Genomic DNA, 226,496 nt, shown 5'->3' with positions numbered 1-226,496 from the left:
CTACATGGTGGCAGTATAGTCCATATATTAACTTATTTGATAGGCTTCTTAGAATGTTATAAGATAGGCTACATTTTGTAAATGTATTAGACACAAGTTGTCCTCAATATCAGTTACACAAATACAATACACTGTAATATAAATGCAATTATGAAAGAAAGAAAAAACAGGCTACTTGATAGTTTGAGGCTAGCATTCACAGCTGCATCCAACTCTATCTCTGCCGAGTCGCTGGGAGGTTCCAGGCTCCTGTGTAGCCTGCGGGCTCGGGCGGGGAGGGGATGTGGCGGCCAACAGTGATGGGACTGGGAGGGGTCTGAGTATCTGTGGATGAGGGGCCTGCAGGAATGCGGGAGTAAATCAGAAGTAGCAGAAGAAACTAAATGTAACAACTGTAACTAGTTTATATGAAGGCAGAGAGTCTGAATGGACTTCATCACCCCATACAACGTGGAATACTTCACAAACATCATATCGTTTGAGTAGCCAACACAGTCATTTGGAAAAGCTATTTATATACCAAAAGCATCTGCCCCCCCCCCCCTCCTCAACACACACGGCTCGAGGTCGTTACTAACACCGTGAGTCAACTGCTTTTCGTGATGTTGATCAACAGGGTTCTAGAACGTTAAGAAAGAACTGAAAATTTGGCGTGTAAATTCTACACTATCACCGAGCGCATACACTTCCTTTTCTCTACACAAATTTTCTCTGAAGCAGCCGGAGAAAAATCGAGGGTACCACGCCGTCCTCCACCTCGATAAAACTTTTTTTCTCTCACCCCCCTCCCTTTCCTTCTCTTCCCTCCCTGTTCTCTTTAGCCAGTCAGAGAGGTTCCTTTGGAGATGCTTACTGGCCGAAGTCTACTCACAGCAGCCTCCCCACGTCCCCTAGGCGACTGACTGGAGCAACACGTGATGCGCTTTTACTTATCAGGTTTAGGAGAGAGGAGAGAACAGCGCTTTGAGGACGACCGGAGAGGATAGCGAAATAAAGTGCTTTTCCTCTCGCCTCTCAACTCTTTTTTCTGTTTTCCTCTTCAGGAATTCAGAGAAAAGAGTGAGGGCAACAAAGTTGTCGAACTTTGCACATCCTCAGAAACGCCATTTTGATTCCTCTCCGGAACAACTTTGCTGCTTCTTTTTTCTCAACCCATCACCAGTCACCATCATCAGTATGTCTCGGCGCAAGCAGCCCAACCCCAACAAAGTCAAACGTAAGTAGCCTACCAAGCTTCTCGGATTACCTTCTCAAACTATTTACGTATGCTACATCTCATATTGTCGATATCTCGTGTCAAATATGTGTTTGGTCAAGTTTTTACTTGCAATGGGTCAAAGTATCAAAGTTGGAAGAGTTGTGCGGTTGGAGATGTTTTTTCTCTCGCAACTCCCGTCTGCTTCCTAGTTTCGAAAAGGAGCGATGCTCATCCATGATTAACCCGTCTGAGCGGAGGAATTTGACTTTGTCTCTTCCTCACACTCGATTATTTCTAACCGCTCAATAGTTACTCATTCCCACTTTAATTCAACTTTGGTTGTTTGCTTGTTCACTTCCACGTCCGTAAAGTTTTTTTCTCTCCCAGAATGATGGGAGCTCATGGAGGGTCAAAGTCTATTAGCTTGGTAACTAGCCACCGAGCATCCATATCTCTGGTGCACTTTGATCGAAGCCTAGCGGTAGCTCAGTTGCCATGTGTTGGTATAGCCGCTAGCAAGCTACATTTTGACCTTGTCGAGATGTTTTCAAAACTTTATTTTCTTCTTCTTGTTCACAACTAAAATGTTGACAGTGTATTTCAAGTCATATATCGACAATTTTGTAATTTCGTCGATTCACCCGAACGGGAAGTAAAGCGAGACTTTTTCCATCATCTTGACCATCATTTTGTGACGCCTGTTGCATCCCCAGGACGCATTTGTCTCAGCTAAACCTGTAAAAGGGACTTCCTTGACATTTGTAATTCAAACCAAAATATTGCCAAGCGAACTTTTGTTGTTCACATTATCAGTTTCTTTTACGTCATATTTTATATGGAAAAGGATGCTCAACTGCACTTTGGTGACGCTGTGCAAAGTTCATATCATTTTTGTGTAGTATACTGAGCAGAATCTTTTTTTTTCTACGGTTGTTCAGACGGTTGAAAGTTACACTATTGTGATGAATTGATGCGTTTCTGTCTCTCAGGGAACTGCAACGTAGCTCGAGCTGGTTAGATAATGGTTGCTAGGCATTTTCCTTTTTTCTCCCTTCGTCCCCCCTCGCTCTCGTCGACTGCTTGTGCGCACTCACAGGGGTGGCGTGTTTGTAGTTGTCTAAAAACAACATTTCTGGTAGCAACAAGTTGTTTGCGGATGATGCGGGTAACTGTTAAGTGTAGGTCCGTCGATTATAAGACACGGTGGTTGAAAATTGAAGATTCAAAGCGTTTTTTGTGTCGAAGATAAACGGGGCGATGATCCTACTCTCCTCTCGGCTCTCTCCGGGCGTTCGGAAGGAGGCAGGGAGGAGAGTACAGATCCGGATGAGCAGTTCGCATTCCATTACGAAATTCTACACTGTAGCCGCGCAGGCCCACGGCGACAGCCTTGATCAAACACATTCATTTTGCGACAGGCCCAACTTCTCCACCCAAACACTATATTACAATAAAAGTGCTTGATACAATTTATTCAAGTTGATGGCATTTTAGAATGTGTGTGTTATATATTGTGTGAAGGAATCAGGCAACTTCAGACGATAGTCGCCTGGTAGCAACACGAGGGGCATGGGGGGGGGGGGGGGGGGGGGGGGGGGGGCGGGGCAGGGAGGGGAGGGGAGGGGGGGTGCGGAGGGGGATGGAGACGCGCAACAGTTGTTCTTATCAACCTAGTCGGGAGTTCCTGCCTCTAATAGTCCAGGCCCAGCCTATCTGCAAATCCATGTTCCGTGAAGTGAACCAGTTTATCTGGTCTAAAAAACCCGATGGGGACTTGTTTTGAGAAGAGGTTGTTCCGTGGATGGTGCTGAGGATGTTGAGCAGGCTGCGTCCTCGTGCAGGCCCCGCAGTTACAGTCAAGTGAAGGCATGTAGAATCAAGAGGAGGGGCGAAGGGGATAGTTATAGTTTGTGAAGTTATTTTTCTTTGTTAGAGTAAAGATGAACTGAGCAACGAACAAAACAAAACTACATTTGTTTTTCCGATGGGGTTTCACATAGTTTCATCTTAATGAGACTTTTTGCTTTTGACATTTGTTGATATGAAATTGAAAGCAAGTTAAAACATGTTCAGACCTAGAGGCTGGCCTTTAGCCTATAAGGGAAATACAATGCTATGATAATTTATTGAACTTGGTGAGAAAGAACCACATTGAAAATGTTTTGGTGGTTTGAATTGCAACTTCATCTGACCTGGACAAAACAAAATGGATAATTGTTAACTTGATAATGAGGAAGAAAACGCTGTCAGCTGTAAATTATCCTTTGTTTTATACAAGGCATCCTGTCTCCTTCAGTAATGGTGTATTTAGCATCTGATACTCTTGACTCAACTGGTAGATGTTAGTCTCTGTTGTCAAAATAGTGGTGGCTTTCTGATGACCTTAGAGCAGGAGTCACAAAGCTTAGTTCTAGCTTCTCTAGTCCCCTATTGTGACAATGCGATAACAAATATGTTTTGTTGAGAAAAGACGGTGACATGGATTGATGTGGATCTCAGTGATTCCTGTGTTGGCCTTGTGTAAGATGTACTGGAATTTTATTTCTCTCATCTAAGTTGTGGCATCTTTCAAGTATTGTGTGTGTGTGTGTATTAGATTGTGTGTGTCTCCTAGGAGAGGTGAATGGCGGTTCGATGCATGGAGATTCATCCTCAAGGGAGAGAGGAAAAGAGGCGTCTAATTAAAAGCCCTCAACCCCCCAGGGTCTGTGCTCCACACATTAGGCAGAGATTTAGCCCTAATTAGCCCCTTTCCTCCCCCATCCTCTCCTCCCCCATCCTCTCCTCCCCCTTTCTTCCTCCTCCATCCCCATGGACAGATAAGTTGTTTTCTTTCCTGAATGACAGTAAAGTCACTAAAAACTAAAACATTTATATCTCCACCTCATTCACGACCTTTCTTTCCTTTTTTTCTTTCTCTTACCTTTTCTTCTTTTTTATTTAGTTGTATCTTTTTAATTAATCAGTAACCTGTTGATGATCTGTGAGCCAGAAGAAAGGGATCAGGAGGAAGGGATGAGGAGGGGTGTGTTTTGGGGGGGGACTCGAACCGTTTTGAGGGAAAGAGTGACTTGTTTAGCTGTCAGAGCAAAACACAAAACACAAGTGGTGTTGTCGGCTTCGATGCTAATGAGGCTTCATGTGGGACTCCACTGTTGCACTAGCTTCCTTAGCCTAGCCTGGCTAGGCCACATTGATGTAGATAAATAGGAAGCTGTAGCCTAGCATGCTCCTGATGTTAGCCTCCTGTACTTTACATTTGTCTTGCCTAGCCTATCTTAGCATTGACTGCTTCTGTGAGTATTAGCACAAGCTTCATCTCAAACAGCTCAAGAAGTGCCAACTAGCCTCCTTAAGGTGGGTGAGGGGGGTCTTGTGTCTCTGCCCCCCCCCCTCCTCAGAGGTGCAGGCAAGCTGCTGCTGGCTGCTGGTCCTCTCTGGTCCTCGGGCTATTTATAACCTGCCTTTTTTAGATAAGATTATGTTCCATCCCCCTGCCCAGTCTAGCTCAGGGACTAGTGGGGGTAGACAGGGACCCCACTGGAGGTAGTCCTACAGGATTGCGGTAGGTTAGGAAAGGAGAGTGATGAGAAAAGTTAAATGAAGAGGGGAATCGGAGAAAGGGACAAGGAGAAGGGATGGGTAGAAGAAGTAGAAGAGGGAACTGTGTTAAGATGGAGATTGGGGTTATGAGGTGCAGGATGTAGAAGGGGGGGTAGATGGGTGAGGCATTGGGTTATGAAAGTGGGGAGAGAGATTGTGTGTGTGTGTGTGTGGAGGAGACACACTGGGAAGACAAAAAATGTTTTCTGTTAACATCATCTTGGCCCTATTGATTTTGCCTGCTCCTAGGGGTCACTTCACATTGGGAGGATGTGAGCGTACATGCATGAACTATGCCCGGTCTCTCCCATGATGCATCAATAGATCTGACAATACTAATACATAGTCTAGCATGGTTGTTAGCTGCCTACTGTATTGTGATAGGGTGGTAAGGTAGCCCATTTGGCAAGCAAATTATTAGCTGACTAGTCTGTTGTTTTGATGTTTTTGTTACTAAGCTTGGTGGTTAGCTGTCTAGTCCATAGTGTTTGGATGGTTGGTTAGATAGTTACTGTAGCTTGGTGGTTTGATTGTGGAGGCGTAGCTAGGTTAGTTAGCTTGCCGGTTTGTTAGTCTAGTTAGACTGTATTCAGGTGTGGGCGAGCCAGAGTGTTTTCTAATGGGGGCTGCGCGGCCCACAGTCAGTGATGAGTGAAATCTGAGAAGTGGGTCCAACTGAGCTAAAGTAGGACAGTGCTGGTGCTTCCATTGTTACTGTGTCTCTCTCTCTCTGTGTGTGTGTGTGTATGCGCTAACTTATAGATCCCACTTCAAAGAGGTTTTTTTCTTCTGCTGAACTTCCGTTACAGGTGTGGGCATCCAAGCTGCCGTGCATACACTCACATGCGCAGACAAGCGATATTCCCTCCACTCTGCAGAGTCCTCAGTTAGATCCCCATTGCGTGGGTGTGTAGTCTGTGGGCTAGTGAGGTAAATATAGGGGCAGAGGAGACGGATGAGGCCCACTCATCCATTTGTGGTACAGGACAGGCAATCCAAATGAGTCCTCATCCCCCTGTCTTTATATAGCAAAGCAGAGGCTATCTTCTACCCATCCTGAGGTAGAGGGATGTGGAGGAGGAGAGATCTCCATTGGCATCACCAGTAAGTTTTCTATTGGTCGACCAATGCAGATAGCCAATGCACTTCCCCAAAGTGGAAGTTTTATAGGCAAAAGATGGCTGGATTGATTAAGCATGAAAGCATTTTAAAACGCGATTATAATTCTTATTATGTCTCAAAAAGCCAACCATGGGTGAATCAATAGCCTAGATCTAATGGTATTGGGTGAACGTGTGTTTAGATGGGCAGCTAATACAGATTGGATGACTAAATAGAGAGACTAAGCTTGATATCTGTCCCCTGGTCTGCTGTAGCCCACAGGGTGGGGTGTGGAGCAGCGCCCACTGATAAGCAGGCTAGCAGGCGAGGATTAGGGCTGACTAGCTCTTGCTAAAAAGCTAGGGGTGGGTCCAGCTCACTCAGACTAGCAGGCGAGGGTGATGGTTAAGGCTGGTTAGAGTTGAAGATGGTGCTAGCTACTAGCTATGGTCCTTTTCTCTCAATGTTACGTGTGCTTTAGACACCACAGCTGCTCAAACACACGCTCTCTCACACACGTACACACAACTGTGTGTATAGAAATGCTGACACAAAGACGCATGTATGGAAACAGACATGACATGGAACACACACACATACATAAACACACACACACACGGCCACCTTCAGCCTCAAGCAGGCAGCAAATAAAGCAGGTATTTACTGTGGGTCCAAAGTCTAACTCCAGGGCCATGTCACTGATGTGAAAGAATGCCAGGAGGGGAGGAGGGAGGAGATGGGGGCGGGAGAGATAGAAAATGGAGCCTGTACCACCAGCTGGAACTAGGCTGTGTAGAAGATGGAGAGGGTGAGAGGAGAGGAGAGAAGGACAGAGGAGAAGAGTGGATGGGGTAGAAGAAAGGAGGATCATAGGGGGATACAGGAAGTGAAACTGCCGTCTGACTGAAGAAGGAGGAAGAGATGGAGGAAGTGGAGAAACAATGGCTCCACAACCCCCTTCTCTCCTCTCTCTTTCTCCTCTTGTTTTTGAATTATTTGAAGGTATGGTTGTTTTGTAGTTGAACATGTTGAATGTATTCTAGAAGTTTGGCCTCCATCTCTGAATTATGTTAGATGTCAGAGGGGGAGGAAATGGTTAATATGATGGAGAGAAAGAGGGAGACTACACAGGAGCGTGCGCAGTAAGAATGTTTCCCGCGCTAGCTCCTTCACTCCCACCTCTCTCTCTCTCTCTCTCTCTCTCTCTCTCTCTCTCTCTCTCTCTCTCTCTCTCTCTCTCTCTCTCTCTCTCTCTCTCTCTCTCTCTCTCTCTCTCTCTCTCTCTCTCTCTCTCTCTCTCTCTCTCTCTCTCTCTCTCTCTCTCTCTCTCTCTCTCTCTCTCTCTCTCTCTCGTTCTCTCTCTCTCGTGTGTCTTTCTCTGTCTCTCACTGTCTCTCTCTTTATTTCTATCTCTCTAAGCTGTACTATTTTTTTAACTCTCTCTTCCTCTCTTTCCTCACTGTCTGCTTGTGTGTACTCGCTCACCATTTCTGTCTCCTCCCTGTCGTCTTCCCTCTCTCCAGCCTGTTGCTTTCTCTCTCTGTTTTTCCCTTCCCTCTCCCTCCTTCTCTCTCTCTCGTCCTTCTTGCTGACTAAACAGTCCTGTCAGCTGGCAGTTGCTTTGGGCTGAGGATTTGCGATAGCTTCTGGAGGCAGCAGGGGGAGGGGAGGGGAAGAGGAGGAGGTTGAGAAGGGGAGGGAGGGAGGGGGAGAGGGGGAGGGGTGGTACTCACAGACAGCACTTGTTGCTCACTGGAGCCAGGCAAGGAAGGGGGAGACAGAGGGAGGGTGAGAGGGAGGCTGGAGAGAGGAAAAAAAGGTGGTGCTTACACACAAAACTGGTTAGGCGATGCCGTTCTTGAACATGTAACAGAGAGGGAGGGAGAGGATGGGGAAGAGCAAGAGAGAGAGGGGAGTGTGTGTATGCAAATAGATAGACTGAATTAGTTACCATAAAGTAACTATCTCCAGATTGAATTTACTGCGACGTGAGCACAGAGAGGATACGACACACCCTGTATCCTTGTAGACAGCCACGCCACATTCTAAATATTCAACTATTGGTTAAATTACTTAAGGATGTTTAGGTAGAAAACTGTTTGATCGTCATTAAGAGGATCTTGAAGGATGTGTTCTAGAACATAGACAGATCTTTAGCAAACAACAGCCACAACAGAGTCTGTAAAAAGCTGCCACTGCCAGCCAACCACAGGTGACTCAGCTGGCTGTCTGACAAGTGATCGGCCTGACGAACACAAACACACACACACACCCTTGGGCAGTAGAGTGGCTAGCTACCTGTGATGCCAGAGTGTTCTGTGGTTTAAAGGCCTGCCCGTCCGACAGAGAGGCCTTCTGACTTGCAGCCTGACAATCTTGTTTCCTGTGCATCTGAATGGGCTGAGCTGAACAGGGAGCTAATCCCTATTAATCCCTGTGTAATACTGCCTCAATAGGGGATGCTCGGAGAGAACAGCTCTGTTAGTGCAGAGTAGAGCTGCTTCAATAGGGCATCCTCCGAGAGCACGGCCCCTTTCTCCAAATCCTGTCTTTTATTTTATGGCTCAGCCAGAACCATGCGGACACACTCACACCTACACACACTCCCTTCTTGCTCCTCCCCCCTGTCCCTCTGTTGAAAAGGTACCATTGTTTGTTCTGTCAACACGGGACACGCCTCAGTCTCCATGGCAACCAGACAACGCTTGTATGCCCCAAGTCTTAGCTGCTTCTTGGGTGCTAAAAGAGTGCCCCCCCCCCCCCAATCTTTCTCCCGCCCTCCCTCTCTCACACACACACACACCTGAGTGGAGAGAATCCCACTGCACAGCTGTGACGAGGGGGAAGGGAGGGTACTAGTGAAAGGTAAGGTCCATGGTTTTATGCTGAGACTTGAGTGGTGGGGGGGAAGGGTGCGAGTGATGAAGTTTCTTGACACTATAGTCTCTCTCTCTCTCGCTCTCTCTCGCTCTCTCTCGCTCTCTCTCGCTCTCTCTCTCTCTCTCTTACCCACCCCTCCCCCCAACTCCTTTCATCTCGTCACCGTCGTACTTTGTCCAGTCTTCTTACTGTTATCTTTCCCTCCTCTCTCTCTCCTCGGTCCCCTCCGCTGATCTGAGGGCAAAGTGTGCTCTGGTGAGTTCTGTCTTCAGTCTCAGGATGATTCAGCATTTCTATCTTGTGTAGAAAGCAGAAGTGAGGAGCAGCAGAGAGCATGGCAGAGTGACCTCCTTCTGGACTGTCCAGTTAACAACCATGACCTCTTGAGTGGAACCCAGGGCGATGATGATGATGATGTGTTAGGAGGAGGAAGGCCTCTTCCCATGAAGCTGTACATACTCTCTAACGTCTTTCTCAATACTGAGGCCGAGATAGTCTCTGAATGACTGTATAGAGATGACAGATGGGAATCAGGACCTTCAAGACACCAGACACACTCACACACACTCCCCTGATACTGTATCATCACTCAGTACTTCCACAGCCCCACCCTCTCAGGTGAGAGAGACACTAACATGCCTGTGCCTCCTTCACAAACACCCAGAGGTATGTGTGTCTCTCTCTCTGTCTCTCTGTCTGTCTCTCTCTCTCTCTCTCTCTGTCTCTCTCTCTCTCTGTCTCCCCCCCCCCCCCACACACACACACAGAGAGACAGAGATTATCACACCAGAACTTTGTTTAGAGACAACGTGTCTATAAAGATTTGAACAGGAATAAGTTTCCCTCCCGTGTTTCCAAAACATCCTCTAACTGGGATGAACAGAGGTGAAACAGAGGAGGAGTAAGATGAGGAAGCAGGGAGTGGTTAGAGAGAAGGAAGAGAGGAGGATTTAAATGGAGGATTGAGAGGAGAGGAGGGGAAAGAGAAGTGGTTAGAGGAAAGGGGTAGTTGTGTTCATAGCAGGGGGAGGGGAAGGATTCTTAGCTGGAGGGGGCTGTAGGTGTGACTGTGTGATGGGGGATGCAAGGGGGTGAGGCAATGCCTAAGTCTGTGGGGGTGGGGTGGAGGTAAGGAGGGTTCGGGGTAGATAGTTGATGTGTGAGTTTTAGTGGGGGGGAGGGGTATAGGACTAGCCTAGGTGTGTCCTCTCCATTGTCACACATGCACACACACACACGCACGCACACACACACACACACACACACACACACAAAGCTCCCATTGGGAGTACAGGTTGTGATAGGCTGTGTCGACGCCCTCAAGGCAGGCAGGAGACACAAAGACTCACAACCCTTTCTTTGGTTTGAAACCTAGCCTCCACCCCACCCTACACACACACACACACACACACACACAGTAAATTATTAGACAATCCAGTGAAAAATAACTAAAAACAGAGTTGTAGATTTAAAGTTGATTGTTTGTTGTTGTTTGTCTGTTAAAAGTTTAAAAGAGGAATATCATCAATCAAACACTTCTTCCTTTTTTAGATCTAATATTCTTGCACTGTCCAACTAATTCATCTCTTTCTTTCTTGCATTCTTTATCACTCTAGTCTTCTCTCTCCATCTGTTTCTTGTCAGCCTCCACCCCACCCCACAGAAATAAAGTTTAAAGGTGAGCCAGGGTAGATGGTAGATCTACCTAGACAATCATCAACCTGGAGGAGAACACATCTCCCTCTTTTCTTTCTCTCATCAGAGACAGACAGGTGAACCAGAGACAGACAGGTGAACCAGAGACAGACAGGTGAACAAGAGACAGACAGGTGAACCAGAGACAGACAGGTGAACCAGAGACAGACAGGTGAACCAGAGACAGACAGGTGAACCAGAGACAGACAGGTGAACCAGAGACAGACTGGTGAACCAGAGACAGACAGGTGAACCAGAGACAGACAGGTGAACCAGAGACAGACAGGTGAACCAGAGACAGACTGGTGAACCAGAGACAGACTGGTGAACCAGAGACAGACAGGTGAACCAGAGACAGACAGGTGAACCAGAAACAGACAGGTGAACCAGAGACAGACAGGTGAACCAGAGACAGACAGGTGAACCAGAGACAGACTGGTGAACCAGAGACAGACTGGTGAACCAGAGACAGACTGGTGAACCAGAGACAGACAGGTGAACCAGAGACAGACAGGTGAACCAGAGACAGACAGGTGAACCAGAGACAGACAGGTGAACCAGAGACAGACAGGTGAACCAGAGACAGACAGGTGAACCAGAGACAGACAGGTGAACCAGAGACAGACAGGTGAACCAGAGACAGACAGGTGAACCAGAGACAGACAGGTGAACAAGAGACAGACAGGTGAACCAGCCATCATCATCAGGTCACTTACGTAACAGCAGATCAGGCTAGGTTACTCTCCTCTTTTCTCCCTTCTCATCCATTTTTCCTTTTTCCTCTCTTTTTTTGCTCTTATAAACACCTTTTGAGACGATCTGGTATTATGGACTCCCCCAGTTATCCTTGAGTCATCCTTTGTGTTTCAGTAGAAATCCTGTCATTACTTGTATCCTACTGGCAGTTTAGTATCAGTTTGCTCAAGACAAGGTCACTGTAATGCTGACTGTGCTGACACACACAGACGTGCATACACACACTCCTGTGTGTGTGTGTGTGTGTGTATCAGTGTATCATCACACAGCTGTGATTACATAGAATTAAGATGGAGACTACGAGTGAGTGTAAGAAGCAGACTCCTGTAAGAGCAGAGATTAGCGGCGGCCATCTTGTTTGTCTGCCTGTCTCTACTCTGATTACCTCATCTGCAGCAGAGGATGGAGGGAAGATGTCTGCTTTGGTAGATTGTGAGAAAGAGAAGCAAAAGGAGGAGGAGAAAGGTGGAGAGCGGGGGGGGGGGGATTACAGTATATTGAAGACTGTAAGAGCAACAAAAATGACAGAGATGAGAGGGAAAATAACCCCTTTTGTCAGTTCTGTCGTTTTTATCCTTTTTTTTGGAGGAGGAAATGGCCTATCCCTGAAGACTGGTGACGGTCTCTGACTTCCTGCCTCAACAGGAAGTGGTGGATACTGAATGTTGTTTCAGGTTCTTGTAATTATGATAAGCACTGGCCACTATGTTGGGGGGGAGGGGGTGTCTGTTAGGAGTGTGTAGAGGAGAATGGGTGGTTTAAACTGTTTCAGGCGTCAGAAGTTTTGAACTTGGAGGAGGGATAATAAGTCAAAGCAAAAGAAGGGGAGAGATAGGGAGGGGTTGCGTGTGTGTGTGTGTTAGTAAAACAATGATCAGCTTGAGAGAGGAAAAAAAGACTGAAAGGTAGAGGCAGAGAGACTGAAAGATGGAGGCAGAAAACCAGAGATAATTTAGGGCAGAAATGTAGTCAAAGTTTATCGTTCTGTTCTGCTGTTCCTGTAAACATTAACTTCTTTATCGAAAGAGGAGGAGGAGGCCCTTTGCACTGGGGCTTGACATCCTACCAGGGAGTGGTCTACAAGATTCTAACTACCACACCATGCTAACGCTAAATGCTAGCTTCCACATCATGATAATGCTACATGCTAGCTAGAGGCTAAAAACAAACTAAGTATTTGCATGTGAAATGATGCTAGGCTAACAGGCGACCATGCTACAGGATAAAGGTCAAGTATCTGCTAATGGTAGATGCTAAGTGCTAACAGATGATGATGCTCTCTAGCAGCTAGCTGCATGTTGAGGATGGCTTGGGAGCTGGAACCTGGCTCTAGACAGAGCTCTCTCTGTCCCTGCTTGTCAGAGTGGCAGGAGAGAGAAAGAGGAGGGGAGTCGAGATGAATGGACTGAAATTGCAGAGAAGGTGAGAGGGAACGTGAAAGAGAGTAAAAAGTGATGGAGGAAAAAGCGGCAGAGAGAAGTGTCGAGTTGTCCAGCTTTCGCTGGTAGCTGGTGTCCCTGTAGTCTCGTAGTGTAGTATTAGGGTGACCAGGGACCTGCTAGAGGACCATAGTGGTCTGGGGAGGATATGTGAAGTTCCTCTACCTCCAGGCCTCCACCCCCTCCCTCAGGATGAATCAGGCCCTTGTAGGAGCTCACGTCCTGGGGCCGCTGGCCACCGAGCGGGCCCTACTCTGCTGGAGTTCCAGACTGGAGGAACAAAACACAATGTGACTCTTATTTCAGAAGGGAGGAGAGGGGGAGGAGGGTGATGGAAGAGGGGAGTAGTACATGATGTGATGCTAGAGGAGTCACTTCAGTGTAGCAGAGAGAGGAGAGAGAAAAACAAAACAAAAAGAGTTTGTGTGTGTGCCCGTGTGTGTGCCTCAGGGGTGTGATGGATAACCCCTGCTGTGTGAGCAGCCCCCCCCCCCCCCCCAAAGTGTCTCCGCCTCTTTCTTCACTCCTCCGTCACTCACAAGCCTGTCCTCGATCAACAGCTGGCTTCAGAAGCTCCGATTGGCTGCAGCCAAAGGGGAGGGGCTTAGGCCCATGTGGCTGGGCAGAGTTTGTGTATGAGAAGTGGGAGGGGCTTGTGGAGTAGAGGTGGGTGGATCGTAATGAAGGAGGGCAGCCATTGGCTGGTGCTTTGGCCTTGTACTTTGGCCTGCATCTGTCTTTAGAGTGTGCAACTTCAGAGTGAGAGAGAAGGAAAGAGAAGCCAACAGGAGAGGGGGAGGAGGGAGAGGCTGGCTCAGTGATCTATTTAGAAGGACGGACGGTGGGAGAGAGAGAAAATGAGAGGTGCCTCAGCTGAACTGAGCCATCTAGTTGTTGAGTTTGCTAAGTGTCTCGCCTTGTCTGTGTCTCTGTCTGTCTCTCACAAACCACAGTAGCTGTCCTCTTTGGGGGAGGAAAAAAAAAAAAGCTTGACTGCCACAAATCATGTGTGGTCGGTGTGTGTGTGCATGTGTGAGAGAGGGGGAGACAGACAGAGGGATAACCCTAGTCAGTTCAGATGAAGGGTGTATTCTTCCTGGCTACACAAAGAGAGCTATTATGGCGAGAAGAGTTCTGGAGCGAGAGGGATGGAGAGAGGGAAGAGAAAGAGAGAGGCGTTCTTGCCTGGGGCTGGTTGGTTGTGAATCCCCCTCCAGTCGTTTGACTTCTGCTCTCTGACAGAAAACACAGACACACACACACACACTATCCCAAGCTGTAAATGGGCTCCAGGCGCTGTAGAGAGAGAGAGAGGGAAACTCAGAGGTAGAGAGGGAGAGAGAGATGGAGGGAGAGTGACAGACAGAGATGGAGTGATAGAGATGGAAGGAGAGAGGGATAGAGAGATTGCCTGACTGGTTTCAGATCAGAAACGCCTAGTCTCTTTAAGATTAGGCAACTGGACAAGCAGTGCTTTTGTATGGGAGGAGCGCACACACACACACACACACCATACTTTCTGGTAGACTAATCGGTGTGACAAGGGTGTGTGTGTGCTGAGTAAGTCCAGGTCTCTGTCAGCTTTGGCATGTATGAGCTTGTTGCCGGTATATGCCTGGAGGCACACACACACACACACACACACACGTACTCACTCTCCTCCCTTCTGTGTTTCAGGTGCTGAACAAACCTGAGCCTAGCTGCTAGGGCTTGTCAGAGAGGGAGGGTTGGAGTGAGATAGTCACTCAGGTTTAGACCTATTGTTAAGGAATGTTGTTGAACCTTTCTCTTTCTCTCACTCTCTCACTGTCTCCCTGACAACACTGCACATAGCGGCCTGGGATTGGCTGTTTCCAGTACTAGTAACTTAATTTTTAGGCTACGTGCATTAATTGAGTTGACTGAACAGAAAGTGAAGTGGTTTTCCCTCTGAACACTGCTGTTTGTGTTGGACCAGTGTCCATGGGTTCTATCCAGTGTCCATGGGTTCTATCCAGTGTCCATGGGTTCTATCCAGTGTCCATGGGTTCTATCCAGTGTCCATGGGTTCTATCCAGTGTCCATGGGTTCTATCCAGTGTCCATGGGTTCTATCCAGTGTCCATGGGTTGTGAGTGCATGTGCCTGTGTGTGTAATAGTTATTAAGTGCGTGTGTTTGTCAGGGGATGACTGTTTCTAAAGTTGTGTGTGTCAAGGATTTATGAAGTTGAGTTGTTAGAGCAGATGTAACTGAATGGACCATTTGTTGACCAGATAAGACAACTGGGCCAGAATAGCAGAGCTGAACTACATTGGCCTGGGTCAGGCATGGTCTTTTCTGGTCTGGTCAGCCTGGGTCAGGCATGGTCTTGTCCGGCCTGGCCAGAGTGATATTTGCACTAGTAAGTATGGCATAGATGAAGCTACTTTACAGAGATGAAGAAACACAACCGAACTGAGGAGCAAACAAGAGATGCAGAGGAAAGAGGGAGGAAGGAGGGCCTGGAAACAGGGAGGGAGAGATGAGACATTCCCATGTGACCTTTTTTTTGTACAGGATTTGTATCTTTTTCTTTCATTGATGAGAAGAGAAACTTCCTGAAGGGGCAGTTCAGAATGAGGAAGCGAGGACAGTCACGCCTCTCAGGGATGACTCAAGTTAACTAGTAACTACACCACATCACTTCTCTTCAACATGCTCAAAATGTCACCTTTCTTGTTTTAGATGCTTAGACTATGTGTAGCCTACTAGATTCAGTTTGTGAAGACAACTAGGAGAGAAAGAGAGAGGAGAGGGAGAGAGAGGAGAGGGAGAGAGGGAGAGAGGGAGAGAGGGAGAGAGGGAGAGAGGGAGAGTGAGAGGGAGAGGGGGAGGGGGAGGGAGAGGGAGGGAGGGAGAGGGTTGGATAAAGAGAAAGGAAGAGGTGAATCCCATCGGTATGTTCCTGTGAGTCAAACACACATTAGGTGTTTTCAGACTCTCACAGGACACCTCCTGTGTGTGACATGGAGCCAAGGTTAATATGGGGATCAGAGTGACTGGAGCTGTGTGTGTGTCTGTCTGACTGGGAGGAGGAGAGAGGTGTACAGGCTGTGATATTGTTTGTGTGTGTGTGAGTGTGTGTGTGAGTGAGAAATATGTTTTTTTTCAGGCAGCTGTCAGGGCTGGCATCTGTCAACACTCATTCTGCATTGGCACTCAAGCCCCACCTCCACCGTGTGCGTGTCTGTGTGCTCACGCACAGTTTTAGCGTAGTGGCTAAATGTGGCTGTAATGGCCCCCATCCTCCTCTCTCTCTCTGTCGAGGCATCCTGTCAAACTGGATCCTCCATCTCTTCACCCTTCTCTCCATCCATCCCTCCCTCCTCCCCTAGCTCTCCTTTTAAAATGATCTATCCCTTCATTTCTTCCCTTCCTTTCTCCATCTCTCCCTCCCTGTTACACAGCCAAGTGACCTCAGTCTGAAGAAAGAGAAATGGTTCTCAATGCTGGCTAGCAGAGTTACAGCTAGCTTTAGCACAATGTCTTTTTACAGTCTTATTGATGCATGACTCTTTGTTCTGCTTGGAAAAGAAAAGCTCCCCAAAAGTGTGTGTGTGTGTGTGTGTGTCTATCTAGCAGCCAGCAGGTTAGCATCTCTAGCCAAGTTAGCATGTGTTGTGTGTGTGCGTGTGTGCACGTGTGTTTGTGTGTAAGTGAGAGGGAGAAGGAAGAATAAAGGCCAGTGTTTGTGTTGGAGGAGAGGGCTCCAGAAGTTGCTGGCTGTCTCTGACACCTGTGGTGTTTCTCTCTCTCTCTTCTCTCTCTCTCTCTCTCTCTCTCTCTCTCTCTCTCTCTCTCTCTCTGTCTCTCTCTCTCTGTCTCTCTCTCTCACACGCCAGGGGGGTGGAGGACAGCTGCTTCACACACGACTAAGGACCCCACCCCCCTCCCACCCCCAAGCTCTTTCTCTCTGTCAGTGTGTGTGTGTGCGTGTGTGTGTGCATGCGCGCGGCCGTTTTTCTGATTTAACAGCTTAGTCCTACTTACTGTGTGCAGTGGCATAGTAACAGCATCTTGTGCCTCTGGTCTCCCGGACAACTGACCAGTTAAACCTGTCTGGAAGGACATGGACCCACTAAGACCTAGTTAGAAATAATTTTGAAAGTTGGAGAGAAAGACTGGAATGGGTATATGGGAAGAGATGAATAGAGGGACGGGAAAAGAGGGGCTGATGAGAGGGAGCGGAAGATGGAGGGATGAGAGATGGGTGGAGGAGGGAGGGAGTAAAGAAAGAGATTATCAGATTAGTGGCTGGTAAGAGTTGCTAATTACAAGTCTAGTGGGAATGGGGCTGTTAACGGGTGGGGGTGGGGGGTAGGGGGGAAGCAGGGGGTAGAAGCAGAGGCTAGGACTGCTAACTTTGGCTTGTCACACAGCAGAACAAAGCTAGACAATAATGACAAGGTGACAACTGGACTGTCCATGGCTAGGCTAATTAGCATGCTAATACCTGCTAAACCTCCATAGGAACAACTGGGCTTTCTATGGCTAGGATAATTAGCGTGCTGTCACCCTCTTAATCTCTATAGTCCCTTTCACTTGAGACATTAACTTACTAGCACATTTTACAGCATAGAATGAGCTCATGCAAGTGCAGTTGTTAGTTTTTGTTGATGAAGAAGTTGGCCTACGCCTGCTCTAAGATATTGGTTTAAAAAGTGTGTGTGTGTGTGTGTGTGTATGTGTATGTGCCATAGCAGGAATGCAGTGGGGCTGCTGTGTGGCTGGATGACAGGCACAGACAAGTGTGGGGGCAGGAGAGGGAGAGGGAGGGCGGGCGGGGGATAGAACGAGAGATAAAGAGAGATAGGGAAAGAGTGAGTGAGAGAGCAGTTGTCAGCAGGAGAGATCACTATTTGGCTGCTCCTCACACCAGCATCTCCCCTGTATCAATTACTTTAGGGAGAGGTTACCATATCAACGGGGAGGAGGGCGAGGGAGGGGGGTGAGAGAAGGGGTAGTATCTAATATAGATTGAAGGGAAACACTTGGGGTTAGACTGGTTGGGTAAGGAAAGGAAGCAAACTGAAGGGAAACTGGGAGAAGAGAGAGAGAGAGACTGAGAGAGGAGGCAGGGAGAATCTGGTCTAACTCGCTCACCCAGTTCTTTGTTGGGAAAATCTCCATCTCAGCTGCTGTACCATTCAGTGAGTGCTCATTGGCTCCCTGAGTCCTGCTTCAACCAATCAGGGGGTACAGCACGGGGCAGGGAGAAGGGAGAGGCCTGGGGATGGGCCTCTCTTTGAAGTTCCAGCATCCTTATCTGCACAAACTGTTCAATCAAGCAGCCCTGCACATGTACACACGGCGGTGACTGGTGGGTGAATCACTCTTGGTAGTGTGTTTCTATAGGTATGGACATGACCGGGAACATTCTGTGGCGTTCAGCCCTGCCTCCATAACTACAGATAATAAAAGTTCAAATAACAGGAAGTGTTTTTTGTTGTTCTCGTGGTGCGACATGTATTTCAGGACAGCAGTATCCTCTCATTTGAATAGCCTCGCTACTCCCAGCAAACAAGTCAGCGATGCAAAAAAGTAATCTGACTAGTTCGCATATGTGTTCAACAACTTGTGTGTATGTGATGAAAGAGAGACGGGTTGTAGATGTAGGGAGCCTTGTGTAAGTACACGGGGAAGTAGTGTGTTTAAGAATGCCCTTGTCTGCACCACACACACACACACACACACACACACACACACTGACACACCAAATAGCCCTGATTATGTTGCTGTTTTGTGCTGCTGTGAAAAAGCGCCAACAGTTTGTGTGACCCCGGTTCGTCTGTGTGTTAAAGGTGGTCTCTGTGCTCTCTCTGCAGTGTGAGCAGAGCGCGCTGACACGCCCAGTGGGCAGGCAGGCGGGCGAGAGGTGGGACTCCTCCTACTCGCCACCCCAAGCCACACCCCTTCGCCACCACACACCCCCAAGCTCCGCCCTCGACCCCGCCTCTGAGCCCAGCTGCGTTTTCGCCCGGGTCTCTGGACGGGTAAATATACCGCCTCCGCCCGCGCCCTGCTCTCCTCCATCCCTCCGCCCGCGCCCTCCTCTCCTCCATCCCTCCGCCCGCGCCTCAGTCTCTCCTCCATCCCCTCAATACTCTATTCTCCTAGTGCGTCTCTCTCCTCCTCTTTTGTCTTTCTTTCTTTTCCCCTCCCTTCATTCATCCATCCATCTTGCTCCCACATCACCGTGCGTCTCTTCCTCACGAGAGGCACGGTGGCCACCCTTCACTCCACCCCTCCCTCTCTGACCTCCTCCTCCTCCTCCCATCCATCCAGAGCAGAGCTGCTCACACTCTCTCGGCTGTCCCCATGTCCCTCGTCGCCGTGGCGACGCTCACCTCAGCATGACCGCTTCTCTCGCCCTCAGCCTTCGTGCCCGTCCAGCACTGCGTTTGCATCCAGGATATACTTCCTTACTTGAACTTTTCGCATCATTTTTTCCCCGATGGCCATCCCGCTCTTTCATGACCCTTACCATCCAGTTCCCATCCAGTCATTCTGGCTAAACCACTTCATTCTTTCACTTTTTCATTCATTCATTTCTTCATCTTGCCTAATTGTGACGATTTGGTGTCTGATATCTTTATGATGTTCTAACGGAGCGTGCAGATGTCCTGAGCATGCGCGCGTGTGTGTGTGTGCTTGTGTCCATCACCAGGTGTTAGCTGTTGAAAGCACAGAAACACGTCTGTTGTTTGAAACCTTCTTGTCATGTTAGCATTACCTAGCTTGGCAAGCCAGTTTCTCCTGAGTATTTTCCTGGCCTGGTCTAGCTTGTGTGGGAATCACTGCCTTGAAACATGTGGCGGATAGACAGGATGATGCAAGAGACCGGGTGAAGAAATGGAGTTAAGGGGTGGATGAAGGTATGAAAGGGAGGGATGGAGGAAGAGGGGGGGGGAAAAAAACCTTCAGGCAAGGGGGAAATGGAGGAAAGATGAAGCAGAGAAGAGGGTCTTTGTAGCCTCGTCTCCTCCCCCCCTCTCACCCCCCTCTCTCTGTCTTCCCCTCCTCTCCCCCCCTCTCTGTCTTCCCCTCCTCTCCTCCCCCTCCTCTCTCCTCCCCCTCTCTCTTTCCCTCATCTCCCCCTCTCCCCCCCTCTCTGTCTTACCCTCCTCTCCTCCCCCTCACCCCCCCCTCTGTCTTCCCCCTTTCTCCCCCCCTCTCTGTCTTCCCCCCCTCTCCCCCCCTCTCTGTCTTCCCCTCCTCTCCTCTCCTCCCCCTCTCTCGCCCACCTCTCTGTCTTCCCCTCCTCTCCTCCCCTCTCTCCTCCCCCTCTCTCTGTCTTCCCCTCCTCCCCTCTCTCCTCCCCCTCTCTCTGTCTTCCCCTCCTCCCCCTTTCTCCCCCCCTCTCTCTGTCTGGCCCTCCTCTCCTCCTCCCTCTCTGCTTCTGCAAACATCGAACCACACCGACACTCTGACCTTTGGTCCGGGGGAGGAGGGGGGAGATGAGGAGGAGGAGGAGGGGGGGGGGCAGACACTGATACAGAGGGATGAAGTTGAGGTTGGTTGGGGGGTGGGTGGGGGGGGGGGGACAGACAGACTGAAGGACGGAGAGAGATTTAAAAGACCAGGGAGTTGGGTGTGTTTGTGTTGGGAGAGGTGGGGGAGGGTGAGAGAGAGATAGAGAAATGGTGTGTGTGAACCAGGCTACCTGGTACATCTGCTTTGGAATGCTGATGTGTTGGTGTTCACTATGTGCATTCAAGCCTGTTTAGTCTCTCTCTCTCTCTCTCTCTCTCTCTCTCTCTCTCCCGATCTCTCTCTCGCCTCTCCTGTTGTGTGTGTGTGAGCAACAAGTTTGGGCAGCAGAAAACTTTGTGGAGTGGAAGGAGGGGGAGGAAGGGCATTAGTAACTGAGTGTGAGATGAGAGGGGGGAGAGACAGGGAGAAAGGGGGGAGGGGTGGTCCTCTTAAACTCACGGGGAAGCAGGGAAAAGGAAGAGAGAGAGAGGTCTCTTCTCATCAATCAGCCACACACACACACACACGCACACACACACACACACACACACACACACACACACACACACACACACAGAAGAGGGGGGCTCTTGTGACTGGGGAGGGTGCGTTTCCTGTTGTGATTAAGGAGAGCGTCATGCCTCAACACTCTGCCTGCACCGCCTCCCACATAGCACACACACAAACACACACTTCAGTTAGCCTTTCATGTTAGCCTAGCTAACAACCAGACCACTGGATGTTAACACTGCAGTTTTGTGATATGTGTGTGTGTGTGTGTGCATAGCTAGTTCAGAGGTGTGAGGAGAGACATGAGACAGAGAGAGGGGATGTAGTAATAAATACGCAACATATGGTCACGGTATCCCCTGTCCATCTCTCCTCCCCCATCCCTCTCTCCTCCCCCATCCCTCTCCATCACTCAACTACCAGCCCCCTCAAGTCTTTACCTAACCTAGAGTGAGCTGACTAGCTTTTCTTTGATGTGCGCGCGCACACACACACACACACACACACACACAACAAACACACATAACCTGAGCAGAGATGGCAAAAGTACTCACATCCTTCACTCAAGTACAATTTGAATGTTTAGAAAGACTGCTCAAATTTGATGTTCTCAAAACACTTTTTTAGACTCAAGTCCCAGTAAAGAAGGATGGTCTCTGACATAAAAGTAAAAATCTGCCATGACATAAACTTGAAAACTAAAGTAAAGAGCCTGGTTTGAAAATTTGAGTAAAAAAATGAAAATGAAAGTACAGATATTTGTGTAAAACATGTAAGAAATGAAAGTAAAAGTTTTAAATCATAAATAGTGAAGTAAAGTACTGATACCAGAACCTAATTTAGTACAGCAACAAAGTATTCGTACTTTGTTACTTCCCATCTGTGAACCTGGGCCCTGCATTACCACAGTAAACAAACCCTAACACCATTTCCAACCTTGCTCATCTTTATTCCAATTAGTTTTAAAATCCTTCCTTCCTTCCGTCCTTCCTTGTCCACCTCCAGACACCCCCCACCCAGTGTGATGGGCAGAGGGGCAGACGAGGAGGAGGGAGGGACACAGACAGGAGGAGGAGATTCAGGTGCTTACACCAAAGACTTCCTGGTCTGTTGTTTGCGTTTGTGACTGACCAACAGCTCATTTGACTGAGCTTTTGTCTCTCTGTTTCTCTCTTTCTTTCTGTTTCTCTCTCACTCACTCCTGTCTCTCTCTTTTCCTGTGGTGAATGATGACAGTAGTCTGGCACACACACACACACGCGTGTAGCCTCACACAAAACTCCCACATCCTCCTCTGAGTGTTCTGTCACTGGGTTACGTTCCCTCACAGGTGTGTGTGTTTGTGTCCTGTCCCCCCCTCACAGTAGGAGGGTTATGGTAGTCACCCTGACCTCTGTGCATGGTCAGCAGAACGTTACGGTTGCCAGATTGGGGTGTGTTGGAGTGTGTGGGGGATAGGGTTGCCAGATTGAACCCACGTGAGGGCTGCGGGGTGATTTAGGGAAGGCTGCTGTGAGGAGAACAGAGTTCAGCACGGACTCCTCAGAGGAGAGGAGGGAAGGGAGAAGAAGCCAACGAGACAAAATGGAGGAGAGAGATGGGATGGGTCAGCATTCCTGTTTGCTGGTGTTTGGCACAGGGAGACAACTTTTCCGCTGCTGCTCACACACACACACACACACACACACACACACACACACTCACACACGCACGCATCCCACAACCGTGTTGACTAAGTAGCCTCTCTACTACCCTCACTGTGTGATCCCAGGGCTCTTTTTTACAAGGATGTGCAAGAATGCCAGGAGTGTGCGTGTGCGTGTGTGCGTGCATGTTGGGGTGGGAGGGGGGTGGGGGAGGGGTGGGGGGTTGTGGGTAGGTGTCAAAGCTAGAGTGAGAGTGACTGCTGGGAACAGATGTAGTAACAGCAGCCCCTGTGCCCCCCACCCCACCCCACACACACACACACACACACTCTGCCCTCGGTGAGTGTGTGATGGCCTCCCCCTGACAAGTGCAGCCTTCTGCTGTGAAACACCAGCAGTCACCAGCCCCCCCCCCGCCCCCAACCCCCCCCCCCCACCCCCTCACAGAGGTCTGGATCCCGTCTCTCCTCTCTTCATCATCCCCCCCTCTTCTCTCCTCCTCCATCTCTCCTCCTCCCCCCCTCTTCTCTCTTCCTCCATCTCTCCTCCTCCTCCCCTCTTCTCGTCTTCCTGCTCCCACCATCTGTTGTTGTCTGTCAGAGCAGGGTGTAAGAAGTGCTGCCCCAGCAGTGGATCCTCCAATCACAGAACAGCTACGGGGGAGGGGGGAGGGGGAGGGGTTAAGAAAGAGGGATGGAGGGGTGATACTAGGCTAATGAAAGAAAACAAATCCACTAAGCCTGAGATCTGTTGGTAACAGCCTCCTGTATATGTGTGTTTGTGTGTGTGTGTGTGTGTGTGTGTTGACAATCCCTCAGCAAGAAGCAGTTTTTAGAAGCTATAGTCAGAGCAACCAGCCAAATACAGTATGTACAGGGAGCTGTCTTCCTGTAAGTTCACCTCTTTCATCCCTTCATATTTGAACGTCAGACTTTACTTATCTCTACCCTTCCAGCTTCAATCATGCATTCATCCTTACACACACACACACACACATGGATGTCTCTCTCTCCCTCCCACTCTTTCTTCTATGGAGAGGAGGAAGTGGCCTGGTCCGGATGGAGACTTCCTGTGGGGCCATGAAACAGGAAGCAGCAATTAGGAGCCTCTCCTTTCCCTTGCTGTCCTTCCCTTCCCTCCTCTCCTACCCTTCTCTTCCCTTACCTCCTCTCCTCATCTTTCCCAACAGGTGTCTGGTCTATAAAACACTGTGTGTGTGTGGCTTCTACCAAAGAGGGTATATTATTAAACTCTTGTCCACTGGGCTTTGTGCCAAACTGTTGTCTTTCTCTGACACAAGGTCACATCCTCTCCTAGCTTGTGTACTAACCCTCTTTCCTGCCCTGCACACAAACTAGTACACACATGTAAGTGTACTTGGGTGTACTTTGACTCTACTGTGTGACTGGCGAAGCACAGTAGTCATGTGACCATACCATGACTCAGCTGGCTGCTTTACTTCCTGGAAATGTCACATGACATGCCGGCTCACTGTGTGTGTGTGTGTGTGTGTGTATGTTTGTGTGTGTGTGTGAACAGTGATGGAGACCGCTTCAGAGCGCCCAGGGGGAGGAGCCAGCAAGGAGCTGACCTCACAGGAGGCGGAGCTTTCTGTGCAACAAGAGAACTCAGACTCCACACACAATGACCTTACAGGTGTGTGTTTCTGTGAGACTGTGTGTGTGTGCGTGTGTGTGTGTGTGTGTGTGAGACATGCTGGTCCTTATCCTCTCTCTCTCCCCAGGGAGCAACGGAGCCATGGAAGAGGAGGAGGAGGAGGACGAGGAGGAAGGAGGACTGAACCGAGAGAACGGGAGGGAGGAGGTGGAAGGAGGGGACGGAGGTGTGGACCTCTCCTCCATCAATGCCATGATGACCACGGTGATGAATGCCAATCAGCTCAACGGAGTTGAAGACCCCACCTCCGCTAGCTCCACCCCCAGCAAGACCACACCCACCAGAGCCCCGAGCATCAGCCGCAACGCTCGGAAGAACCAGGTGGGGGAGGACACACACACACACACACACATACATACACACACACATACACACACACACACACATACACACACACACACACACACACAGGGGGAGGAAGGGAGAGAGAGGGAGAGATGAACAACTGGCTGCGGGAGAGGAACAGGAACTATTTTGACATAATGCCCTGGCTCACATCCAGCTGTGTGCATGTGTGTTTGTGTGTGTCAGGATAAAGAGATGTCAAGATGTGGAAGAGCAGGTGACCCACCCCTCCTCTCCTCTCCTCTTCCCTCACCCACTCCTGTCTCTTTCATGACCCCTGCTTTAAACGAGGGGCGACAAATGGTCCTCTCCCTCCTCCTCCTCCTCCTCCCGTCCCTCCCTCTCTTCTGTCAATCCTCCTTTTGTCCTCTGGCCACATGGCAAACGGAAAAGGGTGTGTGGGGAGGGGGGGGGGGGCAGTGGACCAAACAGGTGTCACTCAGACAAACTGTCCCAAACACACACTGAATGAGGACCTTCCTACAGTAGCGTTGCCCCTCCTGGTTCACCTGCTTCAATGTTTGAATAGCCGTGGAACAGCCGGCCTTCCTCCAGTGAGAGAGCAGGATTACAGCACGTTATCCTGCAGATTATGTCACACTATCATTTGAGGAGGAGACCTCGCTACACAGATTTAGCATCAGAACGTGTGTGTGTGTGTGTGTGTGAGCGGCGAGATGAGAAAAGAATCTCTGAGGTCTGGAATGTTTACATCTCTGAGGTCTGGAATGTGCCTCGCGCATTACTTCCTGTTACAGGCCTCCCAGACAGGAAAGGGAAGTGTTTCCTAGAAACTGTGTTTGTGTGTGAGAGACAGAGAAAGAGGGAGAGTGAGACAAAGATTGTGTGTTTGAGAGAAATACGTGTGTGGGATAGATGTGTGAGTGTGTTTAGAATGCATTGCTATACCTTGGCCAGCAGTACAGTTAATGATCAGTTGTAGTGTCAACAAGAGATGAGGGTGGGAGGGAGGGAGGGAGGGAGGGAAGAAGGGTGGGAGGCAGGGAGGGAAGAAGGAGGGAGGGAGGAGGAGAGACTGGTGTCAGGTTACACCATGCTCAAGGTGAGCAAGGAAGCCCTTATTCCTCTCTCACTCTCACACACGCACACACCACAAATATATCTATTTACTTAATCTTACATCTTTTGTATGTGTGTGTGTGTTTGCAGGATGCCAAAGATGACAGTTCAGCCTTTATCTGCCCGCTGTGTGAGAAGAACTGTATGACCCAGCACGGCCTCACCATGCACATCAGACAGGTCAGCAGGCATAGCACCCCCTGTGGCCGGCCAGTGGTACTGGCACGGCTGTCTGCTCCACACACCACCACCACCACCATCTCTCTGCCTCAGGACAGGCACTGCTAGACACAAAGTTTTTGTACTTTACTTTGTATTTACCATATCTCTCCCTCCCTCCCTTGTGTCTCTTGTCCCTCCTGCCTTGTTTCCCTCCCTCCCTCCCTCCCTCCCTCCCTCCCTCCCTCCCTCCCTCCCTCCCTCCCTCCCTCCCTCCCTCCCTCCCTCCCTCCCTCCCTCCCTCCCTCCCTCCCTCCCTCCCTCCCTCCCTCCCTCCCTCCCTCCCTCCCTCCCTCCCTCCCTCCCTCCCTCCCTCCCTCCCTCCCTCCCTCCCTCCCTCCGTGTACAGCACAACTCTGAGAACGGAGCGACCGATCACTCCTGCAGTATCTGTGGGAAGGCCCTGAGCTCCGCCTCCTCGCTAGACCGCCACATGCTGGTGCACAGTGGAGAGAGGCCCTACAAGTGCTCTGTCTGCGGACAGACCTTCACCACCAACGGCAACATGCACAGGTACGCACATATAGTCTCTCTCTCGCTCTGTCTCCCCCTCTCTCCTCACCTTTACCTTGTTTCTTGTCCCCTTCCTCCTCCCCTCAGTCCCCACGCGTTTGTTTGCCTTGCCCCTCCCCACCAGCCCGCTTTAGCACATAGAGCTGAGAATTAACAGCAGTGCCGCCCTGCTGTGTTTCTGTCGACACTCCTCCTAGAGCCCTGTCTGCCCAGGTGTGTCTGCTGCCCCGCCCCGCCACATGTACAGTCCTGCCCTGACCCCTGCCCATTCACCACTCCTGCTAGCATAGTTTAGTCATGGACCCTCTTGTGAGTCTGAAATAAAGTTTGAATTGAACAAACAGTGATGTCCCTGGCCCATTTACTACCACGGTCAGCATAGCACCAGCCCTGGCCCATTCACAATCATTGTTAGCATAGTGCTAAAACTGAACGTCCAGTTCTGCTGTATTTGAAAGCAGCATCTGCTATTAGCAACTGTGAGCCGGCGAGCTAACAGGGCCCCTTGGCCTGAATAAGAACACATCCCACTGTAGGATTTAGAGAGCTAATCTGGAAACAAACAAGTCTGTGTAAGGTAGAGAGGAGAGGGAGGGCAGGGGCGAGAGAAAGAGGGAGATATGCTGAGGGAGAGAGAGAAAAGGGGGGCAGGATAAGAAGAAAAAATATTTGTGGACGAAGCAAAATGGGGGTCTTAACTTTGGAGAGGGAGAGAGAGACTGAGAGAACCGATGGAGAGAGAGAGAGAGACTTGAGAGAGATGGAGAGAGTGAGAGATGCTGAAATAAGAGAGAGAAACTGAAAGAAGAGAGAGAGACTAAGAGAAGAGATGGAAAGAGAGAGAGACTGAGAGAAGAGATAGAGAAGCTGAAAGAAGAGATGGAGAGGGAGAGGGAGAGAGAGACTGAGAAGAGGTGGAGAGAGAGAGAAGCTGAAAGAAGAGATGGAGAGGGAGAGAGACTGAGAGAGAGAGACTGCGAGAAGAGATGGAGAGAGAAGTTGTGGATAATGCTGAGGCCTCCTGGCGATGTCTAGTCACAGACCTATTGGTGATGCCTTGTAGGTTAGGGTGGGGAGGGGTGGGGGGTGACTGCAGCATAGAGATAAATGACTGGGCGTTGTCTGATGGTCTCGTGTGTGTGTGTGTGTGTGCTGAGGAGGTCAGTGCCATTGGTTGCTTGTTTGAGGAAAGCAAAGCCACAGGAAGTGGGACGATGACTTGAGAACCTCTTTAACGACACACACAGATTGGGGTATCTGCTCCCAGCATGCTTGACTGATGGCAGGGTTAAACACTAACTTCCTCTTTCGTTGTTGGGGGTTGGGAGATGTGAGTGTGTTTGTGTGTGGGTGCGTGATGGAGCCTGTGTAAAGTGATTTCATTTTAGGCCAGTGTAATAGTTGAGACATAAGTTGTTGAGCCATCTCCTTCATACGTCTCTCTCTCCCCCCCCCCCCCCTCTCTCTCTCTCTCTCTCTGTCTCTCTCTCTCTCCATTCCTCCCCCCACCACTGGAATGAGGAGAGGTGGGTAGGATGGAATGAGAGTAGGCTGACTGTCTGTGTGTTCGCTAGAGGCTGACTGGGTGTGTGTTCTTATCTGGAGTGTGCGGAACACCCTGTAGTGTTAGAAGACACTACACAGTTGGGATAGGAAAACTGTATGCTCTTAGTCTGGTTCCAAGGACACTTCCAACCCTGCATGTTCTACCAGGACTACCTTTGAGCTTGGAAACGATTCAGGCTTCAAACTGACAATGTTCCACAGCCAGAACAGTAGTCCAAGGTAGCTAGCGTAGTGTTGTGAACAGATGAGCTGTGTGTGTGTGTCTGGCAAACAGGAGGCCATTTTGTGCCAAAGCATCACATGGAATGGAGACTGTTGTTGTGATGAGGCCGCTTGGTTGCCAAGGAGAGACATCCCATTATCCTATTATGGGCTGTGAATGGGACTAGGAGTAGAGGCATCGGATTGGCTGTTTTATTTGCATTAACTCTTCAATTGTGCACTCTGAAGTTCTGAGCACTAATAGAGTGAAAAAGAGAGAGAGGTGTAAAGAGTGGGTGAGAGAGAGAGAGAGGAGGAGGAGGAGGAGGAGGAGGAGGGAAAGAGGGAGGAGGAGAGAAAGAGGGAGGAGGAAAGTTGGTTGTGAGTTGGCATGTGTGCCCTTGGTGTGACATTGCTGCCGTGGCTGGGACCGTGTTCTAACTGCACAGCGCCCCCTCTGACCTCCTTGTGGCGGTGCAGGGAAACCGAATCAGGATGAGAGATGGGAGGGGGAAGAGAGGGAGACAAGAGAGACACACCTGTTGAATGTAGGAGCTAACTACAATATGTCTCAGAAATGGGATTCTGTTCAGACAAACCTTATTCAGGTGGTCATTCAGTAGGTAAACACGTTAAATTACAAAACAAGCATAGAAATGCACAAATAATTATGATAATTAATGTTCTGGTTGTGGGGTTGTGATTGTGTGTTTTTTTGTGTTTTGAGTGGTTTTCTGTAAATATGTTTGTCATCCTTTCAGGTGGTCAGATGTAATAATTGAGACTTGTTAGAATGGATGATGAACCTTAGATTATACACAGCCCTAGTCTGGGACTAGTCTGGTATCAGTCTGGTATCAGTCTTATCAGGTCTCAGGTGAACAACAGCAAAAGCTCCCGCTACAAAGGGTGAGAGAGGTAAAGGGGAAAGAGGAGGAGATAGTGAAATGGAGAGGAGGGGGGTAGAGATGGCATGACAGACAAAGAGAGACAGAGAGTGATGGTGAGAGAGAGAGAGAGAGAGAGAGAGAGAGAGAGGAGGGGTGGAGGGAGTGATGGTGAGAGAGAGGGAGAGACAGCGAGAGAGAGACGGCGAGAGAGAGACAGCGAGAGAGAGACAGCGAGAGAGAGACAGCGAGAGAGAGACAGAGAGAGAGAGAGACACAGAGAGAGAGAGAGACACAGAGAGAGTGAGAGACACAGAGAGAGTGAGAGAGTGAGAGAGTGAGAGAGTGAGAGTGAGAGAGTGAGAGAGTGAGAGAGTGAGAGAGTGAGAGAGTGAGAGAGTGAGAGAGTGAGAGAGAGAGAGAGAGAGAGAGAGAGAGAGAGAGAGAGAGAGAGAGACGGCGAGAGAGAGACGGCGAGAGAGAGACGGCGAGAGAGAGACGGCGAGAGAGAGACGGCGAGAGAGAGACGGCGAGAGAGAGACGGCGAGAGAGAGACGGCGAGAGAGAGACGGCGAGAGAGAGACGGCGAGAGAGAGACGGCGAGAGAGAGACGGCGAGAGAGAGAGACACAGAGAGAGAGAGAGACACAGAGAGAGTGAGAGACACAGAGAGAGTGAGAGAGTGAGAGAGTGAGAGAGTGAGAGAGTGAGAGTGAGAGAGTGAGAGTGAGTGAGAGAGTGAGAGAGTGAGAGTGAGAGAGTGAGAGTGAGAGAGTGAGAGAGTGAGAGAGTGAGAGAGTGAGAGTGAGAGAGTGAGAGTGAGAGAGAGAGTGAGAGTGAGAGTGAGAGTGAGAGTGAGAGTGAGAGTGAGAGTGAGAGTTAGAGAGTTAGAGAGTTAGAGAGAGAGAGAGAGAGAGAGAGAGAGAGAGAGACAGAGAGAGAGCGAGAGACAGAGAGAGAGAGAGACACAGAGAGAGTGAGAGACACAGAGAGAGTGAGAGAGTGAGAGAGTGAGAGAGTGAGAGAGTGAGAGAGTGAGAGAGTGAGAGTGAGAGTGAGAGAGTGAGAGAGAGAGTGAGAGAGAGAGTGAGAGTGAGAGTGAGAGTGAGAGTGAGAGTGAGAGAGAGAGAGAGAGAGAGAGAGAGAGAGAGAGAGACAGAGAGAGTGAGAGACACAGAGAGAGTGAGAGAGTGAGAGAGAGAGAGAGAGAGAGAGTTTGGTTTCATCCAACCACATTGCACTGACTCAGCACCTTTGCTCTTCTCTGATTGGTTGGTCGGGGGCTCAGAGTCCACCAGCCGGGACATGGCTGCATTCCATTCCTGAAAGAATTCTGACCTTGGTCCCTTCTTTCCTTCTCTCACTCGAGGGTGACGGGCTGTTAACGGCAAACCTTTTTCACCTATCCAGATGTCTCAGGATTATTGAAGAGAGAAGGAGGGTAGTGAAGGAAAAGGGGAGTAATGAAGGAGACAGGTTAGGGAGCAGGCTGCCTGTGTTGAAGTGTGTCCTTAGGCCCATGTGCTGTCAGGCCCCCTGTATGGGCGTCCAGAGAACTGCCTGCTATTAATATCTATCGGAGTGAAAACTGAGACCTACGATACAAGCACTGTCTGACCTTTACTTCCACGCTCAGAGTTTACACTCTGTCACACATCTGACACACACACACACACATTCAAACACTCCTCACATACACTCATATGCACCCACAGACTCACACAGAAATGTGTATAGTTTAGACATGCCCTAAACAGAGAAGAAGCTCACTCAAAACCCAAACCTCTCCAACCTGGCAACCCGTCATGCACAACTCTCAAACCCTAGCATCAGTGTGTGAACACCAATAGAATAGCACACATATGTGTTAGGTGTACACCATTCTCACACACACAACTATTACTACTGCTGTTTTTTCTCTCTCTCACACACACACACACACACACACACACACAATGCCTCATGTTTGATTGCTGATACAGGACTATGTGAAGGGGAGGATATGCTGATGTTTTTGCCGTAGTCTTTGTCCTTCTTTTCCCCCCGTGTCACGCACACTCTCACACACACACACCTCCTTAAATCAACTGATGGCATTTGACCTTTCACCAGAGAGAAAAGTTGAGCAAAGGAGACGAGGGGGGAGGGGAATGAGACTGACCCTTTCTACACACACACACACACACACACACACACACACGCATATATATGCACACAGGTTAAATTAATCAAAGCACCTACTCCTTCATAGATGGGTGTTTTCTGACTTCATCAGGGCCTATCTCGTTTCCTTCCTTTCGTCCTCCTCCCCTTTCCTCCCCCACTCCCTCTTCTCCCAACCATACGTTTAACACTCCCGCCTCCCCCTTCCCCCCTCTTCTTCCTCCTCTCTCCTCTCATACAACATCCTGTCTCCCCTCAAAGATGTACTGCAGAACTCTCTCTCTCTACCTCATGCCCCCTCCATTCCTTCATAGAGTGTCTTTTCACTTTGGTGTGAGGAGAAAGTAGGCGGAGTGGGAGGAGGGGGGAATGCAGCTAGCAGCAGATGGTTCTCCTCATTCTCCAGTCTAGTTGTCTGATTGTCAGAGTTGTAAACCGACAACATAGACATATACTGAGTAAGAGGAAGTGTTTTTAGAGAGTTTGGTTACATGAACATGGAGTCACCTCCATCTCGAAGGAAATGTTTCTTCTCCTGGAAACTTGTGTTCCTGAGTCCCCTCCCCCCTGTGACTCATCCACCAATAGGCTCCTGCCCCCTGGCTTGTGGAGATGTCATCATGGTGGTGATCGCCACGGTGATGGAGATGACTTCCTCTCTCTCTCGCTCTCTGTCTCTCTCTCGCTCAGCCCAATGTCCTTATATGGTCATGCTGAATCGGCTGGATAATTACAGCAACCTAAACACTATTACAGTGTGGGTGTGTGTGTGTGTGCGCTTGCCTGATGACGGGTTCCCTGAGGGAAGCCCAGGGATTCCCCCAGTCTGTCTCACATGTTCCTGGATAATCATCCACGATAGAACTGAGCCTCTCCCAATCTGGCAACCCTTCATAGAGTAGCTTTATACCCAACTTGGCAACCCCCCAGCCGCTTGCAAGAACCCCCATCACATTTTTGGGGGTGAATCACGATTTGATTCGATTTCTCCAAGAAATGATCCGAGTTCTCTCTTAAAGCTGTGTATCATCAGTGGCCTTGCTCTTATTCATTATAATCAATCTCTCTCTCTCTCTCTCTCTCCATCTTCTTCCTTCCATCTCTCTTTGTCTCCCAGACATATGAAGATCCATGACAAGGACCCAGTCAGCGCGTTACCCATAAGCCCCCCCTCGCCCACTAAACGTAGACGACCGTCCGCAAAGAGGAAGTCAGGGCTGGAGGAGGAACTGGAGAGAGACGAGCCACCTAGCAAAAAGGTAACACACACACACTCACGTGAACACTCACATGAGCACACATCAACACTCACAGACCTCACACGCACAGACACGCAATCTCACGCACATTCTCACACAAAGTTTATTCTCAGCTGGAAGAATTTGATGTCACCGTACACAATTCATAGCTACCCTCCAGATGCTGGGGAGAGTCTGGGCTCCAGACACCCAGGCCAGCGTGTGTTTGTCCTAGCCCCGGGGAGGTGCTCTGTCTATGGGGTGAGGTTGATGTGACGGTGGTGTGTGTCCAGGTGCTGGAGGAGAGCCTGCTGGAGGACCTCGCCAGAGGAGAGGAGGAGCCAGTGCCCTGTCCCATCTGCTTCAAGAACTTCAGCTGCAAATATGACCTGGAGAACCACATGGACACACACCCCGACACCACTCTCAGGTAGGGGAGGTACGCACACACACACACACACACACACATACACCGACCTTAGGTAGGAGAGGTTCTCACACACACACACACACACACAAACACACACAGAGATGCCATGCACGAATACCAACACACACTCACACACCCAAGGGCTGATTGATGGAGCTGTTGGCTGAGTTTATGTCCTGAAGGTCATAGTTCAACCCAGGTTCTCCAGGATTAGATGCTGACTGACCTTTTGCCTCAAACTTCTGACGTGGTCCTACATCTGGTCCTCAGATAGACAAATTAACGCTAGCTCCTGAAATGCTAATTCCAGCTACACCAAATCCTGCAACGCTAACACTAACTACATCATAACCTGCAATGCTAGAACTAGCTACACCTAAACTTGCAATGCTAACATTATCTACACCAGAACCTGCTATGCTACTCCTAGCTACATCAAAGCCGGTCATGAGAAAGCTTGACATGCTAAAGCTAGTCCTCCTACTGCTAGCTATGCTAAAAAGAATTAAACTCTAGGCTGTCAGAGCCTGGTTAGCTCTGGTTCAGGTCAGTAAGGTCAGTCGAGGAGCTGCATTCCTGGGCTGAGAACCCCCCCTGCCTTCTGCTATAGGCTGAGGATGGAGGGAGGGAGGGGAAGATGGAGGGAGGAGAGAGAAGGATAAAGGAATGGGAGAGGGAGGGTGTGAGGGAGGGCAGAAAGAAAAGGATGAAGGGAGGCAGGATAAAGGGGTGTGGGAGGGAGGGAGGGAAGGGACGGGGCTTAATAAGTCACAGAGGGGGAGTCTTCAGGACATGGCCCGCCTTGGGGTGGGGAGGACGTTACCATGGAGACTGCACACACAGCGCAAAGAGGTAGCCATGGTGATGCATCTCCGCCGCCACAAAACTTTGTCCAATGCCTTGCTTGCCGAACCATAAGTCACGCAGCGAACTGGCTATTTGTTTTCAAGATGGATAGATTAAGTATGAGGAAAGAGAAAGAGGAGGAGAGGAGGAGAGAGAGGAGGAGAGAAGGATGCTGTGTATCGCGGGGCAACAGTTTATCTCGTTATTGGGGGAAGTGGTTTGTATTTAGCTGTAATCCTGGTTAATCAGGGAGCCAGAACTCTAAGAGGATCTCGGCTTCTCTGACCACAGGAGACTGGAGACCTACACACACACACACACACACATGCATAGATACCCACACAACACAAAAGCACACATACATACAAACCTGCGCATGCACACGCACACACGTATGCAGTAGTTTCTCTCCAGGAAGGAGGTATTTTCTCTGGGCAAGAGCCAAACTCTGCTATTAGGCAGTGCTCACAGTCCTGTGTGAGAGACACACACACACACACACACAAAGGCTTGCAGGCAGAGCCGAACACGGAGTACCTGGCACACACAGGCACACTCTCAGACTGGTCCACTCATAGAGGTGTGAATCCACGGGGCTGGGACGGGGAGAGGAGAGGGATGATGGGGAGGGGGGGGAGGGGAGGAGAGGGAGGAGGGGGAGGGGGGGGAGGGGAGGAGGGGGAGGAGAGGGAGGAGGGGGGAGGGGGAGAGGAGGGGGAGGGGGAGAGGAGAGAGAGGAGGGGGACAGGGGGAGAGGAAAGGGATGATGGGGAGGGAGGGAGGGAAGCAAGATGTATGTGAAATATTAGGGAGGAGAAACTGGGATGGTGCGATGTAAAGATGGAGGGATGGAGAAGAGATGGAGAGGATAAAGAGGTTATAGAGACAGGGGTGGAGGTGGGTGATTAGTGTGTGTGGTTTTGTTAAAGCTGTGTGTAATCTCCTCAGACGCCTTGTCAGAGCGTTGTGGAGGGTGGGGGGGTTTAGAATTGGTGCAGGGTAATTGTGTATGTGTGTGTGTGTGCCGCACGTATTGGCTTGTGTGTTGTTGGTGTGTGTGTTGATAAGAGGCTGGCTGTGACAGACAGAGAGCAGCTGTCTCTTCTCAGCGCCTAACGAGTCTCAAACCAGCACTGCCATAGGCCACTGTGGGGTTATCACACATACACACACACATGCTCACACACTCTCTCTCACACACACACACACACACACACACACACATGCTCACATACACTCTCACACAAACTCAGTTCATGTAAAAAAAATAAACTGTGTCAGCATGTTCCCAGGGTGTTAAGGTCAATGCTGCCCCCCTGTGTCTAGGTGTGACCTGTGTTGCATCTCGTTCCGTACCCACCGCGGCATGCTGCGCCACAACGCCGCCATCCACAAGCTGCTGCCCTCTGACCCCAGCGGACGCCCCTTCATCCAGAACAACCCCTCCATCCCCACCGGGTTCAACGATCTGGCTTTCATTGACTTCTCCTGCCGCAAGTTTCCCCACATCGCACAGGTATTATACACACACACACACACACACGCACAAGCGTGAACTTGCGCGCACACAAACACGCTGTTACTGAAGATGCATTCAGTTGAATTATTGTTGGTCTCATATTCCTGTACTTGTCCCCTCCTCCTCCTTCCAGGTGTGGTGTGAGACTAACCTGCGACGCTGCACCTCCAAATTCCACCGCTTTGTCTGCGAGTCATGTGACAAGGCCTTCCCCCTCCGCTCCGCTCTCGACCTCCACAAGACCACCACCCACCAGCAGGAACCTACTGCCCCCACCCCCACCCCTCCTCCTGCCATAACTACCCCAGCCACTCATGACGCTAGTGAGACCTCCGACCCGGAAGTGCAGAGCCCCTCAGCAGAGGGCCTGCCCCCTCAGCAGGCCAACTTCATGTCATCCCTGGGGCTGCAGCACGTGTCACAGGTTAAGCCCCTCCCCTCGGAGGAGGCTGAGCGGCAGGCTCAGCTGGACAGCATCAAGGTGATCCACGTGGAGCCCCCCCTCTCCTCCCTGCCCCAGGAGGCTGCGGCAGCATACCTGGGGGGCCTGGCGGGCCTGGGGGGCCTGGCCGGGCTGGGGGGCCTGGCGGGGCTGGGGATGCCTCTCCTGGAGGCTGTGGCCTCCTCCTCCTCCTCCTTCCAGGCCCTGTCCCAGAGGGAGGCCCTCAGCCTGCTCTCCCTGCAGCCCTTCCAGGGGGGCTTCCTCCTGCAGCCGGACGGGAGCGCCGTGGCCAAGCCTGTCCGTGGAGAGGGCGGGATCATGGAGCTGGCCGACATCCAGCAGATCCTCAAGGTGGCTGCCGCCGCGCCCAATCAGATGGGGCTCCTCCCACCGCTGGCAAAGGCGCCCGGATACAGTGGAGGGCCCCCCCCGGGTCATGGTCAGAAGGCCATGCCCCCCCTTAAACCCAAGCCCCTGGTGACCCCTCGCTCCAGCCTGATGGCCTCCACACCGCCCCCTCTCCAGAGCACCCAGCTGGCCTCCCTGGGCTGCATCAGCCCCAGCCTGCCCCCACCCACCCCCAGCCACCTCCACAAGACCCCCCGCCAGACCTCGTCCTCCTCCTCCTCCACCTCCTCCCTCGGAGGACAGATGGAGGCAGAGTGCATGGGCGACGCCCACATGCCGCCCGACTTGACCGAGACGCAGATCAAACTGGAGGAGGCGGGGGGCCCGGGCGGAGCGGGCGGGGCCGGTAAGAAAGCGGGCGGCGGAGGCAAAGGCGCGGGAGGAGGAGGAGCCAAAGCCATGTACCCGTGCCGCTTCTGCGACCAGGTGTTCGCCTACTCCGGGGTCCTGCAGGCCCACATGCGCTACCACCTGGGCATCCTGCCGCACCAGTGCAACATCTGCGACTACGTGGCGCCCGACAAGGCCACGCTGATCCGCCACCTGCGCACGCACAGCGGCGAGCGCCCCTACGTCTGCCGCGTCTGCCACTACCCGTTCACCGTCAAGGCCAACTGCGAGCGCCACCTGAGGAAGAAGCACGCCAAGAACTCCAGGAAGGAGATCGAGAAGAACATCAAGTACGTCACCGCCACGTCCGGGCCCGGCGGCAACGTCGCCACGACCACCACCACCCAGGAGGCCCTGGAGCTGGGCTCGTCGGGGGAGACGCTGTGCAGGTTCTGCGGCGAGGACCTCAAGACGTACCGGGCGCTCCAGATCCACCTGAGGACCCACAACGGCTGCCAGAGGAAGCCGTTCGAGTGTCGCCGCTGCGGAGCGGCGTTCCTGGCCAAGAGGAACTGCATCCACCACCTCCTCAAGCAGCACCCGGAGGTCCAGGAGAGGGAGATAGAGGAGCACATCGCCACCCTCATGCCCGCTGCCACCACTGGCACCACACTGGTCCCCAACGGCCTCCCCCCAGCCCCCACCTCCTCCTCCTCCCTGCACTCCTCCCTGCCGGCGGTGAAGATGGAGGACCTGAGCGTGTACCAGGTGCCGGGGGTGCTGGACCAGCCCCTGGACTTCTCTAACAAGAGAGGAGGCGGAGGCGGGGGGAGTGAGGGCAGCAGTCTGGCTGGCAGCCTGTCAGAGTCTCCTGGGATCAAGATGGAGGCCCTGTCCCCCTGCTTTGACGCTCCGCTGGACCAGCCCATCGACCTGTCCATCCCCAAACACCCCAGAAAGAAGCTGCGCACCGAGGTCCCCTCAGGAGGGGACAGGAGGGACATCAAGATGGAGCAGAGCTCCCACAGTATCCTGGAGCTCCAGCAGCAGATGGGGGATGACAGAACAGGCCCCCAGCCCGGCTGTTACCAGCACCCCCTCAACACCAGCCTGATCGCCTCCGGACGAGGGCCCCGACTCAAACCTCTGCTGCCTAAACCAGCATCATCATCATCATCCTCATCCTCGAAGGAGCCTACTCCCCTGGCCTCCATCGCTCAGATCATCTCCTCTGTGTCCGGACCACCTGCTCTTCTGAAGAGAGAGGCCAGTCTGGACACCAAGCTGCCCAGCGGCCTCACTATCCTGGCCGCCGAGGCGGCTGAGCTCCATGGCGGAGGGCTGGAGAATCCCGACCGGGCAGCAGCCCCAGGCGAGGATACCATCCAGCCACCAGAGGGCCCCGCTGCCAAGAAGAGAGGCAGGAAGAAGGGCAGCCACGTGGGACGGCCCCCTGCGTCCGCACACCCCAAGCCTGAGCCTGGCGTCAACACTGGCAGCGGCATCGACTTGGAGTCCAGCGGCGAGTTTGCCAGTGTGGAGAAGATGCTGGCGACCACCGACGCTAACAAGTTCAGCCCCTACCTGCAGACCGGCATAGGGGAGCATGTGGGCCGGCGGGAGGGAGGAGAGGAGAAGGAGGGGCATGAGGAGAGTAAGCGCTCTCCAGGGGCAACAAAAGGAAAGAAGAACGCCTACTCTAACTCTGTCCAGAAGATGACCTGCCCCTTCTGCCCGCGAGTCTTCCCCTGGGCGAGCTCTCTACAGAGACACATGCTCACACACACAGGTGAGACTCGCGCGCACACACACAGAAAAGTGGGATTGTTGCTACACACACACACCCACACACCCGCATGCTTGACACTAACGTTGTTGTTGTTTTGTTTCCCAGGTCAGAAGCCATATCCGTGTCCCAAGTGCGACGCTTTCTTCTCTACCAAGTCCAACTGTGAGCGCCACCTGCTGAGGAAACACGGCGTCACCAACCGCTCGCTGCGACGCAACGGCACCATGGGCAAGGGCAAAGACGGGGACGACGGCTCGCACGACAGTGGAGGTGAACACACACGTCCACTCACACACACTGACACACACACTAACACACACAGGCACATACACACACACATGTTGTTTCAATTACCAGACACGTAATCACACACACACGTGCACTAACTCACGTTTCTAAACTGGCCTTCGTCGATGGCTCTTCTCCCTCTTCCTGCTTCAGAGAGCCAATCGGATGGTGAGATGGGGGGCATGGAGGCTGTGGATCTGAGCAGTGGGGAGCAGGGCCAGAGACCAGGCTCCAGGAGCAACCTGGACCCGGGCCATGAGGCCCAGCACGGGGCGGCAGAGAGAAAAAGCGGCCCTGGTCACAGCCAGTCGAGCCTCCACACTGACGACGAGGACTCCCAGAGTAACAAGAGTCTGGACCTCAACTTCGCCAGCAAGCTCATCGACTTTAAGTTCTCCTCCGGGGGTGGCGCGGAGGGACAGAACTCCCAGTCCTCCTCTTCCTCCTCGTCGTCGTCATCCTCGGTGGCGGGGGAGGAGCCGGAGAGAGCCAGCCAATCGCAGGAGTCGGAGGTGAAGCTCAGCTGCAAGGTGTGCAAGAAGAGCTTCCGCTACGCCGCCACGCTCGCTCGCCACGAGAGGGCACACCTGTGCGAGGGGTCGGAGGTCGGGTTCTCCCTGAACTCCTCCGCCGCCGTCACGCCACCCGCCGAGGACGAGGAGCTGGAGGAGGACGATGAAGAGATGGAGGGAGACGGAGAGAGAGGGAGCGAGGGAGGAGACAGCGACTCGGAGGGGGAGGAGAAAGAGAAAGGGGAAAGAAGCGACGAGGAGGAGGGTGGAGCGTCAGAACCAAAGAACGGCGAGGGAGATGCCGGGGGCGGAGCCGGCAAGGCGGACAAGAGGAAGAAGATCTGCAACGTCTGCAGCAAACGCTTCTGGTCTCTGCAGGACCTCACCAGGCACATGCGCTCACACACAGGTACACCACACGCGCCACCAGCACTCAAGTACGCGCACACCCGGGGCGTAGCCACGGGTAGGCCTGGGTAGGCACAGATACCCAAAAACTAAAATATCTTCGAAAAATGAAGCACCGGGTGCACATCGCAAAGTAAATAAGTAAAAAAAAAAAAACTGAAAATATTCCTATCCATATTATTCTAGGCCTACCCAAGAATATTTTTCTGTCCACGCCACTGGCGCACACAATAGCACCACACACACAAACAGATGTGTCTGTGCTGTGTTTGACCCTCCTCCCCTCTCTCCCCTCCCACTCCCCAGGTGAGCGTCCGTACCAGTGCCAGGTGTGTGAGCGCACCTTCACCCTGAAACACAGCCTGGTCCGCCACCAGCGGATCCACCTCAAGCCGCGCAGCGCCGAGGGGCTGGAAGCCGGCGATGTTGCTGGCTTGGGTGTGGCCGACGACGAGGGCTACAGCGGGCGCTCGGGCAGCGAAGGGGAGTTCACCCCCACCAGCACCTGCCCCCCCTCGGAGAACGAGAGCGAGGGCCTGAGAGAGGAGGGGGGCGAGGGGGAGCACAGTCCACAGAAAGGGAGGCCCCGGTTTGGACCAGAGACGCCAGCCAGTGAGCCAGTGACAGAGTTTGAGCAGCGCTCGGAACCACCTTCAGAACCAGTCATGGAACCCGAGTTGGAGCCGCCTGAGCATGCGTCTGAGAGTGGGTCTGTGGAAGAAGCCTTGGAACCTGCTGCAGACACAACCACTGACCCAGAACTTACTGCAGACACAAGTGTAGAACTCGCTGCAGACACAAGTGTAGATCTCACTGCAAACACAGCCGCGGAAGGTTCTGCAGACACAGCCGCAGAACGCCCTGCAGACACGAGTGTACAACTCCCTGCAGACACAGCTGCAGAAGGTTCTGCAGACACAGCTGGAGAAGGTTCTGCAGGCACAGCTGCAGAAGGTTCTGCAGGCACAGCTGCAGAAGGTTCTGCAGACACAGCTGCAGAAGCTGCTGTAGACACAGCCGCAGAACTCCCTGCTGACACGGTTGTAGAAGCTGCAGCTGACGCAGGTGCAGACGGTGCTGCAGACAGTGTTGCAGACAGTGTTGTGGACACGGCAGCAGACGGTGTTGCAGCTCCAGACACGTCTGCAGACGGTGTTGCAGCTCCAGACACGTCTGCAGACGGTGTTGCAGCTCCAGACACAGCTGCAGACAGTGCTACAGTTTCTAAACCAGAACCCGCTCAAACACCGGAACCAGCCCCAAAGACTCTTGCTGACCCCGCCCCCCAAGCCCCAGCTGCTGGCGTGACAGCGGAGCGCTCCAAAGAATCCTCATCCTCGTCCCCCATTGCTGCCCCTGAGATGGCCTCCTCTGCCCTCCCCACCCCAGACCTCCCCTCGGAAGGCTTCATCCAGGGCCTTCTTGAGATCCACGCCAGCCCCTCCCTGGAGCACATCCTACCCAGCGGGGAGCCTCCTCTGGTGGGTGTAGAGTGAGGCAGCAGCCCCCATCCTCCTGTCCTGCTTGTCCCTATGCAGCGGGGCTCTCCTGTGGGACACCACAGTGCCATATGATGGAGGATCTCCTCCAGGATGCAAAACCCTCTGATCCATGAACTTTTGCCTCCAAGTGCCTTAACTACTACACCTGTGGGTTGATCAGTTGTTTTGTTGTTGTAATTTTTTGCTATATCTTTATCTACATTTACCCACCCGGAGGATCTAATTTTTTATAGCTTTTTATGATGATGATGATGATTTACATAATTTTTGTCAGGGCCGGGGATCTTGCTATACTGAGATAAATTAATTATTGAATAATAAGCAATATATGGATGAGTTTAATGTTGGCTGGTGCTAAGGCTCCGTAAAATGGATGGAGCAGCCGTCTGTGTGTGTGTCACCCTGTGATGGGGGGGCCTGAGCTATGTAACTGGAAAACACACATACGCACACGGAGAGGTCATCTTAGTTCTACTTCCTGATACTGCGTTGGTGTGTTCTATGGAGCAACCTGTTGTCCTGGTGAGGATGTTTTGTTGGCCAACATTTCAGTTAGTCAGCTTTTGGAAACATTCAAACAAGTATGAACTCATTTGATCATGCGTGTGTCAGAGCTGGGGGGGCCTGGACATCAGATGGGGATTTGAACCCAGACTAGAGAACAGACAGGCCTCAGTTGAACCTTGTTTTCTTTGTTATTTTTATTATCAGACATTCTTCTCTTTCTGATGGCTTGGCTCTTTCCCTGGACACAATATGGGCAATATTTGCCCCTGACTGTGTGTGTGTGACGATGTGTGTGGATCACAATCAGGATCATTCTCAGTCTGTTCTACGACAGTGTGCTATGATGGAATATTCTCACTGTGTGTTGTTGTGAGCAATTATGGTTTAATTTTACTTCACATGAACAAAAGGGCTAGGTGTGTGTGTGTGTGTGTGTGTGCATGCATTGCTCACCTCTCTGTCGCCCCCTACAGTCTAAATGAAAGTATCTGACTTGGGGTCAAGGATAGGGGGAAGGAGGGTTCGAGTCTTCCATACTTGTTGGCCCAGACAAGCAGGAGAAGTGAGGGTATTGGGGGGGGGGGGGGGTGTATCAACAGTGAGGTGGAACACTAGTTAGTTGTTTTGTTTGAATTGTTTATTGTTTATTTCCTAGTCTTGTGTACTGGAACCGTGTCGCCCTGCTGCCCAAAATCTTATATTTCAAAAGGGGGTAAAATGTCCCCCAACGACACAGACAGGATTCTTTTATTTTAATTTTTGATGTATCTACAGCTACATTTGCTGTATATTCTTTTCTTTTTTTTTTTACATATATAAAGGAACCTCAGAAGTAAACAAATCAAACCTCAAGGCTCATAATGAACTGTCACCTGGGCAGAAGCAGGAGGTGGTGATTCGGCAGGGGGGCGGAGGGATACGGAGCTTAAATAGACCCTCCTCCCACCATGCTGGAACATGGACTGCTGCAGCCTGAATGGCACTAACCAACCAACAAACTACTACTATGATGACGACGATGAACGACAATAAACAGCAACGCAATCATTGAGAGGAACAGAACAGAGGCGGCCTGAGAGTTTGTTCTGAACAGAGTATTAAAGGAGGGCAGTCCACATGCAACTTTAAGGACCACTCTGTTGTCCCCACATGGCAACAGGGGAGACTAGTGGTGCATTATGGTATCGCGCCCTGGCGCTTGGACGCTGTTGGCATCGGCATGAGAGACAGGCAGAATGCAGTAGCGATCTTGGAAACTGTTCCGTGTCCATATGGACTCAGCTACTCGCTCCATCCCTCTCACTCTCCATTTCTTTCTTTTTTTTACCTATCATTTCCTCTTTGTGTGGGGGGTGGGGGCGGGGCTAAGAATGGCTGGAGTCTCCATAAGGATGCATGACATGATGGACTGGTTTTAAATGTATTTATTTGGAGCCTGAGTGAACAGTCATAACAGAGAAGTCAGGTGAGTCAGATCCCTCAGAGACAGATATTGATCTGGGGATGTTCGTGAATTAGCAATAATCACTATTATTGATCCTAAAGCTTTATGTAGAATTGGATCTATGTCTGCGAATGGATGACTGGTGGGTCTATCATTATTTTGTTGTTCATTATTTTTAGTTTTGGCAAATAAATGATTTTCTTTCTCTCAGATATATAAAGACGTATACAACTGTGAAATCTATTGTGTTCAGTTAAAAAGGTGAGTTTATAGGTTAGGTTTTTTTCTTTTTTTGCATGTTAACCGTAATTTGTTCACTTATGGATGGTTTTTGTTTCTTTTCTCTATCTCTCTTTACTTAGCTCTCAGGGTCTCCAAACAATTCATATTCAAATTTCTTTTCTTTTTTTTACCTGAGTTGCAAAAAGTTCTTCCAAGTTGTGATTTTTGTATTTTAATGATTAAAAAAAAGTCTATCAATCACTACATTTAGCACTTGACTGTGAACTCCAACCAGCAGAACAGAGTGGGGTGTATGTTAGCTTACATGCTAGCCTTGCCCTCTTTAGCAGCATTTAACAAAGTGTATAAATACTCAGATTAGTAATTTTTTCCAGTTAATTTCTTCCTTTAATCTTTTATTTTCCTTTTCCATTGTTCATCCCCCTCCCCCCTTTACAATAAATTATCATCCGTTTCAAACTCTTTGTTTTGGAGGAGATCAAACTTTAAGACTCCTGTGTCTCCAGAACAAATCACATTCTGGCCCATTTTGAAAGGGAACTTTAGAGAACATATAAAGCCGTCGCCACATCCGGCCTCCTTACCACAGAGATGGACCGGCCCAGAGCTTGAGCTCATGTTAACATATTTAGCATCTGGTACCTTATGTTAATGTACTATTAGCATTAGCATCTGGTACCTAATGTTAATGTACTATTAGCATTAGCATCTGGTACCTAATGTTAATGTACCATGTAATGGTACACTTCTCTTTTCTACCGTCTCTCCCATTGATGGTGTATTGCAGTACATGAGTGCTTCACAAATCAGACATGTACAAAAATCTGTATGGATTAAAATTTAAAAGCAATAAAGATATATTAATGAAAGGTGTGTGAATCAAACAAGACTGGTGTCAGGTGTTTTTCTGTTTCGGGTTAAACTTTACCCTGTTTTGTATTTGTGGACAAAAACTGCCACTATGGTCTGAAAGTTGGTCAACATCTGTAAAGGCTCAAACCAAAATAGGTTTATAACTTAATTTAAATATATCACAGGGTTCCTGCAGGTTTCAGTAAGTCAAACTTAAGAACTTTTTAAGACATTTTAAGACCATAAAGATTTAAATAAAAAATTTATGTAAGCATATATTCAATCGCAATTTTATAAAAAAAATCGAAAAGATCGTGAATCGATTTATCAAATCTTGACCCCAAGAATCGTAAGAATTGAGGTACCAAAAGATTCCCACCCCTAATAGATGGTAAGCTGTACATTTCTGTTTAATATTTCACCCTGTTGCAAAAATAAGTCTGTTCAAGAAAAGTCAACTTATCGTTACTGTATTTTGTAAATTAGTTCTTAGAAATCCTTCAGCAAACTTTCACTTGTTTTGTAAGTATGATTAGAAGGCAGAGTATTCTGTTTTATAACTTGGCATTAGCAGAAAAAAGACGCACGTTGTCCTTTGCGTGTCATAAGGGCAATTATACAAGTCTTGTAGAAAGTAACTTTGCAGGATACCTCTGGCTCAGTGGATAGGCATGTGTACCATTGAGTCTACCAAACATGGTACCCTGGGTTCAAATCTCAAGACCCCTCACACCACAGCAGCCCACATCCTTAACCACTGAGCTATCAGGGATCATAACAATCTCCTCTCAACATTTAAATTTGACATTGAACTATCTAGTTGTAACTCCCTGCTGAGTTGGGGTGTCAGAAAACCATAAGAAAGCAGGACTGCCCTGTTAACTCACTGGGTTAGTGTGCATGCTCTTTCAGACATGCTGGGGCAGTACCGCAACAGCCTGGGTTCAAATTTTAAATGGTTTATTTGAACTTAAGTGACATTGTGGTCATGTGAGATGTGGGACTTCACCTTCACATATTTTCATATCAGATCTGGTTGAGAAAACCACAGTGCAAACACATGAGCACTTAAACTTTCCTTTATTTTCTACAACAATTTGCATCACCAGCTCTTTCATACTCCACAAATACAATGCAGCAGAACGGTTAAAACTCACAATCGAAAATGTTCATTCATGAATTCATTCAAATAAAGACCTTTCAATTTGATTAATAGTCACTTAACGACAACCATCTTGTTTGGTAAAACCAGGTACAAGACCAGCCTCTCTGGCCCAAACGTAGACCAGTTCCACACAAAACCCTTCCACTTCTCTTAATTAATGGGTTGTTAACACTGGGTTTCTATAATCCTAGATTAAGATTCTGTTTTCCCAGGACAGGCCACCTACAATGTCTCTAACGATGGTCTGATAACTAGGCTCCAGAGGTTTGGATTTAATGGCATGTAAAAAGCCCAGAAACCAAGGAATTCACTTGAGTTTCCTAAACTCCCATTAGCCACCCCAGTCTGCACCAGCGCATTAAGCAGTATTTATATACACACACATTCTTACAAAAAAAGATTCTGCATACAGTTTTTTTGTGAAATGAAGCCTGGTGTATGAAGAATTAAACTTAATTTACAGTAAATTACAGTTAACAGAAAGCAAAAAGTAAAAAAAAACAAAAACAGGCACATTGAGGGCAGTGAGAGGAGAAACCATAAAGAGATACGATATATTCCAAAAACATTGCCTCTTATGTCAACTCATTAACTTCCATGCACACAGTAGGACAGGGCCGTGTCCAGTTATGGACACACACCCTGGAGCTTTTGCAAGGAAGTGACTAAGGAGACAAAATAAAACACATTTTGTAATGGAATATGTCCCAGTTTGATAGTATCCCCTTCCCCAACCGTGTGTCCAAAGTCATCCAAGATGTCAAGAGTAATAGAGGAGTGTAGCAGTGCACTTCAGACAGTGGACATGAACCTCAAAGCCTGTGGGCAGAAAAAGCAGCCGGGACTCTCTGGCGCCCTCTCTGCCCCTCAGGTCGCGAGAAGAACTACAGGCAGACACCCAGAATGTGCAGTTTAACCAGTGCAAAAATAAAAACACACAAAAAGTAAAAGATCAAAATTTAAGAAAAAATGTGATCATGGCTTTATAGACCACCACTGCCCCCCACCCACAGAATCTATTATGCCCTGAAGACTTGAATGAAGACAGTCCCAACATCAAACCATCACTCGAGTCACCAAAACCCTTAAGTGTAGCATTTCCTTCTACCCCACCACTTCAGAACCACACCACTCATCTCTGAACCCACTCCTCCATTGGTCTTCAGTCATTCCACAGCCCTGCTCAAGATACAGCTCGGACAGGGGAATCATTCACACTAAAGGAGACCGTTTTGGTGATGGCGTTGTTGTCGTTCAAAACTGTTGTTTGTGTACAAAAGGCCGTCCTTTGCAAAGGTTGGCACTAGAGTCCTCTGAAGGGAGGTCAGCTTAATTGTCGTTATTGTTGTGTTGTTTGTTTTGTCCCCAGCAGATAAGTGGCGAAGGGTACTGGCGCAGTACAGCGTTGCCAAGGCAGCGCCACATACCAGGTGGAGGCGTGGCTTGGCGAGGACGAAGCGTGTCACTCGTCTGAGCCAGCAGAGCGTTTCTGGTTCCTCTTGCGAGGAGATCGTCTGGGGGAAGCTTTGTCTGGGGGAGGAGAGAGGGGTTACTGTCAGGAACGCTGGGATCCTATAGACCACCACCACACTTTGATTCCTACAGAATATACATATAATCTACAACATTACTGACTAAATACTGAATATCTACTAACGGAGCTACCACAGCCAGTGACAGAAGAGAAGATCTCACCTCTACGACTCTGCACTGGAGAGGCAAGGACACAGGAGACAGCAAAAGAAAGAAGGAGAAAGAAAAGAATGAGTGAGTTTCCCCCATGCACGAAGAGAGAGAGCAGCTTTGTAGAAACCCAAGCCAGGTAACAGCAGTCAGAGCCCAGGTAGCCACCACCCCCCCCAGAAAGGACCCCGCCAGTGACCACAATAGGCACAGAACAGGGTTACTAATAAAAGCTTACAGGTTTGACAGGAGAACACTCTGGAACAGAGTATAGATGGAGGTAAGCAGACAGTTGGTCACCCATGCGAGTAGACAGATCAGACCAGACCGGACCGAGGCTAGCCGTTTTGCACGATGCGCACACACACACACACTTACTGATCTGGTTGAGGGTCTCCTGGGGGATCCAGCTCATGTCCACGTCATTGTGACTAGAAGTTCCCATCTCCACCTTGGCAGTAGGACGTCTCCTCTGTGTGAAAACAGACACACACAGGAAGTGACCAAACAGTGCAGGAAGTAATCTGATTCATTTTACGACCTACTGTAAGACGTCCTCAATTTATCCACGGGCACTTCACTTCCTACTTCACCCCCCTCCCTCTCTCAATCTTTACTTCCTGTTTCTGTGATACTGACACAACCAATCTGACTGTCTAAGGAAAGACGAGACATCCAACAGCCTCAACAAAACATCACAATTAGGATGCCAGTTTGATCACAAGACTTTGAATGCTTTTGTGTAAGCAGGCATTATTTTAAAACTGCACGAAAAGCTGTTGTGTGCACCAACTCATCTCCCTGAGGTTCTGACAAGCTGCCTTCTCTGACCCTGTCTATCTTGTAGTTCCTCCAAAAAATGCTGGTACCCTCTCTGATCCTTGTCTTGATGTCACTGTCCTCAGCCTGTAACAACAAAACAGCAGCGCTCACAAAATGCTATCAATGCTCCACTAACTGTTTGCCCGACCTTCCTGGACTGATTTGGGACGAAGCTCCTCCCTCCTGGAACAGACATTCTATCCAAAGAACTGTTCGCTGTCTCTCTCCGCGTGTCTTGGTGAGACTGTATATAGTTATGCAAGTTGAAGTATTTTACCTTTCTGGATTCTAGCAGCTGGTGAAGGCCTACAACTACCAGCAGCCCCAGGCCAGACAGGAACACATACATGAAGATCCTGAGTAGGAGAAGAGAGGTGTGTTAAACAACCTATATTACCACCAGGTGGCGGGGCTGAAGAATAGCTTCGTCTGAGCAGAGCAGTGTAGTGGGGACTCGGTCAGATGACTTACGTCTCTCCGTCCAAACCGTCCTCCTTCTCAGTGATGGTCACAGTCTGGTTAAACACTGCATCCTGGAACACGTTACCCTGTGGTGGGAGGGGGAGAGATGAGTCAGGCCCCGTCCACTCTAGCCCGGGTACATTTAGAAACGCATACATATGTCTGCGTTTGCACCTCCCGTCCACACTAATACGGCGTAATCGAAACTGAAAACAGAGCTTTTCGAATACGCTCCTCGAGCCGGAGACATTTGAAAACGCCGGGTACGCGTAGTAGTGTGGACGGGGTCCCCAGAGCTTTTCAGATACGATGACGCTCAGTTGCCATGGCACTGGGGTAGCTTGCGCTCTAGAGGTTATAATGTCAAGCTGCCTGTCGGGCTAGTGTGGACGGGGGCCTCAAACTACTCTGAATCAGAGGACCATGCAAGAACACAAAACCTTTGCCAGAGCTCTTAAACCTCAGCCAAACAATCCTTGAAATGTGTTGAATGTTTTTACTACGCAACACTATTGTAACACTATCTACCAAGCTCTCACACAATATTTACATCCTGATTTAGCTACTCATTTAAGACTGGGGATTTTGAAATCCTCTCTCACTCACTCACTCTCTCACTGTGAAACTGAGTAGGTAACTCACGTTGCTGTCTTTGTAGTTGAGGTTGATGACCAGTCCGAAAGGTCTTCCTCCCATTTGCTCAGCAGGGATGAAGGAGTACTCAAAGGTGGCCTGGCGGCCTGGAGGAACCACGATGCCCAGCTGAAACACAACATGACACACATTACTACCAACAACTCTATATTACTATATTATATAATACTATATTATAAACAACAGTGTCCTGGAATCCTTGCCACCTACCTGCAGAGCGGTGAAGTTCTGGATGTAGAACTGGAAGTCCTGCGGGTAACGGAAGGAGGCGTCCAGAGACTCTACCACAAAGTTGTCAGTGCTGCCCTTGTTGCTAAATCCCATCAGGAACTTGACAATTTCGTTTGCAGGGAAGTCTGAGCAATGTAAGAAGGGGAGATGAGAGAGAGAGATGGACTGTTTTAGAAAGAGAAATGTCTGTGTTAGGCTATTTTCTCAATAGATGGCAAAATGACGATAGGAAAGGAACCTGGAATAGTGCTTTGAGTTGGGATTTAGACCCATGTAGTAGACACAGGTTTGTAGTGTGTTGAAATGTCTTACCATCTCCCTTGACGAATAGGATGGTGGTGTCAGCATTAGGAGAGGCCTTCACCTCTCCGGTCAGTGCCTCCTCCTCTTCTTCCTCTTTTTCTTCTATCTAGATATAAACACAGACACAATATCAGAACCAAGCATACATCCAGAGGCATGTCGTCTTTGTGATACTGGCCTCACGCAAAACTGATAAAGGCTCCATTCATGGTTATAAATACCCCTCTTTTTACCAGTTCTGTGTTTTCATCATCTTCAACCTCAGCCTCATCATCTTCATCCTCAGCTGTCACGTCATCCACACTGTCTTCCTCAACTTCCGCGGCTTCCTCGTCCTCGGTCGCATCCTGGGCTACCGCCATTGGCCCTGCAGGAAACAGACGAAAACCTTAAACACACTAGCTACTAGGCTAAATAGCACCACTAATGATGCAGTAAATATACTATTAAAAAGATAGCTGGCTGTTTATCTAGGCAGGGCAACGAGCAGAATATCCATACTTAATGGTGTAAGGAATGCAATCTGAATCTAGCTAATCACAACGTCCTGAAACTTAATTAAATTAGGCTAGCTAGCACTAGCTGGATGACATCCCATGCACTGCCAAAAAATAGAGGTTGTATGAGGTCACTCATGCCATGGATTTTAGCAAGCAGTTACTGACGTGCTCAGCAACACACAATCAACTATTAGCCAATAGCTAGCCATGCAAGTGTTATCGGGCTTGCTCACGGGATTAATTTAGTAACTCGATTATCAAATGTAGAGCCATTGGTAATCATATCTGGTTACCCGTGGGTTAAGTTTGACACTAATTTCATACAAGCAAACTGGAATGGCAGCCGACAAAGCTAACGTTAGCGTGCTAACTAGCAACACGTTGTAACACGCTAGCTAATTTTAAGGACACGTCAGTCTAGTATGACGAGCCGATCGAATAGCAAACTGAGAACCCAATCATATAGCTGACAAAATGCAACATTTGAAATGTCTGATTTGGTTTCGATAGCGAGGTTCAAGTACTTTGTCATCGAGTGGGTTCAATGTTGCAGCTGTCAAAAGTACAGAGACAGTTAAGTTGCTGCACATGTCAAAGACGAACAAGCCTGTATGGCCTTCTCATTGAATTTTGCTCGCTACTAGCTTTGTGTATGCGAGCGGCTTTACTGACTGGCATCACTGTCGTGCTAATAGCTAGCTAGCTTGTAGACAAACTTATCGATATTTCAATATAGCTCACCATTAATACAAATTGAATGCACCCACCTTTCATAAAGATCGTGGCCGGGAAAGCTAGTAATACTAGCAGCAGTAGTTTGGGTAGTAGTTTCATCATTTTGAAGCAGATTCCCGTTTGCTCTCCGTCTCTGTATCAACGACTAAGCATTCGTCGTGCTTCCCTAGCCAAGCCTTGAGTTCTGTAGTATCAATGCGCATGCGCATTCTAGCAAACATACAGATTTATATAGATCTTACAATATAACACACAAAAAATACGAAAATAAAAAGTCAAATAAAACAAAATTCAGGCTGCTCAAATTCTAAAGACTGATCTGGATTGTATGGATGTATGACTGGCTGCAACTAAACCTGGATGAGAGGACATGAGGAGAGAGGTCTGCAGTTAGACCAGAGGATGTCTGGTTAGACCCTTCTCGGAGAAGTGAATTGCATTCAAGGGGCAATTGACTGTTTTTTGGGGGTATTTCACACTGTTCCTTTAGGTCTCCAAATAGGGTATGTAACATTGGTTGGGTTGAAAATGGCCCGGGTGCTGTTCTATGCCCACTGACAGATCCTCTGAAATGTTCCCGGGAAAAAAACACTAGCTTTTCTCCTTTTATGGTATGCTCATTAATATTTAGATGAGCTGCGCGCTGATTGGTTGGTTTTCAACGAGTGAAGCTGGGGAGCAAAAACGCAACACGGCCAACAGCAGCACTCTCTGAAACACCGAAGTTGGAGACTTGAAATAAAAACGCGCAAATAAATCTATTGTGTCTACACAACACTGTTTTCAACAGATTGACTATATATCATTTGAAATGATAACATTACTTGTTTCCACTTCCGTTGTTGAAGCAAACTGGATTGACTTGGGTGGGTAGAACGTTAGGCTACAGCTTAGCAACCAAACCATATCCTGATTCTACTCGGCTTCAGTAAGCTAGCTAGCTCTAAATAACTTGCTGAAAAATAACATGACCAAGATCTGGACAAACATGCATCGTGAATTGTATTACACAGGTTATTTATTTGAATGAAACACAGTCAGGAACATGAATCAACGTTAGCCCCATTGCCAATGAACTAGGCTAAATGATCACACATTCTACCTATGCTCTTGCGTTAGCAAGCTAAACTTGTTTACATGCCTACAGTCTAGGTGTTACTAGTAACAGTTACTAGCAATGCTACCGTATCCTGTATCAAGCACCTGCCTTTCTCCAGTTCTTTCAAATAGATTATCTAGACAGGCGTTCGCAATAAGCCAGACTGCTGTTCGTTTTCTGGCTATTTTTCGGAAGCTTCCCTGCCGACTACAGCTAGTCTAGCTAGAGTCATTTGATGTGTGTAGAAACTTATTTAGCATTCTACCTGGTATGCTATATTATACAGGAAACGTTAACATTGCTAATAACTGTTACCACAACATCATACTGTCCTTATAGGCGGTTGCAATGAGCATACGGTCGGAACAGCACCTCTTTCCAGGTTCAGCTTCCTAGCAAATCCTGCTTGCAATTGTCCAGGCAAGGTTGTCAAAACTGTCTTGGGTGAAATGTTCAGAGCAAATGAATGGAGTGTCAAACTTCGCCGGGATCTTCTCATAAGACAACAGCAGCCATGCCTGTTGAATGTTTGGCTCCTTGGGAAGACTGTGAGTGTTAGATTTCCCTGTACAGCCTGGAAAACAGCATTTACGACCGTGGTCCATTTTCAATATCCTTGTTGTAATTCAAAACGTTCTTCTTTGTAATTCCTTATAAGTAGGTTACACAGAGCAGCGCGCAGCTAAACTAGTATGGAGATAGACTACCTCGCGCTGGTCTGGATGTAAATTCGGGGGCGTGACAAAGATACAGACTAGAGCCAATAAGAGGGCGATCACCGGTCCTACGTAGGACCGGTAGCTTTGTTGAAAAGCTAGCGTTTTACAGCCACATTTTTTCTTTTTGAGATTTGAATAGGAAAGAGGTGTCAATGGACTTTGATATTCACGGTATGTTCATTTTACCCACCGAACTGTCGTTATTCAACTATGACAAGGTAAAATCGGTTTTGCAGTCAATTGCCCCTTACAGGATCCAATGTTTTACCTATCCTTGGTATCCCGGATGTTGCAATCGTAATTTTTGGGGGTCGAATTTTTTCGGCTGGAATTTTTAGGTGCTCTGAATTTCACAATTATTACAATTCGAATTTGAGCAATCAGAATGTCCAAACCTTGAATTTGAATCGGATTGTTTCTTAAACATTGAAATAAATTAATAGTTCAATTTTAAAGAGGTGAATTCAAAACCAGCAAATTTGGTAGTGTGTAAATTGCAATCAGTATTCAATGCCTTTTAAAATTCAAAACATGTCACTGATTTGCATCTTTGTGTCTTGCCACAAAATGCACCCCCTGATAACTCTGACTAGGTAGGTGCCACATGCAACTTACTCTGGCAGTGGTCACTCATACTAGTACCCTTAAAATACAGTAAAAAATCTTCTGAGGCTGGGATATACAGAACAGAAATTACATGGCGGGTGCATTTCAGGGCAGGGCTGTATTGTGTCTTGCCACAAAATGCAAATATTTCTAAATTTTTACGTCTTAAAAAGAAAACTAACGACACACAAATGTTGACAAAGAAAGTTTATTTTCCACATGTGAAACACTGCAATCAATGACAATTTGTTTAATGTTGGTTTAAATAAGAAAACATTTAAAACCAAACTAAATGAGAAAAAATATCTGAACATAAAGTGATTTATAAACCATATTCTTGGGCTACTTCCTGGGATACTGTCCCCTCAATCATGATTCTAAATAAAACTATTAAACTAAGTAATGGATTATCAGTCTAACTCTTGTACCCCCAAATGTTTTCTTTAATTGTTGACCACAGAGAGTGAAACTAGACAGTCAAATACGACAATTTGTGATTCAACCATCAATGTAAAGTAATATTCTTTCTGGCAACAAAATGTGAAGGTAAAATACATAGTTTTGATACTCAAATTGAGTATTATGCCCGTCTTATTAATGTTCAATGTTGTTTTGTAAGGTTAAATTGTGTCAAGAGAAACATGTAGAAGTGTATTAATCAAAACAAAGAGCAATATCATATTTTTGTCTGTATCTATGTCTGTGTCAGTCTGCATGTTGTGTGACCCGTCTGTCTGCTAGTCAGAATTGGATTGGACAGTAAGAAATCGTTTTTTGCTTCTCCTCTTTTAACAAGCAGAGAGGTTAGTGTTGATGTCTAGCTGAACAGATAGCTGAATATTAGGAATAAAACAGGAGAAAGAGAAGACAGATGGCAAGAAGAAGAAAGAAGACAGAGGTAGAGGAGAGGAAGCCCCCCCGGACTGAGTCAGGTCCAGTCCCAGGTCCAGACCCGGGTCTAGTCCCAGGTCCAGAACCGGGTCCAGTCCCAGGTCCAGTCCTGGGTCCAGTCCCGGGTCCAGTCCCTGGTCCAGTCCCTGATCTAGTCCCAGGTCTAGTTGAATCCCTCCACGTAGTTGGCCGGCAGCATGCCAGACTTCCCCGTTCTCTGCACCGTCCCGTACATCCAACCCTCGTCGATTGACTGGGCGTTGACGATGATGTCACCGTCACGGAACGACACCTCGTCATGGTCCTGGGCAGCGTAATCATACAGCGCCCGGTACACCCTCTACACAGACACCATGGCAACCACATGGAACACAATGTAAGTCCAAGATTTTAAATGATATTGTCAGTTATGAATCAGTAAGATGAAGTTGAGGAGGAGGGAGTGTTGTTTGAACGTACCATGGTGGTGGAGTGTGGGGGGGACTGGATAGACCTTACTGAGGACATGCTTGTCTGGTGCATGTAACCATATCCCTGCTGCTGCTGCTGTGGAACACTCTGATGGTATGCCCCAGGAAGAACAGGAGCTGGAGGGTGGTGATACACAAACATTTGCACATTGATCAGTGTACATAATGTAGCACATATGAAGGACTGTGATGCCAGGCAGGGTTTGGTGCTCAGTGCTTAGCCAATCAGAAGATTTAGCTTTCTCTTGCTTGTCCAGACTGTCTGTAAGAGGTGAAGTTAAGACGCTACCAGTCACATGAGTGGGGAAACGGTGAGAAATACATCCTGTTTCCTGTGTGTTAGAAAGAGAACTGTGAGAGTTAAGATTTAAAACCACGATGTGCACAGGATCTCTTTAACAACTCCGCCCTCCACAATACACACACACACACACAGACACCCTGGCAGACCTGGGGTGGAGGTGCCGCTGCAGACAGACAGGCTGTGGTCCCAGGGCTCAGAGGCCAGAGAGCTCAGAGAGGCAGGCTGGGACTGGAGGGACTGCTGGGAGACCTGCCTGCTGAGACGGCTGGCCCGCTCTGACACACCACCACCACCAGGGGGCAGCAGACACACACGGACCGAGAGAGGCAGCGGAGGATGGAGGGAGATGAACAGACAGAGGCAAGATTAGAGGAAGAAGTGAAAAGGGGGAGAAGGGAAGGAGGGACACAGTCAGGTTAAGACAGGGATTAGAAAAATGTACATGACTAATGGTTGGCATGAGAGACAGAGAATGAACAAACTATAAATGAAAAGCGGATAAATGGGGAGGGGAATGGGGAGTAGAAATGAGGAAGAGAAGGAAAGGAGAGAGGCGTGGAGTGGAAAGGGGAGAAAAGGAGAGGAGTGGAGAGAGTACGTTGTATGGAGAGAAATACCAGACATTCTCCTCAGGCTTTTAGACTGGATGTTATCTTCCACAGGGTCAAAGTCAAAGATGGAACCAGGGTCAGTCCTCCACACCTTCATGTCTTTGACCCCAGAGATGGAGAGGTTATATGGGTCAAAGGTCATTCACACAGAAAAGACAGGAAGGCAGAACAAATACAAACACCAACACAAACAGAGGCATGATTGGTCTTTGTGGCGCAAAAACCTCTTTGTGACCCGATAAACAGGAAATCCAAGCTGGTACTCAAAAGGCAAAATACATAATGAAAGCCGGGGGTCTACATCTTGTGTTGACCAGCACTAAACCTCATTGGACCTCTGACTGCAACGACCCTATGATGACCTCATGAACTATAACTGTTGCTCCAAGAGTGCGAATTATACAATGACAATCGGGGGGGTCAACTTCTTCTCCAGGGCGTAAAGTAATATTTACAATTACAGGTAAGAACGACATATAAATGTATCGCCCCCCGACATGTTGTTTTGACCTCTTTTGGGGGGGGTCCAAGTCTTAATTACCAAACCCCCCCCCGTAATTCTAACCCTGGTTACTCCTTACCTACAATGATGCCAGGTCGCCTGTCCATTTCCACCACCTGGGGGTGGACCCCCTTATACCCCGCCTCCATCATCATGTGATTGGACCGTTGCAACCGATCCATGCCCACGTCCTCCATCACTGGTGTGTAGCCACGCCCCCTCTCACGCTCAAAGTCCTCATGGTACTTGGCCTGGGGCAGGACAGGACACACACACACACACACAAGTCAATACTGCTCAACACCAGTAACAACTGGAGGGAAAACAGAGCAAGAATTATACAGTTAACAGTGATACTAGAACATGCAACACACACATTGTTGAAGAGTTAGAGTCAAATACTAACACGCATACTGTGTACATCATCATGTAACACACACACACACAACCATTTTTAAGGGTGCATTTGGTCAACGAGCAAATGAAACTCCACTCAGGAACAAGTGAAAAAAGTCCTTTATTAGTTACAGCACACACACACACACACATCATTATGTGTTAATACCAGTGCAGCATCCAACCACCCTCTGTGCTCCTCAGTCGTGTTAGCTCCGCCCACATTCAGAAACGCTGCCATGGTAACTGCATCGCTACCATGGAGATGCTGTTCTGGGACTTCCTGACACGCCTTAATTCAGGTGTGTCCAGCTCCATACAGCTCCTCCCTCGCATCTCCTGCAACCCACGCTGGTACTTCACCTGGAATGACACACCACACACACACACAAACATTTCCATTGAGGCAGGTACTGAATGATAATATGTGTTGATGGCATGTGTCTTTATATATACTGTATGTATGATTATATATAGATTTATATTCATACATACAATATATTAGTCTCTAAATGTACACGTGCATGCGTAGTGGTGTTGACTTGCCGAGCTGATGTTGTCCTGGTTCTGCTTGACTCTCTCCAGCTCTGGAGTCACACCCATACTGGTGGCCTGGCCAACAGGCTTCTTATACTTCACCTGGAGGGAGGGATGGATGGACATGAAGGAAGGGATGGACAAACACAGTAATGAAAGAAAGTAGCGAATCAAGACTTCTAGTCTTTCCTGCTAAAGTTAAACCCCCCTTCTCCACCCAAACACACTACTAGTGTGCTCATTAGTGATTGGCAGCTAAGCTGCAACGGTATTATGGTCTGGTCACCATGGCGCCAGGGATCCTGAGCTGGTTGGTTGGTTCCCCCTGGCCTTCCTGTTTGCCTGGCCTATCAATAGAGGATTGTTCTGTGGCTCACTAATGACCTGGTGTTCACACACACGCACACACACACACACACACACACACTTTTGTGTGTTTGGGAAGGGTAAGAGATGGTTTTGGTGTGATGTCATGGTCATGTTCAGTAGAGTGTGTATTTGTAGTCTGCTCTGCCTTCATGGTAATGTGTAACACAGTTCATTGCCACATTCAACCATTAATTCAATAATCTGTTCAGTCATTCATCCAAACAAATCTTGACAAAGTGTGTGTGGTAGCATGTTGGTGTGGTTGTGTAAGTGTGAATCTGTCTGATTGTGTTTGTCCTTGGTTGCATGTGCATGTGATTGTGTGCGTGTGGTTGTGTGTGCGTGTGATTGTGTGCGTGTGGTTGTGTGTGCGTGTGATTGTGTGCGTGTGGTTGTGTGTGCGTGTGATTGTGTGCGTGTGGTTGTGTGCGTGTGGTTGTGTGTGTCTCACAGAGCTGATGTTCTCCTGGTTCCTGCGGACCCTCTCCATCTCAGGTGTATCCATGACAGCGGTTCCACTGCCCACCCCCTCCCTGTACTGGACCTGGGGGGTCACACACACCACAGCAGGTGAGAGAACTGTCCCGGGACCGGGTGAGCTGGAGGGTGAGAGGAAAGGTGAGGATGGTAGGTGATATCTGATGATACTTGGAGGGTATAATGATAATGATGAGGAGGAGGAGGAGGAGGAAGATGAAGACTGGATGGAGGGAGACGAAGAGGCCCTCACGTTGCTGATCTTCTTGGTGTTCTCCCTGGCTAGAACGATCTCTGGGGTATCGCTCACTGATGACATCAGACCTTTCATCACTTTGGAGTCCCAGGTATAATACATCTGCAGGAGGGAAGGAGAAAGGAGACAGGAGATAAGGAGACAGGACACAGGAGAAAGAAAGAGGGAGAAAGAGAGTCAGGGAGGAAGAGTGAGATAATGTGGTAATTTCCAAATCCCTGATCTGAAAGGAGCATGGTAAATCAGGATGTAAATATTGTGTGATAGCTTGGTAGATAGTGTTACGTAATAAAAACATGCTGGTTTTGATCATGCTGAGTGGTGTGTCATTTCAAGTTTGGAGGCATGAAATCAGAATTCATGCTGTGAAATTAGAATGCCTGATGTATTTGGAATTCTGCCATGTAACTTGAAATGGTATTGAAAGGGCCTGTGCATAGTAAGTGTATGTGTGTGTGTGTGTGTGTGTGAGTGTTACCACTCACTGAGCTGATGTTCCTCTGGTTGGTTCTGGCTCGTTCCATCTCAGGGGTGTCGGACATCTGGGCAAAGGAGCCCTTCATCCTCTCTGCCTCGTCCTTGTACTTCTTCTACAAGACAAACACACACGTATACTGTAAAACTCTCCTTGCATCCCCCTCTATCTCCACCCCTCCATGTCCTCTCTTCCTCTCCCCCTCTTCCCAGTACCTGACTGTATACATCCTTCAGGTGGGCAGCGTGGAGGAGCTCGGGAGTATCTGTCACGGTTCCAAACGAGCTCTCTCTCAGCTTGGCAGACTGCTTATAGGATGCCTGCAAGACACACACACACAGTCTTGTGAGGATTTGTATTTGTGATAGTGTGTGTGTGTGTGTGTGTGTGTGTGTGTGTGTTCCCACCTGGCTGGTGATCTCGGAGGCCCTCTTGGCTCTCTGTATCTCCAGGATGTCAGAGTTGAGCTCCATGCCTTTCCCCAGGATCTCCGTCTCCAGGTCCTTACGGTACTCCTTCTGTTAGAGACACACAGGACACACACTTCTGTCTCACTGTTACAGAAGGATGGAATGAGTGTAGGTGTGTGTGTGTGTGCGTGTGTGTGTGTAAGAGATTAGGAGAGAGAACGAAAGAGAAGAAGAGACTATGATATCAATACCTCGTTGAGTATCTGACTGGCGTTTTTGGCTCGTAGCAAATCAGGATACTCCTCCAGACCCAACCCTGACAAGCCCCGCCCCTTCACTTCCTGTTCCAGGTCCTTCCTGTACTCCTTCTATTGGCCAACGACAGCAGGGATAGTGGAATTAGACATCCAGACCCTAGTCATCATGAAGGGAAACTGTTTTGAGTTTGAATGTGTACATAATGATATGTTTGTGAGTGTGTCAGTCCGTAAGTGTGGGTGTGTGACCTCGCTGATCAGGGCTGTGGCATGGCGCGCTGTCAGGTATCCAGGTGTTAGCTCCACCTCCAGCTGGGCCCTCCCCTTCACCTGCTCCTCATAGTCCTTCCTGTACTCCCTCTGAGAATCAAAGGCATTAAGAACACTGTCTGTCTGTGTGTGTATGTATGTATGTGTATATGTGTGTGTATGAGTGTGTGTGATCTCACCTCGCTCTGCATCTTCTGGGCCTCCTTGGAGACTTTGTAGGTCTGCGTGTCTCCAAACTCCATCTGAGAACGACCCTTGTTCTTCTCATACTCCTCCCGGTACTTAACCTACAACCAACACACAAACAATAAAGCTACAGTAGACTGCTGGAGTGTGTGAACTTATGTGTATTATGTGCTTATATGTGTGTTTATTTGGTGTGTGTGTGCATGAAGGTGTTGCTCTACCTGGCTGTGCAATATGGCGTTCTCCCTGTGGTGGAGCTGTTCAGCAGTATCCAGAGCTGCATGGTAATGTCCCTTAGCCTGCTCATACTTCTTCCTGTACTCCACCTGCAGCAGCAATCAACCAATCACTTAACCAATCAACCAACCAATTAACCAATCAGTCAACCAGCTGCTGGATCACTGGATGATGGTTTGAGCGTACGTTGCTCTGCAACTTGCTGGCATGGAGGGTGTGCTCCAGGTGCAGCAGGTTGGGCAGGTCAGCTGATGGCTCCACCTTATGTCTCTGATTGTTCTTATACTTCACCTGGAGTCAACAACAACAACGTCAACATTATCAACAACAGATTATTGATTCCTTGTGATTCAATTCAGATGACTTTGTTGATCCCGGAGGAAATGCATAAACCTTGATCACGATCTTGGATCTTTTTGGAGCGTTTTCTTAAACAGACAGATCAGACTGGGACTGAATGTTTCGTCTCCTATCCTTTATTTGCTCCAAAACCCTTAATTTGCCTTCCAAAGGTTTCCGTGGAAACGGCTGGCTGTGCGGCACCAGGAATTTGAGAGTGTGTTACAGAACAGTAAAACACACCGCCGGGAACCTGAATGGAATGTGTGTGTGTGTGTGTGGACCTGAGGCTGTTTATCCTGAGTGAGACGACATGTTCAAGGCTGTTTCCCACAAACAGTAGCCTTTGTGCACCGTGCTCCAGTGTGCTTGTGGAGAGTGTGCACGTGAGAGTGTGCACGTGAGAATGTGCACGTGAGCGGAGATAGGGTGGAGGTGTGTGCGCGCCTTAGACAGGACAATGTGTGCCCTCATTCAGATCATGTTGTGAGCAGGATGTTGGAGACAAGTGAAAACCCTCCCACACACCCCACCAAGCAAACCATCACCATGGAGATCTGGAATTGGAGTCTTACATAATTAAATAGGATCCTTCAGAAGATCTGGAAGATCCAACAGGATTCCAGTCGTAGCACAGGACCATGATGCAGAGGAAACTTTAACAAGTGTATTGGTCGGGGTGAAGTGTGTTTGTGTAAGTGTGTGTGTGATACCTGACTGGCCAGGGCAGAAGCTGCCTGTGTGTGTTTGAAGGAAAGGCAGTCCCCAGGGTTATACTGAGGCTTCTGGCCCTTAAAGTCCTTGTCAAACTTCTCCTTGTACTTCACCTGGGAGGAGAAAAAAGGTGGAAGACAAGGGGAGAGGAGAGAGGATAAAAGACCATAGATATTTTAAAATGGAGGGTGTTAAGAGCCCCCTCGACTCGATCCTTTCATCTCTCCATCCAGCAAGTATTACACAGCAGTTCAGGAGATGGGCGACTCAGCACTTCTGTGCTGTCCTTCCTTTAACTCTGGTCAGAGGGCATGTTATCAAATCATTTCCTCCCCTCTTCTCCCCTCTCCTCCTCTCCCTGTGTGTATGTGTGTGAGTGTGTTACCTGGCTGGCCAGTTTGGAAGCCTCCTTGGCGTGTTCGATATCGGAGCGTCCCAGGCCAGACTGCTCGTTATACACCTCATGTTTAGATTTGCTTCTGTAGGCCACCTACGACACACACACACACACACACACAGGGAGAGAGCGAGAGAGAGTAGAAATTAGCAATGGTTACATTTAGTTGGGTCTAAGCCAGTCTCTGCTCCAGTAAATGCTGACTGTTATGTAAATGACCTGTAAATGATGCAGACTCAATGGGAGCTGGGACTGGAGGAAAGGTGCTGAATGATTCATGAGTATTAGCTGACCTCCCCCCCCCCCCCCCCACACACACACACACACGCACACACACACACACATACACACACACATACGTCGCTGGCAAGTTTGGTGGCTTGCGTGGCATTGATGATGTCAGGTCTGTCTGCTAGGGCATTGTAGCTGTGAAGATCCTCCTTCCCCTTTCTGTAGTTAATCTGCAGGAGTCACACACAGGACAGGGGTCAGAGGTCAATCACAAGGCAGGGGTCAGAGGTCACACACAGGGGTTTTAATGAGAGATTATAGTGAAGTCAGCCACTCGCACATGATGCTGCTTTAGCATGTATGGATCATTCAAACCAGGATGTATGTGCTGTAATATATGTCTTTAAATAATAACAACTGAGGTGTGGCTGGTGGATTATGGGATTCCATCAGCTGCATCATGTGACCTACTTCTCCATGTTGACGAGGATGAGAACTGACATCCCTGAAATGAACAGCATGAATATGGGGCACCCACACAGACAGACACACACACATAGATACATATACACTCACAAACACCAACACACACACACACTCAAACACACACACCTACAGAGTAGCACACACATACACGTGTGCACACGCACACACACCCAGGGCTGTGCCCACCTCGCTCTGCTGCTTGTTGACCTCCATGGCATGCTGGACCTCAGGCAAAGTCTTCATGCTGCTGTAGCTGGACCGGCCCTTGCCTGCATTATACTGCTCCTTATACAGCTTCTGATGAGAGGAGACGGGACAGGAGAGGTGAGGAGAGCGGAGGTGGTGTGGGTGGTGTGTATCAGGGACAAAGTGTGTGTGTTGGTGTGCTCGTGTGTGTGTCTGGGTCAATGTCTGTGCCTGCAGGCTGCAGAACACACCCAGCTGTTCTCCGCGATCACGCCTGGATGGACACCATGATAGAGCCCTCCCCCGTGCTGTATATTAGCAATGGCATGTGTGTGTGTGTGTGTGCATGGAAGCAGAAGTTAGCGTGTGTCTGCCTATGGATACAATCTATAAACAAGTTTGTGTGTGTTTTTGTGTTAGTGTGTGTGTATAAAATACACAGCTCCGTGCTGGATCAGAGTTTCAGCAGTCCTGTTTCATAGCACAGAATCACAAGCTTTCCAAAGATCAGACACAAGATTCGAACCTGTGTCACTTCTGGACAGCCTTAGCTCACTCAACTAAAGCCTTGCTGCTCAGGTTTCAGGGTTAAGATTAGGCAACACTGTCCGGTAGCGGTGGAACCATCTGTGCTACACTCACGTCACTCTGGTGCTTGGCCACCTCCTTGGCAAAGACCGTCTCGATGGTCTGAGGCATGATGGAGTACAGACTGGAGACTGCCTCCTTCCTGCCCTCCTCACAATAGCTTTTCTGGAAAAAGGATATGGATGTTCCCTTACTCACACAATCAGTCAGTCAGTCAGTCAATATGTTTAGTTTATGTTTGAAGTATGAAATTGATGCAGCTGACTACTGCATTGTAATATGAAAGACACACACACACAGAGACACACAGAGACACACATAGACACACAGCATACCTGGCTGTAAAGCTGGGAGAGCTCCTTGGCATGTTGTGTTTCGCTGGTCTGGGGCAACTGGCAGTACAGTGAGTTCACCAGATCCTTCTTACTGGCCTCCTTGTACTTAGTCTGTCAACAACAACCACAGCGACAACAATCAATTCAATGGTTGGATTATCTTTGACAGTATGTACTGTATGTTGAAATGTCGTCATTGAAAGAAACATGAATCTGTTGGACATGCAAGTGTACCACACAAGTGCACCACAGACACACACACACACACACACACACACACACACACAGACACACACAGAGACACACACACACAGTCCCACCTCACTGTGTGTCTGAGCCATCTCTTTAGCAAACTGGGTCTCCATGGTTTCAGGCAGGAGAGAGTACAGGTTTGAGGACAGCTCCTCTTTGTCTCTCTTGTACTTGGACTGGAACACACACATACACACACAAACCCAACACACACAATGAAGCTAGAAAAATATATACTGTACCAAGATACTGTATGTACTGTATATATTTTTGTTTTTGAACACAAATGACATACTGTTGATAGGTATTAAAATGTATCAAATGCAGTATATGTCATATATATCATATATAAATATATAGCATATAAACATACACCAATATATTAATATATTAACGTAGATGTATTTCCCAGAGCACACAAGCAGGAATTATCTATATTACATGGAAAAGCATATACTCCCCTCCACACACACACACACACACACACAAACACACACACACACACACACACAACCCCACACACACTCTTACCTCGCTCTGCAGTTCTGTAACCAGCTTAGCAAACTCAATCTCTTTAGTCTCAGGGAGCTGTGAGAAGATACAGCTGGAGGTCTCTTCTTTACCTTTCTGCTTGTATTTGGTCTGAAACACAGATAAGTATTGATGAGTACTGATGAGTACTGATAAGTATTGATGAGTACTGAGGAGTACTGATGAGTATTGATGAGTACTGAGGAGTACTGATGAGTACGGATCCTGTCACCTCACTCTGCAGCCCCATCACAGCTTTGGCACGTTGGGTCTCCTCTGTCTCAGGTAGCAAGGAGTAGAGGTTGCTGCTTCTCTCCTTCTTACCTTCCTGTTTATACAGGACCTGCACACACACACACACACACACACACACACAAACATCATATATGATTATACAGGTTATAATGGTGCCATATCCATCCAGGTGGGATGATAATGTGTGTACCTCGCTCTGTAGCTGGTAGGCCTCTTTAGCGTGCTGGGTCTCCAGGGTCTCTGGTAACAGGTGGTACAGAGAGTCAGACGCCTCCTTCAGACCCCCCTCCTTGTACTTGACCTGGAACACAAACAGCAACCATGCTGTGACCACAGCGATGCTGACGCTGACATCAGCAAAAGGCAGACTCGACAGAACAGGCCTTCATTTGGAAGAGCTACGTTTGTCAATGCGGATGAAATGACAGGATTTAAAGAGCTGCTGCAACACCTGGCTCTGCAGCTCAGACACAGCCTTGACAAACTGGGTCTCCACCGTCTCTGGGAGCTGGGAGTACACACTGGTGGAGACGCTCCTCTTCCCATCCTCCTTATACTTGTTCTGGAGCGAGGACAAGAGTGAGGTTAGGCACGACGAAGAAGGGGACGGAAGGATGAAGAGATGGAGAGATGGAGGAGGTACGGAGGGATGGAGAGTACAGTTCTTTACCGCACTCTGCAGGTCTGAGAGTTTGGCAGCAAATTGTGTCTCTGCTGTGTGGGGCAGCTGGGAGTACAAGCTGGTGCACATGGTCCTCCTACTTTCTTCTTTGTACTTGTTCTACAGACACAAACACATGAGAAAATAAGGCAGTCATAAACTTCCCAAACCAATGTCAACTTAGTGAACTAATAAAGTCTAACCTGGGCCTTACCTCACTCTGTAGCTGGGAGGCCTCTTTAGCATGTTGGGTATCCAGGGTCTCTGGTAACAGGTGGTACAAAGAGACGGAGGCTTCCTTCTTCCCTGCTTCTTTGTACTTAGCCTGGAACACACACAATCACACACGCAAAGATGAGAGAGACAAATTCATCTGAATTCATCTGAGTCACACATACAGCTGCCAGCTGGGAAAACATCCAAGAGATCAACAGTTTCAATGTTGAGTTGAAATGTGCTCAGTGTGAAGAGAGGGAGAGGGCGGTGAAGGAAGGAGGAAGGCAAAGGAGACATATAGAAGAGGAGGGGGGGAGAGAGGCTCAAGATAAGGGGGGGGGTATGTAGAGAGGAAGATAGATGGGGGGGTGAAAAGAGAAGGATAAAGATAGAAAGGAAGAGAGAGGTTTGTCAATAGCCCAGCTGGTCTGAACAGCAGCCTATCAGAGTAGGGAGGTGGAGTGGTGTGTGTTTCTATGTTACCATGTAGGACTGTGAGGGAGGCTGTAGGTGTATTGTCTCTCTCTTTTATACATACACACACACACACACACACACACACACACACACACACATATGCACACACTCTCGAAGCTCACCTCACTGTGTGTCTGAGCCATCTCTTTAGCAAACTGGGTCTCCATGGTTTCAGGCAGGAGAGAGTACAGGTTGGAGGACAGATCCTCTTTGTCTCTCTTGTACATCAGCTTGAGAAGGAGAGAACAAAATCACACTTTCCAACTGGAGACTCTAGTGAGCTGTTAACACAGCAATCCAATTGTTTACAGACTGAGTTTGAAAGGGCCAGCTACGTGAAGGTATTCACTCAGATATGTCAGGAATGAAACCCCTGCACATCGCAGGCCCAGTGCGTGCGGCCCAGTGCGTGCGGCCCAGTGCGTGCGGCCCAGTGCGTGCGGCCCAGTGCGTGCGGCCCAGTGCGTGCGGCCCAGTGTGTTCACCTCACTCTGCACTTCAGAGTGCTGCTTGGCCAGCACAGTCTCTGCTGTCTCTGGCAGGAGCGAGTAGAGAGATCTGGAGGCCAGCTTCCTGCCCTCCTCACCATACTTCACCTGCAGAGAGCAGGAGCAGAAGATAGCATGAACAAATGACATCACGTGTTTTTTGGGGGGATCAAATTGAGTGCACTGCAAGTATGTGACTGCATTGCCAATAAGTAACTGAGTCAGGGATGCAGTAAGTAACTCATGTTGACAAGACGGCACGTGCACAACACCAGGCTCAGGAGCATCTCTCCTTAACACTAAGCTACCGCTGTCTCTGGTGAGATGCTAACTGATCTCATATCCAGAGGGTGTTGGGTGAAGCAGGTGGTCTCACCTGGCTGTAGAGCCCCTGGAGCTCCTTGGCCAGCTGGGTCTCAGTGGTCTCAGGCATGGTGGAGAACACAGACGAGTTGTGGTCCTTCTTACACCCCTCCTTGTACCTCACCTGGGGACCAGAGAGAGAGACGGGAGAGAGACAGAACAGAGCTGTCAGGGTACATTTAGCTTGGTGAGCTTAGATCTGTATGGTAATTATAAAACAGCCACTACCTTGCTCTGAAGCTGGGAAGCCTCTTTAGCATGTTGGGTCTCCAGGGTCTCTGGTAGCTTGTGGTACAGAGAAGTGGAGGCCTGTTTTTTACCTGCTTTCTTGTATTGGGTCTGAAACACAACATTGACAGGGAACCAACAGGTTTTTAGTCAGCCAACCATCCCACCAACCATCCATCCATCTCACCTCACTCTGCAGATCAGACACAGTCTTGGCGAACTGGGTCTCTGCCGTCTCTGGGAGCTGGGAGTAGATGCTGCTGGACATGCTCCTCTTCCCACTCTCCTTGTACTTGTTCTGAGAGGGAGAGGAACATATTGATGGATCCCTAAGCTTTCAAAAGGGTCGTCGGCACACACAATTCGATACACGCCAAAGATCAGAGGATGGAGAAAGGATGAGGGAAGTCGTTTGCGTTGGTTGATGTTGTACCTGACTCTGCAGGTCAGTCTGCTCTCTGGCCAACTGGATCTCTGCTGTGTCAGGGAGCAGGGCGTAGAGAGGCGTGGAGATCTCCTTCTTCACCACCTCCTTGTACTTTATCTGGGACAGAGACACAGGAGGAGTCAGAGGTGTGTGTGTGTCAATGTGTTTGTGTGTGTGTGTGTGTGTGTGTGTGCATGTATCTAACCTCACTCTGTAGCTGGTAGGCCTCTTTAGCATGTTGGGTGTCCAGGGTCTCTGGTAACAGGTGGTACAGAGAGTTGGAGGCCTCCTTCTTCCCTGCTTCTTTGTACTTAGCCTGGAACACACACACAGTCACACACACACACACACTAATCAATACTTACTCTACTTTCCTACAGAGCCATAAGTTTTGCAGTGTTGCAGATGCCTACCCAACAGTAACAGAGCCAGCAGCAGAATAAGGGATTCTGTTAGCAGAAATGATACACTGCTGCTGTTATCAGCTTGTACACCATCACTGGTTGGGGAGCTCTGGACAGCTATTGGTCGGTGATATTAGTTCTGCACCAATCCTTATCTCTCTCTAGGGTCAGGACTGTCCCGTTATCTCCTGACCTGGCTGTCTCCACACACAGACCCACTAATACAAAGCTGACCGTAGCATTCTCTCCTAATATGGAGTTCCTTTGAGAATACCCTCAAGGCGTTTCTGGTGAGAATTAAGCAATTTGTATTCGATACAAGTAAAGACAAACACTCACACACACACACACACACACACTCACACACACTCTCACACACACACTCTCACACACACACACACAGTCCCACCTCACTGTGTGTCTGAGCCATCTCTTTAGCAAACTGGGTCTCCATGGTTTCAGGCAGGAGAGAGTACAGGTTGGAGGACAGGTCCTCTTTGTCTCTCTTGTACTGCAGCTGGGGAGATTCATACAATGAAAGAGAGAAGGCAAATATTTTCAACATGTCAATTTAAATAGATAATTAGATGTTTAGAAATTAATAAGGACTAAAGCTTCTGACATTCTTGGAAGGATCAACATTGAGAATTGGAGAGTTTGCAACCTGACCTCACAATTTGAGGCAGCAATACACACACACACACACCGTCACACACATGAACACACACCTGAACACACACACACACACACAGGAGGAAACCAGAAACCCAGTCTTTCACGTTTGAGTGGTTTAGGCAGCAGCGTACCTCACTCTGTATCTCAGACATCTGCTTGGCAAACTGAGTGTCCGCTGTGTCCGGGAGGAGAGAGAAGAGGCTGGACGACACCTCCTTCCTCCCCTCCCCTCTGTACTGCACCTGCAACACACACACACACATACCACACACACCATTACACACTGGGCCTACGACACAAAGACAGGCCAGCCCCTCACCACTCATTCTCATGACTCTCTCTTTACCTGGCTCTGCATGTGTGTCAGCTCCTTGGCCAGCTGGGTCTCAGTGGTCTCAGGCATGGTGGAGAACACAGACGAGTTGTGGACCTTCTTACACCCCTCCTTGTACCTCACCTGGGGACCAGAAAGAGAGGGAGAAAGATAACATGGAAAGACAAAAGAGAGAAGAGAAAGAGAGTGGGTGTGAGAGAGGAGAGACAGGACAGAGGCAAAAATGACTACATGTATGTGGGAGTCAGAAGATACAGAATAATATCTCCCCTATTACAGCTATGACAACAATCATCCGATTAGGAGACAAACGGCAGCAACCCATGTAACAATAGAAAATCTTTTTCAAAATGTGTGTGTAAATGTGTGTGTGTGTGCATATACAGTATGGGTGTGTTTTGCGTACCTGACTCTGTAAGAGCGAGGTCTGTTTTGCGTGCTGCGTCTCCATGGTTTCTGGCATCACAGAGTAGAGAGAGCTGGACACGTTCTTCCCAGCTTTCTTGTATTTAGTCTGAGAAAGCAACAACAAGATGATCAACCACAACAAACCAACAGCATGAACATGATTTGAATACATGCATTGAATCAGTTAAATACATGAATCAATTTAAAGGATTGATAAAGCGTGCATGGCTACTGCCGATCTATGGGCTTTATATAAGGAAGGAGAAGAATGGACAATCTTTTCATGGAGCCCAGAGGCAACATGGACGGTGCACAAACACACCGACCATGCTATAGGGCGTACCTCACTCTGCATCTCAGACACAGCCTTGGCAAACTGGGTCTCTGATGTCTCTGCAAGCTGGGAGTAGATACTCTGGGATCGACTCTTTCTGCCTTGCTCCTTGTACTTGTTCTAGAAGAAGACAACAGAGCAACCTGTCTAAATTACAAGACATTACTCTGATACTGTCTTTCTTCTCATCCTGTGAGATGGAGAGTCACATGGCTTACTAGATGGGACACGCTCTGAGAAGCAGCAGTGATGGGAATTGAACTTTGGTCGCTCAGCTGAGTGCCTTGTGCCTTGTGGGCTTTTCAACCACACTCTCATTTAAAAAAACACTCTGCCAGTCTCTAAATATTGCAGTTTCCAAACCACCCTGGGTTATTTAATGCTGTCGTGATGGGCACCACATTGAGAACATGCATTATGTCTATGTAAAAGGTCTCACAGGAGGTAGTGATGTAGGGGGGGGACAGGTGGCTATGTAACACTTTTCACTCCATTACTCAGAGACAATCTTTAATAGCTCTCATGTAGAAAAGTAACAGCTTTGACGTTTTCAAAGCCAAATAACATGAGGCCAAAATATGGATTCATACACTAGAAGTCAGATGTTCCTTTTCCACTCAAGTAGTATTCCACCCTCACAGGAAACGCTCTCAGGGACAACTACAGTTCACGTTGCCTCCAGACCTGAAGGTTTCCCCGTACAATAAACCCAACTATTGCAGCCACAGGCTTCAGCTGTGATGTATATCGATCGCACCTCGCTCAACATGTCGGTCATTTCCCTGGCAAACTGGGTCTCCAGCGTCTCTGGCAGCTGGAAGTAGGAGGGGCCAGAGAGATCCCTCTTTCCCGTGCCTTTATACACGAGCTGTGGGCATGGAGAGAACACTGGTCACATGACAGGAAATGTTAGTCACCTGATGGGAAATATTGTTTCCTGTTAGATTTATTAAGGGATTTTAGGCATGACAGAAGTTTACATATAATGTGTGTACCTCACTCTGAAGCTGGGAAGCCTCTTTAGCATGTTGGGTTTCCAGGGTCTCTGGTAACAGGTGGTACAAAGAGCTGGAGGCCTGTTTTTTACCTGCTTCCTTGTATTTGGTCTGAAAAGTAACATGTTAGTTACCAGGTGTGTGTTTCTATGTCATGTATAAGTATGTGCATGTGTGTGTCTGACTGTGTTTGTGTGTCTGTAGTACCTCGCTCTGCATCTCCGTAAGCTGTTTGGCCAGCTGTGTCTCTATTGTCTCAGGGAGCAGGGAGTATAGGTTAGAGGACATCTCCTGCTTCCCCTCCTCCTTATATTTGACCTGGAAACAAACACACACACACACAGACACAGACACACACACACATACACATACACAAAGAAGAAAATGAAGAAGCAGGTGCAGGTAAGAACCTATGAAGTGTGATCAGCTTGTTTAATCAAATGATTCTGCTCTGTTGGAAAAGTATCTTCTGCATCGTTTACAGTGTTCCGGAGGGTTCTCATTAGAACATTCTTTTATGCATCGTTTGCCATATTCCGGAAGGTTCTCGCCAGGTCCTCATTTTCTGCTTTGTTGACAGTGTTCCGGTTCTTGACAGTAAACGTCTTACCTCGCTGATCATCTCAGTCTGCTGCTTGACAAACTGTGTGTGGGAGGTGCCTGGCATCGTGGAGTAGAGAGGAGGCGGGTCGTTCTTCTGACCCTCCCTGTACCTGACCTGGACAGATGGAGAGATGAGCTGAACATAACTCTCCCTCTGAAATGAAGGGACGGCTTGATGGATAGCAGGAGGACCAGCTGAAAGGTAGTTACACAGGTTCAGGTGGCACTAAAAAGACCCACAAACAGCTCTGTTCATGTCCGTGTTAGCTATTTGCCACAGTACCTCACTCTGTAGCTGGGAGGCTTCTTTAGCGTGTTGGGTCTCCATGGTTTCTGGTAGCTTCTGGTACAGAGAGGTGGATGCCTCCTTCTTCCCAGACTCCTTGTACTTCTTCTACAGAAAGACAAACCACAGAAACAAGCATGTCAGCTCTAAACACAAACGAGGACTGAGCTCAGATCTACAGAATGTATGGCGCACCGACTCCTCCATGCAACACCTGGCTCTGCAGCTCAGACACAGCCTTGACAAACTGGGTCTCCACCGTCTCTGGGAGCTGGGAGTACACACTGGTGGAGACGCTCCTCTTCCCATCCTCCTTATACTTGTTCTGGGCGAGGACAAGAGTGAGGTTAGCCTTCACTCCACACACACAGGTCGTCTCTTTGGTCATGCACGTCGAAGTGGATTGGAACTGTGTGTGTGTGTGTGTGTGTGGGGGGGGTTAGTCACCTCACTCTGCATCTCGGTCATCTCTCTGGCAAACTGTGTGTGTGTGGTGTCAGGAAGCAGGGAGTAGAGAGAGCTGGACATCTCTTTCTTACCCTCCTCTTTGTATTTGATCTGAAAACACCAGAAAATACTGCTAAAAGGCTGTGCTGGTGGAATACTTGAGGTGCAATTGATTTGTCTCCTCGGGCACCACGGAGGTAAAGGATGCTGTGATGTACGTTACCTCGCTGAGCAGCTCTGTGGCCTCTTTAGCATGTTGGGTGTCCAGGGTCTCTGGTAACAGGTGGTACAGAGAGGTGGAGGCTTCCTTCTTCCCTGCTTCTTTGTACTTAGCCTGGAACAACAACAACCACAGCCTATTTTGTATTTGAACTATGGTACATGGTGTTTGACTGAGGGTGTATTGTGTTTAAACGGTGGAGTACCTCACTCTGTAGTTCAGTCATCTGCTTGGCCAGCTGTGTCTGAGTGGTTTCTGGGAGCAGAGAGTACAAGCTGGTGGAGATCTTCTGCCCCTCTTTGTACTTGACCTAACAGAGGATAGACCAGAGGACCAAATCATTCCGATGGGATGCCACCCTTGGCTTACAACCACACAATGACCTTGGCTAACAACAGAACACAATTGTTTACTTATTTTATCTAATCCATCACAATCACAACAAATATTGTTCTGATATGACATGATAAGGAACTTGGAACATAAGGAACATGATAATGTAACTCTAGAATATCATAATAGAGTTATAAAACCCTATGAATAGCCATGTGACTCAGTACTAAATGACGACTGTGGATTTCTCTGAATCGCTATGAGTGACGCATGTGTCTGACTCACTCCTGTGCTCAGGGTACGATGACTAAAGGCATCTCTACCCGAGAGACATCACAGTGGCTGGAAGCAGAAGTCTAGCTTGTTCTGTGAGGCTAACTGGAGCCCTCCTTCTCGTACCTCGCTCTGCAGGTCGGAAACCTCCTTGGCGAACTGCGTCTCAGCGGTTTCAGGAAGCAGAGAGTAGAGGTTGAAAGACATCTCTTTCCTCCCCTCTTCTTTGTATTTGATCTGGACATGCGGAGGAAGGACATGAGTCATGGGTATGTTGTCCCCGGAGCAGATTCAAGGGGTTAATGTCTCGCTCGAGAGCACAACAGCTTGTTAGCCCCTGAGACGGACCCTAACCGACCACCCTGTCTTTACTAGGTCACTACCAGAGCACCCTCACGGCTACAAACCCATCCCTGAGCTTCTGGTGTGATCACACACATGCACAGACACACACAGAGACACACACAGACACACACACACACGCACCTCACTGAGCATGTCAGTCATCTCCTTGGCGTGTTGTGTATCCAGGGTTTCAGGGAGAAGGGAGTACAGGCAGCTGCTGATCTCCTTCTTCCCTGCCTTGTACTTGTTCTAGTAAACAATCCAACAACAACAACATCTCCGTTAACTAGGAACAAAAAGATCATAGGGAAGGATTCAATTACACAACTGTCCACTAAATAAATCTGTTGTCTGTCTACCGTACCTCACTCTGCATCTCAGACGCAGCCTTGGCAAACTGGGTCTCTGATGTCTCTGCAAGCTGGGAGTAGATACTCTGGGATTGACTCTTTCTGCCTTGCTCCTTGTACTTGCTCTGGGTAACACAACACTAAAGGTCAGTCAAATGTTGACTGACCATGTGCTTGATAGATTCATATTCCTGACACCATGTCCTGTCAACCATGTCCTGTGGGTCTAATGGACATATCTGAAATGTACTTGTTTTAATCTGGAATCTGGTGGGCAATCCAAGTGAGGTGCTTAACGTTACCTCGCTGATCATCTCTGTCATCTCCCTGGCGAACTGCATGTCTGGAGTATCTGGCAACTGGGAAAACAGAGAACCTGGAGCTGCTCTGCTCACCTCCTTATACTTGATCTGGAAGAAGAAGAAGAGAGGAGAGGGAGAGAGATGAAGAGGAAGTCAGAGAGAGAAAGAAAGAGGAAGATAGAAACACTACTAGTTACAGTAATATTAAGTATAACAGGTTCAAATGCTATATATGTTTCTGTGATATGCTCTCAACTCTAATTTGAAACTTGAGTACTCTGGAGGTGACTTGTGTACCTCACTCTGCAGCTCTGTGGCCTCTTTAGCATGTTGGGTCTCCAGGGTCTCTGGTAACAGGTGGTACAGAGAGGTGGAGGCTGCCTTCTTCCCTGCTTCTTTGTACTTAGTCTGAAACATAGATTATAAAAAAAAACTCTGGTTAATTTCACCTTGTGTCTTTCAGTGTTGGTTATAAATGATGATAGTGATGATGAGGATGATGATGAAGACGATGATCAGTAAGTAGTACCTCACTCTGGAACTCCAGCACGGTCTTGGAGTGTTGCATCTCCGTGGTCTCAGGGAGGAAAGAGTACAAGTTGGTGCTCATCTCCTTCCTGCTCTCCTCCTTGTACTTGTTCTAGAGGAGAGGAACGAGACAGAGACTGTTAAACTGCAACCATGGAGGAGAGAAGAGGAGAGGAGAAGAGGACAGGAGAAGAAGACAAGAGAAGAGGACAGGAGAAGAAGACAGGAGAAGACAACAGGAGAAGAGGAGAGATTAGAGGAGAAATGAAAAAGGAGAAGAGAAGACCTCACCTCACTCTGCAGCTCAGACGCAGCCTTGGCAAACTGGGTCTCTGTGGTCTCTGGGAGCAGGGAGTAGATACTCTGGGATCGACTCTTTCTGCCTTGCTCCTTGTACTTGTTCTGGGTAACACAACAAGAAGGTCAGTCAAATGTACGCCAAGAACATATCTTCTTTAGAATAATGGTAGCATCTGAAATCTATAATTTATGATAATAATCATTTGTTTTCTCTGGGTGGGATTATAATCTGTGTACCTCACTCTGTAGATCAGAGGCCTCTCTAGCGTGCTGGGTCTCCAGGGTCTCTGGTAACAGGTGGTACAGAGAGTCAGATGCCTCCTTCAGACTCTCCTCCTTGTACTTGGCCTGAAACAGAAAGGAGAGGTACATTACAGAGAAAAAGGGGGTATTTAGGACCCAGGGACTCACATCACACCCGACAGTCAGGCAAATCAGCACTCTCGTTAGTCCTCAGTTCAGAGGGGGTGAACTTCTGACAGCATGTGTGTGTTAACAGAGGTGGAATGCACCAAGGCTGTGTGTCTGCGGTCCAATGAGAATCATTGAGTTGAACAGTTCAAAACAATACCTTTCAGTCATGGATTAGACAGGTGTCAAGACAAGGCAACCCTAAAATCCAGTTGTGTTTGTGTGTGTGTGTGTGTGTGTGTGTGTGCATGACAGGAATTATGTGTGACTTTGAAAAAAGGTGTCACCTCTGAGATGTAATTGGAGTGTTGGAGTGCTGCGTCAGGTACAAACATACTCTGGCCCTTCAGTTTCTCAAAGTCCTCCTTATATTTCACCTGGAGGGGTGGGGGGTGGGAGGGAAAGGAATAGAAAGGAAGGGAGACAGAGAAAGGGGATGAAGATGCAGAGGAGAGATAGAGGGAAGAAGAAAAGGAGAAATGTTATAAGCGTAATCTTTGCGAGTGACATCAATGTCTTGGTCTTTAGTGCTGATAAAGGCCTCATGTCCTGGTGATTGACACCTGAGATCAGATAAGATTGGCACCTCTTATTTCAGTAATTGGAGTCATTTAGTGATTGCCATACAGGCACATTTTCTTCTGCAGACTCATTACAAATGTATGGTGTGAGTGAAGACTGAAGAACAGGCAGACTGAAGCACTGTTGTGTGAGGCTACAGTATCCAGGGACTTACGTAGCTAGACTCTTATCAAGGCATTCCACATGAGGACACCACGTCAGTTTTACAGTCCGATGTTAGAATAGACTCATGTTATTATCAACCCTTCATATAAACTGTGCAGTCTATGACCTGGCGGAGAGGAAGAGAGGTGGAGAGAGGAGACAAAAGAATATGGAAGGAGACGAGAAGTGCGACAAGTAAAGAGACGATAAGATGAGATAGAAGACAATATGTTATGAGTCAGAGTGTGAGCTATTGCAAGTGAAAGCCAAAAAACTCCCACTTCAGATAGAAACAGAAAGGCCCTGAACTAACGTAGCAGTGTCGCGAAAAAGGCTTACGCCTTTATGATTTGCAATCAAGTTTCAACAACACCCATTCCTCTCTCCAAAATGTGCGTGAAAACGTAGAGAGAGCTTTGTCTCATGTCCTGTATTGCTCATCTCTGGCAGGAAAAGTCCACTTCACACTTGAATACACAGCTATGTTCATTCATCTTCTCCACTGGCTTATTGTTATGTGGGTGAGAGAGAGGCAGAGATAGAGTGAGAGAAGGTGAGAGAGACAGATATATAAAAGAGGGAGAGAGAGGGGGGGGAAAGGAAGAGAGTGGCAGAGCCAAATCCAAACTGCTTTTTCACCAGCCTGTCTGTCCTACTTTGCTACGCCTCATGATTAGAGGATGTTGGGGATTAATGAGAAGCAGCCAAGATCCAAAATGGCTGCCCAGTTTCCTTCAACAAAAACTTTAAAAGTACAATTAACCTAGATAACAATCATACTTACATCACTGACCAGCAGACTGCACCTCCGGTTGAAGGTGGGATCCGGTAAGACAGGTTTACCAAAGCACTATCAAGGGAAGCAAATCAAATGCACATCAAAAACATTGTATTAATCAAATTAAAACATATCTGATCCTCATTACTTTCCACTGGCCAGATTTAGCCAAATTAAAGCTAATTTCTGTCATTTGTATATTTATAATCCTCTTAGAGGATTCAGACAAGCCCAGAGCCATGTGTGGGCTGCTTGTTACCTTGGTGACAACTGCCAAGGTCAGGAGTTCCAACAGGCCTCAGTGGGCTGAGGTCAACATACTGGAACTGAACAGTGAATCCACACAGAAGGATGTATGCAACAACATACTATGTTAACCAAACACCAAACTATCTAACTAAAAGCCTAAATTAGATTGGAAAATTGGAAAACGTTCTCACCTTCTTTATTTTTCTTGATGTCTTGGTCTTGACTTCCTCCTTTTTCTCAGTCTCTTCTTCCTCCTCCTCCTCCTCCTCCTCCTTCTCCTCTTCTTCTTCAGTCTCTACCTCAGTGTCTTCCTCCTCCTCCTCCTCTTCTTCCTCAGTCACTACCTCAGTCTCTTCCTCCTCCTCAGATGCTTCCATCATGTCCATAACCTTCACGACCTCCGTGACCTCCAAACTGGTGCCTCCAGAGCAGGAAATCTTCACCTCCTCCTTCACTTCCTTCTCCTCCTCCTCTTTTACTCCCTTCTCCTCCTCCTCTTTTACCCCCTTCTCTTCCTCTTCTTTCAGATCCTTCACTTCTTTCTCGTTCTCTTCATTCTCCTCCTTCCCCACTTTTACCTCCACTTCATCCCCTCGTGTCTGTATCTCTATGGTCTCCATGACCTCTCTGCTCCTCGTGGGGGTCCCTCTTCTGCTTTTCTTGGGTAGAAGGAAAAGGGAGGGGGGAGATCCAAGTCTTTCTCCCCAGGACAGGAGCTCTCCTTGCGGGGGATAAAATCACTAATGAACCACCAGGCAGATCAGAGAGCAGGTCGCGTTTAGGTGGGATCGAGGTAACCTCCAGCCCAGAAGCCCAGTCCCAGTGGTGTCTCTGTCCAGGACTGGAATTTTCCTTTCTGGGTATTGTGTGTCTGGGTACTCCTTATCTCCCCTGGCTCCAGATTTAGACCTCCACTTGTGCTCTTATCGACTGCCATGCCTGGAGGGTGAATCAGAGGGCCAGAGAGAGGTATGGGGGGACGAGGGGACAGAATAGTGTGAAGGGGTATGTGGGTGAAGAGGATGACTCAGAAAGGTGTTGGAAGGAATTTCGTATTCCTGATCTGCAGTGGTGACTATAAGTGCCTCACTACCTCAGTCCCAGTAAGGGTCAAAGCAGCAGTTACAGACAGACAGACACAGACAGACAGAGAAATAGTCAAGCAGACAGACAGATTATTATCCATTCAGCTTGTGCAGTGACCTGAACATCTTGCCTCTCAGAGTTATAGTCCCAGCCTGGACACCACCAGCCAATGGAGAGGGCTGATACAGACCGTTCACCATCCATCACCTCAGACGATTGGCTGCTTTCCAGCAAAGAGAGCTACAACAGACAGTTAGGTCAGTTTTAGCGTTAGTGTGGTCTCAGATGCTAGCTGGCAGGCAGGAGTCAGATGGTCTGCAGGTTCAATCAAGCTAACAGCACTATCAACGGGAGGAGCTTCTAAAGCAAGAGATCAAAGGAAACTATGCTGTGAATAACAGATGGTCGGCCAAAACAACAACAACAATTGAGGGTTTCAACTACAAAACCAAATCTGTATCTTTATAAAAGATAACTATCACTGCCTCAGTAAGCATACTGTTTATGTCGTATGTTCTATGGGTTGTAGTTTATGAATAGCGCCACACGTGTTGTTTGCGTGTTGCTTGCGTGTTGTGCGGGACATGATGACAGGGTAAGAGAGGTGGGCGTGGCCACAGCACACTGGAGACACACAGACAGGGAAACCACATCAAGAGTGTGTGAGTGTGTGTGTGTGTGTTTATGAGACAGTATGTACAGAGTATATTTTGGGACAACCACACCCCTATAAACAGATGTCTTCCCTCCATTCACTTGTGACTTGTGTGAGTGTGTGTATGTGTGTGTGTGTTCATTAAAGCAGGAGGGAGAGAGATTACCAGAACATACTGTACAGTCAGCTAATTGGTCTCCAGACAGAATCTGTACAGAATCACAGAAGTAAAGGGGATGAAACAACACATCCTCCTTCTGCCTCTACTGTCTTGTGTCATATGTTTTTTTAAACAAAACTACACACAATCACTACTAAATACCCACCTCATTAAGATTGTGAGTCTAAACTATGCACTCTGTATAAACACAAAATAACTTAAGGTGATATCTCACCTGATAGGCCAGTGGAGGTCCATGATGTCACTTTGTGCTTTCTTGATTGGCTGGATGCTGGGTCAGACAGTGACGCTCTCCTATCAGGTTCCAGCCACGTCGAAATGGACCGATATTGTGTGTGTCTGTGTTTTTGTGTGTGAGAGTGTGTTTTTGTGTGTGTCTAAAATGTTGTCTTGGTTTCAAGAACTCGGAAACATAGTTGGACGATATGTACATTTTTTCTCAGCTTCTGTGTGAAATGACCTTGTATGTGTGTGTGATTCTGCTCAGTGACCAAACTGCACCCAATGATTCACACTCTGCTTTCATGCTCCAATTGACAGCAGCCTCCCCCCCCCCACACACACACACACTTTCCCTTTCTGTCTCAAACACATTCTCTCCGACATCTTGTCAGGAACACACACTCCTGTCTAAAAAACAAACAAACTCGCCATTACATACCAGGACTTACAGACTCCCTGCCATTGACCACCCTGACACACTACACATACACACAGCCAACAGGTCAAGGGTGAGATGAGGTAACACAGGAAACAGGAAGGAGGAAAATACCTCAACCCCAGTGTGGAAGAGTGAGTTAGGTCACAGTGTGGCAGGAAGTGATGTCATGGCTTACATTACTGATCTGTTCCTGTGTGCGTCTGAGTCTCTGGAGCTCGGGTGTGTCAGACACAATACTGAAGCCCCGCCCCTTACTCTCTTCAAAGTCACGCTTGTACTTCACCTAAGAGAGGGAGTGAGTGAGTGAGAGAGAGAGAGAGAGAGAGAGAGAGAGAGAGAGAGAGAGAGACAGAGAGAGAGAGAGAGAGAGAAAGAAAAAAGAAAGAAAGAAGGGGAGAGACAGAGATTATTCCTAGCTGCCGACAGCCCACTGAGTTCACCCTAGCGCTGTCCCTCCACCTACTCGATATCAACATTTACTACAGCAGAGGCAGCAGCAACTAGGCGTTCTAGAACCATCCTGAGAGACACGATGAGTTCCATGTTCTGCCTATAATTCTAGAACCTTGGGGTGCTGTCCTGGTAACAGAGCCTTATCTTTACTAAGCTGATCATTATCTCTATAATAAGACACTAATTTAAGGGTTCAAAGGGACGATTCCTGATTCCCCTCAGGCAGAGAATCATTACAGGTTCAAAATCTCAAATTGAGTCTGCATTGTTGTATTAATAAAGTTCACTTTTCCCTTCAAACCTTTTCTGGCACAACAAAATGTTCCAGAATTTTCTCATCAAAGACATCGCTGAATATTGCCTCCAATGTCGATTCTAACAATGAGGATTGCACCTGCTCTAGACTCCAACCCCAGTCTACACTTCTGGAGGTCAGGAAGGAAAATGGTACCTGTAGCCGTCACAGTGTTCAGTCAGGGGGTGAATATTTTCTGAAATTGGTTGATGTTATGTAAGCTTTAAAGAGAGGGGAGAGAGAGAGGAGAGAGACAGAAGCGAGACAGAGGAGAGCGGAGAGAGAGGTCATCTGTAGATGACTAGTAAATCTACAGTCAGTAAATGACAACTTTGTAATATAACTGACCTTTACCTCTGTGACCGAGGACTGGGAGAACAATAACACACACACACACATACAGGCGGACACATACACACACACTCTGTGTGACCAGACGGCCAGAGAACCCCTCTGTGTGTGTGTGTGTGTGTGTGCGTGTTATTGGCAGCGTGTGGGGTAGTATGTCAGTGTGTGTTGGGGAGCGTGCAGAGCAATCAGGAAGGACAGGTTCAACATGCTGTTCTGAGGCCTGGACGTTGTGATGGTGCTATCTATGACCGTGGTGGGTACCTACTTACACCTTTTTATTGATAGTGGTCTGGCTTTTCTGTATGGTGCTTTGTACAATTAGCTTTTATTTGTGTAAGTGTGTCTATGTGTGTGTGTGCATGTGATAAAAAGTAGTAGGCTGTGTAGAGGATGAGGGGAGCAGATGTCCACTCAGTGGCATCCAGAAGGGGACCATGCTGTCACACACACACGCACACACATACACACACACACACACACACACACACATACACACATACACACAGATAGCAGCAGTGACTAGTCTAGCCTAGAGAGGTTAAGGACTAATCAGAGACCAGAACAGGATATTTATCTTATACATGACACATCATCCAATAGAGACAGAGACATAGTTGACAGGCTCCACTCTAGGGTAATGCAGTTCCCTTTGCCTAATCGCCTGTAGGAGGATTCTGTGCTGGTCAGAAATCTGTGTGTGTACATCCACTCTTGGACTTGACAGAGCATCGCAGTGCGTGTGTTTGTGTGTGTGTCTGTGTGTGTGTGCGTACCCTTACTTTCTGCATGCAGTTCCGGAGGTGTGGGTAGTGCCAATGGTCCAATGGCCACTGTTGGGTGTGTATAACGTATGTGTGCATGCATGCATGTGTGTGCGAGTGTGCGTGTGACTGACCTGGCTCTGGAGTTCACTCTGGTGTTTGAGTCTTAGGTTCTCTGGGGTGTCAGCCACAATGGTGAATGACGTCTTGGGGTAGTGTCTGGAGAGAGAGAGAGAGAGAGAGAGAGAGAGAGAGAGAGAGAGAGAGAGAGAGAGAGAGAGAGAGAGAGAGAGAGAGAGAGAGAGAGAGAGAGAGAGAGAGAGAGAGAGAGAGAGAGAGAGAGAGAGAGAGAGAGAGAGAGAGAGAGAGAGAGAGAGAGAGAGAGAGAGAGAGAGAGAGAGAGAGAGAGAGAGAGAGAGAGAGAGAGAGAGAGAGAGAGAGAGGGGGGGGGATATGAGAGACCCTGTGTGAACATTTGTGTGTGTGTGTATTTGTGTGTCTGCATGCACATCCTCCAAGACAGAGTGACGCCACAAGTCCAAGACCGTATCTAGGACTTTACCAAAACAAAGAGCTATTGAAATGTCTAAAATAAAACCTAGAGGAAGTTCAGTTTTACGTCAGACACACACACACATCAAACTCCATAGAACAATAGAACCAGACTGAAAGAGCAACCACACTGAGAAAAACACTGAGTGGTTACCAGGGAGATGGATGGACCAACCCCAGAACATGAGTGATGTCATCAAAGAACACAAGTTAAGTACAGAGGGAACACAGAACTAGCAAGAGGTCCAGAAAGGTTTCCCTCTTCATCATCATCATCATCATCATCATCATCATCATCGTGTCTCTGGTAGAGATTCCATGCCTCTGACACCATTGTAAACAGCTTACACAACACAGAATAACAGTTAACTAGTGTAGGAGGGTGAATAGGTGTGCATGTCTGTGTGTAGTTGCCCACATATTCCTAACCAAATTGGTCTCTTTAGGCCATAAAACAGTAGAGAGTTCTTTCAGTAGAGTGCTAACCCCCCCACACACACACACACACACACACGCACACACACATACACATAGTGATTCATTGCTGCTGAGTTGGTGTTGAGAGCGTATTCAGCAGCACAGTTTGACCACTCCACTAAAACAGCCTGGAGATCTCCATCCCTCCCACTCTTTCACTCCATCTCTTTATCCCTCCATCTCTATTCCTTCATCTCTATCTTACAGCTCACATCAAGTAATGATGCTGGCTGGCCTTGTGCATGTAATTTTTATTTGCCAAACTATGTCCCCACACACAAGTACACTGAACGATAACTCACTATATACTACTGCCTCCTCAGACCTTGACCAGTTGATCACAGTTGACCTCACAAACAGAGGCATTAAGTCAACTCTGCACACACACACACACACCTCGCCTAAATCCCTGTGCAAAGTTTATGTGTGTAGGTGTGAGAGTGTGTATTTGTGTGTGTGTAGAGTCCTGTCCATAGTTTCACTACCCCCCCCCCCCCCCCCCCGTTCCGCGCCCCCTCCTCTGAGGACTAGTGTTACACTTCAGCCACTGGTCGCCACTGGCAACCCTGCACACTTTGTTTCAGCGTTGCAACCCAATCCCCAGAAACAAAGAACAGCACTGTGGGATGCCACACACACAAACACACACAGACACACACAAACACACACCTGACAGACTCACACAGACGCACACAAACGCTAGCTGGCTGGCTGACTAGATGCTGCTACAGAAAGGTAGAAGAAGCTGTTTATCCTCTGACCAGGACAATGTTCTACAAGTGACTAGCCTCCTGAGAGTCCTGCTTCCTGTTCCTCCACACGCCCCTGTCTCATTCTCAGGGCTTCGCTGGGGTGTTACTCACCACCATCTTGGTTTATGTGTGTGTCGTGTCATCGTCATGAATGTGTTGTGTTTATGAGGTGGCTTTCTGTTCAGCTGAGAGGACAGAGAGGTTTGGCCTTTATAGGACATGAAAGATCTCCTGACCTTCAGTGGCTTTCACTTAGACGTAAGACACTGCCTGTACCAGACCTTTCATCAGCGCACACACGGCCTGTAAGATGACAGTGTACCAGTCTGCTGGAGAGGTTAGGACACAGGATCAGAACACGGTGTCATTTTGGGTCAGGGTTCCCAGGTTATATCTGTGTGTGTATAGTTTCTATGGTATATACAATATGCGTGTACATTTACTGTGTGTGTATGTGTGTGTGGGGGGGAGTGTGTTTTGACCAGTCAGGACAGATTTAGATGCCATTGTCTGTAGTGGGACTGTGGCATTTTAGATGCAGGCTGACACTCCCTGGCTGTGTTGTCTGGGCTAATTCTGGGATGTCACAACTTCCTGTAGGGAGTAAGGAGACTTCCTGTGGCCCCTCAGTCCCTGGTGTAGATATGTGACGTTGTGTGTGTGTATCAATGTGCGGGTGAAAAACATTGACAGTTTCTGACCTGTGTATTGATCTAACACACACACACACACACACAATTGATTTTGCAGAGGGTCAGAGGCGGCTTGAGGCTCCGAGGTGTGTGTTCCTGCCAACGCAGTTATCTCTACTGCAGCACACACACACATATACACACACAAACATACCCATGATCAAATACACATTCGAACACACAAACACGTGCACACAAAAAACTGCTGCACATATCTACCCTGAGGCCAGGTGGTGTGTGTGTGTGTTTCATTTCTGGATATACATATATTTTCTCTCTATATACTGTATGTTTCTCTCTTTCTATCTGTCTGTCTGTTTGTCTGTTCTGGCATCTCATCTCTTCTGAGTTTATTCCCAGAGAAGATCAGACAGACTGAAGAGTTACATAAGTCCCTCACATATCTTCCAACTGCCTGACAAATTACACTCTCTTCTCCTTTCTCCTCCTCATCATTCTCTCTCCCTCCCTCTTCCTCTGCTTCTTTCTCCCCCTCTCCTTCTTTCAGTGAAACAGTCAGATACAGTTTGTCTGCTCTGTGCCTTCTCAGCTTGAAAAGGAGAGTCTGCTGGTCTGCTGGTCTCTCTCTAGTGATGTCACAATAATATGGATGAGATATAAGGAGAGGGGGGCGAGGGAGGGAGGGGGAGAGAGAGAGAGAGAGAGAGAGAGAGAGAGAGAGAGAGAGAGAGAGAGAGAGAGAGAGAGAGAGAGAGAGAGAGAGAGAGAGAGAGAGAGAGATGGAAGGGGGGTTAGAGCCTTAGAGGTATGGATTATCATTTTGTCCTCCATTAATCCTTCCATCATTCTCTTCTCTTTCATCTGGCCTACTAGGGACCCTATCACGAGGAATGGGGGATAAAGAATGGATAAAGGACAGAGAGAGAGAGGGAGGGGAAAGAAAGAGGGAAGGGGACTTATAAGCAATTGTTATCCTCTGAAGTTAGGACTACTTCAAACTCAGAGCTCCAAGATAGGATCTACAATGTGTTTGTGTGTGTGTGCATGTGTGAACTTGTGTATGATGAGGCAAAGTAGAGGTACTGCGTTGTTAACTAGGTGTGTTGCGGATGAACAAAGATTCTCTGTGTTCACCCAGATGCTCCATTGAGACAGGAAACAGCTTTATAGCAGCAATGGGTCAGAGGTCATTCCAACTCCAGCTTCCTTTAAGTCAACGCGAAGGGTTGGAGTGGAGGGGGATGGAGGGATGGAGGGACAAAGTAAGTTCTGTTTCAAGCACCCCAGTCTGGCACACTAAGACTTTGATGAAAGTATTCAACATAGAAAAGAAAAAAATGATAATGACAAGCAGTTTAGCATCCATCTGTTACAATGATGGAGGTCTGAAAATAGACCAGTTTTAACACACACACACCACAGATACATGCACTTCTTGGGTGGAAGAGAAAACTAGCTATGACTAACCCAACCTGCTTGAGAGAGAGAGAGAGAGAGAGAGAGAGAGAGAGAGAGAGAGAGAGTTATATGTGCCAAACTTGGCACATATAACGAAAGAAATCAGTAGACAGACTACATGTGAGCTATGCTCCTTCCCCAGAGGTTTACCTGCCCCCCTTACTCACGCGTTGCAGTAGGGCGTCTTGTCATACCCTTTGTAATTCTTCATGTTGAGGGTCATCTTGCACACCTCGCAGTGGAAACATCCTTTATGCCAGTTCTGGACCAAAAACACACAAAACCTTCACCTTATCTGTGGTCACAGTTGGTTAAAGGCTGGCAGCTTACTGTGACTAAGACTAAACAACAACTTTGGTGGCTAAGTAAAGCATTTTACTGCAGTTCAAGAGGTTGTAGGTGGTAGCCTACATCATTTAAAAGCAATATTAACGCATGCATTGTTATCATGGATTTGGGCTTTAGATATGTATCTCTTTCATAACTTTGGTTTTGAGAGACGCACAGGGGGAGCCTGATCACTTCATTAACAGCTCCTCAAGGTGAGAGGAGGTCATGCTCTGTTTATCGCCCGCGTGTCCGTGCCGAATGCAGTCAACTCTGTATGGACCAGTGGAGTAACCTGTGCAAACCGACTCCTCTCAATTTACGTCCAAAACGCAGCCGGTAAACGAACAACACAGCACTACGCATCAATTATGTATTGGCACTATTATGTAATAGGAATGAGCCTATGACATGGTCTGGATGTAAAAAGACAGGCATCATTCTTAACAGTTTTGATAAGATTCAATTTATGGAAATTGCAATCAGAGAAAATGTTATCATATTTTTTGAGCATGAGATGTGCGATCGTTTTCTGGAACCTGCCTTATGAGAAAATGTTCCACCTGCGAAACACACAGTAGCCAAGCTTATGCGTTTTATGGAGAAGGTGCGCACTTATCTGACTATCGGCTTAGAACTGTTTCCAAGTTTTACAACAAAACGGTGGAAGTACATATTTAGTAACGTAAGGTTATCCTTCAATTCAGAATAACATTAAAATAAGCATATCAATCTCACCTTATCAAGGCAGTTTACTTTCTCCGTCGGGTAAACAATTTTGCCACAGCGCGCGCACTGAGGGTTCATTTTTCCTAAACGTTCCTAAATTGAATCCAGCGAATGAATCAGTTCCTCGAATCTCGAATACTTCTTTATGTATAACCCAGTGTTTGGTAGAAACGATAGTTTACTGCATCCCGTGAACCAACAGATAGCCTGGACTGTTTCCCGTCCTGTGTCGATGCTGTATTAAAATTGCACGGAGGTGAAACGGGATGTTTGTGTGACACACAGCAGAGCTCAGCAGCTAGCTGTTTGATTCGGCGGGCGACAGCGCCAAGCCAATCTCGAATGTCTGATGTGCCTAGATGAGAGAGAAAGAAACCGAGCGAGAGAGAGGGGGGCGTGAACATTCTCTTTAAACTGTAAATTAATTTGATCTACATTTGACATAATGGTCTGACCAAAAATAAAATCTTCATGTCAATGTTTGGAACCTCGCCTCTCTCTCTCTCTCTCTCTCTCTCTCTCTCTCTCTCTCTCTCTCTCTCTCTCTCTCTCTCTCACTCCCTCTCTCTCCCTCTCTCTCTCTCTCTCTCTCTTTCTCTATGTCTCTCTCTGTCTCTCTCTCTCCCTCTCTCTCCCTCTCTCTCTCTCTCTCTCTCTCTCTCTCTTTCTGTCTCTCTCTCTCTCTCACACACACACACACACAGATAAACGTGCTAAGTTACGTAACGAATCTGGAGTGGGAAGGAGATCAAAGGGATCCATCGTGCTCCCCCCATCTCAGAGAGAGAGAGAGACAAAGACAGAGACAGAGAGAGAGAGAGAAAGAGAGAGAGAGAAAGCTTCCTCAGTGCATGAATTTGATAACTTTGGTTTACTTCTATACAGGTCTAAGATCCGCAGTGCTGGATGACGCCTCTAATGAAACCAATAAGTCATATTACTCAATACAAAAGCAGCTTGTTTTATTGCTGTAATATGACCACACCATGAGTCACATCGTAAACTACAGACAAAAATAGAGAAATGGCTCCCTCTATGGGTTTGGTTCTGTACACACGTACAGTGGAATCAGAATCAGAAACCGGTTTATTACCATGTACTTTTGCACATACAATTAAATTGCTTTGATGATGTTGGTGCAGACAATAAACATGGTAATAAAATATATTTAAAAAAAAAGATTGCCTACTATGGTAAAAGGGCAAGTTGGCTACTGTGGTAATAGGTACATTTTACCAACTCGACCATTATGCATAGATTATGAACATGTCTGAATATAGTTTATGCTTGAGCTACTGAAGAGATGTTGGATTCAGATTGGATATTCAAAACACTTTGTCTGAACGTAGTTGTCTCGGAATGTGCAATTATCAGTGGGCACTGTAGTTTGAATATTTCCCAGCATGCCAAGCGGTCTAGTCCTTTTTGTATTTTCAGCTCCTGCGTAGGTCGCTTAAGTTACGTCTAACTAAATAATTCTGTTTGTTGAAATGTTCAGATTTATTGATTTAATTTAGCTCTCCGTACAAATATTAGAAATAACCATAGAACGCTTATCTATTTATTTTGCACGAGTTAAATACGTTGTGCAGAGCAGTGCTTGACTGGATGGTCCGATAGCAGTGGCGATTACAATTGATTGCTACAGTCAGTTACAGAATTCCTTGTTTCTTCTCTCCCCTCTCCCACTGTTGCCTTTGACCATCCTTTTATGTGTGTCTGCGATGATCAGTAACAATCCGTTCCAACCATGCTCCCAAGAACAATACTCTATGGTTTATTCCTCGACAACTGTGGCACACTTGCTTCAGTTCAAAAGCTATTGTATTCAACTGGAACTTATTACGGTCAGACTTAAGTAACATGTTGTACCTTAGATTTTACAAACCTGTATCATTTTAGTTCAGGTGGGACCTTCCAACAACTGATATCCAGTCCATCAGTATACTTGTATATAATAAGGTCAGAGAGCTCCACCTGGCATGGCTGCTGAATGATAGCTATTAAGATGAGTTGTTCTGGAGACAAAAACGTTGTTTGATAAAGATAAACCAGCCCTATCATGACAGAGTTATAACAGTATTTATTAGAAACACAGAAATCCAACCATACAAAATGTATTGTCACTTGGACTTGAAGGGATCCATATCCATCCTAATCTCCATCCGAGCAGACAGCATCACTGACAATAGGGAGGAAGGGGATGAGCGGACACAGACAGAGCCAGGTGGCCTGGGAGGAGGGTGGGGGGCAGGTTTGGGTAAAACCCCCTCACATAAATCCCAGCTTGTACTCCACCATCATGTGAGGCTCCCCCATCATCTCACTCTGGGAGGGATCTGCAGAGATAACAACATGGAGATTCAAAATAAATAAAAATCGTCTGCTAAAGGCATCTGCTAAATGAATAAATGGGGGGGGTTGTGGTGGTGAAGCACCCGACTTGGTTTAAAAAGTTCAGGGTCTCTCTAACCCTGTTGATGAATCCCCTATTTAGCCTCTAACTTAAAACTCTTTCCTGCAAAACTGTCCAACCCAATACAACGGAATAACACACTGCATTACAGAGGAGATGGTGTGGAAAGGTGTACAGGAGTGTGAACCTCACCACAGAGGATGTCTTCAAAGCCGATGCTCTCATCGTTGCCTCTGAGGGTGTCCAACGCCAGGTTAGAACTCTGCAGGAACGGAAGCCTCTGGATCTGGAGAGGCCCCATGACGGAGGAGTGGGGTTAGGTGGAGGAGTGGGGTTAGGTGGAGGAGTGGGGTTAGGTGGAGGTGGAGGAGTGGGGTTAAGTGGAGGAGTGGGGTTAGGTGGAGGAGTGAGGTTAGGTGGAGGAGTGGGGTTAAGTGGAGGAGTGGGGTTAAGTGGAGGAGTGGGGTTAAGTGGAGGAGTGGGGTTAAGTGGAGGTGGAGGAGTGGGGTTAAGTGGAGGAGTGGGGTTAGGTGGAGGAGTGGGGTTAGGTGGAGGAGTGAGGTTAGGTGGAGGAGTGGGGTTAAGTGGAGGAGTGGGGTTAGGTGGAGGAATGGGGATGGGCATGGAAAGAGACACAGGTGGAGAAATGAATAGAAAAATCTTTATGATAGAACATGTCTTCATAATTGTATGTGAGTGTGTGTGCGTGTGTGTACGTGGGTGTATGTGTGTGTGTTTACCTGGCGCGCTGCCCTGTACTCCATCTGCAGTTTGAGGGGAGCGTGGAGACCCTGGATGTTTCTCAGGGTGGAGAAGTTCATCTTGTCCTGGTTCAGCTGGAACTACAGAGGAAATAACAACACAATCATCACCAACAACACTCTCAGTACCAGAAGGCCTAATACCACACCAGAGAGAGGAACACTCACATTCTTCTCTGACAGCTCCAACACATGGCTGGGAAGTAATTCATTCTTCACACTGCTGAATCTGTGTGGCAGAAAAGAGAGGGCAAAATAACAGGGATGGACCAGTTAAAGTAACATATGTTAAGGTTTGACAATAGATGGTGATGTTCTGTCTTTGGCTATTGTAAACCACTTTAATATTTGACTTATACCAGGCAGTAATATAGTAGACGTAGATGTTACAGAAACACAACCCTCACGTTATTAAGCAACTACAATATAAACACACAGGACCATCTTTTTGGTAGAGATGTAGACCGATTCTTTCGATAGCTAGCTAATATAAATAAAAGCTTTTCTCTCTCACCCGCTCCTTAGTGTGTCCTGCACACCGTACGCGCCGGCCTGTGGGCACAAGCCCGTCACTGGCACACTGTCTTTTAGCTGTGAACGGAATCCTCTGGTATTCTGTTGAGAATGAACATAATTAAACAGCCATAGACGACTAGACCATGCTACTACTAGCATTTAAGCATCCCAATGCACGGTAGCTAGCCAAACCCTGCTAGCTACTGTAGCGTTAGCTAGCTTGTTTCTGAGTGACTAATCAGATTCATACAATAAGGTAAATAGCGCTCAAACGTCCAGGTAATCAACTAGCATGCGCTAAAATATATCTATAGACATTTCATTGCGTAAAAAGAAACCAATTTGAATGTAGTTTTTATTACTGAAGATAATATTCTGCTACTTTACCATTTTGTCGTTCAGTTGATTCCACTTTCTTTTCTAGAAACTTCAACGTCCGGTTCGGTCTCGTATTTTAGACGCAACTTCCTGGTTGGAGTAGAGTACGTTCGATTATGAATACCAGCGCCACTCTCCACTCCAGCACGTCATTGATGACTTCTAACTTCACATCGTCTGTCCCAGACAGTTTTAACATTGGATGACATCGGGGCAAACATGGATTACTTCAGCAACCAAAACGTAAAAATTGTGTAGAAAAAGTGTGAAATTGTATTAGCTCGATTTAGCTAGTGCAGGCTTGACAGGCATACAATTGCCTTTGATGAGAAAAGTTTCGATTTATCTCACTTTTGTGCGTCATGATTTCCAAACACGGCCATCGATAGACAGCGAAAAGAGGGGAAAAAGTTTTCGGACAAAAAACTTAGAGATTAGAATTACTTGAGATGAATTTCGGCGTTCCTGCAAACTCTTTGCTTCTATTCCGTGCCTGCGATGAAGGAGACTACGAGACTGCCCGGGGGGTTCTGGAGCCGGGAGCGAAGGAGTCGGGGCGGCAGAGCAGGCTGCGGTCAGAAGTGGGATCCGAGTGCAATGTTGTGGACGTCACCCGCGGTATCTCCCTGGTGCCCGTGGATAGCACCGACGAACAGAGCAACACAGCGCTTCAGTTCGCTTCCGCGAGTGGACACGAGAACCTGGTTCGGTTTCTTCTGAGGAAGGGGGCTTCGGTAGACAGTCGGAACAACTACGGCTGGACCCCGCTTATGCAGGCTGCGAGGTGTGTCTATCCTTTCACCGGTTAATGTCATCAATGTCAATGTTCACATGTTACAAATAGGCGTGTTTCTGCTGCAAATGTATTACACACGCACACACAAACACTGCTAAAGCACAGTGCTAAAGTGAACTAAAGTGGTAAACAGAACCTTCCTCAAGGCCGGTGTTTCCAGGAGAGTTGGCCTGGCTGTGTTTCCTGTCCTCGGACACTTACCTTCCTGTTTCCTTCCCTATTCTCCCAGGTTTGGTCACCTGAGCGTTGCCCACATCCTGTTAGAGAACGGTGCAGAGGTCAACGGCAGAAACCGCCTCGGCGCCAGCGTTCTGTCCATGGCGGCCCGCGGAGGCCACACCCACGTGGCCAAGCTCCTCCTCGAGGGTGGAGCCTATGTTGACGACTATGACCACCTGGCCATGGTCGATGATGTCTCTAATGGCAACAACAACAACAGCTGCAGGTAGATCACGCCTGGGTTCCAGCGTGGAAATACATTTTTTGAGATGCATTTCATTTGAACTCACCCTCCCCTCTTTGTCTTCTTCTTTTCAACAGTGGCGACGGGTTTGTGGCGAGCGAGGGGTGTGGTCTTGAAGGGGGCATCGGTGGGGGAGGGGGGCGAGAGTTCATGGACGTCACAGCGCTCCTGGTGGCCTCGCTGCAGGGACAGGAGCCGATGGTCCGTCTGCTGATGGAGTGGGGGTCGGAGGTCAACTTCTCCCAGAAGACCACGGGCTGGGGAGCACTCATGCTAGCCACGCTCAGCGGGAAGGTGCTTGTTGATTTGTTTCTTTAGTAGTTTGTCTTGGTTGGATGAGGCTATTTATTTGACTGAGAAACACTTGCTGAGACCCATCCTACCTCTTTTGCTTGACTGGACTCTACTTCAGGTGAGCGTGGCCCAGCAGTTGGTTGAGCGAGGGGCAGACCCAGACCAGACCAATGTCCTATCAAAAACGGCATTTGAGCTAGCGCTGCAACTGAAACAGAAAGAGGTGAAGAACTATCTGGACTCCATCACTACCGTACGACCTCAAACTGGTAGGTGGAGAGAGGGATGCCACCACTTAGCTCTGTACCTCTCCTTAACTCTTAACTCTCTTTTGTATATGTGTCAGTGTGTGTATGTGTGTGTGTGTGTGTGTGTTTAAAAAGGGTGAGAGTTGAGATGAAGTTACTGGAACTTTTGTTCCCAACAGAGAGTTTTATGCTGGATCTCCGACTCTCGGTCTGTCTGACTCTGTCTGTCTGACTGTCTGACTCTGTCTGACTGCCTGTCTGACTCTGTCTGTCACTCCAGATGATGAGAAGAGACGTCCTGATGTGTTCAGTGCTCTGAAGCTGGGTGAGTTTCACTCCAACACAGCCTCCAGTCTCTGACTGTCACTGTATTATCGGGGTAATAAGGTCCTTTGCTTTGTAAAACCTTATGTGTGTGTGGCAGGTAACTCCCAGTTGGTGAAAGAAATCCTAGAGGAGGATCCCACCCAGGTGAATATAGCCAATCAGGATGGAGCATCTCCTCTGATGATGGCATCCGTGAGCGGCCAATTAGAGGTGGTCCAGCTGCTACTGGAGAAGAATGCCGACATAGACAAACAAGATGGGGTCCATGGTTGGACGGCCCTGATGCAAGCCACATACCATGGGTAGGCTGCCCTCCACAGGACTGCAGTTGTACTTTCTGGACACTTTATTTGATCAATCATGCATGGATACTGTAAAGAAATACATCCATTGAATTACTGTTTTGCCCCTTATTTGACAATTTATATTGTCCTGTGTCATATCTCTTACGTTTGACCCTGTGACCTTCTGACACTGTGACATGGTGCATGCCGCAGGAACAAGGATGTGGTGAAGTACCTTCTGAGCCAGAAAGCAGACGTCAACCTGAAAGCCAAGAACGGATACACAGCCTTCGACCTGGTCATGCTGCTAAACGACCCAGGTATGTTTTCATCTGTCCAGTCAATCTGATCCCTCTCCTAACTCCGTCCACTCATCCCTACCTCCCTCCCTCCCTCCCTCCCTCCCTCCCTCCCTCCCTCCCTCCCTCCCTCCCTCCCTCCCTCCCTCCCTCCCTCCCTCCCTCCCTCCCTCCCTCCCTCCCTCCCTCCCTCCCTCCCTCCCTCCCTCCCTCCCTCCCTCCCTCCCTCCCTCCCTCCCTCCCTCCCTCCCTCCCCAGACACAGAGCTGGTGCGCCTGCTTGCCTCAGTGTGTATGCTGGTGGACAAGGACAAGGCCAAGGCCAAAGGACGACCACGCCTCACACGTTCCCAGAGCCGCCATTCCCTCAGCACCCTCCCGCTACCCCCAGACGACAAGGGGGGACTCAAGGTAACCCTAACCTAGATGATGAGGTGTCATCCTGATGTCACCACGCTGTGCTAGCACAGTAGGTCCCTGAATAGACAGTGAGGGGTCATAAGGACACTTGTGAGGCTGACTGACTCATCACCTGACTTGTCCACTTATTTTCTACTTCCTGGTTAGTCCTGGTGGAACAGGATGTCCAACAGGTTTCGCCGTTTGAAACTGACCCATACACTGAGGCACGGCCTCTCGTCCAATCGACTTGCTCCATTCCCTGACGCAGACGCTTCGCTGGACGCCACCATGAAGGCAGACAGGAAGTCAGACAGGAAGTGTGTTGTTGCTAACGGAACAGCGATGGCGTCTACTGCTGCCGTGGGGGGGAACGACATCAGCACAGCCTGGACGGCCAAAAGCAAGGATAGTGGTGAGAGGAGCAGACCTGTGTGTTTGTGTGTGTGTATGTGTGTGTGTGTGTACTCCAAACTCAACCCTGGTCTATGATTCTGTATGCTCCAGGTCTGGGCAGAACGGCCTCTGAAAAGAACGACACTCTCATTTTTACCATGGTAGGAGGAGGGGGGTTTTCCTTGGAGAAGTCCTGTAGCTTCTACTAAATATTTACATTATTCATCTGCAAATCGTCTTACCTCTCTCTATTACCTTCTCTATCTCTCATTTTCCCTCCCTCCCTCCCTCCCTCCCTCCCTCCCTCCCTCCCTCCCTCCCTCCCTCCCTCCCTCCCTCCCTCCCTCCCTCCCTCCCTCCCTCCCTCCCTCCCTCCCTCCCTCCCTCCCTCCCTCCCTCCCTCCCTCCCTCCCTCCCTCCCTCCCTCCCCAGTTAAGAAGCGGGGCCCCCCTGACTCGGCTTCCCAATGACAAGTTGAAGGCGGTGATCCCCCCCTTTCTGCCCCCCTCCAACTTTGAGCCATGGAACTCAGACCGCTCGCGGGTCCTGAAGGGGGGCAGGAGCGATGCCTCTCGTCTCAGCATGCCAGCCAGGCCCGGCAAAGCCTCCTTCAACAGTGGTGGCAGCTCCGACATAGTGAGTGCTTTGTGGGGAGGTTTGAATACAGTAGAGCTGTCGTCAAAGAAGCGCTTACGACTCTCCCAAAAGCCATGGTGTTGTAATCCCAGTAACTGTGTCTTTACTGTACTGTGGATCCGTATCTCGATATGAGGCCGTGGTCAGGCAGAGGTAAGAGTACTGTACAGAACAGAGTAGAAGGATCAGCCTGGGTTCTGTTGTGGTTCCTCAGACCTCCATCAGCCGTGTGGTGAACAGGTCCATCAAGTTCCCCAGCATCTCCAAAGGCCAGTCCTCCTCCCCCTCCAATTCAGGCCACTACCACTCCCCTCACTCCTCCGGGGGCTCCAATGGGCTGGCAGGGGTCAACCGCCATGGGTCTGACTCACACAACCGCTCAGGTAGACACACACACACACACTGTTTTATTAAAGGTTTTGAGTCAGCACACCATGAAAACAACCTGTATCTTCACCTCCATCCATAGGGGGGAGTGCAGACAGCGTACTCTCTCAGATTGCTGCCCAGAGGAAGAGAGCAGCTGGATTGCTGGATCCAAAGATTCAGACATCGGAAATGGCTGGCCAGAATCCTGGTCCTGGTCCTGGTCCTTGCTCTACTCCTGGTCCTAGCCAGGCCCAGGCCCAGGCCCAGGCCCACGCTCCTGTTCCAGGCCCCAGCATGGCTGAGCTTAGCCTGCCTGATGTCCACAGCACCCCCAGCCTGGTGGCCAATGACGTCCACTCCAGACGAGTCAGAGAACACTACTACACACGACCTAGTTTTAGAACACATCATTGGCATTCTTTCTTGACAAGTTAAAAGTTAAATCAGAACTCGGCTTATGTAAGATGTCTTAAAGAGATCATGACGTTTCATCTTTCTTTCAGAAGATGGATCTGAAGAAGAGGCCTCAATCTGGGAATTCCTCCACATCTAAGAGCACCTCCCCCACCCTCACTCCCTCTCCATCCCCCACCCCCAAACCCCCGGTGGGCGACTCCCTCTCCTCCGCCTCCTCCCACCCTCGCTCGAAGAGCAGTGGAGGCTCCAGCAGCGGCACCATCACCGATGAAGGTAAGACAGAGGGAGAGATGATGGATGGACGAGTGAGGAAGGAAGGGAGGGATGGATGGACGAGTGGGGAAGGGAGGGATGGATGAGTGAGGAAGGGAGGGATGGAAGGGAGGGATGGATGAGAGACAGAGATGGACATAAGGTCTGTGTCTATATTTTTTTACCTGACTTCTGTCTACATTCTGTCTGTTTCCACAGATGAGCTGTCGAGCATCCTGAAGAAACTCTCACTGGAAAAGTACCAGCCCATATTTGAGGAACAGGAGGTAAGTCACGCAACAAACATGTATTAACTGGTCTTGTCCACCTATGACGTTTGCGCCTTTCTCTCTCTCTGTCTCTCCTCCCCCCCTACCTCCCTCTCCAGGTGGACATGGAGGCCTTCCTGACACTGACCGATGGGGACCTGAAGGAGCTGGGCATCAAGACTGATGGCCCCCGGCAGCAGATACTGGCAGCCATCTCTGAACTCAACGCTGGCAAGGTAAGCTTGCTCGCTCGCACTGTCTCTCTCTCTTTTTCTCTCGCTCTCGCTCTCATTCTCTCTCACACACAAATATCTTATTGGTATAATAAGCAAACATAAACCTTGCAATGTAAAACAATAACAAAACAATATGTGTGTGTGCAGGGCAGAGAGAGGCAGATCCTACAGGAGACTATCCATAACTTCCAGTCCTCATTCGGCAGCAGTGCCAGCAACCCCAGACCTCCTGGACATCCACGCTGTAGGTCCCATCTTTCCTCTCCTATGTGCTCATCTTCTGTCAAGATGTATGATCTACGATTGATTCATTGGGTTTACTTTCTTTCTTCCTTGCCCCCTCCCAGCTCCTACTGGCTGGGTCAGACACCAGGTCAGATCCTCCAACAAAAGGTAGCGGTAACACCCCCAGCTACTGTTGGTCAACCAATCACAGACCCGGACCCTGAAGGTCAGAGGTCTCTTTCGGGACCAGGGGCTGACCCTCACCCCATGCCCCTCCTGGACGCAAGTGCCCCAGAGCACCCCTAGTGGTGTGGGAGGACACTGCAGCAGAGGACAGACAGATATGTGCGGCCATCTTTGTTCAGATGGAGGGATGGAGAGAAGAGGGAAATTAGGTGGTGGGAACAGAGAAGTGGAGATGAGACAGGTGAAGGAAGACTGAGAAGGGCACAAGCAAGAGAGTGAGAGTCAAGAAGAGAAGTAGACCAGGGAGGGAGGGAGGGAGGGAGGGAGGGAGGGAGGGAGGGAGGGAGGGAGGGAGGGAGGGAGGGAGGGAGGGAGGGAGGGAGGGAGGGAGGGAGGGAGGGAGGGAGGGAGGGAGGGAGGGAAGGAGGGAGGGAGGGAGGGAGGGAGGGAGGGAGGGAGGGAGGGAGGGAGGGAGGGATTGCAGCTACACTCGTGAATAAAGTGTGTCTGTTGTGAATTATGTCTTTTAATTTCTTTCATTCTATGTTCCTGAATTGATTTTTTTTCTGCTAGTCTGATCAATTTGACTGGTTGCTGTATCTTCAGTAAATAAATTGATGACATTTGCATTTTTCTCTTAATGTTTTTTTTTTTTTTTACAATGGTTTGTTCAAAGCATGTCAGATAAGGCTATGGGTTAGTGTAGTCACTTCTTTCATCCGGCGAACGAAGTGAACCAAATCAAGCCGACCCGTAAAGTCAAGGCGTATTGGACACATGCGCGTGCATTGCTGCCTGCAAACGTCCTATTCGACTGCACCTTAGAGATCAACACTATCATGTCTGGGACCTTCACGTTCTTCGGAATATGTTTACCCGCACTGAGATCAAGCGGGATAAAACGGGTTCATCAGACACGCATCAGTCTCAGACGACTGCTGTCCAACGCACAGCCAGGTATCGCCTGGGTGGCAGTTTCCCCAAATCCCGACTTTAAATACGCTACACGCTGTCACTTCACTACCCGATGAAACCACTCACTTTATTTTTACAATAAACAGTTACAACGTAGGGTTCTTTGAAACTTTTAGCCGTATAAGTTATTATCTAAACTGTTGGGAGTGTGTGGATTAAGTTGTTAATTACTTATGAGAATGTAATAGATGACCATTACGCTGCATTACAATGCTTGATCCTAAAAGTTCAGTGTAAGTAACAGTGCTTCTTCAGCCCCTTGGCATGACAAACATTGGTAAACAATATACTGGAGCGATAGGTTCACCTCGGCACAGCAAAAAGTTATCCTGTGCGATATTAGCCAACTATGGTCAGTTCCAGTGATATGATCAATTTCAAGTTGGAATGGCATGGCAACCCTTTTAGATCCAAAGGTTATTATAATGCAAGTAAAACATTATATGAGACTAGGTGGAGTCGTGCCCGCGGATGATATGACCCTGTCTCTCGCTGCCACAGGTGATGTCATCCGGCCGCTAGAGGGCACCAGAGTTCTAGACCTAACGAGGTAGGCTAGTTTGAGTACCGTCAATTCTGCTTTAGAAATATAGCCTAAACGTAGCCTATTTATTTAGACATTGCTGATAAATGTGTGTCTGCCTATGTGCGTATGTTTTTCATAGGGTTCTGGCAGGTCCATTTGCCACCATGATACTGGGAGACCTTGGGGCTGAGATCATCAAGGTGGAGAGACCAGGTAGGCCAACCACAACTGGAGGGCGGACCTGTGAAAGAGTGGCTTCTTCTCTGCTGTCACTACATCATCATTAGTCTGACGTGCACGGCTGTGTGTGTGTGTCTCAGGTGCTGGGGATGACACCAGAGCTTGGGGACCCCCCTTTGTGGGAGAGGAGAGCGCCTACTTCCTCAGTGTCAACAGAAACAAGAAGGTATCTGTCCTCTATCTCTCTTCCTTTCTCCTCGTCCTCTTCATCCAGCTCGGGATCTCTCCTCCTGTGAAGACGTGCCAGGCCAATAGTTTCTTGAAGCTGTTGTTTGCTAGGTTGGATGGTGAATCATTAAGCTGAATCTTGGACTTGATTATCCATTAAACTTAACCTTCATTCATCCATGTAACTGTTCTCTGCTCGTAGAGTGTAGCTGTGAACCTGAAAGATCCTAGAGGCGTCCAGATCATCATGGAGGTAGGAGAGTACAGAGGGCCTACCCGTGATAGGACCAGGCCTGTGTGTCACATGACTGGGGCCAACTTGGCCTGCTCCTCGCCTATGCAACTTGAAAACATTGTCCCTTTTATATCCACATACCAAATCTATTGGAATAGACCCTATTTTTGATTGTCCCTTTTAAGCTTGTAGGTGTATGTGACGTGCTGGTGGAGAACTACCTTCCTGGAAAGCTGTGTGAGATGGGCCTAGGGTACGAGGATGTGAGCCAAACCAACCCCCAGCTAGTCTACTGCTCCATCTCAGGTACCCTGACCCCTAACCTCTGACCCGTGAACAGAGACCAACTCTCAAGAGGTCCTTGTTACCGGTTAGCTCAACGGCCACCAGAGGGACCCTGACACCATGGTGAACCCGAGTGTAAAAAGCCCTCTGGTGTGTTTGTGGTACATCCACTCAGCAGAGGTGTGTCTCTGCATTCCCTGTTTGTGGTCGCAGAAAGTTCTGAAATGAAAACAGAAAGTCTTAATTTAACCCAGCCTCTTTGAAAGATGACAGGAACTGCTAGATTCCCATGCATTCTCCTTCCCTCCCCTCTCCTGTACTGTCCCCCCCCCCCCCACCCCCTGTATAAAAGGGGGGTCTCACCCCCGAGGTCTCATTAAACCATAGCAGCAGGACAGTTAAATTATCCAGATTTATGACTCTCATGCCAGGATGGTTCATTTCCCTTCTCTCTGGTCCTGATGGAGACCGTTTCCCTGTCTATGTCTGGAGTCATGGAGTTGCAGCTACAAGGGCTGTGACCTCATATAACAGTGTGAGTTGCAGCGTTTGGCCTTGATGTGGGAGCTGAAATCTGTCAAGTGGTATGGAATCCTAAAAGTGCTGTTTCATTTGGATCTTCTGTTTTGTGACTCTTGGCAGAGTTTCCTCTGCTGCTTTTGAGGACTGAGAGTTTAACAACAACTTCTCTCAGGACGGCACAGTGAAAATCAACTAGGAGACCTTTTGTTGACCTCTAGGTGCACGCCCGCACGCACGCACACACTTAAACACCCCGTAGTAAAACATTGCAATCAAGTGTGCAGGAAGCCAGTCCTCCTAGTTGACCCGAAGCTTATGTGTATGACAGTTTGACGGACACTTCAGTTCAGCTAATGAGCAAGCTTGATTTACTCCAAACAGGCTTCTCGCTGTGATGTCATAGCCTGATTTATGGCCTGCTGATTGGTTGATTGCGACTAACCTGGGGACCAATAGAATGACCTGGAGGCAGGTTGTATAAGTGGACCTGGTTTCTCCCTCTCAGCAGGCAGTAATGTATGTACAGTAATGTGTGTTATATGACTGCTTATGTAAGCAGTGGGAGTCCCAGCGGAGGGTTGAATCTCTAGTCTGGCAGCCGTGCGTGAAAACCCTTTCAGACCTGATTAGCTGTTGGAGCTAAAGGCTACATCCTACTGCTCTGGGGAGTTGAACCTAACAGAGTGCACTGGTGTGTTCTATGGACCTCATATAATAAGCTAATAGGTTAAGTAGACCTAATGTAATACGCTTATAGGTTAAATATATCTCATGGTAATGGATGAAATAGACAATGTAAAATGGTAGAGCCCGCTAGACTGGGTAAAAACTGTTACAGCCACAACTACAGCTGGTTAACTGTATGATACACTGTTGACCTGAGCATACATGGACAGATAGAGAGAGCAAGGGAGGGACAGAAGGAGAGAAAGAGTGAGGGATGGAGAAAGACAAAACAAACAGGAGGATATGAGGGAGGTAAAGATGGAGGGATTAAGGTTGGCAGGGACAGAATCAAGCTGTGAAGGAAGGGTGGTGAGGCTAGGAGGGATTGATGGAGGAAAGGAGGGAGGGGAGGGAAGGGAAAGGAAAGGAGAAAGGGAGAGATGTAAAGGGATGGGGGGAAGAGGGAGGGAGAGAGATGGGGAGGGAGGAAGGGAGAGAGTGAGGGAGGTAGGGCTGGAGAGCAGATGCTGTGAATAGTTGAGGTTGAGTGAGACGAAGTTTCACAAGTCATGAAACATTTTTTCTAATTTTATCAGCGAGGCTTAATTTCTCTACAGCCAATTAAAGAGGATCCAAATGGCGTCTGAGAGAAAGATTCATTGTGAACATGTGCCAGTCGTTAAAATACGTCCTAGAACTCTCCCTTCTTCCTGTGGGTTAGCAAATTCCTGTCTGGTTGTGGATTGTTGCAATAGGAGAATCGGATCTCCTTATGATCAGACACAGAAAGAGAGAGAACGAGAGGATGATGATGATGACGACGATGATGACCCTAACCCCACACACGGACCCATCCAGGGTATGAACCTTCATCCTGAAGCAAAGTGTTTGAGCCCAGTGGGAACCCCCAGCCCTGCTGACAGGAACATGAGATCACTCAGCCTGTTGGTTTGTCAGGAGCTCAGAGTGATGTGTTGTGAGTGGGCGACACAGCCTCCTTGATCCTGAAAAGAGCAGTGCATTTTGTGCTGATGCAGGAGGTGCAGGATAACTCTGGTTTGTGTGTGTTGGATGATCAGGTTAATAGTGTGTTTATGTTGTCAGAGGAGGCTGCATGTGCTGTGTGTGTTGTAATGATTCATGTGAAAGTGTTGACTGTGGGATAAAACATATCCAGTTGTCCCACTAATCTTATAGGATTATACCAGATTTTAAGTATGCACACATACAAGCAGGCACACACATGCAGGCACACACACACACACACACGCACACCCACATACTGTGCACATTAGTAAAGGTAGTTGCGTAACTGGACAGCGCACTCTCCCTCTTAAGCATACAAATTTATGAAAGACAAAACATGGTAGATATTGGATTCAGAGACTCTGTTAGATTGCTAATCTTTCCTGGGTGAGGGGCTGTTGGTTTGGTCTCAGGTTGTAATGTACAGGTGTTGTTCTACTGAATTCCAGTGGGCTCTATTTTATTCCTGGGATTTTTGCGAACATTTCTCAGAAAACGTGGCAGCGTGTAACTTTCTCGAGGAGCTGACTGGGTCAGTTCTGGGCAGGTCCACCAGCTTCCCACACAGGTTCTGATACAACGAACACAAACACTGGCATTTTTCTGTTTTCCCCTCTTAGAAGTACATCCTGGAAATCTCCAGCTTCCTTTAGAGCCTGGTTTAAGTGGATTATCTTCCATATCCATTCTAGAACTGCAGGTCACAGAGCAGATCTAGGACTCCTTAAATGGGTTCATTCAGGAACACTCATGAAAACTCAGATGAACCATGATTGAGGAGGACATCCTGACTGTACTGATCTTTACTATGTACATCTGTGTGTGTTTGTCTGTGCGCGCGTGTGTGTGTGTGTGTGTAGGATATGGACAGACAGGGCCCCAGTCCCAGAAGCCAGGGTATGACTCCATAGCGTCTGCGGTGTCAGGGATGATGCACATAACAGGCCCAGAGGTGAGACATGGACCCAGCACACAGCTCACCTGGACATCAACCAACCAACCAATCAGCCAGTTGGTCAGCCCCACAGTCTGTCAGTCAAACACACAGCAGTGACCCCAGTCCCATGATGCTCTCTGTCCTGCTGTGTTGCCAGGATGGCGCGCCCGTGAGGCCGGGTGTAGCCATGACAGACCTAGCCACGGGCCTCTACTGTCACGGAGCCATCATGGCAGCTTTGCTGCATCGACAGAAGACTGGAATGGGCACCCACATTGACTGTAACCTGGTCTCCACACAGGTCAGTCAGGTCGGAGTATCTCTCAGTGAGCCAGTCTGACACAGACAGAAAGACAGGCTGGCTGGCTGGCAGGCAGGCAGGCAGGCAGGCAGGCAGGCAGGCAGGCAGGCAGGCAGGCAGGCTGGCAGGCTGGCAGGCTGGCAGGCTGGCAGGCTGGCTGGCAGGCTGGCTGGCTGGCAGGCAGGCAAGCAGGCAAGCAGGCAAGCAGGCAAGCAGGCAAGCAGGCAGGCAGGCAGGCAGGCAGGCAGGCAGGCAGGCAGGCAGGCAGGCAAGCAGGCAAGCAGGCAGGCAGGCAGGCAGGCAGGCAGGCAGGCAGGCAGGCAGGCAGGCAGACAGCATTGTACAGGCCTGGAAGTCAGACAACCTCCTCAAGCGTTTATAATCTGGTCCATGCTACCCTGCAGAACTCCTCTAGAACAGAACATAGATAATCTAGCCGTGACTGTATAAACCTAGAAACTAGGGGCTGCTATGTGCGTGTGTCTAAGTGCATGTATGCGTGTGTGTTAGTGTGGGTTCAACATTGTGGTATCAAGGTCTCCCTCAGCATGTTAGCAGATGTTTTCAGAACATCCTTTGCCTTGCTGAGCACACATTTCATGTGATTGTCCTACCACAGTTACAAGATCCAAGTGTATGGTTCTGAAACATGCCTGAGAATTTGTGTTCCGTGAGCTGTTATTGACAAACTGGAATAGGAGAGAAGGAAGGAGGGAAAGACAAAAAGAGAAGAAATGGTAGACAGCAATTTCTGCGCGTGGTTTTAACGATTCGATTCAGTCAGCTTCTACTGTGTATCCCACATGTATCATGTACCTCACTCTGCTTCCTGCTCCTTCTTCTTTTTTTCAACAACCGAAGAAACCCACTGAGCCCAAAACTCCCAACAGAGTTCTATAGCTCCACATAGAACTCTCTCAGTTCCATACAGGGTTGATTGGAACGTTGAACGGTTCTACCTGTCTTGGAAAGGGTTCTTAATGGAACCTTAAGGACCTAAAAAGAGTTCTGTGTATGTTCATCTGTCTGTCCTATCTGTCTTCTATCCATCTATCCATCCATCTTGTGGCTCTGGTGCATGCAACCACAGTCCATCAGGCAGGAATGCACTCTGGGAAGGTCTAGGGGAGGGGTGGATTGTGGGTAATATCTAGCAGCTTTTGGTAGGAACCGCGGCGTCCGCGACCCAAGAAACTCAAAACATCCAGGCAGCTTTGTCACAACTGTCACGACCCTACCCCCAACAACACACTGCATACCACCAGTCAACAAGATAGATGGCTGAATCCTGAAGCTAGTTTTGCAGCATAGGAGGGGTGAACATGGAGTAATAAAGAAAAAAAACTAAGGAACATCCGTGACCACAACAAATGGACGAAAGGACAATTGCGCTATTGGACTCGCCTTCCAAAACCACATCCCTAGAGAGAACAGGAAGCAACCAGCGGACATGCAGCCTGATTGGCTGGTTCCTCACAGATGGAACCCTTGGAATTAGTAGGTTCCATTCTGACGGACTCCGATTGGGCCAAAGTGAAAGTTCACCAGAGAGAGAGAGAGAGAGAGAACAATACAAGACCACAGCACTAAGCCCTCACTAGCCCGCTGAGCCGAAGTCTCAGGCTGGGTTTCTACCACTGAACCATCTGGAACTACTGGTGTGACAAGTATCTGCGGCCAGAAAACAAGGAGAACACTCTGGGTCCTATCTGAGCAGGGAGCAAGATACTGTCATTCATTAGACTTGGAGAGGGAGAGGGAGGGAGAGAGAGAGGGAAGAGAAAACAGTGCACTGTAGTTTGAATGTTTTGTTTCTGTTCATTTCTGTTATCTGAGTTTCCCCTGACCTTCGACCCCACGCGTCCCTATACATGCAAAGATAAAAACAAAGGAAAATGGAAAATGGAGGGAAAGAGAGAGAGAGAGAGAACAATGTCTCATCGAAGCTGAAGGGAGGAAGAGAGTCTTAACTCTTCAGAGATGAAGAGCTGGAGGGGAGGCTGTCTCAGCCCAATATTAGTGAGGACATTAGTAAATCTAGGACACTCAGGGTGTGTGTGTGTGTGTGTGAGAGAGTCAGATGAGTCCACATGTATTTGAGTTCTCAGTTCATGTGGGGCCTTCTGAGGTTAAGATTCACCGTTTGTTCAACAGCCAGCTAGTTATTAACCTCACATGACCTCAGTACTCAAATATGATTTGGACTCATCTGACCTACACACACACACACACACACACACAGTGTAGCTAGCCAGCCAGTGACCAGCCGGCCAGACAGAAAACAGCAAGCCAGCTAGCCAGCCGACCAGAAACAGCAACTGACCTAGATAGGGGGAGCGAGGGCCAGAGAGAAGCGAGGCTGTCAAAATGTTACGATGTGAGAGAGGATGAGAGTGGGACAGAGAAGGACATAAAGCAACCTCCAACAGCAACACTGTCAGTGGTGCTGCCCAGAGCCAGGCCAGAAGACTGGGCTCTGCCCGGCCCCTGCCCCAGACCCCAGGCCCCCAACACACACATCACAGCTACAGCCTGTCACCACAGACGGCAGGATGGGAGAGAGAGGGGGCAGAGAGGAAGAGTGGGACTGAAGGGAGGGAGAGAGGGAGATAGAGACTTGTAAACAGAGGTGTTCCTCACACTCCATCGCTTAGAGAGGAGGCAAAGCTGCTGGCGTCGGCACCGTCTGGCCTGGTCACCTCTGTCTGTCCTCACACACTCACACACACACACACACATACACACTCCTCCCCACCCTAATCCCTATGGAAGTGAACTGTGGTGGAACATAGGTGCTCTTCAGAGACTCCTTTCCTCCCTCCGCTTCATCCCTTCATCGCTTTTTCTCTGATACTCCATCATCCTTCCATCCTTTTATCTCAGCAGACGCGTCAGTGTGCCGACTGAGTCAACAGCCAGTCAGGGCGTGTTATTGTGTCAGCTGTCTGTCCTCAGAAGCAGCTCGGCTGGGGGATCATAAAACAGTCTCTGACGAGCCTTCTCTAGGGGGCAGTAACCTCTCTCCGGGAGGCTGGGTACCTACAGGAGAAGACATCCTCACAGTCCTCACCTAGCAGCCTCTGAAGGAACCCTGAATCATGACGCCTTCAGATAAATCACTGGGTGCTGTCAAGGCTAACACGCGGGAGCCTGGAGAGCCTACTGGGTGTCTGAAGGGGAGCTGTTGGAGTTGGGGTCCACTCTCTGGTCTGGGTTTGGTTCAGTTTCTGTTTGGTCTCAAAGCACAATAGCTGTCATTTGAGATCCTAAATTATGGTTTACAGAGTTGGTGTATTTGGATTCAGAGACAGGACATATACAGTTACAGGACAGAAGATTAATTAGCGAATCGTTTCTGAGAATATGACGAGGAGGAGCGTGGTAGTTTGTTTTGAGAGGATGAGAAGGTAGGGGTGGGGGGAGCGATGTTTTTTAAGTTGAACCCTCCAAGCTGCAGGGTGGTTTGAAACTGCTAACAGTTCACTGATTTAATGCTCTCTCTTCTCTTTCTCACCTTCTTTCACTCCCTCACTCCCGCTTCTATCGTCAATCTCTTTCTTCCTCTCCTTGTCCCCCCCCCCTCTCTCTATCTCTGTCTCTCAGGTGGCCTGTCTCACACACATAGCAGCCAACTACCTTAATGCTGGGAAGGAGGCCCGAAGATGGGGAACAGCCCACGAGAGTATCGTTCCTTATCAGGTACCTGAACCCCCTGCCTTTCCCCCTTTCTCCCTTTCTCCCTTTCTCCCTTTCTCCCTTTCTCCCTTTCTCCCTTTCTCCCTTTCTCCCTTTCTCCCTCTCCCTCTTTCTCCCTTTCTCCCTTTCCCCTTTCTCCCTTTCTCCCTTTCTCCCTCTCCCTCCTTCTCCCTTTCCCCCTTTCTCCCTCTCCCTCTTTTTCCCTCTTTCTCCCTTTTTCTCCCTCTCCCTCTCTCTCTCTCTCTCTCTCTCCCTCTGTCTGTCTTTTTCTCTCCTCTTTCTCTCTCAAGGTCAAAGGTCAAAGCCTCAGAGAGGACGGGTCAGAGCTTCGGTCGAGTGTGTTGTTCATGAGCTGGTCTGTGTCCCAGTTTCTCTCACCGTCTATAGTGTGGGAACCACACAGGTAGACAGCCAGACGTGTGTGTGTTGTGAGAGATGGCGGTTCTGCTCCGATACACTGGGATGCTCTTCTCTGATGAGGTAGCTGGTTAAAACAGTGGGGGAGAAGGGACAAGGGGGGGGGGGAGAAGAGGGGCAGGAAGGGGAGGAAAAGGGGCGAGGGAGGAAAGATTTACAGCAAACCAGAGTCTGACTTCTTTTAATGACTGTTTTTTGGTTTGTGGTTGGGGAGTTTGTGTGCGCTTGTGTATGTATGTGTGTGAGTGTGTGTGTGCGCGTGAGTATGTGTGTGAGCGTGTGCGTATGTGAGTGTGTGCGCATGTGTGTATGTGTGTGAGTGTTTGGCGGGCTTGGTCTCCTGCAGTTCTGGGTGCTATAAAGTTGTTCTCAGAAGGACTGCGGATTTAACCCCTTGTTGGTGTGATGCCGTGTGTGTGTTTGTGTGTGTGTGTGTGTGTGTATGCAGATGAGATGTTCCATCCATCTCATACACTATTTCCACATTATGGCTTGAAGAGAGGTTTGTCTTGTGCCTCTGTCATTCCTCAGTAACGAGTGAGAGGCTGAGGGCTGGAGGCTGGAAGGCCCATACTCTGCTGGTGCTTTCCACCAGAGGATCAATGTTCAGCAGCTCTGACTAACTAGCAATCACCATACTCACTATCATGCCAAATATACTATAGACGACAAAGAATGACCATAATGAGATAATCGTGCATGTCAATCAGACCATTCCCCTCCAGGTCCTCCTCCACGGATCCTAGAATAGCACCATGCCAGTGATCTGAAACAGGTCAGATTCCAATTAAGTTTAATTCATACTATCCAATATTCATGACATGTACCATGGCTTAATAGTCCTTCTGAATATTAATGTTGTCATGCTAAGTAGATGCTGTTCCTGACTATTGGATCTGTAATGCAGACCGTGTGTGTGTGTGTGTGTGTATATGTGTTTGTGCGTGCCAGCGTGCGTGCGAGCGAGCATGCGTGCGAGCATGTGGCCGCCTGGCCAAGCCTCAGGTGTGCCACGTGAGCGAACACGTGTGTTTATATCCGCCGTAAAGAGGAACGCTGGTTATTAGAAGTTTTGACTGTTACCCTGTCCTACGACAGCTCGGCCCCAGCTACTGTGTGCTTATGCTGTTCCTCTTATGGTTACACACTGGAATACACGCTTTATTAGTCTGTCTGCTCTGACGCTGGTGCTCTGCTCTCAACAAGAGAGGCACATGAAGGAAGACTCAGGCTCCATATGTGAGGAGGGATGAATGAAGGAAAGAGAGAAAGGTGGAGAGAGAGAGAGAGAGAGAGAGAGAGAGAGAGAGATAGAGGTGATATGTTAAGTAGAGATCTGTATTTGGTCCAGAGAGATCTTAGTATTGGACTAAGAGAGCTCCCAGACTCTCCTCCTCTTCTCTCCTCTCCTCTTCTCTCCTCTCATCTCCTCCTCTCCTCTCCTCCCTGCAGTAGATCAGAATGACAAACCTCTCCACAGCAGTGTGTGATCTCAGTAATGGAATGAAATTCCACTACACCTCATTAGAGAGATTTATACCTCCGCCCAAGCAGAAAATAGATCCACAAACTCCAGCTCAGACTTGAGTGTTTTCACGTTGCTAATTCAGTTTCCCAAATCTTGTTGTGTGTGTGTGTGTGTGTGTGTGTGTGACATGTAGCTTCACTGTACACTTCACACAGTACACAACACCCAGCACTAGAGGTCAGGTCTACCCTACACACTCAGATACAAGGTGGTTTTACGTCTTGGGAGCACAACTGTTTCCAGTTCCTTCCAGAAACAGCAGAGTTTGATTTAATAGAAACCAAATAGTTTTGTATCCATTAAAAAGATCCTACTGGATCATTGACTTTGAGTAATGTCAGTAGCCATATTCTGGATTAACCCAAGCATCTATATTCACTAAATAAATCACATTGCAGACTGAGATAGAGTTATATTCAAATTTCTGGTTGATCCAGAAGATTAAGTGTGGATGAATCACTTGTTTCTGAGGCTAGAAACTGGTCCTGGATCTGTGCTGTGGTCTAGACCGGGGCTGCAAGTGTTGGAGGGAAGCAGCAAGCTGTAGAGGACACACACTCACACTGTGGAGAAGAACCGCTAGACCTTTCATTACCTCCCGATCTGGCTGACCACCACTCCATCCATCTTGCCTTCTCTGCATGTGTGTGCGTGTGTGTGGGTGTGTGTGTGTAGTCTTTTCTTCCAGTGGATTCACTGAATTTCAAGACAATTCTCAGAGTGACAGTTGGTCTGATATATGCTGGGGGTGACCATAAGGTTAGGATCCACTCCAGAGTTGCTTATTCAGAACAACAGGGTGATGTTCTCTCTATATAGACAGCCTGAACTGAGCTTGGTGAGCATAAAAGTCCGTTCCATTGTTTACATGCACTTTCACTGGAGCAAGGTCCGTTTACACTCACATCTGTTTGTGTGAAGGGGGGGGGGGAGAGGAAGGATGGGAGAGAGGGGATATACATTCTTGTGGTGGAGTCTGACTTTTGATGAAAAAAAACAAGTGTCTGCTAGACACCCACCACTGGAGACCTCTCTCCCCAGTCCCCCAGACATGGATGTCCCAGAGAGAACTACAATACCCAAGCACAAACGTTCAACCATGGTGGTTCCCCTCATAGTGGTGGAGGTTGAAAGAATTTGGAAACCCTACAGGGCTGGGTGGGGTTGGGCTTAATGGACTAGAACCAGGGTGCCTGAAGGGCCAGCCAATCCATTCTTCACCCCCCACTGCCACACAAACACACACGCACACAAACACACACGCACACAAACACACACGCACACAAACACACACGCACACAAACAGAGGGAGCAGAGCAGTTGACACGTAATTGTCTGAGCTCAGTGGGAAACTGATAAGTCTTTTTTGTTGACCCCACATCTCTCCATCCTGCCATCCCCCTCTCCACCATCCTTCCTCTCCTTCTATTGTTCTCCGCCATCACTCCATCCTTTCCCCCCATCTCCCCTTCCATCCCTTCTCTCTCACTCGATTTCTCCTTCCCCCTCCATCCGTCCTCTCCATCCCTCCATCTCTTTGTGCTCTGCCAGATCTCTGGCCTGCTCGTTCCTCTTTCATTTCAGACCATTTGCTCTGATGGCTCCAAATTTGTCACATCAGAGCCTAATCATGGTGTGTGAGTGTGTGTGTGTGTGTGTGTGAGAGTGTGTGTGTGTGTGTGTGTGAGTGTGTGTGTGTGTGTGTGTGAGTGTGTGTGTGTGTGTGAGTGGGTCAAGCTTCCTGAGCCTTTGTGCCTGTAGCTGGCAGGACTGGAACAACAACCCTCCAGTCCAGACACATTCACAATACTGCAAAGCTGTGTGTGTGCGTGTGTGTGTGCGTGTGTGTGTGTGTGTGTGTGCGTGTGTGTGTGTGTGTGTATGAGGCATTGAGAGAGAGGAAGAGAGAGAAAGAGAGAAGGAAGGACAGATATTTGGTGGGGAAGCGAGTGGGAAAGAGAGAAGTGTTTCCTGTTCTCAGTCTATCTTCTAAGAAGAGCCCAGCTCAGTGATACTTGTGGACCCTGACAAGGGCTCGTTCTGGTCTGCTTCCTCTGATCAGGGCTTCAGGACCAAAGATGGATACCTGGTAGTGGCAGCAGGAAACAACAAGCAGTTTGTGAAAGTCTGCAAAGTAAGTCTCTTCCCCCAAGGTAGACACAAACACTGACAGACAGACAAGTGCACTTACGAACAGTCATCATGCGGTGTATGTGTGTGTGTGTGTGTTTTATTCCCAGGTGCTGGGCCTGTCTCATGTCATACAGGATCCCAGGTTCATTACCAACACACTGAGGGTCCAGCACAGAACTGACCTCCTACACACCCTCTCCCTGAGGTTAGCGCTGTGTGTGTCTCTGCCTGTCTTCTTCCCCACAGAAACACCCTCTCAGGTTGTCATGGAAACCAGCCTGATTATCAGTTGGAGGGGAAGGCTCCGCCCCTCTCTGGAGGTCAGAGGGTGTGGCATGATCTCAGGGTCCACGCATCCCAGACGCAGAGAAGGAGAGGGGGAGGAGGAGGGTATACGTAACTCTGTACACCCTGTTTAAGGCTCTCAGGGCCCCAGCCCTCCCCCCAGTGTAATGACCCCGCCCATCTGACCACAGGTTCCTTGAGGAGAAGACCTGTGATTGGCTGAAGAGCTTCGAGGGAACAGGTGTCCCTGTTGGACCAATCAACTCCATCCAACAGGTCTTCTCAGATCCGCAGGTCCGTTATTCTTGTCTCTTCTACTCCCTCCTCTCCCTCTACATCCACAAATCCTTTTCTTTCTTTTCTCCAGCTGTCTACGTCTCTTCTTCATGTCTTTGTCAGTGCTCCTGGTCTTCCTTCCTTGGTTCTGTGGCAATGGGGGTTTCTTGGCATGCCCAGTGGTTTACTGTTATGTCACAGAGATGAAGGAAGGAAGGAAGGGAGGAAGGGAGGAGAGGAAGTCAGATAAGGCTATTAGGACCTGACCCAATGATTCAGTAGAAACGCAGACAGTGTTTAGCCAGGCCCATATGTCCTGTTACAGCATATTGGCTGGAAGAGTTCTGCTCTGCTGTGTTGTCGTGTTTGAAACACACACACGCACACACACACACACGCACACACACACACACACACACACAGGGATTCTGTTTTTGCTGAGCCTTAGTCAGTTTCTGCATCTTACTCATATCTCTCTCCATGCTTCTTGTCATCTTGCAAAATCAAATACGATGATTAGCACAGATGGGCATCTACCAATCAGCTGACACGAGAGGCTGACCTGCTTAATTCTTTAGCCAATCAAGTTGATTGAATCCACTTTGGATGTGTACCCATTACCCCCGCTTCCTTGAGGAACTTGTTGTTTAGCTGAGTGTGTGAAAGTGTGTCAGAGAGACAGGTCCCCAGAAGTGTGTCTGTCGCAGACAGATCATTAGTTGTACTGAAGCAAAGTGCTGCTGTAGTTTTTAAGAAGCACAGATTTGAGACCACCTGGTTATGTTTTGGTACCACTCCATCATGAGTCACTGTATGTGTGTGTCTGAGACAGTGTGAGAGTGACTGAATGTGGATGGATTCATATTCTGGACTTCAGCAAATTGCACATTTGCTGAAGTCCGGAATTGGGTGCATAGTGATACATGTTGGTACACGATAGTATGCATGATCTTGGTAGATGATGGTACATGTTGGTTTACATGTTGGTCTAAGTTAGTTTATGTGAATGGTGGTATATAGTGGACCGGCCGAGTGTTACCCTACATTGGTGGAGGATTTACACACACACACACACACCCACACACACACGCACGCACACACACACTTACCACACACACCAACAGACACACTCACCACACAAACCAACACACCAACACACACACACACTCACCACACACACACACGTTGGAGAGGGGGACAGCGGTGTGGTTTACCCAGGATGCCGTGGGGCAGACTTTGTAGTGGTTCAGAGAGCAGACAGGCCCCCGGGCGTCCTGCTGCCACTACAAAGAGCCTTTGAAACGCTGTTTCCCCGTTGATGCAACTTGCCGAGCACAACATCTCCCCCGGGACAGCGTGGTCAGACCGCTGGTGTGTCACACCACGCCTCTGCACAGCACACGCGTGTCCCTCAAACCATGCCTTGGGAGAACATACAGATAACACGCTACATATGTGACGATGGTGTACGGAGAGTCACAGGGACACACCGCATCCACACACACATGTACACACTCTCTCCCTCTCTCTCTCTCTCTCTCTCTCTCTCTCTCTCTCTCTCTCTCTCTCTCTCTCTCTCTCTCTCTCTCTCTCTCTCTCTCTCTCTCTCTCTCTCTCTCTCTCTCTCTCTCTCTCTCTCTCTCTCTCTCTCTCTCTCTCTCTCTCTCTCTCTCTCTCTCTCTCTCTCTCTCTCTCTCTCTCTCTCTCTCTCTCTCTCTCTCTCTCTCTCTCTCTCTCTCTCTCTCTCTCTCTCTCTCTCTCTCTCTCTCTCTCTCTCTCTCTCTCTCTCTCTCTCTCTCTCTCTCTCTCTCTCTCTCTCTCTCTCTCTCTCTCTCTCTCTCTCTCTCTCTCCTTCCTTGTCTCTCTCTCTCTCTCTAACCTAACGACAGTTGAACCTTACGACACCTGTTGATTGACCATGATGACATCTATTAGCACATCTGGGGACCATCATTCAGAAGAAGGCATTGTACCTCTATAATGACTACCAGAGAAAGAGAAGAAGGGAAAGAGAGAGAGTTAAGGGCACTGCACATCTGGAGTGAAAGAGGAACAGACAGAGAGGGAAAGAGGGAAATAAAGAGGTACTGTACTGTCCCTTATAGGAAGAAAAGCCAACCTACTGATACACAGGAGAAATCAGCGCTGGCTGTCAGCTCACCATGCTTGGAGTTGGTTGGGGGAGGTCGTGAAGAGAGAGAGAGAGAGAGAGAGAGAGAGAGAGAGAGAGAGAGAGAGAGAGAGAGAGAGGGAGAGAGGGAGAGAGGGAGAGAGAGAGAAGGAGAAGGAGAAGGAGGGAGAGAAGGAGGGAGAGAAGGAGATTAGCCCCGTTTCCACACTCAAACCTATAACCAGGCTGTCCCACAGCCAGACAGGGGGATGTGTGGGGTGACTGGCCTGTGCCGGGAGACTGTTGAACAAGGTTCTACTGTTGAAGAAAGGTGCAACTGTAGTTGCAGCCTGTTCTCCCTGTGGAACCAATGTTCTCCTCAGAGGAATGCTTGTTTTGAAGAACGTGACAGCTGGAGGAATTGTGAATTAGAAGAGTTTGTTCTTACACTTGTAAAAACTTAATGTTGTGGCAAGCGCAACGGCTGTGGAATTGGATGTGTCTTCACTTTGTAGACGTGCATTTCTGGATCCTTTGGGTCCTCCAAACGGTAAAAAAAAGTAAAAAAACAACATCTAGTTTGGAGTGTGGGCCATGTCACGTTTTCAACTTGTCAGAAGAGCAGTTTGAGGTGAACCCTGATCAGGGTGACTCAGTACTACAGAGTCTGGATATCCCTGAGTAAGGTGCGCTTGTTTCAACCACAAGTCTTCGCTGACAGACTTTCTCCTAGCAGTTAGTTTTTCCTGCCGGTGCAGCATGTGTGCAGTATCACGTTGCTAGGTCTTCATAAATCATTGGGTTTGACAGCGTGTTTGGGTTTGGCGGGCGTCCAGACCAATGTAAGAAATACAGGGTTTCAGTTTTGGAATTAGACAGGTCTGTTGTGAAAAAGACTCTTGTATAACCTGATCTCAGATCAGATGTACCTGCACTCCCTGTACGGTTTTATGTTATCTTCAAGGGAGAGTGGGCTGACCCTGGTTCAGTTCTTGTTTAGCCATTGTCTTCCCCTTAGACCTCATACCTGGTCTGTCTGTTTGTTTGTTTCAAACAAAAACAGGAATCTCCTCCCTCTCTCTCTCTCTCTCTCTCTCTCTCTCTCTCTCTCTCTCTCTCTCTCTCTCTCTCTCTCTCTCCCTGTCTCTCTCTCTCTCTCTCTCTCTCTCTCTCTCTCTCCCTGTCTCTCTCTGTCTCTCTCTCTCACTCTCTCTCTCTCTCTCTCTCTCTCTCTCTCTCTCTCTCTCTCTCTCTTTGTCCCTCTCTCTTTCTCTTTCTGCTTCTCTCTTTCTCTTTCCCTCCTTTCCTCTGCCAGACAGGGTTGGTGCACCTGGAGCCTGCCTCTCCTGTTCTCTCCTAGCTTTATATTAATAAAAGATATTTCCAGTTCTCAGACCCTCCGGGTATCTGGGGCCAAACAGCTGCTTCACTCACACAATGACTACCAGATGTGAGAGAGAGATGGAGAGATGGATGGTGGACGAATGGAAGAAGGGAGGGATGAAGAATTATACTGATTCAGGGATGGAGAGAAGGATGTGGGGAGAGATAGATGGAGAGGGGGATGGAGCGAGAGATAGAGGGAGACTGGGATGGAGGGAGGGAGAGATGAAGGGAGAGATGGAGATGGTATTCTCACGGATAAGGGATAGGATGACTGAACTGTGTAATGGCCTCTTTCCTTGTAAGGTATTCAGCTTTGCACAAATAAATGTCTATTGTTTCACCGCGACTGACTGTTTTATTATTCTGTCATGGGGCTCAGCTCATCTGTCTGGTCTGACCTCTCCAGTTTGGCCTGGAGACTGTTAGCTACTAACAGACCTAAAAGCACAGACTGCAGTTCTTCTGAAACTTGACAGGTGTATCAGAAGTAACATTGCCTGTACTGTATGTTTAACTCTATGTGGATCAAGGGCGTAGCCATGGAGTAAAAATTGGGGGGGACAAAATACTTTTTTAATGATAATTTCGGACGGCGTGCGTGGTTGCCTGTTGTAGCGTAGCACATTTTATATTTTTATTTTTATATCAATATATTGGGGGGGACATTTTGACCAGATATGAATATTGGGGGGGGGGGGGGTCCATATATACAGTATTATGATTACGGCCTTGATGTGGATGATATTCGGCTGCAGCCAGAGTGACAGTGAGAAGAGGAGGGAGGGGGCGGGAAGTGGAGGAGATTAGATAGGAGAGGAAAGGAGAAGGAAGGGGGGGGGGGCATTTTGATTGCAGCCAGAGTGATGGTGTATTTTCTCGGACAGTGACATAGATGGTTTCATCCACCCAGACTGCCCTCAGAGAGGCCCCCGCCTCGCACTCTACACTCTGACTGCACAGGTCACAGTCATGAAAGCTTAACGGTCAGGACAACCTAGAATGATTACTTTGTACGTGTTACAGTCAATAAATTATCAGAGAAATTACGTCGTGATTGGCTGGGATCCTGAGGGCGTCAACTTCCCTCGCTGTCATTGTTGTTATTGGATGAGTTGAAACACTGTAGGGACAGAGGGAATTGAAGGATACCGTTGCAGGGAGAGTGAGAGACTTGAGAAATAGATAGAATGTGGGGTTGAAAGAGAGATAGAGAAAGAAAGGGAGAGAAAGAGAGAGAGAGAGAGAGAGAGAGACAGAAAAAAATGGAAAATGCTTCTGGTATTAATTAAGGCAGGAATTCCTTAACATTCCCAAACACACCGGCCCTTCTCCTCCAGACAGTGTGTCCAAAACCACCTGACCCGAAAGAAGCCGTGCAGGGTTACTGCTGGAGGGGATGAAGGGATGAAGGGAGGGAGAGAGAGGGAGAGGGAGAGGGAGAGGGAGAGGGAGAGGGAGAGGGAGAGGGAGAGGGAGAGGGAGAGGGAGAGGGAGAGGGAGGGAGAGGGAGGGAGAGGGAGGGAGAGGGAGGGAGGGAGAGGGAGGGAGAGGGAGGGAGAGGGAGAGGGAGGGAGGGAGAGGGAGAGGGAGGGAGGGAGAGGGAGAGGGAGGGAGAGGGAGGGAGAGGGAGGGAGAGGGAGAGGGAGAGGGAGAGGGAGAGGGAGAGGGAGAGGGAGAGGGAGAGGGAGAGAGAGAGAGAGAGAGAGAGAGAGAGAGAGAGAGAGAGAGAGAGAGAGAAAAAAGGAGATAGTCAAAGAGGGATAAAGTGAGACAGAAAGTTCTCTAGGATTATCTCCCTGATGATTAAGATATGAGAAATCTGTTCAAGTCATTTGCAGGGAAACATCCGATCTGATAGTTATATATCACAAGGTTTTATCAGTGGCTTTTCTTTCCAGGCTTTATTTTATGATTGAGTGTGTGCAGACATAATGTGTCGTTTGTAACACCAGAAGTATTGCAATCAAAACAATTCATTCTTTATTATCTTTTAATTTCTTGTGTGAAAGTTTGGTCTTTTGGAGAGAGAGTGTGTGTGTGTGTGTGTGTGTCCATGGCTGTAAGGGGTGATGTGTTTGAGCTTTAGCATGTCTGGCTGGGATTTCTGGAAACTAGAGACAGTAAGATTGGAGCCCTGGGACCCGACTGGCCTTCCACTCTCCTCTCCTCTTCTCCCCCTTCTGTCTGCACCCTCCTCCGTCTCTTTCTTCCCTTCTTATTCTCTCCATCTTTTGCTCTTTGTCTCCCTCCTTCACCCTGTCTCTCTTATTAATCCTCATATATTCTTCCACCTTTCCAATCTGATCACCCTCTCTCCCCTATGTCCTTCTACATGACTCATTCTGTGGAGGATCTCAGAAGGTCATCACTCGTCTCCCAGGAACAGCTTTCTGCCTGAACTTCCTGTAGCGGAGGAGATGGGATGGAGAGAACCATGAAGGGCAGGGAGTTCAAAGGAGAGAAAGATTTGATCTCTAGTGTTCTCCGGGAGTTTATCAAATTGATTATTGATCCACATGATTGAGAACCTTAAGAGGTGACTGATTGGATATGGGTTATGTGTCAGTTTACATTTAGCAGACGCGTTTATCCAGAGTGACTTACAGTAAGTACAGGGGAGTACATTCTCCCCGAGGCAAGTACTGTAGGGTGAAGTGCCTTGCCCAAGAACACAACGTCATGTGCACCGGCTGGGAATCGAACTAGCAACCTTCAGATTACTAGCCCGATGCTCTACCCACTCAGCCATCTGACTCCTGACTCAGTTATTGGCATTGTGTGCTAAGAAGCGTGGAATCTCCCTGCCCTCTCATCAACCCTTTCTACAGGGAAACCCAGCCCTAGCTGAGCTCAAACACACGCACGCACTCACATAGGCCATATACTGCCCCCGAGGCCAGCTAGCTGTTCCATCTGTAAGCACAACTGGTGTCTTTATTCCAGAGCAGGACCTCCATCATCATATATCACACCGTGAACACACCCTGCTGGGGGACTAGGCCCCGTGACACACACAAGCTACTCTGTTTCCTCCATCAGGATTTTTTTATGTATAAACTTTATTGTTCACCTGTCTGAAAGGAAACATTGTGGATCAACGATGACCAGATCCTAAAGTGTCTGAGGCGTGTCGCCCCTCCACACGGTGGCCCCATTGAATGATCACTACTGTCATCCTTTACAAGTGTCTGTCTCTCTGTCAGTAACCTTAACCCTAAAGACAGGAGAGGAGGAGAGGAGGAAGCTGGCCAGATTCAGACAGAAGCAGACCGTCAGATACATGAAGATGATTCTGTTATTTAAAGTGATTTACCAAGGTTTTCTAGTAGGAAGACATTTATATCTCCTGTCAACGTGGACCCTTCCCAGAATCCTGCTGGGCAGTTGTAAGATGAAGAACACCGTGCTCTGGAAGGAGAGGACAGACGAATGGAAGAAAGGGGAGAGGAGAGAACAGGAGAGGGTTTACAGTCTGCTCTTGATGATAATTAGACGTTTCTCTCACTCGAGCATACAAAACTGTCTAGGAAGCTGGAGTTTTGATGAACTTTCCTGGCATGCAGAACAGCTGTACAATGTCGACTCTTTCTCAACTCTGTCCCATTTCCCCAACTGCTCTTCTCCCTCCTTTTCTACCTTATTTTACCTTTATGTGCGTGTGTGTTTGATTAAGTGTCTTAAATTCAATATGATTTATAAACCCATTCAGATAAAATGCCTCCACTCCTGCACGTGCATGAAATATGTGTTTTTTTGTGGATGGCATCTATGTTTGTTTGTGCAAGGTTTATTAATGAGTGTGTGTCAGACATCTTTTCCATATCTGTGTGTGTGTGTGTGTGTGTGTGTGTGTGTGTGTGTGTGTGTAAGTGAAACCTGTCCTTGAACAACCTTCAGCACTTGTCCTCGACATGATATGTTTGTTCAGTGCAGATATTTGACTGCAGTAACAACATCTGTCTCTACTCCACTTTGCTAAAACCTCTGCTCTACTCTGCCTTTCTCTACTCTGCCCTGCTCAACTCGATTCTATGATACTCTAGTCTACTCTACTCTGTCCTGTTCTACTCTATTCTACTCTGTTTTAGTCTACTCTACTCAATTCTGCAACCTACTCACTTTTGCTTCTCTCTATGTCCTTCCCTCTGTCTCTGTTTTAGTCGCTCTGTTTCTCTCTCACACCTGACCCACATCCATGGTATACACTTCTGGTTCTGATTCAGTGATAGCAGTACTTGAGTGGTAAAAGCAGGTGAATCTGGGGGGATTTAGGTGTAGTTTGTAGTTTTGCCTATAGAGGTCCTCTGTGCACTCTCTTCCTCACCCCTCTGGACCTGCCGCTGTCTGGCCGACTGGGCCTTCTCCACTCTGGCCTTCTCTTCCTCATTGTCTTGCTCTCTCTCACTCTTTCTCACACGCATACATTATATCTGTTTGAACCAGCCCCAGTCTCTTCTGAGTCTCACCCCCTCCCCATTCTGTCAGCGCCCTGTATGTGCCCCTCTCTGTATGACCCTGAGGACAACAGATAGACACTGTCTGCCTGTCTTTCTTTCTGTCTGCTTCTCTGACCGTTTGCCTGCCTGCCTGCCTCCCTGTTTGCCTGTCTGTCTGTCTTTCTCCCTGCCTACCTGTTTCTTTCTCCCTCCCTCCCTCCCTCCCTCCCTCCCTCCCTCCCTCCCTCCCTCCCTCCCTCCCTCCCTCCCTCCCTCCCTCCCTCCCTCCCTCCCTCCCTCCCTCCCTCCCTCCCTCCCTCCCTCCCTCCCTCCCTCCCTCTCTGTCTCCCTCCCTCTCTGTCTCTCTGTCTCCCTCCCTCTCTGTCTCTCTGTCTCCCTCCCTCTCTGTCTCCCTCCCTCTCTGTCTCTCTTTCTCCCTCCCTCTCTGTCTCCCTCCCTTTCTGTCTCCTTGTCTTCTTCCCTGTCTGTCTCCCTGTCTCCTTGTCTCCCTCCTTCCCTGTCTCCCCGTCTCCCTGTCTCCCTGTCTCCCTCCCCCCTGGCTGTCAGTGCATCCACTGTGTAGATCTTTGCACACTCAGCCAGACTTTCCCAGGGTCATCTTTTGGCAGAGCTGGAGGGGAGGCCAGCGGGAGGAGGCTGGAGGGGGAGGAGGCTGGAGGGGGAGGAGGCTGGAGGGGGAGGAGGCTGGAGGGGGTGGCTAGAGGGGGCGCGGCAGTGAGGGGAGGACAACCGGACGAGCACAGTGGAATGTGATGATTAGTATGTGACATCGCCATGGCAGTGGTGCCAGACACGGCTGTGCGGGATAAGGCGGAGAGACGCTCTGATGAGCTACTGAGTTACATGACATTGTTGACCTCAGCCTATCACGTTTCAGACGTCCCTGCTAACCTAAACACGCTGCAGGTCATACAGTCTCATGTCGTCTCTTTTCCCTCTCCGGTTATCTTCTCCCTACTTCTCCCCTTCTCCTGAGAAGAGAGGGGAGGGGGGGAGCAGGAGAGAAGTGGAGGAAATAAGAAGAGAGACTGTGCTGGTCATGACTAAGTTATAGTTACTAAAGATTAACAGACCGGAAACATCCATGTCTGGCTTGCAGATCTATATGTCACCCCATCATCTCTGTTCTGCGTCATCTTCAGACCACACACACACACACGTACACACACACATATCCCCAGCCATAGTCTGAGGGATAAATCTTACAGGAGGTCTGGAGCACTTAGAGGTGGGACATGTAGCTGGGGTCTCCCTTGGGTGGGAGAGAGAGAGAGAGATAGAGGGCGGAAGGAGAGAGAGTTGGAGAGTGAGTGAGAGAGAGAGAGAGAGAGAGAGATGGAGAGACAGAGATAGAAACAGATGGATAGAGGAATGGAGGAACAGAGCTGGAGAGAGGAGAATGGAGAGTTATTGAGGAAGAGGACGAGAGATCTGTGCTGTCCCTTGCCTCTACCCCCTTTTCCTCTTCTATCCTGGGCTGAAACCAGACCATCGCATCCCCCACAAACCAAAACAGACTGGACCAGCTAACCCAGACCAGTACAGACCACTTAACCCAGACCAGACCAAATGGACTGAATCCTTGTGAAAGGTCTAGGTCTATTTTCAGAGAAGTGAACAAAGAACAGAGTATCTTCTGTGTGTGGATTGGCAGTGTGTGTGTGGGGGGGTGGGGGGGGTGGGAGGGGAGTAGGACGCAAAGGGGGTTGATACAGACCTCACTGTCATCAACCAATGATATGAGAGAGGAATGCATGTTATTTATCCAATCAGTCAGAAAGAGTGAGCGAATGTGTGAAAAATGCAGCTGAGTAGAGAATGGGAGAAGGACAGTGTATGTTGATTATGGTCAGAGGAGAGGATCTGTCGACCTGAGAGGATTGTGGACAGACCGAAGTTTGTTAACTCATGCTCTAATTACCACACTAGGTTATGTGGCTCCATGCATAACTGACTACACACTATGTGTTGCCCTAGCCCAATCCTCTCTCTCTCTCTACTTCTCTTTTTCATTCCACTTGCTTTCTCTCTCCTTTCAGTCCATCTTTCTCTTCCTCACCAGTCAGCCAGTCAGCTAGCTAGCCAGTCAATCAGTCAGTCAGTCAATCAGTCAGTCAGTCTCTATAGAATTCTTAATCTTCTATCTAACTCTGCTGTGTAGCAGATGTGGAGGTTTGACTGCTAGTCACACATACATACTGTACACACACACACACACACACACATACTGTACACACACACACATACTGTACACACACACACACTCGCCTGATGATAGTGATTTCCTGCTTCTGTGGTTGTTCAATCATAGTTAATCGTTCTTCAATAGCTCTGTCCAGCCCAGCTTGTTACCAGCGGTTCTCCTCCAGAACCAGAACTTCTGCATCTGGACCAGCTTACTGTAATGAGTCAGCAGACCTACCAAACGTGGCGCTCGTTAGCCCCCTCTCTGCCTCCTCTGTCTCTGGGCACAGCTCTCCACTCTTCTGCTCTGTCTCTGGCCACAGCTTTCCACTCTTCTGCTCTGTCTCTGGGCACAGCTCTCCACTCCTCTGCTCTGTCTCTGGGCACAGCTCTCCACTCTTCTGCTCTGTCTCTGGGCACAGCTCTCCACTCGTCTGCTCTGTCTCTGGGCACAGCTCTCCACTCGTCTGCTCTGTCTCTGGGCACAGCTCTCCACTCGTCTGCTCTGTCTCTGGGCACAGCTCTCCACTCTTCTGCTCTGTCTCTGGGCACAGCTCTCCACTCGTCTGCTCTGTCTCTGGGCACAGCTCTCCACTCCTCTGCTCTGTCTCTGGGCACAGCTCTCCACTCTTCTTCTCTGTCTCTTGTTCTTTTCACTCAGTCTCAGCTTTTCACCTCCTGTAACTGACTGAAGCCTTCAGCAGTGATCACTGCCACTGCTGTCAGGCCTCACTGAGCTAACCCTAACCCATCTTTAATGTTTTGTGTGTATATATATATATATATATATATATATATATATATATATATATATACTTCAACCTACCTTGACTGAACTTTGCTACAGTTGGCAGCACTGTTCTAAATAGACTCCTCCCCCCCAGTTGGCTCCTCCCACATTGAAAACTCCTGAAGTGCCAGCTGTGGTCAACATCAGAATGTGCAGGTCTCAGTGTGTGTGTGTGTGTGTGTGTGTGTGTGTGTGTGTGTGTGTGCGTGTGTGGGGGGGTGACCAGGAGGGGGGACTGGTGTTTCCCCAGGGTGGAATGACTCACCAGAAGCTGGTTGTTGAGTGTGAGAGAGGTGACAACCGTGGACAGCGATGACGCACACGCACACACAAACGCACACGCACCCACGCCTGTCCACGTGCACCCACACTAACATGCATCCTCTCTTGTACCTTCTCTCGTACACACACACACGCTTGCACCCACATACCAACACACACACACACACACATTATCTCCACATACACATACTTGAACACACACAACTGTCCACTCACGCACATGCTTGCACCCACTCATATAAACACACACAAAACAGATACATTAGTCACACAGGTGTGTCCTTATAGAACCTCAGTTTACTTTAGCGAATCTCTCCACCCCTTCATCTCGCCATCTCTTCATCTTTCTAGCCCTTTATACCTCTCCATCCCTCCATCTCTCACATCAAAGCCCTGTGTGACTGATCAACTCAACTGTCAGCCACCTGTCAGCATCCAGGATGTGTATGTGTGTGTTTGTGTGTGTGGGGATTGGAGGGGGGGCTTTTAAGCAGGGATGTGAAAAATGAAAGGATGTTCAGAATGTTCAGAATGTATTCTCCCCTGTGGAGGTCAGAGGAGGAGGAGGAGGGAGGGGGTGGAGAGAAAGATAGAGAGAGTAGAGAGAGAGAGATGGTGAGTAGAGAGAACGAGTAAGGTAAAGAGAGAAAGAGGGAGGGATATATTGAAGAAAGCGGAGGTGTAATGCTATAGATTAGATTATAGAGCTGCTCTGAATCTTATTTAGGTCTTGTCCTCGGCTTACCTCCACAAACTTTCTCTCCTTCCCTCACTCTGCCTCTCTCCCTCTCTCTCTGTGGTTCCCTCGCTCTCTCTGTCTCTCTGTCTCTACCCCCCTCTCTGTCTTACCTCTTTCTAACCACGATGCATGATGCCAGGTACAAAGTACAGCAATTATTCCTGTCTTTCCACATTGGTATGTGTGTGTGTGTCTGTGTGCAGTTTAACTGTTTCTGGTTTAGGGAACAGTCAGGTTTAGTTTATGAAATGGAGGATGTCACTTCTTATTAGTCTGTAATGGGAAAAATAGACAGATACTATAGAACAGTCAAGGAGAAGGCTTTCTCTCTCTCTCTCTGTCTCTCTCTCTCTCTCTCTCTGTCTGTCTCTCTCTCTCTCTCTCTCTCTCTCTCTCTCTCTCTCTCTCTCTCTCTCTCTCTCTCTCTCTCTCTCTCTCTCTCTCTCTCTCTCTCTCTCTCTCTCTCTCTCTCTCTCTCTCTCTCTCTCTCTCTCTCTCTCTCTCTCTCTCTCTCTCTCTCTCTCTCTCTCTCTCTCTCTCTGGTCACCACTGTAGTGTGCGACGGTGTGAGTAATGGTGTGGTTGATTCTGTTCCACGTTTTCACAGTCCAACACATGCTTGGGTCATAGTGACAGTCATTCTCTGACCCTTATGCACTGGACCCCCCCCCCCCCCCCCGACACACACACACTCACACGCATGAACAGCAGACACAGCTGACGTGTGACTACAGAGTGGGGTGTTGGATCAGGACCATTGATGTTCTCCACAGAAGAAATGCATGCAGGATGTGTGTGTGTTTGTCTGTTTGTGTGTGCGTGTGTTTGTGCGTGCGTGCTCGTGCGTGCATTCTGACTATAACATACCAAGGGATAGGATTATATTTCCCTCCTCTCTCTTTATCCTACCATTTGTTGCCCTTAGTCAAACATAGGACCATTGAATACTACCACACCTGTACAAACACTGAGTGCTTCCTGTCTGTCTACCCCTCCGTTCCTTTCTCCGTCCGTCTGTCCTCCATCACTACATGCCTCTGTGTGCCACCCGGCCTCTATACGCCCATCCTCCATCCATCTCTCCAGCTCTGCTTTCCAACCATCTCCCCCCCCCCCCTTCTCTCTCTCTCCCTCCGTCCATCCTTCCAGATATAGTCCATATTAAGCAGAGCCTGTTGCCAGTAAATCCTGGTGGATCCCTATCTGCTTTGAACTGGGACGATCGGGGAAACGGTGCTGGTGCTGGTGTGTAAGCGCCTCATCTAACCTCCTCATGTCTTTCCTCCTTTACTCCTCTCCCTGATTCTTTCCCTCAATTCCTCTCTCTCTCTCTCTCTCTCTCTCTCTCTCTCTCTCTCTCTCTCTCTCTCTCTCTCTCTCTCTCTTGCTCCTTCTCTTATTTTCTCCTTCCTCTCTCTCCCTCCCTCCCTCCTCATCCCCCTCTTCCTCTCCCTCACTTCACGAGAAGCTGGGGGGATTTCCTCCTGCTCGGCCACAGGAAATCCTTTTTATATTACTGCCAAGAGAGAGGGAGAGTAAAGGACTGAGAGAAAGAGAGAGAGAAAGAGCGAGAGAGAAAAGGAAAGAAAGGCAGAGGCAAAGAGAGAGAGGAAGGGAACCTCGGCAGAGGATGAGTATGTGGTGAATGTTGGATAGATAAACGATTCTATGACCTGCTGTGCCTGCTGTATTGTGGTTTTCAATACAATATTAAACTAGCTTGCTGGGAAAGCTAGGGAAGTTAAATCAAGCACACCCCAACCATGATGATGGTGAATGGTCACCTCCGCCCCCGATCTCGGGTTTAGAGGCTGACCTCAGTGTAATAAGTAGAGAATGTGTCTGGATTCTCCTTTATCCAAGACACAGGTGTCCTTGTAACGCTGTGTGTGTGTGTGTGGGGGGGGGGGGGATAGTCGGGGGTGTGGGTGTGGGGGGGATGTGTGTGTGTATTTTCCTGTAATATCCCTGTCACTGAAGTGATAAGTCTCTCCCATTACTGAGGATGGTGAGTTCCAGAAGTCTTGGAGATGGTGTTTCCAGCCTGCTGAGTGAAGACTCTGTCAAGTTGTCAGGTGTTACTTATTAGAGGAGCAGAGTAAGTTGCTGTTTTTCCACTGAAAAGAGAACTTCCTCCACACACTCATATGGTCTGACCATCGCTCCTGCACACACATGCACGCATACACACACACCCCCACACACACACCCAGAAGCCAGTTCTGCTACAGAGGTGTCCAAGTCCTTCACAGCACTCAGCTCCTCTCTCACTCACCCCAGCCCCCAGGGGAGCAGAGCTGTGAGATACTTGATACTGCCCCCTAGAGGGCAGGAGGCCAGACCTGACAGGAACAGGTCAGCAGTGCACTCCCTCTGTAGACTGAAGATGTGAGCTGCGTGTGTGTGTGTGTTCATACCTCACTATTATATTATTATATCTGTATAGATAGACTGCCAGGGGACATACAGCACTGTAATGGGGGAGTATAGGTTTCAAGGGAAACCCGTGTGTGTGTGTGTGTGTGTGTGTGTGTGTGGGTGTGTATGTGTGTGGGTGTGTGTGTGCGCGCGCTCAGTAGAAACCAGATACAGCAGCTGACTCAGCCAGCAGGGAAACACAGGGAAAGCACAGGAACAATCCTCATCACTGTCACCTCACCAACACTAGTCTCCTTTATGTCCTATAAATATGTGTTTTAGTTCTGCGGGATTGATAATGACCCTGTCCCATCACCGTCTCACACACACACACACACACACACACCTTTCCCCCTGCTCAGAGTCAGACCCCATGATGTGCTGTGTTGTACCATAATGTGTGTAGGGTGGTGGGGTCAGGAGGAGCGTGTCTCCACCCCAGGGAGAGGCAAGCTCACAGCATATCACTTCAAAGAGGAGGAGAGGTGGATGGGAGAGAGCAGGGAGGAAGGGCGGGCGGGCGGGCGGGATGGAGAGGGAGTGAGAGAGTTCTGACATCATTACGCTGACGGTATGGAGGGAGAGATGGACGGATAGAGGAATCAAAGACCCCTCTCAGGAGGGGCATGCTCGAAACTGCAACCCCCTGGAACACACACACACACTGCACCAGCACCAGCAGCAGCACTCATCTGCTAGTCAGTTTCATGTCCGCCGGGCTGGGAGGACCCTTCCGTTGACCCCCTGACTAGCTGAGGACTTCAACGCTTCTTAGGATCTAGCCGTCCATAGAGATCGCCTGCTTCAAAGACACTAAAGAGCTGGAGGGTTAGCGCAGGAGGGAGGGAGCCATGAAGGGGGAGAGGGGGGCAGAGGGCTGGAGGGAGGGACGGAGGAGAGAGGTATGGAGAGAAGGATGAAGAGAAGGAGGAAGCAAGTAATGAGGAGGTTGAGTGGGTGGGTGGGTGGCTGGGTGGGGGGAGGGTCATAGCACATTCTGACACACTCTGCTATCAGTCTCAATCACCCTAAAATGTGCTTCAGACCACAGGAATTAATTACTTTATATAAACCTTCTTCATATCAAAAGAATGAATACATATCCCAGTGAACCACTGGGAAACATGGAAAAACATGGCTGAACAGTACATGGGTGGGATTTAGGGGGGAGGGGGGACAGAGAGACAAATTTGGAAACAGTGTGTGTGTGAGATGGCAGAAAGGAGGGATGGAGAAGGGAAGGAGGGATGGAGAAGGGAAGGAGGGATGGAGAAGGGAAGGAGGGATGGAGAAGGGAAGGAGGGATTGAGGAGGGAAGGAGGGATGGAGAAGGGAAGGAAGATGGAGAAGGGAAGGAGGGATGGAGAAGGGAAGGAGGGATGGAGAAGGGAAGGAGGGTGAAGGAGGTGAAGGGGTGGGGGCCAGTGGCTCGTGCCAGGGGTAAAACCACAGCAGCATGATGTTCTCATCAGCCAGTTATCTTTTGATCAAGGCTCGTGTTGAGAAGCATCGTGAGGTGAAGTGGTCTCCTAAAAATCAAAGCACATGGGACCCAGTGCTGGGTCACACAGCGCCTCCTTCCCCACCCCCCTGTCACCCCCCCCCCGTCTCTCTCTCCCCACCTTAAGGCTCTACAGAGGTAGAAAGGCTGCAGGAGCTGCCCCTCCACCCCTTTAGCAGCCACACATGGTCACCAAGCAGGTGATAAGTGTGTGTTGGGGGCACAGTATGGGAGGACTGAGACCAGGGTAAAGAGGGAGGGAGCGAAACGGAGAGAAAGAGAGCCCCGTGTCTCCAGTCCCCTGCTGGCAGAGTGTTGACGTGCGGTTCTGGGTGCAGGTCCAGGACAGGCCTGCTGATGGATGCTCTGAAAGGTCTGCTTCTAGTAAGTGTAACAGATCCATCCTGGGGCTGCTCACGTTCTCATTAAGGAGATGAATGTCTCTGGAAGCTTCTGTGAGACTGGTCTTCTCAAACCTTCGGAAAGTAGCTGGAAAGAGGAGGGAGGGTGGAAAAGAAGGGAAAGGAAAGGGGAGGGAAGATGAGAGGGGGAAGGGGGGCCTCGTCCTGCTGTTCTGTCAGTATCCCTTTCTGCCATACATAACAAGAGTAACAGTCTGATTAACATGTGGATGCAATGATGTCAACAAGTAGATTACATTACACTCTGCATGGATTTCATTGTGCACGGAGAGACTGTTTGAGTACTGGGACTTTACCATTTCCATCCGATTTCCTTCACCTCCTTCTTCTCCAGTTTCTTTCTGCTCGCTCCTCATTGTCATTCTGACGAGAGAGAGAGGTGGAGGGAAGGGGTGGTTATGGAGGAGGGAGGTTACAGAGGGACGGAGGGAGATAAAGGATTATTGGGGTGTGAAACAATGAAACATTGAGTAGGGGAGGCAAAGGATGGAGACATGGAGGCATGGATGGAAAAAGAGAGAGAGAGGGAAGAAAAGGTAGAGGACTGTTGGGTTAGAGGGAGCAGTCGGAGCAGTCGCATGGCCCTGGTCCTCGTGTTCCACGACAGCTGTTAGGAATGAGAGAAAGACAAATAAACATGCTCTTTACTGCGTGCCTGCCGACACACACACACACACACACACACACATGGCTGGGTGTTTCCACAAAGATGGATGTGAGACACATGCGTAGCTGGTGTGCCAGCCGCGCCATTCAGCTGCCAGCCAGGACGCCCCCGACTCTTTATAGTGTGTTTGGATGTGTATTTGTGGGTGCGTGTGTGTGCACGTGTGTTTGCACGTGTGTGTGCACGTGTGTGTGCATTTGTGTGTGGGTGTGTGCCTGTTTGTGTGCGCGAATACATCATGTGTCTGTCTTTGTGCATGTCTGCATAAGGTGAACATTCTTCCTCTCCCTGGATGAGCATGGGTCACATCCCTGGCCCAGGTCATCTACAGGTCATGTGTTCACGTCCCTGCCAGGCCGTCTGTCTGTCTGTCAGGACCAGCTCCAGGACAAACTGGAAATCACAACTTGCCTTGTTCTGCTTGCTTGGTAACATACATACGCTTTATGCAAGCTAGGAAGCACACACATACACATATACACACATTCCCACACACATACAGACACACAGACACACACGTGCCCACGCACACGCACACACACACAGACATGCACACATCCCATGATGGGGTGTGAAGCGAGGCCTGGGGTTCACATGACTTGGATAAATGTTTAGTCAGAAACAGGAGACTATATACAGTATGAAACACTCACATGGAACTGTGGAAGGATGTGTGTGTGTGTGTGTGGGTGTGCGTGTGTGTGTATGTGTGTGTGTCATAATGTGTTTCATGCCCTCTTCTTGTTTCCACCTCCTTCACCTCCTCCTCCACCTCCTCAGGTCACCTTGGTTCTCTGAGTGGGTAGCTGTAGTAGCCATTGGACAACTCATCACTCCTGTGTGTGTGTGTGTGTGTGTGTGTGTGTGTGTGTGTGTGTGTGTGTGTGTTTGTGTGTGTGTGTGTGTGTGTGTGTGTGTGTGTGTGTGTGTGTGAAAGAGAGAGAGAGAGAAAGAGAGAGAGAGATAGGGTCAGCATGTGCGTGTGTTTGTCAGTTTCATGGATGAGCCTTCTGACTATAACATAATGGAGGAAATAAGAGCTATCATTAACTTCAACCTGGGTTTCAGTCCTTTTGCTTTCTCATCCCTCCCTTTCCTTGTCCCTACTTTTTATTTATTTGTGTGTGTGTTGGGGGGTGGGGGGGATATTCAGCATTTCTCCTATTTGTCTCCTGGGAGTAAGACAGCAGAACTGAAGTACTGTCATTTCTGTCTGGTGATGGATTCAACACACACAACACACACACACACACTCTAACATGTACATATTTCCTGCCATGTCTTGAGTTGTGTGACGCGGGTGACTGCAATGTTCTGGTTTATAGCTTTTCTCTCTTTAATCATGGTGTGGTGTGGAGAAGAAAGGCCCAGAGAGAAACAGGGAGGGGCATGCAGGAGTGCGGGGGAGGAGAGAAGAGCGCAGAAGAGCAGAACGGAGAAGAAAGGAACAAGGAGGTGTAGAGAAGAGCTGTTGTGAGGTTACTATGGGAAAGTTACTATGGGAAGGTTACTATGGTGACATGGCTGATGGTATCAGTGCTGTCTCATATCCGTTGATGTACGTGGGTGCCTGAGCAAACTCTGTGTGATGTACCACACAGTAGGTAAACAAACTAGTGCAATACTAACAAACAAGTAAACAAACAGTAAAGATAACAAACATAATCAAAATGTGTGGCCTTTTGGGAGAAAAACAGCAGTGTCCAACTGGAAGTGCTGTCACATGCAGGGGAGCCTCTGGTGACCCTCAGTGTGTATGTATGTGTGTGTGTTTGTTAGTATCCGTGTGTGTATGTTGGGGTGGGGGTGTTGTTATCTCTGTGTGTGTGTGTGTGTGTTGGTAAATATAAATGTGTGTGTTGGTCAACAGGGGACTCGAGGTCTTGACTGTTATTCTTCCCTCAAAAGCGTTCCCAGACTCAGATATCCACCAGGAAGAGCTCCATAATAAAAGTTCTCTTTGGAAAATACATCATCATTATCTCCCTCCCTCCTTCTCTCTCTCTCCCTCCCTCTCTCCCTCCCTTCTTCTCTCTCCCTCTCTCCCTCCCTCCTTCTCTCTCTCTCCCTCCCTCTCTCCCTCCTTCTCTCTCCCTGCCTCTCTCCCTCCCTCCTTCTCTCTCCCTGCCTCTCTCCCTCTCTAATTGCATCTGCAGTAGACTGAGACAGTTTGAGAGCATCTGAATTTGAAAAACTAATGGTTTTATCATCCATCCCTTCCATCCATTCATCCTTCTGTCCATCCATTCTCCATCCATTCATCCTTCCATCCATCCGTCCACCCATGGGTTCCCTGTTGAGTTATGTTTACTTCCAGGCACCAGTCAAAGGCCTGTGAAGGTCAGGGTAACTTTGTCAAACTGTGAGGTTTCTTCTTTAAATGTTTTCCAAATCTGCTTGTGTGTTTGTGTGTGTGTCTGTGAGTTGTCTCCCTGGTGGCAGAACTTCCTGGTAAGAAAGGCCACAGACACTACTGGGAAAAGATGGAGGGATGGAGGGACACCTATGACACACTCACCCATAAGTGCACCACTGCATGAAGGCTTTCCCCTTGGAGAGAGAGAGAGAAGAGAGAGAGAGAGAGAGAGAGAGAGAGAGAGAGAGAGAGAGAGAGAGAGATAGAGAGAGAGAGAGAGAGAGAGAGGGAGAGGGAGAGGGAGAGAGGGGGAGCGGGTGGGAGGGTAGACAGGGATTGGAAATGGAGATAGGGATGGAGAGAGAGAGAGAGAGAGATATACTGTGTGTGTGGCCTGTCTGTCTGGTCTTACATAACTGGCAGACAGGGAGTTTGTGATGTATAGCCATGCTGGTGATGGTAACAGGGCCTGGCAGGGAGGGGAGCGAGCTAACAGGGCCACTGTGATGGGCAGGGGAGGTGGGGCGGGCTGTGGACGGGAACCAGTTCCTGTTTTATACTAGTGCTTGTAAGATTTTTTCAGTCAGGCTGTCATCGTGACCCTGACTGAAAGTCATCTCAGAATACTACACATGAGCTAATAAGATGCATGATCTCAACAGAATATCAATAAATATTACAAATCCTGCTTAACTTTATTGTTGTCGAGTTTAATGTTAATTGTTTTGTGTCTCAGGTGGCTCACAATGGCTTGATCCAGAAGATGAATCACCCTACTGCTGGACAAATCTCTGTACCAGGTCAGTGACACTCACACACACACACAAATCATATCCTAATTGTCTCTTCTCCTGTCCTCCTTTGATCCCACATGTTGTCTTTTCTCCAGTACAACGAAGCAACTGCCAGGATGTAAACCAACAATATGTAAACCTACAAACGGCTAGGATATAAATCAACAAGCACATTTCTGTTTCCTCAGCAGTCAACTAAGACAGAAAGAGTGCGTATGTGTGTGCGTGTATGAGTGTGTATGTATGTTCCCCCTGAGTTCCTATGTGTTAGTTGTCTGCCTATTTCCATCCAGACGGTTTGGCCTGTGACAGAACCCTTCATGGACAACTTTATACTTCACACATCTAACACAGACACAGCAGTTGAGTGTGTTGTGTTTGGCTCAGGGAGGCCTGGCTGGGACCCTCTCCTGCTGAACCCTGACAGGGACGGAGGAACCACTTCAAGAAGCATGGCGGTTGGGCTTTCAATGGGATCTTAATTCTGTTACTTTGTGAACTAAGCAGTGTTTGATGTCAGCCATGTTCCCTCGAGTGACACAAACACACACACACACACCGGCATGAATACACGTACACACACACACACACACCCATACAAACACAAACGCAATCAGTGGTAGTGGTGTATGTCTGAGTTTGATTACTTCAACCTGTTGTTTATGAGTGTGTATCCTCTGTGTTATTCCCCCATATGAAACAGATCACTAGATGATGAGGAAGGATACACAAGTACCACAACACAGACACACACCTCTGCCCTGACCTCCACCCCAAAACCAACATCCTCTCCTCATATACATTACATCCCTTAGTGCCTCCCTCTCACCATCTCTCTCCCTCCACCCCTCTCTCTCTCTTTCCTTTCCCTCTTTCTCTTTTTCTCCGCTCACTGTAATCTTCTCCATATCTCCCTTTCTTTGTTTCTTCCCACCCCTTTCTTTCTTTCTTTCTTTCTTTCTTTCTTTCTTTCTTTCTTTCTTTCATCTTACTCTGGTATCCATGGTCCTGAGCACCATCAGAAGTTGAGGCCTTTTCAACATGTGTCTACTGACCTTTCCTCCATCCTCCTCTTAGTCTCTTCCTGTTTCTGCCTGTTCTCTCTTGTTTATCAAACACTGGAGAAGAAAGGACAAAAATGTCATCCCATCCTCACTAATTAGTTTTGTATCTTGCCTCTCCATTCTTTCACTGTGTGCTTTTATTGTTTCCTCTCTCATGTCTTTCTCTGTCTGCTCTGTGGCTGGTCTTGATGGACAGAGTAGTGATTGTGCTATTATGGTCTGGTTGTCGGGTGATGCGCCTTGAAAACGTGTAGCTCAGAAAAGCACGTCCATTGTCTCTTCAATGATTTGTCTTTCTCGACAAAGAGGAGAGAAAATCTGGCCATTAGCGTCTGGACTCCAGATCAGTAAACATGATGTACCGTATTTTCCAGACTAGAAGTCGCTCCGGAGTATAAGTCGCATCAGTCAAAAAATGCATCATGAAGAGGAAAAAAACGTATATATAAATCGCACTGGACTATAAATCGCATTTATTTCGAAATGTATTTCACAAAATCCAAGACCAAGAACAAACATTTAATCTGGAAAGGAAAGTTATTCAACTATACAAGTAGCACACAGAACAACAGGCTGGATAGGTGTCCGGTATGTTAACTTAACACATTAACAGTTATTCAGCTACTCAATAGCATAAAGAACATACCTGGCAGGTTGAATAGGCTAAATTAACATAACAAGCTAGGGAGTCCAACAAGCGAGTTTCCAGTAAGCTAGTTCACCAAGCTCCCAATATCATTCCACATCGCTGAATCCGTTGAACTTGTTGGTTCATGTCAGTCAGTATGAATTAACATTTAAAAACAGGTTAAATGATATGTATTTTGATACATAAATCGCACCTGACTATAAGTTGCAGGACCAGCCAAACTGAAAAAAAGTGTGACTTATAGTTCGGAAAATACGGTAATGTCGGGAGACGGGAAGGAGCGGGAGATCTGACACCTTATGTAATAGCACCACTGACACACAAAGATACACACGCACACAAACATGCACACACACATACACAAACCTGCCTACTCACACAAACAAATGAACACACTCACCCTGACACACATACATACACCAACAAGGCTCATTGTGTAACAGCCTCATTAATGGCATCTGCTTGTCTGGCCTTTCCTAAAATATTCCCGTTCATTTGATCTGTCTGAAGCATGGGGCCAGGGTCCCAGTCAGCCAGTCAGCCAGCAGTGTTTGTGGGTGTGTCTAAGTGTGTTTGTGTGTGTGTGTGTGTGTATGTGTGTGAACTAGGCCTTGAGATCCGACCTGGCCCATTCCTGGTCAAACACCACGAATGGTCAAGTTGTAGCCACAGTAGTTGACATTCATTCACACAGGTTTGCTGGAAGTTGTGTTCAGTTTAGATTTCCAGAAATTCTTCAGTTATGCAGTAATCTGCCCTGCGTTGTATTTCAATCAGACTTTATGAATGTTTTCCAGTATTACAGCCTGAATAAAATTGTTTTCTATTCCACGCTAAACGGAGGCACAATATCACTATGGAGATCAGATTACATATATATATATATATATTTATATATATATATATATATATATATATACTGATGATGAGGCCTTCATGTAGAAGAGAAGTAGCGGGTAAGGGATGTTTACAGGCCATGTACGTAGACCCCGGCCCGACCCCGACGGTCACGCCTCATCGGTGTGTTATAACTCCTCAGGCTCTTCCAGAACTTTCTGCAGAACATCACAACAGGGTATTGTGTTACTGCTCAGTTACTCCCTTTGTTCCTGCACTGTTTGACCCCATTAACACACACAGCCACACACACACACCTTGTGTAACCAAAAGCTGCCACCTGAAAATATGGTCTTCATTGGTGGAATCACTGATCTCAGCCCTCATCCCTCAGAGAGGGACGGATTGGGAGAGGAAAGAGAGAGAGAGAAAGAGAGTGAGAGTGAGTGAGACAGAGAGAGTGAGAGAAAGAAAGATGGAGAGAGAGAGAGAGAGAGACAGAGAGAGAGGGAGGGAGGAAGAAGAAGAAGAAGAAGAAGAGAGGGAGGGGATCTGGCCAGTTCGCCACATGGCATGAAGCTCAGGGGACTTTGTGGTCGATTTATATTTTTTAGTCTTAAATTGGTCAAGAAAAGCTCAGTTGATCCACAGATTGCTGTCATATGTAAACTCACTGTACTCTCCCATGCCTGACATACCAATCTTCCTTCTTTCCTTCCTTTCTTCCTTCCTTCCTTCCTTCCTTCCTTCCTTCCTTCCTTCCTTCCTTCCTTCCTTCCTTCCTTCCTTCCTTCCTTCCTTCCCTCTTTTATAGTCAGTCCTGGACCAGCCAGAACCATATATCTCTGTTAATCCAGTCTGCCAGTGAAGCAGCTTTAGGTGCTAGGTCCCTCCAGTTCCAGTCCCCTGTGATGTATCTCTGCTGGTTCTGTCTTCCGGTGGAAATCCCTGTAAGATCATGCTGAGTGATTTATCTCTCCACTTGTTAGTGTTAGAGACACCTTGAGTCAGAGCGTCATGGAGACGGAGGAGGGGAAGGGGGGGTTGCAGTAGAGACACTCGGAGGGAGGGAGGGAGTTCAGTAAGGCAGCATCAGCCAGTACAACATTACAGATCAAAGCTTGGATGTATCAAACACTGAAGCAGTGCTGCATGAAAGGATCACACACTCCCTTTGTCTGGAAACAGGAACTCACCAGCTGCACACGCTATAAGCACATGCTAAGCACATGCTAAGCACACGTTACCTGTTATCGACAAGTGTTTCTCTGCTACTGATGTCAGGTGCAGGTCTTATCTTCTTGTCCTCCTTTCGATCTCTTTCTGTTTCCCTGGTCTGCTGCCTGATAGGTCTCCTGCTCATGTCTCTCCCTAGAAGACTAGAAGAGGGGAGGCTGGAGAAGACTTTCTCTCTCTCTCCCCCCCCCCTCTCTGAGAGGCATCCCTGTCACTCCCTTTCTCTCTCTCTCTCTCTCTCTCTCTCTCTCTCTCTCTCTCTCTCTCCCTCTCCCCCTCCCTCTCTCTCTTTCTGGGAGGCAGCGAGGCCTGAAAGGCATGGAGATATAAAACATGCATCAGATGGAGGTCCAGACAGCATCCTGCCACACCGACTAGCTGATTAAAGGGAAGCAGGAGAGGGGGAAGCGAGAAAGGCAAGAAAGAGAAAGGAAGGGAGGACACCTTGTGTGGAATGAAATGGACCAAGATGAAGATTCTCTCTTACTGACAGCCCTGATCAAAGGCATGGGAGGTGGGGAGAGAAATAAAGAGACTGAAATGGAGAAAAGGTGTACTGACACATCACCAGTTTTAGAAGATTCAGAAATGCTTAATGAGAAAAGAACCAATTAAAAAAAGCACCAATCATCCCTTGTAACCAAATGCCCTTGTCGCCCTTATGGTTTCCCTGTAATGCCACGCTTTGTGAATCCTTTCTTTTTCTTCCTTTATCGTCCTCCTTCTCTATATAGTTTTTAAAGATACGGTAGGTCTGTACATTTCCCTCCCTCCTTCTCTCTATAGATAGTGTGGATAGATTAGTCTGCATAGTGGTGTGTAGATAGTGGTGACTCATCCTGACCACAGCAGTGGTGGTGACCATACCAGACTATTCTGCTCAGTTTCCAGGAACAGCTAGAGGGCAAACAGTGAGGTTCTTCACGGGTCACGGTTCGCTCCTCGGAACCATACAAGGGAACTCTGTGGAACCAACCGGAAACTAACAAAAAATGCTTGGTTGAATCTCACACACACACACACACACACACACACACACACACACACACAAGCACACACACAAGCACACACACAAGCACACACACATCAGACTGGCCAGTCTGCTTTGTGGCTGTGCATCCCGTACACTGTCGCACCAGTGTAGTGCTTAATGAGTTGGAACTGAACTGTATCTGAATGATGTGCGTGCGTGTGTGTATGCATGTGATGGACACGTTTTATTTGTATCCTCGGAGCACGGGACCGACTGAAGGGATGTGATCAGAGCAGTTTGTCCCCAACTGAACAAAAGACTGGATACCATTAGGCTATTCAGACAGGAGGAAGGGAGAGACTGAGATAGAGAGAGTAAAAGAGAGAGATGCAGAGAGAGAAGAGAGAGAGAGAGAGAAAGAGAGAGAGAGAGAGAGAGAGACAAAGTAGGTTGGAGGTGTGGGCATTGGGCTGGATTTGGGACTGGTGGTGGCAGAGGGCTGGAAGTGGAATGATGGAGGACTGGGAAGGCTGAGGAGTAGCAGATGTCTCGTGGCTGAAGATGAGCCCTGTGGCTGCCCTCATATCTGGAAAGAAGACAGGAGTAAAGGAGGGAGAGAGTAAGTTAGACAAAGAAAAAGATGAAGGAGAGATAGAGAGAGAGATAGAGGGAATGAGAGAGAGAAAGAGAGGTAGAGAGAGAGAGAGAGAGGGGAGAGAAGGAGACAAAGCAACAGAGGGAGTTAGAGGGACCAAAGGGAGGGGTGCATACTGCGTAGAAGGAGGCTGTGGTGGAGTCCTCCCTCCTAACTGCTCAGACATCAAGAGGTTAAGAGAAACCACACGCGCTCCCCACACACGCACACACACACTCGTGATCAGGGTTCCATCCCTCACAAGCATGCACACTTGTTTTTAGGGTTCCGCTCTACCCTCCCTCCGTTCCTCTCGTCTGTCTTAACCTCTGTTCTTTTCCATGCAGCTTCTCTCCTACTTTCTTTCCCCCTTTCCTACCCTCTCTGCCAGCTCTTGGATGTCAGTTTAGCTTGTGTCTTCATTGAAACCAGGCTACCCTTCTTTCCACCTATACATCACCCTCTTTCTCCTCCTCTTTGCTGCTGGTTGAGAGCGTGTCGGAGGGACAGTTGATCCTGACCCCAGAAGAAGGACATGAGCTTGATTCCCGCCCTCTGATGAATGAAGTTCTATATTCGTAAATGAATGACTCAATGTATGGCCAAGTAATGGGACAGTTATAGAAACATGACATTTGCTGTTAGGACATGTATGTTATACTATTATTATAGATTTATAATAACAGTTATTCTACTGTTTCCCTACTTTCTAGGTCCAGCCGTGCGTTTCAGCAGCTTTGAGATAGGGGAGCCGACACACCCTCCTTTGATTGGTCAACACACCATCCAGGTCCTGAGGGACACGCTGTCCTACAGCGATGATGTCATCAGCACGCTTCTGAAGTCCGGCACAGTGGCCCAGAATGTGGTGCAGTGAGAAGAACCACCAAGGCTAATGCATAGGTTAGCGTTGACGCTTATTCAACTTCCTGGAAGCAAAGAGTATGTGCAGGATTATGTACCGAACACTATCATTAATTATAAACTGATTATCGATTCATTTGTTGTATTATGTTTTATGCACAGAAGGTAAATCTCCATGCATTTAAATTGAACATTTAACGTTTAACAAAATTTAACAAAAACTCACATATCACCTAAAAGAGAACTCTTTTTTTTGTGTGTGTGTGTGCTGGAATACATGAGGGAACCTAGAGTTAGTTAAATTAAATCTTATTGCAGATGTCTAAGTGTTTAATGCACAAGTCCCATGACTGACTCTAAGTTATTGTTGGCTAACTCTGGTAACTTGAAGTATTGCATCACTCCACAGAATTTGTGAGTGTGTTTTTATAATCATTCATAAAATCGTCAGAACAAAACCACATTCATGTGTGGCAATAGTGTCACACACGCACACACACACACACATTCCCACAAATACACATACACACATGCACACACACACAGGTCCTGTGCTTGGCAGGGAAACTGATTGCTCTATCAGGCTCTGAGGTGTCACTATGAGAACCTCCTACACTGTGATTGATCAATTAACATGACGCACGACAGCCCTTACCCCTGAGAATTCACTATGAACAGGAACCAAAAAGAAGGAACATCTATTAAAAGGAGAACTCAACTAAGTGGTAATGTTCTGTAATTTCTGAGGTAATTTCTTCTTGGGAGTTGGTCCATGGACTGGTAATGATCCTGGATCCTTCTTGAACACCACTCTTCTATAGACAGGTTTTTAATAAATGTTAATAAAGTTGACTAACTGGAAAAGTTACAAGTTTCACCAAAAGAATTTGGAATAGATAGATACAAATTTGTTAAATGAAATAAACTACATCAAAGCCAAATTTACAGTGAATAAATTATATTTATAAGAATTATAAGGCGTCTGTACTATTTAATACACCCTGACGTAGGAGCTTCCTTTCCTGAAAAATCAGTTGAAAGAGCTGTTATTCTGCTTCAAATATGCTGTTAAAAATGACAAATAATTACTATTGAAACCAAGTTTCAACAGTCTTCCTGTCAGTAAGAGGTCAAGTTAACTTGTGACGTCACCACAAGCAGAGGTTCTATTCCTGTCCGCTGGTTGTTCCCCTTGTCCACAGAACGCAGTTTTATGATTGGGCAGGCAACCGGCTGAGCAGGAAGGAACATGTCAACGCCCCGTCAACTAAGTGAGAAGACAAGGTGTTCTAGAAGCATCCAGAGGGTTGAAGGGTCATTATTACGGTATATTTAGATGTGGAGATGACAAGCTCACCAGAGATCTCATTTAGATAGAACGCTGTGGAAAAAACATCATTTTATAAGAATCTACAGGGTGCTAGTAAAAGGGGATACAGAAAATAATTCAGTCCAACATGCATAGGCCTGAGGACATTACCTCATTATTAGGTGGACACACATTACATGCATAACTTCAGATTTTTTAACCACAAGTAAGGGTATTCATACACTTGGCCAATTATCAATACCAAAAGCCGGCAACGTTATCTTATACGCTGTATGCATAGCTCTCCAGAAACAGGGTTGGAGGGTAAACCTATTGGTAACTCTCTAAGAACAAGATTGGAGGGTAAACCTACAGGAGGGTAGAGAGACTGACAGTCCCAGACCACGGCTTCTGTGTTGGGGGTCAAAGGTCAGAGTTTTTCCCCTAGATGTGGAAGTTGAGTTTTGTCTCTTTTCTGTTCTTTCTGCTCTCCTCTCCTCTCACACGGCACAGATCTGGTCTTCGGGGTGGCCTAGGCCCTAGATTAACTGAGTGTGTGGGGGAATTGAGGAAATGTCTGGTTGTGTGTGTGTGTGTTTGTGTGTGTGTGTGTGTGTGTGTGCTTGTGCCTGTGGATGCCAGGACTTTCATCTCTCCGTTCTCTTCACATCTGCGGGAGAGAGACAGAGGGAGAGAGTGAGAGGTAGAGGGGTAGAGTGAGAGAGGGGGAGAGAGATAATGTGATCATTAGGCCTGGGAAACTACACTGCAGTGAGATGCTCGTAAACAACACCGAACACAGAGCTAAACACAACAGCAGAGGGATCTCTCCTTCTCTTTCTCCCCCCCCCTCTCTCTTCTCTTTCTCTGACTCATCTGTTTATTCTGTTCCAGTTCATCTTACATGAGGTATTTCTTAATAAGTCTCCCTCGTATGAATCCCAGCACTGGTCGTGACCTCTTCCTAGTCAGAACAATCTCCCTCTCAGTCTCCAGAATCAAGCCGCCCAATCTCACCGCTCCTGGATGGACACTCACTGCAGCAGAATCACTGATTTTATGCCAGTTTTCATGGCTCTTTTCATAAGGAAACCCTTAGTTCTCTTTCGGTCTCTCCACGAGACTTCTTTGTCTGACCTCAAATAATAAACCTCCGTTTGGTACCCAGCTACACATACTTTGTGGGAGAGACCGACTGAGGGAATGTAACTGGATGGACAGAAGAGACTCATCACTGGATGTCTTATGCTCCAACATGCCCCATACAGAGATGCGGAGGAGTGGAAATATCAGGAAATCGATCTGACAAACATGCCATTGATTGATAAACAGGCTGATATAGTGGTGAACATCCAGGACTAGGGAGAGAGAGGGAGAGTAACTGGTTTTAGGTTGTAGAAGGGTTGTTTTTATCTGTGTGTGTGGGTGTGTGTGTGTGTGTGTGTTGAAATGCACACGTGAGTGTGTGTGTGTGTGTGTTTTCAGCCCATCCTCTCCTCCATGTGAGGACACCCTCGTAGGAAGTTTCCTGTTTTGGGTCGGCGCTCAGCGGAGGGTTCGCATGGCAGTGTAGCGACGGCTTCTCCAGCTGGAGCAGCTGCGGATGACATTAACCACGACCCACGATGCACCGCTCCGGCCCCAGCCAATGGGAACGCAGCCCCACCGCACGGCCGTCACTTCCAGTCGCGCGCGTGTGTACCCCGTTGCCATGGCAGCGACAGTCGATTCCGCTGCCCTTTTTCTTTTCTTGTCCTTTTTCTTCACCCCCCCCCCTTTTTGGTGAGAAGAATAACATATGATGAGATGTACTAAACAGACTTAGCAGAATTGTCTGGTTTTGGCCGGAAGTGGAAAGGACAGGAGAAGTTGAATGAATAACACATCTGTGTGTGTGTGTACGCATGTGTGTGCGCATGTGTGTGTGTGCACGTGTGTGTGAGTCCCTGCCTGGAATTACCTTGGTATCTCAGCTTTCTGTTTGGCGTGGTGAAATCGTTAGTTCTGTGGAATAACTAGCCAAGCTTCACATTTGGTCAATCACAGTAATATCCTTACCTGCCTAAACCTCAGGTCCACATCGCATGTAACCAGCATCAGACATCAGAGCTAGCTGCTCGGAGAGTTCCCAGACTGAAAACACATCCAAACACCTGCATCTGAGGCTGCACTTCAACCCAACTTGTCTGTGAAGAGGCCAAGCTCTGACAGCATCGTTTACAGCACCAACACCAGCCTGTTGCCCCGGTAACCTCTCGGAGTGTTGACAGTGTTCCTGCACCCCAGACTGGGATCTGCTGAGAGCCGTCGTGTCAGTCTGCCTGGTTCATTTGTCCTCTGTCTACTTGTCCTCTCCTCCATCCCTTCCTGTCTCACCGAACGTCGATCTTGTTTTTATTGCAATAACATGCACTGTGTCCTTGTTGTGGCTCTTCCCCTCACGGGCTCTAATCAGAGCAGCATGTTGTTGGTGGGCTGGAACTGAGACCACGTCTTCTGGTGGTTTGGACTCCTGGCATTACCTCCTCCTCATTCATCCTCCTTTCCCCTTTTCTCCTTTCTTCTCACCCCTGTATCCTCTCCACTCTCTTGTCCATCTCCCACCCCTTGCCTCCGCCCTCCGTCATTCTTCCTCTCTTACCTTCCTCACCCTTCCATCCCCTCCTATCCCTTCACCCTCTTCTTCCCCTGCATACCCCCCTCTCCACTCTCCCCCAAACCTTCCCCTAATGTCCTTTTATACACAAGTCCTCATTGTCCTCCCAGCGTATCTGAGCACTGCCTGTCAGTCCCTTAGAGATGTTCATGGAGGTGTCAGACGATGCCCACAGCGCTGTCCTCAGTTCAGAGTCTCAGTCTGGCCCCCATGTCTGGTCCTGATATACCCTATAACTTTTCTACCCTCTTTTACCATTGTCAACAAATACAGGCAATGCAAAAAGAGGCTAAACGTATATGCTTCTGCGCTTTGTTGGGCTGTGAAGTGGTTGTACTCCCTTAGGAAACTCCTTCACTGTCAGGACTATCTCTCCGATCTTCTTGTTGCTTGTGTGCATGTTGTAACAGAAACAGATGGGAAGACGTATGAATAAGCTTCACTTCCATGTCTGCTGGTGTATAGTCTTGATACTGCCCTCTCTCATCGAGGTCAGGGTAATACCCAGGGTGAAGTTCTGGTGAAGCAGGAAGCAGCATTGGATCAATGACCCACCAACCAGCCCATAGCGGAGTCACCTTCTGGGTCACTACTGTAGTTGTTATAGTAGTGACAACCACATCAGAAAAGACATGTGTGGAGCAGCCCAGCATGGCGAACCAGGGATTGGGCGGTTATTCATGGTGGGTTTATCTTACTCCCTGGTGGTGGTATCACTGTCTGATCTCAGATTAACCGATTAAAGCGTTAAAATAATGCTTTTCTTTCTGTTCTTTCATATTTCATGTTTGTTCAGTGCCATGTGTAATGTGTGTTCAATCAAACGGTTGTTCAGGTTCAGAGCATTTCCTGTTTCCTGTTCCTCGTCCCGGCATATAGTCAGGTCACATGGTCTGGCTCTCCCTTGCTCTGATTGGCTTGAGGTCCAAGGACAACATTTCTGATTGGTTGGTCAGGCCACTAAACGTCCATACGTGCGTCCAAACCCACAATCTCAGATTCCTCAAATATCTCAGCTCACACTGTTTTCCTAACCAAATAATAAAAGCAACCTTGGAGCAAACTGTTCCTTAAGACACCAGAACCCAAAGCAAGATGTTGTTCTGAGAATCCGATGGCAGGCGTATCTGTTCCTCATTCACTGCCCCTTAGAACCGAGACGCCCCAGGGACTCGGAGGGACGGCGTATTGTGGCCATGACCGCTCTGGGATCAAACATCTGAAGGGTATTGGTTCCCACGTACCGCAGCGGTATTGGAATCATCAATAACTGTCCTATCTGCTCAGTCTGAGATCCAAGCTCCTGTCAAGCCAGTGCTGCCCAGGTCACTACTGCTGTGGTGGAAGCTTGTTTCTCTATTCCATTAGCTGACATTGGACTCTTTCACATCAGTTGTGGTTTAGAAGTGGACATACTGTGTCCATGTGCAGAAAGTAGTTTGCATAAACTCTGTATAATTGTGTTTATTTATGTTATTTATGATCACCTTTTACAATTTTTTTCTGTTGTATTGCTCAGTTTAACCCTATTATCAGAAGAACTGACTTGTTTTTTTTTTCAGGTTAAACGAACAGTTGAATGTAATTGAAATTCAGGTCTGGCCTACTTTGTATTTGTTTTACTAGTTGTTAAAGAGAACGTGGATGCATGTGAAACTACACGCTATGTGACCAGCACAGTATGTGGTGGGACGTGTTTTAAACAAGGGTTTTGACCTGCGTCATATCCTGTCATGGAATTTACATGTTTATTCCTTCTGCTTGTTTGGTTGTTTGTGTGTGAACACATGAAGCTAATCTTCATCAACATAAAAACATCGTTACCGCCTTAGTGGTTATAACACCAGCCCATTCCCAGCAAGCAGAAAGAGAAGCTGGTGTCACTGGACTAGAACCAGCATGCTTTTGTATATTATTGTAGACCTGTACCTTTCTAATGACGGAAAAGCGATGATGGATTTACACGGTGGGAACCATTAGAGATAATTAAATGGTGATTGTGTGCGAGGGGAAATGCCTCCAGAAGATTCTTAGGGAAGTCTGAAAACTGAAACAATAGCTTGGCAGGAATGCTTGTACATGTTAAGTCATTTTGTAAACCACTTGCAAGCACCTTGAGTAAAGTATACAGCTGTTAGGTGATTGCTTGGCGTTAGAGCTTTTGCTTGCCAGTAGCTATTCATTCATCAGTTTTTCTGGAGAGGAGTGGAGTTTAGACAGTTGAGCTGCATTTTCACTGCAAGTTAAAGAAAACTCTTCAGAAACCCTTTTCAAGAAAGGTTCCTTCAGCCCACTGTTTGACGCGTTTCCACCACAGGAACTTTGCCCAGACGATTAGATTACTACTTAGTATGGCATTGCTGGGACTAACTGGTTGTGAGTTCCGATGAAAGTTCCTGGTTCAAGGATAAAGTTCCTGCAGAAGGTTCTTTAGATGTAGTAAACCACATTCACCAGACACTGACCTCATTGACACTTCAACTACCCCCATTTTTCACTGGTAACGTCTTACGAATTTCAAGCTAGCCATATACATGCTATTCCCAGGATACCATGGTGGACTGTAACATAACATTTCTAGATATATGCTAACATCCTGGATGCACTCAACATCGCAGTTTAGCCTCTAACCTCTAAAAATACTTCGAAATACTGTAACCGAGCAAAACGAGCTAGCCGCTAACTTAGCATAGATAATTATGTGCTAACCTATCCGGATGTTAGCACATCAGTTCTTTGTGTTAGGAATATCAATAAAATCATATTTGACTTTCTTCATTTTAAAACAAAGTCCCCATTCTTTTTCATCACATATGTCCTCCATCAGCCAATACCACAATATTGTCGTTGCAGATGAATAAACAGGACCTCAGTCTGAACACCCCCCGCTTCATGCAAAGCTGGTTTCGCTTCAGCACAGAATCACTCACAGGTGCTTCACAGGTCCTACAGCCAGTATTGTTTGATAAGCTAACTGGTGCTATCTTGGATCATACTCCGCCACTATTGAAACCAGTGGGCATTGCCCCAGCAAAACAGACTTTGGGGTTAATTCAATTCAACAGACCCCCTGGGGGTTCTTAATTTTTTTCCTTTTATAAAATCAAAATATTTTGGGGCTGTTAGCCACTGCTAGCAGCTCAGGGTTCAGACTGGTCATCCTGTCGGCGTAACTGGAGCCAGCATGGATCACGTCCAAATGAGACATTTCAAAGCATCAACATCTCAAAATCTTGCCTGGGGATCCTGTATTATGTTGTCTGATTGTGTGTGTGTGTATGTCCTAAAAATGTACCGTTGCATAATATAGACAGTAAAACAGAAGGTATTCCCTATATCGGTTGCTTGCTGTGTGAGTGTGCAGGTGTGTGTGTGTGAGCGTGTGTCATTCCGGTGTCTGCAGCTGGAGAGAAGCTGGCCAGTAACTCAGCCCAGCTGTAGAAGTGGAGAGGTCAAGAGGTCATTCAGCGCTTCTCCTCTCCTGCATGTGTATGTTTGTGTGTGTGCATGTGTCTTGGGAAATTGCAGGGCAGGGCAGGTGTTAAACAAACCCTGAAGCCCAGGAAATACTTCTTCCTCTTTTCCACCTCTCCTCATCTTCTCCATTTGTTGTCCATCCCTAATTCCTCTCTGCTTTAAAGATTCTTTAAGTATAATTATTTCACTCTAACACTCCTTTCTTTCTTATTTAAAGAGATATTTTTTTACATTATGTCATGTTTTGTGTGAAAAGAAAGTTTTGGTATATTTTTGTATTTTAAGTTGAATTTATTTTTTATTTTTTCATATATACGTTATGGATGAGACAGATGGAGTTGGCAATGTCAACATGATTGATAATACATACATTCCTGATCACCCATGGCCACAATGAGGGAGATGTTTGAAATCGCTTTAATCTTATTGTGTGTGTGTGTGTGTGTGCATGTCACAGATAGCTCACTATCTGTGTCTGGTGTCTAGATAGAGAGAGAATAGTCTGGGGTAGGGGTGAGGAGGTCTGGGGTAGGGGTGAGGAGGTCTGGGGTAGGGGTGAGGAGGTCCGGGGTAGGGGTGAGGAGGTCTGGGGTAGGGGTGAGGAGGTCTGGGGTAGGGGTGAGGAGGTCCGGGGTAGGGGTGAGGAGGTCCGGGGTAGGGGTGAGGAGGTCCGGGGTAGGGGTGAGGAGGTCTGGGGTAGGGGTGAGGAGGTCTGGGGTAGGGGTGAGGAGGTCTGGGGTAGGGGTGAGGAGGTCTGGGGTAGGGGTGAGGAGGTCTGGGTTAGGGGTGAGGAGGTCTGGGGTAGGGGTGAGGAGGTCTGGGGTAGGGGTGAGGAGGTCTGGGTTAGGGGTGAGGAGGTCTGGGGTAGGGGTGAGGAGGTCTGGGGTAGGGGTGAGGAGGTCTGGGGTAGGGGTGAGGAGGTCTGGGGTAGGGGTGAGGAGGTCTGGGGGTGAGGAAGAAACGAGGATGACAGACTGGACAGACTGGACAGACATTGGAGGATGATATAGAAAACACATTCCTTCTGACGCCCCCCCCCCCCCCCTATTTCTCTGTCCATCCCTCTCCTCTCTCTATCTTTCTCTCTGTCCACCTCTGTCTGGTCTGGTAACATTTATCATAGTGTGTAGGAGTTGGGGTGTGTGGGCTTTGTTGAGTCGGTTTAATTTGGTTTCCTCAGTGCATTGAAACCAAGAGTGCCAACTCAATAATATGATAAATCAAATATCAAACAAATGTACCTTCCCAGCATACACATGGAGGCGGGAGCATATTAGGCACACACACACACACACACACATTGCCGCTCGCTGAAAAGTTCATACTCTGCATAGCGTCAGTCTGCTTCCCACCACAGTCAACATGGCCCGGACCTCACACGGCATTGTGGGTCGGAACAGCTTCCTCTCCCATGAGTCTTGGGCTCGCGGCGTTCCAGCAGGCTGTTGGGATTGTCTGATGAGCTGCCACGGGCGTGTTCTATTTACAGGAAGCTTCGGGAAACGAGGGGTGTGGCCCCCGGTCCACAGTCTGGACAGCCAACCCAGCTGGTCCTGGCCCGTCGTTCAGGGAGCCAATGAGGACAGGCCGGGGTTGCTCCTCTGTGACATCATCATCAGACTCCTCTCAGGAACCTTCTGTCTGGTTCGCTGCTCTCTGACACCTACTGAGCGTGCTCACACCAGCAAGCTGACAGGGGTTGTGACCTCATCAGCAGACACTGTTTTTCTCTCCCATCCTCTTTTTCTACGTTTCTTTCTCTCGCTGTCTCTCAGCAATCCTCCCTGCTTCTCCTTTGCTCTCTTTTTTTCCTTTCTGCCTGCTGTAACATTGTGTCAACACTGAGAAGGAGTTTGTTGGAAAAAATGAGCTAGACCCAACTTTTATATCCCTCAAGTCTTGAATGTGAAAGATGGAAGAGGGGGAGGGGGGGCAGAGATAAACAGCTAGTTACAGAGACAGAAAGAGAGGTGGAGACAAAGAGAGGGAATGGAACTGAGAAAAAACTGTTTTTGAGTTTTCAAAATGTTGAGCAAAGAGGACAGGAAAGAAAGCGTTGGAAAGGCAAAGAGTGAGAGAGAGAGACACAGAGAGAGAGAGTGAGAGAGAAGCAGAAAGAAAGAGAGAGAGAGAGGGAGGAAGAGAGAAAGGGAGAGAAAGGGAGGGGGGCTGTAGTGTGTGTTTTGGATGACAGCGTTGTCCAGGAGGATGTGAGCACCTATAAAATAGCAGCTAACAGAAGACGAGCTTCCTCTCCACAGCCACTCTGCTGCTCAGAGGAAGGGAGTGTTTTTATCATCAAACCATCCACCAGGCCTGACACGCACACATACGCACACACACACATAGGCATGCATACACCTACACACACACGCACACACACACACACACACACACACACCACAAGAGGACTGTTCACACACAGACACATTTAATCTCTCTCTTTCTCTCTCTCAATCTCTCTCTCACTCTCTATCTCTCTCTCTATCTCTCTCTCACTCTCTCTCTCTCTGTCTCTATCACACTCTCACACAGTCTCACTCTCTCTCACACTGTGTGTGTGTGTGTATGTGTGTGTGATACAGGAGAACCTCTCCCTTTCTGACCTTGTGCATGGTCCAGATATAGAGAACCCCAGAGGACAGTCCATACCTAGAACTTGAGGGTATTCTAAGCTATTCCTTTCGGAGAATCTTTAGTTGAATCTTTAGAGGTTCTAGTTGTCACTTTCTCTGAAGGTGTAGAAGTACTGATCAAGAATCAGTGTGGCCTATCACACCATGAGAGAGAGTATGTATTTAGAAGCTGATTCGAGACCAGGCCTTGTGAGCAGGTCCTGGTCTGTCGTGCTGTGAGGCCTCCTGCCCTCCCCCTTCACCTATCAACAAGGTGAGCTTTTTATTACATACCTGGGCAGCAGGGAGCTGTCTTTTTAATGGGGCTCACTCAGTGACACAGGGAGCTGTGACTACACACACACCCTTTGGAGCATCAGTCTGCACACAGGTATGCCAACACACACATTCACACAAACACTGTGGTGTACCCATCTCCGTGGCCTGCTGATTCACCTCTTGGCGTGCAGCTCCTCTAACAGATGACGTGCATGTGGCCAACGCCACGGAACACCGCACGATGACCTGGCCATCTGGCAGGGGCCAGCGTTGATTGACGTGACCAATGATGTGAGGATACACCATCAAGCAGCCAATGGGAACTCACATCGACATCGATGGGAGAGGGGGAGAGAGTGACGTTGTCGCTGTGTGATTCTGACGTTCGAGTCTGACTTCAACTCCACAGGAAAAAGGTTGGACAAAGGAAAAGACAGTACTGAGTGCCCCTGATTCCCCCCCCCCCTCCCACACACACAAACATTCACACACATTCACACACACACACACATTCACACACACACACACATTCACACATACACACACATTCACGCGGACATTTCCAGTGCTCACATCACCGATGACTGCATTCCTAATGTTTCTCTGAACTAACCAGCTTACACACACACATCCACACACACACATCCACACAGCCAGAGGGGCTGTCATGGGAATCTCAGAGAGAGAAACACTTGCCTGTGTGAGGGTAACTCCTACCTCCCTACAGAGCAGATAAGAGACATGAAGAAGAAGAAGAAGCAGAAGGGAAAAGAGAGAGTGCGAGAGGAAGAACGACAGAAAGGAGTGCTGACATTGCCAGGATGACAGGCGTTTCTACACAGCGGGGGTTGTGAACTAACAATATGTCAACTGACGATATATGAACTGCATTTGCCTTTTCCAGTGACGCACAAGTTCATCAGGGGAAAAAAAAAGGAAAAACATATTTTTTGTTCTAAAGATCTGACTGCAGAATCGACTTTCATCCAGTAGCAGACCCCTCTCAGGAAGAAAGAACTGAAACTTCCTTCTTCTCTCAGTACCTTTCACAAGGAGAGACTGCTTAGACGGTTCTAAGGTTCTCCTGCTGAAGAACGTACAAAGAATGCACAGGGTTCCATCCTGATACTGTTTGAAACAGAGAACCCATTGTCAGTCCTCCCCCTCACCATGCATTTACACACACACACACACACACGCACACACACACTTTCTGTACATTAATTAGCTGGGCCACATCACCCCTTCTGATTCATACACTCCTGTATGTATAGAACAACCCAGCATTATAATGACAACCATAACAAGTCTGTTTATATAAGCTCTCTCCAGCCTCTACGGCCTACCTCCAACCTCTTTCAAAGTCTGTCCTGCCTCTTTCCTGCTTCTCTATAACTTCTCTCCCAGCCCCTCTCGAGCCTCCCTCTAACCTCTGTTCCAGCCTCTCTCCAGCCTCTCTCCCAGCCTCTCCCAGCCTCTTTCCAGCCTCTCTCCCTGCCTCTCCCAGCCTCTCCTAGCCTCTCTCCAGCCTCTCCAGGGTGACCTGACTGAGTCACAGTGTGCGTGGAGGTTGTGTCTGTCGTGCTGGGAATAGGATGTTGTTGTCTGAATGACCTCTTGAGAGACACGCATCATTGCAACCTCCTGATCTCCTGTGGGATACACTCAGTACACCCTGCTAGGCATGAACTGGACCAGGCTGGTTGTGTACGTGTGCATGTGTGACTGTCTTACTAAACCAAGCAAATGCCATTATCAGGAGAAACATCTTACAACACAGCAAATTCCAGCAGAGTCACATGAGGCCGGAAGACTGAATCAAGTAAAACGATCTGAAGCAGAGCCAGTCTGGCTCCACCCATAGGAAGCAGAGCAAGTCTGGCCCCGCCTACAGGAAATAGAGTCTGTCTGGCTCCACCCACAGGGTCTGGCCCTTACAGGCATAAAGGGGAATGTGGTGATGGGTTCACAGCCCTCCTGAAACTGCTCTCTGGTTAGCAGAAGGACAACACGCACCAAAAACCTGACCCCACGACATCCACCAACGACATTAGTTCTCGTGAAACACACACAAACACACACACACACATAAACACACACACACACACCCACTCATGCAAGCAGATTGATGGAAAACACACATGCAGGCAAATGGCCTCACATAAAGACACAAACAGGGGCACTTAAAGTATGTTTCCGGGCTCGAAAACAGTGACTGTTAAATGGGTGGGTTGTGTGTTTGTGGTGAGTGTGTGTTTGTGTGTGTTTGTGTGTGAGTGTGTATGTGCTTTTATGTATAGTCTGTGTTTGTGTTTTCCTAAGTCCGTCTGTTGATTTAACGAGCTACAAGGGGTCAAGAGGGCGTCGACTTGTTGACAGGTTGGATTTATGAGTGACCAATAAGAAGTCCCGTAAGGTATATTAGTGTCAGCCACACCTGTCCTCACCCGTACATTAGCAGGATGATAGGCAGGCGGCCCATCCTCTCCCTCCTCCGCCCATCCTCTCCCTCCTCCCATTCTCTCTCTCTTCTCTATCCCCCTTATGACTCATTTACCCATGATGCCCCTGAAGCGTGGGAGGCTCATGGCACCAATCAGCAAAGCTCCATTTCATCTCCCTCAGTGTGTGTACTGTAGCGTGTGAGTGTAATTGTGTGTGTGACAGAGAATGCGTGTATAGTGTGATAGTGTGTGTGTGTGTGTGTGTGTGTGTGAGAGAGTATATAGAGTTTAGTGTGTATAGGTTCCCACCTGTCTCTGATCTCAGTGATCAAGGCCTCACAAGCCTGGTTGTCCGCATGCAGCCTTACTCCCACTCCCGCTGGTTCTCTCTTGTTCTCTCTCCCTTTCTTCCTCTCTCTCCTCCCACCCCCCATTTCCTTGTCTCTCCACCTCTTCCCCCCCCCCCTCTCTCTCCTTCTATACCAACAGCATGAACCTGTTAACCCTCCTGGTTGATGGTGGGTGGGTGCGAGGCAGGAGAGGAGATGAGGATAAGCATACATCTGGAAACTGACGCAGAATTAGAATTTCAGTTAATGTCTGTGTGTGTTCATGTTCATGCGTGTGTATAGACATATATATATATATAGATTTATAAATACATAATGAGATGGAGAAATAGAGAGATAAGTAGATAGATGGGATAGATAGAACCTAGGGTATATTTCATAAATGTATGTGCATATGTGTTCCCCCTAATGAGGAATACTGACAATGACACATCAGCAAACACTCCATCCTGTTGACAAACTCCACGTAACTAGTCAATCATCAGCTGCCTGTGTGTGCTTTGACTCACTTACTCAGCACGCACCCCCCCACCACCCCCACCCCCACCACCTCCACCACCACCATCTCCCCCTCTGGCAGGTCACCTGTCTGTCTGACTGCAGGTGTAGTCCATATCTCTATCCCTGTGCAGGCAGGGAGACGGTCAGTATGCTTCCACACTGCTCTGCCTAACATGACTCAACCCTGGACTGTCCAGACATGATGAAGACAGACAGGCACCACATGAGGCGGTGGAAGAGAGAAGAGAGATGGAAGAAAAAGAGATGGAGAGTGCCTAAAAAGAGAAAGACGGAGGCAAGAGAGGTGTAAAGGACAGAAAGATGGGGGACAGAAAGTGAGGGAGAGAGAAAGTGAGGGAGAGAAAGATGGGGGAGGGGTAAACAGCATGGGAGAAACAGTTGATGTTATATTACTCCCCTCATCCCCGAGGCCCTTCTATCTGTCTGTCAGTTTGTTTGTTTGTCTGTGTGTGTGAATGTGTGTTCGCGTTGCTATGTGTTTGTGTGTATCTGCTAGTGTCTCTGCCCGTCGATTTGTCTGCCCAGTAAGATGAGGAAGTAGACTTAGTTGTTGACAAGTCCAACACAAACACTGCTCCTCCAGACTCTGACTCACTCAGGAGACACCACCTACACCTGTGATGTATGGGATCTGTGTGTGTGTGTGTGTGTGTGTGTGTACGTGGGTAGTCTCATGTCTCACTGTTTCCACATCTATCAAGAAAGACAGAGGAAGTGAGGGAGGGAGGAGAGAGACGGAGGAATGGCAGGAGAGATGTATGAGGAGTAGAAACGCAGTCCAGAGATATTGGGGCAGGGTGACTTGATCTCATCACGTTCACCTGGCCTTAAGTATGTGTCTTCTGGAGTGGTGGTTTCCAGTCTTCAGGGTTCTGTAGGGTTCTGGGTGACACTCTGTCCCCAGTGACCGTTGGGAGCTGTCCCTGGAGCGGTCCCTGATAAACAGTTCAGATGTTGGTCGATAAGTTAACGACCCCCCCAGCTCTCCTCCAACTGTTCTGTTCATGGGGGCATCATGTCTTCTGGATAACTCCTGTGCTCTGGTCACGTGCTCTGTCCTCCTCTTTGTCCTCTTTGGGACTCCATAGTGTAAATAACATCATCTGTTACCATAGCTACAGCGAGCTAGAAACCATATGCTTCCATTCGGAGACTGTTGTAGAATCACACACACACGCACACACACCAAACGCAAGCACATAATGTGCTTGAGCAGACTAAACTCTATGATAGATGACTTATATGACGTCCTGCTGTATACTCAGTTCATCTCAGCTCCATGCTCTAGCACCAAATGTCTGTTTCCATCTTTCTTTATGTGCCCTCTCTGTCTCCCTCCTTCTCTCTTTCCCCCTCTCAATCTCCCTGTCTCCCTCTCTCTGTCTCCCTCCCTCTCTCTTTCCCCCTCTCAATCTCCCTGTCTCCCTCTCTCTGTCTCCCTCCCTCTCTCCCTCACTTTCTCTCCCTCTGTAACACTCTCTCTCTGCATCTCTCTCCCTTTCTCGCTCTCTTTGTTTCTTACATTCTCTCTTTCTCTCACCCCTTTCTTTCTGTCTGACCCCCCCTCCCCTGCCCCCCCCCCTCCCCTGCCCCCCACCTCCAATAATAATGCTTATATGGTTCATTTCTTTCCCGTTCATTGCGGCCGTTGTGCCCGTCAGCTGATGGTTACAGGATATGCGTGTGTGCCCTGATTTGTGACCCAGCTCTAGATCTCCACTGTCCTGTTGTTCTTGGTCTGTGTCATCTCATTACAAGTTAGAACAACATGGAGACGCCCCGCGGTTTCACTCACTTTAGATGACTGAGGGTGTGTTTATGACTCGGGGGGGGGGGGGTTGTTTAAAAGGGAGTTTCCTATAAACACACACACACAGACACACATACACACACATCTGTCTCTGTGACCTCCCTTGCCAGGTATGTCAAAGTGAACTCTGTCTGGGTGATATAAATAGATTGCACCCACCTATGTTTAAGCAATTTCCCCTAGGGAAATTGCGCTCTCTCTCTCTCTCTCTCTCTCTCTCTCTCTCTCTCTCTCTCTCTCTCTCTCTCTCTCTCTCTCTCTCTCTCTCTCTCTCTAGCGCGCGTACGCTCTCGCTCTCGCTCTCTCTATCTCTATATATATCTACTTATCTACCTAGCTATCCTACCTATCTCTCTGTCTCTCTGTCAGTTTGCTGGCCAGGCAACTTGGGAGCCAGGTAGAGGTACTATGGCACCATAAATAACTGAATGTCTCTAAGTGCTGCATTAAATGATTTCTTACTAAATAAATGTCTGGGAATATAAGATGAAATTAGGTGATTAACCCTGTTGATTCAATAATTCCTCTTTGTTCATCTGGGAAGGAAGGCCTGTGACTGGAACAAGTCAGATCAGCTAAACACACAAAGATTCAAACTTTATTCTGTGGGAAAAAGCTCTTATGCATAAAATCTCTCCTTCTCTTCCCCAGCCCTGTAGAAGGGAAGCAAAGAAGATAGGAAAACCATCCCTGTTTATTGGAGACAATAGATGCACGCATACGTACACACACACACAAGTGGTCTCTCCTGGTCTCTCTCTAGACGTTGTACTCCTCACAAATGTAATGTGCGCAGGCCCCCTCCTGAGAGCTTAAGTGTATGTGTGTACTTTGGAATGTGTGAGTTCGTCTGTGTGTCTGTGTGCTCCACTCATGACTCTTCCAGGAAAACAGTCCTCCAGTTGACCTCAAGCCCAAAGCCAGAGAAGGAGTGTGTCTGTACGATGGCGATCACAATGACTCTTATTGAGTGACTTGTTGCTCGCGTAGGTTAGTTATAATGAAGTTAAGTCTTGTACTCGCTGTGAAATATTTTACTGTTGATTGTTCTTCTACAGGTACAGTCTTGCACTTTTTAAGGTTTGTGTTGTTTTCATTTGTAACTTTTATAACTGCATGCTCATATGGGTCTTCTCTTTGGCACTGGTTCAACTTTTTCACAATGTATGCTTCATATTTTGGCTGCTTGCAATTTTTGGGACTACCTCGTTGTTATGATCAGTGACCTATGCTCTTTTGTAAAGCTCTCTCTTGGAAGTCGCTTTGGATAAAAGCGTCTGCTAAATGCATTAATGTAAATGTTCACAACAAGCCCTCACTCACTTCCATGGCTATTCTGCATTGTGTGCTAAGTACCTGTAAGATAGTTACAGTAACAGCTATCGGAGCAGCCAATTACCAACCATTAAGAAGGCAGGTTAGATGATCCACCAGCCAACAGCATCCGGAGCAGGTTAGGTCAGGCTTCATGAGTGTCTACCTCCAGGCTTCTAAACGCCTGTTTAAGCTGCCGCCTACACCTCCTGGCTCACCAGTACGCCCAATGAGCTCGCCCTGTGCTCAGACAGATCTGGATGACATCCCAGTTGGTGTTACATCACTAGGCTTCCCCCTGGGAACACTCACTCACACTGTGTTTACCTCACTGGGGCGTGTCACGTCATTAGCCCTTCCCACTGGGTGAGAGTGTGTGTGTTGCAGGAGATGTGTTGCGTTGTGTCATAGAACTCTGGCCTCCGCACACTGACTCACATGTCTGCATTTACCTTTATTTTCTGAGGTTGCTTTCAGTAGTCTGTGTGCGTGTGTGTGTGTGTGTGTGTGTGTGTGCGTGTTTGTGCGTGTGTGGAGGGGGTGTTATAACGTGTGTGTACGTACAAATGTGGGTAGTGTGTGGCATTTCTGTGGGGAGTGTGGGAGTGTGTGTGAACTAATTTTGGGGCCACGCAGAGGTGAGACGTGAGTCATGTGGGTTGTCACGGCGCCGTACTTCAGACTGTAGCTGGAGGCTACAGTTCCCTAGTTGTCCAGGGAAAGCAGAACACAGTACATTTACATTTACATTTAGCAGACACTCTTATCCAGAGTGACTTACAGTAAGTACAGGGACATTCCCCCCGAGGCAAGTAGGGTGAAGTGCCTTGCCCAAGGACAAACGTCATTTGGCCAGGAATCAAACCGGCAACCTTCTGATTACTAGCCCAATTCCCTAACCGCTCAGCCACCTGAATCTACCTACAGTAGATAAGTCTGTCTGTATATGTGTGCGTGTACGTGTGTGTGTACTTGTATGTGTTTGTGTACTTGTAAGTGTTTGTTTGTGTGTGTGTGTGTAGGTATGTGTGTATACATTCTAACTGTGTGTGAAGTGACCGCAGATTACCAGCCTTGAAGGTGAATTGTTTGAAAATCCGTGTTGGAAATGTTGATGGTTGTTTGATCTTGTCTTAATCATGGTGTGGGGTGTACCTGGGCCAAACGTAGTCGGTGTCATATGACTGCATTACATGACTATGAACACAAAGTCTGTGAATGTGAGCTATTTTAACACACTAATTACCTTTAATCTAGTTGAAATTCCTTGATATGTGAATGTGTGAGTCAGGTTATGTGAAAGACTCAGTTCCTGTTGACAGTCTGATTGAGAAGGAGACCATTCAGACAAGTAAGGCCAGGGCAGGATGAAGAAGAGGTGAGTCACGCACACACACACATACACACCACACAAACCAGCACACATATACACCCACACATACATTTACACACACATACACACATACAGAGACACACACAATGTTTATCACCTCAACAAAGAATTGCAGTTTTCCATGTGTGCGTGGGTGAGTGTATTAACGACAGGTAAACACAGTACATGCTGCAGTTTTGCTGACAGACACCATATTTTCAGTTGGTCCATTAAAAGCAAACTCAACAACAAACCCTCTCATCTCCTCCTGTCCTCCTCTCCTTCTACTCTCCTCCTCTCCTCCTCTTCTCCCTATCCTCTAGTCTACTCTCCTATCCTCACCTCCCATATTTCACATTCATCAGATGAAGACCATTATTCTTGCAAGTCTCTGCATGATGATGACTTTACTGCCCCAGCTAAACCTACAAACATATACACCCAAAGTATCTCTCTCTCTCTCTCTCTCTCTCTCTCTCTCTCTCTCTCTCTCTCTCTCTCTCTCTCTCTCTCTCTCTCTCTCTCTCTCTCTCTCTATCCATCTCATGTTTTATCATGTCCCAGTGTGCACCAGCTGGCCTACTAAGACATGATAATTCACACGCACGCACACACGCACGCACGCATTCTCAGACACACACAAAAATGTTTTACGTAAGCATAAACACACTCATGCCGATGTGTGGAAACTTTCTCTATGATTCCCAGTAGCCTTCTTTTCTTGGGAACCTCTCCTCTTATCTCCATCCCCCCAACCTTTCCCCAAATCCTTCAGGTTCCACCGCACATCCTGTGAATCACTTCGCATCACTTCGCATCACTTCCTTCTGCAAGACGTCATGGGTTGACAGAAGTTGTTGGGTCAGGACAATGCATTGCTGTTGCGTCACAATGACAATCCCCAAACTTCCTCCCTTCGTCTGTCTGACAAACACATTCTAGTTTCAGTACCCTCACATTCTGTGGAAACTAGAACAATCTCTCCAACTCTACACAACACTGACACCCCTACGTTTTATTTTTCTCTCTCTGTATATATGGAGAGCTATCTAACCCCCTCGTCTAATGTTTTTTCCTATCACTTCCTTGCCTCCCTCTCCCCCATCTACCTCTTTCTTGGTCTGCCTACCCCCCTCCAAACACAACCCCCCACCTCCACCCCCCTGGCCACAAAGCCTCATGGGAGACAGAGCCCTTCCAGTCCTGGTCAGTCAGAATGATTGTATCTGACAACCCTGGGTCTGTCTGTGTGTGTGTGTGTGTGTGTGTATGTGGCAAACACAAAGAACACTCTCCTCTCCTCTCTAGCATGTTCAGAAGGGCAGTGAGTGCATCCAGTTACTGTGGTAACAACATGTTTTTTTGCAGAATCACCTGCATCCCATAATGTCTTCAGCAGCCCTTCCTTTCCCGTCCCTCGTACAGGAGTGCTTCGCAGGACGACCCCACCCGGGTCTCCCTGGAAACCGGTAACCATCACCACAGGGATGAAGGTCCGAGTTTTGCAGTGGGGGAGCACACGGTTACTTTACCCCCCTCGTCTGAGGTGTCAAGAAAAGGCTCAAGACGCACATGTTCCAGGAGTACAACGGTACTTAGGAATGGTTTTCTTGACCCGACTGTTAGTTTCCTCAAGGATCACAATGACTCTTGCTTAGAGACTTGTTGCTTTTGTGGTTAGTTGTAACCGAGTAAAAACATTTTACTCGCTGTGATATATTTTTTTTTATGTTGCTTGTTTTTCCTCAGGTACACTTGCACTGATAGTGGTTCATGTTGTTTAATTGTAACTTGTTTAACTACATGCTCTTATGGTTCTTCCCTTTGGCACTTATTTTGGTTGTTCACAATATGTGCCTCGTGTTTTGGCTACTTGCAATGTTTTGGGCTTGTTGTTATTATTAGTGATGTATGCACTTTATAAAGCTCTCTCTTGGAAGTCGCTTTGGATAAAGCGTCTGCTAGATAAATAAATGAAATTGACATTTAGTCATTTAGCAGACGCTCTTATCCAGAATGTAAATGTGAATGTAATGTAATGAAACAGACGAGGTCTAAACAAAGATCCCCCTACTGTAATGGTTTTGATGATTTGATTATCATTAGGGTTTCTAACATGTATCATACAGTATTGTATTATTCCTGTTATGATGTAGTTGTGGACAAAAAATACTATTGATGTGTAAAATAATCTAGATATGGACTATATAAACAATCACAACTGTGGATGTTTGTTTTTCTGTAGACTAGAAGATTTAGCTGCTCATGACTGTGTTGTATAACTCAACTAACAGATCATTTATTATAATCAAAAACAGTTATAGTTTTGAATTACTCGAAAACATCCCACAAACCAAATTAGAGAGCAGCGAAACACGGCCATTATTCAATTGATTTTTTCCACTTCAATTGCTGAGGAACTGAGATGGGGAGGGCCTAATCTTCCATTCGGGTAAAGTTAACCACACTCACATACACACACTTACATACACACACATGCACACACACTCACATACACACACATACACACACACCAAGACCAGATTCTGAAAGTGTGCCTGCTATGCTGTCTAGTAAACAAACTATACAAGGCCCAACTAGACATTCCTTCTCTCATCTTCCAACATGCATGTGGTTCCTACTAAATGTTGATGAGAGGGAGACAATGGGTGCTGCAGTTTTATTGTATTGTTTTGCATGCTAAAAGTGTATAAGTGTGTGTGTGTGTCAGAGGTCAGGTAACATGTTGGCTCAGCTGGGTTATGGCAGGCGGGGAGGAAGTGAAATCGTGATGATTTGAGAGGAAATGGCTCGTTGTCGGAGGAAACCATAAAGACAAACTGTCCAGTCCCAGGAGACACACCTCCCGGGCTGTCTGATGAGATCCACAGATCTTCCCTTCACCGCGCTATCACTCTCTATATCTGTCTATCACTCTGTATCATTCTCTCCATCTTTCTATCGCTCTCTTATTTCACTGCCTCCATTGCGGCCATCGCTCTCTACACCACTCTACGCATATTTTACGTATCATTTTCTTCTCTATCATTCTCCATGCCTCTCTCTACCTCATCTCTTTTTAACTTCCTCTCTCTGTCTTTATCTGCCCACCCCGTTCTGAGAAGAGAAGACAAGAGAAGAAGAAGAAAAGAGATGAGGGTTTCAGTTATCTGTCCTATAGGTATTTAGAAGAGGCAGGATGTTGTTCAAAGGACAGAGTAATGCATAATCCCTCAAATGAACTACATCCACTGTCCCACAATACCACAATGCCACCATGTTACCATGCCAACATACCACCATGCCACCATGGCAGTGTGGCCACCTTGATGAGCTGTGGGAAGGCCTTCCTCTCTCCCTTTGCCCCCTCCCCTTGCCCCCTCCCTCCCCTTTCCCCCTCCCCCCACCTCCCTCCACCCCTATTCCTCCTCCATGTTTTGTACTATAAATGTCATCATGTGAATCTTCTCCACATCTGCACCCTAGCTGGACCTGGACCTGTGTCTGTTTGGCCTGTGATTGATGTAAGACTCTGGGGTGTGGGGGAGTAGGGAAGGGGGGGTGGAGGAGGTGGTGGAGGGTCAAGGCCCAGGTTGTGAGCGGGGGGGGGTGTTTAGGAACTCAGGTGAGATTTACGACTGGTCCCATGAAGCACAGAGCCCTAGTGCTTTGCCATCTGGGTCGCTGAGAAGGGGAGTCTGGGAAAAGGAGTTTCCCTCGCTTCACCATTGGGTTGGGAGGGGTCCATCCAATAAATCCTCTCCTTTTCTCCTTCTTTCCTCTCCTCTCCTTTTCTCCTTCTTTCCTCTCCTCTCCTTTGCTCTCCTCTTCACTCCTCTCTTCCTTGCTCTGCGGTACTATGGCAGGCCGTTTTAACATGTTGGCAATAGTTACTAGTACTTATTGGTTTCGGGATATGTCTGAATAGTTACTAGTAACTAAAGAATAGTTACTAGTATCTAATGAAAGTTACTAGTAAAACGGGAATAGATACTAGTAATTTTAAAATAGTGACTCGTACGTTTATAGAAATAAATGTTAAAACGGCTTGCCATACAGGACAAAATATGTCAGAGATAAAGAAGAAAAAGAGGAATAGAGGAATAGAGGGAAATCAATCATAAAATGTATGAAGAAAGAATGAAAGGCCTCAACGCTGGACATTTGTGAGCAGACCTCAGCAGGTTCAGGTCCACGTCACCTCCCCATAACCTGAGAAACGGAAAGAAAGAAAAAATAACAAAGAAAAAAAAAAGAACAAGTGAATGAATGAATGATCGTAATGAGATTATATTGTAATGAACCGGAGCAGGAGGCATTGAAATGTTACCATTAGCATAAAACAGATATAATGATCTGTGTTGAATGAAAGGGATGGAGGGGAGAAGGGAGATGGAGAGATAGAGGGATGGAGAGGAAGAGGGCTGGAAGAGCTTTTAATATTCCATTCCCTCGAATGTGCAGGTAATGATTAGGAATGAACTTGATGCACCCAGTAGAATGGCAAGCTCTGTGGCATTCATGCACGTGTTTGACGTCATACAGATTCCTAACTCCGTATATCTGTGTAAAATTGGGGCACCTTACTAGGAGACGTCAATCAAATGCACTCAATGTAATCAGTCGCAGGGCCTCTCAGACCACAGTAATAGGTTGGACACACACACACACACACTCTCATCATCATGCAAATGATCAAAGGAACAGCTACACATGGATAGACACACCTTTTTTTTCTGTGAAATCTGATTATAACGATCAATCAGGCGACTATTCTGAGTGCTTGGGGTGAGTCAGAGGAGAGCTCTCATTGGTGGAGGTGTTGGCTTCTCTCAAGCGAAACAGAACATCACGATTCGAGATTCCTTGCTCAGTTTCCATGGGTTCACACACTAACACACACACACATCAGAGATACCAGTCCTAATTATCCATCCACCGTACATTCTGAAGCCAAACTGCGTCACACACTTCCTTTTCTAAGTAATCTCCAGATCTTCAATAAGGAACACACGCGTTGCTGTCCATTCAACGCAAACACACACAAACATACTCATTGACACACACACACATTATGAGAAAGACAAGATGAGTCAAATCTAAGATGTCCTTTCATAACAACAATAATGGTGCTGATGATGATGATGACGACGATGTTAATGCATCCTCCACCGACGCTCCATGCATTACCACAGATTCTCACTGACCTTCACTCAGGCACAAGTTACCTCCCTCCCAGGTTAACACATCAGCATCCTCTGCATCATAAAACTGTTGTTGTTATTCATTTCCTTTTCACGTTGGAGGTAATGTGACCTTGCATTTCCATTAGAACGAGGACTCATTATTGTCCCCAGGTGTTACAGTAGAAGCGTCAGGGAAGTTTGTCAGTGACTCATGCACCACTTTAGCTCGGCTGTCACATTTGTATTCAAACTAACCACCTGGACAACTGTAATGACGTAACATCAAGATATTTTGTCAAATAAAGTTTTGCCAAGCGTTTTGTTGAAACACAGAAGAACACAGGCACAGGAAACGCATCACAGGAGCCGTTTGTCCACGAGGCACAACAACGTGTTTTCTGTCCAGGTGGCTGTGTGTGGGGACAGATATTGTGATCCTGTACAATAGCAGGGTGAAGATCCTCTGTAGAGACTTGTTGAAGGTACAGGTCCTTCTCAAGTGTTTTAATAACACCTCTCTTTGTTTTCAGTCCAGGGTTTAATTAGTAACTGGGTGTGAGAGGCAGAGACACTCCTCTGTGGAGATAGTCAGGTGTGAGGGAATGTGTGTGTGTGTACTCTGTGGAGGCTTGTTGTGGATGTTGGGAAGCTTGTTGATGGTACAGGTCCTTCTGAAGTGTTTTCCCAACAGTTCTCTCAATGTTTCATAACACGCTGGCCATAAAGGGTACATGCCACACGCCTGGCACACGGCTGGCACACGGCTGGCACACGGCTGCCACGCGCTGTAAAGGCATGTCTGCGTTCTGATGTCCTTTCACATTCTGAGAACTGTCTGGTGATTGGGTCAGATGTTCCAATAAATATTTCACTTTAAACCCATCTGGTTGTTATGGAGGAGAATGAATACTTTGTCGGACATATTGAGGGAGAGAGAGAGAGAGACTAGCGGAAAAGAGAGGTAGAGAGAGAGAGAGAGAGAGAGAGAGAGAGAGAGAGAGAGAGAGAGAGAGAGAGAGAGAGAGAGAGAGAGAGAGAGAGAGAGAGAGAGAAAGAGAGAAAGAGAGGTGGAGGGAGGGAGGGAGGGAGGGAGGGAGGGAGGGAGGGAGGGAGGGAGGGAGGGAGGGAGGGAGGGAGGGAGGGAGGGAGGGAGGGAGGGAGGGAGGGAGGGAGGGAGGGAGGGGGAGAAAGAGAGAGAGAGAGAGAGAGAGAGAGAGAGAGAGAGAGAGAGAGAACACACACGTGTGGACTCAGGGGTTCACCAGGGACTCTGCTCTTCAGATTCTAGACTCAGGCTTCATTAACACCTTAATCCTGTTTTGACGGCTTGCTCCGACACACAGTGTAAAAGGATAGCCAGCCAGGAAATGAAAATGTCTGAACTCAGGTCTGTGGTCTGAGGGAGGATGGAGGGACTGGAACACCTGCTTTCAAGTAACAGCAAACAGACCCAGTCTGAAGCAGTTCTTCTAAAGTTCTGCTGCCTCACATGAGCCCTTGGCTCAATGGATAATCCTCAACTGAGTGTTCTTCATGACGGCTAATGTTATTTAATTACTTGACCCCATCCAGCGCTCTCTCTCTCTCTCTCTCTCTCTCTCTCTCTCTCTCTCTCTCTCTTTCTCTGTTGCACCTTTGTGTATGTGTGTCAATCTAGCTCTCCCTCTCCCCCTGTGTGACCATTTCTCTTTCTTTCGAGCTTCCTCTTTCCTCTTCCTCTTTCTGTCCCCTTTTTTTATATGTGTCTGTGCATCTGTGTGTGCACGTGAATGTGTGCCTGTGTGAGAGAGATCTGACTCTGTTGCAACAGGAATGTGTTGCGGTGGATGGTCTTTTACCAGGTTGTATAGAGTGATGGATAACCCTCACTGTGCCTGCCCTCACACACACACACACACACACACATATACACACACACATACACACACACAAAAACTCCCTGTGGCATGCCTTTAATTAAGGATAAGCGTTATATTAAAACTTTGTGGCCCATAGTGGGCAAATCTGAACTGTGTGTGTGTGTGTGTACTTTGGTGTGTGTGCAATTCCGTGCAGAGCCCTTTCTGTTTTCCCTAACAGACTGTAGGTGTCAGCCTTCGTGTTTGTAAAGTTGTTCTGTTGTGATTTTGTCTGCACTCATATCATACCTGTACTGTTTCCAAACCAAACACCAAACCTTCTGACTCATCCTATCATGTTGTTGATGGCTCAGACAAAATATGAAACAAATGTGTTGGTCAGTTTGTTTTCATGTTTAACAGTTTCTGTTTATTTACCATTCAGCTCCTATCAGACTATTGTGGGAATGCAGGATCAGTAAAAACACACAGCCATGCTTCATCTGTGTGTGTGTGTGTGTGTGTAATAACCAAAATGTTCCCAGCCTTGAGCATTTCTATGTTGGGCAGAACCAGGTCTCTCACACTCAACATCCAGATTTTCCCAGGATGCAACTGGTAGTGAGGGTCATTTCTTCTTTTCCAAGTCAGCATTTTTATATGGAGACTAACTCTCTCGTCCTGTCTCCTCTCCCCCTCCCTCCTCCCCTCGTTCCCAGGAGCCAAGGCTAAGTGGTGCAGTGGGCCAGGGAGTAGGCCAGGGTCAGCCTCTGGTGTTGTTGAGTCTCAGGTCGGAGGACAACACTATCAGCCTGCCTTGACAGCAAGGCCTACAGCGGGGCCAAAATGTGTGTGAGACAGAGCGAGTAAGAGAGAGAGAGAGAGAGAGAGAGAGAGAGAGAGAGAGAGAGAGAGAGAGAGAGAGAGAGAGAGAGAGAGAGAGAGAGAGAGAGAGAGAGAGAGAGAGAGAGAGAGAGAGAGAGAGAGAGAGAGAGAGAGAGAGAGAGAGGGAGATACCTTGCACACTGTGTGTTAGAGTGTGCATGCGTGTGTCTGTCTGTGTGTGTGTGTCTGTGTGTGTGTGTCTGTGTGTGTGCGTCTTGTAGCGTAGGTGTATGTGCTGATCTGACTTTGTTCGTGATTTCTTGGAGGAGAGATCATCCTGGAGCTTCCATGATCAGTCTTCTGGCCCTGCTGCAGCCATGACGCAGCAGCCCCTCCCAGACACCTTAACCCATATGTGTCAAACTCCGGTCCTCGAGGGCCGCGGCTGTCCTGCATGTTTTAGATGTTTCCCTGATCCAGCTCACCTGATTCGAATGAATGGTTGTTATAACAACCCATTTAATTGAATCAGGTGTGTTGGATCAGGGAAACATCTAAAACATGCAGGACAGCAGCCCTCGAGGACCGGAGTTTGACACCCCTGCCTTAACCCATCCATGTTGATGTTGTGTATGTGCTGGACACACAGTGACTAATCCCTCCTTACCCTTTACCGCCGAGCTGAGAGTGAGGGTAGGCCACATTTAATTGGCCAATTTGTCTGCCGTGACGCAACATGCTCTAAAAGCTCATGTATACTGTCCAAATGTGTTTATAAAACCTAGTTAACGAGCACGTTTTTAAGGGTGTGTGAATGGAGGGGTGGTGGGGGGATGGGGGGGATGGGGTGTCCCTGGAGGGATTCATTAGCTTATAAGGGGTTGACAGACCTCTGGTTGGACACAGTCTAGCTTTTGCACAATTAGAAGTAAAGTTCTGTCAAGGCCAAGTTGGTTCAAGGCCGCAGTGGATGTACAGGAGGTAGTTGGCTGACCAGAACTGGGATGTTGATCAGTAAATGTGTAGCTGTTTAACTTTTACCTTTCTTGCAACCCTGCCAGCATGAAAGAGAGCGGTGGCATGTACCTTGGAAGACTGTCAAGAGATAAAACAACTGGATACAAATGACACATACAGAAGAGACAGGAAGAGATAGAAAGCGACAGAGAGAGAGAGAGAGAGAGAGAGAGAGAGAGAGAGAGAGAGAGAGAGAGAGAGAGAGAGAGAGAGAGAGAGAGAGAGAGAGAGAGAGAGAGAGAGAGAGAGAGAGAGAGAGAGAGAGAGAGAGAGAGAGAGAGAGAGAGAGAGAGAGAGAGAGAGAGAGAGAGAGAGAGAGAGAGAGAGAGAGAGAGAAAGAAAGAAAGAAAGAAAGAAAGAAAGAAAGAAAGAAAGACAGAAAGAGAGAGAGAGAGACATACAGAGACAGGGAGAGAGAGGGACAGAGATAAAGACAGTGAGAGATACATTGTCATTTTGTCAGGCCATACCAAGTTGTTTCCTCTGACTATTGTCATTCTCTTAGTGTTCTGTATCTGAAGGCTGAATGGAGGATAGGAGATTATGACTGACACAGGCACGCACGCACACACACACACACACAGTGAGAGAGTGAAACAAACACAGATACGCCAGCCAGAAGCAGACACATGTTGTCACATTGTTGATGGTGATGATGTCAATGGGCACCCTGCCTCGCTCCTCTGTCCCAAGAAACACTCTGCTTGGATACTCACTCCTGATACATTGTTCAAACATCCTCTGTGTTTCTCTGCAGTACGATGCTTTGCTCCAAGTGTCAGCCAGCACGCCTGAAGTTGTCTTACACACTGCACATCACAATGTCACAGAACTGCTGTTATACTGTACACCATCCATACTTTACATAGAGGGTTATGTGTTGAGAGGAGACCCATGCATGATCTAATTTACAGTAAAACTCGAACCCCCCCCCCCCCTCCCCGCCTTCAATGTTTAGTCTGATTTGGACAACAGTCACATTATTGCATTGTCCCACTGCCTTTTTTGTGTGTTTGTCTGTCATGGATTTTTTTTTAATTAGTTCTATTAGTTCTAAGTATAATATAACATATATACAAATCTAGAGGGTGGTGAAAGTGTGTGCATTCGTGCCTGTGCAGGATGCCATGCTGGCTGACTCAGCCAGATGAACTGTGTGGTTCTGAGGTTGGACAGAATCATGGTTCTTGAGGAACTCTGGAAAGCTGGAATACAACGCACACATTGACATAACTCACACACGTTCAGTTGTTCTTAACAAAAACACACCGAAATGTTGTCACGCCCACTGTAATGTAAGCTAAGCTTGTCCCTGGCTTATTTACTTTTTCACACATTTCAAACTTTTCACATGCGTATGTCTGTGTGTGTGTAGGTGTGTTTTGTGTTTGTCAGTATGTGCATGTGAATCTGCATATCTAACTAGGAAGTAGAATGCTTATGACAGACATCTAGGAAACTTGGTTGTGGGTTTGTCATTTGTGTCTTACACATACAAAGACACACAGACACACACACACACACACACACACCACGGTACACCCATCAAACATTCCTATGGGGAACACCCAACTGTGGTTTCCTCTTGTCTCCGATCACACATGCAGCTACTGAGGAACAGTGTGTGTGTGTGTGTGTTTGTGTGTGTGTTTGTGTGTATGTAAGTGTATGTCCTCCTTGTCATTAGTGTGGTGTAGTCTTTATTTAGTACTGTACTTCAGCTCTCACTCACACTAGGGCCTACAAGTTCAAAGTTTCTGTTTAAGGGAGGGCCATGTGTGTCATTCGGTGTGGGTGTGTGTGTGTGTGAGAGATAGAGAGAGAGAGAGAGACCCTCCAATTACATCATCAGTGATGGTTAATACACAGGAAACAAAAACATTGTATCTGATTTAGTGTACATCTTTAATGGTGAAGCAAAACAGAAATACTGTAAAATAAATTAGATTAAAAAACTTAGCCACAAGCACAATTTGATTTGTACAACAAAGCTATGCAACATATTGGTATCTGGATTTCCATATATACAGAATAAAAAATATACTTTTTATTCTTTGTCCACTTGTTTCAGTGTCAATTCTTTTCTCTTGATAAAAACGAAATGATAACAAATACTAAAATGTTTTCTTTTTTCGCTAATGGTTTAAATGTTTTTTTTTTTTACTTTTGTTTTTACATTTTGTTATGTCATTTCCATGTTCACGTCACACCGTACAGCTTTGACAAAATTATGATACGAATGAATGTCAACACATTTGAAAGTGTCTCCTCCTAGATCTGTTCTACCAAGAGACGATTCCTCCAGGAGGGTGTGTTTCCACACTTTAAATGTCCTTCCTTCCTTCCTTCAATTGATTAGAGTCCATCTCAGTCAGTGGTTCTTTAAGGGACGGGAGAAGGAAATGAAGGAGGCACAGCAAGACATTTCAAACACGGCCCCCATGACTTCATCTAGGTGAGAAGGGACTTTTACATTTTTGGTGAGAAAAGTCATAAAAAAATGCTTTTGACAGGTTTGATACATCTAAATATGTCCAAACACACACTCACAACTTCCATATGCAACAAGGGACAAACATGTCTCCCAAAACACGACAACATTGACCTGTGGAGGCCTAAGTGCTTCTTTTTTCAATTACAACAATAAGCAACTCTCTTACAAACACAGCATTGAGATAAGCACAGGTTAGAAAAGCATTGTGGGAGTCTGAGTCTCAACACAGGGGAGGATGTTAAGCTAACGATGCTAATGCTGCTAAGATGACTGACATTAACAACACACAAACAGACTCTTTGGTGTCAGAAACAACATTGAGATCATGTAGTCCATACACAGTAAAATTATCCCCCCCTCACTCTCTTTCTGTCTCCCTCCTCTTGTCTTTGTCTTTTCTCTGGCAACAGCAACAGCTCTCTGGCAACAGCTCTCATGCTCAATAGACTAAGTGCTTTTTTAACCTTTAAATTTTTTAAGAGTACCTTTTCGATATTAGTGACGGGGCCAGACAGAATGTTGGGATATAGTGCAAACAGAAAACATACCAACATTCATTTTCTTCTTTAAACAAAAAAATATTATTATTATCAATATTAACAAAAGTATCCGAAAAAGAAAATAATATTATTAATAATACAAAATAAGGATAATTATATGTAGAGACATGTTTGGTTCCAGCAGCTGGTCCAACTCGTTTCTTTCAAGTATCTCTCAACAACACACACACACACACACACACACACTTGTATGAACTCACACACAGATACAGACATATATAGATAAACACACACAAACACTCACACACACAAAAATACACACCTAACATACTTACAAAATAAGTATCAAAAAGGTCTTCCTCCTTTTTTTGTAAAAAAAAGAAGAAAAAAAGTAAACAATTGAGAAAGGAAACATACAGTATAAAAGGAAAATAAACCAGAATAATACTTGATAAGTTGCATAGTTTTGAGATTTGTCAGGAACCTCATGCTCATAGTCCTGTGAGGGAGATACAGTGCATGAGTGGAGAGCCCGCCATAAATATCCCCTCAACCTCTCTCTCTCCATTTGTAACAAAAATATATATTATAGATTCTTTTTTTTTTCATTATTCTGAAAGTGCCACAGAGATGGTAACTCTGAGTTCTGGAGCTGTGCCATGCTGGCGCTCTGGAGAGAGAGAGGCAGAAAGATGGAGGGAGAGATGGAGAGAGAGATAGAGAGAGAAAGACAGCAAAGTAATGCGTTCGTTCTCCCAGGTGCTATCTCCTTCCTGCTCCTTTCCTCTTCTGGTCTTTCGGATTCGGACTTTGAGTTTTGAAGTTCATCTCATCCCGCCATCTCTCCATCCCTCCATCCCTCCATCCCTCCATCCCTCCATCCCTCCATCCCTCCATCTCTCCATCCTTCCACCTCTCTTTCCAGGCTTCTGAAGCAGCCACGCTCGATCAAAAGTCTCATCCCTCCATCTCTCCATCCTCCATCCCTCCATCCCTCCATCCCTCTATCCCTCTCTCCTCCTCGTCCTCTACGAGCAGCCGCACTCCTCTACAATCATGTTCTGGATGTCCTTCTTGACGATCTTCTGCTCCTCGTTGTAGTAGAGCATGGACATGGCGCGTAGCCTCGTGGGGACGCAGCACGACTTGAGGTTCTGGAAGGGGCTGTAGCCTCGCATGCGGTAGTGGTTTATCACCGTGGAGTGGAAGGAGAGGGAGGAGCCCGTGATGCTCGCCACGTGACCTGGGCAGTCGCCTTCGCAGTAGTTGGCGTGGTAACCGGGCGGGGCTATGATCCAGTCGTTCCAGCCGATGTCTTTGAAGTTGACGTAGAACTGGCGCTTGCAGCAGACTCGGACCTTCCCGTCGCACTCCAGCCCACGCTTCCGTCTCCTCCGGGGCTCGCCGCCGTCCGCCGGACGCACCACCGCCATGAGGAAGGGCCGGTGAGACTGCTCTCGCTGCTGGCCGCGGTCCGAGTTCCCATTGGCCGATGCTGACATCAGGATGGGCGTGGCCCCGGCCTCGGCACAGAGCGGACAGGAAACGCGGAGGCTGAGGGTTCCTCCGGAGGCCACGTTCCCCCCTGCTCCGCCTGCATTCAGGAGCGCCTGCACAGTTTTGGACACAGGGAAAGTGTGCCAGCCACTACGCCGCGTGTCAACCAGCTTCTCAGCTAGCGGAACCTCCGTCATGGTGGCTGCGGTGTCTCCGGGGAGGCGGACCTGCTGCAGAATATGGATGGTGACCTTGGCTCGGCTGCGGGAGTTCTTATTGGCCAGCCTCAGAAAGAGCCACACGTTAGCCTGCTCCACCAATGAGAGCTCGCTGCCTCCCTCCTTGGAGACAGCAAAGTTCACCACACCCGGAGAATCACCTGGAAGGAGGCAGAGAGACAAAAGGAAAGAGAGAAATCCCCGGTCAGTCACATACTGCACAGGATTAATGGGCACACAATCAGTAAAAATTAATTTTTTAAACATGTACCCTGAGCTAAACACACAGCAGTAATGGCTTGTTTGAAGGTTGGTTTAATGTGGTGCAGAAGGAGTGGAGGGAGAGACATGGGAGATCATTAGAGGCAGAGGCTGGAGGCTGAGCCAGACAAAGAGTGAGAGAGGATGGAGGACAGGCTGGAGGGCAAAGAGAGGCTGGGAGACAGAGGCTGGAGAGAAGCTGGAGGACTGAGGCTGGAGAGTGAAAAGAGGCTGGGGACACAGAGGCTGTAGGCCGAAGAGAGGCTGGAGACAGGAAACCACATCATTACCCCTACACTGTATCATTAGAGCTGTTTCTGACAGGAACTTTTTCTCTCTCACACACACACATACACATCAGTTATGTCTGTATGGTAGTGTATTGTGGTGAACAATTCCTTAAACCTGCATGCTAGTTGACACTTACAAACACACACATCCACAGGCATAAAACAACAGCTTATCATGAGGTCTCAAATCACCTACAGATCCAAAATAGAGACAGAGAATAATTGGTGGTTGGGAACCAGGCTGTGCAACTCATTTTTCCAGGTCTGTGTCCATTTGTGTGCGTGTATGTGTGTGTGTTTGTGTGTTTGTGTGTCAACCCTGCCCCCTGTGCCTTCCCTCCCAGTAACAGAGAGGTAGAGTAGAGATGTGGAGAGGCTGGGGAAAAGGAGGTCAGTTATTACTGTTAACAGCTACCCTGACACACACACACACACCCTGACAGGCTCCTGCAGCTGTGAGCTAACTAGTGATGTGGCATCTGGTCCTGAGGTCACTGAGCACAGGGCTGGGTCTTTCTCAAGCTGACGGTACTTACAGCCTGCTCTCTCTCTCTCTCTCTCTCTCTCTCTCTCTCTCTCTCTCTCTCTCTCTCTCTCTCTCTCTCTCTCTCTCTCTCTCTCTCTCTCTCTCTCTCTCTCTTTCTCTCTCTCTTTTCTGGCTGGACTCCAGTCTCTGAGTCCAGGTCTCTGGAAGTCTTCTCCTAACAGATCATTCCGGACATCCCTCTCTCCCTCTCCTTAATCCCACTCCATATACAGGACGCTGCTCTTTACAAAGTGATGTATCAACATCCCATAATGATCCCCTTTTCTGCTGTCTCCATCTGGCTTAGCTTCCTGCTCGTGTAACTCAGCCTCCCTCCCTCCCTGTGTTCCACTCTAATGTGGTTGACACATTGTTTTTTTCTGTTGAGTGTCCTTATGCAGCAGAGTGTCCCAGTATGAAACCTTAACCCAAACACTTTGGCCCCTCTGTTCATAGTTTTGGTTCCTGTGGAGGAAAGTTGTTGGTTTCAAATCCCACCTGTTGCACTTGGTGAGCAGTCCTGATGTGTTCTAGAGGGGAGGTCCCTGAGCACTCTGGCATGTGTTTGGAAAAGTCCATCTCCCTCTCTCTATCTTTACCTCTGCCCCTCCCTCTCTCTCTCTCTCTCTCTCTCTCTCTCTCTCTCTCTCTCTCTCTCTCTCTCTCTCTCTCTCCCTCTCTCTCTCTCTCTACCTCTCCACCGTGTGTTTGGACAGTCCACCGCCACACCCAGCCTGAGCAGAATGGCTGCTGCCAGTCTAGATGTGCTCCTACAGACAGCAGGCTGCTTATCTTCTGTCTGTTTGTTGGTTTAACCCCATGTGGGAGCAACAATGGCAATGTATGATCAATGTGTGAGTGTGTGTGTTTGGAGGGCGGGGAGGTTGTGGGGGGAAGCATGTGTCTTAGTCTATCCAGTATGTATCTACTCTGTGTGTGTTTAGTGTGTACATGTGTGTGTTGTTGTGTGTGTCCACAGGGTTAGTACCCATCTGTCCAAACACAGGCATTCATCTCAAACGCAGCTTCTAAACAGCGGGTCTTTACCCACAGTGACTCCTTCATTGTTCCCCTGCTAATCCTCCTGCTGTGCTCTCGGGGGGGGGGGGGGGGGGGGCGAATGAGGGAGGGATGAGGGGAGGGGGGGGGGGCAGTAAAATATGGTCCAACGTAGAGAGCCCTGGAGAGTGGGGGGGTTGAGAGAGAAGAGTGATGAAGAAAGAGACAGAGGGAGAGAGGAAAGGCATGAAACAAGGGAGAGAGAGGGGCGTATTGTGCTGGGCAGAACAGAAGTAGAGAGATAGAGAGACTACAGGGCCACTACAGAGAGGACTACAGAGAGACCACAGAGAGAACTACAGTAATCCCTCAACAATAAACACTCCATCCAGCAGCCCAAAGGACAGCTTGCACAGCTGTCACACACACAAAGATGGAAAATAACATTTACACATTCCTACCCCGCCCCCTTCTTCCCCTCCCTCCTTCTAACTCTCCTACTATTTTAGAAGTAAAGAAAAGAAAAGAGAGAAGGAGAGGGGGACACATTAGCTGACAGCTTAGAGCAGAGTGTGTCTGTGTTTTCTATTTGTGTTTGCTTGTTTTATGTGTCTCATCAGCTGTATGTTTAGTTTTCTCTCAATTTCTCTCTCTCGCGTTCCATGTGTGTGTGTGTGTGTGTGTGTGTGTGTGTGTGTGTGTGTGTGTGTTTTGTGTGTGCAGAGAAGGCTTTCTCCCTGGTCTAAACACTGCCCCAATGTAACCAGTAAGGCTTCTCTGTATTATGGTGACCTAAGGAGGGATCTATATATTAGCTAGACTCACATGGAACAGCCTTTATAATACTCTAATAATACTTACACTGCATGGGGCAATAGCGAGAGAGTAGTAGTGTCTAGGTGTCCATGCACCTAGAGTGACAGTGCCTACATCTCTACTGTAGATCCAGTTACAACACAGACTAAACACTCCCTCCGAGAAATATGCATTTATGATATCATACTTATATTTATAAGTCGTCTTTCTCTCTATCCCCCGTTTTCCCTTTTCATCTTCTCTCTCCCTCTCTCCCTCTTTCTGCCTTCCTCGCTGTGTTTGTAAACCACAGATCCATCAGATTCCTCTTAATGTGAGCAAAGTTATGAGTCATTTCAGAGAAAATGTAATCATGAACTTGTTAAATACCGTCCAACATTTTATATCTGGCAAGGTGAGTTAACCATGTCATAACACTTCACAGTGCCCTTTCCTCAGTACACTATGCTTAAGTACACTACGCCAGCCCACTCAGAAGCCAGGCCAATAAAGTCACCTCTGAGAGAACAGTTGAGAAGAAGATGTACCATTGTACTTTTTTCTACAGGCTTATACAGGTTCTGATCATATCACAACCATGTTCGAGTCACAATTTTGTTTAAATGTCGCAATGCAGCAACATGATGACAAACAAGACTAGCACCTTTTCCTTTGTCACCTGGACATTGTGCTTCCTAATTTTCCATCCTCCCCTGGCATACTTACCCTGCATCCTAACCTTGCAACTTCACAATCAGGTATTTCATGGAATAACACAACTCTGAAACAGAGCCTTGATTCGTGAAGGCTCCATTTCTTTAGTGTGGTCCAGTCTGCTTTCTGACCACATGAATAGACACTTCAGCTGCAGTCTGTTACCCCCTTCTAATGCCCTTACAGAGAGAGAGAGAAACAAGTCTTTATGCTTAAGCCACTTCATATAATGTGTGTCTGCTCTCCGGTCACTGTCCACAAACCCAGGTTCACTGTGTGTCTATGAGAGGACATTTACAATCCTGTAGCCTAGCCAGATTGCAGCTCACCACACAGTTGAGGTCAAATGTAAGAGAAAGGACATGTGGTGAGAGGACCGAAGAGCGGCCCCAGTCTTTTGTAACAGCTGAGGAATGTGTCCTAGTTCAATGCCAGTGTCTCTTCAGCGTCCTTGTGTCTCTGCAGGTCCTTGACAAGCTGATAAAGACCTGAACAGTACAGCTCCGCACCAATTCAGGCTGCTTGTGGCAACTCACATGTGGGGATAGTGTCTTGGTAAAGGGCACAATTGAAAGAAAGGGTTGCCACCACATTTACTGATGCCAGCAGTGCTCAGGTCGACGAGACACACCTCACAACGCATCCCACAAACAGATTCAGCTCCAGCTGTCGGCTTTAACATGGATTCAAACCCACATGCTCACAGCTAGCAGCTAGCAGACTTTCTGATCCCGAGACGAAGTCACTGGTCTACTGAGGTATCTGACCTTAGACCAGGGGCAGAGACAGAGAGAAAAAGAAGGAAAACAAAAGAAGGAAAAAGAAAGGAAGAGAGGAGAGAATACTGTGGAAGCGATCAGTGTGGACATTGGAATTTCACTAATGATGTGTTTAATTAATGACTGCCCTCAATGGCTGTTTTGGGGGCGGGTGGTTATGAGGGTTGGGTAGGGTGTCGGGGTGGAGACTGATAGAGAGAGCGATCAGAGAACGAGGTTGCTATGGACAAAATGACCTCTACCAAACTTCAACCACCCCCCCAATAGGCAAGCAGCTTTACCCTGAAGGCCATCCCTCCTTCCATTTACCTCCATTTCTCTCCATTTCTCTATCTCTCCCCCTCCCTCTGTTGATCCGCAGACAGATGGAGAGAAAACGAACGTGGTAAGCTGTTGTATCTTCATCATGCCCCTCCCCCTTCATCTTCCTCCCTCCTCCTCCTCACCCAGGGACCCACATTCCCCATCTCCTGCCCAGTCTCTTTCAATCTGCAGTTCATTCAGGTTATTTATAGTCCACAGGCAGCAGGCCCCTCGTGGAAGCTACATGCACACAAGCATTTGGGTGGTGGGGGAGGGGGCATTCTTGTTGGGGTACTTCATGCTGAGGTAGAGGGTGTGGGAGGGAGGTGTGGGTTGGGGTGGGGTGGAAGTGGGGGTGAGAGAGAGGGGGGCTATCATTACAAAGCAGAGCACTCTGAAAAAAGAGTTCCACTTAAAACCCTCTGAAGTCTTGTTGAAACTTTTTTTCTGTTTATAGCTTTGACCTTGGTCATTAATCTGAGGCGATCACGGAGATGGTCAGGTGTGAACCCCACCACATCCTCCTGCAGCATCCTTGCTATCACGGAATGTCAGATGGCTTTATCAACTACTGATATGAACAGCAAAGACTACTGATTCACACTGGGCAAACGGTTTATTAGGTTACAAACGGAAAACAGATTGAGTCTGAAACAAAGATTAGGAACTCATTATGTTCACCTCATTTTACTGTTCTCTTGATCACTAATATAGGCTAATGCACCGTGTGGCGAACAAAAGAATTGCATAACAAATACATGAAAGTAGTTCGCTACTGCTAACGGAAATAAATAACTTTTTTTTGCATAAAAAAAACAGTTTTCCACCAAACCGGCCGAATGGATCAGGTTAATATAGGCCATGAAGCGTTTCGCTGTTGCTCAAGTTTTTGTTTGACATAGTTGGTTGGAGTTTATTGCCGCAGACAGTTATGGTGATGAAGAGCAGCGCGAGCCTCCGACGCTGCGCACTTTATCAACGGAATTTGAACTGCGAACATCTCGAGGCAGACAACAACTACGAGTTGCACTACAACCTCAATTTAATAAGAACGACTCAACATTCTAGCGCGATCAGCAGTGGACGTGTAATCAACGGCCTTCTGATTATAGCAAGGTTAGGATTTAGGACTCGGCGGAGCGCGGAGCTTTCCGACAGCTCAGCTGATGCGCGCTGTGAGGGTATGCATGCTGAATAGTTGATGTAAAAAGTATCTAACCGTAACCGCGATTTAGTGCACTCTCGTATTAGGCATACGTGGCAAAGCTCAACAGTTCTAAGATATCAGACACATCCGATAACTTCCCTATCTGATGTTAACATCGCGGTTTAGCCTACCAGTGGATTTTATAATTGTCGTTACTCAGAAACAGATACCTCAAACTGCTAACATAATGGGATATTGCGGTGGCACGCTGGCGCATGGTCTGTCATCAATAAATAGCCTACCAGTACATTCTGATTTCGCAAAAGTACGCTAGGCGTGGAGAGAGCACTCGTACTTGAATTTGTTTTTCTCTCTCTACTTCTGGCTCCCGAGCCGGTGGTATGACTCACTGCCGCTCCGCAACAGATAGCATACCGTCGAAGCATTCTTTTAGAAAGTTGTCCCTTTTTAGAGGCACATTTACTACCTCATAAAACACACACATGCATTAGCACTGCACAGCATCACGTTAAATAAAAAGCACATTTTCTGATTGTGGACCATGAAAAACAGTTTATCTCCTGAATAAAGAACTTGAAAGTGCATCTGTCCTCACCACAAGTCTGTAGCATATGGAACACAGGTGTCCTTCATGTCCCTAACCTTTATACTGATGCTCTATAGCTCCTAACATCACAGCTGCCAGAGGGCTTCCAGAAATGCTTCACAAGCACCTGCACAGCACTGACAGAGAGTAGGGAGGAGATGGAGAGGAAGGGGGAAGTAAGGTGGACAGAGGGAGACAGAGAGGATGGGGGGAGGCAGGGTGGAGGCAGGGAGGAGATGGGGAGGAAGGGGGAAGTAAGGAGGACAGAGGGAGACAGAGAAGATGGGGGGAGGCAGGGAGGAGAGGGGGACGTAGGGAGGAGAGCAGGGAGAAGAGGGATGATGCAGTGAGGAGAGGATGTGGATAGGGGGAGGCAGGGTGGAGGTAGGGAGGAGAGGGATGAGGCAGTGAGGAGTGGAGAGGAGGTGGACAGGTAAGAGAAGAGTATGGGGAGCCGGGGATGAAGGGAGGGCAGGCAGGAAGCAGGAAGTGTAACTAGGACAGAAGGGGATCCTGTGAAGTGGCTCTTGAACTCACTGTAAATGTCATTCATTGGAGTGCACATCCACAACATCCTTATCACCACCCCTTCGTGCCTTTCTGAGATGCACCCTCACACACACACACAATCACTCAGATTCACCTTCATCCACACAGTCGTACACACAAACCTGTTTCAGTGTAACTGCTCCAGTGCTAAATCCAGTACTGTCAAACATTTCCCTTCTCTGGGGAGAGGGACCTTGTCTCTCTTTCTCTCGCTCTCTCTCTGGCTCTCTCTCCCGTTTCAGTCGGAGAGTGCTCTGATCTCACACACAATCAGCAGCCGCTTGACAGCACCTTTGAACACTGAACGCAGCCTTCTTTGAAACCAAGAGAAATGGATAAAAGATTATTTTACGTCTCACCTCCCTTTTTTCTCTCTATCTTCTCTCTCTTTACTCCCCAGCACCCCCCCCCCATTTCTCTCTCCTCTGCTGCTTCTGGTGAAAACACTGTTTCTAGGTAACAGCCACTGCAGTTATCTGAACAACTTCACACACACACACACATATACACAAACACAGATCAGCAGAGCGAACACACCTTGGGGGTCTGTAAGCAGATAATTACATAATTGCTAAAACAGCGGGAGGTCCTGAATGACCTGAAGGAGGTGTGTGTGTGTGTGTGTGTGTTCATGTGTGTCCGGGGAGGGTGTGTGGGTGCTGGAATGCTAAAACAAGATTGTGGGGTGGAGGAAGAAGGGGGGTGCTGTTAACAGGGTGAACAGCTGAACTGAATCATACAGGTGGAATTAAGCAGGTGGAATTACCCCTCCCCCCCTTACACACACACAAGAACCCTTCAGAGTATTTTGAGAGCTCACAGTTGTTAAAGAGATTTATGAATCCACTAAACTGCCTGACTGGCTGACCGACCAGAGAATTTTACAGAGCTGGATCTAACAAAACCGCTTTTTTATGACCCATGGTGTGTCCAGTCCCTTCACACACACATTCTGGAAGCCATCCAAGACACCTTTCACAGACACAAAACATCACACACAGGGACACACATACAGCATCACAAGCAGATACACACACAGGATCAACTAAAAATACCTCCCAAACATACATATCGATCCACACACACACACACGCACACACACGCTCACGCAGGTGAGAACTTACCAGCCTCGGCGAACGTGATGATCTCCGTCTGTTCCGCCGACTCGCTGGCGTCCGAGCGTCCAAGTCCCTCGTCCTCGATTTGCACGCTCCCGTCCTCGCCCACGCGGCCCACGTGCAGCTTGCGTATGGCGTTGAGCAGGGCTGCGCGCGGCACCGGGTGCGTGATGTTGGGTCGAGCTTGCAGGTGCAGCATGTTCAGGATGTGGCGTTTTACCGCTTCCACCACCTCAGGTTGGGCTGCCCCCTCCTCCTCCTCCTCCACCTTCTCCTCCCCCCGCTGTTGCGCTCCTCCCTGACCCTGCTGGAGAGTCCTCAGGTGGGCCAGGGCACAGGAGGGGCAGAGTGCCCCCTCGTCCTCCACACCCTGACCCTGGGGCTGGAGCTGGGAGGGGGTCTCGGCCAGAAACGTGCCTGCCGAAGAGGTGCCGGAGGCGGGGAGGGAGGTGGAGCAGCCCTGGAGGAAACCCAGCAGCAACATCCCACACAGCAGCAACGCTGACATCCCGGAGAGCTACAGTTAGTTAGTTAGTTGGCTGAAACCACGAGAGGAGACAGAGAGCAGGGAGAAAAAAATACTGTCTGGAGAAAAAAAGAAAAGAACAGATGCTCCAAACTTTGAAGTCTAGGTTCCTCTGTCTGCCAGGAGTCTTGAAATGATTCTCCCGGTCGCAGGGTGAGAGTGTGGATCTGCTCCTCTGGGAGAAAGCTGGACGGAGACGCAGCACTGAGGAGACTAGTGCTGAAGTTGGAGGAAAAAGTCCAAGTGTCCCCTGGAACGTGGAGGAAGAAGGAGAGGAAAAGGAGTGTAATCCTTGCAGAGAAGGTGTTCTCTGTGTTGTCTGAGTTTGTGGAGAGAAGCAGGCTGGTCCTTAGGAAGTTGAGGAGTTGTGTGTTGTACGAGTATGTGTGAGTGAATGATCAGGGCAGGAGCTTTCTGTCTGTGTCAGCACAGGATGACAGAGTTGTTCTCTTGCTCTCTTCCCTTCTTTCTATCTCTTCCTGTCTCTTTCTGTCCTTCTTTCTTTTTTTCTTGCTCTCTCTCAGTAGATCTCTGGCAGCTCTCTCTCTGCACACGTTGAATGGGTTTGTTAGAGTGGGCAGGGCTCTCTCTCTCCTCTCTCTCTCTCTCTTCTCTTCTCTCTCAGTCTGTACTTCTCTCTCTGTGTCTAACGGTAATTATACTGGCCTCCCTCCTCCTCCCTCTCTCCTCGTCAGGATCCCACCCTTTACTTTTCCCCTCTGTCTGACTCACTCCCTCTGTCTAACTTTTACCTAGCTTCTTTATTCATGCACTACCCTGCCTGCCAGCCTGCTTGTCATCTGTCTGTCTGTCTGTGTCTGTGTCTGTGTCTGTGTCTGTGTCTGTGTCTGTGTCTGTGTCTGTGTCTGTGTCTGTGTCTGTGTCTGTGTCTGTGTCTGTGTCTGTGTCTGTGTCTGTGTCTATCTTTCTTTGTCTATCTGTGTATTTGACTGTCTGTGTCTGTCTGTCTGTCTGGTGTATTTCTGAGTGCCTGAGTGTCTGTATGTCTGTATGTCTGTCTGTCTGTCTGTCTGCCTTTTTCATTTTATTTAGTCTGGTTTCTCTTGCCCCCCACTCCACCCACCTCCTTGCCCCCCCCCCCCCCCACCCCACCCCTCTAGACACCAGTGATTTTCTCAACCATACTAGTAAACTTCATCTAAACATAACTGATGATTGGGCTGGCTTGTTGAGCTTTTAATAGCAGTGACGTTTCTGTCTGCTGGAGTGTAACGAGTGGATACATGCATGGAGGTGAGGAGAAATGTGGGGGACAGTTACTCAACGAATAGTTTTGAGATGGTCATAAGCTCTCTCATGATTGGCTCAGAGTGTAAGGCTTGTTTGAGGTAAAACACCACCAAATAAGGAAGCCTTGATTTTATTTACTTTATTGGAATATCTGTCCCTTTTCCAGCCAATCAGCAAGCCAGCAAGTCAGTCAGTTAGTCAATCAGTCAATCTGCCAACCAGCCAGCCAGTCAGTCAGCCAGCTTGTCAGTCATTCAGTCAGTTGCAATGCCAGCCAACTAGCATGCCAGCCAGTCAGCCATCCAGCCAACTTGCCAACCAGTCAGCCAGCTTGTAAGTCAGTCAGTCAGTCAGCCTGTCAGTCAGTCAGTCAGTTACAATGCCAGTCAGCTAGCATGCCAGCCAGTCAGCCAGTCATGTGGGGTTTTCCTCTTTCTAATGACGTATATATTTTTCCTTGGACGATTCACCAGGAAGTGGCCACAAAATAAACTTTCTATTTTAATGGGTCAGACATCTGGTATTGGCCATGACATCACTTGTGTGACATCATCACAGGGAACTCTGATGGTGTGTATATGAGTTGTGTATGACAGCATGTGTGAGTCGTTTGTGTGTCTGTCTGTTGGACCAAGACATGTCAAGTCATGACAGTGCAAACAACTCAACCATGGTAACCTACAGGTTACCACAGCAACTTGAGGGTCTAACTCCCCATCATGTTGTCAATGTTGTTGGTGTTGTTGAGGGTTACATCTCATATCTATACTGCAAATAAGCTTCTAATATAGAGCTGATAGTTCTGTGTGTTTCCCTTGTTCGGACGTGTACAGGGCTGTCACTGGCAGGATCATTGCTCCATTCCTCCCTCTGCTGAACATTTGGTGTAACTTCACATCATGAAAATATTTGTTACAGATATATAGTAATAATAAGCTCTCTCTCTCTCCTTTTCTCTTCCTCATTCTCTCTCTCTTTTTCTCTTTGTCTCTTTCCTTCTTGCCCTTTTCTCTTTCCAAATCCATCTTGCTTTCATTCAAATAATTCATCATATATCTATTTTTCTTCTAAAGTTCCCTTCCCTGGTCTCCCTCTCATCGTGGAGATCAAAGGTGACTTCCTGCTACACTGTTGTTTTCAGCAGGACATCTCTGAGGGGGGGGATCTCTATGAAAGAGGGGGGGCAACTGTTGCTCCTCAGATTCACTGTCCTGCATCCACACACACACACACACACACACACACACACACACACACACTCTTCTGTGTCTTGGCATAGTGTGTGTCCTGTTTGAATGTGTCTGTCTAATGATGATGTTTACTATTATTATTATTATTATGACTAGCCATGTGTCTAGGACTCAGTGGGGGTTTAGGTATTTGTGTGTGATGAATGTGTGTGTGTGTGTGATGGATTGCTGCTCTTCGTCTGGTCGTCGAGGGAGACATAAGAGAGCATGGGCTGATGGGAGTCCAGCAACACTTGAGCCTCACCATTCCTCCTTGTCACGGTAGGGAGTGTGCGTGTGTGTCTCTCTCTGTGTGTGTGTCTGTGTGTGTGTCACGGTAGGGAGTAGAGAGAAGCCCATTAAAACCAAATCTCCCACACAGGACAGTGACAGGGCGAGAGGGGGCTGCAGAGAGGTAAAGGGTGAAAACGTAAGGAGAGGAGGAGGAGAGGATGGGATGGAGGGATGGAGAAGATGACTAAGTGCTTCTCCAGATGTGAGTTTCATGGAGGCGTCATGCTCTCTCACTTCCTCACAATCTGTACGTTCATCTCTCCCTTACTGATCCTATGTTTCCCTTTCTCCCTTTCTCAGCAACATGTCTACCCTGCATCCCCTCTCCACTGTAATGTCTTTCTCACTGTCTGTCTCTCACTCTTTGACAAATAGACAGACTGAGCTGAGGCACTGTGGTTCTCCAAGTCAGTGGGTTCTACTGAGAGTCCAGAGAGCAGGATCGTTCTGGTTCCAGCAGAACATCCTCTGGATGGCCTGCTTTATCATTGGTCTATACAGACCCGGTTCTGTTCCTCCCACACAGACACACACACTAGCCGCACACACACACACACACACACCAGCTGTAAGTGTAGAAGTCCCTGTATGTGTCTGCAAAGCTTTCTCCATAAACACAGCACCATAAATTACTCTTTGAGCCAACACACTTTGTTCTGCTCCTCAGTCTCTCAGAGTGTTTACACACTGTGTGTGTGTGTGTGTGTGTGTGTGTGTGTAGACAAGGTCATGTTGTTTTACCAAGCTTCTACTCAGCAGAACAGCAGAAGAGAGAAAAAACCATGCCCTATGTGTTACTGGCCGACCATGTTGACACACACAAAACCACATAGACACACCTTCACAGCAGTCCAGTTTAGGACTCGGAGAGAGACATGGAGAGAGACAGAGTGGATTGAATCCTGAGAATCATTGTGAACTGCTTAATCTCTCTGACCTTCTAGCTGTGATGACCTCACACACAAGACTATCCAGAAGAGATGCAATGGAAACATCAGAGAAGAAGAATTCTCCAGAGCAGAAGCAATGCTTCCTGCTGGAATAGACCAGATGAAGAGAGAGGAAGAGAAGGGAGGGAGGAGAGAAAAATGAAAAAGATGACATGGGACTAAGGTGGAGTCAGAAGAGATAGACAACACTCAGGATAGTGAGAGAAGGAAGACAGGGATGGAGAGAGGAGAAGGGAAAGAGAGAGACTAATGGAGCGGGTGTGTTGGCCGAGGTAGTTTTCTGCTCCACAGCTGTGTGTGTGTGTGTGTGTGTGTGTGTATGTTGAGGGGGATCCCAGACTGAAAAACTGTTTCCAAAAGCATTGGTGGCTATGTGACAAACTGCTTCCACATACACACACAAAGCCAGAGATTTCTGTGGTCCACATGTTCGCAATAAGCTGCCTTTTGTTTGGATATGCATGTGTGAGTGTGTGTTGGGCCAGGATGTGAGTATGTGTTTTAGCATTGTTATTCCTCATGACTAAATCATCTATTGACCACAACACACACGTTGGAAAACTACTGGTAACATCCTTGCAGCGTCTGACAGACCTGCACACACACGTACACACTCTACCCCAAGGACACATGCTGACCCCCAGAACACACACACGCGCGCACACACACGCACACATGAGCCAGACACGTCCCAGACCCAACTCTATGACAGGTCTCAGGCTGATTCAGCTACCGGGTGGACGGAAGTTTGAATCAGGACCTCCTCACTCTCATTGCCTGCCAGACCATGACTCAGGCGTGTGACGTGGAGAGCCGACCACACCAAGACCCGTTTCACTATCCATGAGAGGAGAGGAGGGGAAAGAGAGGGAGCGAATTGAAAGGGGCTTTAAGTAAGTGACGGTGAGTGAAAGAGAGAAACAGGAGAAGAAGAGAGGGGAGGAGCTCAGCCTTCGGTCATGACCGATCGGGCCTGTCAGATGTCTTTCCTCAGGCAGAGGACGAAAGGGGGGTGGGGGTGAAGTAGCTTTCCACCCCCCCCACCCTCCCCCCACCCAACCTCTCCACTTCACTTAGGGTTAGATACACACGCGTACTCCAGGCTGTGTGGAGTCATTCTAGCATGTAGCAGGTAGAGTAGAGTACCAGTGCCGGACTGTCTGATCACATTATCCATCCTGGCATGATGCCTCAATCTACCTCCCCCTCTGTCTCGCCTTCCCTCCATCTCTCCTTTTTTCTCTCTCTCCCCCTCCCTTTCTCTCACTGTCATTCTCACTTTTGGTCTTTCAGATTTCTCACGTCTCTTTCGGTTTAATTTTCAATTCGTCGTCTCACCTTTCTTTTCTTTCCACTTCGGGAGGGGCTGGGAGACAAACAACAAAACACATAAAAAGTTCAAAGGAGTTTGTGGTGGTGTAGCTGCGTATGAGTCATACAGGGAGGCTGTTCCCCAGGTACAGCCCTGGTTCAGCCTCGCTCCTTCATGTGGCTGTGCAGCAGAGTGCTGCACATCCATCTCTACCTTCAAACACTGATGTCACAGAGATCATCTCACATGATTGACTCAGAGACGCCAATGATGTCGCCCCCGCCCCCTTTCGAAACCCCTGACACTAAGCTCACCTGTCAACCTAAAGAAGCAGGTATTTTGTCGGGGGGGGGGTTGATGGGTGTTGAACCAAAGCCCTTGTGGTTGATCTCTGTCAGTCTTTCGCTCTATGTCTGATGACGCACGCGTGGGCCGCAACCCAATGAGGGGCTTAGCTGTGCTCTCCCTTCTGCCCACTCGTTACTGTCTCATTTTATTCCTCTTTCTTAGTCTCTTTTTCCGTGCCGACCAACATGAGCCATGAGCCTGGCATCCCATAACAAGAGTCACGTCACCACGGTGAGAGATGTTTCAAAGCCCAAGAGAGTTCATTGGTTTGTGGGTCACGGGTAGGGGAAAGGGACCGGGTGAACGATGGATTCGAACACAGCTCCTGTCCAGACAACCACTCAGGAGTCAGGACGGCATCTCCTCTAATGCCACAACTGGCAGCAAAGTAACTTGTGCGTCCCTCCTCCTCTCTGCCTTCCTTTGGGCTTGGTCGTCCGAGGAAAACTCACGTCTAAGGTGCTCTACAGAACGTTCAGGTTCTGGAAAGATACCAGAGGTGAAAGGTGAGGGAACAAGGGCTACAGTGTCAGATGTAACCTTTCTCCAACTCCACTACCCAGCCATGCAGTATAGGACACCAGGTTGCAGGGATGCCAGGACAAGCACTCACACACACCCAGACGCAATCATTCTCACATCTGCTTCTCGTGTGTGTGCGTGTGTGTGTGTGTGTGTGTGTGTGTTTGAGTGTGTGTTTGAGTGTGTGTTTGTGTCAGCGCCCATTCAACCACAACACAGAATGTTCTCTAATCCCGACTTTGATGAGTTCTACACATCAAACACTAAGACTTGATGAAGAACGCCCTTCTAACAGCTCACCACACACACACACACACACACACACACCATTAAAGATGGCTTAGTCAGAAATCAGTGCTGACGGTTGAACTTCTGTGGAGGATGAAAGGATGATATCACAAAGCAGGTGTCGTCCTGGTTTAAAGATGCCCATATAAGGAGTGGTCAGCATGTTAGTTAGGAAGGAGGGTCTCACCACCTGTGGAGCATCGCAATGCTGATCACTCAGCAGTACCCCTTCAGTTCCACAGTCAGAGCAGAGTCTGACCTCACAGACTCCTGTCCTGGCCTGCCCTCTGGCTGTGTGTGTGTGTGTGTGTGTGTGTGTGTGTGCGTTGTGTGTTTGTTGCCACCGTAAACACCCAACGGTCTACAGCAGGAGATGATTCAGCAGAAACACTGACTACGTTGGGTGGGCTTGTTTTATGAACCAGATAAAGGCATTGGGCTGGCAACTCTAACACAAATACTCTGGTTCCAATAAACATTTGCTGAATGAGACATTAAAAGCCCATAGACACACACACACACACACACAGAAAAACATGCACACCCACACATGCACGCACAAACAGAAACAAACACACAGAAGATCATATACACACAACCACACACAACCCCATGCACACAAATGGTTTAATTGGTTCTATTCAGCCTGTTAGTTGCTGTAGGAGCGGTTGCTCAGATCATTAGACAAGCTCACAGTGTACCTTCAAGGCCGAACAAAAATAGCAACAACAACTGCAAATAACAAAAAAGTTTATAGAGGGTTGAAGGTGGGGAAGCCAGATTTGGGTGTGTGACTGTGCTGTGAGACCTATACAGTAGAACGATGGTTCTGGCTGTTTGTTTTCTGGGCAGCCTGTTTCCTGCTATGACGAGAGAAACGTAATCACACACACGCACACAAGCACACACAAATGGAAATATCCCACTAGTCAGTGTGTGTCTGAATAATGTGCAATACTTCCTGGAGTTGAATGTGCGTCTGTGTGGGGGGAGGAAGGGATGGAGGGAGGAAGGGATGGAGGGATGGAGGGATGGAGGGAAGGTTAGAGGACTGTGGGGGCTCGGGGGGTTTGGAGAAAGACGACATGTTCAGCTCAAGCCCAGTTTTCTTAAACATTCCACGCACCAAAACAGCTGAGAGTAGACCAATGGTGGACTGAAGAAGGTGGTCAGAGCAGTTTAAAATTGAAAAACAGAAAATCTGTTGAAAATGTTCGAAAATACTTCACGTCTAATAGAGAGAGAGAGAGAGAGAGAGAGAGAGAGAGAGAGTGAGAGGCGGGGAGGGGGAGAGAGTGATGGAGGAAGACAGAGGGAGAAGAGAATGTTCTTGTCAACTCTACACGCATACAGTAATTGAGGTTCACCAGTTCATTACAGTGAGCTGAATCGTCAGGTTTCGTTTACGACAGAACCCCCCCCCCCCCCCATCGCCTTGTCCACACATGCATGGTTGCTTGGCAACAACATGTAGGTCAAATCAGCCGGCTGGCAGGCTGTGCATGTGCTGTGCATCACAGTCTGTCTGAGGTCACAGTCCTTAAACAACCCTGCTAGTTCCTCACCCCTCTGTAACTTTCCAGTGCAGCTCTACTTTTGTCACAGTGTATGGGAGGTGTATGTGTCCAGCTTGTATGTACTGTAATGTGTGTACGATAAGTGTGTCGTGCTGCATGTATGCCAGGTCAACATGCTGCATGTGCGTATGAGAGGTGAACATGTAAGTACTTTCCTCCTCATCCAACCACCACCCCAGGGCCCAGGTTCCACCACCCCAGGGCCCAGGTTCCACCACCCCAGGGCCCAGGTTCAGGGGTCAGACAGAGGGTCTCTCCGGGCTAGCATCACTCAGCTCTGGGCAGGATCATCCAGGGACTCTGCTTCTAAGTTGGATACCACTGGCTTTCTTTCCTTCTCCTCTTCCCCTCAGTACTTCACCTGTCTCTGGTACCCCAATACTGTTCACCCTTCTTCTTTCCTTTTAGCTCTGCTCCAGCTTCCCCCTGCCTATGGCTGAGGCATGTATTCTCCACCCTCATCTCTCTTCCTTCCTTTCTCCTTCTGCTCCCCTTTTCTCGTTCTTCCAGGTCTACGTTCTAAGTCCCCAGGGTTCTCATCAATCATCCATGTCCTCTGCTGACCACAATGTGTCTGCATCTGTGTGTGTGTGTGTGTGTGTTTGCAGTAACAGCTTCCCTCATCAGTTGTCAGCTCATAAATGTCACATCACATGTGGGATCTGTCAAACACACACACTTTATCTCTCCCCTCTCTCTCTCTCTTTCTACCATGCCCAAACATTCAGAGACACCTTGTTAAGCACACACTCAGAAGCAGGAGAGAGACAGATTGACAGGAAAACTCATTTAAGGTCTTTGTACAAAACACAGGGTCAGTGGAATGGAGAGAGAGAAAGGGAGAGAGACAAAGAGAGAGTGAGGGAGAGAAGGAAAGAAAGATGTGTGTCTACCAGGAGTCCTGGGACCCATGTAGTGCCATCTCCCCTCCTCTCTCCCCTCCTCTCTCCCCTCCTCTCTCCCCTCCTCTCTCATCTCCCCTCCTCTCTCCTCTCCTCTCCTCTCCATCTTAGTTTGTGCTGTAGATTCAGTCTCAGTCTTAGGAGACACAGATTATTTATGACCCCTGTGTCCCCTGGGGGGGACAGAGGATATGGACTGTTTCTTTAACTGGACACACAGGACCATCGCTCTCCTGACTATAGCAGGGTGACATATGGGTGTTTTGACTCTCTGGAGATAACAGCATGTTTAACATACGCCCGGACACAACAACAGGGAGTCCTAAAACAGGAAAATACTTTTGACAACACACTTTATGGAAGTGTATGGAAAGCTACACACGTGCGAGCGCTCACACATGCATGGTGACTGAACAACTGAGCAGAGGGAAAGCTGAACCAGACCATGCAGTCTGGTTCTATCAGGCCAGCTCAGAGAAATACGACTCAACATTTGACACACATAAACTGACAAATAAAGTTGTGTGAAAGTAATGGCTGGCTGTCTGTCTTCCTGCCATCTGTCAACGTGTATTCTCAGTAGAACACACCACTGCACAAACACCTGGGAGGGCTCTCCCGCCCTCTCCTCTTTCGTCCATCCCTCTCCGTCCCCCCGCCCTGATTCTCACACAGCCGTTTCCTCTTTTCTTCCTTTTCTCTCCGGGGTGCTTTCCTGTCTCCTCTACTTCTCCTACCTTTCTCTCTGTCACTTCTTATTACTTTACCTTCAGTCCTTTCCATCGATGGGGTAAGAAAGAGAAAAGAAAAAAAAAAAAAAGAAAGAAGACCCACTGGGATGTCTGACGCAGTCCCTTCCTCTCTTCTTCACCTCCTCTGTCCCTTCCCTCTACACCTCCTCCTCCTCTCTCCCTCTTCACCTCCTCCTCCTCTCTCCCTCTTCACCTCCTCCTCCTCTCTCCCTCTTCACCTCCTCCTCCTCTCTCCCTCTTCACCTAATCCTCCTATCCCAGTCCCTTCCTCTCTTCTTCACCTCCTCCTCCTACACAAGGGGTACTAACTAGTGTCACCAACCTGACTCACTAAAGGACTGGTTTGGGGGGCTAGCCGACCGACTGATACACTGATTGACTGCCTGGCTGGCTGACTCACTGGTTGGCCGATATGCTGGCTGACTGATTGGCTGGCAATTTGGCCTGTAGAGCGCCACAATCTGAGATGGTTTCAAGTATTCAATTGATTCATGAGATCACCATTACACAGGTTCCATCCCAGCATGTTAGTGTCCTGTCCTATCAGCTTCTCTAGTGGGTGGGCCTATCAAATGTATTAGGGAATGTGTGTGCGTGTCTGACAAAGTGGGTGTGTTTGCACGAGCGCGCAAGTCTGTGCATTACTTCAATTATTCCACATTACCCTGTGTTTCCAGCTGAGGTTTCTCTTGTATCTCTCCTAGATAGGGTAGCTCAGGTGTCAAATAGTTTGAATAAACAAATCAGCACCTACTTCCTGGTTTGTGAGTGATGTATTCCTCTGTTCGTTCCACCAGACCCGGGCACATACTGCCACTGACACAGGGTGTACCTGAATTAGGAATCAATTTGAATGCTCAGCCAAACCTAACCTTTATGTCTGCCTGTTTTATCAGTATGAATGTTTTCCTTGGTTATAAGAGGGGGGTTGTTAGGTCGGGGTGTTATGATGTATTATGATGTAACTGCTCGTTATCTACAGGGTAGGGGTGAAGGGGTGCAAGGCAGAGTTCTGGTCTAGCTGTGTCTGTTATCGGTCAGGTAAAGGTGAGACCAGACAGGTTGTTGTGACAAAAAACCAAGCATTTGCATGTGTCTTCGTCAGCTGGGGGAGGGAGAGGTGTGGGGGGGACGGGGACGGGGACAGAGCTGGTGCCCCTAGATTAGATACACAGTCGGCTCCTGGCTGGTTGGTCTGAGATGTAACATGGTGACATACAAGCAGAAGTCACTGAGTTGGTGGACCATGTTAGACAGGGCAAGAAAGAGCACAGCACGTCACTTCCAGTTTTTTCTTTGATGATGGCTGAGTGTCGACCACCTGGGGTCTCACAGGTGCATGGTGATTAGGTCATTTCCTGCCTGGGTGTCTGCTGGTGATGATGCATTTCTCTGTGTGTGTGTGTTTGTGTGTGTGTGTGTGCACCTCAGGTGTCTCCCAGTGCTAATACATTTTCCATAATGATCCTCGCAGACAGCAGCATAGAACAGTCTTGTCTCCAAGGACAGACACACACACACACACACACAAAGACACACACACACACACACACTCTTCAGTCTCTTCGCTGCCAACAAAACTCACAACTCCAACACAACTGTTGATCTAATAAGTGTGTTCTGGTTTATGGGTGCTGTGCTCTCTCTGCTGGACGCTTGGTGAAATAACAACTTAACAGCTTTCCAGCCCCACCATTGTAAACCCCCAAATATCCTGACACCATCAGAAATACGTGAGATACCAATGAGCCTTCAAAATAGGATTTAATTGACTGCGTCGGCACTGATTAGAAGGGCGAAGTGACAACATTCTACATGGCTACACACAGTCCTCATTAAGGTAGCATGATTACGTCTTAGTCAAGAGAAGGCACTGTTCATCTGTACTTTACTGAACACACCTCTGCTCACCTCCCCTTCAGGCACTGTGCACGTCACACACACACACACACACACACACGTTTCACAGAGCCCATGAAAACATGAACAAACTGATAACAAAATGCCCCATCTCTTTGACAGTTCTACACCACAGCAAAATGTGTGGTGGCTGGAAAGTATTCATACTACATTCATTCACAAGATAGGAAAAAAAGGCATTAGTCTGAACAGTCACTTGATTGGAACCTGCGATATGTTAGACGATATGCTAGTGGTCATTGACCGTAGGAGGGAGCGGGTAGGAAGTAGGGATTAGGGGGTAGGATTTAGGAGTAAGGGAGTCGCAGGTGGGTGAGTTCATATGGGACGGATGGATAAACTGTTTATTCAGGGATGCATCTCAACAGTCTATCCATGTTCCCCTGTGTCCTCAGTTTCCATCTCCTTCACTGCATGGCCAGAGAGAAAGAACTATGTAAAAAGGCTTTTTAGGGGAAGGAATCAAGGAAATTCACTCCAGGTCTGAGCTAGACAGCTGACGGGCTGGTTGTTTGCAGGTTGGTTAAATGTCAGGCTGGCTGTGTGGCCGGTTCTCAGAGCTTGGCCTTGGCCTGGAAGAAGCTCATGATGGCCTGCATGCATTCATCAGACAGCCACCGCTCCACCAGACGCTCCACTTCCTGGTTGTTGACGTCGTAGAGTCTCTCCTTCTCCGTCTGACGAATCAGCTGCTTGGACAGGGCCAGAGACTGGAGGGGTGGAACAGGGGACAGGAAATAAATATGCATGTGTGTTCATGTGTTTGTGTGTGTGTTCATGTGTGTTTGTGTGTGTGTGTGCGGGCTTGTGTCGTACGTTTCTGGGCAGCTTGGCGTAGGCCTTGATCCTGGTCCAGACCTCACTGTTGAAGCTGCTGTCAGGGAACACCTCAGTGACCAGACCCTGGACACAAGCTTGGTGGGCTGACAGCTTCTTATTGAATAGCAGCATTTCACTGGCCTGAACACACAGTTGAGAGAAAAAAAACATCAAATATTTGCATGTGAATTTAAAGCAACATTACTCATGAAATGACTAGTGTACTGAACTGAAGGCGTTAAGGAAGTACCTTGGCAACTCCCATCATCTTGGGGAAGGTATAGGAGGAGCAGCCCTCTGGACTCTGTCCCAGTTGGCTAAAGGGGGTGTGGAAGGTGGCCTAGGATAGGGAGGGGTGGGGGTCAGAGATAAAGAGTCATGGTCATTGGCTGTGATTCTCAGACCTGTTCTTAGCCTGTGGTACCTGTCTCTTCCTGTCAGAGTGTGGGAGGGAAAGGGAGGAGTCTCACCCTCTCTGTGGCGTAGACGATATCGAACAGCCCCAGTAACGTGACTGACACGCCCACTGCCGGTCCGTTGATCACAGCTATCAGGGGCTTGGGGAAGTCAATGTAGGCCTTCACGTATAACCTGGGGGACACATGCCATTTTAAGCTCTGTCTGAATTAGTCTGAAACGTGTTCATCCACATTTAAATGCATCAATTGTGCATGAGTCAGTTGATGAAGTCAATCCATGTCTCCAGCCCTGCTGTCCCCCCTCCTCCTCCCTCCCTACCTCACCTGAGCAGTTCTCCAGCATCTTTAGCCATCTGCTCCATGCCTCCATCTGGGATTTTGGTGAAGTTGGACAGGTCGTTACCACTGCAGAAGTAGTCTCCACTTCCTGGACCACAGAGGAGTGGCAAGGGTTAACCAGGAGCCATGACGAGTGTGTTTGTGTGTGGGAAGGAGGCAGGGATGTCGTTAAGTGTTTTACAGATTTACCTGTGATGACTGTGAGGACAGAATCATCTTTGCCTGCCTGTTCCAGGGCCTTGATCTGCTCATTGTACATCTGAAAAGAGGAACAGAGAGGGCAGTATAGCTGGTTGCACACATACAGACACACACATGTACACATACATAAACACACACACACACACACTCGTAGACATATACAGCCTTGTGCCATGCCGTTACCTCTACGGTGATGGCGTTCTTCTTCTCTGGTCTGTTGAGTTGGATGGTGGTGACGCCGTCCTGGGTGGAGACAAGCAACGTGTTGAAGGTCACCGAGCTCCCAGCAGGCTGTGCGGCAACACCGGCAGGGGCCTCGGCTGCCACCAGTGAGCCAATCAGATCCACGTACTGCTTCCTAGCTTCTTCCTGATTGGAGCAGAGGAGGATTGTCCATAACACAATGCTGGTTTGGCTAATCACAGCATGGGAGTGTGTGTGCATGGACTGTAGTTACTGCTGAAATGGATCCTAGAGCCTTCCAGGCATCCCATTTGACTTTGTTAACAAAGTCTAACATTCCTGGTTTAGGGGTGTTACAGGGTCCCTGAGTTGCCTGGGTAGAGTGGATGAGGGAGTGAGAAATACATGGGGGGGAAAGGGAGAGAGAGAGAAAAAGAGGGCATGTTTATAACCAGTTCGATGTGAAAGTGAACCAACATTCTGAATAATAACTGACTACATAGATCAGTTGGTGAGAAAACAATCGCAACCCCAGTGAGAAACCAGATGGTCACAGTACCTGTTTGAAGAGAGCGTAGATCTGCAGTTTGACCTGGTTCCCTGGGTCCTCTTTGAGGGTGCCCAGCTGGGTCTTGGCCAGGTTGAACTGTTCTACTGTGGCTGACATGGCTGATGTGGTGTGGAGCTTCAGACTGGGTAGCTGAGAGATCTGGACAGTCCTGCAGAAACAGGTAGACAGGTACTGTATAGACGCTGGTACTTCAGTACTATAGAAGACTAACATTAGTTAAGTCGGGTCATGACAGCAAACTACAAAGCCTGTGTAATGTTAGTGAATACGTACAAAAAACTATTGTTTAATGAAAGAAGGTATTTAAATTGGACTGGTAAAATATCAGACAGTTAATCTGACTAAACAGTGTCTGGATTCATTTGTACAAAAGGTTACTGCTGATATCATTATTTTCAGATCTATGCCAATGCCTTTTGCGTAAACTTTTCTCTGGTTAGGTAGTAGGTATATAACCATGAATGCCTTCTCACTCAGTCAGAATGAATGTAGACCAAAGGTCACCGTCGATGTTACTGTAGCGTTAGCTAGAGCTAGCTTGCTACGTTAGCGGTCTAATTCATACAGTTTAATATGTTGTTGCTTTGTGTAACATTGAAGGAAACTGTTGTATGTATGTTTTTGGCTAGAAATTGAACTATTTGTTTAATAGGCAGTGATTCATAATTGGCAAGCAACTGCTAGCTATCACCTTCATAGCTATCACCTTCATTTACTCACAATCGCGAACGACCTGTCATTGTCAACGGCAGCAGGCTAGCTCAAATTAGCCTAGACTAGCAACTTTGGCCATTAGCAGACCCTCGACTGCAAAAGCCGAGCACATTATTATGACAATGTTGACTACAAGCGAGCTAGTCTACAACTAGCTAATCTAAAATGATTGGTGAGCATTAGCCTTCATGTTGCTAGACTGTGATAACTGGTGCCAGCAATGTTGTAAAACTTACCTGGCAAACCTGACAAAACGCCACGGTGCAAGTAAGTTAAAAGCTACTGCCATGACAGGGAGGTACAAAGTTCAGCAGCTTGATACTTATTCAAACGGATTACCCCAACCCAGAGGTTCTGATCCAACCACCACCTATGAAGAGAATTCGCTATTTACAATTAAGTACCGCCCCCGTCCTCTATTATCCTTCGCCATTTGCTAAGGACATTATGAAGTCCCACCCATTACTAAAGGGACAGTGCTCCCAAAACACATTAAGTAATTTTGTCAAATGTAGGCCTTTTTTGAGAAGTCTGAAAAATAAGTTTGTCAACGGAATGCATACATAATTGCAATACATTTGTGTACGCCAGTCCGAGTCTTCACGGGTTATGCAGACAATGTTGCTCCAGCACTGTAGGAGGACGGGTTGATTCTTGAAGCGGACTTCAGGTTGGGGTAATGCAACCTTCTCGGTTGAGAGGGTCAGTCCGATGGTTATGTCAAGCTGGGCTGAGTTCCAGCCTGGTTTTTGCATTATATAATCTTCAGATCCTAGCAAACATCTGGACACCGTGCTGGAATTGTCTTAAAAAGATTAGAAGGGAGAGTCGTCCAAGCTCAGCGCACACCCAGCGCAAGCACAAACAAATACTGGTCTATTGGCCTATTGATGACACATCATTAATTTACCGACTACACCATTTCATAAACAAAGCCTCCAGTAGAAAAAATATTATTTGTTTAGGACTTCGTTCTTTTAGAATAATTCATTCACGTTTAACCTTTAGTCTAAGGACTTAAGTAGGCCTGTAATTACATGGATTTAATCATCTTAAAACGACAATATTAAGCCAGAAAAAACAATATTAAGCCAGGGTAAGACAATATTAAGCCAGGGTAAAGACTGCAACAGCTGTCACCCTGTACACTTAAACATGCTTCCCTGCAGGGACGCTATTCTTTATTCTTCCTTTCTTCCTCCTTGGCAGTGGCCTTCCTTGGCAGCAGACTGGCAAACTGGCAAGCCACCATGGTCTGGGGCAGCTAACGAGCCAGGTACAGCCGATTGTAGGTCAGACAGTGACTTTCATTAGGGGCAGGGCCCAGAACAGGGAAATCTTCATTTTAACAGAGATTAAAAAAAGTGTTAACATGGTAACAGCCTAACTGACCCAAATTAATGGAATAACTACATGTAAATTAGCCTAAATAAAAACCATTTTTTTCAACTTTTAAGTCAACTTTTATTTCGAATTGCGGTGCCTTGCCTTTATGTCTGCATCTCTGACCCCCTCTTGACCCAGTCCTCGAGGAGCACTTTGTCAGAATTCTGACAGCAAAACACGCCCCCGAGCGCGCGCCTATGTCATTGGCCCGCGCGGTCAGCATTTTTTTCTCGCTCATTCAGGGCTCTGATACGACGATCGACGGATGAAGACACAAAGGACACGAAGGAAAAATATGTTGCGTAAATTTGTCTTTCCAGGGTGATTTTGTTATATCATGCCTCGCCTCAAATGAAAGCTTGTTGGCGGTTTAAAGGATAAATATCGCATGCACTCTCCTGCAGCTTGGCTTGTCCAGATGTGCAGGGACTGTCCATCCAGAGCCACCTCCTCTCCGCACTCCCCCCTGAAACCCATTGTTCCACCGCTTCTCTCCACCTTTGCGCTCGTTATCCATCCGGCAGCACGGGCAACCGAAAGGTGAGAGTTCGTCTTTCTTATTTCATGTTGGCCTAGTAGACGCAATAAAGTCTATATTAAATCTCTTTCCCTTTCAGTGTATAAAGTTGGAATTGAAAATAAATAGCCAAAAGTTGTTGTAAATATTTGTACCATTCTGCAATCGCTTTCGAAACAGGTCTTTGTTTGAAAATGGTCTTTATTTGAGTGCGACGGTGCGACGGTATAATTTAAGATACTCTTTAGGGAAATGACATTTAAGTGTCCAAAGCGCATGCAGTGGAACCCTGAGCAAAGCCGAACCAAGGAGTGTGAGGCGTCATTCTTTAACCGGGTATCTTACTGGCCCGTGAACAGGTGAGCTCATCCCTGTCTCCACTCTCTTTTGGACATTATTATTCTGTTTCTGTCAATGAGTTTCTCCTCCTCTCTTCTCTTCTCTTTTCCGCTCCGCTCCCTTCCCCTCTTCTCCGCTCCTCTCCGCTCCTCTCCTCTCCATCTCCTCAGACTTGTGGCGGCTGGTTACAGGCGAAGGCTACAGCTTTCTGACCTGTGTTGCCCTGGCAATGAAGATTCCGCCAAAAGCCTGTGCTCCGAACTGGAGCAGCCGTGGAGAGGGGATGGGGGAGGCAAAGAGGTAACCATGGCGACATGACAATTGACCCTCTGTGTCTAGGTTCTCTGTTTGTATATCTTGTACATTTATCCTTGTGGGATCTAGACATGACTCTCCCTCTCCCTCTCCCTCTCCCTCTCCCTCTCCCTCTCCCTCTCCCTCTCCCTCTCCCTCTCCCTCTCCCTCTCCCTCTCCCTCTGCCTCTCCCTCCCACCCTCCTTTCTTTCTCGCCCCCCTGCAAAACTCTAAGCAGAGGAGCAGCCACGAGTCAAGTGGAGAGGAGGAGGAAGCTCTAATTGGACAAAAGCCCGTCCTAGTTGGTCCCGCCCTGCTGCGACACCTTTGGGTGTGGCTTCGCCCATCACTGGTCCAAGTGACCCTGCTCAGGATGACCTCCGACCTGCTGGCTCTCTTGCCCTCTCAGGCCCTCAGGTAAATGCACACCCACGCACACACTTTCTCACATACACTCAGCTGTATCCTTCTGCCCTCACCTCTCGTCTCCTCAGGTGGACAATTCTTTTCTGTGAGAGCCAGCCAGCGTTTGATTGGTCAGGCCATACATATGCTGTACTGTTATTGGCTGTGGTGGTGTGCCATACCCTGGTTCTACAGGTGTGTGAGTGTCACAGTCAGTTGACCAAGCTCAGAGCTCACACTGCTTTGACAGCTGCTCTGTATAAACAGGTAAACAGATCTCTCTCTTTCTCTCTCTCTCTCTCTCTCTCTCTCTCTCTCTCTCTCTCTCTCTCTCTCTCTCTCTCTCTCTCTCTCTCTCTAAACATGGCAGTTTGTTTTGCTTTCCCGTCACCTTCACTTCTATCTCTGACTCTTCTTCTTCCTCCCCCTCCTTTTTCCTCCTCTTCCTCCCCCAGGCCCAATCTCAGTCCTCCCCTGCAATCTCCTCTCTTCTGGGGGATGCTGAGCAGGTAGCAGCACTGTCCGTGTCCCTGCCTGTGTTGTTCTCCTCTGTGCTGCAGGGGGCGCTGTGTGTGTGTCTGCTGTGGAGGGAGCTGGGCCCCTCTGCTCTGGCAGGCCTGACGGTGCTTCTCCTCCTGGTCCCCCTCGCCTCCACTGTACAACACAGGGCCTCGGCCATACAGGTCAGGGAGTGTGTGTATGTGTGTGTGTGTGTGTGTGTGTCAGAACGTGTCTCTGTGTAGTTGTGTGTGTAACACTTTCTGGTTCCCCTCAGAGAGACCAACAGAGAGTGAGAGCAGACAGAGAACATCTTCTACGGGAGATGTTGAATGGAATCAGGGTATGTTTCTCTCACTGAATGCTTCTGCTCCAGTCTCCTTGATAATGTCACATTCTACTCACTCTACTTACTCCTCCTAGCTCCTCCTTCTTTTCACTTGTGGACTGTCTCTCTCTATTCTCTTCTTCCTCTATCTCTCATATAGACGGTGAAGCTGTTGGTCTTGGAGGAGTGGTTTCATTGCAGAGTGGGTGTGACCAGAAAGAAAGAGCTTGAAACATTAAGGATTCTTGGATACCTGACAGCCTTCTCTCTATTGGATCGTGTCTGCGTGCCTTTTCTGGTATGAGCATTTTGATCGGTCCAGCAGTAACCCTGATGCGTCCCTTCTGTGCTACATCCTGTGATACTAGATATTATTCAGGTTAGGAGAGCCCTTTCCTCATGCAGGATTATTGTCTGTTATCTGCCATATGACTCTGCCAACTCAACAGCATCCAATCAGCTTCTTGTGTGAGTGTTTGGTGCATCATGTACTATGCAGCATGTTACTCTACCTGAGTCCCAGAAGGACAAACGTCACAGACCCTGACAGCAGGGCATTAAAACAGGAGAGATTACAACCTCTAATCTGACCAGATGACAGATTAGGGCCACGGGTTACGAGTGGTGGACTGTTTTGAGAGAGGCTATTTAGACCCGACGGTTGAGTTTCGGTTTTGCGTGCGTGTGTGTGATCTGTGTTTTTTCTCCCTCCCCTCATCCACAGGTGTGTGTGTGTACCTTCGGAGCCTATGTCCTGGTGGATGATGGGAATGTTTTGACGGCCTCGCAGGTCTTCACGTGTATGTGTGTGTTTCCACTTCTGCACACACCTCTCCGTCTGCTGCCATCCCTCCCTCGGAGGTTCACACAGGTGACCCCACACACACACACACAGGAAACGCAGTGCACACACGCACACACACACACACACACACTCTAACACAAACACACACATCAAACAGACAACATGCACACAGAAGTAACACGTGCACACAGGGAAGACAGACACACATCGGTAATGTACAGTCATCTTTATCATCTTTTATTGACAGGCATGGAATTCCCTGCATTTTCTGAATGTCTTCCTGTGTTCCCAGGAAGTCAGCTGTACAGGTTACTCAGGTACACCTTTTTAGTTTACTAGGAATAAATGTGTGTGCACGTGTGACTGTGTCTTAATGTTATTGATATTTGTTGTATGTACAGAAGACCACTTTCTCTCAGCGAACTGGATCACGAAGACTTGTGTCCTTAAAGATGTATCATACCGGTATGTGTCTTGAGGCTGAATAACAATCCCCTTTAATCCCCCTGGTAGAATATTAGTGCTATATCGTACCATGCTACATTGCACTGATCTGTTCATACACTGCACTGTAAACCTCAAAAATTAAGTGAACTCAAATGGTGTGATGAAATGAATTGTCCAGAGCCATTTGACTGGATTAATTGAGTAAACGTGTAGTTCACACAATTGATCCAGTTCTTCAACTCAAATGGCTTTAGGCAATTCATTTCATCAAACCGTTTGAGTAGACTTAACTTTTCCGTTTTTTTCAGTGTGTAAACACACACACGCTCCCATAAAAACTGTCTGTCCCTCAACGTCTCTCTTGCTCTTTTGTCTCCACCACCCTCCCTGTAGTGATGACGGTCAGGCCCTGAGGGGACCACTGAACGCAGAGGTGACCTCAGCGCCATCCGCAAACACAGTTAGTCCGGTGCAGCTCTGAGAGGCAGTGTGTGTCTGTTTGTGTGTGTGAGAGTCTTTGTCCATCTGTGTGTTAACGCATGTCTTACCCTCCTCTGGTCAGGTGACATGTGTGAGGCGGTACCTGTGTGTGTGTGGCTGGGGCTGGGCGGGGCTAGTGGTACTGGCCCAGGTGTGTGTGTGTGTGTGGTGCGTGTGTCAGGCTGTCGTGCTGGCGCTGTGGACGGCAGAGGCCAAGGAGGTTCAGGGTCTGGAGGAGTGGAGAGACCTGAGGAACTCTCGTCTGTCTGTCTACGCCCTGCTGGGGATGCTGCAGGGTAGGCCTTGTGTGTGTTTGTGTTTGCCCAACATGATGCTTGTAGTGCACAGTCTTCCTGTCTGTCTTCCTCCTGTGTTGTGGCCTTTGCTGTCTATCATGTTTCTGTCTGTGTGTGTTGCTGACCTTTGTGTGTGTGTGTATCAAGGTGTGTCAGTGTGTTGTGTAGCGTTGGCTATGAATCGGGGTTCTGTCAGAGCATCGTCTCGTCTTCATGACAACCTGCTCACCTCCAAACTCAGTCTTCCCCTCAGCTTCTTCAAGACCACGCCTACTTCCTGGGTGCTCCGGAACTTATCACAGGTCAGAGTTCCGAACACATTACCTCTAGACGAGTCATTGGTTGAAATTCTTTTGTTTGGTCTATTTCGAAACATTTAGTGATATTGAGCCTCTTGTTCTCTCTGTAGTCCTTATATATGATTGAGGAGGCATTCCCCGCCCTCTTGCAGTCCTGCCTCTTTGGTTGGCTGCAGGTGTGCATTATAGCACTCCTGATAAGCTACAACTCCATGATGTTCAGCGTAGCTGTTCCCGCCCTCACCCTGCTCTTCCTCACTCTACAGGTAAGCACTTGTTTTGCATTACAGAGTCGAACACGAGTGTGGTGCCTGACTGAAAATGTGCATTCTGCTATTCTTCCACCAGAGGGAGTATTGATCTAATATACTTTCTTCTCTGTTGTGTGTCAGTCTTATTACCAGCGAGCCTCCAGTCAGGTCAAGCAAATGGCTGCAGACTCCACCACCTCTCTCTCCACCCTCTTTTCTGAGTCGCACTGTGATGATGTCACTGCCACTACAGACCACCATGACTATGGAAGCGATCTTTCCCGCTTCTATGGTGTTCTTGATGAGCACCTGTTGTGTCGATACAACAGCATCCTTTTAGACAGGTGAAATAACATACACACATACGCACAAAGACACTGACACTGGGAATACCTTCATTGACAACTTCCCTACCTGTGCATGTTTTCTCCTGTATGCCTGTGTGTTCGTGTGTGTGTCTGTGTGTGTGTGTAGGTGGCTGGCTGTGTGGTTAGATGTGTATGTAGGTGTGGTGTTGCTCCTGGTGTCTTTGGCTTTGCTAGACTCTGAACTAGACCCCTCCACTATGGGACTGTGCCTAACCTACGCTCTGAGTGTGAGTACACACACACACACACACACTAGAGATTGTTGCTTGTGATGATTGTAATGAAGATGATGGTGATGATGGTGGTGATAATGGTTCCAGCTGAGAGGGGTCCTTCCTGTGTTGGTTCGGTCGTCTTGTGAGGTGCAGAGGAGTGCTGGAGTCCTGCAGAGTTTGGTGGAGCACCCAAACACAGAGAGAGAGGTGAACACAAACACACACGGAGAGAGTAGTGAGCCCACACACACACACACTCAAATGGAGAGAGAGATGAACAAACATATCTACACATATGCAATACAGATATCAATTTCACTCTCCCTCCCACATTTTCTCTCTCCCCTCTCCCTGTGTGCCAGTCCTCGTGGTCAGTGTCCTGTGGAGCGCCCCCTACCTGGCCAGAGGAGGGAGTGCTGGAGTTCCGGAACTACGAGACAGAGATGAACCCCTCGTGTGCCAGACTCTCTTTCTGCACTAGGCCCAAGGAGAAGGTGTGTGTCTGTCTGTGTATGTGTTTTTGTTAGTGTGTGTAGATGTTTTTGTCATTGTTTGTGTGTTTCCTGATTGATTCCTGCCTTCATCCATAGGTGGGTGTGGTCAGCAAGTCTGCAACAGACCTTGAAGCCATCACCACTTCTCTGTTCCGTTTGGTTGAGGGCAGAGAGGGTGTGGTCACGATAGATGGAGTGAACCTAGCAACTTTGGGACTTCATGACCTCCGTAGCCGATTGGCTATCATCCCTCAGGTGGGAGGGGCACCTGGTCGAACCTGTTCGCACTTCGTCAAACCTCATCATGTTCAGTGAACCAAGCTACCACTTCTTCCTTTCTCTCCTCCTCCTCCTCTTTCATCTCCTCCTATTTAGTCTCCTGTTCTGTTCTCGGGCTCCCTGCGCTCCAACTTGGACCCATGGGGTTGCCATGGCGATGCCCAGGTGTGGCACGCGCTGGAGAAATGCCACCTGAAGGAGAGGGTGAGCAGTCTGCCAAGACAACTGCTCCACCCTTTAATCCACGGAGGGGTAGGGTTCAGGTAAGGGTGTGTGTGCAAGCCTGAGCTGGAAGAGGAGGGAGAGTGTGTGTTAGACGAGGAAGGTGGAGGTTTCCCTGATGACTACATCATCTGAACCACATCCCTTTTCCCTGTTATCCTTTCCTCCTCTCCCTCCTCTCCATTCCCCTCTCCCTCTCCCTCTCCCTCTCCCTCTCCCTCTCCCTCTCCCTCTCCCTCTCCCTCTCCCTCTCCCTCTCCCTCTCCCTCTCCCTCTCCCTCTCCATTCCCCTCTCCCTCTCCCTCTCCCTCTCCCTCTCCCTCTCCCTCTCCCTCTCCCTCTCCCTCTCCCTCTCCCTCTCCCTCTCCCTCTCCCTCTCCCTCCTCTCCTTCTCTCCCTCCTCTCCATTCCCCTCTCCCTCTCCCTCTCCCTCTCCCTCTCCCTCTCCCTCTCCCTCTCCCTCTCCCTCTCCCTCTCCCTCTCCCTCTCCCTCTCCCTCTCCCTCTCCCTCTCCCTCTCCCTCTCCCTCTCCCTCCTCTCCTTCTCTCCCTCCTCTCCATTCCCCTCTCCCTCTCCCTCTCCCTCTCCCTCTCCCTCTCCCTCTCCCTCTCCCTCTCCCTCTCCCTCTCCCTCTCCCTCTCCCTCTCCCTCCTCTCCCTCTCCCTCTCCCTCTCCCTCTCCCTCTCCCTCTCCCTCTCCCTCTCCCTCTCCCTCCCTCTCCCTCTCCCTCTCCCTCTCCCTAGCTCCAGTGAAAGGAGGCTCTTGTGTGTGGCCAGAGCTTTACTGCGAGGTTCTGCAGTTCTGGTCTATGAGGAACCGGTTCCCCCAACAGACTCACCCACAGACAGGCTGCTACAGAACCTGCTCCACACAGAGTTCTCCAACTGCACTGTTCTCACCCTCACACGGAACCCCTGGAACGCCATGCACACAGACAGGTGAGGAGGGTTCCACTGCAAGGTTCTGTCTGGGGATATATATACATGTTGGTGGACGGATGGACAGACAGACAGACAAATGATTTGATTGATTCATTAGCGATTGATAGACCTAACAACATGCCCTCCTCCACACCCACATACAGGGTGCTGCTGTTGCAGGAGGGCCGTGTTGTAGAGTTTGACTCCCCTACCACCCTCCACCTGAGGGGGGCATTGTTCTCTCGTCTGCTCTCTGAGACGCAGACTGGCCCAGCCAGGGAGGAAGAGCCCTGAAAAGACACCATCTTGCACCCCCCCCCCCTCACCCCCAAATGCTGGAGCCACAAGGAGAAGGTGCTGAGGAGGATGAACAGGATGAAGACGATGGTGAATAACATGGTGATGAGGACGATGACGAAGAATTGATTGGATCTGACAGCTGATGCATCACTATTTCGCCGTGAACCTGACACTGTCTCTCTCTCTTTATTTATCTCTTTTCCCCTCTATCACTTTGTATCGTGTCTATTTACCCCCCCCCAACCCCTCTCACAACCCTTTCTTGTCCATAAATCTACACGCCAAGTCTCTCGATCCCTCTATCCACCCTCCCCCCACCCGCTCTATCCCTCTCTCCCACTCTTCTTCACTTCCTGTCTCTTCATGTTTTTGTTGTTTTATAAATCTATGCAGATCTTCCCGAGCTGCTAAGTGATTCATCAGCCAGCCTCCCTGTTTGCTGCACGGTCTATTCACAACCTCCAGACGTCAGGAGACCCTTGGTGTGTTGAGATATTTCATCTGTCTACAAACAACCCAGTGAGCTCAGAGACTTCAGACAGACTCATTTACGATTTCAGCTGTCTGATCAAGAAGAGAGCTGTACTTTAATATGGTTTATCGTTAAAAACGTTTTTAAACGCTTATTTAAACATTCTGTTGGTGTGTGTGTGTGTGTGTGTGTGTGAGAGAGAGAGTATGTAAAATTGTGTGTCTAATTAAATGAGAGACTCAGATGTAGACGCTGTGAGCTTCAGAACCCTTAATTACTCATATCACTAATTACCAGAGCCTGTCCCCACCCCCCTCGTGGGGCCACATAATAAATTCAACAGTTCTACCCAAAATCACATAAAGTAATTTATTGAGTGCTCACAAAACAAGTCATAACAGAACCATATGTTATGCTAATGACACAATCTCACAGGTCTGCTTGTCAGAACACATGCTAGAAGGAAATTGCCTTTAGATCACAACAGTTACAAAAACAAATATCTCCTTTCCTCATACACACACACACACACACACACACTACACTGTAAGTATCACCCTGTCTCAAGCACTACACAGCCTTTGTACCAGCTTGATAGAACAGCCTCGATCTGACACATACACACATTTATGTACCTACTTTTACACATACCTTCAACTGAGTTCAATCCAGCTGCTGTGGCAACCCAAGTACAGTACAGTAAGATAAATATTCCACAACAAATAAAGAAATAATGACAGGAATATAAACTGTAGATGCCAGGGTTACGCATGTTGGTAAACTCATTCATATTTATGCAACACACTGTAAACGACGTCACAAAGCAGAGACCAAGGTGAACTAGCAGACCACACTAACATGCACCACACTGCACATACAGTACTACACAGTGACTGTAGAAACTAGCAGATGGGTTGACAGGAAATGCTGGTTCCCTTAAAAACATACTACACTCATCTGATCCAATAGCATCCTTTCGCTCGCTCTCTCTCTCTCTCTCTCTCTCTCTCTCTCTCTCTCTCTCTGTCTCTGTCTCTGTCTCTGTCTCTCTCTCTCTCTCTCTCTCTCTCTCTCTCTCTCTCTCTCGGTTCTTTGCTTTTCTTTCTCTTCGTATCCCCTTCACTTAACCCCTTATTTTTAATCTCTTTTTATTCCTCTATTTATTCTAAAATGTTCATCTCCTTTCCTCTCCCCCATGTCTCCCCAGAGTGTGCGGTTCATTAGTAGTAAACCTGTCCCCTGATGTTGGAGTTAAGTGGTTCTGACCTGGTTCTGTTTCTCAGGAGGACCAGTTGAAAGTCTTGGTTTATCTGGGTCTCCCATCAACTCCCTCTCCATCTGTCTCTCCTCTATCTCTGCCTCTCTGTTCTCTTCTTCTTGCTCCCTCTCTCTCCCTCTCTTAATCAAAACGTAATTACCTCAGCTGTACTTGCTGCCAATTAACTGTGACTATTAACTAGCCAACCACACACACACACACAGACACACAGAACTCATGCTAGGTCTGACACGCATATACACTGATAGAGAGCAGAGGCAGGAAAAAGAAGACAGACATAGAAAGAGAAGGGGATAATATTGGAGAGTCTTGGAGAGAATTGATGAGTATGATCTTTCGGTGTGTTCTATGGTGTCTCAACTGGTGTGATGTAATTTCCGCTTCATACTTCTATACTATCTGATTTGGCAGACTTGGAGATCCATAGGGTTGATTGGTCCACGCTTGTTTTGGTCCGAGGTTGGCTACAGGAAACGGAAGACAGGAAGACACATTTGACATAAAACGTGATGCTCTTTCTAGGCTCTTCCTAGGCTTTTCCTAGCTCATCTTAATTCATATTCTGTCAGTGTTATAAATATTGGTGTAACAGGGATGCATGGCTTGGCCAGGAGTCAACAGCAATCACCCAGAATGCTTTGAATGCAGTCCAGGGAGTGTTTAACACACACACCCACACACAAGGTCCAACCCAGCCTCCAAGCCATCAGAAATATGTTAAAAAGCTATCACTTAGAGTGGTAGTTGATTTTGTTTTGTTAGTTTGTGTTGATGTGTGTGTGTGTGTTTGTGTGTACACATGTGGGTGTGTGAGTTCTGTATGTGTGTGTGTGTGTGTGTGTGTGCATGTGTGTAGAGATGGTTACAGTAGTTTAATATAATAGAGATGCTTGATTCAGTAGTTTCTCTGTTGTAAGTATACCATACTAGGGTCCAGATATCGACCCAAAGACCTCCATAGCCCCAGAACAGACACACACACACACATGCTGTACATACCCACATAAACACACAGGCACACTCACACAAACACACACACAGGTACAACAGCCATTATTTTAAATGAGCTTTGTGCTAACATGGCCTCTGTGTGCTCTGGCTGCCAACATGACTGAATCAGCTATATTCTCAAGGCAAACTGGACCGCTTTAGGATGACTGCTTGGCCATTAAAAAAGGGCCAACTCTCTCTTACTGTTGCCAGTCAGAACCAACAGAGATGGATTGCAGTGCGGGTGAGTTCAGAGAGAGATTAATTTAAGAAGGGGCGTTGTAATATAATCTTTATGTGATACACAGTCTCCTACCTCTTGCTGAACATCTGGAAACAGCAAGTCCCAGTTGCCACCAGGATGAGGAGCAGAAGTGGGATGGTGGGAATGATCACATACACCAGCAGCATACCTGATGAAAACACATGATATATAGAACTACAACTCCCATCACTCAATCACCAGAACCCTGTAGAACCTCTCCCCTATCCCCTACTTGTCTCCCCTGTCTCCCCCCATCGGTCTCACCTGTGGGCCCGGCCAGAACCACCTGAGGGGTGTTGTCCTCGCTGGGAACTGGCTGTTTCACCCCCTCTGTGTGGTCAGAGGAAATCTCTACGACACACACACGCACACATCATTGTAATACTGGGTAACTGTTGTTGACTGACAGTAGCAAGACAGTCAGAATGGTACAACACTCCAGCGCCAAAGCCCCAGGATACACCTCCTTACCTGGGTCACGAGGCCCAGGCCGGTCTCCCTGCTCCTTTACCAGGTGGCTCTCTGCACGGAACACAGGACAACAAGAGGGAGGTTGAAAGAAGAGTTGAGGGGAGGTAAGAGGGAGGTCTGCTACCATGAAGTTGTGTACAAGTGCTGGCATACCTGGCTCGTACTTGCAGATGAAGTTGTGCTTCATGTTGCATCTGTCATCGTTCCATTGGAACAGGTAAGCCCCGCCCAGACCCTGGAGTGCCGTGGGCTGGTGGTACATGACCACACACGCCTCCCCGCCACATGACGGCTCATCAAAGTACCAGTTCCTGGCGCACGTTATACATAACACATACAGGTGATGTGATAAGCTACATTGTCCTACCCGGACGTCACATCATCTGTTTAAAAACACATGACCTTACATACTTCCTTCTCTTCTATTGTTCTTTATCACACAAAAACACACACTAGTACCAGGTAATCAGGTGGCTAAGCGTTTAGGGAATCGGGCTGGTAATCAGAAGGTTGCTGGTTCAATTCCCCGTCGTGCAAAATGACATTGTGTCCTTGGGCAAGGTGCCCTACTTGCCTCGTGCGGGATGTCCCTGTACTTACTGATAAGAGTGTCTGCTAAATGAGTAAATGTAAATGTAGTACCTAAACTGGGAGACGCTTCCATCTGTCCAGTGGTAGAGGTCTGGACAGGAAGTGAAGCCACTGTGTTCTTGGTTAGTGTCTCCATCCACCCGTGTCAGACCAATCCAGAAGTCACCATCCTCTATGCTGTTACCGGCACCTGTGGAAGAGGTACACAGCTCCTGGAGGAGAGAGGAGGAGAAGAGGAGGTGTAGCTGTGCTTGCTTCTGTCTTTCTTGCTGTCACGCACACACACACACACACACACACACAAACACACCTGCAGCAGGTGCTCTATGTGTTTCTGTTCTGCAAGGCTCTCGATGCTCAGCAGCGATCCTCCGTCCATCTCACACGCCTGCCGAGCCTCCAGGAATGCAACACGGCTTGTCACGTCCCGGAAGTAGGCGATCTTGTAGCAGGGCTGCTCAGTCCCCCCCTCACACACCGTCTGACCTGGGGGGGAGAGGTGGGAGGGAGGGGGGGTGGAGCAGGTTGATGTGATTGTTTGATTGTCTTCCACCTCTACCTTTATCTCATTCTTCTTCTCATTCATACTATCTGGCTTGTTTACCTTTTATTCATCCATCCTCCATCAATTCATCCAGCCATTAGACCAGCCTCTCATTAACCAATCAGTGTGAGGGAAATCCATCTGACTCCTGAATATGCAGCCAATCAGACATGCATGTGATCAATATGTCCATCAACCGTTCAGTCAGACAGTCAACCAGTCAGAGAGTTATCTAACCCAGCAATAACATTCTCCTACAGTCATTGAGCTTCTTTCCTGAAAACAATACTGATCAACATGCCCCTGTAACGTCAACAGCATCAGAAACAGTACAGATCAGTTGATCAGTCACTGTGACTGACAGCGGGACACACCCTTAACGACTTGGCTTCCTCCCAGGATGATGTGGTCATCGTCTTCCCATTCCCTCTCCGTCAGTTCAATTTACCGTTAAACTTTTAATACTACCCCCCCCCCCCCACCACTACCTTGAACATATGAACCGCCTCACCCCACTGATGAACTACTGCCCAGTGCCCAATGATGTATACTATAGAACATGAACAACCAACCATCCTCATACAACACCCTAACAAACCTCAGTTCTTATCATGTTGATGTTAAACATGATTATAGTTTATACCTGGGAAGTCACCATTGGATATGGTGTCTCTGTCTATCTACAGCACATACACTGCTTTTACTACACACACACCAGCATCATGCAGCACCCATAAAGCTGTCTCTATAGATTTGTGCAAAGTGGGAGATCTGGACCATGTTTGGGAGTGACCTATAAAGACCAGAGAGGCCAGCACCATTAAGCAAGATTCAGAGTGTGTGTGTGCATGAGTGTGTGTGCATGAGTGTGTGTGCATGTGTGGTCTTTCATTGGTACTGCTTCACATGAGTATTTACATTTCCATGTTTGCGCCTGTGTATGGGTGTGTGTGTAGTTTTACTGTGTGTGTCTGTGTCTAGGTGTCTGTGTGTGTGTCCAAGTTTCTGTTTGTGTCTGCCTGTGGACAGGGATTCTCAGTGAATAACACCAGTGATTAATACATGGCCAGTTAAAGGGGCTTTAATAATAACATTAAGCCAGAACCGAAGGTACTTTAAATGATTGGCTGGACCGTGTCTGTTCTGCACCATCATCACTTTGGTTCTCCTGTAATGCAGCCAGTATCACAGACTACACACACACTCAGCACTTTCACCTTCCTCCATATCCCCCTCTGATATCGTCTCCCTCTTCCCCTCCCTCCTTTCATCCTTTCTCCTCTTCCTGTTGTGATTCCTCAAACGGAAACACTGTTTTTCATCCCAGTGGTCCCCTCCCTCTCTCTCTCCCTCTTTCCCTGTTTTCTGCTTTCTTTTCTCTCGTACTCTCCACCGTCTCCTCACTCCCCCTACATCCTGTCCTCATCTGACAAGACTTGTCATTCATCCATGTATTTTTATTTTCTCTTGCTGTTAGTTATCTCATTTTCTCTACCTCCCCCCCGAGTCCTCAATCAATCCTTCTTTCTCATCAGTCAATCTCTTTCCTTCTTTTTTCCAGTTACTCCTTCCACTCCTTACTGGGAAGACAAATGAAGAACTCAAGGATCCACCATCAGTGCAATGCTATCCTCATCCGCCCCCCCACCTCTCTCTCTCTCTCTTTCTCTCTTTCTTTCTCTCTCTCTCTCTCTCTCTCTCTCTCTCTCTCTCTCTCAAAAACGGTAAATAGTATGTACACTCTATTTTACAACCACAATAACCACTAGTCATTAAAACCAATAACTTTAAAAAAACTAATACACACATACAGACACAAATAGACAAACATCCAGAGCCCAAATTGTGGCTTTGAGGTTCTAAAATTCACCTTGTGCTAATATCGTGGTTGTTTTCGCACTAAAACCATGCTGCCTGGATAATAAAATGTATCTCGTCGATTCCTTTAAGCCAACCCGAGAATAATCTTCTGAACGGAATGTGCCAACCTATATCAAAACAACGTCCAGTCTTTTGAAAATCTGAAGAAAAAAAACTTACCACTTACAACTCGCGCGCCGTGGCAGCTGGAGGCCATCAGCAATACTCCCCACAGATATGTCAGGATGTTCTGTTCCGTGCGCGTCTTCGGAGATGCCATTATTGAGTTTAAAAATAACTTTTCAGCCGGCATTAAGTAACTCTTCCTTAGATCGGCGTATCCCAGTCTGCTAAGCTGCTAAAGTCGAATATGAACTCAGTCTCCCGCTTCTGAGGTTGTCATGGTTTCTTCAAGAACGTTAAAATTGTGTGCGCAAAGAAGAAACTCTTGTGACTGTGTTGAAGACGCTTTCTCTCCACCGCGCTCGTTGCTTTAATGACTGGGGAAAAGCGTAAGAGGAGCAAGGAGTCGCGCAGGCAGCCCTCCAGAGACTACAGTGGAAAGTGGCCCCCACGCGCTTTCTTATTGATCTTTCTTGCCACACGCTCCTCTCTTGCGACTGGCAGGGTCCCTCATACGCTGCCTACATACAGGGCCACAGCTGTAACCTCGCACCCCACACGGACTATTTCATTAAGCTTCGCCCCCCCTCGAAACGAGATCCATAAGCGAGAAGTCCAATTATGGCGTATTTAAAATGGGATGGTTGTATCATAACGTTCAAAGCCAACAAGCTTTACAAGCTTGTAAACCAATTTCGCTGACAAAATAATTGAATTGGCCCAGCATGTAACTCATTTTAAAAACTCTATTATTTAACTATTTGCAGAGATTTGATCCAACAGGCTCTCACAGACAGATCTCAACCCTAAACGTTATGTTCAAATCGCATGAGCATACCCTCATCATTCCATTCACTTACTATATTTTGTGATGAAGATTAGAATCCAAACACAAACGCACATACACTTACACACACATACACAGGCATAAGTTGTTAATTGCAGACAGTGGTCAGCTAATAGAAAAGAGGGGTGTCAAAGGGTCAGAGGTCATCTCTCTCTCTCATAGACCAGCCATGGGTCAATCAGTTTGCCTTCATAAACCAGCCGCACATCCATGAACCATGAAACAAATAATAATCTATTATAAAACATGTTTTGTGACTCACAGAAAAAAATCACAGTTATGGCTGTCTAGTTTTTAAACTCTGTATACATTTAATTCTCACACACACACCTCTAGACTGAAACGGAACTATACATGGTTTTCTGTTCTACTGTTGTGATAGTCAATTACACTGTCTGAGACATCATCTTTCATTCCTTCTTTCTCTCTCTTTCTCGCTCGCTCTCTCTTCCATCGATCTGACACGATGGTGCCTGAATGTTCTGGGCCAGCTGCTGTTAAGCATGCAGTAATATGCATCGACACAAAAACTGCTATTACTTAATTTGCTGTTAGCCATCGATCGGTTAAACCCCCCTCTCTCTTCTTCATCTCTCCTCTCTCCTTTCATGGCACATTTTCATCTCTCCTGTTACCTTCCCCTCCATTACACCCCCTTCTCCTTTACCAGTCTTATTCATCCCTCATTCATCTCTCTCTCCGACCCCCCCCCCCCTTCAGAAGAGACTTTTGTGGCCCATTGGTGGTTAGTCTTGTGTTCAATAAAGACATTGAGACATTATCAGACACATTATTGATGGAGACAGCCTGCTATTACAGAAGACATCCTTACTATTTCCACCAGCATCATCTTCATAACAGTCTCCATCATCTTTATCATTATCCATCTCCGAGAGGATATAACTGTAAGCAAAGCAGAGAGGAAATACCAGAAAAGATAAGAAAATAAGAAGTTGAATTAAAGGGAAGAGTGTGAAAGACTGAGACAAAGAGAAAGTTGAAGAAAGGGAGAGAAAGAGGGATGAGGAAAAAGGAGAGAGAAAGTAGAGAAAGAAGCGTAGTGTCATGGTGAAAGGATAGGTGGGCGAGGACGATAGTGTTTAAGTGCCGTTGGACAGAAGAAAGGCTAGCTTGCAGAAACAGCAGAGCGAAACGAGCAATGTCCAGGGCAGCTGAATGGGGTCCTGCTGAAACGGCAGTTTCAAAGGACCCGCTAAGATTAGCCAAACGCCAGAACATCATCTTCGTTAAAGTCTTCATTGTCCGCTCATCATGCTAGTCATGTTGCTGTAGAAGGCCTTTGTCTGGGCTCCGCTCACTCTCTCCCTAACTCTCTACCTCTGCATCACACTCACCCTCATCACTGCTTCCTTCATCCTTTCTTTGACCAGACTATAACCTTGTCCCTCACCATCTTGCTACAGCTTGTCCCCAGACTGAATAGCCCTCTCACTAATTAAGTTTCGAAACAACTCTGTCTTCTACGACAGTTTTATTACCTCAAACCTCCCAGTCCGACAGAGAGACACGGGTGGTTGGGGCCACCCCAAACCCTGAATGATGGAGGGGGGACAGGGATATTTGTGGTGGTGCATGTATGCATAGTACATGAAACGATATGCTTCTGTTCCATGATGTAACCACTTCCTGCCCTCCTGAGCATGTCTACAGGTTTGTGCATTTGTGTTTATCTATAATCTGTTTATGAGAGATCAAGAAGGATAGATGGAGAAGGATAAGGAAGTGCTTGTGTATGTGGGCACTGTCCCGGTCCCCTCCCCCTCCCATCTCCTCCTCCACCCCCCAGATTCATAGCACCCCTCTAAACTCTGGGTGACTGAGTGACCCTCCTCTGATTGGATTAAAGGCTGGTTGTCGGGTGATGTGGGATGGAAAGAACACTCAGAAGAAGAAGCAGACATCCATTAGATGGACAGAGGAGAGGAAGAGAGGAAAGGAGAGAGGAGGAAAGAGGAAGAGGAGAGAAGGGGAGAGTAGGATAGAGATAGATGGAACGAAAGGTAGAAGAGAGATAAGGAGAGCAGGACAGAGAAGAAGAATGCAGAAGGAGGAGAAGAGGGATGATGGGAGAGAAAAGGAGAGAGCAGAAGGAGAACAGAAAGGAGGAAAGGGGAAAGAATGGAGGAGAAGAGTGCAGGTGAAGAAGAACAGAGAAAGGACCTTCATCATTCATTCCTATACATGGCCCCAGTGATGATGATGACCTGGGTCCTATCATATTTCTGTTAACCTACTTAAATAGCTGTGTTGTTACTCAGCACAATATCATGTTCCTCTGGTGAGAATGGGAAAGCATGGGAACGTGAGAATGTGAGAATGTGATTGGTTTAAGTGTCTGGTAATTTGTTTTATGCACACCTGCTAATGGACATGAGCGCGCACACATGCACTAGCACAGACAAACACAATGTAAGTCAACCAATGTGCTTACAGTGTATACAGGTCTATGCAAAAGGTACCATCAGGTAGCTGATTTAATATGAAAGAGAGAGAAAATATGTGTGTGTATTTAGTTGATTATTTCTACTGTTTACAACCCTTACGAGTCCCTGTGGACAGAGACAACTCATTCCCCTTCAGCTCATCACTTAAAGAGGTCAGCCACTGATCCCACACACACTCATACACACACAAACACACACAAACACACAGTGGTTCCCAGAGGGGCCGTGTAGTGTTCTATAGGGTGACATCAGCTGGAGAGCAGACGCCACTGCGGAGATAATGGAATCTGTGATTATACCACAAACCACTGGGGTCAGGTCAGCAGACCAATAAACACACGCCCAAATAAACACACACACACACACACACACACACACACACACAGGTATGCATGCTAAAAGAATCAGACATATAAAAGACCCACACCAAAAGGGGAGAGATAGTCCATAAAAAGAAGAGTAGAAGAATGAGAAAGAGAGCACAAGAACAGAAAATGCTGGGATTTGGACAGACATTGAGAGGCAGCCAGACAAGTCTCTCCAAAAGATAGAAAAAGGAGAAAATACAATAAAGTTTGACAGGAAGCTGGCAGTTGATTGCCCCTGTGGTGGGTGAGTGGAGGGTTGCTGGTGTTGCTCTGGGTGAGCTGGCGGGCTGAGGCGGCGGGAGGATTTCTGCCCAAATTGCTCTATTTCCACAAATGGAGCCGTATTGATTGGTCTGCATACATCTACCCAGCACAGATAATCTGTTACTGCCATTCTGCCTCCACCAGTCACCACTTAGGCCTAATTACCCAGAAGTCAATACTGCTGCTAGGAGGTTAACCTCTTCCTGCCCGATTGGATAGATTGCCCCCAAGTCAAGAAGCAGGAAGAGAACGAAGAAAAGAGAGGAGGACAGAGTGAAGAAGAGAGAGAAGAAGATAGAGATTGACAGAGGAACAAGGAAAAAAGAGAAGGAGTGGAAGGAAAGTGAGAAGGGAATGGGGAAGGGGAAAGAGAGGGATGGATAGAGAGAATGGAAGGAAAAGTGAAAAGGAGATAAAGAAAGAAAAGCTCACAAGGGAGCAAAGAAGAAGAAATAAGTAAGAAAGATAGATTTATTTGTGAGTGTAAAAGTGACTAACGGTGACAGAAGTATACTCAGGATCCCTGGGGCTTGGGAGACACACACAAACTTACAAACACCTACACATGAGGGGGGAAGAGACTGATTCTGAATGTTACGACTTAAATTCAGCCTGTTACTTTCTCTACTGGTTTCTCTTTTCAACTCAATGACCCTTCTTCATTACTCCCTGTAAATTGCTATTTTTTTTTCCTTTTGCCCCCTTTTACCCCCCCCCCCCCCCCCCAACAAGCCCCGCACTGAGACATTACCCAGGAACACATCACTGCATTTCCATACAGTCATAAAAGCCATCAATTGCTCTTAAGACCATAACCATTGACTCCATCTTTCTTTATCTATAGGCGGGTAAATGTATGGTGATGCTTCAGTTAGGGCACTGATAATGTTAAACGGAGGACTACCCTTATGCTTTAATGCTTATGTATTACCGAGACAGAATTTTTCATCCTAAGAAAAGGTGATAATATGACAGGAAACAAAATCGTAATACACCCACACACAGGCACCAGTAATTGAAGCCACATAATGAAGCACATCTTCCACAAGACAGCAAACAAACAGGTATTTAACAAAACCACAACTCCTACATAATGAATGTGTTTGGTGTGTGTGTGATTGTCTGTGTGTGTAAACTTGTGTGTGCACCTGTGTGTTTCTCAGCCTCAGTCAGTCACACAACACATTACATCCAGTTTACCCATCAGAGTGATCGTGTCTGTCTGATTACCCTGCGTTATTGTTGTTTTAGTCTGGCTATATATAAACTCCATTATGCTAACCACAACACAACATGCTCTGAATGGCTCCAGCTCAATGTGTTCTCTTTATAAATCAATTCTGGGTTATGAATTGGTGTTGTCAGAATCACCATGGGAGATTAGAGTCTGTTCAGAAGGCCTGGCTGCCAATATGTCTTAGATGACAAGTAGCTTATAAAAAACATGTAAAGCTCTGACTGTTTTTCCGACAGAAAAGACAAACACACACATGTATAAAACTCAGAATGTGTATTTACACACAGTGTGATATATTACACAGTGTAAGTACAAAACCCCAATATAAATCGTTGCAAAAAAACATCAGTAGATTAACTTTAAAAGTTCATTTGAATGTGTGTATTTGTTTGTGTGTGTATATGTTTGTGTATGGGTGTGTGTGTGAACACAACCCTGGGTTGATGGTCCCTAAGCTTCAGTCTACTCCCTTGGTTATAAGATTAATATGAGGCTAATTATGAGTGTGTGTTGGTGTGTGTGTGTGTTTGTTGGCTCCCTTGAAGAGCTAAAAAGCTGGTAATGTATGGCTTTCAGTGATTCAACACAAATAATAATTAGCTTTCCTCTGTATGGTCACACACACATTTATATACACACTTATACATACAGTACCAGTAAAAAGTTTGCATTGATTATTTCTTTCTAAATCTCATAGAAAAATGATATATGATATAATATTTACAGCGAATGTTATTCATTTCTCACCCAATATTTACCCTCAAATAGACGTTTCATGTCCCCAAAGCATGTACGCTGACATCTAGTGTTCACAAAGTGCACTGCACGTTACGTGCAAGATTTGGCCATCCACTAGTAGCCTAGTTTAGGCTCAGATGATATGTGGAGATGTATGTGTTCAGAATAGAGTATTTATAATGCAGGCTTATTCAATTAGACCTACTTCATAACATTTGAGCCATATTGGTCATGAGGTTGATATATTCGTAAAGCTGTGTTTGTTAACTGCCTAATTGACCTCAGAAGTATACTTCGCCATTTGGACTTGAGGGGGTTTGCAGTCGATGATACAAAAACAGACAAACTTTCAGGAATGGATGATTCCTTAGTAGCCCAGCTTATAGATGTTGTATGGCAGATGGATAAAGTTATAACGCAATATTTGCCCAATGTCTATCTGGAATCTGTTCATTGTTGCTCACGGTGGAGGTAGGCTACAATGATCACGAAAAGAAATGACTTGTTTCCCATCACCTTATCACTGTCGCTTAGTAACCTTATCTCGTGATGATCAACAGACACGCCTCCCATTGCCCTTTGGCCTTTACGTGGAACTTAGAACCTGCGCACCTGCAATGACATTCGAGGAACGGCCGACCGAAGAGCTCGAGGGTCAAGAAATAATGTACGAGCCAGTGACACCTCGCTATGAGGTTTTGGAATTCCGAACATGTGTGTTAAAATCCCTCAGCACCCTTTTCTCGACTGGGTGTCAAGGCTCTTTGTTTAGTCGTAGAGGGTTAACGGGGCGATACACAACTGGCTCCGCCAGGTAAAATGTCAACACGTGACGCGGTGGATTCTAGAATTCCCAGCATTGACTGGGAGGAGACAGCAGCGCGAGAAGCTCCAGACCAACGGAGAAAGAGAACGGAGTACGACTTCTGCACAAGGTAGGAACTTTGTTTTCAGGGGGTAATATTGTAAGCTACTACTGTATTTTGATATCAAGCGGCTGTTGGATGTAGTTGATTGGAGTTGGTAAAACTAAGAAAGCTTTAATGAAATGTATCTCCTGCGGTGACTGTTGCCGTGTTCCGTGTATCACTTGTAGAATGTGTTGTCTTGTGATATGTCTAAACAAAATAGACATAATTCTCAGGAGCATCAGGAGTTTAATGTAACGCTACACATAGTTCAGCTGTGGTTCCAGTAACGAGCTCAAACATGCTCCCCTCAAACTAACTTTACCAAGATGACAGTGTTCATGCATGCTTACAGTTCCATTCACATGGAGCGAAACCTTGTCCTAATCCCTTCACTTAAAGATCAATAAATCTGCCTCTTTAAACAAACTCCGGTTTTAAGGTGGGGTTTGGAAAACAGTTATGGAACTTAGCTCTGATCACTTGGCTAAATAGTTTTCGTAAAACAACTCTTTGTTTTAAGACAGATCTTCAATCTGTTGTGCATGTAAATCATTTGAGACTGTGTTGTTTGGTGAGGGATACACATTACTATTTGAACTCTGTACACACCCACATTATGTAAGAATGTTGGCATATATGCGCACTCACCCCTCTGCTGTACTCTCATACACACCACTGCTGGTCCTGACCCTCTCTTCTTCTTCTGTTGTCATCAAAATAGGATGACAATGTCCACTCCCTTAACGGTGAGATATTGGATGGATGAACGCTTACCACAATTACACATCACAATGTGTAATTCAGTGAGAGATCGCAAGGAGCTCCGACAACAGTAATAACAGGCTCTTAAAAAATCCCTAGTCATCTTTCCTTTCTGCTGGCCTGTCATCTGGCTATGGTTATGACAGGTGTGACCTGTCACCTGGTTATGGTCACGACTGCGAGGTCTGCTCAGCCAGTGATTTGTCTCTTTCATTCCTTAACCAACCCTTATCTATATCTGTCCTCCCAACACTATCTGTGGGAATTAAGTGCTATCAGAATGGTCCAAACTAAATATTTGTCGCTTTTAACAGTGGGAGTGGGCCGGGCCAGCTGGGAGTGTAGACCTGATGAGGTCGACATATGAAAGTCTGCAGTTCTTTATTTATGACTAGAAGTGAAGGGCTAAGTGAAGGCTCCACCTACAAGTTGTCTGTCTTTTCTTCTAGACGTTGATGCATGAATGTGATGTTGTGATCTGTCTTCCCTAAGGATGAAGGGAAGAACAGATTGTGTGTGTGATTAGTGTGTGTATTTGTGTGTCTGTGCGTTACGGGTAAAGGTTAATCTAGAATATGTCTCTCTATTGCATGTCCCACCATGTAAGTCAGTTATGTTTAAAGAGCAATCTGCTCTGGGGAAGGGAGGGTGTAGCTGCAGTGGGACAAGCCTGGCTATACACCCTGCCAGAGAGAGGGAGAGAGGGAGGGAGGGAGGGAGGGAGGGAGGGAGGGAGGGAGGGAGGGAGGGAGGGAGGGAGGGAGGGAGGGAGGGAGGGAGGGAGGGAGGGAGGGAGGGAGGGAGGGAGGGAGGGAGGGAGGGAGGGAGGGAGGGAGGGAGGGAGGGGCTGTACCATATGAAAAGAGAGAGAGAAAGAGAGGAGAAGCGAGAGAGAAGACAGTAGACAGTTGAGCAGATGATGAACACAAACTTTAAAGGATTACTTAATAATACACGTCATTACACTGTACTTGAACATGTAATTACACAGTGATAATTGTAAGATATGACAGCCATCTGCTTGGTTTTCCTGTGGGTTCTGTTGACACACTACAGAGTGATAAACATAAGACTGGAGGGTGAGAAAGAGAGAATGTGTTGTAGATGTGTCACAGCTGGTAGTTGTGGAAAATATCTGAGTTGTCTGAACACAAGAGAAAAAGGGAGGATGCCTGTCGTGTGTGTGTGTGTGTGTGTGTGTGTGTGTGTGTGCGTCTGTGTATGTGTGTGTGCGTCTGTGTGTGTGTGATTGGGCGTGAGATTGTGAAGAGAATGGAATTGTTCTGTAATCTGATTTTATCTGTCATGCATTGGCAGATAGACATATCTTGATAACAATGAAAAACATTCTATGGTTATTATTTTTTGAACTTCTATTGTTCATAGGCGTAGTTTTTTTCCTGGGTTCATGTTGCCAGCCAGATACTAATCAGAATGCTTACAATGACATAATCTGAATCTAATGTAAACTAACAGAAGCGGATCAATTCCTAAAATGATTATCTGAATCTGAAGCCTGGAGCTAATGGCCATTTGTATGTGTTTGATTTGTGGTTGCTTAGGCAACGACAGGTTGTGAGTCAGAGTGGAACGTCGGGGGGCCTTGTTCAGAAGGAGGAACGCCATGGGAACCAGACCAGGACTGGCCAGGAAGTCGACCAGTCACATGACAACTGTAGGAGAGGAAGAGAACTCACAGGTGATACACACAGACACACACACACACACACTCAAACACGCACATTCCCACACAGGGGTCTGCTATGTGTCTGTGCTGGTTCCATCCAGGTTTGACTGTTGGACCGTCTGGTAGCCTCACACCCAGAGTGGGGCAGGGGGACGGTCATGGTCCATCTGTGGTTCTGAACAGGAAACAGCTCCAGACCAGGTTCACCTCCTACATCTCCTTAAGATTTCCACCCAAACGCAGGAGGAAGTCTGACCTCACAGAACACAGACCAGCAGTACTTAGGTGAGACATAAAGAGGAGAGTGAAACATGAAGAAGGACAGACAGAATGTGTGTGTGAATTTTTGTAATTTTTGTAAGCAGCACATGGATCAGATTGGAGGTGGTGCCAGGGGAACTTCTCACATCCTGTGTGTGTGTGTTTACAGGCAGAAGGAAACAGAGAAATTGAGAGAAAGGCAGGAGACAGTGAGAGACAGACAGACTGAGAGGAGAAGGTAGATGGAGACAGACTGAGAGAGAAACAGAGAGGAGGAATGTTGCTAGTCCTGTATGTCCATGTGGGGAAGAACATCTGAGGACTATAATGTTGAAAAACATTAGCTAAAGGGGTGTGTGTGTGTGTGTGTGTTTGTGTGTGTGGCAGTATATCCAATTTCCTTCAGTATGTTTCACCTGTGTTTGCTTTTCCTACACATACTTAAAGGGCTGTTGTGAAACTGTTGTTTCAGGTGCTTGTCTAGTTTATGTGTTAGTTTTGCATTCTAGATTATACATTAAACAAGAAGGGTATTCTGTTTTCTCTTTCTCCCCCCTCTTCTCTTTCTCCGTCACCCGTCTCTCATCCAGGTGTTCTGTCCCAGGCACCGCAGGTACCAGGGGGGTCTCACAGGTAGGACTCACCTCTCTGTAGCCTCATGACCATCTAGAGGCTGCATTCATCATTTAAATGACATCACTGTCAGGTTATGAGAATGCCTGCTGACTAAATGACATCACTGTCAGGTTATGAGAGTTCCTGCTGGAGACTGAACCCCCGACAACCCCCGTTAGACAAAATGCTTTTCTAATGATTTTTTTACCACCAGTTCCTAGTTATGAAGTAGTTGTCTTTGGAACTGTACTTTCGTTTAATAGAACCAGTTTATCAGGAGGAGTGACAGGGTAGGAGAGTTGAGTCCCAACCTCAGCCTCTACCCCAGCCTCTGCCCCATTCTCAGCCTCTACCCCAGCCTCTGCCCCATTCTCAGCCTCTGCCCCAGCCTCTGCCCCAGTCTCAGCCTCTGCCTGAGCCTCTGCCCCAGCCTCTGCCCCAGCCTCTGTCCTGGAGTTAGACTGAGCTCAGGACTCATCTCTGTCACAACAAGTGAAACCTTTCTGTCGAACATAGGTGATCAGGCCATTTGTTGACACAGGGAAACTATTAGGCTCACTCAGTCAGCAGTAGCTTGAATACACTGCAGCTATGGCTGCTGACACAATGGTATTGGAATTTCATTTATTTGAGCATCATGTTTGCTGATGTGATGTTTAAATTTAAGAACACTTACAATTATTTAGTGTCAAAATTTGACTAATTTGATTCAAACCACTCTCAGCAGGTCAACAGAATAATCCCTCAACCTGAGCTTTCTGTGGAACCAGTGAGCCACCTATTATCATTGGAAAAAACCTCCCATCCAGTCCAAGACGATGTGGCCACGCCCCCAACAGGAAGTGGATATTTGACATTAGACCAGAGACACACTCCTTGCCTTGCCTTCGGACAGCAGAGGCAGACAACAGACAATGGAACCACTGACACAGACCCAGCAGCTGTAGAAACACAGAGCCTTGAACCTCCCACCACAGACACACAGCAGCTCCAACCCACTGACACTCAGAAATGTCAACCTACTGCCACAAAAAGTACTGTCGACGCAGTGATATCGTGTGTCTCTTCTGAACCAACCAACTTAGAAAGACTAGACTCTAGAGGAAGTGACACCCCTGTAGCAGCGACCGCATGCACGAGCTCTCCAGGGGTAGATGAGTGTTTGGGTAAAGGGTCTGTAAGTGTTGTGACCCGGAACTATTCAGACTTAAACTCTTCAGGCGTTCCAGCCCTCCCAGCAGCCATGCTGTCCTCCACCGTGGTGTCGGTGCTCGCCCCAAACTGGGCCACACGCCGACGACAGAAAAAAGCTGAACAGGAAGCCCAGGGCAGCCAACAGGAAGTGATTGAGGGGGGAAGGCTTTCATCGTTGCGTAACACCCGGGAGGTAACCTCTAAAACTATGAGAGAGCCAGCGGGAGAGAGGGGGTATACGCCTGGTTCTCCATCCCAGTGGAGGGCTCCTTCTCTGGGTTGCGCTGGAACCCTGAGCAGTCACGGGGATAGTACCAGCCCCGTCTCTCCCATCTACTCCTCCATGGTATCACAAACTGACGCCTTACCCCTTTCTCGAGAACATCATGCACAACAGGGGATATCCCAGGCAGGCCGTTATGGAGACCAACTGTCATTTCTGAGCTCTAAACCGAAAACTAGTAGCCTGCTTCTTTCTCTTAGAAGGATCAATTCTGCTGGCCCCACCCACTCAAAGACAGTCCCTCCCACTCTGTCCAGGTCAATCAATGATAGAGCTGCAGGGTCATCTGTACCACAGTCCTCTTCAGCCTCAACCAATGACGGCGAACGAGAGAGGTCAAAGTCCCTCCTTTCCTCATCTTCCACCCCTTACAGGACAAAAGAGAGGTCTTGGCCCCATCATTTATCAACATCCCCCAATCAGAGAGAAGCAGACACATCTACGTCACGCCTTTTTTCAACCTCACCCAATCAGCAGGAACCTGAGGCTGCCTCCTTCTCCAACCCCTCCATGACCTCTAGAGTGTACCCCACCCCTTCCTACTTCCCTAAACACACCACCCTCTCCAGCGGCCTAAAGATGCTGTCCTCCACAGACCTAGAACTGACCCAAGAGGATAACCTCACCTCTTCCAGAATGTCAGACTTCCTGACGAGACCCCTTCCCAGGGGCACCCAGCTTGACTCCTCTTCCTGGAGCAAGAATATGACCAAGGACCAGAGTTTTTCTAGCTCAAGCTCTCCTCTTCGCCCCACAAACAATCTCAACAACAAGATAAGTGAAAACAAAAACAATATGTTCCCTTCCTCAGACTCTTCTAATAAGACTGTGCAAGGAATACAAGCCAATATCAACTCAACCTGGAACCCTCAAAGCACCAACAACACAAACAACTACTTGAGTCAGTTAGGTCATAATGGAAACCTCAGTAAGTTCCCAGACTCATGTGCTAACACCCCACCGCTCAGACTAACTGTGACTCGTCAAGAGCCTGGGGACCAGCACTCACACGCTCACACCTCTCCCACACAGCCCACAGACACACAAGCCTCACACACACACGCTTTGTTTCAGAGTCACCAGGATCTCAGTCCTACAGACACCCCAGGCGAGACGCTGGTCCAGAAGCCTCGCAGTCTGTCTAATGTTTACCACAGCACTAGGATGAGCAGCGCTCTGAGACCCACTACATTCAGCCGTTCCACCGTGGACCTGAGCAGAACAGAACCAGGACTGGACCGAGGACATGGTGGACAACATCTCACTCATGGTCTGGGGTCTCAGCTCCACTCGCACAACCCTGGACCTCCGCTCTCACAACCCTTCTTCTCCTCCTTCCCTGCCTCCTCCTCCTCTCCCCCAGTCCCCTCCAGCTACGCCCCCCGTCCCGGTAGTTTCATCCCCTTCTCCTCGGGACTTGTCTCAACAAGCCTCTGCTCCACCGACCGTTCACTTTCCCCTGGCTCTTCTTCCTCCTCCACCCCTCAGCCCCTCCTTCCTTACCATACCACACCCACAAACACGAATACCACTTCTCAGCCTTTCTCTCCCAACAACTCCCACCCACCCTCCCTCTCACCTAACACTTCCCATACACCCAACAACTCCCCAAGCCCCCCTGACGTCCCACTCTCCCCACACAGCTCTCTTACCCAGGGAATGAAACTGCGCCCACCAGTGGAGCCCAGGGTGTTGGCGTCACGTCCCATCTGGCAGGAATCAGTGGAGCTGCACGGCGGGGAAACTACCACCAGGGGGCAGCGTTTTCCCCCTGGAAGCCCCCCAGGCCTCACCAGCCCCTTGCCCCCCTCTAGACGCCTCCGGAGCGTAGAGGGCCCATCCATCTTCGCCTCCCTGCGGTCGGGGAGTCCCTCTTGGGCCACTTCTCCTCTATCGCCCCCTGCGGCCCGCAGTTCCAGCCTGTCAGTGTGGAGGGGGGGTAGAGAAACACAGTGCCCCTCCCACACCTTTCCTGACTCTGCAGGAAGGACGGAGGGAGAGACAGAAAGGGAGGGAAGAGAGAAAGAGGGCAGGAAGAAGGAAGAGAAAGTGTCTGCTGGCAGCTCTTTAAAGTTCACGTTTGACCATACTGGGAATGGTGGAACAATACCGCAGAGAAAGTTCCCAAAGGAGAGCACTTCTTCCTCTGCCTCCAATGCTCCTCTCTCCCTCCACTTAGACTTTGGCAGCAGGTCCAGCAAGTTCAGCCCCCCTCCCTACCAAACACTCAAGGCTAACTCCCCAACTCGCACATCCCCAACCTCACCAACCACTTACCTCTCTAAATCACCCTCTAAATCCCTCTCCCCCTCCCCACACTGCACTTTCCCCATCTCTCCCCCAATCTCCCCCTACTCACCCATCCTCACTCACAAGCGGACTAGCTCGTGGGACCGTTCAAACGATGTTGTCACAGAGAACAACCATGCCAACAACAGCAATAACACTGCCCAGACCATCCAAGATTGTGTGGCTCTCCACTCATTACGCACAGAGACTCATGTTGATGACATCACTAGTCCCTCGCCTACCCCTTTTCTGTCTGCCAATGTGGACAAACCTCTCCCACCCTCTGCACGTGTCACCGTCGTGGAGACGCTGGTCTACAGGATTCCTTCCTGTTCCTCCAGCGCCAAAGATGGCGTCCAACTCACACACTCCTACTCCGGTCTGCAGGCTCCGTGCACTGTCATCACCAACTCTGACCCCTTACAGATAACACACTGCGGACAGTCGACCGGAGGAATCAGCTGCCAATCACAGCAGAGTTCAAATGACAGCAATGCATTAGGTCAACAGTGCCCTCCCACTGGTCAGATTAAAGGTAACCTGTTGGAGCATACTGACAAAGGATGGAGAGCGAGAGAGATTCCTTTTACTGAGAAGAAGAGTGAGAGAGAGTGGAGAGAGAGAGACAGTCCCCCTGAAGCCCCACCCCCCAGCCAGGGCAACAGAAGAGGACTGTTCAGAAATAAGAAAGAGCGAACGGCCAGCATCACTCCTGCTGCTACGCTAGCTAGAGGGAGAAAGACCGCCCAGACTGAGAGAGACAAGAGAGATAAGACAGATGTAGAAAGGAAAGAGGGGGAGGCGGAGAGAGGAGAGAGGGGACACGAAAGAGACAAGAGGGGGCTGAACAAGATGGACCTGGTCCTCCAGCGACTCAAACAGACGTTCAACATCAAATGGCCAAACGATGAGCTCCAGTCGCGACGGAAGAGGACATCCCCTCCGACCTCTGACCCCAGCGCTGCCCCTGGCACCGAGGTCACCTCCGAGATGAGCAACAGGGGACGTGGGCAGGGGAGAGACAGCAGTAGCTCTCTCCAGTCCTCCTTAGCCCAGGGGAGCAGAGGGGAGGGAGGAGGTGAAGGAGGAAGAGGGGGGGAATGTGTCCAGAATGACAGAGAAAGGACAAGACCAGACATTCCCCCAGAGGGAACCGGGACTGGACATTCACAATTCGGTTTGTTGAGACGTCAGGGTGGGGATCAGAACAGACACTGGTCCAGCATGATAGACCTCAGTCACCCAAATCCACACAGGAGCCCCCTCTCCTCCCCCTCCTCCCCCCTCAGTAGTAAGGATCGGGGGAGTGACAGCGTGTTCTACAGCCCCACGCTGCAGCCCAGATGGGGGAGGAAGAAGGCCACCTCCTTCTGTGAGTCAGGGGAGGGGGAGATGAAAGGCCAGGAGTCAGAGGTCAGGGGTCAGGGGGGTGTTCTGGCCTCCTACTCGTCGTATGCGGACCTGAAGTACGGTCTCGCGGCAGGACGCTCGATCTCTGTGAGTTCTGTTCTGTCCTCCAGACCCTCCGGTCCTGGACGCATCTCCACTGGACCAGGCATGGTCAGTGTCAGTGACCTCACTGACCTGTCTGGCGGCAAAGGGGATTGGTTAATGTCCAATAGGAGTGGGTTCAGATCCCTGCCTAGATACAGCACCAGGGGCTTAGAGGTTACCTCCCCAGGCCAGGTGCGCTCCACCAGCCTGGACACCTCGCACTTCCTGTGGGACTCAGAGGGTCCCCTAACCCCCCCTCTGACTCCTCCCTCCAGACGGATGTCTCGCTCCCCCGGCACTTCTCCCTCCTCCCCCCCCTGCTCGGCAGGGGGCGGGTTGTCACCAGACAGCCAGGCCTCCAGGGGGCGCCTGCCCTCCAGGGGTTATGTATCCAGCCTCTCAGCCTTCAAGGAGTTGGATGCAGACTCGGATGCCAGCTCTGACACCACCACTGACGACGAGTATTACCTAGGAGATGGAGACGCTGAGAAGGAGACAGAACTGTGAACTGGTCTCCTTGTCTCCTTTCCTAGTCCCTTTTTCTTAAATTAGAAAGTAAAGAAAGAGAACTGACTGATTCACGCTTTTTTAGCTTGAAAGAATATCAATAGGAAGACGACATAGAACTATACCAGAACCAACCATTTAGGTAAACCGTAGTAGCCGATACATACAGAGAACCTTCTTGAGAGACAGTTTAAGTGAGTTAAATGTTACTAAACAGGTTAAATTAAACGTTAAATGGAACACCTTGGTGCCACCAACATCACCAGTATGCTTTTATCGGCTGACATGTCGTAATTGACTATAAAGTTTCTGTATAGTGAAAATCCAATGGTAGTTCCACCTAAATGCTAATGTAGGGTAACATGATCTGAGGTTTCTTGCTCTAAGGGGTAAACACTTCTCCTGTCGGCTCTCGTCTTTGAAGCAGCTCCAGAAATATGTATTCCGCAATGTCTGTTCTTAAAAAAACAATACTGGTGATAATTCATATTTCACCGCTTTATAAAAGTGAGTCAGTTGGTTTACTGAGGATGTTTTACAGACGATTTGAGAATAAACATAAGCATATACAGCAAGTCTCTTTAAGTGTTCATTACTTTTGTCATTACAACATCCCAGAATAAGCTATTGTTTAGTCTGGCTCCACAACTCACTAATGATCTGCCTTTACCAACACTGATGAGAACCACCTAACTACATTCCAGCATTTCTAAAGAAGGCTTTAGTGACAATATCTGGATAGTAGGTGTAATTGGCTCTTGGAACTGTGGGAGTCTGGGTGGGGCCAGTATTTTACATTACACTGATATCATACAAAGGGTGTTTTCACAATCTTTCAATAGTATGAATAGAAGTGTGACAAAGACACTTATCAGTAGCCTATGTGGCATTGCACAGCCTAAAAATCTATTAGGGTTTTTCAAGATGGAAGAAAGGTTTCTTTAAGTTTTAATTAGGCTTAATAAATTAAGGAGACTCCTTTGTCTCCTAACTCCTCGTTTGTCTGTTTTCCCATGACTTACAGGAGGAATTATGTGTTTTTAACGTCTGTAGTCTGCTGGGTGTGGTGGCGATGTCTTTCAGAAACAACACCCCGATGTGAACTCGTCTCTGTCAAACGAAGTGTGTGCGTGCGTGCCTGCGTGCAAAAATGAAAACAAATGTAGGCATACTCCGTTTTCTGATTTTACAAAAATGAATTTGCATGGGATACCAAACCTTTTATACATAAATACATATATCTAAGGTAATCAAAAGAGCACAAGTTATATAATCATCATAATCAACATTGAAACGTTGAAAACACTAGATCTCCCCATGTTGCCTAGTAACCTCATTCCTGTGGCCTAATATTGATCTGCTTTTTTTTGTGTCCAAACATGTCGTAGCTTAGCCACCTCTAGGATAGCCTATAGCTAGGGGGCTATTGTAAGAAAATATAAATTGTTACAGATTAATTGTGGGGGACCAAAAAGATACATTATTAAATAAAAGATTTAGGACGTCTGTTATAGTATTCTTCGATTAAATGACATTTCCCCAGCGCAAATGCCCGGTGGGAAAATCCAGGTAAGTTTCCGCACTGCCGGACTCAACGACCGAAATAGCCTTTTTAATTTTATGTCAATTTCAGGTTCAACTATAATCACCTAAACAAGGATGAGCAAGACCTTGACCTCACCGGCACGTCTCTATATTTTCTTCATCGCAACAAACCTTGATGCATTTTCAAACTGTTGTGTGGTGTCCATGGTAATATAGGAACTACTAAAAGTAAGCTACTTTCTACGTACTTTATCACCGTTCTATTTGTATGATTTTCTTCAGGAAATGGAAAGAAAAGGAACAGAATTCCCCATAGACACGTAAGGCATCTTCTGACATCATTGTAGGACATTGATTTTCAAAGAGGTATATCATACATGATTGTTTACCATATCTTAACCCCGTTAAATCTAACCCAACGATGTGCCACCACCCCTTTCTAACTTCCACAATTTCTGTCCATCTAAAAACTCTTGATCCCCACACACCATGTTTATATCCCACCACTCTTCCATCATCCTCTTTCCTACCCCTCTGTTAGTGTTCCCACAGCATCCCCCCTTTTCTCTGAGGAGTTGGAGAGTCATGATAAACTGTACCAGCATTCTGCATGCATCATACAGAGAACCTGGAGGAGACATGTGGTGGGCACACACACACATGTATATTGTACACACACACACACACACACACATGGGTGCACACATAGTTCAACGTGTCCTCTACGTCTGCAGGACACACAAGTGTTTAAGTACTTCAAGATGCTGGTGAGCTTCCGTAACCGAGGCGATCCTCGTCTATTGCTCCGGTCCATCAATCCCAGAGAGGTACAGCGATGATGACATCATCCTGGAATGACCCACACTTCTGGTTCCTTACTAATCCTCAAGAAATTGAGAAAGGCTGTTCATGCTATTCATTGTGAGAATGATCCTGACTCTTACAGGCCAATTAGTGTGATAGGGTGGTTTTATTTAGATTGTTGTTTTGTGTTGTGGTAGGCGAACATGCTGGACGCTGCAGCTGGGGCATACATCAGATTCAGACTGGGAGGGGTGAGGTCACACCAGCTCACCACTCTTAATTGGTCAATTGATATGAATATCACTGTCAGTCAATCAGTGTCTCTTAGTAAAAAGTCAGTAGATGGACAGGGTCATTGTCAGCCAATCAATCACTCAATCAATCACTGTTCATTTCACAAGCCTCTCTGTGTCCCCCTTCAGATCTCCTTCCCCCCCAACATCTACTACAAGATCTTTACCCATCGGCCTATTGTTGACATGTGTGCCAACAGTCCCAAGGACTATACCCATCCAGGCACCAAGAGGCCCATTCCCCGGCAGATCCACAATGGCCGGGCCCTGGTCCTGGACAACCAGAGCGGCTGGTACCGCCGGGTGGAGAACAATGGCTGGAGAATTCTTTGTGGCAAGGTCTGAACCAAAATCAGGAGGCAGCTGTTTGCTAGGCCAAAACGATGTCATGTCTCCATACTAACGCACACTGACTAACCAACTGTCACAAAATAATTAATAAACTGACTCTAAATGTTATATCTGTAATATATTTTTCTGTAGATTGTGCTCCTGGGTGACATCATTGAAACAGAGACCAGTAGCAGGAAAATACAGTTCCACCACTCCAAGCTGCAGAGGAGACAGGATGTGGAGAAGAAGAGGAGGATGAGGAAGATGGAGTGGTTCAAAAAGATGTGAGTCTTTTCTTCTGACTCATGTCCCAGTTCTGCCTGTGTATATATATATATATATATATACACATACATTTAATTAAATGTGTGTCTGTAACCATGTACGTGTGTGTGTGTGCCAGGTACAAGCAGGGCTCCCTCCATGCTCGTACTCAGCACCCTGAGGCAGCGGCTCTGGTAGAATGCTCAGCCCAGGGCATGATGGATGCCATGGAGACGCTGGGGGCCAATCACATTGTTGACTGGGAGGTGGATGAGCTGATTGAGTGGACCAATGCCCTCAACTTTGATGAGTATGCTTAAAAAAATTGAAGACATTTTGTAGCATTGGTAGATATATTCCCTAAGAGTATATATGTTGAATTACTTTATGATTCAAAACACATTATTAAATACTGTCCCAGAAATATTTGGAAATGCAACGTGTTGACATAAAAACTGTGTTCATGTTTCAAGGTACATAAGTGAGTGGAGAGATCAGGGAACCAGTAAATACTCTAGTAATGGTAAACCCCTATTTCTAATGTTTTTGTGGAACACATTCTTCAGACTATCGTATCAGCTGGAACATTGTTTAATACTACCACCTACTGGCCAAGTAGTGCAATAACAATTACTTCCTCATTGGTTTTCTGTTCCTCCTCTTTCTCTCCACACTTCTTTGCGTCGTCCAACCTTAACAGATG

The 226,496-nt window shown here is 48.0% G+C and overlaps 13 protein-coding genes across 23 annotated transcripts in view; 6 read left to right on the top strand and 7 right to left on the bottom strand.

The window, feature by feature from the left end:
* The first annotated feature begins 295 nt into the window (after positions 1-295).
* Positions 296-43,763, top strand: rreb1a (ras responsive element binding protein 1a). Of its 2 annotated transcripts, XM_084703036.1 has the most exons (13): positions 297-1,216; positions 18,517-18,684; positions 23,860-23,976; positions 24,065-24,318; positions 25,513-25,602; positions 25,991-26,154; positions 32,088-32,229; positions 32,502-32,638; positions 34,811-35,000; positions 35,137-37,972; positions 38,078-38,242; positions 38,414-39,181; positions 39,487-43,763. In XM_084703036.1, the coding sequence occupies exons 3-13, from the start codon at positions 23,862-23,864 to the stop codon at positions 40,674-40,676; spliced, it is 6,051 nt and encodes a 2,016-aa protein (XP_084559162.1). In that variant the 5' UTR covers positions 297-1,216; positions 18,517-18,684; positions 23,860-23,861; the 3' UTR covers positions 40,677-43,763. The 2 variants fall into 2 exon arrangements, with proteins under 2 accessions (XP_084559161.1, XP_084559162.1); XM_084703035.1 differs by lacking the exon at positions 18,517-18,684 and having other exon boundaries at positions 296-1,216.
* A 1,028-nt stretch (positions 43,764-44,791) lies between these two features.
* Positions 44,792-50,478, bottom strand: ssr1 (signal sequence receptor, alpha). 6 transcript variants are annotated; one of them, XR_014766369.1, is made up of 11 exons: positions 50,316-50,477; positions 49,282-49,415; positions 49,058-49,154; positions 48,725-48,870; positions 48,503-48,622; positions 47,870-47,946; positions 47,676-47,754; positions 47,446-47,482; positions 46,955-47,048; positions 46,589-46,603; positions 44,792-46,423 (listed from the first exon to the last, which is right to left on the bottom strand). XR_014766369.1 is itself a non-coding variant. In XM_084703693.1 (11 exons), the coding sequence occupies exons 1-11, from the start codon at positions 50,383-50,385 to the stop codon at positions 46,356-46,358; spliced, it is 975 nt and encodes a 324-aa protein (XP_084559819.1). In that variant the 5' UTR covers positions 50,386-50,478; the 3' UTR covers positions 44,792-46,355. The 6 variants fall into 6 exon arrangements, 4 of the variants coding, with proteins under 4 accessions (XP_084559819.1, XP_084559820.1, XP_084559821.1 ...); XM_084703693.1 differs by having other exon boundaries at positions 47,408-47,482; positions 50,316-50,478; XR_014766370.1 differs by lacking the exon at positions 46,589-46,603.
* A 2,421-nt stretch (positions 50,479-52,899) lies between these two features.
* LOC146274853 (uncharacterized) lies at positions 52,900-77,324 on the bottom strand. Its single transcript, XM_084703097.1, has 62 exons — positions 76,022-77,324; positions 75,588-75,653; positions 74,365-74,454; positions 73,904-74,014; positions 73,658-73,768; positions 73,368-73,478; positions 73,136-73,246; positions 72,839-72,946; positions 72,551-72,661; positions 72,328-72,435; positions 71,968-72,078; positions 71,441-71,545; positions 71,239-71,349; positions 71,016-71,126; positions 70,783-70,893; positions 70,566-70,676; positions 70,290-70,397; positions 69,887-69,997; positions 69,680-69,790; positions 69,442-69,552; positions 68,694-68,804; positions 68,349-68,456; positions 67,955-68,065; positions 67,740-67,850; positions 67,343-67,450; positions 66,735-66,845; positions 66,536-66,646; positions 66,290-66,400; positions 66,103-66,213; positions 65,888-65,998; positions 65,509-65,619; positions 65,146-65,253; positions 64,545-64,655; positions 64,340-64,450; positions 64,121-64,231; positions 63,860-63,970; positions 63,647-63,757; positions 63,415-63,525; positions 62,952-63,059; positions 62,632-62,742; positions 62,351-62,461; positions 61,709-61,819; positions 61,165-61,266; positions 60,794-60,898; positions 60,408-60,521; positions 59,542-59,646; positions 59,340-59,444; positions 59,112-59,219; positions 58,912-59,022; positions 58,657-58,773; positions 58,403-58,513; positions 58,211-58,315; positions 58,006-58,110; positions 57,518-57,622; positions 57,239-57,331; positions 56,428-56,520; positions 56,140-56,244; positions 55,565-55,736; positions 54,990-55,082; positions 54,519-54,647; positions 54,058-54,185; positions 52,900-53,938 (listed from the first exon to the last, which is right to left on the bottom strand). Exons 1-62 carry the CDS (start codon positions 76,448-76,450, stop codon positions 53,762-53,764), a joined length of 7,170 nt encoding a protein of 2,389 aa, XP_084559223.1. The 5' UTR covers positions 76,451-77,324; the 3' UTR covers positions 52,900-53,761.
* Positions 77,325-77,444: 120 nt separating this feature from the next.
* On the bottom strand, positions 77,445-85,534 carry LOC146274852 (LIM zinc-binding domain-containing Nebulette-like). Of its 2 annotated transcripts, XR_014766321.1 has the most exons (5): positions 85,231-85,534; positions 84,333-84,427; positions 80,408-80,492; positions 77,967-78,696; positions 77,754-77,780 (listed from the first exon to the last, which is right to left on the bottom strand). XR_014766321.1 is itself a non-coding variant. In XM_084703098.1 (4 exons), exons 1-4 carry the CDS (start codon positions 85,297-85,299, stop codon positions 78,550-78,552), a joined length of 396 nt encoding a protein of 131 aa, XP_084559224.1. In that variant the 5' UTR covers positions 85,300-85,534; the 3' UTR covers positions 77,445-78,549. The 2 variants fall into 2 exon arrangements, 1 of the variants encoding a protein (XP_084559224.1); XM_084703098.1 differs by having other exon boundaries at positions 77,445-78,696.
* A 1,750-nt stretch (positions 85,535-87,284) lies between these two features.
* Positions 87,285-89,382, bottom strand: pomp (proteasome maturation protein). Its single transcript, XM_084703315.1, has 6 exons — positions 89,302-89,382; positions 88,913-89,013; positions 88,567-88,627; positions 88,378-88,479; positions 87,830-87,923; positions 87,285-87,560 (listed from the first exon to the last, which is right to left on the bottom strand). Exons 1-6 carry the CDS (start codon positions 89,302-89,304, stop codon positions 87,493-87,495), a joined length of 429 nt encoding a protein of 142 aa, XP_084559441.1. The 5' UTR covers positions 89,305-89,382; the 3' UTR covers positions 87,285-87,492.
* Positions 89,383-89,397: 15 nt separating this feature from the next.
* anks6 (ankyrin repeat and sterile alpha motif domain containing 6) lies at positions 89,398-95,693 on the top strand. Of its 2 annotated transcripts, none has more exons than XM_084703314.1 (18): positions 89,398-90,076; positions 90,318-90,533; positions 90,629-90,845; positions 90,964-91,114; positions 91,374-91,418; positions 91,518-91,722; positions 91,918-92,024; positions 92,262-92,413; positions 92,570-92,816; positions 92,909-92,958; positions 93,230-93,433; positions 93,648-93,816; positions 93,903-94,168; positions 94,309-94,492; positions 94,691-94,758; positions 94,860-94,976; positions 95,124-95,220; positions 95,324-95,693. In XM_084703314.1, the coding sequence occupies exons 1-18, from the start codon at positions 89,742-89,744 to the stop codon at positions 95,371-95,373; spliced, it is 2,880 nt and encodes a 959-aa protein (XP_084559440.1). In that variant the 5' UTR covers positions 89,398-89,741; the 3' UTR covers positions 95,374-95,693. The 2 variants fall into 2 exon arrangements, with proteins under 2 accessions (XP_084559440.1, XP_084559439.1); XM_084703313.1 differs by having other exon boundaries at positions 94,306-94,492.
* A 503-nt stretch (positions 95,694-96,196) lies between these two features.
* On the top strand, positions 96,197-136,191 carry sugct (succinyl-CoA:glutarate-CoA transferase). Its single transcript, XM_084703893.1, has 14 exons — positions 96,197-96,344; positions 96,864-96,912; positions 97,028-97,101; positions 97,209-97,294; positions 97,499-97,549; positions 97,717-97,837; positions 100,891-100,982; positions 101,125-101,268; positions 104,872-104,967; positions 108,972-109,043; positions 109,150-109,247; positions 109,519-109,621; positions 129,652-129,715; positions 135,816-136,191. Exons 1-14 carry the CDS (start codon positions 96,227-96,229, stop codon positions 135,977-135,979), a joined length of 1,332 nt encoding a protein of 443 aa, XP_084560019.1. The 5' UTR covers positions 96,197-96,226; the 3' UTR covers positions 135,980-136,191.
* Positions 136,192-166,877: 30,686 nt separating this feature from the next.
* On the bottom strand, positions 166,878-176,918 carry inhbaa (inhibin subunit beta Aa). Its single transcript, XM_084703473.1, has 2 exons — positions 175,784-176,918; positions 166,878-167,850 (listed from the first exon to the last, which is right to left on the bottom strand). Exons 1-2 carry the CDS (start codon positions 176,283-176,285, stop codon positions 167,003-167,005), a joined length of 1,350 nt encoding a protein of 449 aa, XP_084559599.1. The 5' UTR covers positions 176,286-176,918; the 3' UTR covers positions 166,878-167,002.
* Positions 176,919-187,473: 10,555 nt separating this feature from the next.
* Positions 187,474-191,287, bottom strand: eci2 (enoyl-CoA delta isomerase 2). The gene is made up of 10 exons (XM_084703871.1): positions 191,131-191,287; positions 190,169-190,328; positions 189,884-189,982; positions 189,610-189,795; positions 189,415-189,484; positions 189,211-189,313; positions 188,938-189,058; positions 188,718-188,807; positions 188,465-188,608; positions 187,474-188,358 (listed from the first exon to the last, which is right to left on the bottom strand). Exons 1-10 carry the CDS (start codon positions 191,181-191,183, stop codon positions 188,203-188,205), a joined length of 1,182 nt encoding a protein of 393 aa, XP_084559997.1. The 5' UTR covers positions 191,184-191,287; the 3' UTR covers positions 187,474-188,202.
* A 1,403-nt stretch (positions 191,288-192,690) lies between these two features.
* abcc13 (ATP-binding cassette, sub-family C (CFTR/MRP), member 13) lies at positions 192,691-200,864 on the top strand. Its single transcript, XM_084703395.1, has 24 exons — positions 192,691-192,820; positions 193,046-193,156; positions 193,307-193,436; positions 193,669-193,847; positions 193,925-194,102; positions 194,291-194,518; positions 194,611-194,676; positions 194,822-194,959; positions 195,386-195,532; positions 195,714-195,783; positions 195,868-195,931; positions 196,307-196,373; positions 196,476-196,689; positions 196,837-196,991; positions 197,099-197,254; positions 197,381-197,583; positions 197,714-197,834; positions 197,928-198,029; positions 198,185-198,316; positions 198,413-198,571; positions 198,692-198,858; positions 199,561-199,755; positions 199,902-200,124; positions 200,324-200,864. The coding sequence occupies exons 1-23, from the start codon at positions 192,699-192,701 to the stop codon at positions 200,029-200,031; spliced, it is 3,234 nt and encodes a 1,077-aa protein (XP_084559521.1). The 5' UTR covers positions 192,691-192,698; the 3' UTR covers positions 200,032-200,124; positions 200,324-200,864.
* A 1,238-nt stretch (positions 200,865-202,102) lies between these two features.
* chodl (chondrolectin) lies at positions 202,103-206,891 on the bottom strand. Its single transcript, XM_084703481.1, has 8 exons — positions 206,690-206,891; positions 204,416-204,591; positions 204,157-204,317; positions 203,668-203,825; positions 203,515-203,565; positions 203,308-203,394; positions 203,095-203,191; positions 202,103-202,252 (listed from the first exon to the last, which is right to left on the bottom strand). Exons 1-8 carry the CDS (start codon positions 206,820-206,822, stop codon positions 202,171-202,173), a joined length of 945 nt encoding a protein of 314 aa, XP_084559607.1. The 5' UTR covers positions 206,823-206,891; the 3' UTR covers positions 202,103-202,170.
* A 6,458-nt stretch (positions 206,892-213,349) lies between these two features.
* Positions 213,350-223,129, top strand: LOC146274844 (uncharacterized; the record flags this gene model as incomplete). Its single annotated transcript, XM_084703720.1, has 5 exons — positions 213,350-213,486; positions 215,787-215,923; positions 216,013-216,196; positions 216,763-216,805; positions 217,512-223,129. Coding segments are annotated over 5 exons (5,544 nt in total), but the record flags the coding sequence as incomplete, so codon positions are not given.
* Positions 223,130-223,879: 750 nt separating this feature from the next.
* c8h11orf65 (chromosome 8 C11orf65 homolog) overlaps positions 223,880-226,496 on the top strand; it is a 2,983-nt gene continuing 366 nt past the window's right edge. The window contains exons 1-11 of one of the 3 annotated variants that reach the window (XM_084703332.1): positions 223,880-224,123; positions 224,188-224,237; positions 224,382-224,419; positions 224,641-224,743; positions 224,834-224,926; positions 225,101-225,154; positions 225,326-225,535; positions 225,680-225,813; positions 225,933-226,103; positions 226,267-226,316; positions 226,494-226,496. The exon at positions 226,494-226,496 is cut by the window's right edge and continues 366 nt beyond it. In XM_084703332.1, coding sequence (XP_084559458.1) covers positions 224,214-224,237; positions 224,382-224,419; positions 224,641-224,743; positions 224,834-224,926; positions 225,101-225,154; positions 225,326-225,535; positions 225,680-225,813; positions 225,933-226,103; positions 226,267-226,316; positions 226,494-226,496 — 880 coding nt within the window. In that variant the 5' untranslated portion in view covers positions 223,880-224,123; positions 224,188-224,213. The remainder of the gene's footprint in view (positions 224,124-224,187; positions 224,238-224,381; positions 224,420-224,640; positions 224,744-224,833; positions 224,927-225,100; positions 225,155-225,325; positions 225,536-225,679; positions 225,814-225,932; positions 226,104-226,266; positions 226,317-226,493) is intronic. The other 2 variants (XM_084703334.1, XM_084703333.1) reach the window with 2 other exon arrangements.

This window comes from Hypomesus nipponensis, chromosome 8 (genome assembly GCF_054491055.1).
Source record: "Hypomesus nipponensis isolate SF chromosome 8, ASM5449105v1, whole genome shotgun sequence".
Classification (NCBI taxonomy): domain Eukaryota; kingdom Metazoa; phylum Chordata; class Actinopteri; order Osmeriformes; family Osmeridae; genus Hypomesus; species Hypomesus nipponensis.
Note: the sequence above shows the minus strand (reverse complement) of the source record. Positions and strands in the feature narration are given on the sequence as shown.

Excerpts from the sequence above, each read along its gene's own strand:
- rreb1a (XM_084703035.1), top strand. The coding sequence starts at position 1,177 with ATGTCTCGGCGCAAGCAGCCCAACCCCAACAAAGTCAAAC. Across the intron at positions 25,603-25,990 it reads TCACCATGCACATCAGACAG|CACAACTCTGAGAACGGAGC; the intron begins GTCAGCAGGCAT and ends CTCCGTGTACAG. Across the intron at positions 38,243-38,413 it reads CGGCTCGCACGACAGTGGAG|AGAGCCAATCGGATGGTGAG; the intron begins GTGAACACACAC and ends TTCCTGCTTCAG.
- LOC146274853 (XM_084703097.1), bottom strand. The coding sequence starts at position 76,450 with ATGGAGACCATAGAGATACAGACACGAGGGGATGAAGTGGAGGTAAAA. Across the intron at positions 65,254-65,508 it reads ACTCTGAAGTGCAGAGTGAG|CTGATGTACAAGAGAGACAA; the intron begins GTGAACACACTG and ends CTCCTTCTCAAG. Across the intron at positions 57,623-58,005 it reads ACCAGAGGAACATCAGCTCA|ATGTATTATACCTGGGACTC; the intron begins GTGAGTGGTAAC and ends TCCCTCCTGCAG.
- abcc13 (XM_084703395.1), top strand. The coding sequence starts at position 192,699 with ATGTGCAGGGACTGTCCATCCAGAGCCACCTCCTCTCCGCACTCCCCC. Across the intron at positions 196,992-197,098 it reads TGCTCCGGAACTTATCACAG|TCCTTATATATGATTGAGGA; the intron begins GTCAGAGTTCCG and ends TTCTCTCTGTAG. Across the intron at positions 197,255-197,380 it reads TGCTCTTCCTCACTCTACAG|TCTTATTACCAGCGAGCCTC; the intron begins GTAAGCACTTGT and ends GTTGTGTGTCAG.
- pomp (XM_084703315.1), bottom strand. Across the intron at positions 88,628-88,912 it reads CAGGACACACTAAGGAGCGG|ATTCAGCAGTGTGAAGAATG; the intron begins GTGAGAGAGAAA and ends TCTGCCACACAG. Across the intron at positions 88,480-88,566 it reads TGGAGCTGTCAGAGAAGAAT|TTCCAGCTGAACCAGGACAA; the intron begins GTGAGTGTTCCT and ends TTTCCTCTGTAG.
- LOC146274852 (XM_084703098.1), bottom strand. The coding sequence starts at position 85,299 with ATGAACCCTCAGTGCGCGCGCTGTGGCAAAATTGTTTACCCGACGGAG. Across the intron at positions 80,493-84,332 it reads AAGACGCCCTACTGCAACGC|ACACTACCCCAAGACGTCAT; the intron begins GTGAGTAAGGGG and ends CTCTCTCTCCAG. Across the intron at positions 78,697-80,407 it reads AGAGTGAACTCCAGAGCCAG|GTGAAGTACAAGCGTGACTT; the intron begins GTCAGTCACACG and ends TCCCTCTCTTAG.
- sugct (XM_084703893.1), top strand. The coding sequence starts at position 96,227 with ATGTCTGGGACCTTCACGTTCTTCGGAATATGTTTACCCGCACTGAGA. Across the intron at positions 97,550-97,716 it reads GCGTCCAGATCATCATGGAG|CTTGTAGGTGTATGTGACGT; the intron begins GTAGGAGAGTAC and ends GTCCCTTTTAAG. Across the intron at positions 109,044-109,149 it reads AGTTTGTGAAAGTCTGCAAA|GTGCTGGGCCTGTCTCATGT; the intron begins GTAAGTCTCTTC and ends TTTTATTCCCAG.
- chodl (XM_084703481.1), bottom strand. The coding sequence starts at position 206,822 with ATGCCGGCTGAAAAGTTATTTTTAAACTCAATAATGGCATCTCCGAAG. Across the intron at positions 204,318-204,415 it reads ACATAGAGCACCTGCTGCAG|GAGCTGTGTACCTCTTCCAC; the intron begins GTGTGTTTGTGT and ends TCTCTCCTCCAG. Across the intron at positions 203,395-203,514 it reads GCCTGGGCCTCGTGACCCAG|AGATTTCCTCTGACCACACA; the intron begins GTAAGGAGGTGT and ends TGTGTGTCGTAG.
- ssr1 (XM_084703693.1), bottom strand. The coding sequence starts at position 50,385 with ATGATGAAACTACTACCCAAACTACTGCTGCTAGTATTACTAGCTTTC. Across the intron at positions 49,416-50,315 it reads GGCCACGATCTTTATGAAAG|GGCCAATGGCGGTAGCCCAG; the intron begins GTGGGTGCATTC and ends TGTTTCCTGCAG. Across the intron at positions 47,755-47,869 it reads GACGGTTTGGACGGAGAGAC|GATCTTCATGTATGTGTTCC; the intron begins GTAAGTCATCTG and ends TCTCCTACTCAG.
- eci2 (XM_084703871.1), bottom strand. The coding sequence starts at position 191,183 with ATGGCAGTAGCTTTTAACTTACTTGCACCGTGGCGTTTTGTCAGGTTT. Across the intron at positions 189,059-189,210 it reads GATGCTGGAGAACTGCTCAG|GTTATACGTGAAGGCCTACA; the intron begins GTGAGGTAGGGA and ends TGTGTCCCCCAG. Across the intron at positions 188,808-188,937 it reads TCGTCTACGCCACAGAGAGG|GCCACCTTCCACACCCCCTT; the intron begins GTGAGACTCCTC and ends TCCCTATCCTAG.
- inhbaa (XM_084703473.1), bottom strand. The coding sequence starts at position 176,285 with ATGTCAGCGTTGCTGCTGTGTGGGATGTTGCTGCTGGGTTTCCTCCAG. Across the intron at positions 167,851-175,783 it reads CATCACGTTCGCCGAGGCTG|GTGATTCTCCGGGTGTGGTG; the intron begins GTAAGTTCTCAC and ends GCCTCCTTCCAG.
- anks6 (XM_084703313.1), top strand. The coding sequence starts at position 89,742 with ATGAATTTCGGCGTTCCTGCAAACTCTTTGCTTCTATTCCGTGCCTGC. Across the intron at positions 90,534-90,628 it reads AACAACAACAACAGCTGCAG|TGGCGACGGGTTTGTGGCGA; the intron begins GTAGATCACGCC and ends TCTTTTCAACAG. Across the intron at positions 91,723-91,917 it reads ATGCAAGCCACATACCATGG|GAACAAGGATGTGGTGAAGT; the intron begins GTAGGCTGCCCT and ends TGCATGCCGCAG.